This window comes from Vidua chalybeata, chromosome 4, assembly GCF_026979565.1.
Source record: "Vidua chalybeata isolate OUT-0048 chromosome 4, bVidCha1 merged haplotype, whole genome shotgun sequence".
NCBI lineage: Eukaryota > Metazoa > Chordata > Aves > Passeriformes > Viduidae > Vidua > Vidua chalybeata.
The window spans coordinates 45,245,714-45,534,071 of NC_071533.1; the positions used below are offsets into that span (position 1 = coordinate 45,245,714).

Genomic DNA, 288,358 nt, shown 5'->3' on the forward strand with positions numbered 1-288,358 from the left:
TGCCTTCATTTCGGTGAGTAGATTGACACAGAAAGCTACTTAAGATAAAAGGTAAAGAAAACTTTAACAATCACAGTAATGGGCCTGAGTAAACATATTTTTATTCTAAGAAAAAAGAAGTACAAATATTGTAGGAGTTATATTCTGGAACAGCCTTGAAGCAGGAGCAGTGGAGAAGGAAGCCCTCAAAACTAATTGGTCTTCTTGATTAGTTTAAAATGGGATTAATTATGTACATTTTTTTGTCATAGCAGGAGACTGGGCTTGATGGCCCTTGAGGGAGTTTCTAGTTTTTAGCCTTTTAGTTTTTTTCTCATTACAAAATCCATTTTTTTCCTTGCCAGACACCAACTTTTAAATTTTTACTTACCTTTTCCTAGTTTCAGTTTGGAAAGCAACATTCAGTTCTCTTAACACTGACACAGACTTTCTTCTGAGTTAATAAAGGACCAGTTATTTATATTACAGCAAAAACTACTTGATTAAATTGGGGACTATGTGGTATTTGTATGTCAGTCCCAGGGTGACTTAACCCAAGCACTTAGAATGTTATATAGACTTTTTCTGCTCAGAAACTACTGAGTATTTTACCAGGAGTAATTAAACTCACAACAGTTCAGTGACCTATTCACCTCATGCAATGATAGCTATTGAGTCAATGACAGAGCTCCAAAAAGAGTATTTCTCTAATTCTACAAGTTAGTAAATTTGTTTCCACTCACTGGAAGATAACAACATAGGCCTGTGTTGTACTGTACATTATACTATTGTATACAGTAAGGTTCTGTGAAGATAAATACAAATACAGCTTTACTTCATAATATTGGAGAAATGCTATCTCATGACGCAAGAATGAGAGGTTTACACAGGCTTAATTTGTAAAAACGTTCATTCCTGGTATCTTTATCTCAGTTTTAGAGTTATTGATTATCCCAAGAATATACTACTTGGCTTAAAAAATGTTATAAAATAAAAATAGAGACTTTCTAAACACTGGCAGTAATGAGAGAGCAATGTTGCATCATTCTTCTCTGTGCATCATTGGGTGTTGACACAGCCTCGTTTATTTTTCCTAAGCTGACATTTCCAGAACCAAACGCTTAATTATGGTTCATGTGCCAGAACTATTGGTGGTACAAGCATCTCTCATACATCCCAGTATCTAGACAAATAAGTACAAAAAATAGTACAGGTGCAAATGTGGTGGATTGACTAGAGAAGTATGTGGTGTCTTCTTTCTTTGTCAATCCTTCAAACAGTGAAATGTTAAAGAAATTGTATAAGAATTATTTCCACCTGAGTTGTACTGAAACTCTGGAGAGTTGTGAATGATGAAATAATTTATTTTTGTCTGGTAGAGGCTTGTGCCTTTACTGTGTGGTGTCATGCTGAGTTGCTGAAAGTGAGGTAGTGGGGACACGATGTCATAGTAATATACGTTTGGATTGAAAAAACAAAACCAAGCCCAAAGAAAACACAGAAATTTGAGATCAAAACCTGACTTGTGAAAGTAGGTCTTTTTCTAGCGTGCAAATGTTGTGCTAGGCATTTCAAATGAAGCCATAATTAAACAAACCATTGAAAAAGGTACTTTGGAAAACATAAGCAAGGGTGAAGACTTACATTACAGACTTATGCTAAAAATGTGTGAGCCACAGAGGGAATCTGCTACCTGCAATGACCCATCTGGATAGTTGCAAGTAATCAAACTTCCAGTGGGTTAAATAAGAAGTAGACATCATTCTTGATACCATTTGCAAAAGTACAAAGTACAAATGTTTCTTTCAAATGTCAATGCAAACAGAATCTTGCTTTTGATTGTACTTAAAGTTGTGTTATGTACAGCATGAAATAGTGCAAGCCAGGGGAATGTGATAAAAAAATATGTGAAATATGTGTCCTCTTGGGTGATAAAACCATGTCCTCTCTGCCTTGCTCTCTCCCACCATCCAGGAAGGATGTTATAGTAAAATTTCATGCAGATAGTTTTGATATACTCAGATATTATGTCTATCCATTAAGGCAATTGGAAAAAGATGCTTATATCACCAATTTGTTATGTCCCATGTATTTCTTACAGTTCAGTAACTAAAGAGGATAGCCTAGCACTAAGCACAAAAAGATAAAAAAATCTCATCCATTTTATATTTATTACTCATCTAACTCCAAAAGTTGACAGATAGAAGAAAAGAGCTTGATTATTGTCAATCAAACCTCTCAGGTCAGGTATAGGAAGAAATCTAGCCATTAAGTACAGTGCAAGCTGCAAAAGTCATTTAGGAAGCAAGGCAATTTATTTTTTACTGCTGTATTTTTTCTAAGTTTGGGCTTATTTGATGTGAAATCTTTAAATTCTTTTTCACTCAGGATAAAATCATGACTTTTGTGGTGATACAATAATTGTTTAGGAAGCTTGTCACATCATTTTAGACATGATAAGGAATAAGAACAATAATGATAGGTGTTTACATCTATTGAACAAGTATAAATGAAACAGTAAAGAAGACTGTTGCCTCGTTATGGGATGAATATATCCTGATGGCTCTCTTTGAGAAAATTGAAGAATGCAGTTGTAATTTGCCATGAAAGCTGCATCTGTTAGAAAGCAGAAAATTTATTGCTAGAAAGTGATAGTACAATAAAATGCATACAGCAGCCTTTTCCCCCATGAAAATACCTGTTCAAGGCCTGAAGATGTGGATTCTGTCAAGCTCAACCAGTCTGCCCTGTAGCTATCTATAACATTCCCAGGGACGATTGAGTTTCAAGTTGTATTTCAAGTGGCATTCAAATTCTCATGAATCTGTATATTAAACTCTCTTGTCTAATTTTTGTATGTGTGCTGTCATGCAAAGAAAACCATGGCTCCATTTTTAATTGTCTGCCTTCCCAAAATGCTGTCAGGCTTAAGGCATATTATCTTATATATCATCCATGAAGAGTTCAAGATTAATTAGCCTTTCACCCATTTTAAAGGTGTCATCTATATCCTGAAGGCAGAGTATGGTGTTTGGCAGCCTCTTCAATCACTTCAAATTCTTCTCTGTGTACTATATAAGTAATCTGTGGAAAAATTATTCTGTCCTATGAATAGAATAGTTAGAGGAGGCATATTATGTACAATTCCACACTCTGAATCTATACAGATTACCCCTTTTGAATGTTATATGAAGGATTATTAATATTTTTCATGTGTCCTATAATCCTACAGCAAATCTGACATATTAGAATTCATTCTGTGATTTTAGGGCTTCATGAATTTTTTATTTGCCTAGTAAATGTTATTAAGTGCACACAGAAAAAATGGGAGAGCAAATAATAATTGGTTACAGTGACGATATTTGTATGCCTTACCTCTATGAGGATTATTAGTTACTGTCGTAAGCAGATTTAATAACCTACTTGTTTACTTCCTGAAATTCCTGCTTATTAGTCCTATTTCTTGTGAATTTAAATATCTGCCCAATATCCACGAGTATGAAAATACACTGTCTGCCATACTGGTTGTGTCTGCAGTCTGAAAGTACACAGAGCACTTTATCTAATGACTGCAGTTTCATCTATCGCTTGTTTGTGATGTTGGGATTTTACCTCCCTTAACAGCCAACAGTGAACAGGGAGCAAAATGGAGACATGCTCTTTTCCTGTGTAATGCACTGTGAACTGGCACCTTACTATCTCACTGTACACTAAGATAAATGCTATTATTGGCTTGGCTGTTTGCGTTAAACATTGGTGACCATTGCCTGAGGGTAAAATCCCCAGTAAAAACCTCAGAGATTAGAAAAATGGAGCAAAATGCTGAAAGAAAGAAAACTGTGACTGTCTACAGAAGTGTTTTAAGTCCAATGATTCTGGGAGAAGTCTTTTCCAAAAGGTGCATTTTACAGCCCCATCTGACACCATAAGGGTTGGATTTAACCTCATTTCTGTCTTGGCCATTGTGTGGGCAGGATTTTCTGCCAGGACATGCTCTGGCCCCAGCATCTGTGAGTCAGCGGGTTGCTGCTGCCTGACAATACTGCAGCTGATAGAATCTAAGCTGTCACTTATAAATAAATAAGCAGGCTTCCTTTGTTACAAAACCAGCATTCATAATGTGAGCTGATGTACCACTTTCTCGATAAACTGTGTCTGTGCAAAATCTTTGTGAGCCAAACAGTAGAATAATCTAAGTATGAACTTAATTACCATAGGTTCCAATATTGCTCTTAGTTCAAAGTTATTTAAACAAGCTATACTCTTATGCACAAAAAATGTGATTTTTTCCAAATAACTTGTACATTAGCCAAAATGTCTTGGCCCGATAAGGAAATGGAATACATGACCTAGTGCATATTCTCTATTCTTAATGACTAAGAACTACTTTTGTTGGAATCACTAGGAAGAACAGAACTTTCTTCTTTGTTACCTTGCTTTTATATTTGGTTAAAGCATATGTAGGTTCTTCTCTGAGGTCAACATAAAACCAGCCAAAATCCAATATTTTTCTGTCATTCTCTTATATAAATTGTTTTACTTCATTTCCATTATATTTGGACTTTTTTTCTGTTCTGCTGTGATTCAATCAATACCATTTTTGCTGAAGTGAGATCAGAAGGCAGTGTCTGAATATTTCTTTACATGTAAATGAGTTTTGAGCCCCCCTGCCTTTTTTAATATCAATTTTAAAGATGAGATTCTGAAATATCTTGGAGCTTTATATAAAAACATTGATATATTCAAGACAGTACTTTTCTTTGCATTGATGCAAATATTATAAAGTTGTCTTAAAGTTATGGGTGAGAGAAATGCTTGAAACCTTTTGAGAATATACCAAGAAATAAAGGAGACATTTATATTAATAAGTCCCAGGTATACAAGCATACATACCTTTCATCCTGGATTCGTTTATCTTTAGAACTCCCAGTGAAAACTCACTGAGTGAAAAACATGAAATTTACCTACATCCACTGTGGAGATTGCAGCCTTTGACTTAGTGGGTCCATGCATTTCAACTATGTCTCTTATGCTCCCAGCAAGCTGAGATAACAGGTACCTCTGGTAGGATTGCTCAACCTAAAGTTTGTAGCTCTCAGTTTTCCTGAATATTTCTGCTGTAAGCGTGAGAATGTCCACGTGTGAGTGTACTGGGGCGAGAGCAACAGAAGGTCATCTCATTGCACAGTGCACACCTCTCATTTCAGGGGAATATAAAATTCAGTCACTGTGTGGATTTTGGACGTTTTCCACAAAACTGCCAGAAGAAGGCCATGGCCTTTAATGATCACCAGCATCTATGCTCAATTGAGTGTGACTGGATGAAACAAGAATTCAAACCAAGTCTATTCAGTAAATTGTCTGCTGATTAAGATGTAGCTCAGTGAGAGTAAAATGGTCCCATGAGAACAAACTTCTCTTGAAAAAGTGGAAAAACTGATTTGAGGCTAGGAAGTGTTTTCTGGACAGGCTGGGATGCAGAATTCTCATAAAGATGGAAGGGAGAGTGATAACAAAATGCCTGCTTGCAGCTATTATTTTTTAGAAACAAAAATGCCCGTCACTTGTTAATACAAAAAAAAAAAAAAAAAAACAACCCAACTCTTAGTTTCTTGCTCTTTCTGTGCAAATATATTCTGTATAATCTGCACATAGAACTCATGAAAATTCCATGACTCATGTTGCTCAGACTTTCAATATTCCTTTTGTAAGATATTTCAGATTAGCAACTGGCACCTTATGTTGAATTAAAGAGCAGCTTTCAAGTCACACACTCAGCATTGCTAATTTTGCTAGGCATTTTATTGGGTGAGAATTGGCAGAATTTCCCTTAATTTCTAACTTTCTGTTGTTCTTATTCTATATTGGAGAGTAAAATATTAGACAGCATAGCAGGAAATTAAAGAAAAAGGAGGAGGAGAGTTTATTATACAGCACAGGAAAATTCTCCTAAGATACAATCTCTTTTTGCACAGAGAGAGAAATACTGTCTGCCTAAAACAGCATAGTACATTCAAGTCTTTGCAAACCACTCTGCTTCCCCACAGACTGGGAAAGGGCCTCAGAAAAGGGTGAGCTTTTGGGGTGATGATGATCTACTCTGAAGCTCCTTCCGCACAGGGAAAATTCTTAGATCAGTCATTTCCCTCATCTTCACCCCAAATCAGAGGTGTTTAGGACAGAGCCTGTTTGATATGATGTCTGCAATGGTATTTTTACTTTTCTAGCCAAAATATTGCCAGCAGTTTTGTAGATTAACTTCAGAATATTTTTTTAAGAAATCTGACCATTCCAATTCTTATTTGAGTATGGTTGATTCTGTGTAAAAATCTATTCAAATTCTATCTGCCTGTCTTTTTTTGTAATGAGCATATTGTAAATGTGTAACTGCCTACCCTGAAGTATGCAATAGATAAATGCAGACAGAGCATAGGTAATGAGAATGGTTTGTCATAGCCTTATAGTCTTCAGGGGCCTAGTATAAATCAAGGGCTAACTCATCCCAGGGGGCTCGTAATTTTAGAGTATAGTTTTATTTTCCATTTGTATTCTGATAACAAGTCATATTTATTATGATCTTACTAATAGCATGTCTTCACTCAAGTATTAAAGAATATATAATTCACAGGTGACTAGAATTGAAGATAAATAGGCCCTGAAGAATATCATCCCTATATCATTACTCAAAACATTTTAATGAAAAAATGTGCATTTTGATGAGACAAATAAAAAGGATGCAAATTAAGACAGGGAAATTGAAAATTTACAGAACACAAACAATATTTGCATACAGGCTACCAATTTATGGGTGATTTACATTTCTTTCAGAAATTAAACTACAGCAGAAAAATTGCTCAGTTTTTTCATACAGTTAATTACCTAACTATACAGCAAGTGTTTTTATTATTATAGTAAGTCATACAAAGGTTGTCTGCTACACAAGTGACATATCATATATTTGGATTCAACACGGTTTTAAATCATGGTTAAACTGCACGGTGGATGCCAGTTGAAACTGTAACAAGAGCTTTAATTTGGAAAATGTACTTTTGGAAAAGTAAATACTTGAACTGGAAAGAGATGACCAACCAGTTGCCCAGCCAGCACTAGGGCTTCAGAGGAAAGGAATAGGATTTTGTACATAAAGCCAATTATCCTTCCATATTTGGTTTATAATAGCATAAGTCCCAAAGCAGCAGATTCTGTACTGCTCTGCAAACTTCAGCAATAATCTTGGCAATGCTGTAATGTCCTGTAAAAATTACTGTGAAGCCATTAAGTTACAATACTCAGATGGTGCAAAGCCAGTTTTTCTTTCAGTTGCACACTGCTTCAATTGCTTATGTACACTCCACAGTTGGATCAAGTTCAAACCTGCAAACTTTAAAAATTTGGTTATAAAAACTGTATTATTCCCATGCTTCACTCAAATTTCTGAAAATGGCAGTCCCATTTTTTCGGAGTCCCAGGGCTGAGATTCTGAGATGTTTATCCCTAAACTAGTGTTAGTAGGAGAAAGAAAGTTGTGATACTACTACTGTTACTACTACTACTACTACTACTGCTTTTACTATTACTTACATTTGTTTACATTATATAACTCAAAGCTTTTCTAGGAATGTTTATCTATCTGTAACCAGGTCATACTGCCATTTTTTTTTTCCTAGTGGAAGAGATTATTGCTATGGTATGAAACTTTTTAATACAGATTCCTTCTAAAATAAAACATGCAATGCTGGATGAGAGCATTTCTAATAACTCAGCAACTCCTATCAACTTTCTATAAGGAGTGCTGAATATGTTACTCTTTCTTCATGCCAGTAGACTGAAGGGTCTTTCTAAGCAAAAACAATGATTTTCAGTTTAAAAAAAATAAATGTTTTTCTGAGACTCATGCATATTTATATCCATAACATAATTAGTCTAATGGGCTGCCATTATTTATGTTGCTAACATTCTTAATATATGTTTGAAAGATCTGGAATTTCTTCAGCAGTGCAAATATTTATTTTAATCATGGTGAGAGTTTACATGAAAAGAAAATAATGTGTAGTCAGTAAATTTGTTCCATTCTAAAAATTCAGAGAAGACTTTCTAATTCACAATTAATTTGTACTTATATATGGTGAAATAAATGCATAAGATTAAACATGTAGATATATTTTTAAAAATACACTTTTTGTAGTTTTTCACAGTTTTTCTTGTTGTTACAGGCAAAGTGAAATTGCCTTTCTTGTAGGTAGCAGACACAGAGTATATTTTAAATCTCATCATATATAATCCTCAGAAGCATAAAAAGCATTCAGTTGTAATACAATATCCCAGTTAACATCTGCTTTAGAGGTTTATCAAAACCTGATATAACTGCATCTTGGAAATATTTGTTCACATTTTTCTATATATTCTTACCTACCATGCTCACAAACATTTCTTGCTCACTTTGACCAAATATTTGTTCAACTGGATCTCTTAAATTTACATGACAACATTCATTGAATCGAAGTGGACCTGGTGCTTCTCTCTGCAAACATGAGGCCCTACCATGAGCATTGTGTTAGACTAAAACTGGCCAGGAGTTGAGAGAATAGCCATGAGATACATGTAGAACTGTCAGGTTACAGGAATTTACATTCATCTGTCCTCACTCATAAAATTTTGATATTTATTCCTCTAGGGATTTTTTCTTCTTTTTTTTTTTTCCTTTTTTCTCATTCTCCTCATTTTTCTTGAATTTTCTATGGTGAAATTTTCTTTTCCACTGTAATGGTTTTTTTTAAGTTTTTATTTTTTACTATTACAGTGACGTTTCTGAGTTTATACTAAATAGAATGTTATACAAATGCAAAAGTAAATACCCAAAGTAATTTTTAGATATGTTAAACCAAGAAAAACTCACCTGTGCCAAAAAAATAAGGGAAGGGTCCTTTGCCATTAATGACTCATTGAAGTTATTTATGATAATTAAGCAGAATCCAAGTATTGATTTTTATGCTAATTAGTTCTGCGGGAGAAGAGCCTTTCTATCAGGTGATTGTCATGCTCTTAATGGAGGCCCTGTATCTATTGGAAGCACTTCAGAGGAAGGTCACAGCAGAAGAAATTACAGCTGAATTACCAGGGTTAGAGATAAGCTTCTGCTTTTCAGTTTTAGTCTTTTTGCATATCTAAATCATAGACTCCTCTAATTGAATGTCGTACCCTTGCTAGCCAAGGTTTACTGTTACTGAGGATGGGCTCCTCATGCTTTAAATCTGTGAATCACTTGCAGTGACGGAACACCACGCCACCCTCTAGGAGTATTTCAAGTGGAAGACACCAAAATGTCTGGAGTTCTGGAGCTGAACTCCAGAGGACTGAGACATGACTTCAGTGTCTCTTCAGCTCCTCTTTATCATGTTGGCTACGTGTGTTAGGTGACAAGGGTGGCCAGGGGGGAAGTAGGACAGCATGGGCTGCACCTTGGTGGGTGACCTGCCTTTCCTCCAAAGTGAGAGGCCTTTGCCTGTTCTGCCAGGAGGCAGCCCCTGTTACCTTGCCTGACCATTGCTCCAGTGAGCCTTACACTGAAGAAGCTGAACTGTCTGGTTGGAGCACATCAACAGCTGAATGGCATGGAGTGTGTTTTGGTTGCCTTTCTCCCCTGGCTCTTACCCCCTGAAAAGTAGCATCTCCATATGTACACTTCATGGATCTCAATAACTGAACAAAACTCGAGACAGCTTAAACAGAGGGTGAAAATGAATCATGTCTTTAATGGCATATGGTGTTGGAAAAAGTCTGACTGTGGAAATTCTTGTATGTAACACAGTGAGTAGGGATCAGAAAAGAACTTCTGGGCTGGGAAGTCTGTTCTTCTAGTGCAGGATTGTTTTTCATAAAGCATTTCTTAAAAACATGTTCTCGCTTTGTTTGGTCAGGAATCTCAAGCAGTAGGAATCAAAGAGAAAAAGTATTTGAAAGGCAATTTGGCAACTTGATTTTTATGAGTCAGAAAAGCTTGCTTTAGTATTGTTTTTAACTTTCTCCTCTCTTAATAGTACTTGGTGCATCATATGAAATTTTTTTCATACTGTGTTATACATGCCCTTGATGCACATCCTCCTGTAGATACTCACAGGGTCTTTCCTACTAATCATTTGCTATTGCCAGAGATTCACAGCCAAGGTTCCTATTTGCCGTAGTAGGGACTCAATACTCTGTCTTAACCTCATTTGGAAAAGATAATTTTAAAAGGTGAGTGAGCAGGTCAAGTTCCTTTATTCTTCCATCTTTGCTTTAATATCTGATGGTGAAATTTGGTTTCCCATACGCATTGGCATCTAGTGACAGTTTAGACATATTGAAGCATCCTGCCTGCCCTCCAGTCACCACTGCAAAGTAGTGTGGGTCTCCCCTACCCTATTTACTTACTCTGTATAGGTCATTGCCCCCCAAAGATGTATCAGAGAAGAATAGGTAGCTAAATAATAACCAAACTGTCTGCACTAGACATGGACAAGTGAATGTAGACCATGAAGCAACACATTTAAAATTTACTCCTGGAAAAAAACCCATTAAAACCTAAATTTAAAAAAAATGTGAAATTAACCTGTATCTTGTAGGAAATCTTGTAAGACAACTGGAATGAAGAAAATAGTATTCTTTAGCTCAATATTCAATTAAAAGCATGAGTCCCAGTAAAAGTGTTCATGCTAAGTTACATTAATGTATCAATTTTACCCCTGTGGTAATTCTTTTGTTGTTCTGAAAATACCAAATCATTAATTTGATATAAAATACTGCTGACGGAAAAATAAGAAAGGATGTCCCTGCACTACTGAATAGTAGGATCAACACTTTTTCCATTTTTGCTGTAAATTTGACAGCTATGTCATTGCAAAAGCCAAACTAATAAGGTCAAAGTAAAACATCTGTAAAAAGAAAACTGCTGGTGCAGCAATATTTCACAGTGCTGACACAAACTATGAGGTACCTCTTCAGCTTTCTTAGTACACATATAATTTTCTATTGATACTGACATTTTTTGTTACCTTTTTTTTTAGTTATACTGCACTTCTCACATTTTAGCTGCATTTAATTTTGATGGTAACCAACAATATGCTTTATATATGTAGGATTTTATAAGGATCTATTATTTTTCTGTTCAAAACCATTGTTTATTGTTAAATTTCCACTGAAGCAACTAATTCCTACTAGTACTTTTTTTTTCTAAAATACTTGGCATAGTAAGACCTGTCTATCCACTGAGAAATGCCAGCAATAATCTACAATAATACAAATATTTGTTATTATTTGCTTCAGAAGCTATTAGTGTCTCCCTTGAAACATAAAAGGCTACAAATTCCCTGTACTGAACAAGTTGATTAAATTGATTTCTGGCAATAACAACTTTGTAATAAAAAGGAATTATAACTCCGGAACATGGGAAGTAAAGTAACCATTGAAAGACTCTTGTACAATATATTTATTGTATTAAAGTATCATTGAATTAAAACATCCCCTGCTTTCTTCAAGACTTGAACTTTAGTCTCTTGGTTTTTGTTTGATTTTTTTTTTCTCAAAGATATACAATAGTCTTTTTAATTTCCTTGATGGTATCTTGAGAAGGTTATTGAAGGCCTATTAAAAATGTTGTTCATAATGCTGTTGAACAGCTAAAATAGCCCTGATCTTGTGATAGGCACACTCAGTACAAAACACAAAGAAAATACTGCTTCCAGTGTTTGAGGAAATGGGAACTATATCAGCCAAACATATATAAAACACTGACAAAGATTATGCAGTAATTCTATATTGTTCCTTGAAAGACAAATTCAATGACAGTTGAAAAATCTTTGTGATTCACCTGTTTCCACTGCAGCTGTAGTCTCAGGGACACCACTTTTCAGACACTTGTGGGCAACTTCATTAGAAAAGAAACAAGCAGCTGATTAGAGTGTCTGGTGTCCAGAGTGGTGCCTGTTAACAAGGAGAGCCTAAATGGGTACAGGAGCAGTTGCAGGCTGCATTTCTGTTTCCATCATGGTGTATTAACTGGTAACACTGGCAGAGCAAAGAACGGAGCTGTGGTTAAAGCACAGCTTCCTAATGTCCAGGTTTTACTTACTGTGCACTTATCTCACTGCAGTGTGTGGGTGACTTTGGGAATGGGTCATGGACTTCTTCTCTTGGAGATGTGTCGAACCACAGGGCTTTGTGCAGCTATTCAATACTTTTCCTCTTTCAAGATCATACAGAAAGTTTAAAGGGTGTACTGAAACCATGGTGAAAGTTAGTTAGTAAAAAAAAAAAAATGCGCATTTTTTGTAATTTCTCAAACATATCCTTTTGCCTGAAAGACAAAGCAATCCATTGCAATAGAATCACTGGGGAATGGTAATAATACAGTTATTTTAAAGGGAAAAGGATTGTGAAAATTGGCTCAGATGGATAAAAAAGTATGTCAAGACATGAATTTATCTAATTAGTCATATGTTCTCTTTTTTATAATTATTTGAATAGCCTTCTTTTGTGGATCTGTTGAAGCTTAAACTCTGTTGGAAAAAGTTACATCCTGAAAAATTTTGGATGACTAGTGCACACAATAAATGCCTGGACAATCTGAAAGAGAAATGTGTTCCTCTACAGCACTCCACAGAAACCTGCTTTTGAGCTATTAAAATGTAAATTGCCCACCGGATTTCTAGCTTAATATGTGACATCTTTATTGAGCACACAAAAACATAAGAATTAGACTCCAAGAAATGAGTACTCTTTTTTTTAATTGATATCCTCCAAATAATTACAGTATAACTTCCACTCCAATTAATATTTTTCTCTTATATTTTAATTAAGTAAAATCAAACTCAGATTTTTTCACTTTGCAGTCTGTGCACTTCCCCAGGGAAGCATCATCTTTACAGCAACTGAAAACAAGTTATGCTTAAATGTGTTTGTCATTCTACCTTTCAAGGATAAAGCCTTATCTCCAAGCTCATAGTCACCTCAAATTTTCTGATTAACGTCATGTCTGGGTCCAGTACTAAAGCAAGTACCAGAGTACTAGATTGTGCAAGTGAAAAATTCTACTCATCATCAAAATGGGCTAAGAATATGCTCAGTGCTTTTCCAAACACCAGCACAATTGCTTTCTGGAAAAAAAAAAAATAAAATTATCAATCTGATGATGTTTGGACTGAGAAAGGGCAAAAAATGAGAAGAGTTGACTTCAAGGGCCTCATGGTCCTAACATTCTCCATAAAATGCACATGTGGAACTCTGGATATATTTTGCAACCAACTCTTGTTCTGTATGTCTGAATGCCTGAAGTTTGTCAGCTGGAGATAGAAGATCTGTGGATCAGGAGCTGAAAAATGTAGTCTGGTCTTCTTTTCTGTCAAGCACCTACTTCTGTAAGTCTTTGTTACTTTATATTTATGAAACTCAAATAATCAGAAATACTTCGTTTTAGACTTGTACATCAACCATGATGTAAAATGATCCTAGCAGAATAAGATAAGCTTGTCTTTAAAACACTTCATGTCACTGATTGTTGCAACCTTCAAACTCTGTGTTTTGGAAGGCTTGTTGATCATGCCTTAAGACTCTCAGCTTGCATTCCTGATTTGCCACACAGGCCAAGAAGGCAAGGATGTGGTGGCTGCTCTGAACACGTACTCATTGGTGGGAAGAAAGAGCGTTTACTGACATAGGGGTTCAATGACAGGCAGAGACCCTATTGACCTGATTTTAGTAAGTGTGCACCCTTCATCATGTTTGTATTTTGAAAATGATCATTATATAAAAAATTATTATACATTTAAAGTAAATTTTTAGACTATTTACAAAAAAGTCTGTTAGATGTAACTTCTTTTTCCACGATATTATTTCCCCATGCAATTTTCTGATCCATCTCTGATTATTATTTTCTGTTCAGCTGATAGAAAATTCCCCATGATCCAGAAACATAGCAAATACTTCATATTGATAGTCACACTTTTATTGCTTGTACATGAGGTTTTATAGCTTTTTGGCCAAATTATCCCCTTGCTTACACTGGAGACAAACTTTGGTCTTTAAATTTGTATGAACTAGATATGAAAACCCATAAATGTTTCTTAGTGATTTTTTTTCCTAATAGCAGAGTAACAGTTGTTTTTTTTTTCTGTCATGTTTGTGGGAGATATCATAGCCCTTAGCATGGATTGGAAGAGCATACAGTGATATTCAATAAAGCAATACAGGAGGTGTATCTCCAAATTTGACTTCCAGAGTTCTGAAATGGCTGTGCCTCAGCCACTCCCCTTGCATAATTTAGTGAAACAATATGGCACTGGTATTTTTGACTTTTGAAAAAGCAGTATTTATGGTGACTTATATTTATCACTAAGTCAATGTATTTTTCAATACATTTTCAGCTTTTCAATATCTTTTCCAGTTCTGAGATCATTCTCTTTACTCTTGAATGTATGTAATTCATATTGGTACTAAGTTCTTTGCTGTGGGCAACATGCTTAGCTGAAAGATGATATTCTTAAAATAGACAGAGATGTAAAATCCACATCAACTCTGTAATAATTTCTTTAAGATTAGTGATCATGCAAGGAGAGAAATGCTGAAAATTAAGGCATGTAAATAGTAAATGTTTGTATTTTTATTGTAACTGGAAAAACTTACATCAGGAGTGAAAATGTGGCCTGCCTGTGATGCCTGGAGTTTCAACCACTAGCTTCAAGCAGTCAGGAATTCACATCAGAAGTCAGGAGCTAATGGATTAAAAGCATCATGTGTTCTTAACAGAGTCACTTCCAAAGATGCTTTTGAAAGTGCTCCTCTACTTCATGATGTCAGTTGTATAAAAGCAATGCACGCAAGCATATTTTTCATTAAAAAATAACTATACTTATTTCCTTAATTTGCCATGTGTTCATTAAAAAAGAATAAACTACTTTCATATTGTACAAGACATTCTTGAATGAAAAAATTAAGGGTTTTAAAGTGAGCCGCAACTGTCTGTGACCGCAGCCCAAGGACAAAATTGTCACCTGCTAATTCACACTTGCCACAGGTGAAGTTTAGGGACCCTGACTGTAGGTGACAGGACACGTGAGCTAAAAGCATACCGTGCATGATGCAGGGCTCAAACCCATTGTAGATCTTGGCCGTGTTACTGCTGCCTGACAAGATCTTGCTTGTCTCATTTAAGCTATAGGAACAGGCAGCATGAATCTTCTTCAACTGTTTCAGCTCCAGAGTGAAGCAAGCTGTCTAAATTCAGGTTAAGGAAGTCTCAGCTTTGGAGCTTGACAACTAGGAGAGAAGCTCAGGGGACACACTCAGCTGGAGAGACACTGTTGCTCATGATAGCGGACCTTTCTGGCAGTCTACTGGGAACATTAGAGAACACTGTTTTTTTGTTCCAACTCTGCTTCCTCAGATTCTTCCATAAGAGAAGCCCAGTCTTCCTAGTCAAATAACTAAAGCAGTAGATCAAAGAAATTTGCCTGTTACACTTTAAAAAACACTTTAAAAAACATAGAGAAATTAATTTGTTTCTTCCTAACCTGTTATAGGTGTTATGTAGAATCCTGGTTGTATTTTCATGCAATTATCTCATGCAGGCCTGCCTGGGAACAAAAAGGGAATTCAGAAAAGATGTTTGCTTTTCATTTCCTGATTTTTCACATACTGGAGACTCAGTTTTAAAATTTTGAGACTATAACTTTGTTCAAAATATATTATCATTTCATTATGACAGCTGATGGACTTAGTGCCCTTTGATGACAGTTATTACAAATTGTTTTATACAACACCTGCAAAAAATACCACTGTGTTTCTGAACATTTACTCAGTGGCTTATTTACAGTCCTTTCCCTTGAGTACCACAAACCATAATGACAGATTTTCTCTCAGAAATCATTCATCATTGCCTTGAGCTTGTCAAGATGAGTAAGGCTGTGCCCTGATCTTCTGTAATGGCATTTATATTTTTAAAGCCAAAGATTTCAAAAAGATAAGTCTCTTGCAGGTAGACAAATTTGATCAGGTTCTTTGAAATATTTAAAATCAATCCTTAATTACCTATGTAAACTCTAGAAACACAAATATTATAATATCTAAGAGCTCCTAAAGAAAACAGTTTAATGTTGCTTGTTAATTTCTTTTAGAATGGCATAGTAAATAAATCTCAATTATCCATACTGTGAAATGACAATAGATAAATTATGCCCCTTTATCTGCTTTTTAGTCTTTGAATTTTATACCAAATGCATTTTCATATTTATGTTGAATCTAGAGATTTAACATGACAAATAAAAATTCTGAGGAAGAGACAATCATAGATGATAAAGTACACTAAAAATAATGAAATTGTTCATTGAGGATGTTTGGGCATGGAGCCAGTGCATAGGCAGCCCCTATAACAGTGATGGCCATGCAGGACCCCAACTTATTGCTAAGTGTTCAGCTGGGGGGAGACCAGAATCCACTTCACCCTACGCCTCTCTCATGACAAATGTGTCCATATGCTGAATGTGAATGGAGTGGGCAGCTTTGCCCTGTTCATGTGAGGTCTCAGACCCATAGACTGAAGTTTTGGTTTTCTGAGTCAAACAAAACAGGCAGGGTGTACACGGCTGGCTCAGATTTCCAGTGGGTATCAGCATTGATAAACAGCATGCATCTTGCTTCTTATATAACCTGTATTAAGAGGCAATTTAGGCTGGAAATCAGGAAATCAGGTAACCTTATTTGGTAAAGATATATAGCTAAGAACCTGAAACAGTTACTCTTGGGCTTCAAAAACATAAATAGCTTTATGGGAGCAACAGCAGCTGGCTGTGCCTGGGGTTATTCCAAGCAAGAGGAGCCATTCCTGGGGAAGAGACAACATGTCAGCAGCCACTAGATCACTCTCAGTTCTAGACTAGGCCTTACTTTCTGTCTCTACCAGAAAATAAAATAATCCCAGATTACTGTGAGCACACTAGATAAGGCTCTCTAATTATAATTTTAATTGCATCTGGGTGCCATGTTGCATTCTACTGCGTAAAAGTCTGCCTGTTTCTCTGACAGATGTGAATTCATTCAGCTTGAAAACCCTTCAGAGTCTGAGGTATGTAAGTTCATGGCAGGCATTGCTCTGGCTCCAGATGGCTGCAGCTTTAGGTTTGTAGCATTTTTTAGGAGTTCTTTTTTGAGTTCTTCGGATATGTCTCCACATTTTTGAGAACATATGGTAATACAGAGCAATGACGTCAGTCAGAAGGCAGAACCCCTCAGTCTCCCTGACCCCAAAACTCTTCATTTTCCATTATTTATTTAAACATAAAAGAATGGAACTGAAGAACCTGACAGAATGATTTTGAAAGAGTGCAAATGGAATAAATGGAATTTGAAAATACAGCATATGAAACAGGCAGAAGAGAATTGAGAGTGTTACAGAAAAAGTAGTATTTTAGTCTATTTTCTAGTAGTTTGTTCTACAGATGCCATTTTTTCTATGGGAATAAAGTAAACCCCAATGATCAACATCACCATGGTTTTTTATAAGTGGAATTCAAAAATAATTTTATGATTATCTCCATTAATGTGTTTATAAATACAGATGATAGAACTACTTATCATCTGTAGAGTCTGTATCGTAATATCTAAACCCTTTAGCCTTTAACATACTGTAGTACTAACATTCCTGTCAAGTTTGAAAATGTGATTTTGCCATGTAACATGTGAGAAACTGAGGCAGAGAAAGGGGGAGCCCTACAGAAGGACAAAAATGTTGTCAGTTCCAGGTTCAATACTGAAGCTGGTAGAGAATGGATTAAATATATTCTTACAAGGAGGAGATTAAAAAGTAAAGGAATATTTCAAAGAAATTACTAGGTGTCTTAAAAATGCATTCTGACTAGTGGGAATGTGTCCCATTTATCCAACGTAAATTCTTCCTATTTTCATCTTTCCCCTTTTAAGCTACAATAGGATAAGCCCCACTAGTGACCCTGCATTTACTGGCTCCAGGGAGTTTTGGTGCTCCACATAAAATTTTCACGATTTAATGATATAATTTGGCTTACATTTTTACCTTACCCTTTTCCTCTTTACCTACAAGAATTGTATTAGCTCTTTTGTACATATCCACAAAAGCAGACTTTAGGTGGTTTCAGGTGAGGCAGGAGACCCTTAGCTAATCTGAATTATTTTCGCCCTGCTGATTCCTTCTTCCTGCTCAGCCTCATCTATCTGACTGGGGAGTTCTTAAGGTTTTTACTCTTGACTTTTGTCTGGAGATATATGCTTTACTTGAGATCTTCAGGTAAAAAAAAAATACATACAATATTAATACTTAATTCATAGAATCACAGGATCACAAAATGGTAAGTTTGGAAGGGACCACTGGATGTTATCTAGTTCAATCTCTTCCCTGCACAGGGAGTCTGGCTCCTCTTCATATTTTTTCCTCATCAGGTGCTTGTGCACGCTGAGATCCCCCATCTCAGATCTCAGATCTCTTTTCCAGGCTGAATGGTCCCAGCTCTCTCAGCCAGTATGAGAGATGCTCCAGTCTCTTAATCATCTTTGCAGTCCTGTGTTGGACTTACACAAACAAGTCCATGTCAGAAGCCCAGAACTGGGCTCAGCACTTGAGATGTGGACTCATATTTACCAAGAAGAGAGGAAGAATCATCTGACAGGAAGGATCCTTATGCAGCTGGGGACATTTTTTGCTTCAAGGGTGTACTGCTGGCTTCTATTGCTGTCCCCCAGGATACTGAGGCCTTTCTTAGGAAATCTGCTTTCCAGCTGGTGAGTCCCCAGGATTTATAGGTGCTTGAGGATATTTCTCCCTGTGTGCAGAGCCATGCCTTTCTTTCTGTACTGCATAGTGTTCCCCTCAGCCACCCTCTGGCTTGTCCAGGCCCCTCTGAAAGATGGCACAGCTATCTGGTGTACTAGCTACTCCTTCCTGTTTTGTATCCTCTGTGATCTTGCTGAGGCTGCTCTCTGTCTGTCCAGGTCATCAGTGGGGATATTGAACAGCTTTGGGCCCCTTAGTGAGCCCTGAGATGCAGCACTCAGGACTTGCCTTCAGCTGGACCAAGGCCCCAGTAAAACTGTGGTAAGCAGCACTCACAGCTCTGCTCTCATCCACCAGTGTAGCCTCCCCATTTGTAGAAGGCTATCAGGTTGGTCAAGTGGGTTTCGCCTTCCTGAATCCAAGCTGACTATTCTCCATTCAATTTTCTTGAGCTTCATGTGAAAAATGAAGTTCAAGAAACATTTCTCAGGAGTATTTTTTTGCTATAAAAGTGGAGTTAAAAAGGCAGATTTTATCTGTGTTATTCTCTTCTGTATATTTCACATATGAATTTGCAAGGTCAGAAACTAGGTTTCTATTAAAGGGTGACTTTCCTTGTGTCAAAACTTGACAGACAATAATAGTTAATTTTTCCACTGTTCTGTAGTTTGTTGAAGATATTATCAGACAGTAGCTACAACAATATGGGCAAGAAGAAGGAACAGAAAAATACAGATACTTTTCAATCAGGACCTCAGTATTTGTTTTAAAATGTCATTATCAAAATTAAACAACACAATTATCTCAAATAGCTGTGCTCTGTAGAGCCATTGCTTCAGACATATTTTAGTTTGGGGGCAATCTGTCAGGCATGACCACTGTTCTCTCAGCAAGTATGTATGGTTATAGTTTGTAACAACTTGAAAAGCCAAGAGGAAAATTGATGTGGCTGATTGTTGCAGAGATAATGTTAAGCACTTGGCTGGGCTGCCTAAATTAGGAGTTGCTTTAGCCTTTGTGTCTAGAGAGAAAAGAGAAAAATAAGCATCTTCAGAGGGCATTTTTGATCCTAGGCAAACTGTGTTGCTTCCTTTGAAGCCTTTCTCTCAGCAGATGATAAGAGCCATGCACGGTCTCCACATCGAGGTGAAGTCCCCAAAAGCTTAGAAGGAGGAAGGAGAAAATAAAGCCTCTGTTCAAATGAGAGACATGAATATTAAAAGTGTTTAACATGTGGCTTCAGCCACATCATTGCCACACACCGCTGCCTCCTGGGCCCACAGACAGCCTCATGTGTTCAGTAAGGCTTTGCTGCTGTGTGTCGGGACGCCTGTGTGAAACCTGAGTGACCTTGGAGCATCTCTGTAACAGAAGACTAACTTTCTACCTATTGAGCTGACCATTGGATATCCATTTGCATCCAAAAAATAATTTGCATTCAGTGTCTTCTACTTTGCCACGCTTCTACTGTCCCTGCATTAGAATTGCCTAATTAGCAGCTCCAAGATTTTAACAGTATATACCAGGTGGAACCAATACAACCTCAAGACTCCAAACATCACACTTCTCCTTGGAATATATAGAATACTTTAATTTCTTTATCAATAACTGGGGAATTTATTTTAACCTCAAATTTGGGCAACAAATTTTTAAAGGTTTAATGTTTTTTCTGAAACAGATATAGATTGTGATGGTGTCCTTTCCTGTTAACATGGAGAACAGATATTTGTTTTTAGGATGTCTGGGTTTTATAATATACACTACCCAACTGGCAAGTGCTCTACAAAAGTAAGTCAATGAAAGATCTATGTCATAGACCTAGATATTAGGTCATTCACTAGTTTTCATGAGATGGCTGAATAAATTAATTTTCTGTCATGGAAATCCACTTAGACCACATTCCTCAGAGAGGGATCTATCTCAGACTCCTATACAGGCACATTTCTCTATAATATGAGACAAATTGTGGCTTAGCCAACAGAGTAAAACCTTTATCTTTGTCTATGCCTACTGATTCTATAGCTCAGTTTCATCCCTATGAACTCTAAGATTCTAACCAAGTTGAGAAAGAAAATGTTCTCTGCTCCTTCTGTACACTTTGGTGATGTAGCAAGAGGCCCTCAGAGAGTGACTGCCATAGAGGCAGGTGATAGAGGCCTTTGATGACCTAGTCTGGATAGCTACACTCAGCTAGAGGCACTTAATTAGATGTGGGTTGGAAATTATTAGCTAAGTGCTAATTGATTGATAGGGATGACTAATTTAAATTTACAGGCCTTAAACTCCTTCCTGTGTCATATCATGGTTTCAGTAGGAAGAGTGTCCTTGGGCTAGGACAACTGGTGGTTTGGGCTGAGGACCCTGGCAGTGACTTTCAGCCCTTCTGGGTTAATTCACATTTCTTGCCTTTGTTGGGTTGTTTGTTTGTTTGCTTATGTGGTTTTGTTTGGGTTTTTTTTTTTATTTCTCTGTGAATTCTTTAACTACTGAAGACAGAATGGTGAGGTAGGTGAATCGAACTACTTGTGACTAGAACTACTATTTTTCCTTGTTTTATTGAATTGTTTCTCTAATTCAAAAGATGTGTGCTGACAAGCCTGTTCACACACAGGGACTCTCTCTACATCCTATAAATCAATGTCTAAATTTGGGAAAGGGTAACATTTCAGGTGCATTCTTCTTTCTAGCTTCCTTTACTGGCCCCTTCAGGCAGCTTCCTAATAAAATTTTGAAGGATGTAAGAAATCAACCATAAATTTAATTTTGAGTAAAAGAGAAGGGGAAAAAAAATTAAAATTACACAGAGCTCTTGCCCAGGGCTGTAGTGTCCCTTTTGGCAATGTAGCAATGATGAAAGAGCAGTTCTGAGCTGCCTTACTCTCCCACCTCTCAGTTTCTTTGAGCAGCTGTGGATATTGGCAAAAGGACAGATGTGGCAGGTCATACGTATCCTGTGTATTTCCAGGACACGGTCTCAGTTTTAAATCAATGAAGTAATATGAGGTCCTTATTCCCTTCCTACAGGACTTAGAGAGCCAAATGTATTACTTGATACCACACCAAAGAGAAACACTAGTGCAAAGGATTTGTTGCTGGTTTAATGGTACACAATACTGAGTTCTTGTTTCTAAGGTAAAAAAAAAAAACCCAAAAGGGCTTGGTCGTGTCCAAATCTTGAGTGCTGCTCTTCAAATCAATAAGCTGTTCAAATCACTGCTGCTTTGCTATTTCTTTTAATTACCTAGGTTTATGTTGGGTATGTTTCTGGAAACAAAATTATGTTAAATCTGTGGATTTTTAAGTCAAATTTTGCAGCTTTTACAGTGCCTAAAGTTACTGTTTCTAAGAGAAACCTATTCTCTCCTCACCTTTTTTTTTTTTTTTTTAATCCATCTTTTCCCAGTTGTTTAGCCATAAATGTGGGTGGTGAGAGAATCTCATTTCAGCTCGCTTTGCCAATGCACTGCTTTGAATTTTTAATGATGACAGCTAAATAATAAACACTCCCCAAAGGTAACAAAATCACAATAACATTCTGGTGACTTCTCTGCAGTCTGCTTTGGAAACAAACATCTGTGGAAGATGATTTCCTTTAATGCTGCCTGCTGGAGATGACCTTTCGAGTTATCACAAAAACAATGCTTTAGCCACCAGCAGAGGAAGAAAAGGCAGATATTTGCATGGTAAATATTTTAACTACTGCAGGGAAAAATATCCAGAAAATTATTTAGGTAAGTCATCAAATTATATAATAGTTGGAAATTGGGCACTAGGAATTTCTCCAAAGTTTTGCTGTTACTGTTTCTGTTCATGTTTAGTAGGTTATAACAACATAAAGGAATAACTCAAAAAGTACCAAATACATAAGTTTTTCAATAGGCACACACAGTATTTCATCTGCAAATTGGGAGAGAACAACATTACAAAAACTATTAAATATTAAATTTAAAGTTACCAAGACTTTGTGCAAAGTAATGGCTGCAGTACAGACTAAAGGAACCTATGCCAGAGTAGCTCCAGGGTAACAGCTGGAAGTACACTAAGTGATGGTGATATTGGCTGATGCAAACCAGCAAATGCCTTCTGAAAAGTTTCCTAAGTTAAGTTAAAATGGAAAGCAGAGTTTACAGAAGACTTCTGTAAAACAGAATAGAGTTTGACATTTCCAATATTCAGAACATTGGATCGATACACTTTGAGTATATGAGAGTATCATTTTTTTCAAGGGGAAAAGAGTTTAAAAGATTTAATTTTATGTCTGTATATATTTTTACTGAAATCCAGTAATATTTGCATGTAGGCACCATTATGCTGACATATCAACAGAAGTCCACATAATATTCATAGAACTCTACAGGGTTGGAAGGGACCTTTAAGACCACCCAGTCCCAACTCCCTCTCCAGTGGGCAGAGACACCTCCCACCATACAAGGTTGCTCAAGGCCTTATCCAATCTGGCCTTGAAAAATATATTTACACAAAATACAGGGGCAAAACCCACTAACTTTTCACTTTATTGTGAAATTTAACTCTAATTTTCCACTAAATTATAATTGTTTATTTTTGACTCCACACAGCAGTCAATAAGGGGTTTTTTTGGGGTTTTTTTGTGGGATTTTTTTTCTTTTTTTGGTTTGGTTTGGTTTTTTTTTTTTTCAGTGAAAACGTTTGTACTCCCAGAAATACATTTATTCCAACATTAATTGGCAAAATTGATTAATTTGGCCTTGAAAACAAGATGAGCCATAAGTAAAGCCTCAGAACTTACTACATGTTGAGCTACTAGCATTTTTGGGAAATCTCTCCATTCATGTCCTTGCTTATGTTGTCAGAAGGGATTAAGTCACAGAACATGGCTCAGTGGATATCCTTGCCTCTTGATTTTTTTCTTTGTTTTGGGTTGTAGGATTTTTTGAGTTGTGTGTTTGGGTTTTTCCTCCTCTTTATTTCCCATTCAGATGGGACTGATTCCTAGTGAAGAGATGTAACAATCTCTAAAGTATCTGTGATGTTTTATTGTTTGGTTAGGTTTTTCCCTATTAGTATCAAGATTTGACTTTCACAAAGTAATCTTTAATACTTAAGGGGCTATATTCTCAACACAACAATATGTGGGGAGAATACCTGTGATTATGAAGAATAAAAATAAATAATAAATCTAAAGGGATTAAAATATATCTTTATTTTTCCCAGACATTGGTTTAGTGACCTGAAAAGAGGTAAATTGATTTTTTTTTTCAGAGAAAAGCAATTATCAAAATTGGTTAACTGTTAACTGTGGGATTTAATAAACCTTAAATGATGTAGACAGAAGATAAATCATTAAAATCAGCCTTTAATTATAGAGGCTGGCCATTTCTGGTAGGAGTTCATGCAAAATATCCTCTCTGTACAAATAGTGTAAATCCATTTCTTTAATATATCAGATATGCTGTAAGATTTTGACAATGGTGTGCTTAGATTCACTGTAGGTAGATTAATGTTAGTGGAGTTTTGTAAGTATTTTCTTGAGATTTTTTTTGTATCTCATCATTCAAGATGAGATTAAATTATCTTGTCTACAGTTTTCCTGGCATATGTTTTTACCAGTTTACAGTTCCTTGAGAACTGTTCTTTCAGCTCAGTTCATGGATACATCTTTTCTGATATGCATGTGGCCCATTTAGATCTTGGTTCTACAGGGAATACATGCTACAGGATCAGCATCTTCTCACATAAACTGTTCTGAGAGATTATTTCTGGATTTTCATGGACCTGTTCTCAGAAAAGAAATAACTTCTTTTTCCAAAACTTTGAGAAATGACTACTTGAATGATGTTTGAATTTCAGCTTGAGTTCCCTTGGGAGTGGTCTGGGTAGGTAAATAAGAGAAAAGTTTCCTTTCAAGAGCCTAAAGTGAAATAATTTAAGATCACTGGTATCTGTAGGTACTTGTTAATCCTGGACTAGACACATTCTTTGCTTAGGGGTAGCTTATGCTTGTGAGAAGACTTTGAGGTTAAGATGAAATGTGTTACTTTGAGTTGCCAGAAATGAAGAGTTGCAGCTAATGTCAGAGGAATTTTAGAAAGTAAAAATTTCAAGTGCATCACATTATGTGGCAAATAAGTGAAGCATGCTCTCGGCTTCTACCTTAATCATGAAACTAATAAAATTCAATTATCAGTTATCAGAAGCAAGAATGTGTGAAGTATCTTCTTTAGGGATCAATCTAAATTTTAATGAAGGATTACATTTGGGACTTTGAAAACAATATAAAGCTCTGTCTGTTGGCCTACGGTGAGAAAATCATGAGGGCTAAAATATTGATGATTCAAGGATTTGGGTGTTTAAGCAGTTTGCCTATGCTGAGATTGTTTTATAAGACCTTCATTAAAGTTCTGTTTGAGCAGCTAAAGGAGAGAAATAGCATTGCTAAACCCATTTTCTTGTCGTAGGACTATTATATTATGATCCACTTAAATTCTAATTAAAACATTTAACCAGTTTAGGTCTGGGACATAGGCCCATATCCAGAAAGCTATTTGAAAACCCAATTCTTATTTGACCACCTAATTGTTACTGATTTTGAGAGACTGGACTTGCCAGAAGAGGAGTTAAATGCCTAAATACCTTGGAATAACTGATCAGTAATGCTTTTCTTCAAAGCTCTAGCTTATGCAGGTACCAATATTCTAATTTTCTGTCAAACTGGGCAATAGCTTTCTAACCTTTTATGTTCAAACAACACGTACTCACAAATTACGGTCCAACACGGGGAAACAGGAAGGCTTTTATCTCTTATTTTTGTCTAGATTGCTGCAGAAATATAAAAGCTAGACATTTTATGTAAGCAAAGAATGCCTTGCCAGTCCATTTCTTCAATATGCTTTGACTTTGTAGTTGTTAATGCGCTCTCTCTCTGAAATGTTGATGCCAACAGCTAAATGAAGCTCTTGTGAATAAGCAGGGAATTTTTCTTAACTGGAAGTGCAATATTCAGCCAGCAGAGCCACCTGATTACTTCATATCTTTATGTAGCTGTACTTACTTCCGTGTAATTGGGCTTCTACTATTAGCAGAAACCATTCAGACTTTATTAAACATATTTGTAAACCTAATTTTCATTAAATATGTGACATCTGCATTTTTGTCTGCTGGGATCTGCCTTCCTACCTGAAACAATCAAAACAAGACACATTATCCATCTGTCATTTTTCATAATCTAGACTGCCTCAAAAAGGAACAATGCATTTATATATTCTAATGAAAAGAAAGCCTCTGAATGCCAACTAGTAGACACAAATGATTATCTTTCTATTTGCCAGGCTTGGATTGTCAGACATTAAAATTTTTAACAGCCACTTCCACTGAATTATTGATGTTCTCACTATTTAGAAAATGGATCACATCACTAGAGTAATTAGCACCCTGCCACTTCTGGCTATCATGTTTAATGTGTCACAAGAGAAGGCTGTGTTGAACTATTTCTTTTTAAGTGCATGACTAGCATTGTTTCTCATCCATTGCCCTGTTGCATATCATCCAACTGGCATAGACAGATGGTCTTCCATAGGGTTAGGATCCAACATGCATATGTGGCTTCCATTTAGTATAAGTATACATGCTTCTTGATGGGATTTAATGACATAGATTTTTCCTCAGGAATAATTTTTACATGCAAAACAGAATGTATGCCTTCTGAAAGTGTTGAAGTTACAATAAAGGCAGTAATTGAGGTGTGCGCAAATTCATGCAACAGAGTGTTATCCCTTATATGTAAGATAACACTTCAGGATATCTAAATATTTAGAAATAATGATTAACAGATTTTGATTTTTCAAATGAATAAAACAGAATGCTGCTTTGAGCTTTATATTCAACAAATAACACTTTGTGAAGAAGTATCTACATATACAGAAGAAAAAAAATCCCAAAGCCTTCAACAACATAAAGACAGGCTATTGAAATCTCATCAGAGTAAAAGTTCCTTGCCATAATTTTCTATCCTTTTGCAAAATTAAGATGCAACACTTGTGGTTTTGCTTTCTTCTTGATTTATATACATCTATGCACTTTGGAATTTGTTATGTGTTAGTCATCTGTTTCTTCCCAAGAGCCTGCTAGAAATGACTGAAAACAGAACTAAATGTGTATCAGCAAAGTAATTTTTATCAGGCCAGTAATTTATAAACATACTGCCTGTTACTTAGAAATACAAATTTTAGAACATATATGGAACTGCATATTTGCCTGGGTTATTGTGCACTTAACTGAGCACTCAATTATTCTCTGAATCTAATATATATCAATACCTGATCCTTGGGAAAGCAGTAATAATAATGGAGGTTCTCAAGAAAATAAGAAACTGGAAAAAAAAAGTCTCATAGAGCTCATGCTTATCAAAGTTTTCTTAAAAATCAGTGTGTACCTAAACAAGAGACTGCAGAAAGAGAAACTGGCCTCATTCAGGTATTTAAATGGACAAGGGCATTGATCAGCATAATTAGATGCTTAACTGGACATGCTAGTCTATGGACTTGAATGTGTAACTATGATACACAGTATTGAAAGGTGAGTTCTGAAGGTGTTCTTTTTCAAAGGGCTTTGTTTTCTGGTTTCAGGCAATTTATATTAGTGAAGAATGTAGATTATGTAACAAGGACAATAGAGGCAAAAACACCCAAACACAAACAAGAATCTTCTGCTGAATAAATAAAACAAAAGCTGAAAAATTAAAATGAAAAGTAAGCAATTATAAACAGAATAAACATAATGACCTCCTAGCACTTAAGATAATTTATTCTCGGTGATAGACATGCATTTAATTTGTGTCCTGCAATTGGAAAGTGAAATTGTGTCCTTATTTAAAAATTTAAGTGGACTTTTCTTGAAGAAATGATAGAAGCTGAAGAAATGGAAGCTTTCCCTCCTGATGTCTAGCATATTTGGGGTGGAAGAACTGCCAGGCAATTTCTCTGATCACCTGGCAAGAGTCTCTAATTTGAGTGCATTAATGGAGGATAGAATCATAGAATCACTTAGCTTGAAAAGACCTCTAAGAATATCATGTCCAACCATTAAGCCAGCCCTGCATGCCCACCCAAACCATGGCTCTAAGTACCTTGTCTACATGTCTTTTAAACACAGACAAGGATGGTGACTCTACCACATGACCTGTTCCAATACTTGATTTCAGTGAAAAAAATCTTTCCTAATATCTGTTCTAAACCTCCTCTGGAACAGCTTGAGGCCCTTTCCTCTTCTGTCACTTCTTATCTGGGAGAAGAAACCAAGCCCCACCTGGCCACACCTTTCTTTCAGGCAGTTATAGAGAGCAATGAGGTCTCCCCAGAGCCTCCTTTTTTTCCAGGCTAAACATCCCCAGCTCCCTCAGCTACTCCTCATGGGACTTGTGCTCCAGACTCTTCACCAGCTCCTTTATCACTCCAGCAGCTCAATGTGTTTCCTGTAGTGAGGGGTCCAGAACTGGCCACAGTACTCAAGGTGCAGCGTGAAAAAAGTGGGGGGGAAACTCTGCCCTGGTCCTGCTGGCCACACTACTGCTGATACAGCCAGGATGTCATTGGCTTTCTTTGCCACCTGGGCACAGCTGACTCACGTTCAGCCACTGCCAACCAGCACCCCGAGGCCCTTTTCCACTGGGCAGCTGCCCAGTCACTGTCCCAACCTGTAGTGCTGCATAGGGTTGTTGGGACCCAAGGGCATGACCCAGCCTTTTCTTCAGCCATCAAATGGATCACTTTGTCATAAAGGAGATGAGGTTAGTCAAGGATTTACTGCTCTTCATCTCTCAGCTTGGTGTGTGTATTTTGTTGTTGAGCTGCCTCTGTGCTGAAAGGGAAGCTAATGCTATGCCACAAGCAAAAGCACACAGAAAGGTGCAGAGGTGGTCATCTCTTCACTGCCTGCTGCTGCAGTGGAATAGCAATAGCTTCATTTCTGCAGTGCAGCACTGGGATTCACTTAATGCATGAAGGGTCTGCCAGATTTTTCTGTATGCCCAACCTATCATGATTTCCTGTAGAAATACATTGTATATCATTACCTCTACCTGAAAGTGTAGTAATTTGTGATTTGCTCTTATTTTCATTGGGAATAGGGCAAAGGGAGATACTGCTGCCACTAATACAAGCTACAAATAAGCCAGCAAAGAACATGTGTTAGTGACTAAGGCAGCACTGATCACACTGCAAATGAGAGCACAGCACTATTGGCTTTGCAGTAGTCAAGACTGAGCTGCTTGCTGTACGCTGGAGAGCTGATGCAGTGCTCTAGAAAGGAGATGTGAGTCCTTGCCAGACTGCTCAGCTCACTTTAATGCTGATGTAGGAGGCTTTGATGTGAGGCCAGGTTTCAAGACCTGAGAACAAGATAGCAGATGTGTTGGACTGGTGTGCTTGATGAGCCTATGCAAGCTTGTGTGTTTTCAGTAGAGGGTTGCTCCTAAGGAAAAGCACTTCCAAGTAAGCTGCTTCCATATAGATGTCCTAAATTAGGGGGGTGGCATTGCCCCAGGGGGGGTTTGTATTCTGATGCAACTGAGTTTATGGGTTGTGAAGCACTTGTAGTAGAAAACCAGAATATTTCATTTCTATGCTGAATGGAAAATAGGCAGTAAACTGCACATACATTAGCTGGTATCAGAGAGAGACAGATTGAGATATTTGAATTGGGCAAGTCACTTGGCCTCTTTTTCTTTCTCCCTTTCCTGTTGTCATTGCTCATATACTCTTTCATATTTACTAAGTTTTCCTGAGCAGACCAAATTCTGTTTCTGCAGCATGCTAAAAAACTCACTGTAATGGATCCCTTGTGCTTCCTGATTCTGCAGCTGAACCTCTTGCATGCTGACTCTCAGATTATTGCAGAGAAAAGCTTGCCTTCTGTTGTAGACTCAATTTCTGGATTAGGATTGAAAGTTCTTCTTTTGTTCCAGAAATTGTCATGTTGGCTACAAAACTAAAAAATGTTTGATACTTCCCACAAGGTGTGCTTTACTTTTCCCCTTTGTTTCACAAATTCACAATTCAAAGCTGAAGTTCTTCTCCAGTAGCAAACTTCAGTAAGAAAGAAAAAAAGAATTGAAATGTAATGTCTCTAAACTCAATGGCCTGTGCTTATGCAGTTAGCACTAGCAGGCTTATAGCACTGCAGTGGAATCTCTGATCAGTGGAGATCACAGAACAGAAGTCGCTCTCTGAGCTGTCAGTTGCTACGTGCATATCTTGGTTTGTATTCCAAAGGGTGTACTACCAACACTTGCATACCTTTTAAAATTAAGTCTGTAGGAGAAAAGGACTGCTGTTATGGTCTCAGAATACAAATTGGGAAGTTCTATAAGCAAAAAAAAGGGTATGTGTGTGTGCTAAAAATTGCTTGAATTATGTTTGGTTTATATTGTTTTTTGTGTAATTAGCTTGGATGTACTTCAAAGAACAATTGTGGCTTACAAATCCTTTTTTCCTAAGTACAGCCAAATAATAATGAACAAAAGATGTGTAGGAAAAAATAATTAAAAAATCAATTCTGTTGCTTTCAAAAAGTAATTATGTACACAGAGAAAAAATAAGAGACATTGCAGACTAATAATTGAATTTAATATTTTCTTTTATCTTAGATAGCTGCAATTGTCCAGAAGACTACTTAACTTCTCTTTCTATTAGGATTATAAAACTCATGTAACATTGTGTTTTTACTCACCTAATGTCAATATGAAAGTCTTGTATCTCTCTGCTGTAAAAATCTTGCTTTAGTATTTGACTTAAATAATTACATCACACTGTCTAATGGAAATAACAATAAAGAAAAAAGTACTTTGATGACTCAGGACTTCCTTCTCATTGACTTTTAATAATGTATAGGCATCTACAAGTCTTACTGAGTCATATAGAAAGGCATTGAACATTAAAACAGAATTTACACAGACTTTAAGCCCATGCTTCTGTTCAAAAAGTCCCATTTAGTAGTCATCTTCCTCTAAAACACAGTACCTCCTATTTATCTGATCTGGCACTTGCATAGCCTCTTGCTTGATGTAGCCGTGCAGTTGCCCCAGTCTGACCATCTGACTCTTACCTAAGATTTGCAGAGTTCTAGAAATTAGGGCAAGTGATGCTTTAGTCCTTTGGAGGACTCTTCTGGCACTTCTGCTCTAGGGCTGCCCTATAACCAGGCCTGAAACAGTGTCTAGGTATGGCAGCATTTTTTGGTTTTTTTTTTTTTTTTTTCCTGCTGTCAGCCAGCTTAGCTGCCTTTGGGAGAGCACCTCAGGGTAGAAGCTTCAGATGCCTTCTGTGGTTTCCAATGCTGAAAGAGCAACGGGAGGGTGCTAAAAGAGTGGCTTCCAATCTGCAGTCTATGAGTCCTCCAGGTCTTCCTGAACTCATTTTAAAAAAGAGTCCAAAACCAGGAAATGCAGTAAATTTAGCCTGTTATTTGGTGTCAGTTCACAATATTGAACTATTCCTGCAGAAAAATAAAGAAAATAAAACAAAACAACAACAAAAGAAGCAAAAAGCCACCAAAAACCTGAAAAATCATTTATTTGCACCAATCTCACTGCTCTGTGGACTTGATACTGAACCTAGAGTTTTGGGTAGTCTTAAATGCCTCATCTCTTTAACATTACAGTGAGATTAAATAGAGGCTCTCTAACAGCACATCTAAAATCCTACGCGTAAGGACTCAAACCAATATATTGGGGTTCTGAAAAGCTATTTATTGGCTAAAGCATCATTTTGAACTTTTACATAGAGGACTAGAAAGACTATCAGCATCCTGCAACGTTCAAAGATGGCTTTCATGCGTACCTGCAGTCATGCTTAGGAGCCTAACTTGCAGCTTTGCCTGTGTTCTCTCAGAGTGCATACACAAACCTACAAAGATTTCATACCCTGAAATAATGTTTAGTAGGTAATACAGACACTTTCCCTGCAAAACAAAATGAAAACAATGCTTTTGTTTTTCTCTCTGGTAAACTTCCTGTGAAATAATGAGGATAAAATGTGTGTTTTCTGTGATAGCCTGCCAGGAAGGTAATGAAAAGATCTGAGTATATAAAGCTGCTCAATTATTTCTGGCTTTTGTGCCCTGTACTTCTGCACCCATATGTTTATTGTTTTACATGGCTTATGTTCAAATGAAAACTATGTATGTGTGTGCTAATATACTCTACCTGGGGAATTCCAGTACAGAAACTAATTATTTCTTCAAACTGACACCATGCACAATTGATGCTGATGGGTGATGAGATTATAATTTTCTTGTGGTTAAACTGATTGTAAAAGTAGTGGTGTCTGTTAGTGGGTAAGAGTAGCTTCACTCTGTAATTGAGTGACAGCCATAAACCCATTGTCATGTGTAGTTGTGTTGTTACCTGTTCACAATAAGAACCTATTGGACTTAAAGTTCGATAGAAATTGATTTTTCTTTTTAATGTGCTGCCAAGAAGATACAAATTCTGGTTGTACTAACATGACTACATTTCCAGGCAATTGTGGTACAACTGTCTCAGAGCTTGTCCATGTGGAAGCTAGGTCTGACATAACAGCAGAGGTTTTTTCTTCATGGTTTTGATTACAAGTGGAAGCCCAATAGCAGTGGTGTGAAGGACAGAGTATTTAGGATATGTTATCACCATGAGCAGTCATAGATTTATTTATTTTTGCATTAAGAATGGATGGGGACAAGGGAAAAAAAGACCCTGGAAGAAGATCATCTGGACATTTTTTTTATCCTGATATAAGCTTTATTTTTCTTTCCTGTCAGCCATAGATCACCTACTGTGCTGGCTCTGTGACACATTTTTTTAGGCCTTTGTATGTCTGGAAGGTAACAGTGTTGAATTTTGTTTATTTACATATTTTGGATTCAAGAGGAAATCTCTGCCCCTTGGGAAAATGCAAGGGTAGAGGATGAGGAGAAGAGCATCATAAAAATGTATTAGGAGGCAGACTGGCTTCTCTGCATTAGTTATGGCCTAACTTGGAACCTTTTTAAAGAATTTAACATTATTTCTAGATTTGCAAAGTCGAATACTTCAAAATGGTTACTGCCAGGATCACTTCAACATTGCCATTTTGAGCATATGAGGGGCAACGACCTTAATGTGGTCACATACTGCTGCCTTAACCCCTCTAGGTCTCTAGACTTATGCAATGTGCAGAAGGTGTGATGCTGTTGGGCCAGGGACGGGCGAAATGATGTGTACGATTTCAGAAGGCAAATGAGAGTTTATTCAAAAGCACTTCTCTCTTTTATAGAGAACATCATGAACATTAATTCCATTGATCTTAAAGTAAAAACATTTCACCTGATTGGTACACTGGACTTAGGTCAGTGTGGTAGAACATATCTATAAAAATATGAAGAGAAAGCAAGATAATAGATTGTTTGCATTCCTCTTAGACATTTTCCCAGGCTTAGCCAGGCAGAAATCTTTCTCTTTTTCTCTCTGACTGAACTGAGAATATCCACAAAGGTGCTTTGCAATTAAAAGGTAGGAGCAATTAGTTAACCTTTTTAATCTTATTGCTTGGTATGTGGCATTCAAGTTTATCTAGTTTGTTATTCTAACCTTCCTAGAGATACAAAATTATTTTACCCATATGCTTTTCTGTAAATCTTCATTAACCCCCCCAAACATAGTTCTCATGATTCTTGTTATGATCAAACAATAATTATATCTAATTACTAAGCAAGCATTACATCAAACAATCATATCATTTATCATATAATGATTACACAGGTGCAATGCAGTTTCACATGATCTAGCAAAGTGAAGGCCTAACATTTTCCCAGGGCCTACCCGTAACAATTTCCCAGGTCCTACCAAGCTCAACTCCCCAAATTCCCATGATTTTAGAAACCTTTTATTATCACTATCCAAATGCATAAACTAATTTTCATGATACTGAGAAAACGTATATTATTCCATTAGCTCCACTTCCCAGATAGAAGACCTGGACATCAAGTAGCATCAATATTGGAACAGATTCTGGCTTTCTTCTTTGGAAGAGCTTGCAAACTTCATGCCTTGAAAGCACAGTTCTGATCAGCTTTACACGCAGTTGTGACTATTCAGTGACTCAAACTCCAGAGTCTCAAGATGCACGTATATAAGTAGAAAATATATTGGTATCCAGCTGTGAAGCTTAATATCAATGACTGTGCAAGCATCACATCAGCTTGAATCAGTCATAGTGTGGGCAGCAGGATCAGGGCAGTGACTGTCCTCCTGTGCTCAGCACTGGTTTGAAGCCCCACCTTGAGTACTGTGTCCAGTTCTGGGCCCCTCACTACAGGAAACACACTGAAGTGCTGGAGCGTGTCCAGAGAAGGGCAATGGAGCTGGTGAAGGGTCTGGATCATAGATCTTCCAAGGAGCAGCTGAGGCTGTTTAGCCTGGAAAAAAAGGAGGTTTGGGGGAGATTTTGTCACTCTCTACAGCTGCCTGAAAGGAGGGATATTGTAGAGAGGTTTGTCTCTTCTCACAGCTAGCAAGTGACAAGACAAGAGAAAAAGGCTTCAAAGGAGGTTTAGATTGGATATTAGGAAACATTTCTTCACTGAAAGTATTGGAACAGGTCAAGTGGCAGAGTCATCGACCTGGAGGACTCTAACACTGGAGTAGAGGAGGTATTTAAGAGATACCTAGATATGGCACTTATGGGTGTGGTTTTGTGGTGGCCTTGGGAGTACTGGGTTAATGGTTGGACTTGATGATCTAAGAGGTATTTTTCAACATAAACAATCCTATGATTCTGTGATTCCATCATGGTTCACATTAGTGTGCTGCTGCACACTTATATATCTTTGCTTACATGCAGGTTTCAGCTGATCTGCATTAGCATGGCATTCCCATTTTGTCTGCTTTGTTTAGCCTCAGTGGAGCCTGCACAGCGCTGTGCTGTGGACATAGATCCTGTCAGATGCAGCAGTAGCATCCAGCTTGGCACTGTGCTATTTGTGCCCTTGTTCACAGGAGCAGCTTCTGCCTCTGAGAAAGCCCTTGTCTTTATTCACTATACATGTTCTAAATCCCCAAAACAATGTAATATCTAGTAGAGAACAGGTCCACAACAGTCATGTGGAGAAAACTAGTGCAAAATAAGGTCTTGGAAGATTTTACTTTTATGCATTTGTGCAAGGTTCTTGTTTTGAAAAGCTTGACTTTATTCAGTGGAGTTTTTAGGAAAAAGCACTCCCAGGGAATTCTGATACCACTTGCCTGATTTATTCCATATTCTCATGCTCTTCTTACAAAAATATATTTACTCTGTTGCTTACTGTGGCAATGCCATCTTGCTCATGTTGCTTTCTCTCTGTATGCATCTTATGTGATCTTGTCTCTTGCCAAGCAGTTGCCCCCACTTCCTAACAAGCTACAACAAATCAATTTCTCTAAATGGATGCAAAATGGTAGACATTTCCAACACATTTTAAAATACCAATTTCCCTACTTTGACAATAATTTTAGTTACAGTACTATACTTTTAAAATAGCACAAGCAGAAAGATGTGTTTTGGTTTTGTTGTTGGGTTTATTTGTTGTTCTTTGTTTGGTTTTGTTTTCATTCCAGTACATTTATTTGATCCTATAAACTCACCTTTGGCAATTCTGCTGCAGCTCTGTTCATGACTCTGACAACTCATCAAACACTAGGAGGAGAGTGCACAGTCCTGGCAAACAGCAGGGATCAGATGAGGACTGAATCACAACTCACTCATTGCTTAACATCAGAGGGGAAGTAAATTCTCTCATTCTTACTCGTGGGGTATCTTGCATCTCCCTTCCCCTTAATTTCTGTCAGCTTCACCTCCCTGTCCAGGAGCAAAAAAGATACTCTATTGCAGAAGTCCTTTGCTTCACATACTAAGTGCCTGGCATTCCCACACAGAGTTCAGGAGCTCAGCAGAACACCTCCTTTGCTTCCTCATGAGGACATGTGGCCTGGCCTGCAAACCAGTCACCAGCTTCTGTTTGCTTCAGCTCTGCTCTTACCCAAGGTAGTGCTGGGATCTTTTGTTATGCCTCCTTCTTGCCTTATTTTTTGTTAGGTAATATTCAGAGTATGCTCTTATCAGATGCTTCTGAAAAACTAAAGTATGCAATATTTCCACATGCCTGCTGTAATGGTAGGATCTTAAAAAATTTCCCGCAAGTTACTTATGACATTTGTCTCTAAAATTCACATTTGGTCTCTGTCAGAGCATGTTTTTCAAACACTGTGGAATATATCCTTTATACTAAATCTGACGTTAATATGTCTATAACTCTGTTCATCCTCCTTCAGTAGTGCTCAGCTACTTTATAAATATGCTGAACCTGTTTTTGCACTGCAAGTATGACATTATCCTTCTAAGAACACTTTCTTAAAACTGTATCTTCTGTCATTTATGGCAGGGTGAATTTATGTTTTATGCAAATATAATCTTAACATATGGGATGTGAGTTGTACTGTTAAAATGCCTCAAACCTGCATTTACTTCTCTGTCAAAGTAATAGTATGGAGAAATCAATACTGAAGGTTCAAGGCAAGAAAATCTAGCGACTGAGCTTTCCTCCCTCTGCTTTTTCTTCAAGCCAGACTGTGGTTTGTGTGTATCTGCTCTGCAGTCATGGGACTTCCAGAAGTCAGAAGTTTTGTTGCCATAATCTACAGATCAGTGGATGCACCAAAACCTTCTGGAATATGAGGGAAAGTAAGCTTATGCCATGACAGCACAGGAGACTTCTGGTTTTGCACTCTTCTGTCAAGGAGATTACAAATGCACATCTATTCTGGTATTTCAGGTAGTGCTAGAAGGTTCATTCTCCAGAAAGTTTTTCTTTTTTCTGTCTGTGAATTAAGAGGGTGTCATGATAGTTTTGTTTCAGATCAGGTAAAGCCACCAGAGTCTCTTCTATGGCTATTTTCTGAGTAGCTGTAATGTTCTAATATTTTGCAGGCTTTTGATTAGTGTGACAAAAAAACTTTCTTCATTTCCATCTTCATTTCCTTCCAGTCTCTTAGCAATGTATCGCTAGACAGAGTACTTTGTCTATTTTAATACACGACTAATCTTTTCAGACCCATTTCCATTGCTATCTGTGCACTACAATTGCTAACTGTATTTTGCCATTCAATATGGTGTGCAGCAGTCCATCAATCCTCTTTTTTCATCTAAAGGCAGAAAATATATAGTAATTGCTTAATAAATCTGCCATTCCTTTATCTCGGTCTCCCAATTCCCCATTTGCATTTTTAGTACTTTTATCTTTAGGGCTGGCTGGTCATCTAACCAAGACAGGACGATAGCTAACTTTTATAGTACAGAAAGCAATAGAATTCGATGGTGAATTAATATTTTTTTACATTAATAACAGATACTAAATCTTGATGGAATAGTTAATGTCATGCATAGCTCCAACCCCTGCAGAACTTTTCTTGGGTACCTGGCATAGATAGTATTCTCTTCATTTGCCTCAGGCTTGTAATGCAAAGAAGTTTCCTGCATTGTGGCGCAAATAATTTGACAACAAATTCAGGGCTAAATCTAAAATTTCTAACTAAGAAAAACAAAGGAAAAGCACAAAGGTTTCAGTTAGTATGTTAACTACACTCGTGTTTTACACCTCATTCTGTGCTGCGCTGAAGCTTAACGCTCCATTCCTTAACTGAAGTTTAATTTTCTAATAATTGTTTCCCTTCTGAACTTTGAGCTGTATGATAGGGAGGATGTGCAAGGAAGCATTTATCACTGGTCTTGCTTATATATGTACTTCTTGTCTTTTCTGAATGGGAGCTTTTGTTGCACAAATCTTCTGATTTGATAGTGAAAATTTTCAGCATTTAGGAAGCATGAACCTCTGCACACTCATAAAGCATATCTCATTACCAAAACAGCTTTTTATAAGCATCTTTGACCCATCCCATCCCTCCTATTCTTCAGGCTTAGGTCAGAAAATGAAAGCAAATTCAAGGTCTCTGTCTTCATCCTGAGGGAACTCCAAAAATCTTCAGATAATCTGAAAGAGCTTAAGAAATTACAGCATAAAATCTGTTTTGGAAAACTGGCATGATGCACCATCCTACCTAGGATTAAATCTCATTTCTGATGACAGTGAAATTCTTAAAGGCTCTGCTTGAGACTATGGACTAAACAGGGAATTTTGACAGATGCAAATCTCGTGTCTCCTCTCTTTAAACTATGTCCTTGCTAGAATAAATACATAGCAGTAGACAGAAATGAAGAAAAATCCCAAAACCAAACACTTTTAAAAGCAAATTGGAGAAGTCACTAAGTCAAGACATTGATTGCCTGTGCTCCCGAGGGACTGTTAATAAATGGAAACACATGGCTGATATTTAATTATTTTGCCTAAATAAATACCCAGGAAGTATTAAACACAACCTTTGGAGGATTTCCATAGAACTGCCAAAATGTATTGCTGCTTGCTGCTATTACAACCTACATCAACATTCAGGAGCAATATAAAATCCCTCATTTATTTTGAATTGTGTGCCAAAGCAAGAGGAATAAGCAATTTTGAAATAAGTAAGTACAATAATGTGACACACAGCTCTGGCCTTACGCTTCCAGGAACCAAGGAGATTTTATTTCTGGGGGAGTAGAGGTACATAGGGGAGCATAAAGTGGAAGAATTACTGCTTTAATGTTTACATTTTCAACAAAATGATAAAAATAAATAGAGAAAAACTTTTGTAGTTAAGCTGAACAAATATTTCTTCATGGAATCTTCTACTGCAATTTTTTTTCAGACATAGAACAGACCAAAGAGTGAGTATGTGACATGAATAAGCCTTCATCTGGCATGGGGTCCAACACAAGCTGCACAAGCGGGGAGACTATCTCAGATTTTAAAAGAATATATTTTAATGCTGACAAATGAGCACAGTAGGAGACAGAACTGTGTTTTATATGGAACAAAGACAGATTCTAAGACTGTAGACCTTAAAAAGTAGTTACAAGAACACTAAATCCTGACTCACAATAGAATTCCTGCTTAAAGGTGGGATAGCCACATGCAGTTAATTTTCTGACTTTTAAAGAGCTACATGTGTGTACTATAATCAAAGATCTTCCTGCAGGGAGATTGCTCTGTGTGTGTGAATATCTCTCTTTTCTCCCTCCTATAATGGAGAGACAATCTCTTTCCTATTCTTCAGTCTGCTTCTGATTCACCTAGGAATTTTAAATTCCTCTCAGTTTTTCAGAGTATACCATATTTAAAACTATTCTCATTGCATATATTGTTCTTGATTATTCAATTATACTTGATAAAATTGGTCTTTGTTGCCCTATTTTCTTTTCATTTCACTGTGAGTGAATTTCAGTTATCTTCTCTTCTTGTTCTTGCAAATTTTGATCCTATTTTCTTAAACTATTTTACATTTTTAAAAGGTACATATATTTAAAAAATAGCTTTTTTTTGTAGTGCTTTCATTCTTGGATGTTTATATTAAGTGAAAGTGCTTTATTGAAGTATTCTCTAATATTAAATTCACCTGCTTTACTTTTTCCCATTTGGCATATGAGTTTATGGACAGCCTTTTTCCACATTGCCTTGTCAGGACACCAAAAGCATCAATCTCATTCCCTTTGAAAGCGGCAGAAATCCTTCTGATTTATCTAAGGGTGAGATTGAGGCTTCTTGTAAATATCCCTAGAAATGTCTTCCAAGTTCCAGATATGCAGTTCTTCTCCCAAACAATACCCCTGCATTTTTCACAGGTCTCATGAAAACTTTCTACAGACATTCAGCAGTATGCATCATTCATCTAACAGGCAAAATGAACAGCGTAATTTCCCTGTATTTCTTACCATCTATCATTCTCTAGCTTTACAACTGACCTTCTTCCTGTCCTGTTTTTCTCTATATATTTGATAAAATGTGCATTCTTTTATTTTTTGTTCCATACATTTGTTCTTCAGTCAACCTTTGATATATTAGTGGGTAGGATGTGTGGAAAAAAAGGGCATGTGTGGGTTTTTTGCCTTTTTTTTTAAGTAATCAGTGTTTTATAAATGTCTTCATGGAGGTAAAAAGAAAGCCAGCCCTTGCTATCTGTGTAACACTTGAATATCAAGGCTTATACCTGTAGTTAAAGCCCAGATGAATTCACTAAATAAAATCTCTAAAGTCTGTTTTAAATGGCTATGCTTCTGCAATGATAATGTCAGTAAAAGCCTGGAACTGCTGTAAATAAAACAAATATAAAGTTGAATAATTTCTTTTTCTGTCCTGTAACAACAAGCTATTTCTGGGAAAAGAAACTTAAAATTGTTTTGTGTCAGCAATGTATATGAAGTTGGCTTCTGTGTTCAGGAGAAAAAGAAGACTGGAAGGCAGAAGGCAAAAGAAGAAAGCAGTATTTTGAATTATTTTTCTACATGATATGTCTGTGAGCCATTTAATTCTGTATCTGTGTGGAGTTTAAAAAAAAAGAGACCCTCATAACAGAAGCCAAACAATGAGCCAACTTGAGATTTGAATCATAAATTAATTCAGGGATTTCTACAGAAATTGCCAGTGTATATGCTTGGAGAATCCATTGTGCAGGATGTATCTTCCTCTAGGTTGCTTTGGCTGATCAGCTACGTGAATGCAAAATGTTTCATGTAGAGGCTCAATGGGAACTGAAGAGTTCTAATCCTAGTGAAGTGCTAAACTTCAACAGATCTCAACAGACCTCAGGTTTCACCTGAAGAGTCTGGAGACATTCCTTGTTCTCCTGGTTGCAGACTTAGAGCTGAGAGTGGGGGAAATTGATATGAACTGTACTAAGCCACTGCAGATAACGACACACGGTGATCACAGTAAACTTTCAAGGAATTAATTTACTGTGTGGGAAGTGAATGTAACAGTAAATGCATACTTACTCTCTTTCTACCTTGCACCACACCCCTCTCTCTCTCCCCATACTCTCTTTTGTAGTGACCATAAGGGTCCTATAATTATAAATATACTTAAATTTTGATTGTAGAAAGAACTCTTTCCCAGTGGCCTCGGAAATGTTATTCCATGTTCTCAATCTAATTGCTGGAACAAAAAGTTTATTTCTAAGGTATCAGGAAACATGATATTTGGTATGGAGGTTCTCTGAAGGTCTGGGAACACCATTTCTCCAAGAAGGAAGGATCCACTTGCTAACTAACTGCTCAGTGTCATCCCTATAAAATTTTTGCTTCTTGACAATGAGCAACAGCAGAAGGGATCAGATCAGAAATCAGGCTGGATCCTTAGGTCATGAGTGATTTAAAAGCCTAACATCTATGGTCAAATATACCAGGCAAGGAACAGAATAGGACAACTATGAACCATAAGCTGGTTTTAAACTATCTTATAAAACCAACATCAATAAAATAGTCTACCCTGTAATGATACAGAATATATATATATATATATATATATATATATATATATATATATATATATATGGGAATCTGGAAATCACTTTACTGTTGCTAGTCTCTAATACTATCTGTTTCTGGATTTTATTGTATTTCCTTTACAGCTGTGATTTGTGACCATTTGCATTTTTGCTGACAGGTACTAAGAGTAAGTCAATATTTATAAAGTACTTTTTCCTATGCCTTCCTTTTACTAGAGACTTTCCCAGTTGTAATGAGCTCTTTTTTCAGAAAGTGAAATACAATTTGGGTGTACATGCCAACAATAATTGTACTTGTCAAAAGAAACAGATAACATTATAACTGCCTGAAATTTAATCACAAGAAATGCGATAATTCATATGGGAAATCATGTTTTATAATTTCTTTCTTTCCATGTAGTTTAGAGACATTAAGGGGGAAAAAATTATTCTGTTTAGGCCAAGCATGCAGAATGTCATAGAAAGGCAATTTGATGCAAAGCTTTTCAAATGTGTTGGTGTTTCCTGCCAACAGAAACATACCTGAGACTACAACAATAAAAACACCATATGAGAAGTTGGGAAAAAAGAATTCTATTTAATAGTTGTATAAAATACTTTGTTTGATTTAATTTTGAATTTTAAGATTTCTCTTTTAAATTTTTGGCATTGATGCTGGGAGCAAGTATAATGTAGCATATATAATAATATTTCAGCTGTGAAGTGTGAGATCTAGTTCTGTCATTAGTGTAGCTGAGGTAATTTGTTAACATCAGATTTGTTCCATATTGATAGCCATATAAGTGAAGCTTGAATCTGGGCCAGATATTGTGTACTAAAATCCACTGTAATTTTAAATTCTGATTTCCAGTAATAACAATCTAATTACTTGTTAAGAGCATCAGCCCATTGCTCTAAAAGTGAAGAACAAAAAACCCCAGATCACAAACTCAACAAAACCAATCAAACAGTAAAACTCAGCTAATCAATCAAAAAGTTATTAACAAAAGATTTTCTCATTTTCATGTTTTTAATTATGTTTTCATACCAACCAAGATGTGTTCTTACTATGTTGCTTGGAGAACCCCATAACCAGAATGAAGGTAGATCTTTAGAGACAGACTTTAGACGTGTGAGCCTGGCTGGAGGGAAGAGCAGAGAGCTCATGTGCTTGGTTACCCTACAGAAAGCCTAGGTAGAGTTCCAGCTAGGGTCAGGCACAGTGGCTTAGCTCTGAGCCTTGATTTGCATGCCAGCTCCTCCCAGTGAACGTCTTTGTCATCTGTCATCTTCTGGTGGTATTTGGATAACTTTTGGTATCTCTGTTTACTGGAGGCATCTTGGTTAGCAAGAGGGAGTGGCTGATTCACTTGAGATGTATCTAAAAACTTTGGAAAGAATGGGTAAAAGTACATTCATTATTCAAGTATGTATCCAGCCTTTGCAGGAATGCAGTCAGGATGAGGGTTTGTACTCATTTGGACGTACATTTTGTGTGTGTGTTTGTGTGGTTTTGGTTTGGTTTGTTTTTTGTCAATGTTCTGCAAAGCAATACTCCCGTGGCACAATCCAAATTAAATGTAAAAGAGTCAGTAAGTTCTTTATCATAGTGTTCCTTTCAGAAGGACAAAGAAAATTAATATGTTGTTTTGCTCTGGAATGATTTCCTTGATTTTGGTCAATGAGCAATAGGGGTAGTCCGTGTGGCTTGAAACTGAGACTCTGCCTACTTTGCTTTATGCATATTGATTTGTCCTGCAAATGGGGAAACTTAAGCAATTCGACAGTCCCTTGAAGTTTTTATGATTGTGATGTTCCCTGCCTAGAAATGGATTTCTGGAGTGGAGTGTGGAAATGAACAGCAACAGGAGGTTTTAATGAAACCAGGTCATGGCAAAGAAAAGCAGGAAGTTTAAAATGAAGATGATTATAAATGTGGTTCAGAATAATGATTATATATTTTTTATCAAGGCTGATAGAGATCTTTGTCCAGCTAGGAAAATTATCAACAGTTTAATGGCAGGAGATTCTTTGTACTCAATACTTGCTAATGTCTAAAGAAAATAAAACAGCATGTAGGCTAAATCTTGCCATACTGCGCTATAAATTCTTGGTTTGTTCAATACTAAAAAACCACAGAAGATTCAGAATGAGATTTTTTTAAATACTTCCTTTTTTATTGTTAGATATAAAATATGAACATTTGTACATGAAAACAGTTCTACAAATTGATGAATTTCAGAGTTGGTATGACCATAGTAACCCACCATCATTTATATTTCAAGGGAACTTTTCTAAAGGCAAAGTTTTCTGCTTCAGAAAGAAAGTCACAAGCACTATACAGTGACTTAGAGTTGATATGCTAATATATCCCTAAAGAATCCAGCAAATAATTCTGAAGAAACCAGCTATTTATACTGCAATCTCATGAAGCAAGACCTCTGGAGATGTAATCTATGAGTTTTGAGCTCTGTACAAGTACTACTCATCAGAAGAACTCGACAGCTCTGTAATTTTTCTCTCTATGGGTTCCCACGGTATATTAGTAAGGTGATTCATGAAACAAGTCAGCTACAGATTTAGGATTATAAATATGTGAGCTAAGAGAAAATATTTTAATCATTTTCCTCTGTATTTATATGTAGCTGTATTTACTATTGAATTTGAGGAACATGTACCTAGAGAACAGCATCTCCTGTAAAAGGTAGGCCATCTGATTTATCACCAATAAATTTCACATTGTTGCAGAAGTTATATTACAATGTAGTTTTATGTAAAGCCAAAGTGAAACCTCCTTCACTCATGCAAAAGTGCATAGAAAGTGGGTATAAAGATTGAGCTTTTCCTATTTTATCATGCTTTGGGTTCTTAAGCTTTATTGCAATGACCTCATTTTTCAAAGAGATGTCCACAGTGCTGTGTGATATATTTTTCATCATTATATCCAGCATTTAAGATACCACTAACTTTTACTTTGTCACATGGTTATTACTTTTTCTTTCAACATTTTTGCTTCTGTTGATGACTCCTGAATTAGTTGCAAGTGATGCCTCTGATGTTATCACACTGTTGGCAGTGTTGATCTTCTGTCGTGTTGGGTGTAGACACCAAGGGTGTAATAACACTTCATGAGAGAAAAGAAGTTGAGTAATGTGTGTGTGTGATTTTAAATGCATCATTTGCATCCTGAACTATGCCCTGCACATTTTAAATAATGACACTTATTTCAAGCCAGCTGCTACAGAATATAAAGAAATTCACAAAATAAAGGATTTTTATTAGAAATTTCTCCTTCCATACCGAGATGAGAAAAAGCTTGCTGTTCCACCTGTTTCCCAGCTGGTTTGGGAGAGCAAATAGGAACTGCTAGAGCTTAGGGAGGTATCAAAATTGATTTTTAAGCTATCTTGACAGTTTGAAAATACATTTCACTGGATCACTAGGAAACTAAATTAATTTGGGACATCAGTAAATCCATTAAAATTTCTCTATCTATTACATAAAGCAACAGGGAGCAAGAGCATCTAATTTAGACCCACATATTCCAAATTCAGCAATAAAAAGTGAAAGACCATCTTTTTTTCATTTCTAATACCTGTTGGAAGTAGATAAAGGAGAGCTTCATGTGTTTTCCACCCATTTGTATTCCTTCTTCCTATTACCTCTAAGTTGCTTTAGTACTTCAGGATACTGGATTCCATTAAACAGTAGGTCTTTCCACTGTATAACCTCCACAGGGGTTACACAGTGTTTTTCAACCTTTTTCATAGGTGGACTGGAATAAATGAGAAGGGATCTTTCTCTGGAGAATAACAAACTCCTACATGGCAGTATGAACTTCTCCGCAGGGAACTGAAGTAGGTAAAAAAGTGCAGCACTTGACAGGAACAATTGGCATATGGAACCTGGAGAAGTGAGGAAGGAGACTTGAAGCTGGTTAGTTTTGTGTATGAGGGTCAATTGAGTTTATTTAACTTACATGACAAATAAAAATATACTGTGTTTTTCCCCTCCATGAAATAAAGATCCTTCCAAGAAAGTGGGGAAAAAAGCCAAGTGAGAGAGATATGTATGTGAGGTCAGCCATCAGCTATGTGAGTAAGAGAAGGGAGACAGGGCTCTGATCAGTTTTCCCTTCAGCATTTGGGAGATGGTGGATGTTACTTAAGAAACTTTGTAGCCTGCACATCTCATGGATAACCTTTGGTGTCTTTAAATTACAGATGATTAGAATAAAACTAGAGGTCTAAATATCCTTGTTCAATTTAAAAATTCAGAACTGAATCTAATCCAATTTAGTATTAAGACTTTCACCTGTCCTTGATTGACTGATCAGCTCTGATAAAAGAGAAGAATCTCTTAATTTATGTTATTAATTAATGTAGTAAAGATCAAATAAATTTCCAACTATGTAAAAATTAATCAAAGTAAAAATCATTTTGGTAGAATAAACATTAATTGGGTAAATTATTAAATAACTATAAAATTTAAAATAATTGGAGAATTAAATAACAAAACAAAATCCCTGAAGAAATGAGGAAAAAATAATTTTCAGGACTGTGGCTCAGAACATGTCCTTTCAGTGATGGAAAACTCCAAGGAAGGTAAAGCAAATTTTATGGCAACTTCTGGGATAAATTCTTTGCAAATCAGATAAATCCAGATGAAGAGGAGCCATATGCAATTGTAATTAAACAAATGTATCAGTGCCTTCTAAGTGTTTAATGCTGGGATGAGCCACCTACCTCAACAGAGTTACAGAAGTGCACAACATTACAATGCCAACTTGCTATGATGATAAGTGGCCAGTGACATCAGATACTGACTCTGAACAGGATCTTCTGAGTAGAGCCGTGAAAAGTTTTTATATCAGAACTGTGTGGAATGCTGATGATATTTTAAAAGCAAAGCAGAGCTCTTAGGTCTGCACTGACCCAGGACAAGCAAGGCTGATGTCCAGGTGACAAATATGGTGGGTTGTTCCATTCTCATGGACCCTTTGCTAATGGGATATAATCTAATGACATACTCCTCTCTTCATGTTCATGTTGTTTTCTTTTCCTGCTCTAACAACTTGCCTGTTCAGCAGTTGTTTAGTATTTATGGGGAATTAGATGTATCTCTGAAATGGCACCACTGCAGTAGTTAGTGCTTGTAGCACTGAGTACATACAAATACACCACCCCCATCACCACACTCCAGCCTGATAATTTAGATGGGAATAGATAAGCTCTTATATTTTAAAAGCTACCAATTATTACTGGCTGCACACAAACTACTTATGTTTTTTATTTCAGAAAAGGGTTTCATAAGTCAGGAGAATAATTTTGACTTTATTGTGATGGTGATCAGTGCTAAGGACCAGTGCCCCAGGTGACAACACCATTGTAACATCTGTGGGCTAGCAGGTATTTTGTGTAGCTTAATATGCATCCTTCTTGGTTTTTTCCAGTTTATTCTAAATTCATAGAATAAAGGAAAAGGCTTCCTTTCATATTATCAGTGATGCTATTTAAGTCACAGGCTTCAGGTTTCAAATTAGGTATCTGTCTAAATCATGACATAGTCTAATGGGTAAACCACTTTTTTTCCCCTTTAAGATACCTTTTAATTGAATTTATGGCATTTACTCGGGAATCATTCAGGTATAAATGATAACTTTAAACCTCTTCCTCTTTTCTTGGATTCCCTTGCCACCTCCAGAAGCATCTAACAACAGTAAAACCTTCTGTATCTTGTCTCCATATCATCTAAGAGTCCCTTATCTCCTCCTAACATGCACAATAGCGAGAAATGATTCACTTAGAAAACTAAATAGGATTGTTGGTATCCTAGGCACACTGTCTTCTCTGCAAAGCCTCAGTTAGCACCAGTGAGTCACAGAAACAGCAGAGAAGGAAAGTCAATTTCGCCATGGCAAGAGGAGATAGAAGCCCAGCCACCAACGAATCAGATCAGACACCAGACCAGGGAAATATCACTTCACAGGAACAGCTCCTGGTGTTCAGAACAATTTCATTTGTATACAGTTGTCTGCTAAAGAAAGAGAAGAACTTTAGAGAAAGAATTTAGAGACTTTAGATAAAATCTGTATAAATTTAATTTTAGAAATATCAGTGTCTTAAAAACTTTTAAAAATATAAAATGCATTAAATTTTCAGGTTTATTTAATTGGTTAAGCTAGAATTTATGAATAGTTATTTAGAAGCTTAATTTCACAGTCTTGAATATAGATTTTCTTTTCTTTCTTAAAGTAACCTTCCCCTCCCCTTCTCCCCCACCTCAGTGTAGCCTTCCTTTGAAGATTTTTAAGACAAAGATGGCTTAAAAATGGATATTAACTGTGTATGAGTAAATTATGATTGACCGTCATCGGTGCTATGTGTTAGATGCTGTCAGATCTGGGTTAGAAGAGAGACTTGCTAATTTCAGACACTTAGAGTGGAGAGGTAGGACCAGAATGAGGTGGAATAAGAGATGTCATTTATCTTTCAAATAGATCAGTTTAAAGGGCATGTGGATTCACTGACTCAGTTCCACTTAGGTGTGTATGGAACTAGAATCAAGAGTCAAATGTCTTTTACGCTCTTGGGAGAGTTTCTTTTTTGTTTCAGAAAAGGAAGTAAAAGAAGTCACAAGTAGAGCAAGACAAAGTAAAAAGAGAAGGAATAAATTAAATATAAAATCTTACTAAATAGTAAACACTTATCTTTTTTTATTGTTTCTGTTGTAAGAGAGGAACTAAAGCAAAGAAAAATAAGCTGTTAAAAAGGAGAAACAAAGATAAAGTCAGCATATTGTGGCTTATAAAGAGCTGGTGCAGATAAGTAACTGTCCACATTGGAAAGTGCAACACAGTGTCTGTTTTTAGTTATTGTATTTCCAAACTTTGCGATTAACACCCCTGTACAGAACATCATTCCTCAGCTATTTATTAAACAAAATCTTTAGGATCAAATTGTTAGCTTGAATTATATCATGAATGAAGAAAGATGAGAGTATTTACACTGCAAATCATAGTCATTTCCCTAGCTGCCTCCTAGTTCCTGGAAGAACAGTAAATTGCTTAGGATCTAGGCTGCCTCAGCGTCTTGAGTGGGCCAATTCAGACTGATTTACTGATCTTTCTGCTAGTTCATTCTCTTTGGCTAAACATAAGGTTTGCTTGCCTTGGTGAAAAATTCCAAATGCTTTCTCCTTCAGATTTTCAAGGACTGTAACCTACTCACCAGGTATCCCAAGAGCTATCTCAAAATGAATTTTCCTGTTGTGCATCTGATAACAGTATTTGTTGTTTGTCATGCACAGCCTCTTCTCTGAAAAATCCATTTTGAATTGAGCTAATGGCCATTCAGCTGTGAAAAGAAATACAGCATAGAGCAATGGTAGAATTGATTGGACCATGGGATATCATCACAACCTGCATAACAATAAACCAAAATGTTCAACAAGCAGCTTGACTTAAAATTTGACCTACATTCACCACAACTTGGGAGAAAAAATATGGGACAGTATAATCTCACTATGAGACAATACAATGAAACTTTTTTTAATAACTTTCTCAGGATATTTTAATTCTTTCCTAAGTGATGCTATTTCTCTACTCAGCTGTCCCATTTTTCATTTTAAGAGTTCATATACCCAGGACTATTTTCACTTCTCTCTCTGATTTGTTTTAGCTGCATGGAAGGCTTCTTCCTATGACGTTGTGCTCATTCTGAATGTTTCATTAGGTACTTCAAATACTCAACATGCAATAAACTTTTTCAAGGAGTGTATTGAAGAAAAAAATATTGATTAAACTTTTGTTGATTTCCTTTTGAATTCAGAATAATGCATTTTCTGCTTACTTTGTGATTCTCTTGCAGTGTTGTTTTACAGATTCACTTTTGCAAACAAATCATATTTTAAGACTGACAAAGTACTCATATTCTTTTAGTAAAACTTTTGAATGCTTGGAACCCTTTCAGTGGGTCTTGTGCTGTTAGGTGGGCTTTTGTCATTCTAATTGGGTTTCTTTCATTTTAATAACTGAAATAAGTTTTAATTCTGAATTATGTCCTGCCTTTTTCCTTCATTGTCTCTTCTGAATTGATACAAGTTCCTAGAATAATTTGTATCTTGGATTTTACAGGCTTTCATAAGTCCCTTTTGTAATGTGCACATGTGAAGTATATGAATACATAGAGTATAATAAGACATGTATCTTATGAAAAAAATACAGGTGAAATTAATGCTAAATGTATATTTCATTTTGAAACTGAGTCTAGATGGTATCTTTTGTAAGGATGCAAGGTCATAGCCAGAGACGATTGAAGTCAGTGGAAAACACAGTCATTCAGGGACTAATATTTTTTTCTACAATGTTTTAAAGGAAAAAATATTTTTTAAACATTATACTGCTTTTACCAACTATAGTCTAAAAGACATATTGAAAATTAAATTTTGCTTTTCACAAGTATACTTCTAAATATTGTAGGATTTACAAAGTACATGAAGTGCAGGAGGTTGTTCGCAACTCTAACCTGTTTTATTATTACTGAAAAACTGCAATACTTGAATAGCAGAATACAAATAAAAGTATTGCATGTGATTTAAAGAATCAGCTGAACAAATAATGGACTTTGGAAGATCTTTCTTTAACTGACAGTGAATCAGTCTACAAACAATGTCCACTAAAATCACAATGAAAAATCTTATCTTAAATAGAAGATGTATACGTAGTGGATACAGAAATGGAATTGATGACTTAGTTTCATTTGGTCCTTCTCTCCAGGAAGGGATATTGTATTGGCAAATATCAGCTCCTCCCTGTGTAAAACATAAAATAAAAGGAGAGAGAAGGAAGTGAAAGACTGTGTTTCATTTGAAAATATGGTATTAAAGAAAAAAAAATAGAATGTTCTACAAGAAATAGGACCCTTGTACCAGGGTTAATGCACACTTGGAGATTAATACAGTCTTTAAAGTATTTTATAAGGGATTTTTACTTTTGAAACCTAGATTCTAAAGAAACTAAATAAATGAGCAAATAAAATATACTGTTATGATAGTTTCACCATCAATTTTCCATCAATATGCCCACAAATTGTAGAAATATTTGATCCATTTTTCCAGTACTAAATAGTGTAATGAACTAGTCTTTTTCAAAGAAATAATCACAGACTGTTGCCATGAAAACCTCCTTTAGTAATAATGATCTTATTTACTCAGAAATTAAATAACCTTAGTACTAGGACTTAGACTTAAATTACTTCTACTCTTGCCTACAGTTGTCTTTCAAAATACCATTGTATATTAATTCCACAGCACTTTAATGTATCACCCTTCATTCTAATAAAAGAATACTTTATGCTTTCTCCCTCCATCTTAATTACATTCATGTGGAAAGTCTTCAAAGTAACTGATACTTCCAGTGAAAATGTGGTTGTTACCACGGAGATGAACTCAAGTTTTCCAGCTGCTATGCATCTAAAAGTAACTACTCACATAAACAACCCACTAAACATGGAACAACCAGAAAACCCCAAAGAGTGTAACTGACCTAGTTGTGTATGTGAAGTCTTCTTTAACATACAACAAGCTGGAGAGAGAGCAAAACCATATAATTACATTTTACAGTTTTTACCATGTATTATGTGTACCAAATTGTGAATAAGGAAATGTTTACTTAGTCTCAACTGTTTAATGTTTTTTTTTTGTTCTACCTGATGTGATAAACTTCTCTGTGAAACAGAGATACAAATACTAGATTAAAAAATATTAAGTATTATGGTATTATGAAAAATATGGAAAATAATAATTTTTATATTGTGAAATCCCACTGATTTTATTCTGAAAATTGTTGTATATTTTTAAAGTATATTTTGACAGGGAAAAGCATGGATTTTAGTAATGTGTGGAAAACCCATGTTATCTTTTCAATAACATGCATATTTTGTATGTACATTATTGACTTCAGATTGAGTTACAAATTTGAAACACCTAAATTTGTTTTAGACTCTGACTATGGGATAAGTTTGCATTATTAATATAGATGTCATAATAAGTTTTGAAACATGAAATTGAAGGAAGAAATTTGACTGCATTAGGAAATAGAACTGGTTAACCATGTTTGTGCTAGGTTTAAGCCATTTCCAAATGGTGTAGGGAAAAAATGAACACTGTCATTAAATTTAAATCATAGTCATTGTAGAGGGTAATGCTGTTTAACTCTCTCTTACCAGCTGAGAGTTAATTTCTCCAGTTACAGTCACTAAAAGAATCAAATGTCTTATTTCTGCTGACAGCTGTTAGACTTCCCCCCTTCCATCTCTGTCGCAGTCTCTTAAGAAGACTTGCAGTCCTTGCTGTACAGGTAACTTTGTTGTCTCAAGCAAAGATATGCATGAGACTGTCTGTGAAAGGAGAGACCACTCCTCTTTAATTGGATGGTGGAATCAGAATTCATCTTAAAATAAGAGTTTTTCAGAGGAAAGAAAAAGTAATCAAACCAACGGCAAAGGAGACATAGAGAGAAAAACAAGAGATCAAAATTATGAGTAATCCTTAAAAATGAAGCAGTGTAACTTCCTCTAAGAATGCAGGTTATCTTTTTTCCCTTTTTTATAATCTTGATATGGCATATCATAGTTGACAGGAGCGAGAAACTCCTAGAGGCCAAGCCTTTGGGTGCTTAAAATTACCTTACTGAGGGGCTAATGGAAAGAAAGCTAAAAAAATCCTGTGGTGGATGATCCTTTTGGAGATTTACTGCTTTTCAGTTCTGCTAGGTCAAATTTGGCATCTTCAGTTAAACGATAAGTTTTGATTAATGGAAAGTTTTGATGATCTTTTACTTTAGCACAAACATGGTTTAATAGTTCTTCAAAAGTTCTTAATTCACCTACTTTACTTCAAGAAAACTGTCTGACGGAAGGTCTTATTGCTCACAAACGATAATACCCTTCAGAGTTTTGTTAATGTTCATATGCAAGGAGTGTTTGTAAAGCTCAATCAATGAAGACTGCATTAGGTGAGACACTGAAGGGATTAAGGGAACAGAGAGAAGTATGTATAGCACAGCTTATCTGGAAGGCAAAAAGCAGCTTAGTAGTGCTAATGTACTTTTTCCACTCTCTAGAAGTTGTTTGAGACCAATAGCTGTGGACAGAAGTTCAACAAGAGGCCAACATTTTGCTGTGCCTGAGTGGAAAAACCCAGGTCCACTCAACCTGATTGCATTACATGTGCCTTTCTACAGGCAAAGGTAAGCTGAATCTGCTGTACACTGTTTTCTCTATTGTGTTCTGGGAGGATGGGGCTTGCTATTTAAGTGCTTAATACTGCATCCAGAATATGAAGAAGCTAAATTTAGCAAAGCCAGTTTGAACTCTTGGGTTTGGCTTGTTTGGTGTTTTTTACTGGCAAGAAAGAAAAACATACACAGTAAAAATGTGTATCTTAAAAATAGTATTGCATTTTTAGAATCATAGTCTATTTTATAAACAATTTAATGTAATTTCTGAAAATGTTATACTCATCTCCAAAGGCAAAATTTAGAAAATTTTATGCAGCAAAAATAAACTTCACACTTGTAGTATGTTTTGCATTTTGTGACTGCTTTGAAGGAACATCTGTTCTGTGAGGACTATTCAAACTTTTTAGATCTATTAAAATCTTAGAGACTCTGAAGCATGCTCCTCTTGAGCCAAAGAATGGGGTGAGGGAGAAGGGACATGTTGCCTCTTTTAGCATCATGTTAGTGTCCAGTGGCACTTGGGAAAAGCATGTCCTGATAATAAAGTCACTGAATAGTTGGAAGAGGTATTACTTTAATGTAAGGAAACGGATGGACAAGTAGATGCTTTCTGCCATTAAGATACACTTTTAAAAGTTGCATACTCTTCTGGCAGCCTGGAGGACAAAGTAAAGTGCTAATACAAGAAGAAAGGAAAGAATGAGCTTTAGACTGCCATTTTACATTTAAACAAAATTTGTTATACTAACTGCTTTTGTGATAAAAGTTTTTGCTTAAAACCACCAAAAAACCAACTACATGCACAGTACAACACAACATAGTATCTATAAACTTGCAATTACCTCAGTCAAAACCTGTGCTCTTCAGCCAGGGAAAGACAAGCAGGGATCTGGAAAGATCCCCAAGGTTCTAAAAAGTCTCCTGCAGTTACAGTCACATCTATACTGGGAAATTCTGCCAGTAAACAGGTAACAATAGCAGGTGCTGATCCAGATGTTATATTTGATTTATTGCCTTGTTAAAAATGTCCTCCTCAAGAGAAATTCTGTCAGATTTCTGTGCCTCCCATCTCATCACCTAGTTTACTGTTGGGTAGAAACGGTTCACCTGAAGAATTCAGGGTGTTCTAATCCAAGGAGTCATAGTTCCTTTTCCTGTTAAAATCTTATCCCATGTCTAGGCCTTTCCTCCCATGGTCCTATGGGAGGAACCTATGACTTCCCTTTGCCCTCACTGTTCTCTCAAAAGTAGATCCTGTAGCTCAAAGTGTCCCCATCTCCATTTTAGAAACAAGATGTGTGGTTTCTACAGCATTTCAGTTACTTAACCACTATGTATTAGCTTGGGAATGAGAAACTTTAAGGTGATGAAAACTGTTGCATCCCAGGCGGCGTTTAGTTAGGGATTTTAATAATGTTAGTTAGCCAGTTCTGTGTACCCCCATGTTCCCCCTGCGATGTTCGCTATGGGTCACTTACCATTGGAGCATTCCCATGCCAGTCTTGTGGCCACCCCCCTGTCCATTTCTGAGAGTTCTGTGTCTGTTACCCCATCCCTGTATCCCATTCGTCCCGGAGCCCTGTACACACCCCTGTCGTGTTCCCATTGGTTGCCGTGGTCCACGTCACGCCCCCATTGCCTGTCCCCATTGGGCGAGGGGGCTTCCGCCCTTATCTGCCCACCCCCTATAAAACCCCATGCACCCTTTGTTTTGTTGCCATCTTGCCCACGCGGGCGCTCGGAGCGGTCGCTGCTGTCCACCGCGGCGACCATGAAGCAATAAACCTTCTCCAGCCAACCGCAAGGCCGGGTGTGTCATTCCTTCACCCCTACATCTCCTCCCAGTGCCGGTTACACAACGCAGCAGCCCACGCGAAGGCTCAGCGCTAGAGCCTCCAAACCAGCAGCAGCCCCAGACTCCTGGACAATACGCAGAGCCTAGCCGGGCTCCCCGAGCCTCCCGGGACTGGGGAGAAGAACGCAATGCCGCAGAAAACCTGCAACTGTTTCAGGTTCTGTCAGACATTTGGCAACTCATTCTGCACCCTGTGAACTGGTGCTTCTAAATTTTTGAAAAACAGCTTGGCAGTATTACAAAGTATTAACAATATAATTAACTGTATATGTGCAAATCATTCAAGTATGGAGCTTGCCTCATGAGACTCTTAAGGATGGAAGCACTAAAAGATATAATGGAAACAGGTAACTCTGTACTGATACATGCCAGTGCCCGAGTGGTTTCAACCAGGGTGATAGTTGTGCAGATGGAGATTCTGAGTCCTACAGAAAGGTGTTCCTAAACAATGCAGGAAACAAGAACTAACACATCCCAAGACATCAGAACTGTGTTTATGGGTACATTCCACATGTCAATCCCTAATGCTGTTTGTGTGTACAAAGTATTTTTGTGAGTACAATTTTAGTACTGGGAGATCTGGCTGATTGTAATACTGTCTTTATGGACCTTGTCTGCTGTTCCACAAATGGGGAATATGACACTGTTATAAAGAAAAAAGATTAAAATGTTAAGTGGAAAGAATAAATATAAAGCTGACATCAAGCTGCTCCTTCAACAGCTAGACAGAAGTTACAGAAGCCTTTCATTAGTGTGCTTGACTGAGGGTGACTTAAAAGAATGCCTTAGAGTGCCAGGCATCCCTCATATATTGTGATGCAGTTCTAGCAGAGTCAAAAATGGCTAATCATTGTAATTGTTTGCTGTACTTGCTCAAGCACACATAGTAAATGATTTGCAAAAGCCCATTTTAAATTAAAGTTCTGATGCAGTATATCATTAGACACAAGCAATAACATTGCCCAGACACATTAACAATAGCAGTCAAAGCTAGTCTTACAAAAGTAGTCTTACATAAATTTCATATTTTAAAAAATTTGACTGTGAGCTTTTTGCTTAACCTTATACTATATTTGAACTCAGCCCTGTTTTCTAAGTGACAGAGCTAATGATCTGACTGTTGTCTAGGTTTGGGTGGATGGCTTTGCTGCTTTGAAATATATTTCCTAGGCAGCTCAAGTGTAAACATTTCCACAGATGTGGAGGTTTTGTGGGTGTCTTTGCAGAATTTGTCTTTGCTGCCTGAAAATGACAAACTAGCCTGTTGCACTTCTCATTACATCTCCAGACTGGGCTACCTTCTCCAGGAAGCATTTCTTTTGATCTTGCCTCCTTTGCTATGTCAAAATTATGACCTGTACATAAATTTTCCTTTTGTATTCCTGAAGGTGGATTTATTATTAACAGTGAATTTTCTTTCCTTAAATCTTTCCCACAAAATATTATCTGTAGGAAATAGTGTTAAAAAATGTTCAGTCATTTTCCATGAAATTGCCAACAACATTAATATAACATCTGATTATATGTCCTGTATATTTTCTTCATTAACAAGAGGCAGCCTTCCTCTTGCCATATCATCTGGTTTACTACACACACCTACATAGATCTATTAATTTGTGACAGGCTTACACATTGAAAAATTGTTACATTTCCTTGTGTCCATGGAGCAATTGCAGAAGCTTTTCAGGAACCTTAAGAAGATAAGCTGCTGTCACAGAGCTTTAATTCCAGCTTCTATTCTCTTCTAAAGAAGCAGAGATTTGCAGGGAAGACTATGGGACTTGGGTCTGTCATCATTTTACTGCAGGGTGATAGCCCTGCTTGCCTGCTTGCTGCACTTCTGCAGCAGGAAAATGTCATGCTGAGAGGAAACACAGCTGATTCGAGAGACAGATCTACACAGTGGACTTCTGGACATTAAAATGCTGGTCACCACAAGAATCTGCTGCATGGCTCTTACTGATGCTCTTGCATTAGCTTTTCAAAGAACAGCAGTCCTGAAACGTGTCTGCAGTCACACCGGGGTGCCAAAAAAACATAGATTAATTGTAAAGGCACGGGTTCTGGTATCTGCAAGCAAGGCTTCCAGGATCAAGAATTTTTGTAGGTATAACTAGTTACGGCGTAAGGGAGAAACAGAAACACACCCAGAAATGCAAATAATATGCAGTTTCTCTAAAGAAATAATTATGAAGGAAATTAAATATTGTATTTTTTAAACGAGGAATGGAAAGAATTATTGCTAGGATGGCGAGCAAGTAGCAGAGTTGTAATTGCTCCGCTTTCATCCCCATCTGGACTGAGGTTCACTGGAATTAATGCGGTTCCCCGGCGCCACCGGGGGGCGATGCTCTCCCAAGTACTTCGGGAAAGAGGCACAAATTTCACATTCCGGGCTATCCCGCTGAGATGTTAGCATGACCATGGGTCTGTTTAAAGAGGTTTCTAGAAGTAAATTTTGAAAGGTAAGAATATTTTGGCAGCTACCTTTTAGTCACGTTCCTAGATTTCTTGAATCTTTGACTAATTTCAATTTAAAAGTTAATTTAGAAATTATTGTGTCTTATGGAACTGGAATGTTTAATGTATTCTCCCTGACTTCAGTTAATGAAGATTATTACTAAATATCTTATTCCTGCTTAAAACTCACAGATACTCTCACAAGACTGTCATGTTCTTAGTCTTCATTGTTAGTTTGTAACCATTAACCTAACATTAGTTAATACTTCCCTATTTATTATTCATATACTTTTGAAGAAATTTATAATTTAGTACTCTTTGACTTAAAGGAACAAAAGCTAAAAGCTTTCCAAATGTTCAGAGTATATATTGTTTACCACTACTATTCTTCAGACCTTTAACCCAAACGTGTATTTCATTCCCTGCAAGTGCATTGGCATTGTATACAGGACAAAACAACTTCATTTCAGCTGAATAAAGCAGTTGGCTATAGTGAGTATATCTGAATAGGATCAGAGAAATGTTGAACTGAAAAGGGAAATACCTGGCATGCAAAAAGTAAAAAAAAAAAAGAAAGGGAGTAGTGACACTATAAAGCACAAATTTGTTATAAATCAAAACCCCAAAAATGTCACCATTTACCTTTCAGTTTCATTTACTGTAACCTCTTAAAAACCTCCCTCCAAAAATCTAATAAGGGATTAGAACAACAGGCATTTTCATCAATATGTACACACACTTTTTCAGATTGGTAAAACACTTTGAACAAGTTATGGAATGGACTATTCTATTTTAAATACCCAGTTTATTATTAAAAGAAAAGCATCCATTGCATGCTTTATAACTCTCTGTCTTTTTATATTATCTATGTACATGGCCTAAGATCAGGAATAATCAGGTTCAAAACAAAATTTCAAGCCTTTAGTGATTAGTACAGGCTTCTGGCATTTGTAATGCCACTTGGTGTATATTGATCAATGCAGCCTATTCATTTAATGTGGAAGATGTAATTTACTTCTGTTGTTCTAATTCTGTGCAGCATTATCAGAACAATCTCTGAGAGGAGGTATCAAGATGATTTCCTAGGCACAAGTTTTAGAACACTGTAGAAAAACGTCTGTTCCATGTCTCAAAATATTACCTATCCCCATAGCTTCTGTTTTGGTTTCTGAGAACTATGGTCTGTCTTGGAGCTAATTTTCATACTACTGAGATAGTTACAGGTTGATGTCAAAAATCATAAAGCTCTATATCATTCACTCATTGCTGGTTTCTAATATTCTCTTGGTACTGGATTCTCTCCATCTTCCAGGGGTACTTTAGGTGAAAATGTAATTGTTTATTGTGAGCCTCTCTCAAAAAGAAAAGATTGAGTAACCCCAGCATTATGACTCTGATATGTGGTCACCAATATAAAAAGTTGCAGAGTGATGAAGAATGGTGATTCTTCACCATTCTTCTCCACCTTGATTTAAAGAAAGTCTTCTATCATGTGGCTAAAATTGTTCCTGCTCTGTAACTCTGAATCTGAGGGAGACCCTGTTACTAGAATTAGGTGATTATTTGATATTGTTTTGATAAACATGAGGCTGGATGCTGTGCAGGATTTTGGAAAAACTAAGACATTGAATTCCTACAATTAGTCTGGATTTGCATCCTTTAATGAATGCAATGCAACCCCTCCTTCAAACGTGTTAACAATTTGGGGTTTGGATTCTCAAAGATGCTGGTATATTTCAGTTCCTATGTTCTTGACTCTCTCTTTTGCTATTGAGTGTATCATTCAGAGTGATACATGAAAATTAAATTTCTATATAGAATCCAGAACTGCACTTGTACGAAAGAGTGAAAGAATCTTGAAAGGTCCAATCTTCTTTCTCTTACAATTTGAATGATGACTTCTAGTTGGTGTTTGGACAGACTATGCTGGGTATTAGGGGTTTCTCTGAAACACAAGCAGCCTCCTTGAAATGAACTCTGGAGCAAGGAAGGAGTACTCTATGTTATTATCTGTAATATAGGGAAATTATATCTCTTGTACAATGTAAAAGGAAATTTGGGATCCTTTGTGTTTACCTTGATGATATGAAGGTGAGGAGAACTATAAAAAATAAAAAAGCAAAGCAAACAAAAGAAACCCCAAAACAAATAGCAGTGAGAGATCAGCATTATTTGCTGTTGTACTTTCCTGGGTTGGTATAGTTAAGATGGGTGTGATATATGTTAATATAATAAATGCATAAATCATAATAATTTATTATGGTGACATAGATATAAAAAAACAAAATCTTTTTTAAAGATGCAAAGTTGTACTACTTTGTTGTGAATTAACATACCATTATTTTACTCTAATACATTGGGAAACTATTGGACACATAATGTTTTAAGCTAACAAAATATCGCAACAATTATTCTTTGAAAAGCTATTAATTGAAGGTCACGTTATGGTCTAGTACGCAGCCTAGACACATGAAAATGAGAGGAAGGGAAGAAGGAAGTTTCATCAGCTGTGTCAATACACTTCTGCATTTCTGTTGAGCTCTATAGGAGTCTCTGGAGGAAGGAACTGAGGTCTATTGGTGGTGTACTGCTGAATCTAGGGGGTAGCTCAGTGGGTTACCATCAGACTGACAGTAGCATCTTCACTACTGTCCAGAAAGGCTCCATGGGATAACAAAATACACTGTAGAAAAGCATGTGATCCCTATTCAAGACCAGAAGATTTCAGTAGAAATGTTAAACCTGTGACTTAACAAATCTATTTAAACCTAGCTGGATTAAATTCTGTGTAAATTACGGATGTTTAAAGCCCCATACTTGTCAAGGTAAGTGGAGCAGGTTGAGCAATGTCTTCTCCCCACTTTCCTCTGTATGCACAGCCATTTGCCGTACTATGTGTCTATGCTAGGGAGAAAATGTTTGCTGTGGATGCAGAAAAACTGCCATCTCAGAGGGATTTAGGTTTGAGACTGGAATTATGGTAATTCTCCCCATGGTATCTTGTGCCCTTTTGTCATGGTTTGACACTGGCGCAATGCCAGCGCCCCCATGAAAATGCATCTTCCCCAAATAAATGCTGTGAGATGTTATCAGGAACAGAGCAGAGCAGGCCCAAGCTTAATAACAAAGGGGAAAAAAAAACTTTATTAAACTACTACTAATACAGAAAACACATAAACTAAATCCAGGATGAAGACCTTTTAAAACACCCCTCCTCCTCCCAATTTCCAAAAACACCCACCATGAAACATCACCTGGGATTCCTGATCAAATTACCACCCTTCAGATAATCAATACTCAAGCTATCAAGGGAGAGAGAAGTCTCTCTTGCACCACAGACCCCCCCAGGAAACACAGTTGCCACCTCCTGTGTTTCCCTGTCACACACATGGCAACCGCCCGGAAAAAATCTGCCAGTGTGACACTCTCCTTTCCATGTCACAGTGCTCTCACCACCATGCATGGACAGACTGCTCATAGGGCTCCTTTAAGGATGCTTTGCCACGGACCCAAAGATACAACAGTTCAGCTTCTCATCTTGGGACTACAGTCCCCCCCGCATTTTCCCCTGGGGCCAAGGGTCCAAGAACAGAAATCATCTTCTTTCCCGAAGACAGAGGGCATCACCATTCCCTCCTCAGCTTTCTTCGGTTCTTGCCATTCCTGTGCTGTTAGTTGCTGAAGCAGGTCTCCTTGGGTCACCACTGCATCCCCCTAAAATGCAGTTTCTATTGCAGGAGAATTTGGTTCAGTCTATGGCTAACAAGAAAGATCCAGCCATAAGCTACTTCATCATCTCCTCCCACCTAAATATTTCTTCTTCTAACATCTCAGGTCCCGGACTGTCTCTCTTCCACTACAAATCAAGGAGGAGTAATATTTTACAAAGCCCTCATTTCCTGGAAAGGGTTAAAAGTTCAGACTCCCTGGATGGCTGATATCTTGGTCCAGCATCCCGTCTCCCACGCTGGGCATCATCCCCCCCCCCCCCCCTGCTTCTCCTCTGCCGGCAGATTTCCAGGTGCCGCCAGGCTCTCTGTCACTTTCCCTCTGTGGGGAGGGGGAACAAAGGCATCTCCACTTCTCTCCACCCTTCCGTCCACAGGAGCTGGCTCGGTTCCAGACCTTCCGGCCCTCGGCCTACCTGGACAAGGCCGCGTGGCTTCCCCTCCCTCACCAGCCTGTGGCTGGGCAGGGGAGAGTCTGCACTTTCTGACGACTGGAACCAAAGAGACAGTTCTCCTGGGAGTTCTTGCTTTTAACCCCCTGTGTTCTCAGAGGCGTGTCCATGCCTTCAGTGGTCACTCCAGGCGCCAATATCCAAACCTGACCACTGATTGGTTTGACCCAACTTCTTGGAAAAAAATTCACTTCCATGTCAAACCACGACACCTTTGAAACACATTATCCTAATGGAAAATCATCTTTAAGTAAGTTTCAAATAGATTTATAAATTGCTTTCCAGACTTCTCACAGTGTGTGCAATATTTCATTCCTTTCACATTTTCTTCTATGTCAAATTGAGATGAAACATCAATGTCCTATAACTATTTGTAGAATCCAAACTTTAAAAAGGATTTTTTTCTTTAATTTCAGTGTTTTAATTGCCTAGAATTGAAAAATTAATTTTAATTGAATGTCAAATTGCATCTACTGGTATCTCTATATTACTTCTTTATTGTCTAAACACTATGTTCCTATTCTCTCCCATGGCCTATCTAAAAAGCCAGATGGTTAGAAATTTCCAGATCTTTGACCAGGCTCTGTGACAAATCTACATTGTCTGCAACTCACTGCAGTTTCCTTTGACATATCTGGCCCACAGAGTCGAGGACTCAGAAACTTAGTCTTTGAAATACAGAAACTACAAATTGCAGCCAATTAATTATGACAGAAGCTACTTTTTAGTAGGTCACCCTAAATTTTGAAAAACTGAAATTGTTCAATTTGGTTGGATAAAGTGTTAAATTTTGCTGTGTGAAAATGCCCACAGAATAAGCAGAATTAGCTTCTTAGAAGAAAAAATTATTTTGCACTAACACATTTTAACTGTTTACCTGGATTATTTGTTAATTGGAGTGCCATGGAACCAGAGTTCCTTTTCGGTGTTCCTTGGCTTATTTTCTGGTGGTTATTTTGTGGTTTATTTTGTTTCTTTATTTTTATTTACTTTATATGTTTATTTTGTTTGATGGTGGGGATTTTGTTTATTTGTTTTAGAACTTTTCCCACTGATTTTTAATGTATTAAAGGTGATAAAAAATCAAAATAGTTACAAGAATGATCATATGGAAAAATATAGTTCCTAGATATCCTGATTAAGACAAGCTGCCAAGTGTGAAACACTGCTGCCAATTCAAAATGTCCAGTTCAATACAGAGAGATTAGGCTGGAAACTGAAATAATCTATAAATTAGTGCCAATCTACTCCCAATAGCTTCATCAGTCCTGGTAATCTGAAGGCCAACTCTACTCTAGAGCAGTGGTGTTTGTTGTGGTCTTGTTCCACATCAATTCTCCACTTCTGAAATAAACCATTATATGATTATTAAGATAAAATACAGACAAAGCAGTTAACTGAAGAAAGTTATGGGAACAAGGGAGAGATGACAAAAGATGAAAAGGAATAGGCAAAAGAGAAACCACACATCTGTATTCTGAAAACCACAGAAAAGGAAATGAATTGATAATAAGTGATTTTGAAAGACAGGAACTCACAGAAAGATGAAAAATATGTTGGTGGTTTTAATAAATGAAATTTCCCTGAAGAATTGTGCCATTGTGAGGTGTATTCCCTGCAGTAAATTTGATATTTTCATATTTTAAAATTGGGTAGAAATGTGCAGAGGCTCTTCTGGGTTATATCCTAAAAATTCTTTTTTTTTTTTTTTTTTTTTTTTTTTGCAAGATTTATGATCAATTTAACTTAGTTTTAAATTATACAGAAGGTTTAATGATAACAGCACATTCATAATAAGAAAAGAAATGTCATTTCAGAGACCTAGACTTTATATGGAGGTTATTTGTAAAGAAATTGTAGTTAATTGCATGGCCTCCTCTCACTTCTGACTGAATTGGTAACAAGGTAAGACATACAGCATGTGTGATAGTGCCTACAGGCCCAAAACAAATTAACTTAATGGGCACAAATGTGTACTCCTGTCAAATTATGTATTTGATTAGGAATGGACTTGGCTTCAACTGTACATGTGGTTTTGCAGAAGAAAAATAAGCCAGTTAAACCCATGTAATTCTGAAATGTCTTACACAGGTCTAGAAACAGAGCCAAAGAATAGATATGGTTTGTGATTGAACTGTAAACCTGAGATTCCTCTTCTGTTGTAATTCAGATTCCTTTAATGCTTACACTGCTCCAAAACCTATCAAGTTAACTCACCAAAGCTTGACTTTCATAGCAAAATTGTTTTGAATATGTGCAGTCCTCCAGATTAACATCAGGTTGGGTGGGAGTGTTAATCTGCTGGAGGGTTGCAAGCTCTAGAGAGTGATCTGGACTGGCTAGATCAGTGAGCTGAGGCCAATTGTCTGAAGCTGAACAAGGCTAAGTACTGAATTCTGCACTTCAGCCACAACCCCATGCAGCATTGCAGGCTTGGGGAAGAGCAGCTGGAAAGCTGCCAGTTGGAAAAGGACCTGGGGTGCTGGTCTACCAGCAGTGTGCCCAGGTGGCCAAGAAGGCCAGTGACATCCTGGCTTGTATCAAAAATAGTGGCATCAGACTGTATCAGCAAGACCACGATAGCAATTGTCCCCTGTACATGGCACTGGTGATGCCACACCTGGAGTCCTGTGTTCAGTTCTGGGCCATTCATACAGAAAGGACATTGGGATGCTGGAGCAGGTCCAGAGAAGGTCAACAGAGATGATGAAGGGTCTTGAGCACAAATCTTACAAGGAGCAGCTGGGTTTATTGAACCTGGAGAAGAGGCGGCTTAGGGTAGGCTTTATTGCTCTCTAAGGCTGCCTGAAAGGAGGGTGTAGCTGGGTGTGGGTTGCTCGCTTCTCCAAGGTGACAAGAAGAAACAGCTTCAAGCTGCACCAGAGGAGGTTTAGACTGGATATTAGAGAAAATTTCTTCATGGAAATGGTTGTCAAGCACTGGAACAGGCTGCCCAAGGAAGTGGTTGAGTCACCATCCCTGGAGGTATTTAAGACATGTAGATGTGGCACTTATAGCCATGGTTTGGGATGGGCTTGTCAGTGCTGGTTAATGGCTGGACTTGATAATCTTAAATGTTTTTTCCATCCTAAATGATTCTATGATTCTATAGTAAAGAGATGCTTATGTGGAGATGGCATGGTGAGTTCAAGCAAACTCTAAGTAATGTGTCTAGCTAGTTCTATATGTAAATTAATCAGCCTACAGTTAGTCAATAAAGTATTACATGCAAACCTGTCATCACTATAAAATACAGGATACTTGTGGGGAAAGGCCTTTGCTCAGTTACTGACAGAAGAAAGGGGCAAGATGGTTCTATTTTGATCAGCTCAGCTTTTGCTTTTGTGAAGACTTTTGGGATGGCTTTGGTTCCCTTTTAAGTTGTAGAGACTTACATCTTTCAGAGACATGACATTAGGCCAAATTTGTAGCTACCCATTTTTGATGTCTAAAAACATGAGCCTTGTTTCTTTTATTTCTCATGTAAAACATTTTAATAAATGGATAGCTTTCTTCATAAATAACGCCTTATTTAGACACATTTTTAGACATTATTAGAATTAGTTAGATTTTATTAAATCCTCTGTAACTGTCTCAATGGCAATTAATACATTAGAAGTGTCTCTATTAAGAAGATAAAGCTTGATAGGATATTTGATGTGCAAAAACCAGCATATATCCAATATATATCCAATATATGTTCAGTATATAACAGCAAGATAGGTTGTATTTTATCCAATTGCTTTGGACATCATGCATAAAACATTTTACAGGTAAACATTAGTTTCTTAATAAATAAGTTTCAAAAGAGTCTGAAATAGGAACTAATATAAAGCAGAATGTTTCTGTATTGGATTAAATTGGTTTAATTATTTGAGTAAACTTTCCACTTTGATTAGTGTTCTGGCAAAACAGAAAAAAAAATAAATCCAGTTTTGCACAAAAAAACCCAAAAAAACCCGAACTCCTAAAAAGCCAAAAAAAAAAAAAAAAAACCCAAAAAAAAAAAAAAAAACAAAAAAAAACAAAGAAAAGCAAAGTCTTGTGTTTAAAAAAACCCATGAAAACAGTCTTAAGGTTAGAAATTTATCATTAAATAATTTCTTGCTTGCTACATTATATATAGGCTAGAGCTATTTTAAGAGAAACATTCAAGAATTTCAAGAACCCTGTCTCTTCAAAATAAGATGTAAGAGCAGACAATGGATTGTGGTCAGGGAGAGTAAATATTGGGAAGGAGATTAATTAGCATGCCAAAAGAACTTTACTAAGATCAGGAGGCTACAATGGGGCTGAAAATCTCCAGCTGTGCAGAACCCTCAGGAAGGAGGAAAAAGTGGTAAATGAAGAATCTAAAAGGGTCCCCTACCTGTTTAATCAACCACAATGATTAGAACAATTAATGTTTTTTCAAACTGTGTTGCAGACACATTTCTTAAAAGATGGCAGTGATCTGCATAGTAAAGAGAAACAGGAGAGTGTGTTTCAGAGAGAAAATTTAAAAGAACCCTAAATTCTTCTGCTATGTAATATGCTTTTTTTCATGTTATTTTCATTCTTATTCAAAAGAATGAAGAGCTAAAATTTTCATTATATACTTCATCTCCTGGTTTTGTCTGCACTAGAATTACTTGCCCAGCTAAGTTATACAAGTGAATTCTCAATATTATTCTTAAAACTTACTTCAGGCTTGAAAATGCATAGTGAAATAAGTGAAATAGTCTGCTGACACAGATCAGTTTGGAGTTTCTACCACTTACAGACTCCACCATGGTGATTCTCGAAGTAGATTTGGATTGACATCTGCCAGCAATGACAAGGAATATCTGGCTTTGCCTGTGGGCAGTGAGCTACCTAGGTGTTCCCTTGGGATTCCCTTCAACATAAGTTTATTCAAATATAATAACACAGCCTTTGCAGTTAAAATAGTTTTAAAAAAATGAACCCCATACTTAATTGCCTTAAGTGAACATATTCTTCATTTGCAGGAGAAAATAGTAAAGCACTTTTGTGACACAGTGTTCAGGGCATAAATTTCCTTCCATTTCCTAATAATTTCTTAGCATGTCCATTATCTTCCGTCAGTAACCTATGCATACAAACTTTTTTCCCAATATATATCTTCATGCATACATTACATAATTCCAACACTCTTTCATATAACACACAGATGTGTACACAAAATACATATTTAAATGTATACACCCTCTTTTTTTGTCTTTCCAGCCTTTTCCTTGTACAACAACCATATTACTCACACCAGTATTATAACTTGCCAGTATATTATCAGCTACACTATCTTCATTGCTACCTCCTTGTAGGATGCATCAGCTTCTCAGAGGGGAAGACACCTGAAAAGTTATTATTCTAAGTTAGTAAGTCTTAATATTAAAATATTTGTTACGGAAAATTTGCAAAATAGATAATATTTTGGAATTGAGAAGAAAGAAATTTTTTGTTAATAACAACAATGCTTCTTGGCTGGACAATGATGAAGAGCTATGAGGCAGAGTTTCTAAACTCTCATTTCAAAATTATGTTCCTATTACCATTAGTATTATTCTCTTACCACTGCTGCAGTAACAGATTCCCTGTCACATCTTAAAGATGCTATTGTTCAACATGTCAGTATGTAACAATGCAGTTACATTTTCTGTAAGAAATGTATGTTCATTTAAAATAAAGAATATTTCTCAAGGTGCGTAGATTTAATCTTTGAAGTGAAGTGAAATTATTGAGAAAAAAAACTTGTTAGTTTTGTATCTTCAAAATGCCATTTCAATCAAGTATCATTGTGTGCTTGAATAAATGGAATTACCAACTTGTGTAAAGTCCTTGATCAGAATGAGGCTCTTAAACCAATTATGTGGAGATCAGAGTGGTTAAAATTATAAGGAATACATTTAGAATTATTAAAGATTTCAAATAGCTTGGTTCAGGCAAAATTACATATAATTGATCATTAGTATGTGTTGTCAGTAGAAACTGCAGTGATAGGTGTTGAAGATCGCTTTTTAGACAAATTGCAGTGAAACTTTTGTAAAACTCAAACTATAAGAGATTTCCCCTTTCTAAGGATTTTTACTGAATGCAAATCTTAGCCACTTTTATTCCTCTTCTCTAAGTATAGAAAGGTGAACAATAACTTAAAAGTACTAACTAATATTATCTGGATGAAATTGTCAAACATAGGTGAAGCAAACCAGAACAAAAATAGATCACCTTCATTGCTGGGTAAGTGAAAACACAAAATCAGGAATTGGGATGCTTTAAAAAAGTTAAAAAAGTTTAAAGAAGTCATTCTTAAAAAAAAAAAAAAAAAAAAAACCAAAAAAAACCCACCCTACACATTATCTTTATAGAGAAATTTCTTCTTTGCCAAAGGGCAAAGCAATTTGTAGGAAATTAACATTAAGACTGACAAATACAAGCTGGATTGTCAGAGAATGATTTTGTCAAGCACTGACTCTATAACCCACCCTGAGAATAACATGACTGTTTTATTGATTCTTATTTAGCCTCTGTGCAGTCCCTCCATCCCTTTGCTTTGAATTTTATGATTCATTTATTACAGAATATAATATCATTTTGGATAGGTAGCATTTTTAGAGTCAGGCACATAAATCCTAATCTGGCAATCGTCCTCTCTGTCATACTAGTGACAGGATTTTCATTGATTTTTGTGATACAAGTTCAGGAACAAAGTGGCATGTATTATGTACTGTATGATGTAGGTTATTTGATTTAATTGATACTCTACTATCTGTCTGTAGTTACAGTTTATGACCAAAATCAAAACTTGCTAAAATCAGTGGCAATCTCATAATCACTTCTCTTTTTGCATTTTCTGCCATCAGAGAATCTCTTGATGGACTTGACCCTCGTACCAAGTATGAAAGTAACTCATATTTTCAGCAACTACACTGAGAGTGTTGTGTACTTGACATACTTGGCTACCTCGCGGTGGGTTAGTCTTGGCTAAGAGCCAAATGTTCACCCAGCTGGTCACAGCCCCCCTCGCCAGCAGGACAAGTATAGGAAGAACTGGAGTGAGAGGGCTCATGGCTTAATATAAAATCAGGAATACTGTTTAACGATTACTGTTGCAGACAAAACAAACTTGATTGGAAGAAGATTTATTGCAAATTAAAATAAAAATGTAATCACTAGTTTGAGTAGTGCTAAAGGCGAACTTTAAAACAACGTTTCTCCCTTCTTTTCCCAGACTCCTCTTCATTCCAGATTCCTCTCTCCCTGACCGGCACAGGAAGAATTGAGGGCACGTACAGTCAGCATGTAACAATTTCTGTTCACTGTTCGTTCCTTCTCACACTTTTCCTCTGCTCTGGCATGGCTTTCCGTCGGCTGCAGTCCTTCAGGAAAATGAGCTCTGGTCTGGGCTTGCCACAGTTTCTCTGGGTATATCCCTTTGCTCTGGCATGAATCTTCCAGGATGGGCAGTGCTCTGCCATGGAGAGCACCTTCTCATCCTTCTCTGGCCCCGGCGTTCCCTGCTGTTTCTCACCGTTTCCGTCCCCACTTTCTCTCTCCGCACAGGGTTTTCTGCCCTTTCTCAGCGATGCGTTCACGGAGGCACCGCCAGCTTTGCCGAACGGCTTAGCTGTGGCCGCAATGCCTCCCCTGTGGAGCTGGTAGGAGCCAGCTGATCCCAAAACGGGAGAGTCCCACACCCACAGAGGCCACCCCGCAGTCTCTGCCCCACTCCCTCTGTCGAAACCTTGCAACGCGCAGCTAATACAAACCTAAATGCAGGGTGTTACTCAAGTCTAGGGAATAAAGCTAACATTGAAAATTAGATTAAAGAGGTCAACAGGATGGCAAATAGAACTTAAATATGGAAGCAGGAATGCTGGATAGATAATTGAACTATTCCTGCACCTTGCTCAAACCTAAATTAAATTTAACTAATTCGGGAAGGCAACCGAATGCCATTAAAGACTTGGGGTTAACCCACTGTTGCTGTTTAAAAGACAAAAGCCAGAAAGAGAGGGAAGTGTGCACGATCCTTACAAAAGGGATAACACGGGCAGGCGGCATCACAGCGTGCCTCCATCAGCGCTCAGAGGCGACCCGCGAGCTCGTGTCTCTCCTCGTCCCGAAGGCGCGGGAAGTTCTATCTTGACATGGCTGAGTTTTGACGGATCGTGTCCGCCTAGGGGTTTTCGCCGATCTAACTCGGGGTGCGAGGTGCCAACGAAGCTGTAGCGAAGTTCCAGCGGCATCCACCCCCACCTGGAGGAGGCGGCGGCACCGCGCGGCTGCCGCGGGGCCGGGCGGGGCCGTGCCGGTGCCCGGGGCCGTGCCGGTGCCCGGGTCTGTGCCGGTGCCCGGGGCCGTGCCGGTGCCCGGGGCTGTGCCGGCGCTCCCGGCCCCGCGCGGGTCCCGTGGGGAGCCCGGCTCCGGGCGGGCGCGGCGGGCGCGCGCCTCTCCCGGTGCGGCGCGCGGCGCGGCGCGGGGCGGGGGCGGGGCGGGGCGAGGGGCGGGCGGCGCGCGCGGCGCGGGAGCGGGGCGGACGGACGGGCGGCCGCAGACGGCGGCGCGTGCGGGGAGGGAGCGGGCGCGGGGCCGCCTTTCCGGCCGCGGCGAGGAGCGCGGGTGCGGGGCTCGCAGCAAGGTGACGGGCTGGGCAGCCTTCCCTTCCCCTTCCCCCCGCCGCTTTCAGGTGGGCGAGGGGGCCCGCCGCGGGCGGCTGTCCCGTCCCCCGCCGGCAGCCCCCGGCCGGGGTTCGGCTCCGCCGTGGGTAACCCCCCTGCCCGTGTTTCCTCTCGCCCAGATGCTCACGGCAGCGGCAGCCTTGGTGTGCGTGTGTGCAGCAGCAGCCTGGTGCAGCCCGGCGGCGGCGGCGGCGGCCGGGGGCAGACCGGACAGCGGCAATTTTCTGGACGATAAACAATGGCTCACGACCATCTCCCAGTACGACAAGGAGGTCGGGCAGTGGAACAAATTCCGAGACGTAAGTTCAGCCTTTCCAGCCTGCCGGCCGGCAGCCGCGCCCAGCCCGCTCCCGCTGGTTCCGTTCCTGCAGGCTGTAGGGCATCCCTTGGGGAGCGGGGACTGGGGTACAGCCTCAACTTTCCCCCTTCTTCTCTAATTTTAATTCTTAATTAATTGCCTGTGGCGCCTCGGCGAGGAGGATGGTGGTCCCGCCGGGCAGTTCCCGGTGCGTTCCGCCGCGGAGCGGCCAGGACCGCCCGGCGTGCCCCGGCCGTGCGGAGCGCCCAGCCCGCACCTTGGGGGCCCAGCGGGCCGGGCCGCGGGAGCCGCTTCCCGCCCCGCGGGGCGCCAGGCGGTGGAGGGGGAGAGCCGCGTTCGTCCTCCCTCCTCCCGTTTCCCGCCCCGCTGCGGGAAGGGGTGCGGTGGGGGCGCGGGGCCGGGACAGGGGCTCGCCCCGCCGCCGCTCCGCCAGTGCCGCCCGGGACAGAGCCCCCTGCCTCCCCGGGCACCTGGCAGCGGCGCCGGCCGGCACCGCCGCGTCTCGCCGTGCCCTGTCATTAGTGCCGGCAGGCAGGGCGGGGGAGAAGGGGCAGCGCTCACGGCCGGGGGTTGCGGTGTCGGCGGTGCTGCGCTTCGGCGCAGCGGTGCGCGGTGTCCGGGGCGCCGTGCCTGGAGCCCGGGAGCAGCAGCCCCAGCCTGACCCGAATCTCATCAGTTACGAAACCTGCCGCTGTAAGGTGGCTCTGTCCTCAGCGTGCTTCGCCTGTGCGCCTAGTTCGGGCTGTGTTCCCTGCAAGTTGAGTGAAACGCAACCTATTTTCGAAAGTCGTTCACATTTCTTTCAGTGGAAAAGATTTTATTTGATCATCCAGTATCCTGCGTCCCTTGGTGTCACTTTTAAAAATCCGAATTCCAACTATGCAAAATAATTTTCTGTTTTCTTTACTGTTTAACCTACTGGATTTCTTTGATTTGATGTAAAGCTTTGATTTGGATTTCAACTTCAGAGGCAACAGGTTTCTTCTTGTTCTACAGCCTGCTGGTGACTGCGGTTTGCTGTAGCAAACCGAAGTAAATGTCTCCAAGAAGTCTCTTATTTTTCTGAGACCTGGCGTGTCTTGTGATGCCTGTATTTTCTAGCTTTATATCTGTGGGATGCAAACTTGGTTATTTTTCTTGAGCAACTGGGAAAGAGCTAGAGTTTAGTTAGAGTTGTGGGAGAACTTGTTTTCACAATAGTTTTTATTAAACAGCATAATTCTGGTGTTTGAGAGCACTTCCAATCAGTAGTTCCAATCAGTAGGTTTTTTTTGCCTTGAATATCTCAAAAAAAAGAGCTTAGGTTCATGTGAAAAATACCAGTTCAGCATGCTGTGCATTGGGACCTGTGATTTTGGGGAAAAAAAAAAAAAAACCAAAAACAAGTGAAAATCTGGTGCTATACAAATGTTTGAGGATTAAAGGCTGCTGCTAGAAAACTCCAAAATACAGGCATCAGTTATGTTTTGTAATTGGGCAAAGTCATTTATGTAAGGACTAACCTGCAAGGCTGAGGAAGCTAAGTGCTCTCTAATGCCCGTCTCCTGGGTGCCCACTGACGTGTACTGTAATATTGGATATTAGCCAGATAATTTATTCTGTGACAAGTAGGTGTCCCCAAGGGTTTTAAGAGTGACTGCTTTGAGGAATACTGCATACTGATTCTTCTGAAGCAATTTGCAAATATGCTGGCTTATTTCTACACTGTGTAAGTTTTATGAGGCTGATGCTTCAGTGAAGAGTATGCTTTATTTCTTGTGCAGCATGCTTATGTCCTATTGATTGGTACCCAGTCTGGAATATTTATTTAATATTACAAGGCTCTCCCTATAAAGCATGGGCAGTTTTCAGTCATTCATAACATACAACTGTAAACCCACCACCCCCCACTGCTGAATTGTGTTAATCTACCTGTACAAGAATGCATTAGAAAAATACCTTGTAAGAACATTTATCAATTGTCATACTTAAATATAACATGGTGAAGAAGTTTTACCATCCTGCATTTATATAATTAGTAAATTTACCTGTGTGACTGTAATTTGTTGGTTTTGAAATTGTGATTAGCAATGTGATTAGTGATTCAGAAGTGGCCTCCTGTTAAGGAACAGGACAGCAGCATTTGAAACATATGTAGGGGTAGCTGTCTTGCAGAGTTAAAAACAAGGTATGCAAGGCCTGTGTTTGTAATTTAATTCTCTGGTCAGAGTAGGTTATTTTTTGCAGGCTTTCAGTACCCTACAGATGTAAGGGTGAGATGGAATTCTGGTGTGAAAAGAAGTATTTAAAGGCTTAACTTAAGACTTAACTGACAGGACTGATTAATGTGAAAGATAATGACCCTGACTTCTGGCTCATTGGCTCAGTTTCTTAAGAGTTTTAGATCACAGTGAGAAAGAACGCAGTCATTCAGCAAGGGAACCCTTACAGAACCTGATAAACCAGGATATGATATTTTATTTATAAAAAGCCAAGCCAACCCTCAAACCTAGCTCTCTTAACATACTCTAAAATGTCAGTTTTGTCACTAAGTGTTATTAATATGAGATTACTTTGTACAGGCAGAACTGTAACTGACTCTTCATTTCTTTTGAAAGGTCTTGATCATTCTGACAAATCTATTGAAAATAATGCAGTAGGTCTAGGCAAGAACTGTGCCTTAACATGCAACAGTGGGAAACTAGATGTGTGTTAGAGGCTGCCTACCTTCCCACTTTTTCTTGTGCAAAAATTGAGAATGGTCTTGTTTCTAAATAGGAGACTTTCCCTCTTAAAGCTAGGGGAGATGGGATGTGTCAAATATCAACTCCCTTAAGTTATATGTGCAAGTCAAACCATTTTGGGTTCTATACAAGGATAAGTTTATTTTTTGCCTGGAGTGTGGGGGAGGAAGAGTTTTCAACCTTGTCTTAGTGCTGCTGCAGTCCAGTTGCTGAGTAGCTGCAACTATTCATGTCTGTCATTAAAATAAGTCTCAGGGTTGATGTGTTTATTAAGGTTTTCCAAGCTGCCTTGTTAGGCTGCTTCAGCAGCCAGGGGTGTCAGGATGCTGGGAGGTTCTAGCCCATGGAAATGTATCCTCTGTTTATTTCAGGCTTGTAGATGCTGTTAGGGGTATCTTCTTCATTCATATTTTGTTATATTGATAATGCCTTGTGGTAATGGTTTTACCTATGATGATAGCACTAGACATTTGATAAATATATATACACAAATACTGTAGTTTGTCTGAAATAAAGGTTATTCCTTTTGAAAAATGTGATCAAGAAATGGCATTACATTTATACTCTCCTACTTTGACATCCTAAATCTTACCTAGCAAACCTTCATTACTCATAATGCTGTAAATATCTGCAGAAAAACAGAGTATCGGAAAATAGCAATTTTTCTCTTTCTGATTACTTTCCAAATAGTGGTGGTGTTTTTAATTCTAGAGCAAAACACAGTGGTTTGTAATTTAAAATAATTTTGTCTTTTTATATCTTTATGGTCAGTTAGACAAAATTGCATGCAACTGTAGTTGTCTGTTGTATCACTGTCTGAAAATTTTTCAGGCTTTCTTTTCAGAAATTTTAATTTCTTTAAAATACAATGAAGCAAGATTCTATAGAATAACTCATTTTAGTAATTGATATTTGCAAAGTGTCTTGTGCATTTGTGTTCATTAAAACCACTGTATTTTATATGGTAAATTTTTACTTGTTGCTGGAAGAGAGATGTTGGGCTCTAACTTGTTAGTGATATATACTTTAATTTAAGTGATTGATGTATTTTCAAATTTAAGTTGATAAACTCCACAACTCAACTGTGTCATAGTATTGCTATGAAATAATAGGGTTGGTTGATCATTATAACCAGCTGCGTCATACTACAGTGTTAACTGTCATCCCACCGTGTTAATGACAGTTATCAAGGGTGAAGAAGGTAGAAGAAAATTAAACAGACCTTGAAACCAATCAGCTATGAAGAGGAAGTTTGCACTGGTAGTACTCCTTTTTACTCTCCTTTGTTGTGAGGTGTTCTCACACTGACCATCAAATGTATTGCCTTCTTCATTTGGCAACTTTAGGCAGCTTGTGTTGGCTTCCCAGAGGAGTCTTCTGGAAGTATTTAAAGAGTATGTTTTTTCAACATGAGTGGAAACAAAACCTCTATGTTTGTAAAGGAGATAAATTGAATATTAGGTCTCCATAGCAATTCAGTAATAGCCAGCATTAATTATTCCCTTGTCTGTTTTGGAGGTTTAAGGTTTCTCAAAAACAAACACTGCCACTCAGTTTAGCTCCATGCCAACTGTGCATTACTGTTGTGAGCAGAACATCTCTGTGTGGATCACAACTACATCTTTGTACAATTGAGTAAACCAAAGGCCCTTTTAAAAGGGATTCATCGTAACTTCTTTGTACTTCATTGTGGCATTACCATGTAAATATTTGGAAGGTTTTCATGCTTCCAGAGTGGAGTACCAGTAACTTTACTGGAGGAGGAGGAGGAAGACTTCTGTTCAACAAGGTTTTTGCAATGGACAAGAAGCCCTCATAATTTATGGAGGATCCTAAATGTACTTTCGGGGAAGTCAGTATTTAGGATTGGATAGTGCAGCACTCATGGTCTTTTCTATAACTCATGTTAACTCATTAGTTGTGAAAAAAGGTTTGGTGGTCTTATTTCTTGAGTACTTTTTATGGTTCAGGTTAAAAAACCTTATTATTGGGTACAGCAGCTCTTTTACAACATACATATGTCATGATCATGATGTCAGGAGAAAATGGAATTGAAAACATGAAAGATGAGCTGCTTCTTCTTTAGGTTGCTTTAAACATAAGTTAAACCAAGGTCTTGTAATAATGTAAAGCTACTTTTGCAAACAGGGCTTTGACTCTTTTCCACGTGCCTGAAACTGGCACTTCTAAAGTAGTGTCAGTCACTTTTTTCCATGACTTACTTGGTATGATTTGAGTTTTATTAATATGGTGAAGGAAGAAAAGTTTTGAAGCCTAGGAGGTCTGACAGAAGAAGTATTTTGTACCTTCACCTGTAATTACTGCCTTTGAAATGAAGCTAATAAGGACTTGAATGCTCTTTTTTAAACTGTAAAATATGGGAAAGTGTTAGGAATTTGTATTAATTTTAATTAATTAAGGAAATTTAAGAAGCTATTAAATTGTTCATAACTTCTAGATTGAATGTAACAAATTATAATGGGAAAGAGTAATGGAAATCTTAATTTTTCCTTTCTTCTGTGTTATAGACAAAGGCATCTAATTTTTACGTGCTTTTAATTCATTTTTGAGTATGGATTCCTGTTTTCTTTCACAGGATTACTTTTCCTATGGTCTGCTTTTGCTGCCTGTTTCTAGTTCCAAATACTTTTTTTGTCTGAAAGGCAGTCTGCTAATCTCAAACTATTGTTAACATTGAACTCTTAAATGTGTCTTGGAAGGCATTAACTTGGAAGCTCTTTATATAGCTGACGTTTAGAAGTTAAGTAAATGGTAATGTGCTTTTCCTTAGATTGCCCTCATAATCTAAAGTAAAGCTGATAACATTGTTTCATCTTATCTTTATCTCCTTTCTCTGAAGAATAATCTTTATTTTATATGCTGTAGGTTATTTGGTGGCTATGGATACCCAGTCTTCTCTTGTCTTTCCATTAAATCTTATTGGGATTGACTCTAGCCATCTGTGCTTATTATAGTGTAGTACATATAGCTTTGTAATACACAAATAGATGGTAACAGTAACAGAAACTGCATAGGCTATCTTGGCTTTACAGTCAGAAGAGAAAGGTGCCTGAGAGGTTTTGTAAGGGGTGGCAAAATGTTCAAAACAGTGGATTGAGCAGAATTGGAATATTTTTAGATTGATGCTATTAATGCTTTCTTCCTATCTCCTCTGTTTCTATTAATTTGTGGTAATTTAAGCATTTGATGTAACTCTCTGCAGAAAAGAGAAATAATAGCTTGGACTGGTACGTTCACAAGTGTTGGCCAGTTTCTGAGGTGACTCCTTTGAGTTGAAGCAGTTGTGTGTTGTTTCTGTGTCATGTCCGTGTTGTTGTGACTCCTGCTGTGTCCACCTTGTCCCTGCACGCCCCTCCCTTCCCTGCAAGATATGCTGAAAGAAAAAAGAAAATCTTTCAGCAGCTGGTACATTTTTTTGGAACCTAGCTTTAGAGCAACTCCCATGTTTTAAAGCATAAAGAAGCTTTTATTCTAACCACAGTATTTCTCACTTTTTTATCAGTATTGAAAAAGTACTTTAATAAAATAGTTCTAGTTTTGTTTTGTGTTAATGTTTCCAATGTAGACCTTCTAAAATTTTTTTATACTGATTTTGGAATGGTGTTTCTCCTATTGCTTGTTGTTTTTCTATTATCCTATTTGTCTTGACATATTTTAATGTCTCAGTAACTACTGAGTGTTTCTTTTTCTGCATCTCAAAGTCCTGCTATGCCTAATGCTAAAAATCTTGCCTATCTGCTTTAGAAACAAATACTATGGAGGCAATGCTAGTAAATGCTAGCATAGGGGATTGTATTAAAAGTTTTTGTAATTTTCTTATTTCTTGAAATTTTATTTCTGAAAGAGAAAAGTTAGTGGCTTGTTATATCAGTGATCAGAGCTTCACTGGGCATTACCTAATTTGAACAATCTTTAGTTATTTGTTAGATTTTTTTTTGATGGTTTTTCACTTCTACTTTCCCATTTGACACTGATAGATGACAGTAGGAAAAATTATGTAGGAATTAATGATGTACCTAAAAAAAGTGGTGCAGTTTAAGGTAATAACCTTGGACAGGACACAAGGAGAGATAGAATGAAATTATAACCCATGACAAAGCTTTTCACATTACGATGAAGATGTGATATCACTTCTCTGTTACTATCTTTGCAAGTGGCTGCTTTAACAGAACACAATAAGAGAATGGGTTTAAAAGATTGAAATAATTCAAACTTTTTGGTATTTTATCACTTCCAGAAAGTATTATCTTAATATATTTTTATTGTATATTAAAGACTATCCAGTGCTTGATCTTTTGCTGCAGAAAATTCTTAAGAACTAATTTTTTATTTTCTCATGTGATACATAATCATTGACTCAGAAGAGACTGTCACTTTGCAGCTTGTTCAGTATCTCTCTAAAAATGTCTGCAAGTCATCAAACAATTTCATGTAGTACACTTACGCTGGGGCCTATGTGCAACTGAAAACAAACTCCTTTAACATTTTTGAGCTTGCACCTGACGGTGAAATTCATTCCAGTTGTTAAATCTTTGTAGCATAGCAGTGAGAAATACAGAACTTACTTCTTGTTATATGCTACTGCATGTGAAAAATGATCTGTCTTCTACCAGCTATTCATTAAAGCAGCAGGAAGTTATTAATATGAAGAGTGTGGGGATCTATATTTAATGATGCATATATGTTTTGAGGATTTGGCAGGGCTTGTGTTGGTGACTGGAACATCACTTTAGGAAAAAACCCAAGCAGTAATTCTTAGAAGTGAAAACAATAGTTTGGTAGGTAAAGGAGGAATGACAAGAATCCATTGTAGAAAGTGGCCTTCCAGCCTTTTGCAACAGAGAAAGTTAACCACTTTAGTCAGATTTAGAAAGTCAGTGTCAAGCTCTGAGAACTTTTTGTATTCAAGTTTAGGGCCAGAGTAGACCATTGGATTTGGCAACATGCTTGCCTGTGTATAGTGGCTTATTTACTTACATCTTCACAGATTATATTACACCCAAAAATTCTACTTTGGCAAAAGCATTTCAGGTTTCAGCAATGTTTGTGTGCTACTGGCACAGATTAAGGTTTGCTCTCTAAGGCCTGCACTATGAGGGAATTAATTAGCTGCAATATTCCCAGATGATCTAGGCAACAGATTTATGCTGTTTTGCAGAAGAATAAGGAAGAATACCATTGAAATTCATATTGGTCTGATCTGGAAGTGTTTCCTTTTTGGCCCAAATATGAAATGACTGGAATAAGTGCTTGATTTTTCTTATGCTAATTTGCTGTTTAAAAAGATTACTGTTCTACCATCTTCATAGAATTTTCTCATGTGCGTTGTCAATAAAAGCCATTTGCTTTTATGTGAAAAATCACAGTTGATGTTGGAATGCAAGCCAGTTCAAATCTTAAGGAAGATAGAGAAATGGCTTCAGAATTTTCATTAAGATAGTCACCAGGATACATCTGGTGTTCAAGTCTTTAAGCATATTAAGACATAGGTAGGCAACCTTGTTCCCAACATCCAGGAACAAAAAACATGAATGTGAAGAGCTCCTACTTTACAAAGCCAGCAAAGGGCTGTCAGATTGCTCACTGTATTGCAAATAGTGCACAATATTTCTTATGTGAACTGGATTAAAGCACACTAAGTGCATAACTATTTTTCTAAATCTTACTCAATCTAGCATTTCTTGCCTAAACTGTTGAACTGTTAACTTTTTCCTAAGTGTGCTTATTTTTACAAGTGTATATATTTATACACCTTGGTAGGCAGTTACAAGGTCCTGTTTTGCTGAACTCTGGTACTTGGGGTATGAGTGGACAGAATTTCTTTATACTATTAAGACTAAATTACATTAGAAAAAGAGGCAATTGGTTCCACCTGTGATATCCACTGATATTCATGGGCTCCTCAAAAGAAAATAATCCTCTCAAAGCATGCGGGAGTATATGCCCAAAACTGCCTTGTAGTTACTGCAAGTAATGTCTTAGCCAATTTAAGTGTAACATGATTATGAATCATGAGATTTCTCTCTGAGATCTGTGGATGTAGTCTCATAAAGATGGAGAGGAAGGATTTGTACTGAGGGAATAAGATAGATGAATAGAACCTCAAAACATATAAATGTTCTTTACTAGTACTGAATGTGGATTTATAAACTGGGTTCTACACAGTGGTAGAACTGTGGTTTGGACAAAAGCTACCATACCCTTCTGTCTTGCATGCTTTTTACCTATGGTGAATGTTTACAAAAGTACTAATATTACAGAGTTAATATTATAGAATATTTGATGTCCAGCAGATGGAAAAGTTGAGCTGCTATGTGGGGTGTTTTTTTTTTTTTAATAAGTGAATGAGGCCATGTGTGTGGGAGGGCACACACGTGCTTATGCTGACTGGTACCTCAGATCAATAAAGATGTAAAGTGATTTTATGCTGTCTATCCCTCATTCTGAGGAGCAAAATATCTCAAAGAATATTTTAAGTATTTTATAGGTCCAATCTCACCATGTCTGCAGTTTTATTTTACCATTTGATATCCCATCTATTGCAGATCATTTTTGGATATATACTGAAGGTGACATGGGTTTAACAATGTTTGTGGTGTGCAGAATGAAATAATTCTGAAATCATATCTCAGATTTGTGAGGCAGTTATATGCAATAGTTTCAGCTCACTGACTGGAAGAACTACATCTTTTTTTTTTTTACATTCCTATAAATATCACATAAGAACAAGGGAAGTATTGCTACAAACATGTAGAGATTATCAAGAAAATGTTTGTTTGAACTCCAGCTTCTCCAAGAAAGGTGGGAGAAGTTATACAAATAATACTTAAAGAAAATGTGAGGAAATATTCTGTGAAGCAAAGCTGATGTTGATTCTAACAGTGCTTATCTGATTGTAAAATGTGATAGCATCTTACATAGTCAAGGTTTTAAAAAGATCCTTCTTGTCAAACAGGTACTCTTTTAGCTGGAAAGTAAGGCCATCTCGGATTTTTTTTGCTATTGGACTGTAGATTTCCAGCCCAGTTTAAGTGTAGCTGGGCTGTTCAACAGCATGAATGTTAGGAGATACTTTTCCCTAAAATATTGTAAATTGCTGTCAGACATTATTAATAATAAAAAGTTCATCTGGTTAGTAATATCTGTTTACTGCTGCTGCTTCTACAGATATCTATGCTTTTTATTCTAATGCAGATAAAGGTTAGTAATTTGTACATGCTTAATTACCACATACACAGATTCTACTCTTGTTTATTTGTATCAGAAAGATGTTTTTTTTAATTACTGAAAAATTACTAGTTGAAGCTAAAACTTCTATTGCTGTAACATTTTTCACAGTATTTATACAACTGAGTTAATTTATGTCAATGTGCATCATTCATTTATACTACAATAAAACAAATTTAAGCTTGAAAATGAAGTAGATGTATTTTCAGATTTGACAAATTAATTTTTCAATTATCTTAACTTAGGTAGCTGTAGCCAAACAGCTTGCTCATTAGACCAAAAAAACCTGCCAAGAGTAATCAAGCATAGGGATGAAACAAAAGACATCGTGATGTTTTATTTTATGTCTCGTGTTGATCAAGAGAAGTGTTTGATTGAAGGAAAAGAAAGAAAATAATCTTCATAATGCTGAATTAATTATAATTTCAAAGGGATGTTTAGTCAGCCAACCTTATAATGTCTGAATTGTTAAAGGAAGTTGTTCAAATAGTGTATTTTTAAAGGTGTTTCACAGGAAGTGAAACATTTCTCCTTGAAGATTTTCTCTTCTCTTTTCTTCATTTTATCAAATCTTCTCTGGGTTTCTCTGGGATGATGTTGTATTAGACTGGATCTGAACCTGGTTTGCAGGGAGTCTTGTCTCATCGAGGTCACTGAGGATATGTTCACTGATGTTTGCGAGAGGTGGAACTTTGCCAGTCTGCTTATTTGAAATCATTATTTGACCGTTAAGTCTACAAGACAGAATTCTGGATATATTTTGCATCGTTGAAAAATTGAAAGAAAGCAAACTTGAACTGGAGAGCAAATTAAGTCATCCATCCAATAAGTCCTTTTCATTAGAAAGACCCCTCTCGTGGTATAAAGTAGGGTAAATATCAAGATTATTGTGTTTGTTTTTTTTTCTTTTATTTTTCTTTTTGCTTTAATAGGTATAAGAGAATTACAAGTTCATTGCAACTTACGGTGTACAATGTAAAACATTGTTTCTTTATTAAGTTACTATATTTGACTGGGGATTTTATTTTCCTTTTCAATAAATTATTTTCCTGAATAAATTGTTATTTTGCAGCTCCTCCCCCTGCTTCCCTTCTTCAGCCATTTGCAAGGTGTGGGTACAAAAAATCTTTCAGTTTTACTGACCTGTATCAAAGTATTTCATTTTGGCTAATTCATCTTCAAGGATTTATGTTTGTGTATTTAAAATCTGCATCTGATTCATTTGCTGCATTGCTTCATGTAAGTGTAGGTCCCTCTGTGCTGCCTTTACATGCCCAGCTCCTACAGTGAATTGCAGATTGTGTGATCACTCTGCTTTCCCCTTCTGCTGAATCACATGTTGCACTGTGCAAAACAGTACAGAAAGTCAAGTAAATTGGAGGGTGACAGTTGTGAAGTAGAAATAAAGTCAGACAAGCATTAAAAAAGCTGCACAGTGCATAGCAGGACAATATTTCTGAAGCAAGATTTTCATCCTGTGTCAGAAAGGCCATTTATATAGATAATATTGTTAAAAACGAAAGCTGAGTAACCTACTTTGTCAGAGGTATTAAAGCATCTGTTGCATGGCTTAATTCTGTGGGAAATCACAGGATTGCTGGCAAAACAAAGTACTGAGATGGATTTACACAGTAGCTGTTTCTTTCATCTGGTACTACAGTAGATTGATCATCTGGCATCGTTAATTCTTAGATGTCCCAAGTAAGGTATGAATCTGTAGGCAGAACAAGTCAAAACCAGGTTCAGGTAAGATATACAATTGTGTAATTGTAACTAAATTTTTTGAAGTCGTATTTAACCTCTGTTCATATTATGGTATATCCTGTTTATTTTGTTCATCTTAAGTGAAGTTCTGTTATACCTGTCTCACATTTATTTTCTTAAGAAGTTACTCAGTCACTTGATGTTTCTAACATTTGTATTTTTCCTCATCTTTATTCAGAAATCTACTAAACTATTTGTTATTTCCTTCCTTGACTAGGCAACACAATGGGTTGTTGATGTGTAAAATTTTTCACTAAAATCAAAATATATTGTCACTTTCCTTTTATGACATTGACCAGAAAATCAAGGATAAAATGAAAGTCAAAACTGTATTGCTCTTATATCAGCTGTAGGGATTTGCAGCAATTATTTTATCCACGTGGAGATTTCTTTGACACTGGTCACAGTGATAAATGTCCCTTTCTATTGAACCTTTACACCAGGTTCAAGTCCCTGGTCAATCCCATAAACATCTCAAGTGTTAGTATTGCTTGGAGTCTCCAGGCAAGAACAATTGATTTTATGCCTTTTCTACACCAGTTCATTTTTATGTATTTGGCATGACAGAACTGGAAAAATAGGTGAAGGAAGAATTTCTTCCTTTTTCAACCTGAATCTAAATGATCAAGATCATTCCTGTTTTAAACAGTTAAATGCATGAGACTATAAACTCTGAAACTGAAGGACAGCACCAGCCATCCTTGGGGATGGAGTTAGTGAAACTGTAGACTCCCCACCTTCCCTGAACCTAGATTAGTGGAAAGCTGGGCAGTACAGCTGCACTGTATCAGAAATAGAACATCTTATCTAAAAAACTTGAGTATCAATTCAGAATTCCAGATCTTATCACTTAGGTCATGAATTTGGAAGAATTTTTCACTCATTCTATTTTTGTCCTTTCTGACAAGTAGCCTGTATAAGTCAGGAAGTCTTCCTGCTTTCCTCCTGCAACTTCAAGTTTCTTAAAAGAAGGATTTGAGTGAATGATGTGCTCGCTGAAGTTAAATATCTATAACAAGAATCTGTTTTATTTGTGATTGTATTCTATGAAATTTGACTATGACTCTTAGATAATGCCTTCTTGCTTTTCAAAACACAGGTGCTTTCATATTTTTGTCATTTGGTGGGTTTTTTTTTGGTTTTATTATTCATTTAGAAGAAATTATGTACCTAATTTTTATTATAAACTAGGGCAGTTTGGCACAGAAAATGTTATGTAAAAGGTGTAGATCGTTCACTAGGACAAAGGTTTAAGAATTAATCAAGTTAGAGGGGATTAAAAAGAAGTTAAGAGCTTTACTCCAATAGTGTAAAATTAGTTAAGGACTTGATACTGTTTTTTAGCTGTATATTGCTGTTCTGAGTGATTTTTGGCTTGAGTTGTTAGGAACAGGTATTTGTAATGACTGGCTGCCAAGTAGATTTGTAGGAAAGGGAAGAATCCTGAAATCTTCAAACACTATGTATTAGCTTTCTGAGAAAAGTTTGTGTTAAAAAATAACACAAATATTAAATAATTATTCCATATTGTCCTTTGATTTACTGTTTCTCACCTAGTTCTTTGCCATTGCTCAATTTATGTTTTCTCTCTACTTTCTTGCACACAGCAATTAACTCAGCATTCTTGGGAGAAAGCTTAAGAGCAATTTAGAGGGCTTCTAAAGAAAAATTGCTGGTTTATGATCACATGAGTATTGTTTCGTGATTTCTTCTGAGAATGGAACTGCACAATTTGTGAGCAAATATTCAGCCAAAGGCAGTTAAGTACCCAGAGTTCTTACCCTATGGATGTCTAGTTACCCTCTATAGGCAGCCTAATATGTGTGTTTGTTTGGAGAAGTGGACTTTATGTGATTCTTTCACTAGATCAGATTCCAAGTTAATTTCTAGGAGTCTGTATTTTACTACACTAAAAATAGCTTGCTTATTTCCTTAAATCACTTAGTAACCTGATGAAAATAAGACTGAGTGCCAAGTCTTAATTTTCACGACAACCATTAATGTTCAAACAGGTTAAGTGCATCCTGAAATATCAGTGATGAAATGGTCAGGTATAATGATTTGTTAAAATAGCATTGTAAAGGTTATATTGTAAAGATTCAATGTTCAAGTCCAGTCCCATTGACCAATGCTGGGATAGGTTGGTATCAGTCTTTGAAGGGATCTGACACTGGATTTCTCAGTTGAACCAAACTGACACTGCAGTCATCATGGTTAATCACCACTGGGACTGATTTCTGCAGACTGAATCTGAATGTCTCACATCTTGAGTGCTCTCTGTTCTGTCCAGCGAAGAGTTTAGGTCTGTGGCTAATGTAAGCCTGTGAACGAGCTTCCTGTGAAATCACTTGTTGTGATGCCATTAAGTAAGATTATTAATTTGTTTTAAGATTGTTATTATCTGGCCAGTTTCTATTTTTGCTGTTCATCCCAAAAGTATGGAGTTGGTTTTTAATAGATGAAATGGTTGAATTGTTTGCTTTTGGTAATGTCTTACTGGTGGGTTTGATACGACAGTATTACTTGGACGTTTCAGAAAGTTAAGCTCTGCTACTTTGGAAAGATTAATTGTAGCACCAGTTACTTTGACAGTCTAATTCCCAATTCATACACACAAAAAAAGGAAATACGATAAACTGTCAAACTACTGTAGTGTCTGAAATGATTTGGTTCTTTTTTAAGAAAATGTTAAAACCACTGGTTTTTTTTGACCACTGAAACTTGCAACCTTCTTTTAAATTAAGTTCCTCATTACTAAGGTAGTATAAGTATCCAAAGCATAGAATTTGTGGAGGGATCTGCTGTGCAGGAACAAATAATGTTAGTGCCAGTAAATATCAGATCAGGTGTGTAAAAACATGTAGATTAATTTCTTTTGATTGTTATTTGCAGGTATAACTACCCTGAGAAAACACTATCCTTTTCAATATTTTAACATTTATTCAAGAGGAATATACATCAAGAAACCCAAAATCTTTTAAGTAGTTAATGTAGTTTATCTTATTTGGAAATGTTTCAAAATTTTGTATTAAACAGTAAAGCTAAAATTAAGATTGTGTTCGAATTTAAAATGGTACTCAGCTTCTGCAACTGGAGCCATGTATCCCATCTTTTTAGTGTACTCTTCTGTGCCTAAAAATTCTGTATTTCCTTTATATCTAGACACAAGCAACTCACCCCTTCCTGTGACGTAGCTCTTTTAAAATTAAATATTTCTGTAACACACAAATCAACAGTTTATTTTGAACACTGGCTTACAGTACATGAATTGTAGAACTTGCCTTGTTTATGAACTTACTTCTGCAGATACATTTTTGTTGTAGGTCTTCCACAATAACTTGCTGAACAGTAAACAATAACTAATCAAGGACAGCAGAAATCAAGAGCATGACCTCAATTTTTTTATATCTGAGGGGAGCACTTATGATATGGAATGTAGCTTGAATATCATGAACTATGGGCCAGGTGTCTTTTAGCAGCCAGCTCCTGTAGTTTATGTGCTTGCATTCAGCTAGAGCTGCTGCTCTGAAAACACTGTTCTGAAATAGATTTGTATGTTTTTTGAGTATCTTGGGAAAGTTTTGTGTTGATAAGAAATTGTTTCAGGTTCTGTAGGGCTATTGATGAATTCAGCAGAAGATGAAAGTAGCTTTAAAATTGAACAAGTGTAGAAAGCACACAGTTTCTAGATAGAAAATAGGCTTATCCAGTGGGATTTTGGTATCATTTTCCTATAAAATGTCGACTTTTTGATGTAAAATTAATTATTTACAGCAAATATGATGGTTTTTTGCTGAAATGCTTGAAACTGTAAACAGTCAATTTGCCTTCATTAAGATTTTTTTTTGTAGAAAGTGAAGTTAGAGAAATGTGCTATGGAAAGTTAGTTGCATGCTCATGGACTTATATTAATTGTTACACAGCACTATCTGTGAGGAAAAAAAAAATCACCACAAATACTGTTAAATGTGAAAGGTTCTCATGGGTTATAGTGAATTCAAGGTAAAACTCTGACCTAAGAACAAAAATGGTGTACTCAATCAGACTATTGAAAAAAAAACCCTCTAAAATACCTGCTGAAAACTAAATGTGCAGTGTATTGCTATGTGTGGGTGCTGTTAGGCACTTGCAGTTCTTAGCTGTTTCACAATACTACAGTTTATTTGTGGGCAGTGTGTATCTTGGTGGTTTCTGTCAGTATCTTGCTGCCCCATATCACTGATTTGGACTAGAAGTGTGATACTGCAGTGTGGTTTGACAGTAGGCATCGTATTTCTTCATGGATTTTGGTGATATGTAGAACTGTATGTGATTCTTAGCTTGTATTTTAAAAATGCCCAAATGAACACAAATGACCAAGCAACCAAAGAAGCAGCAACTTGCTGCATGTAATTAAGTTTTCTTGTTATTAAGTTAGCATTTGGATTTGGTTGCTTGGTGAATGATTCTTTAGCATACCTAGTCTATTTTAAGGGACAAAATAAATATGCTCAGTATTTTTGTTCTGGTTTTAAGGAGCAATTTCATATACTTTACATCTTCATATATTTTACTGTTTGTTTTTATTGGTCTACTACAATTTTTTCCATATCTTTGTGTCTTGTGTTTACTTTTGTGTTGCTTTATTAGATAACTAATGGAACAAAAGAAGCTGAGTGCTTCTCAAGGGGAAACAGGAAAATAAAATGATATATATACAACAAGCACTAGAAGGATATTCTCACTGATGTAAAATATAGCAACAGTGTGGTAATTTCTTCATAGGTGGATTTTTAAAGCCAATGTTAGGTGCTTTAGATTTATTTAGGTGCAAAACATCAAGGCAAATATGTGGCTGTTTGCAGGAGGAGCAGGGTTTTTTTTTGAGTGTGTGAGTATATATGCACTTGGTGGAGTTTTTGGTATAAAATTCCTTTAACTGTTAACTGTAAGCCTGAGGCATAGATATTCTTCTCTTTTTTGGACTGCAAGGAAAAAAAAAAGATGGGGCTGGATGCTCATTTTCACATCTTCTGTAGTTCTAATTACAGAGCTAAACTTGAGGAAAGGATGGTGTAAGTTCTTTCTATTGTATATATTGCCACATGTGATGTAGCATAAATTCAGTTTGTAGGAAAATTAAAAGCTTTTTTGCTTGTTTGGTTTTGTTGGTTTTTTTCTTTCTCTTGCAGTCAAAAATTATAAGTTTGCATTGTTTTGCTTTAAAAGGACTCTTGCAAAAATATGGACTTGTTAAGTTTGTCATGTGTATAATTAAAACTCTTGTCTCATATAGAAATATTTCATTTAAGTTGTGAATACCAAGAAGAGCTAAATCAGTTTGTGATAAATCAACAGCATATTATCCTTGCTGTATCAATTACAGCAAGTAGAGAGAACCTCTCTCTAACTTCTCTCCAAATGAAAATGGAAGATCTTACTAAAATTCCGTTATTTGCTTAAAAAAAGTATTTGTCATCAGGGCATCTATCACTCCTATGGGTATTAATTTCTACTAAGCACTTTTTCTATCAGTGATGGAAATACATCTTTGAATTTCATGTTGAAAAGTTACAGAAACAGTTTAATATTTTTCTGAAGTAAGAGTAATCTTTTAAATTGAGTCCTGATTATGAAATGGCTAGCAACAACTGATACATGTATATGATGATTAATGTAAAATAAGTAGGTATAGAGAGCAAATGCTTTAGCTGCTCCTTCTGGTATCTCCCTGTGGAGAGACTAAAGGTGCATCTAGGTGGCAAAATGCTTTCAAGAGATGCCTGTAATGAGTGAGGCTATGGAGGTAATAATAACAATAACATAGAAATAGCATAGCTCTAGCAATGCAGGGCATTAAGCAAGCAAGTTTATCCTATTTCTGAGCAATGCCTAAAAAAGCAATATATGCTCACACTTTCAGTGATTTTGGTATTTGAATTTGGTTTGCAGATGGATCTGTGTGGTACTTTGAACAAAATATGTAGTTTTACACATTTTGTGTAAAAGTGCTTGAGTGCCTTTGTATAAAGTAGCTTAATATAAGCCTTATTTTTACCACCTCCAAGTGAAAACTTAATGCAGAACAGTTATCCAGCTTGCTTGTAGGCAGGATTTAGTCCACTGAGCTTAGTTTTGAACAACAACCACTAAACAATTGTATGTATATTGGCTAGCAGGATATGTATTACTGCTCTTTTCCAAAACCAAAGAAGGTTCAGTGGCAATGTTGTAAAAGTAGGTTGTTGGTGTGCAATTATTTGGAGGCAACTGAAAATCACTACTATTATTAAAAACATTCCAAAAATATTTAGCATATTCATTGTTAAACCTGAAATTTCAAAAAATATTTCAGTTGTTGGTGTCCTATTTTTTTTTAACTTGGTAACTAAATTTTAATTCAAATGAAAAATAAAGTTTTTTAAAGAACGCATTTGACATATTTCAGATTTTTTTTTCTTTCAGTAATGCTTCAGAGCTCTCCAAAGACTTGTAAGTATCAGAGAAAGAGCCCATGCAGATCAGGGACTCCTTTTACTAATGCTATTCATAAATCAGCTCTACTGCTACAGGAATTTTGATACTTCAGCTGGGACTTAATTCAGGACCCCTCAAAGGTTAGAAGTGTTTTTTGATTATCAGAGTACATGTTTTCTTTGACTCTTTTTATTCTAGCAACTGAAGTAGGTATGAGGGGAGGAAAGAGTCCTTAATATTTGAGGGAAGTTAAGTTAGACTTTTTCTGGCCATGGTTAACCTCACTTCTAAGGTAAAGAATGAAGAGCAAAGAGAAGGATTAAATTGAGAGAGGAAAATAAGTGCACACACACTGAAAACTTTAAAATAGAAGGGAGAGATGTTTTTTTTTCTTGTCTGTTTCTGACAGTGATTGGAGAGAGGATAAAACTTCAAACTGAAAGCATTGTTTGAGATGTTCATATCCTCTGCTGTGTATGCATGTAGTATATAAGTAATTTGCCTGTTGAGCATCAAAATGGGAGCAGCCTCTTCCTATTGATGTGTTTCTTCAAGGTTCTCAAAGATAAAGCAGCGTAAGGGAAATTGACATGTGTTCAAATACTATTAGAGGTATAATTTAATTTGCTTAAGGCTATTGCATCTCCCCTTTTCCTGTAAGGAGAGATGAGGAGCTTGACCCCAAAGTACCAAAATGAAAGATCACAGGGAAAAGCACATGACTGAGATTGGATATTGTTATCACTGTCCATGACACTTTATTATTATAAGAGTGTTTAAGACAAGCTTAAGACTCCTCAAGTATCTACATAATAGTCTTGATGTAATTTCTGTTAAAATAGGAGGTATTGGTTAATATTACAGTAGCCTTTCTATTTTGTTAACTGTGTTTCTGTACATTACACTCTTTTCTGTTTTTCATTGTGAACTATCTGGAAATAGAAGAATTAGTAAGACATTTTTAAGGCTTTTAAGCCTTTCAGCATTGATTAATGTGACAGTTGGAGAGAGAGAAATTTTGCTAAAGTTTTTCTCCTGAAAGGTCATCCCTTTTCCACGTAATTTGAGCTGCAATTAATAGGAAGAGTTGTTTAAAATGGATACTATACTTGTTTGAAAGGGCAAACCTGCTGTGAGTAAAAATTCTGCTTCCCAAGCGCCTGAGTTTTTTTCTCAGGAGGTACTTCTTCACTTTTTCTCCTTGTATGAGCCTTTTAAAACTATACCTAAATTTCTTTCTCCCTCCATCTGAATCACTAAGAATACAGTCCAGGCAGGAGTAAATTGCTAGCATTATCATCAGAGGAATGAAAAGACTTCAAGCTCTAGATGACCATGTTATTTTTTCTGACTGGCTTTTACCATCCCTGCCTCAAATCAGATCGTGTGGTGTGTTCAAGGTCTGTGCTCTGTTCCTGTACATCTCTAACCCTGGTATCTTGGTCTGAAAGTGTGCACATAAGTACAGCTGCAAATAGTAAATACTTGACTTACTTTTGCTATGCCAAGATGTGAAGATTTGACCAACGTTTCTGTCTCTCCTGCTCTTGTATTTCTTTCCTGTTTCCCTCCTCATCTCTTGCATGCTGATATTTTTTTGTTTACATGATCACATGTGACAATGGTCAGTTGGCAGAAATATGTCGTGTCAAGTTTTCCAGTGCTGAATAATTCTTGGTAGAATTGCTCTAGATGATTTCCACTGTAGATAACTGTACATTCATTATCTACCTTTCTAATGTAGATAATTATTACCCTACAATAATTTGTTGTCTTTCTTCATAGTTATGAATGTAGTCTTCATGGAGGTGTTTTGCTTTAATCTGAAGTCAATTACCTGAAAGCTTCATGCATTTCTTTGTGCTAGGCTGGAAGAAAGAGTCCTGTGATAAGGCAAGAGAAGATTTTAATTTTTATTTCAGAAAAGTTTTGGTAGAAGAAATAGAAGTGAAGAAAAAAAAGGTATCCTTTTCTATAGCCCATCATGACTTCTATCATTATTTGTATCTTTGCCATTGGGATACAAATCCTGAAAAGCTGAGAAAAAGGAAAGAACCAGTTCAAGAAAAGTTTTGATAACAAGAATGCTGCTTTTCAGGGATGTCAGGATATCGTGCAGTTCCACATGGATAGATACATATATCACCCTAATAGTGGAAAAATTTTGAGAAATCGTATTTGTATAATTTATGCATATTTATGTGTTAATTTTTCTGTTAAAATTATTACTAGGCAGGAAATAAAATTAGGAAAAAATTAGAAATAAAATTATGTCTTTTGTTTGAACTAAGAAGACTATTCAGTGCCAGGACACTTAATTTGATTTCTTAAACAACCAGGGATTTCTTTCCCCTTATTTTTCTTACCTAATTTCTGTCCTTACATTACACCTATTTCTCTTTATCAAGTCTTGTAAATTATGAATATTATTTTCACCAGCACCTGGGGCTAGACATCAATTTGTCTTTCCTTAGGAATAGAATGTAAATTAGATATTACTATGTTACAAATGGAGATAATGAATTGTTTTGCCTAGAAAAAATATCAACATTAAAGATTTTTCAACGTTTTTTTCAGAGAAAAAAACCCCAGATGTAAATGAATTGTTTTTGCTAGCTTGCAGAAAGCCAATTCTAATGGAGGTTGAATCAACTGTGATAGTAATGTATTGTTTCTTTTTGTATGGAGTTGCTTAATATTCCAGCCTAAAACTGCTACCTTGATTTAAAATGCCTCGATTTCAAAAGGCACCAAGAAAAAACGTTTACCCTCTCCCATTCCTTCTGAAATAGCCACATTTGGAAAAGTAGTGTTGTATTTTTGGATAAATTTTGCAAAACAAAGAACACTTTGTCCAGGTACATTGTCCAGGTAAAGCACTGCTGGGTTTGTATGCTGGCTGATAAGCAGGGTTTCCCTGCTTGGCCAAATAACTGCTGAGTAGTGACATGGTTATTCAGGAGGTGAAGCTGACACTTGTCTTGCCTAACTGCAGTAGTGTAGAAGCTTAGCATAAGCATGTTCTCTGCAGACTTACTTTATATGGTAAATGGGGACAGCTATCTGCTTTAAACAGTTTTTTTTTTGTTGTGATTTTGTGTGTGACATATCATCCTTTCAAAGTGGTCACCTTTTTCTGTAAGGAAGGCTAGTTCCTAGATGCTTTGTACAGATGGAACAGCTGATTTTGAAATGCTAAAATTAGGTACAAATAGTCTCCAGATTTAGGTGTTTTATACAAGTTGATGGAAAGGCAATTCTTTGTTACTCTGTAAACTAATCATGTGAAGAATAAAGTATTGAACCCACATATATGTACATTATTTTATTTTTACAGTGCAGCATTATATTGCTAAAAGAAGTTGGAAACCTTTAACCATGACATGTATAGCTATTATGTAGTTACTAAAAAATTAATTATTTTGTTTCAATATTCTTCTACTTCCAGTCATGTTTGAGGTTTTTCCTAAAGAATAAAATAGAGTTATCACCTACAGGAACTTTCCTGGATTTTTATTTTTCTGTCCTTTGGTGCTCAATAAAATTGTTGGTGACTCAATATGCTTTATAAGCAGTTAATACCTTTTAATGACTGCAGCTATGTTAGAGAAGATACATTATATCCTTTTAATCAATTTTTTCTCATTTTTTTTCACAGAAGTGTCCTATCTCCAGATTAGCTTGTTTAAACGTGAAATATTGCAGTGTGTTTTATATATGGTGGAGCACTGATAAAAAGGGCATGACCTGAAATTCTTGGCAATATTTGGAGTACTTAAGTGTGCTGTGGGTCGGTCCTTGAAGACAGTGCTGGTTAATGCACTCTGGATATGAATGGCTCAGAACACTCTTTCCTTGCCCCACGTGCACTGTGTTACAGTACTTTCTCTGAAGGGGGCATAGGTGCATATATTGTCAAAAAATCTGTTTTTGCAGTAGTGCTGTAGTCTGCAGAGTGGATGTTGGTTTCTCCAGGGAACTACAGCAAGAACATTCTTATGTGTGCTGTAGTTTGTAAAGGAAGTGTAACTTTGTAGCTGTGAATTGCTCTTCTGTCACTCAGTTAACCACATCCATTTATATTCTGTACTTTCAGGGAGAACCTTCAAAAGCTGTTGATCAGAGTAATGAATTGAAGGATAGGTAGTAAATTCTGAAGAGGAAATGAAAACAGATAAGGCCAGAGTTTAAAAAAACACTTTACTTCATGAGTTATGTGAAAAGAACACAAATACAAGGTAAAAATATACAGATATATCCATGCATAGGAAAGCTCGAAGGGAGAAAAATATGAGAACAAGAAAGAAAAGGAGAAAAAAACCTGAGAACAATAAATGAAGTAAACAAAACACTTTGTGTATTAGCTGCCATATCCAGTAATCTAGGGATGCATTATATAGTATTTATGAAGTTCCTACTGTACATACAAAAAATACTGTAAACCTGTAGGCTTTGCACTACTACAACTGTTTGTTTTTGAGTAAAAAAAAAAAAAAAAGGGAATTCCACAGTGTATTAAACTACCTATGCAGAGATAAAAGCTTGAGATTTTAGCCCAAAATACCCCAAAAACTGGAAAAAGTAGATGTCGTGACTATTTCACTGCGTTTTCTGATGTGAAGCAGCTTTCACTGCAGATATTTTTTTCTTGTCCTACATAGCCTTAGCTTGAGAGGCAATGAGAGTTCAAAGTATGAGTCTTCTGTATGTAAAGTGTTAAGTAACGGACTTTGTTTTAGGAGGGGGATGGGAGTGAAGACAGAGGCATCAGGCTAAAGATGGGTTTTGGTGGCTTATTAACACCTGAAACATCCTGACTAAAAAACATTCGTTCTCTTTCAGGCAGAATAGAAGAGAGGTGTGTGAGCAGTTCTTTTAGCAAACATTCAGTGATTTGAATTTATTTTTCTAGCTAGTCAAAAAGTCTTTTATTGTGGATTATAAGAGTGCTTGTCTTTAGCTTGTGAAATCAAATTATGATTTTGGGCAACAGGGTATACTCAGGAAGATATTCTAGAAAGAAGAATCCAAAGTAGACTGCATTATGTATAAAATGTAGAATAATTTTAAAAAGTAATTTGAGTGCATTAAATGGAAGGTTTGCTTAATGGAGTAAAGTGAGCAAAGAAATTTTGAACAGCTGGGAGTACGTGCTGTTTTAAAATACACAGCTTTTATACATGCATGTGAATTAAAATTGGTGCTCTGTATTGTTCAGAGAAATTAAGATATCAGTATGATCATCAGTGATTTTATGTTTAAAAGCAAAGGATAATTGGTACTGTACACTGCAGGAAAATCTAAGAGTTTACTTTTTATTCCTTCAGTGTTTCTTTCAGTTGAACTTAGATATGGAAGGGTACCTTTGGTCACAGGCTTGCTAAGCTGGTGAAGAGAGCTTTTGAGCTCAAGTTGCTGGGAAAGAGGAGCTGCAATCCATCCCTCTCTTAACACTTTGCTACCACGGTTAGAGGAGAAGCCAGAGGCTGGAGAGGGTGTGCAGAGCAACAGGAGAGGGCCTCAAGGGCGGCACAAAAGAATTCCAGTTAGTAAGTCAACTTCATAGGGGACCAGCTTAAATGCCTCTATTCTAGTGCACGTAGCATAGAATTAAACAAAGAGTTAAATGTGTGCACACCTGCAGGGGTGTGATCTTACTGACATGAGAGAGATGGTTTTTGTTAGCTTCTGTGACTTGGAGTGTTGGAATGGAAAGATACAGGCTTTAGGAAGACAGGCAGGGAAACTGGGGAAGGGGTGTCACTTTCTGTGTCCATGACCATTTGGAGTGCATGGAGCTCCACTTGGGGGCAGATGAGGAGTTGACTGAGAGTTATGGGTCAGGATTAAAGGGAGGGCAGGGACAGGAACATTGTAGTGGGGGCTGCTACAGGACTCCTGACCAGGAAGACCAAGGGGACGAGGCCCTCTATGGACAGATAGGAGTGGCTTTGTTTCAACAAACCCTGGTTCCTGTGCAGGACTTCAACAAACCCAATACCTGTTAGAAGGACAACACAGCAGGGCATAAGCATTCCAGGAGGTTCCTGGAATGTGTTGATGAAAACTTCCTTCTCCAAGTGATAGAGAAGCCAGAGAGGAGAGGTGCTCTGCAGAACCTTGTTTTCAACTACAAGGAGGATCTGATGGGGAATGTGAATCTGAAGGGAAGTGTGGTTGCAGTGACCCTAAAGTGGTGGAGTTCAAAATCCTTAGGGCAACGAGGAAGATGCACAGCAAGCTCACTACCTTAATCTTCAGGAGAGCAGAGCTGGCCCTCTTCAGGGATGTGATTGGCAGAGTACCTTGGGATAAAGCTCTGGAGGAAAGAGGAGCCCAAGACAACTGGTTGATATTCAAGGATCACATCCTCCAAGCTCAGGAGTGATGCATCCCAACAAAGAAAAATTTGGGCAAAATCACCGAGAAGTCTGCGTGGATGAACAGGTTGTTGCTTGGTAAACTCAAACACAAAAAGGAAGCCTGCAGAGGGTGGATGCAGGGATAAGTAGCCTGGGAGGAAAAGAGAAATTGTCTGAAGAGTCAGAGATCAGGTGAGGAAAGCTGAAGTTCTGGTAAATATAAATCTGGCTAGGGATATCAAGGGCGACAGGAAAATCTATCACTGGCAAAAGAAAGGTTAGGGAAAGTGTGGGTTCTCTCAGGAAGGAAGCAGGGAACCAGGTCACACAGGATATAAAGAAGGCTGACATACTCCACAACTTTCTTGCCTCAGTCTTCACTGGCAAGTGTGGCAGTCACACTGGCCTGAGTTGCAGGATGCAAAGGCAGAGACTGGAAGAATTAAGAGCCACCCACTGTAGAAGATCAGATATAAGACCATCTAAGGAAACTGAGGGTCCATGGGACTTAATGAGATACAACTGTGGGTCTTGTGGGAAGCATCCAAGGAAGTGGCAAAGCGGCTACCCATCATACTTGGAGAAGCTGTGGTAGTCTGGTGAAGTTCCTTCTGGAAAAGGGGAAACATAACCCTCATTTTTAAAAAGGAAGATAAGGAAGACCTTGGAAACCACAGGTCAGTCAGTCTTACCTAAGTGTCCAGGAGAAATTCCTCCTGGAAACTCTTAAGTGATTGGTGACAGGCCTTCTATGATGGGATTACAATGTTGGTGGATACAGTAAGAGCAGCTGATACCATCTTCTGAGAACTGTGAAATGCATATGACACTGTCCAACATCGTAATCTCTAAACTGGAGAGATGTGTGTGGTGGGTGGATCACTCAGGGGACCAAGAATTAGCTGGATAGCTGCTCTGAAAGGGTTGTGGTCAACATCTTGATGTCCAAATGGAGAAGATTGGCATTCCTTGGGGGGTGGTGTTGGCACTGGTGCTGTTCAACATCGTTGTTGTTGACATGGACAGTGGGATTGAGGGCACCCTCAGTAAGTTTGCCAGCACCACCGAGCTGTATGGTGTGATCATAATGCTCTAGGGAGAGGATGGCATCCAGAGGGACCTGGACAGGCTTGAGAGATAGGCTTGTGTGAATCTCATGAATGAAGTTCAGCAAGGCTGAGTGCAAGATCCTGCGCCTGTGTTGGGGCAGCCCCAAGCACAAACACAGGCTGGGTGGAGAATGCACTGGGAGCACCCTGGGGAGGACTTGGTGTGTTGGTGGATGCGAAGCTCAACATGACACATCAATGTGTACTTCTTGCCTGGAAAGCCAACCACATCCTGGGCTACATCACAAGAAGCATGGCCAGCAGGTTGAGGAAGGTGATTCTCTTTCTCTATTCTACTCTCTTGATACTCTGCCCAGAATGCTGCATCCAGGTCTGGGGCCCCCTGCATAAGAAGGACATAGATGAGAGAGAACAAGTCTGGAGAAGGGTTGTGAAAACAGTTGGGGTCTGAAGTGCCTCTCCTGTGAAGACAGGCTGAGGGATTTGGGGTTGTTTAGTTTGGAAAACAGAAGGCTCTGGAGAGACCTTAAAGAAACCTCCCAGTACCTAAAGGGGGCTGCAAAAGAGCTGGAGAGGGACTTATTACAAGGGCCGTGTAGTGATAGGGAGAATGTCTTCAAAGTGAAATGGAGGAGGTTTAGATGAGATGTTAAGAATAAATCCTAATAAACCCTTTACTGTGAGGGTGGTGAGCCACAGGAAAACACTGCCCAGAGCAGCTGTGGATGCCTCATCCCTGGAAGTGTTCAATGCTATGCTGGACGGGGCTTTGAGTAACCTGGTCTACATAAAGGTTCCGCATCCATGGCAAGAGAGTTAGACCCAGATGATCTTTAAGATTTCTTGCATCCCAAAACATTCTGTGATTCTATGATATCTTCTACTTTTTGAGTGTTTCAGCAACCTTTTCAAAAATCTGACTGGGATGGGAAGTGTTAACTTTAGATCCTGATACCTCTGTCTCTATGAGGTTCATTTAAATTTGATACTCTTGCCATTTTGCTTTTTGACACTCTTGAAACTTCACTTGTTTTGAGTAAGTGTGAAGGAAGTTACAAGTAGGTTTATTCCCATCTTCCTATTTTCTCCAGTGAAACTAGAAAAAAATGTGGTATTTGTATGGAGTCAGAAACTGTATTTTGTTTTAAACCTCCAATGCCATCTCATTTCAGTGATTTAAAATTAATGGATTACAATTTTCCTTACAGAGAACAGTTTATCCACTAATGCCACACTCCGAAGTAGTTTTACAGCACAGTAGCTTTTATTCTGAAGTCTGACTCCTTTTTTATTCAAATTGAATGTACCCTCAGGGTTTAGATTTGTGACTTCTCCGATATTTGGGTAGCCTGAAGATGAGCTCTATAGTTCTTGGCAAGTCCTAAGCACTTTTTTCAGTTTTTGTCATACAGAGCTCTGACCATCTGGTGGTAGAGGTCTTATTTTTTCCTTCTGCAAGTATACTTAGTGAACCTAAATATTCTCTAATCCCATTGAGAGTAAATAACTCTTTTCTGGAGAGCCCTGGCAATACTTTCTATTTGGGTAGAATATTCCTATTTTCTAACAGTGTCCTGGAAAGAAAGCTTACTTAATCAGTATTGTTAAGATGAACTCCAGTTCTTCAATTTTACTTTTGTATATTCTGTCAGTGGCCAGTTTCTTATTCTAGGTTATTATACATCTAGATTAATCTGACATCTAAACAAAAGGTTGCTTTTGACTGTGTGTGTGGATATGTTTTTCTTGTAAAGTGTGTATATGTTTAAAAAGAAAATGGTATTTTTTTCTACTTTATATTTTGAAAAACATCACAAAGTCCTACAGAATGGATGGGAAACAATGCCACATTTCCCCTGAAAGGAAAGAATTAGACTGTTTCAAAAGGTTACTTATTTAAAAAAGATATTTTAAGCTACAATTAATGTGACTGGTGAAGAAATCTTGGATCAGGACTACTATCCCTTGGATACTGGTTAGATCGTGATATTACAGAATTGTGTGAAGAAAAGCCAGGCAGATATTCTGGGGCATTTCCCACTTTTCCGTTCCCATACATTTTTTACAGTAGCTTGTATTGCTGGCAAGTGTCTAGCTTGTAATCCTTTTTGCATGTATGAAAGATACACCTGGAAAGGGAATGCTTTGTGTAACTTGTGTGTGTTCCCAAATCTGTCCTTTTATAACAAAAAGACTGTCCATTTACTCCACCATGTACTTAAGTATCAAAACTACTTAAGATAAAAAAGCAAAAGCCACAAAGGCATAATGCAGCATTTCAAAATGATACAAAGGCACTTCAGAGCAGCCAGTAATATTAGAGGCTTTATCAGCATTGCATCAGTTCTTTCCTTCATAAATCTTTCACTACCCAAATCAAATAGATATTTAACAAAAGTGATGTAAGGGAAAAGACATTACAAATCTCCAGTACAGTTAAAATGACTGCAACTAAGGAAGGTAATTATTTCATCATTCCATCCACAGTTCCCCCATTCATCTAGAAAACCAATTATTGAGAAAGACTTTGTAATTTTGAGGCCATGCTCATTGAAGGCTGTTTCAGACTAAGTAGTTGGCTCAGGTGCAAGAATATGTCTTACTACCCAAGTCACTGGAATTTTTTTTGGGGTCGATTATTTTTTTTTTTCCGCTAGTTAATTGCACATAGAAGTTTTCCCTTTACTTGGCTGTATTACACAGAATACACAAGCAGATATATACAAATTTTGCTTTAGTTGGGAGGCAGTCACTAGAGAGTAATATATTCTCATCTTACTTTTGGTCTTTCCAAATCCTCAGGCAGCTGCCTCTGTGCATTTATTTAGCATGTGAGGCAGAATTGGCAGCTTTTTGAATGTTTGCGATCAGAATACTTTTGTTGGATGTTACAATAATGGGGCTGCAGCATTCCCTGAAATCTTCATTGGAATAAATTGTTAATGTCAATGCTGTTGGCAAATAAAGCCTGTATTTTCAGCAAACTTTTGAATTCTTGAGTTCTTTTAAATTTTCATATACTTGAAACTCTTTGTGCAAAACAAAGCCCCTTTGAGAATCTACCAGGCTGATTGCTTGCAAAGAAGGATGACATTAATCTTGGATTTGATGAGAAGTGTGTGGTTGAGGCATGTGGTTGTTTCAGACCATTGCAATTTGGGGAGAAGAAAATGGAAAGGAATTTTTTTTTTAAGTAGCTTGGTCTCCTGTTGCATACTGGTGAACTTGATGTGTTGCTGCTCAGAATCACAGAGAATTACATAGTCTCAAGTAATGCTTATCTGAATAAGTGTCTGTCTAGAACCAAAAACTGTGAAATTTTTAATGCGGTATTTCTATTCAGCGGTCAGACCTGATCTTCTAGAGAATCTGAAATAGCTTCTTATCTTATTTGACAACATAGTAGCTACAGATTATTTCAGATTTGTTCTGTTCTGCTGTGAGGTTTTTCATCACTCTCTTGTGAGAAATATTCTCAAAGATTCTACTGAATCAAATTCTCTACACTTAGAAGTGCATGGTGGTAACAATTTGCTTTTGAGTGGTAGTTGTCACTTACCTATACAGACAAATTCACAAGTGCTTTTGAGAAACTCCAGTAATTTTTTTCTGGAGTTCTTTTTTCATCCTCTGATTTATGAATTCTAGTGGCATTCTGGTTTGTTATTCTGTTATAACAAATTCTGGTTTGTTATTCTGTCCTTCAAAACTCTCTGCCCTCCATTTGCACCTTTTTATCTTCCCAGGAGATTTAAGAAGTTACATTCTGTTAGTTTTTAAAATATCTTAAACCTGGCCAATGAGTGGATCTTACAAGTGGTTTGGTGGGCACTCACAGGTATGTAGCTGGAAACTGTAGAAGGAATATCAAGTTAACTGCTGCACTTGCGTGCTGAAAATATATGAGGGCTTAGATGAAGAACTGTAAAAGTAATTGTAACATACCTTCTGCCTTCCAATGACACTGACTGATCCCAAAGTGCATCCTTGTCTAAACATAGCCAGCCTTGGAATTGGCCACCAGAGGGCAAACTAAATGTGCATGTTCCCCACTTCTATATATTCTTGAAAATGACCTGCAATTCTTCATGTCAATGTTATTAGATATTTTTCCCTCTACATTAATGGTAAATATTTTTTAAAGAAAACAATAATTTTCACTGAAGATGTCGTCTTTCTTGTCTTGGCTCATTGTGTAGCAACAATAACCTGAACAACCAACTTTGAAACAGTGTGTTTCATAGAATGGTGTAAAACATTATCAGGCTAGTTTTACATCTTACTGCTGGATGAGTTTTGATGTCATGTGCAAGTAGAAGATCATCTGTGAGTCTTTTGCTTCTTTTCATGATCTGAAACAGCATTAATCAGTATTAGGCTATTAAAGAGGCTCTTGTTTACAGTAGGAAGTCTTTAGTCATGTAAGCTTGGGAATAACTATTCTAAAGTCCATTTCCATGATGCTGCAGCCACTGACATTCTTCCTCTATGTTTGAAACAAGATAAAATTTTGTTCTGTAACTCAAAGTAGTTCCAGGAGTTTCCTTTTACACTTGCATAGAACTTTGTTACTTACATTCCCTTTAAAGCAAACCACTTTACTGGACAAAATTGCACAAAAGTTTTGCTCAGGCAGGTACTGAATTGTAGTGTAGGTATGAAAGTGTAGGTATGAAAGATGACACATCTCAATGTTCATACATTTTTAGGTCAGTAGAAATAGAGACAGGGTGGATTTCTTTGGAGAATTGTGTACAAAATTAAAATATAGGAAGAATCAATAAAACCATCTACTCTAAACCTTTCAACTGCTTAATAAGCAGGGAATTGATTATAGTCAGGAAATTTAGTAGCTTAAATGGATATTATGTTCTGTCATTGTGTATTGGTGGATACATCTTAATTTTAATTTGTCTTTCTGTGAAAGAATATCTTTCCTATTTGACATAAAATTACTGCTGTCAGATGAAATAGTATATGTAATGAAATGCATATCTCGTTGAAAGGGAGTGGTACATTGATTTAATTTGGTGGTTGTTTTCATGCTGATTTTAGAATGTGGGTGAGTGCATTTTCTTCCTGGTATTTGTCAATACCAAGCTATGATGTGGTGTGTTCCTGTTTAAATTTGGGCTTCTTGGCCATGGTGAGTTTTATTTTGTAAAAGTTCCAATATGGCCTGGATCAAACCACTGTGAAGCTAGATGAGATATTACAGGATAGAAAGAAATGCTTTGACATTATAGCTTCTATATTGAGTAACCTTGATTTATGGAAATAGTGGGTTTATTAGCCCTCATGTGCAAGGCAGTAATTAACATGGACTGTATCTTTATCATAACATTTTTCTGTTATTCTTTGTAAACATTTATAAATATATTTGTTGAGCTTTTTCTTTGGGATTCATGTGACTTTGTAGGAATTTTGGATTTGATTCATATAGAATTGGTCATTTTATAAGTAGAGAACTTAATAGGTGGGAAATGGTCCTGACAGAGTAAGCTAAGTATTGACAGGTTTTCAGTGGGTTTGCTTTGTAGATGATATGTTGTAATATAATTTAAAGTATATTATATTTACAATAGAATATTTCTGTAATGTCTGTCAGAGGAAGATTTTGAACCTCTACATCTGTATACAGCTACCTACTAACATGAGATGAGGTAAAGGACCATTTTCATTAGTGGCAGTTTGATCTATTTTCCACAGCATCTTGGCCATATCCATTGTATTTCACAAAGGTTTGCTCTTGAAGGATTGAGTGGGTAAGATGAACGTGTCATTGTGTGGGGGTATGTCTCTGAGTCATTAAAAAATCCAAGAAAACACAAAAAATACTAGAAACTCTCTTAAAGCAGGAAAGTGGCAAACTTCAAATACTTGCTTGTGCTTCATCTCTTTGGTGGATGAAACAGCTTTAAGACTGATTTGATACATTTAATGCTTATGCTTGTCTTTTCAATTAAAACACAGCATGTAAAGAGTCAAAATCCTCTCTGTTATTTTGGTAAATCTGTATGTATAATAAAGTATATTTTGTTCCTTCCCAAAACACTCCATATTCAAGATATACTTTTTATTCAAATAAGATGTTTGAAGTTTAAAAAAATAATTTTTGGGAGTGTTCTTTCAGAATATCTAAGAAAGGGCTTTGAAGTTCCCATGTAGCAGGCAGCCTTTCATTATAGAAAAGAATTTATGACATTCCAATTGGAACAATAGTTTGCACTGATTTTCATAACATCATAATAATAACGTGGGGGATAATTTTATAATACCTTAATACAAATTTGGTTATTTGAAGAAAAAAAAAATCAAGTCCTATTGTAGTACAAGTTCATATTTAAAACTCAAATGGTGTTTCTGGCATGTGCAACTGAAGGAGGCATACCTGTGATATTACATGAGACTCTTTCCTGACTGAATATTAAAACGTTTTCAAATTAATTTCGAGATTGTTTTTATGACACTTCTACCAACTCCTGTCCAGTTTGATTTCTTATCTGTACTATTAATGAACATTGCTTTTCCCTCTCTTCTCCCTCAGACTTGACCTACCTGCCCATGCTCTTGAATAAATGCAGGGATATCTACTCCAAATGACTCCTGGAGAGGAAAAGTTTTTTACAAGTGGCTGTAAAAATAGAAACTTGATGTATTTATTAGTGTATTACTTATATTTCTCGACCAGGGTGTAGTGAACAACTCCAAAGGAGGTGATTCATGACTCATCAAATGAATTATTGAAACAAATGAATTTCCCAGAAATGTGTTTACACAGTAACAGAGGGTTTTGCAGATACATCAGAAAAACTGACATAGATGGCTTTCCTTTCTCTGCCTTTTCTGTTCCAAATAAAAATTCTTGCTGCCTCTGCATGAGATGGGTGACAATTCAAGGATGCAACATAGGAAAGAAAAAAATGTCTTTTCAATAATTGTGTTCCTTATGAACTTCAAAACTGGCTCAGATAAATTGTTGACAGCTTGAACCTTAATGACATAGAATGCATGGTTGCTTTGTTTTCTTTTACAACTAATCTTGTTCTTCTATCATTATGAACATGTGTTGTATATTTAATTATGTGATCCTGAATTTTTGAAGGCAGTTTTGCTTGTTTATTTAACAAACTGTCTTACTTTCAAGGTTCTTTTTATTATTATTGTTTTAGTAATGTGCACTTAGTGAATTATAGACTGCACCTTAATGAAGTAATTATTGAGGGAAGAACAGTCTGCATCCACTGTATAATTGTCTTTTGCTGGGTAATGCAATCAAATTTGTAGTTACACTCATTCAGATTTTTGTGTCTCTTCTCTAGGGTCTTTTAAGTGGATTGTTCTAAAAAGAAACCAGTTGGTCTATTTGATAGTGTAAATTTTTGATAGTGGGGATTTAAATCTTAAGATCTTTAGAAGAAAAACCCTAATGCCTTCATTGATAGACAGATCTACTGATGCCTGTTGCTTTTTTGTGGTGCTGGCTATTAGCAGTCAGCTTTGTAGTTCTTCCACATTTGAATTAAATCTCGAGTTTTTCAGGAGTCAGTTATGATCTTGGCTTCTAATAAAACTTATTTGGACTTTATCTTCCTGGAAAATAGTGTCTGAAGTAACTGTATCAATGTCTCTGGAATGTTTTCTACAGATGTACCAGAGTTGCCAGAAGAAATAAGATCAAATTTTCTTTAAATTATAGAAGAATAGGGCTGTTTGGAACCAATATGTTCAGTGCATATATCAAACATTAGATATATCTATAAAATTTAGATTGTAATAAGATTGCAGGCAAATTTCTATATTTTAGTTCCCTGCTTTAGTATTTCTCTCATAATCAAATAAGCTTTAAGGAATAGGTAAAGTGTATGGCGTATATATGACACTGATTTGAACATAGCTATCCTGATGGACTTGAACTGCATGTCTTGCTCATATATTTATAGCTTTGTGTGAAATGTGTCTGAAACATGCACTGCTTAGTTGCATTTTATATTTTTTTTTTTCTTTCTTAATCAGTTATTTTGGATTCCCTAGCACTGGATTTGTACCTCTGTCTGTCAGTGATCCCTTTTCCTACTTCTGAAAACTTAAGAAAATATTAGTCTTCTTTTCCTCTAACAAACTAGTGGCTGTGGGATTGCTGCTATTTGGAAAACAGTGATAGTCTTAAGAAATCTCAGTTGTCACTTACATTACTTGTTTGGGTTTTGTTGTGCCAGTATAATAATTCTACCATTTCTTATCAAGCTACAATAAATTCTGCAGTTCTTTTTTTTCTTTCCCTCTGGTTAACTGCTGCTTTAGTTTGTTAGATGCAGTGCTTACAAATTAGGAGGTACTGCAGTACTTAAAAACTGTGAAGGTGTTTTAGTTTTATCAGCGCTGTTTCCTCATCAGATTATCTGATAAGAAGGATAAAACAGCAATTTACCAGAGAATTCAACTGAATACTTAGCTCTTCATATCGTACCTTCATATAATTCTTGTGTAGTCTGTCCTCTATCTTTGGCCTTCCCTAAAGTATGTTATGGTACGTATTTCAGAGTGAACTTGATAGTCACATTGAACTTAGCTGTCATTAGTCACTACCATGGTACTTTACTTGCAACCTTATTTTATTTGGAAATTTATCTTAAGCAAAAAACTTAATTGTGGTAGTCATGACTGAATTTCGAGCTTGTGGGCTATATTTAGGTATTTTTTTATAAAGTAGGCTCTTCTGTACATTATCTTGGCATCAGATTTAACTAGAATGAACTGTTTTATTGCTGCTACAAAAAACAGGAGAGACATAGAGCAATTCAGGTTATAAAGACAAATGCGTATCTCCAGAAACATGTTCTGACATGGGTTGGTCCATTTTATTCAAAGGCAAATTGCACACTTTCATTGCGAGTGTTTGAGACAGAATTGTTGTATACATGATCTACATTTCTGAGTAGCTAAGTATTACTTGTTTTATTCTCAAATCACTGATCTTCAAAAAATTAATGAAGATGCAATTTTTGTAAATTTAGGCAACAGTCAATACAGAGGGGAAGGAGAAAAAATAAGCTACAGAAGTGATTGTTAAAGGACTTATTGAATTCATTTTAGAGGAATCTACTATACTGAGGCCACTGAAAAAACCTTAGTAGATATTATGGGCCCCCAGTGATCATATAGTACAATTGTGAGTTGGTGAAATGTGGAAAAATTGTGGATAGAAATCTTAATGGTGACTTGTGTTTCAGAATACACAGGCTTCAAATAGGAGACAAGAAAAATTTTAAGATTGTGCAGATCACCTGCAGTTGCAAAATTAATATTCTACACTTTTATTCTTTAGTTTTTATATCTCTTTAAAGAGGATTTACATAAATGAAACAAAACTATGACACACAGTTTTCAGTAACTTCCATGTAATTTACAGGATGAGCATGTGAAGTATATTTGTGGAATGTGATCAATAATTCTGGATTTATATCGTGTTTAGGTTTAATGTGGACATAACTGAAGCTGATGTTATGGAACTGTCTTCTAGATAATGATCTAAAATATAGATATAATTTGGCAGATGGTGATGGCAAAATGGAATGTGTAGGCACGTGCCAGAGCTTTGCCACTCTTCAGTGAGCATATGGATTTTTCACGTTAATCATTCTGATACATTTTTATCATCTAGTGAAAAATGGTTGCATTGTGGGTATATATTTCAATCCAGAGTGCTGCATTTATAGACAAGAGTGAGGTAATCTCAAAATTTAGTAATTGAAGTAAACTGCTACTTGTTTACTTTGATAGCAGATAGGGGCAATTGTGTCACCTTTAACATTATGAAGTTTCTTTGAGGTCCTCAGAGTTTCTGTGGGTCTCTTGCCAGTGTGTAATCTTTAAAGGAAGCATCAAGTATTCTGTACTTGAACTTTACACTGCTAAAAGTTCAGGAAGAGCCAATTTCTCTCTGACTGTTTGAATGCTGCAAATAGCTACTTTCAATTTCAACTTTATCATGTGCTTGTAGACTGGAGATCATTGGGTTTTCTCTCCATTCTAAGTGTTATTATTCTTTACCTTCAAAAAACCTGTTTGATTGTGGTGTCTTTTCAAATAATTTTTCCCCTCCCTACTTTTATCTATCTTTATACAGGAGACAAATGATTGTAGGAAAAAGGCTTTTTCATACATAAATCACCTTTTTCTTCATCCCAGCTAACTGAACTTGTGTACCATACAGACTATGCAGGTAGTAGCCTATGTGTGATATCACTGTAACATCAAAAGACTTAAAACAGGAAGAATTCAATTTCTGATCTGATCCATTTTTAAGATGTTTGCTAGATTTGGGATTATTAAATTAGATGCAGTCTATAATTTATTGTTTAGGTTTGAACTAAATAAATGATCTTCATAGGTATTGTTTGGAAGAAAATGCATGTTGTGCTTACCCATGCAATAATTACCTGTAATTGAAATGGACAGGCTGATGACATGCACTGATAGCAGTACATGGATACTTTGGACTTGCAGCTTCCAAACGTGGACTTGGAGAATGGAGCAGTACATGCTGCTGTATGAGACTGAGCTCCATCCTAGCCAGACTCAAGCCTCCTGCCAGTTCCTATTTGCATGGCTTCCATCTTTGAGTACATCCATTCTATCTTGCTGGAGTTCTGCCTCCTCCTTGCTTCTCCCGTGTTTGCTTTCACTGCTATCCTGCTATAAAGCCTGTCTCTTGTGAGAGACAAGACATTGACAAAATTTGTCTTTGTTCTATCTATAAGAGCACTTTTCAAACTTTGATTTGCTACTGTAATCATACATTGTTCATAAATTCTGGAAGTCGGAGGTAGCTGCTTCTCTCAGACTCCCATTTTGCTTCTAATTTAGAAGCATTCCATGATGAATTAGTGCTGAAGTACTCCCCCACATATATGCCTCTCTTCAGGACAATTATGCACTTCAACAGTGTAGACTGAGTTGAGTACTTAGTCTTCTGTCCCACTCAGTTTCCATTACTTTTTTTTTTTCCCCTTTTTTTTCTTTTATCTGGTTTCTGTCTTTTTAACCACAACAGCTGCAGTCAAGGCAGATAACCTATTAATTCTATATGTATTTAAACAAATGTGTAAAACTTGTTTTTTTGATGAACTTAATTATAGTTTAATCTTTAAAAATTATTATTGTCATTGGCCTGATTCAAAATCAGTACTTGATTTGGCAAACAGACAAAACAAAGGATGACTCAGACATTTTAGAATCCTAATGAGACCAACTATCAAAGATATGCTGTGAGATATGGTATTTTTTAATGGAAACGTGCTGAATACTTGGAATTGTCGACTTGAGAATGGTTGGGCTTAACTCTTTATGGGGTTTTAAAATTATGGTGTTGGGTAAGGTATGCATGAAAACTTCAAGTTGTAATGAGTTTGTTGTTTTTAAAGATATATATCAATGTGCAGCATGGGTACTATCAGATGTTCACACTCATTATTGCACATCAGGAGTTTTGGAGGGGACTTTTGTTTTTTGGTGCACTTGGCAGATTCTTGCTTTACATAAACTTTGATGTTACAGGAATTGTAGTGTAAAACTTTTGCTGTAATTAATAACATGTTGCAGAGTTGTGTGCCTGAACAGCTTCGAGAATTTATATTTCCCAATTATTTATGTATTAAGGGTGCTATGTACCCTGGTTCTTTGCCAGGGATCCTGTTAAAATTGCAATATTGAAGGCTTTATCCATTTTCATTGTTAGCTGTGTTTTTTGTGTCACTATTGATTTGGTTTTTAGTTGCTGATTGTCAGTGAACTGAAAACACTGGAGACCTAAGACTTTTGTTTGTAACATTTGTTACAATACAACACTGTTTAAATTATGTTTAAGCATTCTTTTGCATTTTCTCTCTCTTTTCACTTGGTTGTAACCTTGTGGGATAATTCCATGGAATAAAGGAGAGAACACAAAACAGTGGAAACTTCTAATTAATTTTGAGCAGTGTTTCTTCTGTAAGAAGTCCAGTAGTACACATTCAGAATTCAGGTAATGAGTTACAGGACATTACCACTACTAATAGGAGCCAGCTGACCAAAAGGAAAGTAACATCATATGTTAGCAACTATTAGAAAATAACAGAAAACAAATTAGAAGATGTGGTTAAATTCCTGTATAATTCTGTGGGGCACATTGTCATTCCCCCTCTTCTTACTCCTCAAGATATAGTCTAGAATTAGAGTAAATATTAAAAAGAGGAAAATAAGTGATAAAGGATATCAAGAAGTAGATTTTCATTAAAAAACTCTCAATATTAGAGGACTCTGATAGGGAGAAGGAATGGTAATGAGAGGATGTTGCTTTGATTTCTTTCTCTGAAGACCTCTGTCTTTGTTTATTGATCAGTCTGTATCTCTTCAATAACAGACTGCAGCTGTCTGTTCCTGGCCCCAGCTGGAGATAGAAATTGAGGTAGATGGTTCCATGTGGCAGGGTTAGTTTTCTGCATACAGTGGCATACATTCTAAAACCAGAAACATTTTTATTAATGGAAGTATTTAAATGCGCAGGAACTCTAGTGGAATAAATACAAGATGGATTCACTTCAAATCTGAAGCCAAAGACGGTAGAATACTTTTAACAAAGGAAGTGGAAAAGTCTGTGTACCAGAAGTAATGGGAACACTGTTGGGTTCTCAGTCTTGTGGGTGACCATGAATTTTGAGAGCAGAAAAGAGGTACTTCTCTTGAAGCTGAATTTGGTTCAGTGTCATTGAATTTCACTTTCACAGGAAGAACAGTTAGGGTCACAAGGAAATTGAAAAATTTATTTTCCACAGCTTATACCAGTCCTAGCAAACATACAAGCTGGGTGAATCTTTTATTTAGTCTACTTCCAAAATCTATACTAGTGACCCAAAAGAACTCTGAAAAACGGGGTGATTTCACGTGTTTGAAATGTATTGCTAAAACTGTTATTTTATAATAACAGTCATGGTCTGTGGACACATAATTTGCTTCCAGTGCATTAAAGACAAAAATAATGTATAGTTCATTATGTAATTGTCCTTAGTACTAGATGAAAAGATGGCAATTAAAAAACAAAATTTGCCTCAGCAAAAAAATAGAAACAAAACTAAGGAAAAAAACCGAAACTTGTAATGATTTTTTCTTTACCTTTTGTTGTCTTCACTTCCACTCATTCTGGTTTTCCTACTTTTGTCTGAGTTTAAAAAAAAAATCTGCAGATCAGTATTGTACAACCAGCACTTCTGTTAATGAGCTGGGATTTATCAGCCCTATTCTGAGTAGTTCCAGTCTCCTATATCTATCACTATTCTATAAATAGTACTATTGTGGTAGGTTTTATTAATTGAGATAGGCTGGAGCCATAAGTATGGAATATCACTACTGGAGCACTTTTCTTTGAGGAACTGCTGACAAAACCACCAGCTGGTGACTGGTATAGATAAGGAGGACTTGTTCTGTGATTGTAGATTGCTTTGTCCTTATCATTGAGATCTTAGTATCTTTGAGGAATTTCATAATATGGCACAAGTAGGGCTTGAGATGGGATTTTTTTTTCTTTTTTTTATTTCACTCAGTGAGGTTTTAAACTTTGTTTTTGCAGTACTTAGTTTTTCTAGTTTCTGATAATGATTATATTTTTATTTTCTGGTAAGGTATGGCAAGGCAGTGGATATTGCATTTTAGAAAGTCAACCAGCACTGCTTTTAAAATTCTCTTACTCTTACTTACTTTACAAGACATTAAAGAAGGACCAAAACAGAAATAACCCGGAGGAACAGTCTTCTAGGATACACTGTGCACCACAAAAACAGACTGAGCAATGAGCATTGAAGCTCACTGCAGAGGGATGGAAGGACTGGTACTTGGCATAAATTATATGTTGCCTAAAGAATTAATTTCTTCCTGGTATACTTGTTGGAAATAGATGCAGTAAAGAATGAGCAATTGGCTTTGTCAGTCAAAGCATCCACATTTTGTACAAAATATTCAAAGGAAATTTCACCCAAGCCCTAAAATGCTTGAAACTTTCAGATTTACAGTATGCTTTTAGATTTACAGTAAGTTGAACTGACAGAAGAGAAACTGGCTGGCAGAAAGGAGCTGAGCACATGGAGTGTAAAATTGCTTTGTTTTGGAGTAATTTCAGTGATACAATTTTTTAAAGTAATATTTTTCCCCCTTTTGATTTGCCTTCTTCCTTTTGGTTTGAATGAGCTTGGGCCATGTGTGGACATAATTTCTCCTTTATTTCTCAAATGCATTTGGAGGATTTTGTGGAAATAATAGGCTGCGAATCTTGTGTTATTTTGTCATGCTGATTCATATTTGCATGGTGGTGCAGAGCTAATGCTTGAAGTTGTCTCCTTATAATGGAGGTGGTGTGGGTGTGGAGTATTTAAGACTGGTCAATGACTTATTTAGAATCAGGTATAGGAAAAGATCCTTAAGATCATCAAGTCTAACAGTAAAAGTATTGCTATTGAATTATTCTGATACTTCTCTGGTAAAGCAGGAATAAAGCAGGTCTGAGTCAGATCACTGGTGTTTTCAGTATGCATTTTTTTGGCATGAGCAAAGATAATGCCCCTACAGCACTTTGTAAATAAGCAGCATCATGTTTATAAAGTCTTATTTTCTTCTAAAATTGCATTTTGCCATCCATGTTGTTTATAGAGTGCCCTAAGGGGCACTCTATATTAGGAAAAAAAAAAACCAAACACAAAAATGAGTACTGAAAATTATGAAGACATAAGTAGCAATAATGTGTTGAAGATAATACCATTGAAGTGCCTAGGGTTAGGAAAAAGCTGATGAATAAAAAAAAAAAAACAAATCACCAAAAGTAAGGAGATTTTAGGTAGTAAAACAGGATATCTTTTTCCATATAGTGAATGATATATTGACATAAAAGAAATATGGCAAATAAGCCTTTCCTGTTGAAACTAAAAAAAAAACCAGCATTTATTTAGCAAGGATATGACTGGCTTGTATGGCAGGAACTTGGTATGATATATAAAGGGATTTTACAGTGAGCTCTGTATTAGTAGCACCCTTAGCAATATTACTTTGACTACTTGGAGTACAAGGATTGATACTGCTGTTTTTTTAAAATCTTGTTTAATGTAACTGAGTGTTTTCATTCAGAGATTTGCCTAACTCTGCTAGTACTTTTGGCCTTACAACTGCGAAGTTGTTCTTTGCAGTGAATATAGGCAACTGATGACTTTGGAACATCTGTCCAAATTTTGTCTTGTCACGTATTTCTAATAATGTCAACTTCTTTTTTAAATTGATGGTCTCCAGTTTTCCACATACTGTTCCTATAATATGGTAAGTAGACCTGCAGAAGCAAAGATTCTTGAATATAAATTTAAGGGCACAAAAAAGCAGTATTTACTTACTCTAATGTCCTGTGTTACATAGGCCAAGTAATTTCAGTACCATGCTCTGGAAAAACCCCAGATTCCTTAATACTTTCAATCTGATGTACAGATATTGGGCTGATCCTTAGAATATGAAGGTTAAGAAATCGAACATTCAGAAATTATACTTAAAATCTCAGCCTGATGTATTTACTGATCCTGTTGTTGCTACACAGTATGATACAGTCTTGTACCTACATGCTCATGTTTTGCACCTCTTAAGTGGAAGGGATTTTCTATGAGCCATGCTTGACTTCAAGGGCAAAGGACTTACAAGTCATTATACTTGTGTTTCAGTCATGTTTCGAAGTGCAGAAGAGGTAATAAGGGCACAGAACTACAGGAAGAAGAAGGAAGGTAAAGTTAGTTTATACTTCAGGTTATGTGTACCAAAACATAATCTTTTGTTTCTATGTTTTTTTTTTAAATATTCAGGCTTTCTAACTTGAAGAAAGTAATAGTATTGAGTGTAACATAAAAAAAAAAAGTTACTAAAAGTAAATTTTTTGCACAAAACCAGCTATTAAATATTTAATGAAATAGAAGTGATGGATCAATACTGTAGTATTGTCATGTCTAATGTAACATACACTGAAGAAAATACCTGAAGAGAATGTTACACTTAGAAGCCTGACGACTCTTATTCAAAGACTTCTTCAAGGGAGGTCCCACATAGGTTTTTTATCTGTGAAACTCAGAGAAAGGTTGTGTATCTCCCAGAGAGAGCACACCATAAATCAGTTTAAGTCCTTAAACTTGATTCTACTTTAAAATACAAGTCAACTACTTAATCTGTAATGTTTTGCTGCAGAATAAATTGCAGAGATTACATGTAAAGTTTCAATGAACTTTCTTCCATGCAAGCTGTCATAGTAAATTAAAGAATTAAAATGCCAAGTGAATGTGTTGAATCCCAACCTGAGCAACCTGCTCTGGTTGACCCTGCTTTGAAGCATGGGTGAAATTAAAAATATTCAGTTGTTCATGCCAACTTGAACTTCTTTTTCTCTCATCCTGTAAAATGCAGATGCTGATACTTCCCTGAATTAACAGATGAAGTTGGTAATCATTGCTTTCAAGTTTGCGTCTTCAAGTAGGCTGTTGATAAATTCTAGAATGCCTTGTGTGTTTAAGGGTTTGGTAGTTTTTGAGTGTGTCTTTCTTTGGGTGTTTTTGTTGTTTTGTGTGGTTTCTTGTTTTGTTTTGTATTGCTTTTTAAGGCATTTTGATTTGTCCCAGTTATGAGCCTAGCACACAGCTGTTTAGTAGAATTCTATTGCAACTCCATTGTCACTAGTGCAAGTATGTGCTACATACACACACACATATATTAAAAAATAAATAAGCCGACTCTTAAAGTTGTTTTTTATTGTCCTAATAATTTTTGGTTGTAAAGAGTAAGAAAATAGGCTTTTGGATTCTGTCCAGTATTTCTTGTAGACCTGAATATTGAGTTTCTTGTTTGTCTGTGCATTTCTTGTGACAATTCTGTTTCTGTGTTTAGTAGTTCAATGTGGACAGTTGCTTAAGTGGGCCCCTTAACTTATTTATTCTGCTTCATTTTCATATTCCTGAATTTTTCAGGAAAAATATTTTCTATTTAAATATAATGTTCACAAGCTAAAATGCAGATTATTAAAAAAAAATAACGTGATCTACATGGGGGCACATATTTCTGTTAGTAATCTTGCTTATAGGTGTATGTGTGTACCTGTGTACCTCATAACAAAACTGTCTAATTTGTAATATTTTACTGTGGTGTTAAGTAAACAACTTGAAAGAAAAGCTTGTTTGTTTAAGTGTAATGAACATATGTATGGACTTTGGTATTTAGTACTTAAACAGGATTAATGTGATTTTAGTAGACTTCTGGAAAATAACTGGCTTGATATGCTATAAGCAGGTAGATAACAACAATTTCTTGGATTTGTGTGCATGTACATAGTAAGCCATCAAACTGTTCAGTAAATCAGTAGTTTTCTCTGGCCACTTTAGACACAGTCTCTACTTTATAGTAAAAACCAAGACAAAGTGTACTATTATAAAATTGCTATTTTATTCCAAAAATGTGTTACTTATTTATAATGTAAGTACTTCAGTGCTGTAGTGAAGGTTTGATGACTGCAATATTATACAGTGGAATTCTTTGTATTTGCCTTTTGTGTGAGAACTCCATGAAGAGTGCTTGTCCACATTCAGATGTCTGTAAATATTCCAGGACTAGTCGTAATATTTTTGTACAAGTAGGAAAGCTGCAGTGAGGCTAATGATACATGAAGTAGGGGGACAGGTATTGAAAAGCACTTTGCCCCAGTATCTGCTTTAAAATCTAGAACTGAACTCCAGCTCTGAGATAAATTCCTTAATATCAGCCAAAGCTATTCAAGCAGTAAATCTGCATGCAGTTATGCATCCAGATTGAAAGGTAAGTATTGTTTCTTCCTCCTCCTTCACTGTAAAGCAAAACAAGTCCAGTCTCTCATTCTCTGTGTTGAAAGCTTAAAGCTGACTTAGTATAAAGGGACCTGGGGTAAAAAGCCCAAAGAGTTTTGACAATATGGGAGTCACTTCAAGAGGATATTATGATTAAGTTGAAACATATTGTTTGTTACTTTTAGAGGAGGTATGGAATTGGGATCTGGAAGGTGACAAGAGAGCTCAAGTTTGCAAATGGTGCTGCATTTGATCCTGATGTAGCTGCAAGCAGTACTTTCAAGCCAGAAAGAATATAGAAATAGATGCTTTTCCTTACTGAATAGATTTCATCATAAAAGGCAATCAAAACCCTGCCATGTATCGAGTAGAGATTTGAAATAATGACATGGTTGGCATCGTAGAACAGTTCTCCTTGTGGTTTTGGTCTTTGGATTAAGGATCATCCTACTTAAGTATAGTATATTATATAGTAGTATATAGTTCTTAAAATAAAAAAAAAAGGTTTCTATGTATTTCATAATCTCATGGAATAGTTAAGGTTTAAAGAGATCTTTTAAAGGTCTACAGGCCAAACCTCCTGCCATAAGCAGGGATGTCCATAACTAGACAGGTTGCTCAGAGTCCCATCCAACCTGGCTTTGCATGGTTTGAGACAGGGCATCTGCCACCTCTCTGGACCACCTGTTCCAGTGTCTCACTACGCTCACCAAAAACCATTTCTTCCTTATATCTAGTCTGTATTTGTGCTTTTAACAGTTTAAAAACCATTAACCTTTGTCTTATCACTCCAGACATATTTATTGTGCTTCTGTTCTTTTATAGGTCATTTTATTATTATCTAAGCATGTCAGCTATCATACAAAACATCACACGTGAAATACTTTATTAGAAAAAATTGTTGGGCTGTAATCTTCCTGAAAATGTTGTGTGTGGCTGAAAATAAGGCTTGTCAATGCAATACACTCTGTCAACTCGGAAATTGGCAGGATATTCATAGACTCAGCTCCAGTATTCAATTTATGCTGTAGAACAAGACCTGACTTGGCTATATTCTAGGGCGTGATAGTCAAAAAATAGATCTGTGGGGGTTGGTGTGGTTGTTTTTGGTTTTTTTTTTTGGTTTGTTGTTTTGGTTTGGGTTTGGGTTTTTTTTTTTAGCTATATGTAGAGAGTAAAAATTTGATTTTTTAGGTTGTGATGCTCATTTATGTGCTACAGATATTATTTTCATCCCAGACTTGGAAATCTGTTGTAATACTGAATATCTAGCGCATTAGAATAAGAAAGCATGGACTTACTTGATTTTGCCTATTGTCTCTCAAGAAATGTTTAGAATGTCCTTAAAAAGTGTTTGCATGAGAGGAGGATGAAAAAATGATCTTAAACAGTGAAGACTAAGACAAGTTTTGTTGCTGTTTTCAACTGCCCTTTGTGGTAGTTCAGAGAAGGTAGAGCCAGGCTGTTCTCCTTACTGATAGGCAGGGATGGGATTTAGAGGTAAAGGACATGTTACAGCATGAAGTGAAATAAATTAAATGAAATAAAAACAATAAAAACAATAAAAACTCTTGTGAGAGTAGACAGTGGAATGGGTTGCCCAGACCAGGAGTTGGAATCTCTGTTCCTAGAGATACTTGAAGTTTGACTGGGCATGACTACGCAACCTTTTGTAACTGGACATGCTTGAAGCAGTGGTTAAGACCAGAGGGCTTCCATAGTTTGTTTACAACCTAGATTTATTTTATGATTATATGGAAAGTTAAGATTAAATAAGAGACTTTACTATACTTAAGAAATACCAGGGAGTTATTTAAAACCTTGTTCACTAAACAGTTTGTGATAGTATTTTGTGTAATTTTTGAATGTAAATTGCAAGCTTTAAAGTATTAGATCTGCTACTGTTCTGTTGAGGAAGTTTACAAGACGTTCACTTCTTTCCTAAGTCAGAATGCAACTATCCATTATTTTCTAGCTTATTTAATCAGCAGGGTACAGTAAATACTTGAGGGAGAATGATACAAAAAATAAGTAATTTTCTTTTTAGATGTAACATAAATGATACATAATTACAGAAGTTAAATTGCAGAATATGTTTGAGAAAAATTGTGTGTATTTATGTGTACCTTACCACAAAACACATAGATCTGTGCACTGGTTTACAAATCTAGAAATTGTTGCTAAGTGCCACTACCAGAATAGGAAAATTGCTTTCTAGTCTAGTTAAAAAGAATATAGAATGCAGGATAGACAAATTTTTTATATCTTACAAAGGTAGTCTCCTTTTCTGTTGTGGTTGTCTTACTGTCTCCCTTTATCTGTGTGCACAGTGGTTTTGGTGTAGTAATTTCCCTATCTAATAGGAGTAAATAAATCTGTTCCTGTGTTGATCATTATAGCAAAGAGTAGACTAATTCTACCTCCTTTCTTTTATCAGTAGGATTTTGTTAGAATTACTCAGCAGGGCAGCTTAGAGACAAATTTCTCTTCTGAGCCTTTTAAATGTTTTAGCACCGATGCTGCTGAGGCAACTCTTTATTTTTTTAAAACATTTTAAATTTCACTTCATAGTTGCAAGATGGGGTGCTGGAGGAAAACACAGTCTCAGGCCAGTGAGGCTGGTGCAGTGCTATCCACTTCTGGATCTAACAACAGTTGGAGCATCTGTCCTAAAATCTGTGAGAGATGCTCTAATAGAGGATTTAGGACAAAAGGTAATTTGCTCAAAGGCACCATGATTTTCCTACAGTATTTCAAGGTCCAAAGAGAAAACTGGACTCTGAATGCAGAGGCTTGGCATAAAGATTCAGATCCGACCTCACAATCCAAAGCAGACAGGTTCTCTCAAATACTTAAGGGGTAAGATTGTTGTTTCAATGCAGGTGGTCATATCTGTTGACCTGGAAAACATTTTGCTTTTTTTTTTGCTTCTATCATCAAAGCGAACTACACCTGATCCTGGCAAAATATGACTAGTTGAGGATGGGAACTCAATCTGTCTTCAAAGTAGCACTGAGAAGAAATGAACTGAAATGTTAATGTACTCAAGTGCCCTTTCAGGCCATTGTTTTTCTTTTCAGCAGAAGGAAGGTGGTACATCTAGGCCATTAGAAATAATGAAAAATAGTCTTCAGCCATGATTTCAGTTCATATATAAAGTCTGTTATTAGTGAACATTTCCATAGACTGAAAAAGGGAGTTGGCATCTAGTCTTAAATGTTAGCTGCACTTCTTGTTATTGTTGAATTCACTGCAAAGATTTGGTATGTTGCTTTATTTTTTGTAACTAGCACATAGACAGCCACGACATTCTGCTGCTGCTTGTTTGTCACCGTAACTAAGACAACTCGGCATGCAGAGTTTGTTGGGTAAACACACAGTAAGGGCACTAAGGATTTGATCCCTGGTCTTGGTATGTAACTTTCTTATTGCAGAACTTACATGGTAGGGAAAGGCAATGATACGTGCAGTATTTTAGAGATTAGTTTTATAATAGATCAGGATTTTCTAAATTGTCATTAGCACGGTGTCTGCTGCACTGAGTTGTCACTCTCTATAGCTGTTTTTACTACCAAAGTGCTTCTAGTTTTAGTTGCTGTACTCTTTCAGTCTGCTTGATAGCTGCAAAACCTGTGCTCTTTACACAAGTTGGAATCAAATATTAACATCAACATTTCAAGGAAATGTCAGCCCAAGAGGACATACAGACAAAAAGTCTGATTCTCCTTCCACTTATATAGTGTGCTTCTTCCAAAGTCAACCTGGAATTAAATTAACAGAATAGTTATCCATGATGTTTTCTTTGTAATCTCATTTCCCTATTTGGAATGGGAGGTCTCAGCTATTTTTTACCAGATCAGTCTCCTCTGTGCCAAGCTTTCTTTGGGCAGGGAATCTACTGGCAGACACATATTATGCCTTGCTGAATTTGATATGCCATATTTATTAAACTGTGTTTAGAAAATAATTTCTTTAGTGACATCTCTGTAATATGGAAAGAAGAGAAGGTGTATAATTAGTGATAGAAGTATTGCTTAATGTTGGTCTTTGAATAAGGCAGGTTATGCTACTTGGTATTTCCTCATGAAGTAAACTCTGAATACAGATCCTCTAGGTTATACAAAAAGAAGTGGCAAGTCATTCTACCATCTTCAAGCTACTAAAAGATCAGTAATTATTTTTTGTGTTTGAGTTTAGGACAGTATGAAAGATTCAACAACAGGCAGGCTGGATATGCTCAGCAAATAGTTGTAATTACTTGTATGTCAAAGTCTCTTTTTCTGCATACTTCAAGTGTGAGACTTTTTTTTTTTTTTTTTCTTCTCTTTTTTTTATTCTTATAATGATTAAAATAATGGTGAAGCCTGGTCCCAAGATGAGAAAAATATTTAGAAACGCCTTAATGGGTTTATATGGATTTTGGGTCAAGTCTGTGGGGAAATGTTCCTGAAATCTAGGTTTAGAAACTTGATATAGTAAAATGGAAAATGAGGTGAGATGATTTTCACTGGATTTTTTTTTTTTTTTTTTGACAGCATAAGGCTATGGAGGTTCTTACAGGAATGTAGACTGGGATTTAGAGGTACTATAAAAAGAACATTTAATTTTATGTTCTATCATTTTAGCTCAGTTTAGGCTTTTAACAAAGATAAGTCTCATTAAAGAACTACAGAAAATTTCTGAACAAAAAAGACGATAGCTTTTTGTGAGAAGGAATAGAGAGTTCTGTGTTTTGTCATCCTTAGTATAGAGCAAGAGCATCAGTGCTTAACTCAGAAACTAAGAGTAAAAGAAAGATTAGTAAGAGGCTGAAGTTCACAAATTGCCTTCTATTTGGAAAGATCCCAAAATAAATTGCACAGTACGTTGTACAAATGATGAACATTTGGCAACATTGAAAGTAATCTCATTCTGGGGCAGGATTCAGCAGATTTTTAGTGCTCAGCAATAAAATTCTATTTTAAAGCAAATTGAAGATTCTCACTGTTTTTGAAGCACAGGGAAAACTCAATAATGCAGAAAGCAATTTCCTAATTGGATACCAAAAAGGCTCATCTTCCTTTTCAGGGGGTGTGTGTGCATGTGCATGTGTGCAGAGTTGTGTCAGTTGCAATTGCAGCTGCTAAAAATTTAGCCCAAGTAAAATAGTCAAGTCTTTAGTGTTAAGTCCCTCAGAGGTAAAAATGCTTCTGACAACATAGTCCTTTCTAATACACAGCTCCTTTGTGAGTCCAGCATGGACTCAGTGTGTCATGTACTGAAGCATCAGCAGGGTTTCTTGCAGCCAGTGGAATTATCCTTTGTCACTCATCCTGGTAAGGTCTGCATCTGCTAGGTTTGAGATTAAAGTCCATAATAACCTGTCATAAGACTTGAGGGACTGAGATAACAGAATGTTCTTGTAGGTGGGAAAGGAGGATGATGTTAGGGGTGCAGTAAGGTTGTGGAAGTAGCATGATATAATTTCTTTGACTGTTAAATAATAATTTGTCTTGGTCATGGTATTTTATTGTAATAGTGCACAGTTATTTAGAATTGGCAGTTTGCAGTTAAGATCCAAACTTTGTGATAAACACAGCTTTTTAATTTTGATGTGTGTAAACTAGTCCTTTAGTCAAATCAGTGAAAGGGAGTTAGCATTCAAACATTTACCTTGTCTGAAAATATTTCTGCTGATGTTCTTGAGATCTGGAGAAGCCCTATGGACTGTAAGCAAATTGTAACTTGTAAATAAAAGTTTAAAAAAAAAAAACAGTGAAAAATTTTAAGAAAAAACTCAAAAGATAGAGACTAAGAGTAAAGAGTATGTGATTAGTTAATGAAATTTGGAGACTATGATAGCGTCCATTAGGGCACATTGTAAGATGCTGCTGCAGCAGGGATACCAGCCAATAGACTTCTTTCTTTCAAAGGTTTCTAGTCTTAAATTTAGGGTAGCTCTTCCTTCATCACTTCCCAACACAGGTAATGAGACTTTCTTTACTTGTGCTTGGTCTTTGCTGACATCTCTTACCGTAGAGCTTTGTTCTGTCCTATTTCATGTTGTGGATGTCTGCTATCAGAGGATCTTACACCAGTGCACTGGAAACCATTTCAGAATGGGCTGCTTCTTGATCCTTGCTTTGCTCTTCAATAAGGGATGCATCGCAGGCCATCTTACAGCACCACATGCTGAAGTTGACTGGAGGTTTTCATGTAAAGTAGGAACTTCATAATGTAGTGCATATGAAAACATATTTCAGAGTAATGCATCACTAAGATCTACAAGAAATGGGTCACTTATTTTGAGATAAATTTAGATTGCATGTGAGAATAATTCCTTCAAGAAATTCAGCACTTGATGATATACTCGTTTATTATTCTGTGTCAATTAATTAAAAGAGTAGTGCCAGTATTGCTAAACTTCCATTTGTGCTTAAAATCCTGTAGATACTTTTACTGATCTTTTGAATGCTTTTATTTATTCTTCAGGCTTCATCAGTAAAAGTTAGTGCTTTAGGGTCTGAGAAATAATATTGTCTTATGGAGCCCTGCCTATTGAATTGTTCTTTTTTGGAACAGTTGCTGTTGTTCATGATGAGAATGAAGCAAATCTTTGCTCTTAACAAAAATGAATAATGATTTTATTTTCTTTAAAACCAATGGAAGACGACCGTTTTGGAGGAAAATGGTTGTGATTTCCCTGAGGAAGACTATTCTGATGCAGCAGATTTGACAGCATTTAGTGATTAAAAAGTCATAGAAAACACATGGTACCATGGTGTGGTTTTGTACATATTGCCACCTCTGCTCAATAAAGATGTTAAGGATGACGTTAAGGGTAGTATCTCTATATATATTTAGGAGAAAGGGAAACACTTTTTCTTTTCCTCGCTTGCTGAGCTGTGTGTAAATAAGGAGATGATACCTGGTACATTTACATGCCTAAGAGAAGAGCACTGTAGGAGCTGAATTAGAGAAACTTCTTTAGAACTATTCCCAAAACTAGGGTAGATCAGCTTCTCTGAAAAACGAAGTATCAGGAGGGCAAAGCAAATGTCACATACGCAGGTTTCTTGCTGTATCCGGGAGTATTAGCAGGGGAAGCTGAACCACCAGCTGAACCCATTCTGCTGCTGCTGCCCTGCAGTTAGTAAGCCTACAGCTGCAGTTTGAAGGACAGAGGAAGGCCACTGTTTCTCAGCTATTTTATGGTTTTTGTAGATCAAAGTAAGTAGGGTGCTTTGACTCATGTTTCTCTGTAACATATCCTGATTTTCTTGATATTTTTAATACATTCTAATGAATTAAGATACAGAACATCCTAGGTAGTTTTTACTTCATGGGGGAGTTTCTTACATGTTTTTCACCACACATGGTTAAGATATAGAAAGAACTTTAATTCACATAACATAGGCTGCATAACAGTGGCTGGAATTAGGAAACAAAATATATGTGATTTCTTTAAAATTAATTTACTTTTATTTGACATTCCTAAACTTCGCTGTCAGTAGGATTCAGCCTTAACTTCTTGTCTTGTTTATCCACCTGGTATCACCATCATGCATTTTACTTGAAACTATTGCAACTCTCTTGCTTTAACTTAGCAAAGCTTTTGTCAAGGGCGGAAATAATTGGAATGTGCAGTGTTGTCAACATTTTTGCTATTTAGTATTTGCAGATACAATAATAAAAATGTCACAAGACAGGTGTTTCATAAGGGATGAGGGAAAAACACTTAATCATGGACGTGCTAGAACTAGTGTTTGAGAAATTGGAACATTAGAAAGCTTCTTGAGACAGCAGCCTCTCTTGATTTATCTGAGAAATATTGTAGTATTGTATTAATCTCCACTAATATAAACAGAGCTTTTTTTGGAAGGAAGTATCTGATTAGAGGAAGTTCAGAATAGGTAAGTAATATAGCAATACTGTAATTTTAGACTTTAATTTGACTTTTAATATAGGCAGAAGGAACACAAATCTTGTAATTTCTTCCTACAAAGACTGGCATGTTTTTGAAAAGAAGTTGTAGTTGTGAAGTACATTCTTAAGGAGATACGTACTTCCCAACTACAGGAATTTAGGCTAGTAAAGCCTAAATTTCTTTGTAAGCACATAGGACATTTGGCTTGCAAATATTTTTCTAAGAAAAGAACCCTGACTTGGTTTTGTTTAAGCAGACAGACTAAGATATGCCAGTGAAATCCCTTTAATCTTCAGGGTAACTATTTTTTTTCGGTGAGACATCTGATCTTTTCCAAATGTATCTCATTATTAACCCAAATTCAAAAGTATGTTGCATGCTGAAATATGTATTTTCCCAAATCACTGTAAAATACCATTACTGTACTAAACCACCTATCACCCTGAAATCTGTATGTGCTTCTTCTGTCTTGTTCTTCAATTTGCTAAGTTTGTAATTTTCTAATGTTGGCAAGAAGTGTGGGAATTTCTTTGTATCCTACCAATCAAAAGGGATAACTGAGTTACTTAGAATATAGTTCTCTTTTTCTCACCATCCTTATTTTCCTTCTGTGTATACTTGTTCTCTTATTGACGTTAAACTGCATGACATCTTATTTAAATTCCTTAATTGTAGATACCAGTTATTTCCTTTATATCTGTGTAGCACTCTTGAACTGAGACCAGTATTTTTAACTTCTTCCCTCTATTAAGTTGCAAACATGTTGTATACATGTGCTTTTCCCTCCATCCCATTTTCTGTTGACACATCTGTTCTTACTTGCTTTGTAATGACAATAACACTATAATTCCTCTCTCATAATATTTTGAATTCCTTAATTTCTTCAAGTTTGGACTATTTTCACACTAGGGTGTTCTTTGTCTCCATGGCAATGAGGGGTAGACTAGAACATTGTCCTGAGCCTTAGCGTGAGAGACATTGTTTTCTCCTCTGCTGGGAAAAATACACCAAAATTCTGTCCATGCAATTGGCATGATATGGTAGATCTCATGACTGTCTTTGTAATTAATTTTCTCTAGGCTGAAAAACAAACAAGCAAACAAAAGCAATGTCATCAAAAGTTTAGTATCTGTTTTGTAACTGATTCCATGTTTTTATCCCTGACATGCTAAAAAGACATAGATTCTCACCTTCCTGAATGAAAATTGATGAGTAGCACTTTTTTCCCCCTCTTGCTGTGGTCAGATATGGTTGAAAAAATGTTTTCCAAAAACTGTGTAAGAGTCAAGGCTTTTTCAAATCCTTTCTTAAGACATTTAGCAGACCTTTAAAACCTAGGCTGTTACTGTTCTTATGCCCTCCGTGTGTCCTTCACATCTTACAAGACTTCTGTCCTGAATATAAGTTTTTATTGCTGCATTATATAAAAAAAAAAAAAAAACCAGCCTGGTGGAGGGAGAGAGAAGAGTTTGAAAAGACAAATTACATTTGAGCTCCTGTCATTTGTGGAATAGTGCAGCATTTGATACAGAAGGTGCTCACACCCCCCATTGTCTCCTTGTGCACAAAACTGTTACGTCATTGTACAAGGCTCTCTGGCTGGTCATTGGTGGGTCTCTGCACTGAGTATTTCTTTCTTAGCTTTTATCTTTTAAGATGTTAGCTGATTCTTCCAGTTTCAAGAGATCTCCTTTATACAGTTCACCATTTTTTATAGACAGAAACCATAGCCTCACAATCATATTGCCATTCTCTTTCAACATACCAAGGTATTTTTTTTTGAACGTACCTCCAGCCCCACATATGTGATCTGAGCTCCCTGTATAGTCTGTTGCTGTTTTCTGTCTTGCTTTTGGCTGTCTATGGAACTGTATGCAGAGGATTGGGAGTAATTTTTGCCCTTGTTGCCTTGGGCTGGTACATTAGTGAAGTGGCATCTGAGGAAATGGAACAGTAACAGGTGTATGAAATGCCTGAGCGGGCATATGAAGGTCCTTCTTCACAAGTTGAATCTTGAAAGCATAATAGGAGGAGCATGAACAGAAATTTTTGTATTTGTAGTGAAAAGATGGTTCATTATTTCTTTTATTCATGATGAGAAATATGAGACACACTTTAAAAGAAATTATGTTTTAAATTTTAAAACATAGTTTAAAATTTAGAAGCTGGGATTTAGAAGCTTATAGTGTTTGTGCTTTGATATCAATTCCTTCCTTTTCAAAATGTTTTTTAGTATTTTCTCCATATTTCTGAATACATGCTTTAGTGAGCATTTGGTATTTCTTGACAAGTGATTTCAAATACTGCGCTATTCAAACTTGCTGTTAGTAATGCTGCTAGTACCAAAAAGACAGCATCCACAGAAATCTTACTGAATGGGACCTATGCAATGGAGAGGGCTGAAAAGTGGTGGCTCCCAGCCCAGCTTCATCAATGGTACTAGAAACAGAAGGCAAAGGAAGGGAGCGGGATAAACATTAGATGTGGGGAGCTGAGTGCCAGAGTCACTGGAAGCAGCTATTGATTCTAATTGTGCTTTGCCAGCCCTGTGAATACTGGCCTCAGGGGTGGCACAGCCCAGGAGCTGGAGCTGGGCAGGAAGCTGACATCAGGCTCCCTGCAGGCTGGCACTGAACAGCAAAGCAGTGTCCTTCCACCTGCCAGTGCTGCACCCTGCTTGTGCCTGCCAGACAAGCAGGAAAGGGGTTTTGCAGCAAGGCTCTGTCTCGCCTGCAGGTGATTATGTCTTTGTCTGCCAGAGGAACAATGCTTACATTACCTCTGGGGTGGTTCATTTTTTTGGAGTTTTTCTCTTGTTGGTTCTTTGAGTTACTAAACTGATAGTTATCTTGACTCCTTGATTCTCAGAAGTACTGATGCGAAGGGCCACTGCCTTTGTCTGTATCTGAGTACTTTGAGCACTGAACTCCTGGTGGTTTTGGCTAAACTAATTATGTTTCTAATGTGAGACTTAATTTGCAGTCAAAGCTGGCAGAAGTCTCTACTTTGCTAGCCTGTAAATATCTTCTGGAGTTGATATCTTTAATTTCCTAAGTGTAATAAATGGGATTTTTTTTTTTTTCTGGAAACTGATTCACACAAGAATGCTTCCTGCTCTGTGCAGTTCTTAAATTTGGCTTTATGGGAAGCAAAACAGGTATTTCAGCTGGTGAGAAAAGGGAGATCCTGTTGAGAAGAAAGTACTGAGCCAAAAAATGTGCTAGATACACCAGTCCCTGCCCTACTGGAACTAGTTTTGTTCCCTGCAGACCTGTAGCTATATGACATCACATAAGGTCTGACAGATCAAGCAACCTATTGCATGCATCTGGGACAATTAGTAAAAAAATGTGCTAAGGAGCACAAGGTCCATTCTGGCTTCTTGCCTTCACAGATGTTCTGAGATACTTGAGATGCTGTGATAGTAAATAGAGTTCTGGGGAGTGTAGTATCTGCCTTATTCTCATGTGTGCACTATCCTGCATTTAATGGGCTAAACTGACACTCCACATTTGTACAACAGAGTGCTCACATGGCTTATGATAGATCAGATGTCTGTGCACTTCAGCAGAGATGAAAACCAGCATCTGATAGGCAAGTGAGTATCCACATACTGCTGAACAGCATGTCTGCATCCTGGATGAGAATTCCAGACTGCCTCAGGTTTCAGGTTGAGGAATTTTCCCATACAAAAGCATAATGTATTTTCCTGGTGCAGCTTATGGTTCCTCAGTTATGGTTTATGTTTTGGGGTAGTACTCTCATTAGATGTGTGTATCTTAGTTACTCTATGTATGCTGTCTGTGACCCTCATTTATTTAAGGAAACTACAGTATTTAGGACTGGTGGATTTCCCATATGATGGCAGCTTTGTTGTTGTCTCATCCTTTTATTCCTGTAATAGTTCTCTATGTGAACAGCAATTTAAAGCTTTGTAGAATAATGACAATCTCACTGACATTAGACTGAAGGCTCTGAAGCAAAATACAAGCAGAAAAAAATTGCCACACATGTTTTGTGCTTTTTTTTCTGGCTCTGGAAAGAGGTTGGTGCAGAGGTATCAGATGGCAACCCTACGCCAGCTCTTTCAGTGAGACTTAGGATACAAATATCTGTTACAGTCACTGGGGAGGTTTGGGGCAGATGAGTCAATTCCTCTGCTATTGGAGTGGTAGAGAGATGTGAGGGGGAGATTCTTGGGGAGCTCAAGTTTGCTGCAGAAGTGAGCTTGAGGCAAGGGGAGAGCTGTGATGTGGGACAGTTGGCTGAACTGAGTTGGCTTGAAGTGGAGTCTGAAAATAGCACAGCTACCAAATAGCAAAGACCTAGCCTAAAAAAGAGGTAAAGAGCTTTCGTGTCAGATGAGAAGCAGATGTGTGTACTTGAGATGCAGATAGAAGAATTGGAATGGAAAGCCCATTAAGAACTCCTTGAAATTAAAAAGAGTGAAATACTCAAAAAGAAAACAGCTAATGGCAGTGAGGAAAAAAAAATCTGAATCTAATACTGTAGATTTTAAGTTTTTAGGGAGCATGTGCAGCCAGAAAAACTTTTGCATCTAAAATTGTCAAATGCAATTCCACGTCCCTCTACATATTGAAGTATGTAACTCTTCTTGTTAAAAACAAACCAACCCCTCTGTAGGAATAAGGAGGCCAGTGGTAAAATGTATTTTTTGCATTATGGTAAGTCATATAAAATCTGAGTGGAATTTTGTATGGGTAGAATTAAGTTTCCTGTTGAATAGTGTTCAGGAAATCTCATCTTTCCTGCTTTGGTAACTGTTAGAAGTATTGTTTCTTGAAAAGTTATTATAAATGAAGCCTGACATTGCACAGACTTCTTCTAGAATTGGTAGATTGTAAGTAACATAAATAACAATATCCCTGTGCTGCACCAGTAAAATTGTATTTTAATAAAATATAAAGATAAGTTCAGAAAAATGCTTCAATTTTAGTGGATTCTCTGTTACAAATCAGCTTTTATTTTAATATATTAGCTTTTATTGTGTAGGCCATACTAGAGCTAAAATGTTGAGTACAAAACAAGGGCTGAGTTTTCTTTATTAAATTTTTTAGGTCAGCCTTGGTCTGAAAATATTTGTGAAGAAACTTTCTTCCTTGCCCACCTGCTGTTCTCTGAGTCACTCATCAACCGTGTATCACTGTGTTCTTTAGAATATAGATTTCTGTTCAAGTGATGGCAGCATCTACAGGAAATGTTGCAGAGGAGAGATTTGTTAAATAATGTAATAAATGTGCTACAGAGGAAAGAAAAGTTATAGGATCATAGGTTCTATGTCTATTGAAAGATGAAAACTGCTGCATAACATTGCCATGTATGGGTTAGGTTTTTTGTTTGTTTTTTCCATTGAGCTTTTTTCTCTTTTACCATGCTTAAATGTGTATTTTTAAAAAACTTAAGTAATAACTCATTTTTAACAATAAGAGAATACATGTAGAAGAATATTGAAGTCCAAAAAGAAGCAATAAAAATGTTCAAGGCAGAATATTTTTTTTTCCTATTTTTAAATATCTTTTCTCATTAAGCTGCTGTTTTGGTTCTTTTTGTAAGGTTGTCAGATTTTATAGGTTTTTTAAATAGTAAGACCTTTTCAGGAAAAAAAAAATAAAATTATTAGTCTCAAGTTGCATATATAACTGTAGCATGAGCTTAAATTCTTAGAAGCACTTCATCACTATGACCCTGAATGAGCATAATGCTTAAACATGCATAATTTTAAGGCGTGGATATTAAACTCATTGAAATCCATCATCCATGGCTATTAGAAGTGCTTTGTGTCTTTCAAAGAGACACTTGAAAGCAATCCTGACATTTCACATAGTTTCAAGTAGAGCAGTAAGGATGAATTTTCTGTTTAAAATATATAAATATCATTAGCTGGAAAATGTTGAAAAAGTGGTATGGTTACTGTTACAAATCTGTGACTTTATTCTGCCTACTTTTACAACTTGCCCTTTAACATGCTCAGGACAAAGGCCAGGAAACTCCTGAAGAAATTCAGAAGACTTAGGCTCTGTCCTGAGATCCTGAGACACTGGCTTTTGCATTTCTAGATTGCTATAGGATACTTCACCTAGAGATTCTGTGATGCTACCCAGCCTTCACTGTAAACTGTGAATTCCTTCATTCTGTTCTCACATTAAAATTATGAAAATGAGGCTTTGTACTTTATATAATGATCTTGATTATTCTGCAGAGGATATTGAACATTATTATAATCAAACTTACTGACTGAAGATCAGGAAAGGTCTGAATGTAAGAGGAAGCCAGGCTCTGATGCAGAAGGTTAAACAGCTTCAGGAATATTTGTAAAATTGTGAAGCTATAATTTATTGAAGCATTTTCTTTACTTAATCTGACAATTTGACAAATCTGACAAATCAAAACAATTCTAATTGGTTTTTTAGAGACACATAGGGGTTTTGTTTAACATAACCGATTGTGGATTTTATTTAAGTACCAGCTGACTGGAAAAATTAATTCCTTAGGAAAATCAGTATAGATACATATGGTCTATGGATATTTATATTTTGGATTTATAAAAGAAAATTCCATGCAAACCATTCAAATCATACTAAAACCATAGACACAAGCTAGGAAGACAACAGTGGGATAGGCATATTGGGGAGAAGAACACAGAACAAAATAGTGTTGTGTTGTGTATAGATCCATAATGCTGCTTCGTCTTGAATGCTGTGCACAGTTCTAGTTGCCAAGAAAGCAGACTTGGAAAAGATTCACAGAAGGGTAACAAGAAAGGTAGGCATTTGCTTTGTAGACAGAAGTCAGTCAGCAAGGCTTCTAGCAATGCCTGAGGGATATTATTATATTTGGGATCTGTGAAGTTGTCTGCAGTATAGAGATGAACAAGAATTGATTTATCTTCTGGATGGTTTCAGGCCAACTTAAGAACATGTAATATATACAAGCCCCACTTGTACATTCTTACTTAAACAAAATGCTTTGCCTTAGAGGGGATATTTGTTACACTCAGGATGACTTCTCTTTTGTTCTAATAGCTGAATGTTCTAGATAATCAAATTTTTCACCATTTTAATAATAACAACCCAATTTTTTGCATGGGCTCATTGTGAATGAACACTGTTGATTTAGTAGACACAGAATCTACCACTTTGATGCTTTTTCAATAATTTTAAGTTTTGCCACTGTGGTGTGACTCCTGGAACAGCATTGCCTTACAGCTGGTACAGACCTGTTCAGAACACTACTGTTAGGAATAGCATCACAGTGACTATTAGGAGGAATATTTGAAAAATACCATCATAATTGTAATTCTGCTTACTTCTTATGTGTTTAAAAAATTATATGCCTGTTTGTATTTTATTACTTTAAAAATATAGTAATTAAAAAGGCAAATCACATATACTGATTTGTAGATTGTTAATCTGTGCAGCGCCAGAGTAAAGGAATGGTTAAGTATTGGTACAGAAATACAGTACTATTTTGTTCTTCCAGATTCTGCTCATTTCTGTCTTTCTCTTTCAAAGCACAAATTTTCATAACAACATTTTTACTAATAAATACGGTTTAGGCTGCAGCCACTTTTTTTTTTTTTTCTTTTGGGGTCAAAACTCAATGAGTGTTCTGTACTTGCAAAGACTTATTTGGTGCTTGATCATTTTAAACTTCTGACTATGTGGCTTTGACAACTGTATGAGATTTACATTTTCTCAGTAGTTAAAATTTGTATAAATTGTTTTTTTTTTTTACAGTGATCTTTTTAGCAAGTGGGATGGAACTGCTGGGTTTGACAGTACACCCACTGCGTTTTGTTAAGTTTAATATATGCAGATTTTAATGTGTTTGGTACAGTCCTTTAAATATTTTGTTCTAGAGAATAGTTAGTTGGATTAAGACATAATAATAAACAATTCCAGCCATTTTTCTGTGACACCTGTTATCTGAGATGTGCAGATAAATCTATTGTCTTGGCTATGAATTTGTAATTTGTTATTAAATTTCTCATAATCTTGAAAGCGATTCATTTAATTAAGTTTTTCCTTCTTCAGATTAAAGCCTAATACAGCTGATGACTTAATAAGGAAGATATTTTATGTTTATAAAGATGATTTGTAGAAAAAAGAGCTAATTAGACTGACTAAATGAAAGATCTTACTGATGCAGTTAAAACTACATAGAAAATGATTTTCTAAAATTCACATTTTGTTTAAAATAGCTGTATTTTATTGATGATGACTTTGAAGCTTTACTTTTGAAAAATGATGCATTGAAAATGTAGTTAAGTTTTTCAATACCTTTGAAGTTAAAGTGCAGGAAAACTACTGTAACATTTTAAAAACAATGCTAGAAACATTAGCTGTGTGAGTACTGTAAGACATTTTCTATTTAAAATGCTATTAAGTAATATTTTTGAATAGTATTTTTACTATGAGTGATGCAAATGGCCTCTGAATTACACTGTTTTATTCTGTAAAGTAATTTGTCCCATTATGATAACTGAAATCTTCTTCTCTCCTTTTTTTATTTTATTTTGCTGCTTGCCTTTTCTAGGAAGTAGAGGTTGGTATGCTTCTTCTGTCTTTTATGATACTGTGAGCTTTTTATGGATTCCTTATATTTTACTAAATTTAGGTTGTTTCTTCCCCTCCAGGATGATTATTTTCGTACATGGAGTCCGGGTAAACCATTTGATCAAGGTAAGATTCCACTCCTAGGTACTTGTATGGGATAAAATTTAAGTAATTTTATTTGTGCTCCTGTTCTAGAATACTAACAGAATTCTGTTAATTTGTGTCATTTTCTGTCTTCAAGTAATCAATGTAAAGAGGACCAGAAATTCAGCTTAATCATCATTTTATGTCTGTGATTTTTTCAAACATTTATTGATTAGAGAAAGAGATGGGAGCTTTAGAAACCTTCAAAGTAGCTTCAAGTTTCCCTTGGAAAAGATTTTGTTTTATTTGTATATTTGAATTAAGAACTCAGGTCTTTTCAGTAGGACATCTGACAAAAAACAGGCATGCAGTCTAATACTTGTCTTTTGCAGTCAAGGAAAAAACTATTAATATTTTGAATGTCTCTTTATATCCATCGGATAAAAGATGATCTAGAAAAACAATTTTGGGAGTCTGTCATGTTCAAATGATCTATCTTGAGGCAAAATGCAGCTGGAGCATTGGGAATGCTGCAGTACAGCTGTTTTAGGCTGAGAATAATATGAGCAAATGCAGCAAATATTCCCATTACATATTCCTCCCCAGGCACTAGAACTTAATATTTACTGTCAATATAATCCCCCTCATGTATGTTGTTTCAAAGTGTATTGCTGCCATTTAAAAACTGCTGAGGATATTGATACTTTTTTAAATTGCTCTGAGAAATGTTTCAGGAACTTTGTCTTGTCTGGTAGTACCAGTGGCATAAATGCAATCAAGAAATGGTGCAGGGCTTTATAGACAAGAGACCAAGATAAAAATATGTTGTGAAGATAGTGTTTATTCAGTTTCAAGAACTTCCTCCACAATGGATACTGACTTGTGAGGGATATTACTTTGTTGTAATGTTAGAAAAATTTGTGGTTCAAGGAACTGGTAGTTGTACGCATTATAAAAACAATGAATCTCTTACATAAAAGCCTTCCAGTCCCTAAAGGGGTCTGCGTGAATGCTGGTGAGAAGGGACTTTTTATAAGGACATATGAGAGGAAAAGAGGTAATAGCCTTAAGCAGGAGAAAACTAGGTATAGATATTAGGAAGAAATTCCGTACTATAAGATGGGGTGAGGCACAGGAACAAGTTGCCCAGAGACTGTGAACTTCCCATCCCTGGAGGTGTTCAAGACTAGGCTGGATGGGGCTCTGTAACGTGGTCTAGTGGAAGGTTCACTGCCAGCAGTGAACAGGGGCATTGGAACTAGATGATGTTTAAGATCCCTGCCAACCGTAACTCTTTCATGATTCTATGAATAGTGTTTCAGTTCATTCTTCTTTATTTCAGCACACTTTGAAAGGCCTTCTTATGTTAATGTGTTAAAGTATGTCAAAATTGCTCATGTAGACAGATCTGTGTAATTCTGTTTCTATTAATAAGAGCTTCTATATGGAAATATATGTCCAAGCATACTAGGAGGGTAGCCCTTACTATGAAAACATATAATGGTATTTATTCCTGGGCCACAAAATCTATTTTTAAAGATAGAAAAATACTGTGATTTGTATTACAATCAAACAAGACAATTTCTTAAAGCAACATCTGGCTTTTTTTTTTTTAAGAGGACTTGTTCCCATTGAACTGTTGTTTGCTTCTATCTTTTTAAGACAGAAAAAACATATTTGAATGTTTTGACTGTATATTTTATATGTGTGCATATGTGTATACACCCCTGGATGTTTTTGTATTTCTACAAATACCACAATGTAATTTGTTCATAAACAATTATGTGGGGCATGTATTACTGTTGGAATAAATCTGAATGTTCTTACAGCATATTTAGTTACTGCTAAAAGGCAGGTTTTGCTCTTTCAGTGGTTTTAGAAAGCAAGTAGAATGTTTTGTGTTTAGGACTGAAGTTGACTACTTTTAGTAGTTTAACAATGTTTTATCAATGCTTACTCAAATTAACATCCCCATACACACAATATTTTGACACATTTTCTTCGTGCACCACTTTTACACCAGATGAAAACATACAGAATACTTCTGGTACATTTTATTTTTAGACCAGAGATGGTAGTAGAGCTTGGAGGGTGTAACTATTGAATGAAATTGTGTACACAGAGACACTGGTGTAATTTGGTGAAGTGGAAAGGATGTTCTCCTTTGCTCAATACAAATACCTTGGAGGAAAAGTGGAGTATATTCATGTAACTGAAAAAATGCAGCATGACATTTTCTGTGGAGGTTGAACACCCTGAAGGTATGGTTGGTTCATAGATGTATTTATGAAATTTCTTGTAGACCATTCCATTGAATTATTTTTGGCTTTTGTAGTATCAGGTTATATGAAATGTCTGTTTACAGCAGGAATTTTGTAGATATTATTGTACTACAAAACCAGATTTTGAAACTATTTTACTTATATTAGTTTAATGTTTGCCTTTTAGTTCTGTGTATTTCATCTATCTAGTTCTGTAATAATTTGGGTAACTAAGGATATCCAAATATATGCAAACACATCTCTATAATTTGCAAATACATTTCTGTACTGTGAGCTGAAATAATTTAGTCATATTCAATAAAATAATTTGATTCACTCATCTGCAAGCCCTGGGAAGTCATAAGGGAGTGTAATGAAGATCCATTAGTTGAAGACTGAAAACAGTCATGTAGAATTAACTTTGCTGCATTTGATATGTGCTCTCATGATCTAGTTGTTGTAGTAGAACTATTGATGTTTTTAAACTAGAAATATATATCCATTACTTTCAAGATAAGTTGCAGTGATTTGCAATTAAAATGTACTGCATAGTACTCTAAAATGTTGTCTCATATAAAGAAATAATGGTGTCTTTGTAGGAGGACACTATGAATTTCAAAAAGAGCAGAACTGAAAAGCTTTTTAAAATATTTCATGCTTATTTACTAGTAAGGCTAAGCTATATTTAATCTGGTGAACAGTTATCAGTTTCAGGTATTTAGGTATGTTTAGGAATTCTGCTCACTAATGAAGTACACTAAATCCTACGTTAAACAGATTCCCACTGCTTGATGATACTATCAGCTAGCCCTTGCCTGGAAAGATCTCTTGTAGATGTCTGAGGAACACTTTCATGGTGCTTTTTCTTAATTATCTGACACTGTGTTTAGATGATTCTTTTATTATTTCTTTTTTTATCAATTTAGCTATTGTGGTAATATCACAAAAGTGCCTTGTCCTGTACAATTCACAGACTTGGCTCCTAGCTCAGGTTCACTGGGTAATACACATCTGCTTCTCTGGTTATGGCTTGCAAATGGTTTCAGTATTTATTTCTGTGGGATCATCAAATGGATTCTAAATTTTTAGATGAGTCTGTAGAAAGGATTTTTATTGAGGCTACATTGAGCACATAATAAGAGATTTTGCTAGCCTTCAGTAGCAGTCTAAGCCCTTATTTCCCGCTGTCCTGACATCTTTGCTTTATGCCCTGATGTTAGAACTCTATATCACCATATCGAGGATTATTATAAGATAAAGTAAGAAGTGGTTTTTTTGTTTGTTTGTTTTTAACATGGCCAAATCCTGGATTCAGGTGTCTCTTCAGACCCACAGATAGTTGTGTCAGAAAAGTGGAACTGTGTTGCAGGTGATGGTGACTGTCCAGAGGTACAGCACCAGAGCTTCTCGAGCTGGCAGCATGTTGAGAAAAGGGTGTGAGGAACTGTTTCTTTGCAGTTACAGACCTGCTAAAATTTAGTCTTGCAAATCTCTCACTTCAGAAGTCCAGCTTCTCTCTACTGTGCTGGAATGTCCCAGATAATGGTCAAGTCCATGAGCACTGTGTACCTGAAAATATGTTGGTGTGTACTAGGACTGCTTCTTCGTTACAGGCTCACTTAAAGTCCTAATTTGCTTATATATGCCACAGAAATTCAATACGAAAGTGTATAAAGCAGGTACCAGAGGTAGGTATTAAGAACATGAAACTGGACATAACATTACAATTTAATGGTGAGAGAAAAAAGAAAGTTTAATAAATCCCTGTAAAAGAACCAAACAGTAAGCAAAGCCTGTAAAGAAGAAAAAAGAGCTGTACATAGTTTTACGAGAATAGAAGAATGAAAGCTGAAGTATTACAAGTTGACTTTTTGACCTATTTAACTTCTTGAATTTAAAACCCTGTTAATCTGTAAAATTGCAAATATAAAGAATATATAAGATGTGCTCTTTACAGCATGTGTTTTATGTGGAGGTTATCATTCAGTTTGACACGTACATTTCCTGGTCATTTTTGTTATTCCAGGCTTCTTCAAAATGCAGATATATGTATATCTGATGTATTAGATACTTCCTGCAAATAGTCTACTGGATTCTGGATTAGTTGTTTTAAAAAGTTTAAAAGCTGGAGTTGGCTACAGTAAAATTAAATTGATTAAAATTCCATATGTAATTTAAGGATGCATAATGAAATACAAGAAATCAGAGTTCTCTAAGAGACAAAAATAGAATCATTAAGGTTGGAAAAGACCTCTAAGATAATAGAGTCCAACCTTTTACCCAGGACTTCCAAGCCCGTCACTAAGCCATGTTACTGAGTGTCACATCTACACGTCTTTTAACTACCTCCAGGGACAGTGGCTCAACTGCTTCCCTGGGCAGCCTCTTCCAATGCTTGGCAGCCCTTTCAGGGAAAAAAACTTTTTCCTACTACCCAATCTAAAACTTCCCTGGTGCAACTTGAGGCTATTTCCTTTTTGTCCTGTCACTCCTTAGCTGGGAGAAAAGACCAACTCCCACCTCAATACAGTCTCCTTTCAGGGAGTTGTAAAGGGGATAAGGTCTCCCCTGAGCTTCCTTTTCTCCAGGCTAAACAACGCAGCTCCTTCAGATGTTCCTCATCAGATCTGTGATCCAGACCCTTCTGCAGCTCTGTTGCCCTTCTCTGGACACAGTCCAGCACCATAATATAGAGAGGACCCCAAAACTAAACCCAGGATTTGAGGCGTGGCTTTGCCAGTGCTGTATCTTATAGCATGTTGTTTTGCAAGAATAATAATCTTGGCAAGTGAGACAGTAGGTGGGAGAATTTTCAGGAAGATGCATTTCTGCTCTTACAAGTGTGCAAATGTTTCTTTGCCCTTGTTGCCCTATTTGAAGAACTCAGAAGTCAGTTCTAACACAGCCAGCATGTCTCTAAATTATGATTTAGTGTGTTTAGGAGAGGATAATATAATGCTTAACTGTTTGCTGGTGATAGATCCCTATTGTGAATGGTCAAGTAGTCTTAAGGTGTTATTTCTTTTCTGTCAAAACAAGAAAATGAACATTTTGATATAAAAAACAAAAGTGCTTTACTAAAGCTGTTGAAAACATAAAAATTATGCCAGGGAAGTCTGCACTTGTATTTCTCCTTGTCTTAGTGGGTTTGGATATCTTTGCAGAATATTTGAGAGTTCCTTATTATATATAGAAGAAACTCAATATAATTGTCCTAATTTTGTTGTCACTTACCCCAGTCTGAGCCTAAAATAGCTGTTTTTCAGCAATTTAAACAAACAGGATCATTTCTGAATTGTCACAGATAATGGAATTTCTCATTTACATCTCTTTTTGAGCTATGTGTAACCTATTCTCTTGTAAACTTTCAAGTAATACACAAAAGACAAAACACAAAAAAAGGGGAATGTTTTTGAAACAGAGATCATAGATATCTGTGAGGGGGAGAATTTCTTATAATTTAGTCACTGCACAAGTGGCTTAAAAAAGTGTGACTCAGTGAAGATGATTGTTTTAAAGCGAGTGGAGAAAGAATGAGTGAAGTATTTGAAATTTTGAAAAAGAGATCAAGCTTTAGTGGGTCTGTTCCAGATGAAAAACAGAGACTGGCAGATGCAATTTTGCTTTTTTAGCACTTATTTTAACTTATATTATCAGTACCTAGAATACCATGTTACGAATCAGTGTAATGACATTTTCATGTCCATTTTAGAAAAACTTTTTTTGCAGCAGTAAGCAAAATAGAAATACGCAGTGCTTTGTGTCAGTTGGTTATAACCAGTGTCAGATGATTATAAATTGCTATTAGATGTTTCTTTGCTTATCAGAACTTTCGTGTAGCATAACTACAACCATTGCAGGGCAGCTAGAAACCCGGTGCTGCTGTCCCAGAGCATAATAATGCAGAACATTAGGAACAGTTTACAGAAGCCTGATAGAGACTTTACACAATTGTCCTTGAGTCATCAGTCTGGAGAGTTCTGAGCACTCCTGAGAGGAGAATTTCTTGCGTAGAAGCTACTTCCATACACACAGCCACCTTAATTACTGAAGCACTTGCTCACAAGTTAGAAACCAGAGTGCACAACCAATGATGCTCAGAGATTTGAATCTAAACTTTGGCCACCTACAGAAAAACCTCCACTCTAGCCTTCTTACTGAAGTTGTAGATTCATGTGTCCAGATGGAGCTAGTGTTCAGGAAGATTGCTCTTGTGAACATCCAGCTATAGTTACCCATTCTGCTTGTTATGCTATGTAGTGGATCTTATATGGCAAATACAGTCCCTGGGAAAAAAAACCAAAAATTTGAGGTTCTTCTTTTTCAGAACATTCTCATCAAGTTACTGAGGTAGGGTACTTCTTGTTTATTCTCTCTTTTTTTTTAATAAATTTCAGATTTCTAGGTGCACAGTGATTAATTTTTATGTTGAAGTTAAAAGGTGTTGATTCTCAATAGATATCTTGCATAGTAAGATAGGCTTTTCTTGTTATGAATCCACAGCAGTGTGGATTCAAACCACCTGTGACTGAGGAGGTCCGTATGTGCACATGCAAATTTTGAATGCTGATCACTGTAAAATTTAGGCAAAAGTTAACCACTACCACTATTAATTTTAATTAAATACTTATCTGGGCTCCATGTTAGCTGACAATATCAACTGAGTGTTTATGTGCTCTGCCTTGCTCTCCTCCCTACTATTACTGGAAACTGTGGTCCTTGGATTCTGCAAATATCTAGACCCACAACCCTTGTCAGTGAGAAATCCTGCTATAGCAGGTGAGAAATTATGATCTTTCAAAATGGAGAAGTAAAGATACTCATGGTCTTTAGGTACCTACAGGAATTGTGTGATTTATCAAAGGAGGCAATATGAGTAATTCCCTTCTACGGCTCTGTCTGCCTTGTGTTATAACCTAGGCATTTGACCTGATTATTAGTATTTTAGTTAAAACTTTTAGATAATTTAGATTTTTTTTCTCCCTGCATTGTCAAATATGAAAACTTTGCAAAGAAGTCAAGACTTTCCTTTTAAAGTAGTGGAATTAAATGACTCATGGGATGCATAAAACATAGTTGAAGTTTTGTAAAGGGAAACAAAATATGTAGTCGATTCTTATTTTGCCCATCAGAAATGAATTGGAACACTGGAGGAAAAAAATAGACTTTAAGTCTGAAAACTTTGTCCTTAGTTTTTTTTCACCTTTCATTTTACTTGGGAGTAGAAAGGAAGGAACATGTTAGAATGCACTCAAAAGATTGTGGAATAATGATAATTTACTCTGCTGAAGTGCTACCATTAAGAATATTCTTATGTTGTGGCTTGCTAGTCTTTATTTCCTATTATATTCCCTATAAAACTGATGTTCTGACTAATGTCAGTTTTCAGGAGTGCTAGCTGTAAATTAGCTTACAGAAGGGATGATGGGAAGCTTTTCTTAATTGCTTTCCGAAATTTCAATTACAAATAAATAGATCTATTATTGAGTAATAATTGAGTCAAGTTTTCAAATATTAATTGCTTCCTTACCATGTGAGAAGAACAAATCCATACTAATCTATAAAAGTCAGCAGAAGTTCCTAACAGCAGAGTGACTTACTTGTCATTTAGAATGTAAGTTCTTAGAGAAATAGTAGATGTTAAAAAACATTTTATACTTTTGATATGCTTTTTGTGACAGTGATATTCTTCTGCTTGTTGAAGTTTAGGTAACATGACATTTCATGGTACTGTAGCCAGATACATGGACAAATGTAAAGTAGGCATACAGACAAATAACCGATAGCAAGTACGCTTTTCTGAATGTTAAAAGCTGTGTAAAGCTGAACATTATCGAGTTGTTAAAGCTCATATCAGACCTGCATCCTTAGAAGCTGGTTGTATGTGACACTGTAGGAAGTCAGCTGATAGAGTATTAAAGAGATGATTTCTGACAAGACTTGCATAAATATATTTCTCATGTCTAGAGTCTCCTCTCCATAGTGCAACCCTTTACCTCTTTTGAGTAGCAGTGTAATTGTGCTGTACAATTGACGTTTTCAATTATGGGGGGGAGGAGTCTCTAATTTTCATAAATATTATGATATTTTAGTAAATGTTGATTGGATAAAAACTTGGATTGATACCTGATCATGTTGAAGACAATAGCTGCAAGGAATACATCAGTCCCACTGGGGGATTTTGACACTTAGGATGATTTTGGTGTGAATATTGTACTTTTTCAAAGCTGCTTATTTTGGCAGCAATGCAAAGAAACAGACAGTGTGGTCTGTGCAAGTTTGCTCTGAATGAGGTGGGGGTATGCCACGAATGTTTTGTTGGGGACAGCTAGAAGATGGACTGAAGAAGTGAAGACTTAGTGCCATATATTTCTTGATATAAATAAGTTACATGCTTAGCAGAAATCTATGATACTTTTCCTGAAATAAATGTATGCATTTCATAGTAGTTTAAGATATATAGAATGATTCCTTGTAGAGACCAGACAGACAGATAGTCAGACATGTCCCTGCATAGGAAGGGGAGTACAGTTCTTCCCCAGCATGAAGAACTTCAGGCCCTGGTTTTGAAAACTATTTTTCTTGTGGTTTAGCCTTTATTTCTCATGAAAACTATTCATTTGTCAGTTCCAAGTTTCAAATGAAACAGGCACAAGAGAAAGGCAAGCCATTTCCATGCTTTTGTAAATAACTAATTTTTTTTTAGTCCTTTCAAAGCTGGCAAAATCAGTAACGCAATCTAATGTGGATGCTATATACTTTATAGTGTAGGATTAACTACAGCATCTGTTGTTCAAAGAGAAAAAATAGGAAGACTTATAGTGGTTTTCATGATTTCTAGCAAAATCTCTTTCTGTGTTCTTTCTTGTTTTATCTTCTGGCATGTTGTTAGTCCAGGCAGACATTTACCCTTCAGTTAGTTCAATTTTTCATGTTCCAAAAATATGTGGTTTTTTATCAGTTATTTATCTGATCTCTCCCTTGCTGTTTAAAAAAAGTGTTTCCAAGGATATACATTCTTCTCTGACTTTTGCATCAGTAAAACTTAGTTCAGTAACTAGGAAAGTTTCATGAAAAAGTACTGGGAAAAGGGAGGCCGTGTGTCACACATAAGGCGAGGTAAAAACACTTCCACAGGGAACTCATAGCTGACAGAGAACAAGTTCAGCAGGTCATGGAGTGATAATGTGAGTTTGTGTCGGTGGCAAGACCATCAGTGCTGAACATGCTTTTGAATATAGAAATAGTCTTGTGATTTTGGCACCTGTGGCTCTGCTGGCTTACTCACCTTTCTTAGTGAGTCTATACCTCACCTGAGGTGATCAAGGGTTACATACAGGACATGATAACCACAGAGTCAGCAAATAGCAAAAGATTATATTACTTATATCAGTAAATACTGAAAGTCCTGGTTTCCATGTGATACACATCTTCACATTGTCATAAAGGCAAAGTGGGAAATTACCATCTGTTGCTTGTAAAGTTGGATTCTGCCTGTAATGTTTTGCCAAAATGGAACATACTGCCAAAACCATATTTTATGGCTAGCTAAATGTGATGGAATTGTCCAAACATACCTTCAGAGTCCTAAGAACTGTAGAAATGAAGTAACCATTTCAGTGGGAATGGTTACATGATCTCCCCTGTTCATCCTTTCTCTTGGTACCTGTTTTCCTACTTAGTATTAAATTCAGCATCCTTATATGGTTCCAGGTTTCTGTTACACATGGATTTTTTTATTTCATTAACCTATTCTATTTTACAGAAGAGTTATCTGAAGATAGGCCATATTCCAGTATTGCTACCTTAGTGTCTCCATCAGGGAACATTCTGGAAAGAGGTACTTGGACCAGTACCTTAGATGATTACTAGTGGCTGGCATTACATGCTGCCTGACTTGAAGCAGAAAAAATATTTTAAATGGAATCTAAAATCTAAAGTAAATTGGAGAAGGATATGCTCTCCTTAATTTTGACTCCAACTCTCTAATTCAGTCTTTTTTTTTTTTTTTTTTTTTTTTTTTTTTTTTTGTTGTTTTTTTTTTTTTTTTGTTGCAGTTGCTTCCCATTTGTATAGAATTGTTGTAGTCAGATTTATTCTGGATTACTTGTGGTGGTTTCATGACTAGCTTGCCATAGAAATAAAAATGTGTGGAAGAAGGAAGAATACTTCTTTTCATATGTCTTTTGCTGCAGTTAACAAAATACTTCTTTTCTGTCTGCATTGAATTATTATTATACCAATGATTCCATCACTTTACTGCTTTGATGACAGTATGATGTATTTGTTTTGTACAGCTGAATGTATTATTAAAAAAAAACCCTGAAAAAGTCAGTGCTCAGATTAGATTTAATCACACTTAGCCCTACAACATCATGTGTCAAAACTGCAACTAATGATCAGCTCAGTTCTTGTTTTCTGGGTACATGCATGGTTAGGAGACTCAGGTTAATATCCTCTGTCAGGTCACATAGAGATGTGGTTAAAATATTACTTTTGATTGTGAAGAACAGAAGAAACATAAATTTTCTTTCAGAAAATATATCTGCAAATGTATGCTCTCAGGCACATGGTGTGATTGTTGGGAATGTCCTGTGCAGGGGCGAGAGTTGGACTTGATGGTTCTCATGGGTCTCCTCCAACTCAGAATATTCTGTGATGCTGTGCTATTTTATAAGCATATGCAAGAAATGGGGAAAGAGCATTTCTGAAGTACAACTAAATACTGGACAGTAATATGCTAATGTGAAGAAGAACACAGGAAAACTGAATTCCAGTTGTTTATGGCTTTCTTGATTCAAAAAAGGATACCAATAGTGGTAAAAAATCCAGTTTTGGAATAGTTAGATTACTTGAAAGGACACCATGGAGATCAGAGAATGGAGAAGTTGATTTTCTCTTCTGAGAGCTTAAATTGGCAGATGCTTTTCTATATTATAGCCATGTAGGCATGGCTACTCCAGAAAAATGCAAATTTAGTAGTAAGCAAAAAACAGCATTATTTGGCTCTTCCAGTATTTTAGCCAGAAATCATTGTTCGTAGTTGGAATTGGACTTCAAAAGTGAGTATGGATAATGACTAAAGGATCAGCTAAAAAAAAAAAAAAGCAAAAAACCACAAAGCAGAAATAGAAACCTAGAAGGAGGTAGAATTTATGTTTAAAGATGCAGTCACCTGCATATTTTAGTTTACTTTTTTTTTTACTGAAATCTCATCTGAGTAATAATTTCTAAGTAAATTCAGTGTCATTGTTCACCACTTAATGTTGAGTAGAAAGAACCCAGTTGTGTCTTAGTAAGCACTTACGGGAAACTGCTTTCAAGGTGGCAATACCATTATTTGAGGTTACAGTCAGAGAGTGGCAGTTGTTAAAAGAGCATAGCAGGGAATACTTACCTACACAACAGCTGTATTTTTTCCTGCTTCCTTTCAGTCCAGCCCTGTACAAGCAGCAGGCCAACCCCCTCCACATACTGGGTGGGTTTTATGTGTGGTGTTTCTTGCCTTAATTTCATATTCTAGATAACTGTTAATAACTTTCTGAAACTATTTTCAGCTTTAGATCCGGCTAAAGATCCATGTTTGAAGATGAAATGTAGTCGCCATAAAGTCTGTGTTGCACAGGATCCACAAACTGCAGTTTGCATTAGCCATCGAAGGCTTACACACAGGTAAATACTTTCCTATAGACATTTTTGTAGTGTTCATTACTGACTTGTAAACCATAAATCCATTATAATTAATTTAATTACTTAACAACATGTGAGCAGAGTAGAAGTGGATTTTAGAAGTCAGTATGTATATGTAATTTGATGATAATGTTTACTACTTAATTTTTTTAACTAGAATATTAGAAAAATAATACATATTGAAATATTGCAAGCTGCTGGTACAAATGCGTTTAGGGAAATACCCACTGTACCAGTACCAAATGAATAAAATTACTGTAATAGTATCCTACTGCTGTACATTATTTGACATCATCACTTCATATAAGAAGCTAGAGAACTCATAACTGCCTGCTGAAGTGTAGGTAACAGCCTGATATAGTGTAAGTTGTTTGAGATTAGTGGAAGTTTTTTCCTCTCTTCTTTTTCTCTTTTTCTGTGCATTTTGATTTTCTTTGCATGCTGGACTGGTTAAATGTAAGGAGAAAATATATAACAAACTCATGTGTTTTTGTGGCTTTATCTGAAGCAGAAATATGAATATGTAGGGCCTGAACCATGCACTTAATTGATTCATGACTGTTGGGTGCTAAGGAGATGGAGTCAAATTGCATTTTTGACTTGACATTGTTCTTTTTTTCCACACTTCATTAGGGGAAACAGGACACAGTAGAATGGCTAAATTTCAATAAATTGATTTAAATAAGTGTCTGTTAAAGTGCTTTGCTCAGTAGGGACTGTAAAGAGCTGAGGAAAATAAGACTTCCTTGTGTGTTGGAAGAGGATCATTTCAAGTACAGTTTTATGAATGATACAAGGAATGTTCTTGTGAGTGTCTAATTATATTAAATACATCCATCTGGAGGTTTTCAAACAAGAAAGATAGTACATAGTGAAGGGAAAAGTTTAAACTGTTCTCAATCTGCAGCTGTACTTAACAAAAAACCAGTATTTGTGGAGTTAAACTGTTTATATTAAACAATCTCAGTGTAGAGCTAGACATTTTAGTTTGATAAGATGATATATATGGTGTAAGAATTATTAACAGACAAAGGTAGGTAGCCTGCTTTCAACTTCCTGTGAAATGTTGGGAATATATGATGTTAACTGTGAAGAGACAACATAATAATTCAAAATTTCTAAGAGGTATTACATGTCATGGAAAATAATGAAAATAATGACATTTTCTACTTAAGTATACATGCAGTAGGTGACGACTGAAAACTCTTAGATTAAATAAAGATGCATACTCTTGAATCAAGAAACTTTTTGACATCAACCTTCATCCCTGTATTATTCCTTCCACAGTTCTTAGTACTCTTTTAGAAAGGTGATATTTTAAAAGACAAAACTTGACTGACTATAATACAGTCAATAATGGGAAACTTTGGAATGGTAGAAACTTGATGTTTGTAAAAACCACTGTAAATCTAGTCCTGTAAGGTAGATGAAGCAATTTTTTACGTACCTGTGCTAAGCCAGGGCAGGGTTTTCCCAAGTTTAGATCTCCCTATTCCCCCAGATTACCACATACAAGGAGAAATAATTTGCTTTGTGCTTTCTTTCTAAAAAGGTTTTTCTTCATGCAGTTTCTGACCTTTTTGTAACATGGTGGGATTAAAGTAGGAGTATCATAAACACAAGCAGACGTGTCTGCTGGGTCTCTTTACCATGACTGATTTTCTTTGCCCAAGATGTTATTCCTTCACTTGTATCTACAGTTTGCATACAGATTATCAGTAGGGCCATCTGTTTCTCAGAGTTCCCAAAGGACTAGTACACTCTGTGTGAGTCTGTCGCGGTGCGCTCGGTGTTATGCGCTTGACAGGGGCGCGACACCTCCCCCAAGTGAACCTCCTATGCAGTTGCCGATGGATCAGCGTAGAAACGCGAGATGGGCCTTGCTTGTAAATCTGAGGATCGTTCATTAAACCATAAGGGTGAAAACAAAAGCATCCATAACTCAAATATGGAACAGAGGCAAGGACCACGAACAAAGGCAGGGCAGTGAGTTTTAAGGGACAGGAGCAAGGTGGGGTTTAGGGTAGGGAAACAATAACAAAGGGACTGGGGAGGAACACAAGGTAGGGATTACAATGTTTAAACCAATAGGGAGTTGTAGGGGAGGGGAACAGTTTAACTAAACCAATGAAGCATCAAAGGATACAAAAATGACAGGGAAATCTCTGGAAAAAGGGGAGGACTGACAGCTGGGATTAGACCAATGCTTGGGAGTGGCAGGGTACAAAACCAACTGTTGAAAATAATAATGTAACAAGAACACACCACAACATGAGTCTTGGTAAAAATTAGATGAGAAAGCATAACTTGACAGTTGATAAAATAACCTATCTACCAGTATCCATTTGTGATATATCATTTATGTGTAATCTGTTGTGAATAAACATTTACAAAATTTCACTCCAGTAATTCTTCCTTTTTTGCTTAATTTGTGTGTGTGCACATGTGGTGTTCGTCTAGGATCGGATAATATGAATAATTAAGAAAAGGCAGTTGGAGATGTTTTCTGAAAAAAACAGTTGAGACCTTTTTCATTAATTACTGGGAACTCTTCATAAAGAACCTGCCCATGGATTTTAATTTGGACATATTTGCTGTATAGATCCATAGAAGTTCCAGAGATTTTTCCCAAGACTGTTGCACAGGAAAAGTAGTTTAGAGTATATGAATTGATACAGTGGCAAAGATAATCCCCAAGAGACTGTCAGGGAAGAGGTGACTTAGCACACTTCCAAGATAAATAAAAAGTTTATGGGCACCTTTGGGCTACCTGCAGGGAAAGAGGCATGAAATACAGTTACAGCTGAATAGATTTTTCTGTAGTGTCATCAAGTTGGAATGCTCTGATTTATACTCAAATTCTCTATTACTAGAAGCAGCATTCCCAAGAAGCCCTATTACCTAGTTCATAAATTTGTTTATAAATTCTCTTACTCTCTTTAGATAATAGCATAGAGAAGTTGCTAATCAGTGAAGACTGATAATTGTATCAAATAGAGAACTCAATTTAGTAATTTCTTTTGTTGTTTGTAAGAAATTAGCTTTCAGAAAAAACACATAGGCATAGACATTGTTATTCAGTCTGTGCTGTCCTAGGTGTTGTTCTCTGTACAGTGCAATCTCCAAACTATTGTAGCCCAGTTTGGATTACTGAGGGCCCTTCAGCACCACACAGTGAAGCATGGCTGGATATCCCAGCCACCTGCAAGGCTGGTAGTGACATGATATGACAAAGTCCCGACAGGATTAATTAATACGACATCACATTTCAGTGATGATTCTATCTGTGCTTCCAGAAGTATTAAAATTTCTATTAGCTTGGAGATCTCAGCACTGTGATCTTGCTGCAGTGTGCTTGCATTTGTATGGTTTCAAAACCAGCTCCTGTGTCTTGCTGTCCTTTTCATGGAGTTGTGGGTCAGGCAAGCCTATGGTTTTGCTCTTTCCTCAGTTTCCATGGCAGCTGAGAGCACGGTCTCCTCTCAAAGCTCATTTCCTTTTCTGGTAGACTGCCAAGATGGCAAGTCCTCTTCTAACACACTCCTGCAGGGCCACAGCACAAGAGCTTCCTTTATGTGCTGTCTTGGAAAGACTGAATAGCATTTGACAAAAAGATGAAATAGGTGTTGTAGATCATTGGTCATGAGAATAATTGTAAGTACCAGGATTTTGAAGACACAGGGTCATGCTTAAAGGAGCAAGGTTTTTGTTGGTTGCAGGTAACAGCATTTGCATCTCTGCTGGCTTTAACTGTGTTGGAAGCTGTGTTCTGTGTTCTACACACTTAACTCTCTGCTATGAAAGAGAGATCATGTACTTGAGGAGAAAATATGCAGGATATGTATATAAAGGTTGTTCACATTATTCCTATGTAGATTACTGTGGAAAGGGAGTATCTGCCAAGACTACAATGCATCATAAACAGGTAATTCAAACTATGGTGTAAAATAGAATTTTCATTGATTCTTTGAAATTTGGAAATTTGTCGTTAACTTTTCCTTTCGGCTGAATGATGTTTTGCCATCCCATTGGGCTTTCCAGTTTATCTTTGTTGGTTAAGTAAAAGGGCTTTATGGGGAAAAAAAAAAACCTGTAAAGGGTCTTTATATGACATAATGAAATGCTTTGGCGTATACCTTATTCAGTTACAAATACAACTTTCAGAATATTAAATACAGTATTGGTTGTATTGGGATGTGTTGATGTGAGTGTTACAGTGACAGGCAGGATATTCATCACACTAGGAATAATCATCTACTCATTTTACTTTCCAATCTCTTCACTCTCAGGAGATTTAGTTATTTGCATCTGCAGTGCTAAGGATCTCTGGCAACTGTGCGTTCACCCCTATGAGCTTGGGGAAGAGGAAGGAAGTTATGTGAGTGTTCTGCCAGAAGACATTTGGACAGGAATAAAAAGGATGAGTCAGAGGAGAGGGCTGTAGGTGATTATGGACATTTCATAATGCCTGCAGTGGTATATGTGCTTTTTGTGTATTTAGCGCAGCAGGTGGTAGACATAAATCCTCAAATCTCCATGTATTTCTTGTTGCTACTTTGAGTGAGCAAAGAAAGGATGTGCAGACACCATGATATACAGGAGCTCATTAAGGCCCTGCAAGCTGGTAACTAACCAGGCTCAGAAAACTGGAAAAGTTAGTCCAGCGGTGACCTATCCCAGATTTACAGGTCCTGATGAATAGTGTGTTCACTTTCTTTTAGATTTGAAAGGGATAATTATGCTATTGACACATACTGTAATTTTCACTAAGACTGACATTCTGTGAATAATAGGCTGCAGTACTAAACTAAGCAGTGTATAGGTGAAGTTCTAAGTCAGTAGGTTATCTGCAGATGAGGAGCAGGAAAACTTGAAAAAATGGGGAAGGATTGCTGCCCAGCAGAGAATTTTAATGTAATCATAACAGTAAACATGGGGCAGTGCCTGTGATTTCAGGAGAATTACTTTTATTGGAGTCCTTTTTGTACTCCATATTTGTCAAAAATATTTAAACCCAACACTTAAAGGTGAAAGAAATAAGAGGAGGTGCGGGCTCTTCTTCTTTAAATTTTCTCTTTGCTTTTATCTCAAATCAGCTGCAGGAGACAATTTATAAAGGAGATTAATTCAGTTGAGACCTAGTTATTGTACAGCCCGTTCCAAGATTTGACTGCTTACAGCTGGAAACCAGTGAAGAATCTCTCAACATGATTGGAGTTCTGAAAATTAGGAAATTGCAAAACAGTTTTGGGCCAAAAATCTTGTTTCAAGTACATCCCAGTGTCTTTGATATATTAGAACCTAGTGACTAATATTGTACCTACTCATTGATACTAGTGGACTCTGATTAAAAACCAGTCTCTTTTTCTTCTTCCATAAGTAGAAGAAAAGTACTGTGTAAAATTGATTTGATACATGTAATCAATCAGTGCTTGGAGGCATTAAATTATTTAGTGCATTGAAGGTGTGTGCAGTTTTTCTAGGCAGATGTAGATCTGTCTCTTTCATGAATTCTCCACAAGAGATGATGCCCCCTGCCCCCACTGTGAAGGTCCTGCTATGCTCTTATGAGTTTGTTTATGTGAATTGTGCAGATCGACACAAAGGCTCCCTGCTATGGCAGAAATAGATTGCATTTGTCTCTGCCGTAGCATGTTAAGATGGAATAACAATGTTTAAAGACCTGACAGCACTTATTGTGTAAGTGATATTGAACTCCCTATTTCTTTGGGTTTTTCACCTTCTCCAATCATTTATTCTTAGGTTTCAGAGTAGGAAGCAGTAGTAACTGGTTTCCAGTAAATATTAACTAAGCCACAGATTCTGGTGATACTTGCAATTCTAAAAAAACCTCACCCTGTCGCCGTTGAGGTAGGACGGGAATGAAAGACACTCCAAGTCAGAAGGTAAGAAGAGAACTGAACTGATTTACTTCAAATACATTGTTCTTTTTATAGAGAACATTGTGCAGACCAATTTCATTGGTCTTAAAGTAAAAACGTCTCACACCATTGCTGCGCTGTGAATGACACACGGTGGTAGAACATATCTATAAACAATGTGAACAATAAGAGAGATAAAGAATGATTTACATTCCTTTCGAACACTTTCCCAGACTTAGCCTGGTAGAATCTCTCTCCTTTTCTCTCTGAACTGAGAATATCTTCACCCCATTTTATTAAAGTAAAGGTTAAGGTAGGACTTGCAACTTTTTAATGGTGAAAACATTTCAGTTACAGATGTTGATCACCTGAAAAATAATGAGAGTTCACCAGTCATGAATAGAGACTCACAATAAGAAAGCATTTCTCTAAGTTAAAAGTAAGAAATAAAAAAATTATAGCGGCTCTTTTTCTAGTAGAGCTTCACAAGGCAGATTCCAGAGAAGTGTACAGACTGGACATCTGTAAGGTGCAGAGCTGGGTAGAGGTAAGCAGTATAGAAGGCCTAATGATAGAGAATTTACTCTCTAAGAATTAGTGACTCTTCAGAGTTCTGTGAAATGAACATAGATTTAGTGACAATGGTTCCTTGCCCCAAGCCTATGTGGAGTAGGACCGAATTTAGAGATTAATAAAAATTCTGTAATATTTCTGCCTATGGGTGCAGTCTTCAAGTTATGACAGTTTCACTATTAAGGAGTGTTAAAGAGTGTCACTTTATTACAGACTCTCAGAAGCTGGTAGTGGTAAAGATGTTGCATCACCTAATCCAGTTTATTAAGGTAGAGAAGTAGGATAGCTTCATAGATTTTGTGGTGGCATTTTATCTAGTTACAACTTCCTTCAGGGTTTTGGTTTAAATGACATTTTGAGGTGCTCCTTTGGTTCAAGTCATTGGTCATCTAGACCACTTTCTTGCCTTGGACTCTTCCAGTTTTCTGAAGAATGTGGAAAATCAGTTTGAATTCATTTTATATGAGAAAGGTTATTAGAAGATCTTCCCTGTATTTGGTCACCTTAGTATTTTTACTTGAGGAAAATGTTCTATCTCAGCTTGGAAGTGATGAGTGTTGGGCCTTGGAGCATGATGTGGCTGGATGATGTGACAGAAGCTCAGAATAACACTGTGAAAGAAAGCCAAAACCTCTTCTGTTTCTATTCATGTGGGTATTGGATGGCTGAGATTATGCTCCAAAGCAGAAAAAGTGAAGTCAAATTTGTGAGGGGCCTATTTGTGCCTATATGTGAGAAAAATTCACACACACATATAGTGCATACATGTACATACATATGTGCACATACATATATATGAATAAGTACACATGCATATGTATTCTTATTGTTCATATTGTATGGATGCATACAACATAATGTATGCAGATTTCCAAAACATCATGCTTCTGAACCTGAGGTATTTTGCTATCTCCCCTCTTTTGCAACAAAGGAAAGAAGGGATTCAATTTAGACTTGTTACCACTAAATTTCTGATTAAAAAAAAGAAAAAGGATGCAATTTTAAATCTGTAGTTGTATTTGCTTTCAAAACTGTAGTCTGAGCAATTTTGAAAGCAAATCTATTAGGGCTGATATGGAAGATTTTCTAATTTGGTTAGACAAAGAGGAAAAGAAGCAGAGAAGAAAGAACAGTATAACTTTGTAGCTTTCCTGTAATTTTAGGTGCTGCAATGTTTTATTATTAAAAAAAAATCTACAAAGCAAACAAGCTTTCGCAAAACTGAAGGAAAACAAAGGACTTGCTTTGGGCCCATTTTGTGAAAGTTGCAAACACCACTATTGAGGATGTCATCATTTCACATTATAATGCTGCTGAAGAAGGCCAGCTGGTGCAGTTAAGTCCCTTATTGGAAATTTTAGTCTGATTCATTACTGTGATTTGTAGTTGTACACAGAAACACTTAATCATTCTTATCCTCCAAGCTCTATTGAATCTACTGAAGGCTTTCTGCTTCTTTGCATAATTTGTGCTGCCAGTCTGCCAGCTTGGCAGTGTTTCAAGCTTGTTGCATTATCTGTGTTTGTTTGCACAGGAAGTGATGCTGCACATAGGCTGAATTTACAGTAATTCTTTTGTAATAGGCTAATGAGCAACACTACTTCATTCACAATACTAACATTATATAGCTTTGATTAGACCAATTATTGTGTAACTATGCCATTGTGATCATACTTGCACTCTACAAAGTATTGAAAAGGAAATTTGCTTAGCTGTAGCTTCATTGAATTTGCTAAGAAAATAATTTGGACTTTTATGTGCTTAAGAGAGGTGAAAATTTGAATACGTTGGAGATTTTTATATGCTATGCAATTTAATTTATTAAAGTGAGAGAATGAAGCTTCTTTTTTTGCTCTCCATTTCATTGCTTTGGGGAGGAAAGAAGGTGACTGACACTGTGTGTCATACATTCTGCATGTGCTGTGAAGGCCTGTTAATTCCTTGGTGAGCTCGTGTTCCCTCCATTCATGTTTGTAGGAGTCATGGGTACACAGCTAGAGGAAAACAGGATCCTCTCATGGAATTCCTTCTCTCTATTTATGGAGCCTTTGCTAACACTAGTGGAAGACTTCTGTGTTGATGCATTGTGTATTGCACTATCAGTGTTGACAATATCAGCCTTACTATTTATTAAGGTTGTTATAATCCCATACAGTATTTATAATTCCTGCTGTCCAGCTTCAAAACTCAAAAATTGCTGTCCTTATAGAAAAAAAAAAACAACTTATCCAACCCCTGGCCTTCTCAAACTGTGTCTGTAAAAATCAAAAATATTAAATGTTTAATGCTTGGGGGTTTTTTTTGTTGGCTTCTTTTTTTGTTTGTTATTTTTTGTTTGTTTTTGGTATGTAAAACTGATTTTAAATAAGAGACCTAAACAGAGCCCTTGTATTCTATTTGTTAGCAGAACAGGAGTTGTCCAATATACTTTCCCCATTCAAAAATCCGTGATAGGCTTTTTTTTAAGGAAAATCTGGAGCTCTGTGCAAGACTAAATCATATGGACTTCAGTTAATTTAGTAAGTCCTGAGCCTACTCATTTTCTACCTGCTCCATAAGAAGCTTGTTCAGATTCTCAGTTGCCTGTAGGAGTGAGGGGGTGTACTGGGTTATCAGTGCACATGATGATTTTTTTGTTTGATTTTTTTCTTTATCAAGAGTGTTCTACTTAGAAATGAGATTATAAATTAGGATTGGGTTTTTTATTCAGGAAAACAGATTTCAGCTTGCTGTATTTCTTTCTGTCTTGCTGTTGGTGGCTGAAGACACACTCATTTGTACTATCTCCTAAGAATCAGTGAGTTACAAATCTTCTATTCACAAAGTAGACAACAGGAAAGAATATGACTAGAAAATGGGACTATCTAGGAAAGCTTTGCTGGTAGAGTGCACAATTTTGACTAATCCTAGGGGATGTTAATGTACTGTCATGTTTGTAAAAAATGGTGTGTCAGCTTTTGTTGTGTTATTTTAAAATGGTCTTTTTCCTTACCATATTCCTGAGAATCTACTTTAAAAGATGGCATTTAAAAAAAAAAGATTAGAAAGAATGATGAAGACTGTGCTTTTAAATTACTTCTCTACCCTTATTAGGAAGTTGTGATTGCAGTCTGCAGCAATAACTCACTGTGTATAACTGTAAATGTTGAAATAATACAAAATTATAAGATTTTTTATCCTTTATTAGAAAAGGTAGGCAAAGTGAATTCAGGAGCCGTTCAATGCCCCTTCCTAAAAATATGTGTTAAGCTTGTGATATATTTTTATGGTGCTTTAAAAATTAGCTGTCAGAATCAGTTTTCAGTGTACTTTATTAGAAAATATTATCAATTATAAAATAGCTGATGCAAACATTTGTAATCAGTTAATGTTTAATTTGGAGTTTCTTCATGTCTTAGGGGTTTGGTTTTGGGTTTTTATTTTTTTTCAGAATTACTGAAATAGTCTAATGGGTAGGTAATGGAACACGGTAGAATTTCAGGATGCTTGTGTATGAAGGGTTCTTCCACAGGTTTTAAAATTTGATTTTGGTTATAATGAAGTGATTTTATTACTACCTAGCATCAGTTCTTATGCATTTCATTTTATGTGAAAGTTGTGGTTCATAAGTTGTGTTTATAGGCTCTGAATACATCTGCTGTTTTGCTTAGGCACCAGTGGTGGGGAAAGGATAGTGTGTGAAACCAAGTAGGAGTAGTGTTCAGGGAACAGAAATCACTGTACTAATTTCCATTTATGTAAAACAATACATTTAAGGTTTCCAATGTTGAGAAATCCATTAAGTGTAGTAGCTGGAGGTGTTTGTCATCATCGAGTGAAGTATATTATGTATATTGCTACTTTACAGTAAAATGTATTACTGCTTTTGGAAAACAAATAGTGTACTCAGCATGCTAAAGGCGTGTCAGGAGTCTCTTAAATGTTCGTGTTTGTTACATGGTCAATTATATAAAGGGGTTTTGTGTCTGGCAGTATTTTTATCTTCTGTTTAACATCAAATGCGAAAACCATTTTCACATGTCCAAATTGTCTGAAATAGGTTTGCTTTACTGAATGCTTTAGTCTGTTACTAGAGAACAGAACTATTTTACTTAGGTGTGTGGCTTTTGCCACAGACTACTGTATCTTTTATATTAGATCCTTATTACCTAAAAAAAAGTATATATATATTTTTAATGTCAAAATCTACATACTGGGACACTTATACCACACAAATACTTTTTCTAAAACACCTATGCATCTTCTGTATTAATAGTAATAATAATAATGAAAAATCATTACAGTGACAGTACAGTTGAGGCTGGATTTAAAGCTTCCTAAATCTGTGGGATCCATTGCCTTTATTCAGGCACTATCTATCCAGTGGTTTCAAGAGCTGTTTTGGGTTTATTGTACATGCACAGACTATCCACATGATGTGTGGCATTGTAGATTCTGTGTCCAGAAATCTCAAAGAAATACTCAAATTCTGTCTAAACAGAACTCCCGAGGGAGGCAAAGAAGAGATTACACCTGAGGAAACCTGAACTCAGAGCAGCTGTGACTCTAGCGTGTTCTGGTTCAATTCCTTTCAGGGATACTTCTTTCAAATACAGAACTTCAGTGAACATTCAAGCACAGGTACACTTTGGGGGTAAAATTTATATAAGCATTTTATAACAATAGAGTGTGTTTTTTTATAAAATTGCAAAAGTGCAAAACATTCAGGATGTATCCTTATTTTATAGACTCAGTGTTGCCTGAAGTTGCAGATGCAATAGCAACAATGCTTACAGTATATGACTTTCCTAATAGACACAGACTTGCAATTCCTAGACTGTTCCATAAAGCAATAAAAAGCAAACAAACAAAATCACCCCAAACCAAATGAACAAAATTACACAGAAAAAGAAGCATCAATTCCCTCCTGTGTTCAGGACAACTTTTCTCCACTAACTAATGGGGTAGAACTGGTTCGTAGCATCTACAGATCAAGCCATCCAAAATTATCGTCTTGGAGGATATGTATTCATCAATGCTTAAATTTTTCACTCTGATTTAAAATTATTTAATTCTTTGTGGTTTTGAGCGTGACTGCATATGGGACATAATTTGTCTGTTCTGCTCTCCAGTTAGTATTCTTTCTTCCTTAACTGTAGATTATTTTAGTTCAGAGTCTAAAATAACAACTGTTGTAAAATACAACCTTTTGAATCTTAGAAATAATGCCTCTGGGAAAGATGTTTCATAGAGAAATATACCTACGTGGGCTTTTTCTTGTCAGAGAGTTTCATATGTGTCAACGTTTAAGATAATTATTGTAATTTAGGGATTACTTCATTTCTTGATCAGCTGAAGATCTGGGCACTTAAATGTTCCTGAAAGCATTTGCACATCTTGAGTAATGCACTCCCCTTGCCTTTGCCTTCACTATTTGCACATTAACGGGCAATGAATGTTTGTAGTACAAAGATTTGCATACTTACGAAAGCTGATTTGAAGTTTTGATCCTTAAATTCAACAAAAATTATGTTCCAGGCTTTTTCTGTTGGGTCTTCTTTCTAAGGATAACCCCAGACATCATCTCCTCTTCAACCTCAAACTCAAGGGGAAGTGCAAGGTAGAAGCAAGTAAGAGAAAAGATTGATAGGAGATTTAAGCTGGGGGGTAGGATGATAAACATAAGACTATAGGAGAGTGATATCCTGAGGTTATCAGTGATTGATTTTGCATATTTGGAGTATGCTACTACAGTAAAAAGTATGAAGATCTTCTGTATGCTCTTAGAGATCATAAAACAAACATAACATGTTGGGTAGTAGGAGGGGAGGACTTGTTATTCCCTTACTCATTATTACAGTGAACACTGGAGACCTTTATACTATTGAGCTTTCTACCCATACAGTTCTTTCACAGATAACTCACAATAGTAACATTTCTAGGGTAACTGCAGCTTTTTTTGGTACACATTTGAAATTACTAGAAAACTGAATTTCTTTCATATTCTAGATGTATACTCATATCTAGAAGTTACATGACATCATATAACTGTTTACTTCAAAGTACAAATGCTGAAGGTTTTTTACCTACACTGCAATATTTTTGTCACACTCTAATTCACCTCTCCTATCTTCAAATTGGAAAACAAGGTAATTTCTAATAGGATCAGTAATTGTTTATTCTCTTCTCTCAACTGAGAAGCAGACACAAAGGGTCATTATGAAGAACTTGGCAAACTTGTGCAGATGCAGTAGTTATAAAAGCAAACAAAACAACAGAAATTTGTAAAGAATGGAGGATGGTCTGTAAATATTAAGAAATCATTTTGGGTGAGGTCTCACAATTTATTTAATAGTCTTGTTATCTATGTCCACCTTGATAAATGACACATTCCAGAAACAGAAACACTTCTGAGCTGTTGAGAATAGGATCAAAGACCTAAAGAGATGTCTGGATGAAGACACTGGAAAAAGGGTGCTTAACTTAGTGCTAACTTCGTAAGAATGACTATGACAGGATTTTATTTCTGCTATCATTGCTCAGTTACTTTAATTTACTCTCATAATGAAGGAAAGGGGAGAATACATGAGGCAGCAGATTCCAAACAAATTTTAAGAACCTGTTTAATTTTGAAAGACATTGCTGCCACAGAGCTCTTGGTCCATGTAGTGATTAAAAGGAAGATTGAGAAAAGTGTGTGAAGAGCTAAAGCAATCCTCTAAGCTAGCATGCAGGTAAGACAGCTGATTTTTCTGGCATGTAACAAATCTGTTCTTCACAAGACAGTTGTAAGTTTTGCCTCAGGTCACTTTACTCCTAATTTCCTTTTATCTTTACCTTTTAGCTGTTCCTTTCCAACTCTCCAGCTGCTTTCTACAAGAAGATTCTGTATTTGATCAGCAGACTGGATACTAGTCCAGTTAGTCTTACCAAAGTAATTTAGTCATCAAAAGACACAGTTTTTCATATATGCCTGAACCTATAAAGACTGCAATAAAAATAAAAGTGGAGCTAGATTACGAAGCAGAGAAGGGAAAATGCTACTAGAAAAAGTACACTGTCTGCTTCTTTTAAAATAATAATTAAAAAATCCTTATTTTCTGCAAACAGATGCTTTCCCAGGAAAATGATGAAATGCTTTTTTTTGCCTGACAGTGGGAGCAGAAAATACCTATTTCCATTTGTCATCTCTCAGTAGACTATTTTTTTCTTTTTCCATGTCACCACAGCATTTTAATCAATCCTACTGCATTGCAATTTTGGGATTTCAAAGCTGAATTTGTGTTGGTCTTCTAAAGCAAAGTATTTGGAAGCATGTTCAGCCGTGAGGCTGAGTGGTGAATTGTTTGTTTTGCAGAGTCATGACTTTGAAGATGAAATTAGGCAGCTAAATCAGGATCAATATTGTGTTATGGTACGCACAGCATTAGGGGTGTCCAGCTGAGGCACCATCAAGGGCCCCAGTTGTATGAAAATGTAGACCCTCTAGGAGTAATTAAGCAGAGGAAAAGGTGAAGTCTTAGGTATCTTGATTTTTCAGTTATTCTGAACATTTGGAAATAGTTTTTGAAGTACTCCAAGAATTTTCCAAATTTTAACATCTTCATTTTGCAGAATGAATATGTTAAAGTACAGAGCCCTAAAAGCTGAACCGCAATTCCCTTTGTGTTACCATCCCAGAAATATTGATTATTGCTGTTTTACCTTTTGTCATGTGCTTTTGTTTATTTAATAATTTCTCTTTTAGCATTTTTGTTGTAGTTCTGTTTCCTGTTTTTCTCTCTCTTAAATAACGCTACTCCATTTTTCTAGATTACTTTTCTTCATCACAGTACTTTGTTTTTTCACTCAGCATGGCTTATTATTTATGTAGTCATATCCAGTAAGAGATGCTTTATGGTGGCTTGAAAGAAATATATTATGTATTATCCTGTAGGTACCATTTTATGGGACTCACATTAGAGCAATTGAGGAAGGAAGAAAGAAAAAGTAAGGAAGACTCTATACTGCTGAAGTTTATGAACATCAATAGAAAAGGAAAAGATATTAAGATTGGAAAATTACTGACTTCCTAATAGCACAAAAAGAAGTTATATCCAGTTGTTTGCCTATCAGATTATTTTATGGAATCAAGTTTGTTTTTTCTTACAGACATAAGGGGAAATATAATGCCAACATAAATAATGAAAGAGAACTTTTGTCATGCTAGGCTAAATAATGTGAAATAACATTACAGTAGTTAGTAAAACTACTTTTGGCAGTATTATTGACAAATTTTTTTTCATTGATATTCTGGCACACATATTTCATCCTGGATATGTCTGTTTTGTATTAAATTTCCATCTGTAAAATGATTTATTTGTATGTGTGCATTATCAGACTAGAAAACCTCACACTTTAAATCTCTTTGATTTTCTTGCCTTGAGCAATAGCGTAAATAACGTATGTTTTAAAAATAACTTCATTTATAGATGGCAATGAAAGTATCAAAGTTTTGTTTTAAACTGTTCGGTTTATTTTCAATACAGCAATAACTGTACCTGTCTCTGTGGGTTTAATATGTCTATGACAAAAGCAGATTAATAAGCAAAACTATACATTATTTAAAACTAGAATATTTTCAAGCTATAAAAATCATCACTTGCAATATATAAAAAAAGCTAAGTTGCTTCCTAATTGAGAAGGGAACTTTTTCCCCCAGTGAAAGTCACTGTTGATGATCCTTGGATTTGATCAGAGGTAAAAGGATATTACAAATTAAAACCAGCATTTAGGGAACATCAGTGTTGTTGCAAAATATGGTCAAGTTTTGAAGAACCAAGGGCAAACATAAGCAATATGTAGCCAAAATAGAAACTGTGCAGGTGTTGCTCTTTCTTTTATTATATTTAGCTGGTGCAATGCTTTGTTGAACTGGGTTTTATATTTTATCAGTTTTGCCCTCTTCTCCCATGAAGTTTATCTAAGTAGATTTTGATACTCATTCAGTGAATTCTTGCATATTTGCCAGTATGGGTGACCACTCACTGTTGCACAGTGAGTGTGTAAGAGAAATAGTACTTGCTGATGGTTTGGACTTCCTGTGTCATGCATAGATGTCATTGTCTAGGCAGGCTCTGCCCTGAGCTAGCTGTGTGAGATTTGATGAGAAGCACTCTCAACATGACCTTAACCTTCAGTAGTAAGCAAGGAGAAAAAGAAAAAGGAAAAGTTTTATGTTGTTTCAATATAAAAGAATATCAATATAGTAAGTTAGTATACTGCAGCAGATGATCCTCCATGGCTGATTGCTTGACAACTCATTTTTGCTCTTTTATCATCTTGCTATGCACTTGTTGCTATATGTTTTATCTGAGGAGACCTCTACATGATAAAAGCTTGTCAACTTTATCTTCCCATTTTCTGATGTTATCAGACATAATTCATAAAGTCAGAAGACATCATGCTGGCAGAAAAGATAATATCAAGCTGAAAAGTCTTTCTGTCTCTTTTTTGTTTGTTTTTTCTCCTTTCCTCTCCCTCTGCAGGAGTGAGAAAATCAGTGCTGATAGGTGCTCTTCCATCTATCTAAGGAGCACTTGGAAGATTACAGTACAGTAAGCTGACAGTTGTCTACATGATCTAAAGGAATTCTCTCTTTCAGAGACATGCCATAGCTATTAACCAGTGCCAGAGTACAGAACTTTTATGAGGTACTGATTCACAGACATAGATATTTTTCTTAAAAACTCATGAACTGTAAAACAGCGCTCTTTTAGCACCTGGTTAATAACAGCATCTAAAAACATCACAGCCTTTGTCACAAGTGACCTAGACTAACCACAACAGCAAAACTAGTTTGAGATAATATTTCTTTTGTTTTAATTTAAATACCATATCGATGGTACTTGTAATCCTGAGCACCATTGCATAACACAATTTTCTGTCTGTGTGTGCTGTCTCACAATCTGTAAACACAAACATGTTATTATCTTTATGCTTTTGAAATTATTTTGGCTGTAGAATTAAGGGCAAAAAATCCTTGCACACTAGAATTATCAAGAGAGCTGGCCTATTTCAAGCCATGTTCATAGAATGGTTTGGGTTGGAAGGGACCTTAAAATCATGTAGTAAACCCCCCCTGCAATGGACACCTTCCACTAGACCAGGTTTCTTAATGCCCCATCCAGCCTGGCCTTGAACACTTCCAGGGAAAGGCCATCCACAACTTCTCTGGGCAGCCTGTTCCAGTGCCTCACCACCCTCATACTGAGGAATTGCTTTCTGTATCTTATCTAAACCTAACTTCTTTCAGTGTAAAGACATTTCCACTTGTCCTACTCCTATGTACCCCTGTATTGCTCCTCAGCACCAGGCAGTAGATAATACATAGAGAGGTCTGTTATGTCTGTTGCGTGTTTTTCTTGCTTAGCAGAATTATTCTTGATTTAGATAGAGTATGAGTCCAGTTCAAAGTTGTTTAATGTAAATGGGTGTCCAGGGTAGGTAAAATTATATTACACAATGCCTGTAACATAGCAGTTAAAAAATCCAACTTCTACTGTTTTTGCAAAGGAATTGTGGTACTTCTGGAGGAGAGGAGAACAATAAATTAAACCTGGCAGGTTTAAGAAGCTGAGCTGTAGGTGGTGGGTGCAGCATCAACCGCACAGATGGACACACTGATGAATGGAGTTAGATACTGTACAATAAGAGCTGAAGCAGGGGTGGGGGAGCAGGGAAGTATCACTCACTCCAAAGCTGTGCGAAAGAGCAAAGAACATTTGTTAAAATGGATGGCTGCAAGGTTTTGTGCCATACTGTGAAGCCACCCTGAGTAACTTATGCAATTAAGGGATATTCAGATCCCTGAACATGAATACTTTTAATGTAATCTTTGTAGAAGTAGCTTATTATTTCTCACAAGTCTATTGAGGAGCTCAGAATTGTTAAATACAACCTGGAGAGACATATAGCTACTTATGTCTCTCCTTAAATTTTTCAGTTTTGATTCAATGTTTCTTTAGTTACCTTCTATACTTACTCTTCAGAAAGAAAAGAAACCCAAACATGTTCTTTTGAAATTGATCAATAACTGATATTTTCTACCTGTAATCCTACATAAACAGTTTAGTATAGAGAAGATAAATTTAAGTCATTGACAGAGCAGATATATGCTGATAATATTAAGGGAAGAAAATGGAAATCCTTCTTTCAGATATTGATTGCTGTGATGCTTGTAAATGGGTTTTTCTTCCTTTTCTGTCTTTATTTTTAAGCAGACACTGACTAATCCTGCATGAGGGAAGAAAGAGCCATGAGCATGGGCAGCAGGGTGCAACTTGCACATGCCAGGCAATGAGAAAGATAGATTGCATGAGAGTCACTCTGCAGGGTTCTTAATCTGATGAGTGGAATATCAGTTTATTCTTATAGTGGTGAAAGAACATTTTTGTGGCAGCCAATAGGAAAAGCAGCTATTTTCTAGTGAAAATTATTCTGTAATTATGTTCAACATAGAGTAGTCAGTGCTGTAGGAGTAGACATCCTCATAGTAATATTAATCAAAATATTGTTACTATTTGTCTACTTTGGGTTGTAGAAGTGATTATTAGTTATTTGACTGTTTAATTTATTTTAATTTGGTTTTTATGTTTAAATTATTTTTATTCACTCATTTTTTATAAATCAGAAGCATTAGATGCTCTCTAATGAAAACTGTGCCTTTAATTGGACTATTAAGTGCAGGTAACAGCATCATATTATGCAAAACAGATTCTGAATTAATAACTTTGAATTCTCTCTCAATAATTAAAAAAAAAAAAATTAAACATTACCCTACCTTGCAGTTTTGCAATTGCTAAACTTGCTGGTACATAGGAACCCTATTTAAGTGCTGATAATCAAATGAAATTATTACACTTTTCTTACTACTAGGGAATTTTGGATTCCTGTTCAGCAAACTATTAAGAATTTTAGATGTGACACCATACTCTGGTTATTAGACATAGTTCTTAAATTTACATCTATTGACTAAAGAGAACTCTTTGCTGTCTTAAAAAAAAAAGGTTTCTGCTTTATAAAATAATGTGTAAAAGAAAAAAGAGATTACTTTTGCTTCTGTGTTATCTGTTTTAGAAAACATTGAAAAATGTCTGCTTTCCTTTGGAACACAAATTGATGTCTTTTTCCAGTAGAACTAATACATAGTGAATATATTTATATTCAGAGAGGTAAACTCTGCATGGCCAAGTGCACACACAAAATCTATATAACATTCTGTCTTTGCAAAGTAGAAAATGATAGGTTTGAAATGTATTTAGTAATTCTCTTAGCTTTATAAAATGAAAGCAGTTCTGGGAAAAGGTAATAAATATCTCTAAGAAATTATTAAAACACTGCATTATTACAAGGTTAAGCACTTAGATTAGCATAAAAAGCACTTATGAAAGACATTTCCATATCTTGGTGATCAAAAGGTGAAGTCTAAGTTCATAAATTAATAGACACTATTAAAAAATCTTTCTAAAATAATAGAGAATTGCAAAGTGGGGGGGGGTGTGTGTCTGAATTTCAGTTTCTTTTGTAATATTGCTTATATGTTATATCAACTAAAATGTGTATTAAATTTTTTGAGACTTCAATTCTGGAACGACTTAAAATTGTGAGCATCTCATGTAGTCACTGAAGCTATTGAAGTCTTTGTAACTTTATTTCTATCAGTTTGATTTGTGAAAAATTTAACTATTGATTATTAGTGAGATATGTCATGGAATGCATCAGATTTTATAGATTAAAATAAAACCTTTTAAAAAAAAATAGTAGCACTTAAGTAACTTAGTAAGTTAGGAGATCCTTAGTTTCTTACTATCCGTTGAATGAGTAAAAATGCATATATCCACTGAAAGGGAAGAAGTCATACTTAGATGAATTCTTATATGAAGTACAGGAAGTCCTCTAAAAACTGGAATTAGGAAAAACAGTAGGTGAGTTGATAAGCTTTAAAATTATGAAGTCAATGGTAATTTAGTTTGATCTCTGTGAAAATAATATCTAGTAAAGGAAGCATCTTTATCATTTACATGATGATACATTTTCATACAGTAGGAAAATAACTGAAAGACCTTTCTCTGTAACTTTACTGTTCTCCAGCTTCTGTGTTGGAGGCCAAAATAACTATGCTGAAGAGCCAAATTAGACATCCTGTGATAGGTGGATCATTCTGCCATGTGCAAACACCTGCTTCATCCAAGGTTTTCTTCCAGCTTATGCCTAACTTGTGAAGCTATTGTTGTAATCTTTGCTTTCTGAACCACTTTATTCAAGTAGTTTTTGCAGGGCACAAAGGCTCTGTAGGCAGGATACATGCTACCTAAAAGTATAAAATCGTTTATTGCCCACTGGGCACAATATTTAGCTGGCACTAATTTGCTGTTCGACTGTACTGACAATGCTCTCCACTTCTTTCCAGATACTCAGTGGGTCTTTGCTGGCCACACAGTTCAAGTATAACATGTTGTCTCCCATGGCTCATTGAAATGGATTGATGCTCAGTGTTGTTTAGACTTCTGTCTCTGTTTTTGCTTTTATGATTTTATAATTTTTTCATATTTGTGGCTTGTTTTCCCTCCACTCCTGACTGACCTTGTTCAACAATCTTAGCTCTGTCTGCAGTTATACATCTCTTACATTGCATGGTTCCACACTACTTAATTTCTGATACTTCTTCCTCACAATTTAGTAGTTTCCTCAGTAGTGTGTGCCAAGGTTATTCATCCATGCCATATTAAAACCTCAGTCCTTAGGAGGAAGGAAGGCTAACTCACTCAGCTGTGAGTTAACTGGGAAATACATGCCATTCTTCCCTATTCTCATGGTCTGAACTGCAGATACTTGTGGGCTGATGGAGTATGCTTTGCTGCTTCATTGACCAGCATGCCTAGGTTTTAGAGACAGTGAGAATATGGTTTATGTTCAACTCTTATCTTTAGTGGGTGAGTCTAAAATTTTGACAGCGTCTGTAGCTCAAGACTTCCAAGTGGGATTTGTAAAGTAGGTAGAAATAAAAGGCAAAACATTCACAGAAGTCATACTGCAGATGAAAGTGTGTGGTAAAAATGGTAAATACTAATTTGTTTAATAGTCTTATTATCTAGGTATGGTTTATGCAAATGTGCTTCACTTGTTTCTCTTGAAGTAATTTTATCAATCTGCTAACTTAAACAGATATTGTGATAGAGTTATTACAGATGTTAAGTTGACACTAAACTTGCACCTCTGTCTTTAGAAAAATCTGAGTGCATGGTTTCTGTGACAGAAAACAAGGTCTGTTTATATACAAGATTGCTTTCCACATCTCTGGCATTTGCTAAGCAAAATCTGCTTCAGCTATATTTATGTGATCATTTCTAAATATATAGGACATGCATGGAACTATGTGAGATCTGTAGTAAGCATATCCCTAAATAATGCTGGACAGGAAATTCCACCTGAATGGATCTCAGTAAACTTGCAGATGACACCAAGCTTTGTGGTGCTATTGACAACCCTCAAGGACAGGCTGGGGTGCCATCCAGAGGGTTCTGGACAAAATCCAGAAGTGGGCCCATGGGAATCTCATGAGATTTAACAAGGCCAGGTGCAAGGTGCTGCACCTGGGTTGGGGGACCCCTGATATCCAGGCAGGGGGATGGACAGAGGAGAGCAGTCCTGCCCAGAAGGATTTGGGGATGCTGGACATGAGCTGGCAATGTGCACTCACAGAAATCCAGCTGTATCCTGGGCTGCATCCAGAGCAGCATGGCCAGTGGCTGAGGGAGGTGATTCTCTTCCTCCACTCCATTCTTGTTAGACCCCACATGGAGTGCTGCATCCAGCTGCGGGGCCTCCAACATAAGAAGGATGTGGATGGGATGGAGCAGATTCAGGGGATGGCTGCAAAGATACTCAGGGGGCTGGAACACCTCTCCAGTAGAGGCAGGCTGAGAGAGATGGGGATTGTTCAGCCCAGAGAAGAGAAAGCTGTGGGGAGCCCCTGTAGAGGGGGCCTGCAAGGGATCTGGAGAGGGGCTTTCTACAAGGGCATTTAGTGATGGGACTGAAAAATAGGTTTAGATGATATACTTGCAAAGAATTCTTCTCTGTGAGGGTAATGAGGCACTGGAAAAGGTTTCCCAGAGCAGTTGTGGATATCCCATCCCTGGCAGTGTTCAAGGCCAGGCTGGATGGGGCTCTGAGCAACCTGGTGTAGGGTAAGGTGTCCCTAGCCATGACAGGGAAATTGGAATCAAATTATCTTTAAGGTTCCTTCAAACCTAAAATGTTCTATGATCCTATGATTTCTGTGTTGAGGTGCAGTCTTTGTTTTTTTGTCTTATGAAAATAGTACACTTGCTAACTCATCCAGTCTACACTAAGATTGGTTATCAATAAATACAAATGTCTTACTAACAGTGTTAATATGTAAATTGCTAAAATTGCTAAAATAGACTTTATTTTGATTTCCACATTAATCTTACTAATTTTTGTTCTATTTATCTCGTTTAATTCAGCTATTGTTGGTTTATTCAGATGGATTTTTCTTCCATTTGTTAGAAGTAGTGCAAAGTAAAGAAACAAGTGAAAATAATATACTCAAAAAGACTGGCAGTAATGAATTGAGAGGTTTTTGACATTTGAAAGAAACATCTTAGTAGTATATTGACAGCTATGGTTTTCTTCCAAGAGGCTTCTACATGAAAAGGCAGCTTTGAAGGAAATTCAGGCAACTCTAAAGAAAGCAATTTAGATTTTATGATACAAGTGGTTTTTCTGATTATGTTAATCTTACACAGCCTGATTGTGTCCCCCAAAGGCCATGGCAAAACATAATCAGGCAGACTCTCTAAACTGGAATAACTCTAAAATCTCCTAAAGATGCAAATGTAGTTATCAGAGAAGAATTACTAGAGTTCTTTCAAAGATTAGTTTTTAGTAACTCAGACTTTTTTCAAACAGTTTTTTAAAAATGTGTTTGAAGATCATCAAATCTAGCTATAAAATACCATTTTTCAATTGAATTGGGCACTCATGCATTATATAGATATTAAATAAGTCATGTTGCCAAAGACTTGCTCGAAGCTAAATTTTAAGTGGGTTGCATTAAGTATTCTCAAAGTATGTGCAGGCACAATTTGTGTATACAGGAAGGTAAGTTTATGTATGCAAACAGGTACATAGGCTAGACTAATTGGGCAGATTGGCTAATTATGTTTCTAGGCAGGCATGCACAGTTTGGTGTATGCAAATTAATGCAATCAGAAGCATTGCTGGTAAATTAGGCCCATATATTTGATTTTACCCTTTAGGTGTCAACAATATCAGATAAGGTGGAGCTTGCATTCAGTGATAGTTGTTTTATTATGAGACAGGTACCAAAGCCTTTTCAGGAAATTTTTGGTGGAAGAGGTTGACTTTCGCATGATATCATATAGTTAATGTGACAACATACGAACAAGTGCAAGAACATTTATAGTGATTGCAGTAGAATCACAAAATTCAATGACAGAATTTTATTAGCTGCAAGTTGCAGTCATCTGGGTCTTCTTCTTGCATATTGAATTATAATAAATACAAGGAAGAAACAAGGGATTTATTAAAATGAAATAACTGCCTTGTTTGCTATTTTTTCCCATGTCTTAACATTTTAAAATGTAAACATATATTGCTTTATCCACATAGCTCACATAAGTAATAACCAATTATGTGTGTTATAGTTTTGTGCCTATTTCAGGATATTGTTGACATACATCAATGATCATATCTCAAGATAATTTTTATCATCACAGTAGTTTCTCAGTTATTTCCATGTCACTAGTTTGTATGTGTGATCATTGCCTAGCTGTAAAAAACATAACACCAACACTTGGTTGCAAAGAAACAGTCAACAGAAACAAATCTGATGTAGTTAAATAATGGTGAAAGGAAAAGTTTGAGTACATAAGTGCATTGTTCAGGTATTTTATGAAATGCATGTTATCTACCATAACTAGCATTAAAAATATTTTTAATTGACTTTTCATATTTGCCTGTCAGTGACTGACAGTCAAAAATAGCTGTTCAGTAGCTTTGGTAATACAGTCTGCTTTCAGCATCATTGTACTAAAGCTTTAAATAGATATCCATACAAACCATTTCCATGACCAGATATCTGGATTAATACTTTCAAAGTATCATTTTTTATAATTTCTTTATCATTGTGCCTTTCATTACAGTTTTGGAAAAATACAGATCTATCTCTTTTTTACAAAAATATTATTAGTTATATAGAAGCCAGTTTTGATAACAGTGATCTGCTGAAGGTCTCGAAGGAGTTCTGTGTAAAAGAGGAAATTTGACACTTCAGCTTAAATGAGTGCCCTAGGACAGTTTGCATTTAAAAGCCTAACAAAGCAGAGGATGGTTGAGGAAGGTAATTTCTCTGACCATATCAAATATTTTCTAATTTCTTCACGCCTCTCTGCTCATCACAGAACTGCAGTTTGTGTTCTGAGCTTGTTCTAGGCTCATCATCCTTGCAATTCTGTCTGAGACGCCTCTTTTTTTTTCCTTCAGGTGATTTTACTTCTCTTCATCTAAAAGGAGGTTTTTTTTTTCCTTTCTCTGTCTTTTCTTGTCTTCATCAAGAGCATGCACAAGCGTGTATATATACTAAAATACTAAGCACCGTTAGTCCTTTCTTTGATTTATTTTAGACATCTACACCAAGTCCCCTTGTGTGTCACACAAATTCTGCTTCCAGTCTGTTTTTTGCTGATGTCAAGGAGCTTCTCTCTGTTGATGTATGGAACTTGTGCAATTTATTTGTACAGCATTTTGAAGTTACTGTATCTCTGATAAACAGGAATTGCATCAGGTTGATAGTTGGGATGCTGGTCCCATCAGTAGCCTCAGGCTACTGGGGCACTTCTGGATAATTGTGAGCTATAAAAGTAACGAGAAGTTAGAGAAAGATGCAGCCATCTGTATAATCTAATGATGCTGGAACTCATGTGAATGATTGGAGAGCTCTCAGTCAAGTGAAAGGAGCAGCAATAGTCTAATTATTACTATATATTGTACATAATCAAAGACATGGTTTATCTCTTTTTTTGCTATAATAGAAACAAGATGATTTTTACTTTGTCTTCAAATTGTGCAACTCACCAGAAAGGATTGTTACTTGTTAATTAAGGTGGTATGTTCAAATTGTTTCCATTTTAGTGCTTCCTGGTGGACATAAAAACTTCCTGTATTGATATTTTATTATCCATTATGCTACATAGAACTGAAGCTATTTCTGGCTTTTTCGGTAGTAACTGACACCTTCTGTATGCAGCATCTCAGCTTCCTGTTTACACTGTAAAAAATCTGTACAGTTCAAAATTTCATTACACAGCATAACTTGAATGCAAACTTCTGTAATTCTATGATTCCTGTGATTTTTTTTTTCTTTTTTCTAAAAGACCACATTTACAGCTAAAATTATTCACATAAACATTAGCATGGCTTGGAAATGGGCTTTTGTGTTTTGTCATCACCAGTTTACTGTTAAATGTGTGCTTTTAGCCTTTTACTCTGCTCATTAAAAAACCAGAGGATGAGGAATTTATTTTCTCATGTTTCTTTTTATTACTCAAGACAAGTTCTTCTCAAACAATGATTCATTACTAGCAAAATAGTTCTTGACTATCTGTAGTTGAAAGAGTTCTCTGAGAGTTCTGCTCCATGAAAGAATGTTTGATTTGAGATTTTATAAGTTTGAACATTTGTGTGTGTCCTGATAAGTCATTGCTGCATTCTAAGTGGTATTAAGATTCCCTCCCCCCCCAAAAAACAGTATAAAAATCATACACTATTGTTTATTTTTTTATTTATACGCAAGAAGTAACTTCTTCATATATTTTTAGGTCATAAAGGAGCTGATACAGCTCCTAAATTTAGTGATACAGCTACTAAATTTAGTGGCTACTAAATGCTTTCATAGTTGAAAAAATATTGGAAAAATTAATGAATAAGAATTAATTGAAAGCTACAGAGAAAAAGCATGTCAGTCTGAAGATGGCTGTATATAACAAACTGAAAGCTATAAAATGTTGTGAAGAAGCATCAGTAACTTATTTTGGAGTTTTATTCTGACCCAGCATAGCCTTTTCCTAAGTTGAAATAATCCATCTAGCTCTGTATATGTTTATATGAAGATACACATATATGACTGTGTAGATTGATTCTGTGCTCCAGTGGGTTAATTTGTTTTTTTTCCCTTTGGACTATATATTGAGTTTTAACTGAATTTTGCAAATTGTAGACAGTGAAAGACAGTGTTCAAAGTGGGGCAAACAGTAGGACCACCTCCCTGTTTCTATACCAGTATTTATCATACAGTTCTCTAAAACCTAAATGTTTGCCTCATAAAATATCAGTATTTAGTTCTGAATATAGTTCTATTTATGCTGTTCAATAACAAAAAGAGTAAATGCCATGTAATTCCAACATCTTTCACTGATCAATAAGTGTAACAGTCCCCAAAGCATCATCTTAATTATCTTTTTCTACTCATATGTCTTAGAAAGTGAAATAATATGCAGGCATCAAGTATCACTACAGTGAGTAAAGTACAAAGGTGAAGAAGTTTATGCCAAAGATATTGGCAGCCCTTTACGTAAAAGAAAACTTCATGGTTCAAATTATGTATGGCTTACTGTTTGTAAAGGCTCATTAAAATACCCTGAATATGTTCTATTTTTACTACTGCTTATCAGAATTACATACTTTTTGTTTACTTACAGTATGAAAGAGGCTGGTTTAGGCCATAAACAGTGGAGGGGTGGTCCCATTTCATCAAACTGCAAGCAGTGTCCAGTAGTTTATACCAATCCTGTTTGTGGATCAGATGGTCACACATATTCTTCTCAGGTAAGAATTGAATAAAGAACTAAATTAATCTTTCATTGTTCCAATCAATTCCAGCTCTTGGAAAATAAAATAATGTATTGTAACACAAACCAGTATTTACTTGTTTTGGCTAAAAAATGTATTACAGAATGCAACTTACAAGAATTCTAGTATTTTGTATGATGTAAAAGCAAAATGGTAGCAATCCCTAAGCAGCATAAACCAGTAATACCTGGAGCAGCAGAGTGTAGGAGTGCTCCACAATGTAACGGAGCACACTGAGTGCTCCACTGTGTGATGAGACACCATGGCGGGGTTTTGAGTAAGCCAAAAAGTGTTGGGTGTCCCCAGCTGGGGGTAGAATAGGCATGTTAAGTCAGATTTTCCAGTTGAGCATTGAAGGTGTGCTTCAAATTCTAGGCTCTTAGACATAGATGTAACCTACCCAGAAAAAAAATGTAATAATGTATGCAGTTGTGGGATAGCTTTCCTTGCAACAGCATATTATGAGTTTTAAGATCATAATCAAATCTTTCTTTTCTAGTCGTTACCCTCCTGTCTTTTCTCTCATATCTATTTTCAAATGTTACTGTCAGTTTACCCAGTCTTGTTTGGATGAAATACTTTGTGCTAGTCCTGCTGAAGTCCAGAAATCCTGGGACTGCACTAGTACAGTGCAGAGGTGAAATTGTGAAATGGAGGGACTTCATAATGCTGAAAACAGATTAATTTGTTTAGCATCCTTCATTAAAACTTTGAGCATAAGAATACTCAGCCAATATTGAGTCTTGTTTAATAGAAAAGTGTGTGCTCTTGATAAACCCATTTTTCTCAGAAACAGAATGTAGTTCAGTAGTGTGAAAGGAGGTACTGCATTCTGTCTTACTGACACTGTGTCCTTACACTAACAAATTGTTTCATTAGTAGATAGTATCCAGTGCTTCAAGAGAGTATAATAATAGATTAAATTGATGGAGATGTAAAAGCTCTGTGTTTGTTACTTAGGAAGAAAAAATTCCATATCACATTTTAAACAAAATAGTTTAAGGATATTTCCTAGTATCTAAAGATTTCTAGAGTTTCCATAATTTTTTGTTTTGTTTTGCACATAATCGTAGATTAATCACATCTGAAGTTTACACGTCGGTAGTCTCATGTGAAGTTTAGAAAAAAGAATTAGTTTCCAGGAGGGTCTGGGTGTTGGATTGAACACCAAATATCTTCTCCAAGGATATTTTATTCTTGATAAACTAAAAACATCAGATTTAACTAGTGCTTCCTAAACCCTGACAATACTTAGGCATTTATTCTAAATCTTACATTAGAAAATGTTTTTCCTACTAACTTGAATATTTAATTATAAGGATTCGGTCTAGAATCTAGTTTTCCTTTATGGAAAGCAATTTAAAAATTTCTAATACTTACACCAGCTTATCTGAGGCCCTACAAATGTATTCTGGACTCTTTGGCACAGCTAAAATATACTTCCTTTCATTGACAATATGATTTCAATTTAGGAATTTGAAAAGTATTCTGATTTTCATTAACTGTAATCTCTTGCCTATGTTTTTTTATGAGCTAAAAGTGTGCTGGCATCTTACTAGACATTAGGTGATGCTGTCATTTAGTGTTTAATTTGCCTTGCTGTTCAAAGGTTCAGGCAGTCTTTAAGTCTCAAGTCCAGCCTTCACACAGTTATAATGCAGATGGTAGCCTCTACAATTTTGCAATTTAAATAGATGGGGTAGATAAGTTAATATAGTTAATACTGGATGAGCAACTTTTTTACTTTTTGAATACTGTGTACTTCATTTATTGCAATCTCTTCCTATGTTCTTCCTAATGTAATACAAAGATCACCTCACTTTAACCTCATTGCTTATTTTCTATTTTACCATATAGGAATGCTGTGTTCTAAATACCTCTGTAGGTAGAAATGACCTTTCTGGCCTCTCCTGGTCTGGTCTGGAGTAGATGTACAAAAGTCTATAAATATTGATGAGATGCAGATATTTTTAAATCAGTTTGTGTGTTAAAGGTGCAGCTGTTCAAAGGGAATGATGAGGAATGAGTGGATTAAATAGGCACACTGTGCTCCCATTCCAGTGCATTCAGTGCAACAGTACATGTTATCCAACCTCAATATCCCTTGCATGCAAACAATGCAGAAATAACATACCATCAGAGATATTTTGGGTTGTACTTCTGTCTTCCACTGCCTTGTAATGGTAGGTTTCAAATCTCAGCTTACAGAAGAAAAATGCTAAAAACTTTCATTGCCACAGAATATCTATATTAGTCTATAAATATTTTTTTAAAATTTATTTTCAGTGATATGAGGATTTCATATTCTGTGCTACCAGTTGCATCAAAACAGAAGTCCTTGCCAGGTTATTTCAAGAGCAGTGTTTTTAAAAATTGACTAAAGACAAATATTTGTGTTCCTGTACCCCAGGCAAAGTTTATTTCATTATGTCATCAAGCTCCAGTAGGAGTTTACACAGCACTTTTCTTGTATTTAGAAAGCATTCATCAATGACTCTGGAAAATTGTATAATACATTTTCAGAAAATAAGTCATTAAATAGTAATAGTATTGTACAACACAGCCAGACAGTTGACATTTGTCAGATGGATGCTCTTTTGGGAGTATATCCTTGCTTTTCAGGACAAGTCCATGAAATGCTTGAATTAAGTTATGTAACTACAGCTATTTCATACATGTGTTTTGCTTTGGAAAGCAGACAAACAAAAAAAGATTATATAATAGCTGGACTATCTAGAAAGGAAAGTTATCTCCTAAATTGAGCTTTTTCAGAGTCAGGTGAGGATATTTTGTTTCCATCTCATTTTTGCAGTCCAGGTTAGGTTTACTGTTTTCTCAGCTCACAATTAGTCACATGAAGTCAGTGTAAAAGAAAAGTGGCAGGTGTAAGATATTTGTTACTAGCATTACAAGAATGTCAAAACAAAAATATTACATGCTGAAATGTTGAGTAATCAAAGTGAATATGAATCATTGTGCTGGAAGAAATTCAATATAAAGAGATCCTGCCATTTCCTTGGCACAGTGGTGGTACAATTTTTACTTAATGGCCTTTAAATTAATACTGCATATGTTCTACAGTTGGTCTGTTTTTACCTTCTGCATTTCTCTAAACTTTGGCACTTGAAAGCGCAGTACGCATTTTTACACTAGGAATTCTCAAGCAGTGCTGTCTCATAAGGCTTTTGTATCCCTATGTACTTGACATTCTTCATGAAAAACACAGCCTCTTTGTAGCTTCATCTTCCCTGGGATTAATAGGGAAATAAAAGGACATGAAGTGCAGCTCAGATGGGGTGTTTTGAGGCAGCAACCCAGCTGCTGCCATTCTTCCACCCAGGGAGGCAGCTCAGTGATGTGCAGCACGTGCTGTAAAGCTGGTGTACCTGGGATGAGATGTGATGCTCAGGCTTGGATGCTTCCATTGGAACAATTCTCCCATATTGCACAATATTGTGGCTGGACTTTCAGAAAAATGGCGAAGAGGGGAAAAAAAAATATGGTCCTGCAGATGAATCTTCTTTTGAGTGGATTTTGCATATTTTGATTTCAGCTCTGGTGTTTGGTATAATTGGCTGAAGTTTTCTCTCTTAAGTTGAATGCAGTTGACAATTAGTCCCACTTCAGCAAAATCTAGCCTTAAATAAGATCAATGAACAGTGCTTGCAATATTTTGAAAACACAGCAGAAATAACTTAATCTTTAAATTATACCCATTGCCCCATGGTTTTATGCCAGAATCGCTTTGGTAGTTCTGTTGTTAGCAACAATTTGCTCAAGATGGCTTCATATTCATATTGAATTTTTAATGAAATATATTTTCTCCTACTTATGAAAGCATCATGTTACTGATGACAATCCTGTATGTATAAATAGAAATAATAACTATGTTTTTCAAAAGTAATGGGTCTAAACTAGCTTCTCAGACGAAGATGAAAACTGTATAGAAAAGTAGTCAGAAAAGAGGATAAAAATCTTGAAAGACTCCACAGATAGAGAGGTATGTGGATTTAGATATTTTTTAATATTCAAATACTTTCTTCAGTCTCCCAAATTACAATTCCTTACTATAAGGAGGTTTGAAAGAGTTGGGAATAAAATTGCACTGTGTGAAGGAGTGAGTTAAATATTCCATTCAATTTTTGTTTATCATTTTGCATGAATCTGAAATAGATTTTTATTCTCAGGGCATCCCATATTTAACATTTTTCTTTTTAAAATCATTGCTATCTTTATTAATTTCAGGTATTTTTAAAATTTTAACTTAATAATCTGTATCTCTTAGCAGTGTGCTTGGTATAAGACAGCTTGTTGGGAAGAAACATAAAAAATAGGTGTTGGCACTTTTAATCTTTGTTGTTACTTTAAGGACTGTTGATTTCATATAACTTAAATTGATTTAAATGTATTAATTAGTGTATTGTGAGCTTTCAGGTCACGTGCCTGAGCTGTTCAAAGTTTTTTTCTGCTTCAGGAGAGATTGCTAGAAACAGAATCGCTATTACAAAACAGAAGTTTTGTATAAGTAAAAAAAAGTATTTTTCACAAGTCTGATTCAATGTATGTCAGTCTTACTTCTTAAATTGGGCTAATCCACTATGCCTTTCCATTTTTATCTGCCTTGTTACTAAGCAATCTGCTGTAGACTTAACTGTCAGTTAAAATGTAGCCAAAAATATTAAGGTTAAATCATTGCCTGCCACCTTTAGTAATAAAATAATGTAATCTCTCTGAAATAAATTGTTTGACAGTGTACAGGTTATTTTACTTTTGCAGCTGCAAGAAGGAGCTTCTTCCAGGTGCTCTACCAGGACTGATTTGTTTTTCCAATAAAAATAGATTTTGTCAAAAGGGGCATCTCAAAATCAAGATTTGTGTCTCTAGCCCAAGCAAAGCCAAAATCACTCCATTGTAAGTGGAAAAATTTTAAAACTTCTACAGACCAAATCTGGGTTGTACTGTTACAATGAACTTGTGGCTGAGGTACACTGGCAAATAAAAAATGATGTTGGCAAATGGCTGGGGGGGAGGAAAAACAAACCCCAAAAAAATGCCAACAAACCATGCCCAGCTCTTCTTCTGCCCCATTCTCTACCCTTACGGAACCCCACAAACAATGAAAACCCTGTAACCAACTTTTCTTGAATGAGACTCATGAATAGACAGTGGTAAAAATAAAATGTATAATGCTTAGTTGATCCTGGAATATATTTTGGGTCTTTACAGAAATAGTAGAAACTGGTTGTTTATTGTTTAAATGCTTAAAAAAGGCAAACGATAAATAAAGGAAGGAAATGAGATTGGCCGAAGTGGGAAAATTAGACGTCGATGGGTTTTGCCATTAAGACCTGAAGTTTTATCTGGAACCTTTATATTGATAGGATGTGGTATTAAAAAAAAAAAGGCAGAGAAATATCATAACTTTATATAATCCAGATTTTCAAATAGGCTGATGTACTAAAAATTCCAAACTGTATCAAATTATACATAACTGATCTTCTCTTTATCCACTGCATTGAAAATAAATAGCTGCTAAAGCTGTAGAGAAAGAAGACTTAGATAACAAAATGCTTTACAGAAACTTTAATATTTTGAAATTCTGAGCAATTCAGTATTTCTCAGACTAGGATGATGTATTTATATGAGCAGGAATTGAATTTGATTCCCTTTTTCATTTCTGGAATATCATGTTTGTTTAATATATTGAATTTGCATTAAGAGATACCTAAACTTCACTACTTCAGTAAAAATAAAAAAAATTGCAACCTTATGGACTGGAAAATATTTTCCACAGACTTCATCTATATTCCTTTAAATGGAGGTCCACCTTGGAATGGATGAGATGCTGACCAAGAGCTTAAGGGTCAGGATTAAAGGGAGACAGGGAGAGATGACATTAAAGTGGGGAACTGCTGCAGGCCCCCCCACCAGGAAAAACAAGTGAATGAGGGCTTCTGCAGACAGATAGGAGCAGCCTCACTTTCACAAGCCCTGGTCCCTGGTCCTCATGGGGGACTTCAGCTGCCCTGTTGGATGGTACATGTAGTGATAGGATAAGGGAGAATGGTTTTAAACAGACCATGAGTAGATTTAGGTTAGATATTAGGAAGACATTCTTTACTTGCTAGCACAGCTTTCCCAGAGACGTTATGGATGCCCCATCCCTGGAAGTGTTCAAGGCCAGCTTGGAAGGGGCTTTGGGAAAAGTAGATTCATTTGCCCATGGCAGGAGTGTCTGAACTAGATGATCTCTAAGGTTCCTTCCAACCCTCAAACATGGAGTCATACTGTGACTCTGTGTGTGGTTTTTTAAAATGGTTTTATGTTTTTTTTTCTAGAATAGAAAGCATCTAGGCTGTAAGGAAAGATCAGTGAAAGAATAGGACAAACAGGTAAGTGAAAGAAGTATCAGTGTTTGTTAAAGAACCCTCATGTCACAGCAGTAGGCTACGGATACAAAATTCTGAATGTAAATTTCTGTGTTAACTGTCAAATGGGACAGCCAGTAAAAAGAGAAAATTAAAGACATACATAGTTATGTGGAGAACAGTCTTTTCTCTGGGAGGTTTAACCATCAGGATTTAATACTTTGAAAATAGTATTAAAAATGTAACTAGAATTACAATTAAAGTAGTTGGAATCATTTTGGCACAGCAATTCTTTTCCAGAAAAATGTGTCCACATCATATGCAGGCAGACATGCATAGGAGCTGAACACAGGAACTTGCATAGTTAGCCTTGTGGAGCAGAAACCAGTTCTGTAAAGAAACCAGCAGAGAGAAGGGTCTGAGGTGTTGAGACAATTAATAATGTTCTTATGTTTTGTATTTGCTTCAAACATTAAGGCACTGAGAAAATAATGTAGAAGTTTGAGATGATCTGTGCAAGAAGGAGTTGCAAGAAGGAGATCAAGAGACACAATTGCCTCAGATTTACCAAGTGGAAGCTCATTAGAGCATATGGTCTTAGTGGAGTAGAAGATAAGGATGGTAATAATTCAAGATATAGTTAGGTGGATTTAGAGGATTTTTATGATCTTGGGAGGCTACTGTTTAGGCATTTATTTATAAAAAATGGAAAAGGAGCTTTCAATAGGGAGAGAGAATGGTTAAAGATGACATGAAGCGAAATGATGTCAACCTAGGGAGCAGATTTTGAGAGTTTATAGTAACAATCTATGATAAAAATGGGGTTAAAGAAGTTGAGATGAAAGCAAGCAAATGGCACGTGAGAACTGGCTCAGATCTTGGCCCAGCGAAAGCTACAAATAAAGTGAAAATTACTAGGAAAATGTAATTATTCAAATTAAAAAATTTAAAACATGTAATTAAATTTAGTAATCAAATGGAAAAATGTGTTTAGCTTCTAAAATATATTCTTACACAGTGTTCATGCAGGTCACTTGCACTTAGAAAGAAGCTGAAATACTGTGAAACTTAGGTTTCAGGCACCACAACAGAGATTTAGATCACCAATGCTATAGTGCTATAAACTAGTCATGTTGGCCTGGAGAAAAAGAGAAACTTCACTCTTTTTTTTTGTCATATTCCAATGAGGAAAAATGTCTGTAACATTAAAGAATCTTCTTTCAAATCCCATGGTTTGGGTTTGTTTTTTTAAAATTTGAAATTCCTGCAAGCTCACAATGAAATATTATAAATGTGAGCCAATTGCTGCTATGTGGATATTTCATTGAAAACAAATCCAGACATATGACTGAGTATCAGAGGTAGGTCCTCTGCCTCATAGCAGTGTGTCAACAACAGCAAAAGAAACATAATATCTTAGGCCACCATGGATTTACTGGAAAAGAAAAATAAGCACTGATATAGCAAAATTTGTTATTCAAAACATAACATATGAAAACTTGGCTTTGTGTTTTCCTGGTTTTAATCCATATGTGTTTGTCACAGAACAAGGAAAATTTTTGCATGTTTTAGAAATCAAGTACTAACAGCACAAAGGGGAAAGACTTAGGCACAGTTCTGTGTGTCTCTACACAAGGTATATCTCTTTAAACTCAAGAACAGAGGTGTGATCTAGTGAAAAACAGTTCTGCTTTGGAATATTAATTCCCTCTTGCACAATACAGTGTTTCTTTCCTGACAGAGTGAGAACTAGTAGGAATGTGAAATTTCATAAATATTTTTGTCACTGATAGCACATGGAACCATTTATTTTGGACTGTTTAATAAATTAATTCTAGCTCTTGGCATTCAAATGAATATTAGCATACATTTTTAGGTGAGCAAAAAAGCAGAAAGCTGTACAGGCAATACGCTGATCAGAAAACGGAGAGTGCTTAGGTGTTTTACCTACTTGTAACTAACTATATAGAATTTATTTTTCCTTTTTATTTGCCTTCTCTTTTTTTTTTCTCTTTTTTTTTTTCCTTTTTCATCACAGTTGACAAAGAATAGTTTAAATGTTTTTGAAACTTTGATGGGACAACCCAGTATGGACTCTCTAGGTCTGTGCATGTCGTTTTTAGTACTTTTATTATTTTTCCTGTAATTGAAACTAATGAACATGCACTTTAGATGCTATTTTAGCTCAGATACAACTTTATAAATATTTCAACTTAGATATAATTGGATAAATTGAACTTGTTTAATTAGCAATGCAATCAGCCAACATGGCTTAGGAAGTCGTATTACATTAAAAATACAGTGATATTGCATACTAATAAGGAATAAGCAAATTATTTTAACAAAAAATTTCACACTTCTAGAAGCCATTTGTGTCTTGTTATACAGTTTTGCAGCTTTGCCATTACTTCTATTTTGCTATTGCCGTTATTCAGAAATTTGTATGCCAGATGAAAATCAGTGAAGAGCTTTACTAGCTGATTTTTGAATGGATGTAGTCAGCCATTTTTAAGATGGTTGTGTAGGAGAATGAAATGTTTTTGTTCACCTTTAAACATTTTCTTTGAATGTTAATTTTCAAATTTGTAGTGGGAACTTGAAAATGTAAAGTTAGTTGTATCTGAGCAATATTTATTTTTCTCTCTCTCAAGAAAGTTTCTCCAAATTGCAAAATACTGAATGCCAGCAATGGGGTGCACCAAGGATTTTGCATACACACAGTGTTGGGTCACATTCTTGTGCCTCTCTAGCTCAGGTGGGATAAATACGATGGAGAAGTTTGAAACAAGGAGCCTGATGAAGTGCTGAAGCTTGGACTACACAGGCAAGAGCTCTGAATAAGAGCCAGAATTTACAGATTTGAGTATATGCTTGAATATATCAGAAAGAGATTTATTTTTTATGTGTTAAACATGCTTAAAAGAAGCTTTTAGTAAATTTTCAGACTGCATCAATGTTTATATTTTTGGAATAAGTCAAGGCATGATATCATATATAACATAGTTATATATTTTTACCCCTTCTGTGAATACATTTAAAAAAAACATTTTTTGAAATATCTTTTTACACAATTTATTGTATTCAAGGAATATTGAAATAATAATTTGCATGTGAGGAAATATATTACATTTTTTACACAACTACTAAAAGCATTATTATTAATTACTCTTAATTTACTAGAAATAGTGTATTTCAAGTAGAGATTTACCATTAATTAAGCTTTGTGTTCTTACTTGATGGTATAAAATACTAGTTAGCCTGTTTGCAATATGTATAGAATAAGATAGTGAAGTATATATTTTCCAAACTGAGTGTCTAAAAATTCAGACAGCTGATTTTAAAAGTAGATAAGTTCTTCGAAGGATTTGCAGAAGTTCCTAAGCATCATGTATCTCTAATAGCCTCTAAGTAGGAAAGCAAAGATAAGTAGGTGCCTAATTTAAATAATCCCAGTAGGCATCTGTTGGCATGTTTCTGTGATTTAATATGTGTTCTAGGGTGCCTGAAAAAGATAGAATATCTAGTTGACCTGATTTCAGTGATTTTAAGCTTTAAATTTTATATTATTGCACTGCAGAGCATTGAAGGAAACATGAGTAAGGTGGATAGGAAGAAAACTGCATACAGGTTTTCATTTTGTCATGAAAATAGCATTCTCTAATTCATAGTTTCATAAACAATGTATCAGCAGTTCTCTTTCAACCACAAAAGGTTTTCTTTGCTCAGGGTCTTGGTTCAATAGACACATTTCCTGTTTTTTCTGATCAAAATGCTAGTTGCATGTCTTTATGGTTAATATATTCAACAGTTGTTTTCATTTTCAATAGCAGTACTTATTTGCTGGAAAGCTTTTTATCCAAACTCCTATTTTTTATGTGAGAAATACACATGCTTAGCAGGTTACTGATGGGGCAAAAAGGCATTTGTAGATCTTGATGATGTTTCATGGATAGATTTGCACATTAATTTTTCCTTTCTTAAGCTTGAATTTGTTGAAAATGTGGTCTCTTGGCATTATGCCTAGCTGTATTTGGCTTGAAATTCTATACCTTCTTGGCTGTTTTTTGTAAAGAAAATCCAAATTACATAAAATTTTCCAAATTAGGTTTACCACATCACTAACTTTGGCCATATTTTCACCTTAATTTAAAGCCAGCCTAAAGTGATTGCATGAAGCCATCCTTTACTTCTCTTCCATGTTCTGTATCATCTAATGGTCTGTGTTGAACTGGACCTGGAACATACCTGATCAGCACTCACCCTACCCACCCTGCCCCTATGTTTGATGACAGGAACCACCAACTGAGTTTAAAAAGATACTTTCTTTACATATTTGACTTAGATTCAAATCTGAGGGCATAATTTCACATAACATTTTGCACCAAATACAGTAGAGGCAAAGTTTTTGCTGGGGAATATATGTAAGCTTTGTGAAATAGGAATAAAGTCTGAAAATAGGGAAGGTGGTTAAGAAAACAGCATGAAGGCAAGTTGAAAGCACATAGTACTGAGTAAACACAGATTATCTGTTCAGCTGTCAGAGATACCAGCTTCTAACAAGAGAGAGAAAACATCTGTATTGATGCATGAATGTGGAGCTCTGTGGGGAAGATTTCTGCCTGTCAAACATACAATGATACTGGGAAAAATATATCTGTGTGGTACTCTAGCAAAGAACTCTTTTCTCAGAGATCCTCTTGATTGCATCATACAGAAATCTTCTGACCATGAATTGTTGATCATCTAGAAAATATACATATATGTATAAAATATATGTGTATTGTGGTGGGAACATACAGACTTGAAAGGATATTCCAAATAAACCCGGCAATTCTATTTGTAGCATATGAACTGATAATTATTAGGGGGAATCTGAATTTAATTATTTATGTGTGTGTTTTTTGTTAGAATTTGATAGCATGCCCTGTCTGATTTTTAAATGTTCAAAAACATCAGGGACTTCTAGAGAGCTGTCGTTGAGATAAGGTACACTTAAAGGTGATGGTTAACTTTTGAAGATGAGACACTCTGCAGTTACATAAATACTAATTATTGGTTGTCTAAAAAGTAATTTACTAAATGCTCAGTATTAAAAATGATGGTGTTCTAGAAAGCATTTCTGTATCAGCACCTCAGCAGATGAATATATCTGAAATATTCTTAATACTGAATTCATACTTTGCGCTATATTTCAGATACGCTCCAGTTTAGAAAAGGGTATGTTGAAGTATCTGGCCAAATTTCAGTCTTTCAGTGTGAAGGGCATGAAGCACATAATGGACACAGTATTCACTGGACATCTAGATGAATATCTTGGCAGCTAACTTCTGCTGACCTGTGTGCTGTAGGGGTGTACCAGATCTGCTTCCAGCTGCCCAGGATGTATACAGATGGAAAAGAGGGATTGGAGGGGAGTGTCTGCAGATTGTACCTCAAGGCTTCTGTTCATGAGCTTCTGTTCTTTACTTGCCAGAGAAGTCACACGTGTCCTCATTACTTAGTTTGAGTTAGTTTTGTTTAAAAGCCACTAGATATTCCTGGCAAGACAGTACTGTTGTGAAAATGTTATCTTGCACTGAGGTTGAAGCCTTCTCTAAAAGGAACAGAATTAAGTCTGTGAGAAAAAGCAGACTGATAAAATTATTGGAAATACCAGAGTCAACGCTGTCCAAGGACTTTATCTTCCTTTTTGGGTAGACTTATAATGCAATTCTAATTCTGTTGCTTTTTTCCAGAGGGCTCTTCACTCACATAACACACAGAATGGACATACCTCCCTTTTATCTAATCAGGAATTTGTTGTCAGTACACACGTCTTTTATTATATGGTAGCCAGACAGTTAAACTAAACTTCTCATCTACTTTAATATGTCTTTATTCCCTGTACATTTTGAGAAGTCTGCAAATAGCAACTAATTTACAGCTGTCTCACACACTGTCCCTCTGTGTGATATGTCTTTATACAGATAGATGATGGTTCTGCAGATGAAAGCAAATAAATTATATGTGAGATGTGGATATACAATTTAAGGATTTTTTGTTCATATTTCACATTGCAAAGCATTTATATATTCAATTAATTTTTGTTTTAGTTTATCTAAAAATATTTACCATGTTCCCAAATCATATACAGGTTTTCAAGAGCTCAGGAGAGCACAAATGTACTCAGTACCAAACAGAATATTGCTGAAATTATCTAGGATCAATAGACCAGTATAAACATTACTTTTCTTCCCTTTTGTGCCATCTCCCTAGTTCATTCATTACACATCTTTCAAACTCTTCAGTAAATGAACAAGATTTATGCAAGCAATAATCTTTTGACACTGGTTCATTCCTGGAGTGGGTCTGTACTGTGCTTCCCAACTGAATAAGCTTGATGCCATCTGATTCCCCCATGTTCTCAAAGCAAGATAAGCTACACAAGTGGAATTCCTGATGGATTTATCTAAGCCTGGTTGTTAAGACAATTATTAAGATTCAAACAGCTTCTCCAATGATTTAAGACCTCACTACCCTTCTTAAAAGGTCTGCCTAGTATCTAATTTATTACTTCTCTGCAGCAATTTAAGACAATTATTTCTCGTAACATTCATCGTGGTATTCTTTTCAGGTACCTTTCAGATGTCTTTTGCCTGTTTGACAGCTGTTTTGTGAATAGTCTTTTCTTAATACCCAGTCCTTCAGTCTCTTTTTGGTGACTATTTTCTAGGTTTCTCATAATTTCTGTTACTCCTATTTCATTTAATTCCTGTCATGTTTGAAACCTTGTCACAAGCTGTACAGTGCTGCTAGAGCTATGTGAAATTATCTTACAAGTTTTATAGGTTGCACTAGCATTTATATATCCTGATATAATGTTTTTAAACACCATTCAATTGTTCTTAATGATCACTAGACTCCTATTTTTCCTTTAAAATTAATGTCTAGCCAGTTGCTCCAGCTTGTTGTTAATATCTTGATTATCTTGTCTATGTAACAGTAGAACATAGGAGTTTTCTGTATTGAATTTCATTATATTGTAGCCTATTTTAATATTATGACTATTTTTTTTTGTATATCTCTATCTTCTAAAACTCTTCCATGTTTAATAGGATATCCTTATCTCATGTTCCAACCCTCTAGAATCATAGAATAGCCTGAGTTGGAAGGGACCCACAGGAATCCTTGTGTCCAACTCCTGGCCTGCACAACATAGCCCCAGGAGTCACACAATGTCCCTGAGAGCCTTGAACTCTGTCAAGCTTGTTTCTGTGACCACTGTCTGGGGAGCCTGTTCCAGTGCCCAGCCACCCTCTGGGTGAAGAACCATGTCCTAATATCCAACCTAAACCTGCCCTAACACAGCATCAAACCATTCCCTTGAGTCCTGTCACTGGTCACAGAGGAGGAGAGGAGAGATCAGTGGAGAGATCAGTGCCTACTCATTCTTTTTCCCTAATGCTGCAGGCTGCAGTGATATCTCCCTTCAGTCTTCTCCAGGCTGAATGGACCAAGAGATCTCAGCCACTCCTCATATGGCTTCCCCTCAAGGCCCTTCACCATCCTCGTGGCTCTCCTTTGGAGGCTTTCTAATAGCTTAATAGCTTTTTTATGTTGTGGCACCCAAAACTGCACACAGAACTCGAGGCGAGGCTGCCCCAGTGCAGAGCAGAGCAGATCAACCCCCTTCCTTGCCTGGCTGGCGATGCTGTGCCTGATGTACCCCAGGGCACGGTTGGCCCTCCTGGCTGCCAGGGCACAATGACTCAAATTCAACTTGCCATCAATCAGGACCCCCAATTTCCTTTCCATGGCACTGCTTTCCAGCATCTCATTCCCCAGTTCAGCTGTATTCATCCAGGTTGCCCCATTCTCAGTGCAGAATCTGGTATTTTTCTTTGTTGATCTTCATACAGTTGGTGATTGCCCATCCCTCTTATTTGTCCAGGTCTCTCTGCAGGACCTCTCTGCCTTGGAGAGTGAGTCAACACCTCCTCCCAACTGATTATCATTGGCAAACTTACTTCATATACTTTTGAGTCCTGCATCCAAGTTGTTTATGAGGACTTTGAAGAGCACTGGCCCTGCAGTGGAGCTGTGTAGAACCCCAGTAGTAACTGGTCACCAGCCTGATGTAACCCTAATGTTATCCCCTTTACCCCACAGTGCTTTGTGTCCAACCCATGAGTCAGGTGCTCACGCATCACATGATGGGTTTATCCTGCTGTCTGTTGAACATTTTGTCCACAAGGGCAATGTGAGAGGCAGTATTGAAAGCATTACTGAAATCCAGAAGGATTATATCAACTGGCTTCCCTTGGTCAGCCAGGTGGGTAACTTTGTCATCAAAGGAAATTGTCAAGTTGGACTTCATCCTCATTAAGCTGTCCTGGCTGTGACCAATGTTTGCATTGTCCTTCTTATGTCTTCCTGTAACTCCCAGAATAATCTTCTCCATAATTTTATCAGGCATGGAAGTGGGACTGGGTCAGTATTTGCCAGCTTCCTGTTAATTCTCCAGATTCCCAAGACTATTGAAAAGTCATTGAGAGATATATGGTTAGGAAATCAGGCAGCTCTTTGAGTACTGCCCTGGCATGAATCCCCTCACACCACCTCTCCTTTTTGACCACTATTTCTCGTTGTGTCCTCATAGCCTGCATGTCAGTGATTTCTTTTTCTGTGGAGTTTTTCAGGTATGTTGCTTGCTGTTCTACCAGTTTAAGAGTAACACTGAAGGAAGGAAGGAAGTTTGACGCACTTTTATTTAACTGAGCTATCTTTACAGTATCCTTGTGCACTGTTAATTTGGGGAATGATGTCAAGAGGTTTGAACCAGAGTTCTGTTCCTGGTGTCGTTAGCTGCTAATAAGATATTATCAGAACTGCCTTGATTCATTTTCAGCTTATGCAAGCACCATGATGTTGCTTTGTTTCTGAAAAAAATGAATATATCTCTGCTGCCTGCCTGTCCTTAAAAGGAGTTCAGTGAGGGTAAAATTTTATCATACCTGTGAATGGGAATACTGATTTGGAAGTGTGGTGTGCTGACCTTGCACTCAGTATCTCATGTATCTGTGCCTGTGCCAGGTGCTGAGCATTAAGTTTTTTAGCATTTAAAATGATAGTGTTATTTACAAATAGGACTGAGTAGACAACTTAAAAGAAAAATAAATAAATTTTTAAAAAATACATAAATAAATAAAAAAGACTAAACTTGCAATTCATGATGCTAGCTGAAGCACCTATGAAGTATTTACTAGTCTCTTCCGCAACATTCAAGTGAATCAAAGTTAGGAGCACTGGAATCTGTAAAAAATAATCTCTCAAAGAAAGGATTAAAGAAATCCTCATAAATTAAATAAAAGTATTATTTTTTTTCCTTCACTCTTCATACTCTGTTTCTTAGTAAATGAGACCTGGAATGTGTTTATATGTCAAATATTAAGTGGCAGTCTCGCCAAAGGGAGTAATCAAAGCATAAAGCACAACTATCTGTAGGTTTGAATCCTTAAACTACCAAGTTTGAATAATAAAACTCTCAGATCTTAAAAAAGGAAAGACATCTCTTTTTAACAGAGATGAGTATTAAATTTGAGCGATAACCCATTCCACAAACTCCAAATACTGGATGGAACATTAAAATCTGAATTAGGTGTTATGGTTTGACTTTGGTATAATGTTAGTGTTCTTTATGAAAATATACTTTTTTTAAATGAGTGTTGTGAGATGTGATTAGGAACAGAGTAGGTTTAAGTTTAAAAATAAAGGAAAAGACCATATTACTTTACAATTATAAAAAAAGACTTTCACAGAATTTAGGATGAAAACCCTTTAAAACATTCTTCTTTCCTCTACTTAATTTCTAACAAAACACAGTGAGACAAAACTTGGATTTTTAATTTAGTTACCACTTTTTAGATAATCAACACTTAGTCTATTAAAGGAGAAAGGAGTCTTTTTTGTATTATAGACTCCCCCAGGAAACACAATTGTAATTTTTTGTGTTTTTATGTTACACATGGCACCACCTGGAAAAAATCTGCTATTGTGACACTTCCTTTTTTATGTTACAGTGCTCTTACTACTGTGTATGGACTGAAACTGTTCATAGGGTTCTTTTAAGGATGCTTTGTTAAGGACTAAAAGAACAACCATTAAGTTTCTCATTTTTGGGACAACAGTCCCCCCCATTTTCTCCTCCCCTGGGGCTGAGGGTCTCGAGAGCAGAGATTGTTTTTTTCTTGGAGACAGAGGATACTTTTACACTTTCTTTAACTTTTCTTTGTTTACTCTATTCCTGCACTTGCAGTCCTTGAAGTAGGTCACTCCCACTCTTGTCTTTCTTGGTTTAAGTTATTGTATCTTCTTAAATGTAGTGTCTGTGTTGCAGGATTGGTTTAGTTTATGGTTTTACAAGAAAAGTCTAGTTAAGTCTACTTTTTTTTTTTTTTTTTACTTAGGATTTTTTTTAACATTTTAGGTCTTAGACTGTTTCTTTTTTCTTTTAAATTGAGGAGGAGTAGTGTCTTGTAAAGTTTTTTTTTTTTTTTAAGGAAAGGGTTAAAAGTCTTAGGCTTTTAGGATGGCTGGACTCTTTGCTCAGAACTCCAACTCCCATGCCTGGGCACCTTCCCCACCCTCCCCTTTCTTTCTCCTCTGCCAGCGTACTGCCGCACAGTCTCTGCCTCTTTCACTCTCTCTCTCTCTGAGGGAGGAACAAAGACATCTCCGATTTTCTCCACCCTTCCATCCGCAGGGGCTGGCCCCGTTCCAGTCCCTTTCACACCCTGGGCCTACCTCTCCCAGGCCGCATGGCTTCCCCTACCCCACCCAGCCTGTGGCCGGGCAGGGGAGAGTCTGCACTGCACTCTGACGGGAACTAAAGAGAGCGTTCCCCTGGGCGTTCTCTGCTTTTAACCCCCTGTGTTCTCAGAGGCGTGTCCATGCCTTCAGTGGTCACTCCAAGTGCCAATATCCAAACCTGACCAGTGATTGGTTTGACCCCAACTTCCTGAGAAAACTCACTTCTGTGTCAAACCACATTAGGTCATGTACTTTCTGGAGAGAGGGCTGGTAGGCATCATAGTAATGCAAGCCCTCTCCTGTACAGCCAGGATAATTGAGATAGAAAAAGTATTCAGTTGTTTCAAAATCAGCATGGGAAGTTGTTTGCTTTGCTTCCATTGTCTAGTCCTTTGTGAGATATTAGTGCTATATAGCTTTCAATTGGAACAGTTGTGTTGGGGTTTTTTGGGAGATTTAAAAGGTCCTGTTAGTGTCATTTTCCTTTAACCATGCATTTTTGGTAAAGGTGACACATTCAGAACTGAATTACAATAATGGCTTTATTGAAGTACACAAAATTTGAGGTAATTATTTCTGTCTTTTTAGTGCTGGCAATGGTGCCAAAATGTACTGTTTTGATACAGTGGTACACTTCAGATTATGCAAGATACAGAACTGAATGAGAGTGTGACAAGACCAAAGGTCTGATTGCTTAAAAAGTTGATAAAGTTCTGTAAATTCACAGTGCTTACATCTACATAGAAGTGGAAACTAGCAGTCTTTCAGGAGGCTCCTTGATTCTTTCATAACTACAGTGCTCCCACCCCTTACATATTTTGAAGAGAGAGAGTGAAACTTTGACTTTCGCATTCTCTGGAAATCCTAAGAATGAAATAATGGAACTGCATTACAGTAAAGTTATGTACCCCAACAAAATATGAGTCAGGGAATAAAAGAGGCAAATTCTGATGAGATTGTTCTGAAGTGTTGTGATGCACAGAAAACACTTTGTATTTTTATTTGTTACTTGAATTGCTTTTCTGACTCATATGCTTCTGTGTCCTTTACCTATTTAATGAGACATCTGGCATCTTTTGTTCAAGGATGAACATAACAATCTTTCTTCTTTTGCTTTGGGAAAAAGCTCTTTGTAGATGCTTCCCCCCTCTTTGTTTCTTGTTTATGTTTTTCCTGGTAATACATTGACAAAACATCCCAGAAAAAGATCTCTATGCAAAGAACTGTTTTATTGCAAGAAAAAGCAAGTGTGATAATGTTTACAATGATACTATTTTCTCTGTATGTGTTTTTTAACTACATTATTTTTACATGCTTGAGACAACAATTTTGTTTCTCAGATGTAGTTAGCTTTTATGTGGTTTCTGGATTGGAGCTGTAAGTACACAGATCAGAACCTCACAAATGAATCTGTTTCTGTATCAGAAAAGATAGTCACTGTGCAGAATAACATTAGGCAGCTTTTCATTTTATTCATTAATGCTTTTTTCCACGATACTGTCATCTTAAGGATAGAAATTCAGTGATAAATTCTATAAGAATTGACTGTTTGTTGCTTCCTCTCAATAATGAATGGTGTTGCTGTGTTTATTTGCTCATTGAATACAGATAAAACCAATGCAGCCTGCTTCCATTTAGCATGGATATTCAAATCTGTCTCATGCCACAAGTGCCTTCATGCTTGACTTGAGTCTGAAACTGTAGCCAGCCTAGGAACCAAAAGCTTTGTACCTTTCTTGAATCTAATTTTTGTTACAAAAGTAGCATATACTGCAGAAGACTTTTCTTTGCACGTAAACACAAAGATTTAAGCATTTCATGAGAGATTGCTTCAAATTTCTTAGAAGTATAATTTTTTTAATAAGATATGTTTATGTTAATGATAGTCATTCTGTCTCCTTACAGTGCAAATTAGACTATCAAGCCTGTGTCTCAGGAAAACAAATTTCAGTGAAATGTGAAGGACGTTGCCCTTGCCCTTCTGACAAATCCACAAATGCAGGCAGAAATGACAGGAGAGGTGAGTGATGGTAATTTGTGTAATATTTTAATACTCATTTCCAGAAGGAGGGAGGATTTTGCACACGGAATATTACAGTTATCAGAAACGCTCATTATTCTTGAATAAAACCAGCTTTTGTTCAAGGTTGTTTTTTGCCAAGGGTTTTGAAATTGTACCTATAGTAAAATACCATGGTATTTTTCAAATGAGCTATTGTAGTATGAGTTACTGCTGTACTTTTTTTTCTTTTTTCATTTACTATTTAATACTCCTTGAGATGCTTCTAAGACAAGAAATTAATTCCTTGCTCCTCAGTATTTTCATCTGAATATTCAAGAAAACAAAATGTGGTAGAAAGGAAGGAAACTTAGAAGTACTTGTTGCTGGTCATAGGAGCGAGCAGTTGAGCTGTAGAATGGCTGTTAGTAATGGCTGTATTATGCAAGTGAGTTCATTTGAAGAGTGCTTGATAGGAATAAATCCAGCTTCCTTTTGGACCGCAAATGAGATTATGTTACTTTGCAGTGCTTCTTAGGCCTTTTAGGTGCAGCTGGAAAAAAATGGAGAGGAAAAATGGTGGCTAAGCATATTTGTATTTCAGTGGCTCCCAGGTGATTATGGAAGGTGTTTGTTAAAGAAAACATGACACCATCTTTGGTGCTTCTGAATAGTGAGTGGTCATGAGGTTTTAGGCTACCATGGACCTGAATCTGTCAAGAAAAGCACGATTGGAGGTCTGCATTTTTAAAATTTCTTTAGACTGATCTCTGTTAGATGCGTCTTTTTGTTCTGTCTATATAGTAATGCTTTTGATGAGTAAAATACGCTGAAAATACAGAAAAATTAAAATTTAAGGATGATTTTTTTTCCCTGTAATAACCTTATAACAATAAAAGAAACAAATATTGCATTCCTGCATTAACGCTGATATTTCATTATAGTTTGAAGGACTGTTCCAAATTTATTATGGAGGATAATCTTACTTTCCATTATAAGCTGTAGCTACTGCCAAAACTATATTTTTTTTTCTAGTTTAAAAAACAAATTAATGTTCTTTTAACAATGAATGAAGATGACCACTCTAATGATTAAACTGTGTGCAGCCTACAAGTAAATTAAAAAACTGCTCTGAAACACTTCTTTAGGTCCCTTTTTTCATCTTTGGCAATATATTGTGTAATTAAATATTAATTGAATATATGTAATTAAATACTCCTTGTACTGGAACCCCTCTGCAAAATGATAGTCTTGATGGTTTTTAAAGCATTAATTTACAATTTCATGTAGTATCTTGAAAATGAATATGTCATCTTCTTCATTGTTAAACAAAATGAAATGTACTGGAAGACCCGGCATCGTGTGGCTGATGTGGCCCCTTTGATAAGATATACAGGGAGTGTAACCTTAATGTGGTTGCAGTATCCTCTAGCAATAATTTCTGTATCTGCAGGATGGATATGGGAATATTTGCTTAACAGTGGGCATGAAGTGAAATTAAGATAATGAGGTGAAAAGCATCTCTGAATAGCAGGCTTACCATTCTCCAGTGTTAGTCTTTTAATATGCTATCATTGCCCTTAGTTTTTACCAAAACAAGATCAGCATTCTCTCTGCTGGAAGCTGTTTCACCTAATGAAGTTACCTTTTGTGTGTATTCTTTCAAGCATACTTAAATTTTCATACTCTTGTGCTAAAACACTGAAAAAATCTAGAGACAAATTTTTTTTTGCTTCAAAAATTGGAATTTTTCAAAAATTAAGAATGAACTCTTCTTGATGATTTAAGTTGCCAGGGAGTCAAGATTACTGGTGCCTAGTTATATAAAAGAAAAGGAAAAAAGGTCTCATGGGTATAGGAATTAGCACTAATCCTGTCCTGACAGATTGTCAGAGCAAGCAAAACACAGGGCTTTTCCAAGTGCTATATTTTGTTGCAACGCTGAAATTTGTTAATATATTTTCTTTACAAGGCCAAAAGCCAGGAAACTTGAGAAACACAAAAGTGAGCTAAGCATCATTAGTGAAATTTCAGCTTTTATTGTGACAGAATACAAAATTTCTTACAGCAGAAGTTCTTCTAACAAAAGTTATAAGAATACAATCTTTGTCTTTAAATGGAGCTCTGTAAAGTGTTGTTGCGGTTGGACTTGATGATCTTGGAGATACTTTCCAAACTAAATGTTGCCGTGGTTCCATGGTTCTAAGCTGCTTACAAATTTGATGAAGCCAAACTGGCAAAGTAAGGTTGCTGTTCCTTTTTCAGGGGTAACTTAAGTAAGGGTTTCCTAAAATACATCCCCAACCTAGGCTGTTTGGGACAGCTGTTCTTCTTTTCAGATCTAAATTTCTGATTTTTTGGGTGTATCTGGAGAGCATACTATGTCTATGAACATTCCCAAAATAGTCTTGGTGTGGATCCCTGTACTCCTTTGGGAAGTAAACCACTATTGAGAAAAACAGATTTTCTTTTAAAAATATATATGGACTTAATAAAGAAATCCTAGGGTCCTTTTAGTTGGAATTGAGCTATGAAGTTTATCTAATCCTTATCTCTGAAGAATGCATGAGGCAGGTGAGGAGTCCAGGTTTTGTGAAGGCTGTCTCATTTTAATGATACATTTAGAAACATTGAACACAGTTGATGTTCAGGGTCTCTTAGGTTAAATCCATAAATGAAAGGGCTAAGAACTTGATTTGGATCTAGATGTGTAAGTTGTTAAGAAAAACAAAAGTTACAAGCAAAAAAAAAAAGCCCCAAACCCCACAACAAAAAAACCCACAATAAAATAAAAATCTTTACCATCTTTGTTTTGATTGTAATTTAGATAAAGCAATGGATATCATATAAGCTATAAACTATAATAGGTACTCCAGTAATTTTTAAAAAGAGACAGAAAAGACAAACTTAGGGTTACAAATGAGAGAGGGACATCTGCAGAGCATTAGAGGCAGTATTAGGGGAACACAAAGTTAGAAGTAAATGAATATGGGTAGTATAGAACAGAGGGAGGGCTTTGGAAGTTGTGTGGAGGCACAATGAGAAAAAAAGGTAAAGCAGAATGGATGGGAAGCACTACCACTTGTGACAGAGGTGTTAAAGAGACACGTGAGGAAGCATCTTGTTTTCCAAGCATAGCCGTTGCCTCATGTCCTGCTTTTGCCCCAATCTCCTTTTCAAGTATGTGCCAGGATTTGGGGTACCCAGGTCATACTGAGTTGCACAGCTTTGAGTGAAAGGATTTCATTGAGTCAGAACCTGCAGATGTTTAGTTTCCTAAGCACTTCTGAGGCTTTTTTTCAGTGGTTATGTGGAACCAGAAGCTTAGAAGGATTCTGTGCACAGCACATTTTTACAAAACCGAGGAGTCTTTTGTCCCCTTGGCAATGTCTAGGCACAATTTTTTTCTTTCAAATAGTAGTCATGGTCATTTTGCCCTGAGATGTAGCAAGCCCTGTCCGTTGCTTTTCCTGCTGTTCAGTCTGATGGGTAAGAAAAAATACACATGATTCAAAGTGTGGTCAATGAAGACCACAGGCATTTCTGCAGAAATTTTGTCAGCAGTTGAGTGTATGGCTGACAGCTGTTAGCTATGATTAAAGAACTTCAAAGGTATTTAAGAAAAGCATCCATTGTTAGTTATCTCAAATTTGCTCTTCTCCAGACTACATACATTGGGAAAGTTTAATTATTCTTAAAATTAAAAATCTTGACAGAGTGCTTTGTTTTATTTCCCTGTCAAGCTGCACTAATATTCTGACAAATGTGTGCTGTGACATGCCCAGGATCCTGGTCTCCCAAAAAGTCTATTTCAAAGATTTGGAAGATGTGTTGTACACCATTCTTCTCAATTATGTCTTTGGATATCTTCATCATAGAAAGAAGTCTGTGTTTCTGCCCTGACATGGGGTCAAGATTTAGCTGGGACATAACAGTCACACTGGAAAGCTCAGGGCCAATGGAAGGCCCTGCAGTTTAAATGGCACAAGCTGTATCATTGTTGGTAAAATACTGAATATGCATTTTTATTAGCTATTGAAATAGAAGAATTCAGTCTCAATAATTTTTGAGTTAATCTCTAATAAATCCTATGCTAAGAGCTCACATGATATTTTCACTAAAATAAGAGATTTAGGCTTATATTCATGGAAGGAAAAAAAAGGGCTTCTCTTTCTTTCAGCATCTGAGGAGGACTATGTAGGTAACAAAGAAGCTCTTACAAATGTCATACTCTTTGACTCTAAGCTTTTGCCAGAAGGAGCTGAAAAGGCAACATTACATGCTCAAAGTATTTTCAGACAGCATATCTGAAAGACTTTAATCACAGAATATGACGGCTCTCTCAGCTGCATCCTGTTTTATACTGAATACCGCCAAATTGTTAATTGCTTTGTAGAGATGGGAATAAAGAACAGTAGGATTAAAGACACTGTGGATACTGGTTTGTTCTGTGTGCATCAGTGCTTGAAAAACAAATAGAGGGACAAACAACCAAGCAACACTCTACCAAATCCTCTGATTTAATTTGCATAGCATCATCTTTTCAATATGTGACCTCTACTGCTCTTCATATAGTACAGGTATAGATGCCAAAAAAGAGCTTTTGTTTTGTTTACATTCAGAGAGAGCACTGACTGATTTCCAGACTTCACAAATAGAGATTGAGGGCCAAAATTACCACTTGTGTTAACTCCTTAATCTCTGCTTTGTATTTCTGCCTTTCAATGACAGATACTGCTGTTTTGTAATCCCCTATTTCTCTTTTGAAAAGGTAACTACAGGGCATCAATAGAGTAAAAATCCATGTTGAAACCAACATGTACTAGGCCAATTAGGTTAGATATTGTCAGTGACCTGTTATGTTATATTGCTGTTTGACCTTAATTTACAAACATGGTAGTATGTTTTAAAATTTTTTTAAATATCTGATTGTTACGTTTAATTTCACACTGTCATGCTTGTTACAGAAAATAAGGTGACCAGCCTATAAAAAGAAGCACAAAGGGAAAAGTGCTGGTTCTCATTACAGGCAAGCTGCTCTCAGTTAACATTCTCTCTCAGAGGAATATGCACAATAAATGGAAGGAGGTGGTCTTGGTAGTCTGGGAGTATAGGTGGTAGCAACATTTATTATATGTGAGTTAAATTTGCACTTGGGTAATTGTCAGCTTTCTAGTTTACTGTTCTTCTTGGCCATATATTTATATTCAGTAAGTTTTTTTTAATATAATTCCTACTACAGTTCTATAAAATGCAACAATGTAATAACTTCTCTATGCTTTTTCATTGCTTAATTTTCATTAATTACATTAATTTTCATAAATTTTGCTAATCTTTCTCAACATAGTCTTTAGATGAAGCCTGAAATGCCAGAGCATAATGATGAGTGGTATCAGTGGAAGCACTCAAATCCAGGAGTTTGTCTTATCTGTACTGATATACACTGCTTGAGGTTGGTGTCATTGTGGGCTCACAACAAAAATTGAATCTGGGCTAATATTTCTGCTCTTCCTTTTACTGCTGGCATCAGCATGAATCATGCTATTGATTTAAAAGTAAGTCAGCTATAACATTGTGACTCAGTTTCCTTGTTAGAGGAAAATACATTATCCAGAGGTAAGCCTTCTTACTCTACTGATGTTTCTGAACACTGTTTTATTGCCATTTCTGAAACCTTTTGGTTTTAAAGGTGCTATGAAACTAAAATGTATTATTGTATATACATTGTAGTCCTTCAGAGGGTATTGACTTACAAGTAAATGTTCATTTTTCTTTTATTGCTTTTTTTACTAGAATACATAGTTTTTACTTTTCAATCTTAAAGCTATTCATCTTAAATCTGTATTTATCCAAGCTACTGTTTTTCACCTTTTTTACTTTGTTACACACATTTACAGTAATGGTGAGCTGTAAGTATACCTTATGTATAATTTGAAGCTATTTGAAGATAAAGTGAAAATTGATGCATTGTGGATTTTTATGCTTTGATATTTGGTCAGCCTAATTCATTTAGAATATCCTTTTTTTCTCTGTTGTATATAAGCTGAGTGATAGACCATTTTTAACTTGATTTTTAATAAGAAGTACTATTGTTTTATCAGATTTTAGAGCTTTACTTGATATTTTATAATTAGTAGGTTATTTCTGAGCTCTCAGACTAATAATCTTTGCAACAGATCATTTGTATTTGTAAATTATTTCCATATGTATGATAGAAAGGGAATTTGCTAGCACAAAAATACTGTGTTACTGTATTTGTAAAAGGCATTTTTTTAGGATTCATTTACTGTGTTTGTGTAATAACAGAAACTCAGTGGAGCTAATTTTATTGGTTATTTCTTTGATGCCAAGATACATTTTTTACATAATTTTTTAAAATTTTTAAACTATCTTCTTTTTCTCAAGTGACAATGAGCCAAGTAAAATTGTCAGCAGTATCTTCTTTTCATTAATCAAACTCCATGCTAAGACTTTCTAAAAGGAGACTTCTCCATCATAATTGGTAGTAATGTAATTTAGTGTGATTAGTAGCAATCTAATGTGTAGAATGACAGAGAATGTGTTTGGGATGAGAGTGCTCTGACCTGTGTGCCCACCATCCCTGGTTCCCTTGTCAACTAGCCTGGGCTTAGCCAGAGCACACCCACATACCTGGGCTTCCTTCCTCTGGAAGCTGGGAAAGGCTGGAAAGGAGTCTTAGAGGCTGCTTGCCAGGTATTGTCCATTTGTGATGTGGAAATGATGAGGGGCTTGTGGCTGTGTTTGAAGGACTGGAGAAATGGAGATGCAGCTGTGTAAGCTGTTAGGCTCTACAAGTGAGTCAGTTTTGCTCCAGATGCCTGTTTCTCCTATAATTTCAAACTTCTACATGGAATAGTGTGTGTTCACTTTGTTTAAAACAGCTTTATAGTTTGAAAAGGATAACTAGAATTCGTTACTGTACTGGTAGATGACTTTTTGGCTAAAAAATTTTTGCTTTTTCTTTCTGTTCTTACAGGGATTAGAATATTTGAGAACAAGCAGTAGAAGTATGTGTTGTGCAGAAATAAGTGATATCACAAATGCAGATAGAGCAATGAGGCAGAGGCATTCTAGTAAAATACTATTAATTCAGATCAGAGTGGAGCTGATAGTGTAAAAAAAGTGAAAAGGCAGAATGTGCTTGAGCCGTCATCTATATTTTTGATATTCTCTGCAATTAAATCATAACTGCAGAACGAATTAAAATTCGTTTGAGCCTGACTGTTACAAGGAAGAAGTGAAGGATTAAGGGAAGGTTGCCCATTCCATAATAATACTGTAAAAAAGGCTAGAGTGTATACACTGTGTTTATGAAAAATAATCCCCATAACACTGCAGAACATACTTGAGAATGCTTTGAAGAAGAACATTTTATTGTTTCCAGGATGAAGTGTAATACTGAGAAAGGATTGTTAGCCAAGTGCTTGTTGTCAATATTGCAAAGAGCTATGACACTAAAGGGAAGATGGGAATATTACATACCCATCACTGGAAACAGCTCCTTGTTCACAGTTCCAAGCACCTTTGCAACATCAGTCTCCTGACTGACATCAGTCTCTTGTCTTTGATCTTCATTTGGCCTGTTTATTTCCAAGTCATTCCACTTTTTATGGCTGCTTTTGGAAGCTTTTGGGTGCTCAAATCTATACAGTTTTGTCAAATACCTAATATGTATGTCATATCCACAAATTTACTTTTAAATGGAAAATTCCTAAGGTCTCAATGCTGAGGAAAGCAGTTCTATCCTACTGTGGTGGACTGCACTTGGAGAATTTTCTCCTCATGTTTCTTGTTACCAGCAAGTGAGTGTTGAACTGGCAGATCTGGCCTTGTGTTAAAAAAAAAGTTGTGTAATACAGTTTTTGATTTCTAAAATAATCTCAGTGTTGCATCTCTGCTCACTGTGTGAGTACTTTTTATCACAGGACACCATGGGCATGCATGTCCTGTGCAAGCTGTGGCTTAGAAAACAGGTGTGCATGTTTGAGGAGCTGGGCACAGCATGGGACTCCTTGTCCATCCTGTGTGTAGGGAGCAATTCAGAGTGAACTTCCCAAACTCCATCTCAAAGCTAGCTCGTTCACTGTATGTGGGAGTGAGCTTATACACATGGGGTGAATGCTTAGAATGCATTGCTTTTTTTGTAATCCTTGATTTCTGTGGGGTTGTTCCAACACTCAGAGCCATTTATACACTGGTTCTTTTTAGGTAAAGACTCGTTATATACAAGATGAGTAATCAGTCATTCAGAGTTGTATTCTTAAAAAGTATTCATATATTTTTCACAGGGGAAAAGTTTTTGCTAGAGGAGGTTGCTTTAAAATGATTTATTATGAAAATTTTGATTAGCTTGATTGATTTTTTTAATTCCTTTCTCCTTGTGTTTTAGTAGGAGGGGAAGCTCCAAGGAACCCAATGGTGAATATGCCTTTAGAGGCGAAAAAGTTATCTACAGTGTATCAGTCTGTGGTTTTGTATGTGTTCCTGCAATTTTAAGACAATTAGGCAAGCTGTTATGATGAAAGAAGATAATTAATGCTGTTTTTATTTTAAGTTTTATAATCATTAATTTTAACTTAGATATTGAAACAATTAGTGAACAAATTCAGTTCTAGAGTCCCCAAAACATGCAAATTATTTGGAAAGTTTAGTCTGTGTAGCACAACAAACTCTATTAAACTATTTTAGGTAGTCATGAGAGCGTGCTTTTTTAGGATACATTCATTAGTTTCTTTTGCACTTTGCTAACCAGCTTCCATGGATTATAAAGTGGAAGCTTAAATATAGTCCAGACCATTAAAATGGTGTTGCATTCAATTATAATGGTTATAATTGCCTTAATTATGTAAATGAAAGGGCCTTGCCAATCTTATGGTACATTAAAGGCTTTACAAGTGTGTCACAGCAGTTGTATTGAGAATAAATAACCAAAGAGATGCAGATCATATGCTAAGTATCTGGAGCAGCATTATCTTTCTGTTCATGCAATGTACAAATAAGCTAAGGATGCCTTTATGCTTGTGTCGCATTTACTGATGTGATGGTAATATTTTTTAATGATACTTTTTTTATACCATCAATATGCAGTAATATTTAAAAGTCTTTCATTACTCAACAGTGGAAGATAACTGCTAGAAAAATCAGGTATTTTTGTAAATCATGTAATTACTTTAAATTGCTTAATTTGCTCCTCCTTCATATTTTTTGAAGATAAAACATGTGCTAATTGCATAACTTAATTCTGAATTATTTTTTCTGTAAGTATATCAGTTTATTGACAGTGAATCTGCTCGAGATCCTTAGAAGCTCAGGAATGGACTAATGATGGTTCAGTAGTGTTCTGAAGGTGGATCAATAAGATTCATGAAGTCCTCTTCATGTAGGATGTAAGCTGAGTGGTATTAAAAGAACATGTGATAACCTTTTGGCAATCACTTCTCAATAATATTAATTGAGTCTTTAGTACTTCAATATCCTATTTACTTTAGTACTTCAACTGTGCTGTGTTCCCTGTTAAATAGTTGCAGTATCATTTTTCTGAAGTGACTGTTCTAATAGCTGCCAGAATTTTAGTGTTTTCCTTAAAATATCAAAGGCCTTTAGAAACATGGATTGAAATGTCTAACTTTGGCAGCTATTGCTGGTGTTTCTACAGCTGCTATGCTGAAATTGACAGAAATTTGTTAATATCCTGGTGATGTGGTAGCCCTTTCAATTTTTATTTTAACATAAATGTTGTATCTCATTTATTCTTTGAAGCTGACCTCTGTCGTGGTAACTAGTTTCTACTTGAGCTAATTTTAAGCAAACATTCCAGTAATCTACTATGCAAGGAAAAAAAGTTTACTTGGAATCAGCATAACCTTACTTGGTTACACAATATCCTCTTTCTTTCAATAGTATATATAGTGTAATCGTATATATATACAATCAGTTCTTACACATAAAAGTAGTTTTCTCTAAAGAAATCATCTTTCTCACCCCTCCTGAGCATACAGACAGAAGTACAGAATTGGTTTACTGTTTCAATTTTGCTTTTCTTAAAAATGAACTGAACATTCTTTCATTTTTTAAAAATGAACTGAACATTCAAAAATGCCTGAACATTCTTTCACAGTTGAGAACCATTGTTCTCTTGGTTGGTGTAAACTTTTGAGACACTACTGAACATTTTAATGTGGTTGTGTGTATTCACTGATACTCTGAAAATGTCTATCTGTGCATTGAAGGTATGATGACACCTAGGCCATGTTCGCATCACTCATTTCTGGCTGTGATAATTTCTAAAAGTTTGAAATGATGATGCAATGTTAGAAAAAATTTAACAGTATAAGAAAACTATTTAACAATTTAACTATTAAACTATTAAACTATTAAACTATAAAATTATTTAACTATTTAACTATTTAACAATAATTCTGCAGGAAAATTTTTACATGCTTCTGAGTGTCTTTAAGTAAGGGAAAGATGTATTTTGAAAAACCCCCATCCTTATTTTGCATGCAAAATAGTCCCGCTAGCTTTGAGTCTTTATGTAGGTTACTGCAGCTTTACTTAGTGACTTGGTAAGAATATGTACTAGTGTCAGTATGATCTAAATCTATTTCAAGTGATACATGATCACATTCAAGTGATACATGATCACATCTTGAATGTTTTCACTGCCAAGAAGGCAGGTTTTGTATTTGTAAATACAGATTTATTTTGTGTTCTCAATGAATCAGCATTATGAAAACATGTATTAATAAAATTATTAGATCAATCCTTTGGGCCTCGAAGTATAGTGATTATCCAACTGTGTTGCTTTTTATCTGCATCACAAGATACAATACTAATTTTATTTTTTCTTGATACCTTTATTTTATATCACAGATGCATACCACTTTACATGTCAGAAATTCTCTAAATAAAACATTAAAGTCTTCATGGAAAATGAAAAACCAACTTCTTTCCTGAACACACCATGATCCATGAAATTAGCTGTGGCATCTGTTCTGCTGATACTGCAACATCAAGTGCTACAGTCACCTCACATGCAGGCATCAGCACTTGTTCAGTTTTATCAAATTGTTAAGATTTGGCTCATTAGCATGGTGGCACCTTTAAAACATAACTACCCCCTAAAATTAAATGGCTTTATATTGTGATTTACTAGTACAGAGGTATGTCTTTACTAGTACAGGGGTATGAAAAAAAAACAGCAAACAAATCTCTTTACCATTTCTAAGAGTACAAGTCATAGGAAATCCTGGATTGATTAATCCTCAGTAATAATTCCTGTCGATATTTTTGCATTATTTTTTGTCTTTTTAGTAGGGGTTTGTTAGAATACTCAGAACAGTAGTAGAGCACAGAACATTTAAAAAGAGAGTAGTAAAGTCTGTTTAAGTGGAAAGTAAGTAATTAAGACAATTTATTTGTTCTATTTGGTCTCTTTAGCAGGATTGTCTCAAATTCAAATGTGGCTGAATGTTTTAAGAAAGTTTACTATGTCTCTGGAATAGGAATCCTGTATAGGAATCTGATTTTTTTTTTTCTAGTTTTCTTTTAAGGTCAGTAGTTGAAGCTGATCAACCTCTGTAGTATTTCTGTATATACAGTTTAAGAGGATTAAAAGATATGTCAAAGATAGAGGCCACTAAATCGCTGGTATTATATAGTTACCTTCTTTCTAAAGATTTAGCTTCAGAAAAGGAATGCAAAAAGAGTCTGTAGTTTTAGCAAAGTGAACAAAATACTGCTTCAGCTCAGAAAAACAAAGAAAATAGTAATACTTTCTGGTTATGTGTTTAACCCTGTTTAAATCTATTAAAGAGAAAAAAAGAGTTCGTACAAACATATCCAAATCAGTTGGGATGTTTCTGACCATTTAATTGAGCATTGGATCATAACTAGATTTCATAGAAAATAGGATACATAACATGTATTAGGAAAACAAGTTTAAAAGAAAATTACTACAGATAGGAATAATTTAGAAGAGTTGTCCACCAGTTTTAAAGATTACTGGTTGATAGCTTAAAAGTGTTTTTTTCTGTGTGAAAAGCTGACAATAGCCAACAGTATATAGTGTGTCAAGGCTAAAGGATGCAGACAGGTGTCAGAGAGGAGCATCTGTGACAATTTGCTGCTTAGGAAAAGAAAGCTAGAGGTCAATGCAGTTATTCACAAGGTTATTGTGTACCTGTGTTTATTTCTTCATGTCTCTAGAATTTCATTCACCAGGGTTAAAGGTAGATTTTGTAATGCAAGCACTGATTTCCCATGTCCACAGTTCATCCAGATGGTCTTTTAATTATTAGTGAGAGCTCTCACTGACTGTAAGGATTAGCAGCCTGCACCTCTGTAGTGTTCATTTGTGGGAACATGAATCTCGTTGTGTAAGATGCCAGTCTGTCAGGATGTTTTTCCTGCATTGCATGGGGAGCTGTTAGAAGTTCATTGATGTTGTCAGTAAGTGATGCCAGGGAGCTGATTTCTTTAGCTTCTTGAAAGAGGTTCTCAACAGTGGCAGGAATGTAGGACTCAGTACAGAGTAAATACAGTAATTTAGCTTTCTAGCTGAAGTATATTCCCTTTCCGGAGAACATCCTAATTTTCTTACATTGAGGAACTATATATTACTTTTTTCTTTGTCTTTTCCCCCTCTCTCTAGGCCACTTGATACATAGTGTTACATACCATGTAACACTTCACTCTGCAAGTGATAAGTCTAAGGTATTGGTCCTTATAAGTTAGGGTAGGAGAGTTAGAGTGAATGATAAGCAGTTACTCATTTATCTTAAATTGGTTCATTTGCTATTTTAGATTATTTGAAATTAATTCAGTTTTTTGCATGTGATATGCAGTGTCATAAAGATTTTTCCTTTTTTCTTATAAATTTTATTTCTAAATTCCTTCAATGTATTGGGAGAGATTTAAAATCAGTTGTTTTGTAAGATCAGACTTTGATATGACAAAGGGGTCAGACTTTTGATTTGCTCTATTTCTCTTCTCAAGATCCAAAACAAATATAGAAATAAGCTTGGAGGTGGGGGCTAGGGTGTGGAGGTGGAAAACTTTGCTTAGTGTAAAAGGAGCAAGAAAGGAATATCATTTTTTCCCCAAATAATCTGTGCAACTAGCACAGAGAATCTGAATAAAGATCCAGTATATGAAGAATTAAATTTTACCATCACTTGAATTGATTTTTGTTGGGATGTTTGAAATTATCAGTAAAATACTTCTGCTACCAAACTTTTACTAGGCTACACATCAGTATTACAGAGTCATAGACTAGCAGAATGGTTCAATTTGAAAGTGACTTCTGGAGGTGCTGTTGCTCCAACCCCCTGCTCAAGCAGAGCCACCTAGAAGAGGTTGCTCAAGACCATGTTCAGAAAACTTTAAAACATCTCTGAGGATGGAGCCTCTACAACCTCTCTGGAAAACTCAGTCACTCCCACAGCAAGCAACTCTTTCCCCATGTTCAGCAGAAACCACCTGCTTTGCTTTGTGCCCATTGCTTCTTGCCTCATCACTGAGAACACTGAAAAGAGCCTGGTTCTGTGTTTATGTCCACCTTCCAGGTATTTATTCACATTTATAAGATCCCATTGTTTTCTTCTCCAGCAAAAATGGTCCCAGTGCTTTCAACATTTCATTGTATGAAATTCTTTTGATGCACAAAATGTAAAGGTCCACATTATAATTGGCTAACCAAAGTTGTCTATCGTAATGGAACATCATGAGTGATTTTGTCACATTCAGTGGCAGTTAGTGAGACAATTTCTATTAGCTGTGAAGACCTATGAAAAAGTTTGTAGAATGGTCTGAGAACTATAGCACATGTATGTATATTCAGGGATACTACGCTTGCTTCTGTGTGCAAATGCATGTTTTTCTTTTTTAGCCAAAATACAGAGAAAGAAATGCAGTCTGATCTCATGCATTTGAGGAGCAAGTTGAGAAATGTGTAGCTTAACATATAGTATGAAATATAGTCAAGAAAATGTGATTTATAGCTCAAAATATACTCATCACAAAAACTTCTTTGTCATTTTAAAGTGATGTTGTAAATCCATAAATTTCTTAACTAACCTTGTGCAGTTTACAGTGATTCTAGATTTATATGCTAACTTTCTAAGAGAAATCTCTTAGAAATATTGTTTGCCTACATGCACGCACAATGCAGATATTGTAATACTTCATATCTATATCTATCTATATATATAAAGCATATTTTATATATATACATGAAGAATCTAGACCATTGAAACTATCCTGTGGAACCAAGTGGGTTTTTTTGTAGGGTAACGTAAGCATGTACAAAATACACTGAAAACTATGACTAAAAGTAGTAGTAGTCTAGAAACCTAACATATTTTACCGAACATGAAATCATAAAAAGTGTTTGCAAATCATAAAGCCTGCAAAACAGCCTTTGCTTTGCATCTTCTTCAGGCACAGTGATGTAACATTCAATTCAATCTGAAATAAGCATTCTAATGGGTAATGATTTATTCTTGACATTTGGACAAAGGACACAAGGAGCCTTGGAAGTAATTTTTAAATTCCTAGCTATATATATTTATATGTAGAAGCAAGCTAACTATACACAGCATAAACATAAAATTGTACTGAATTTCATTACCACAGACGTCATGGAATAATTGCACAATCTACCATTCCTTTTTTGTTTTCTATTGCTCTACCTCGAAGCAAGATCTCTTCAGACTGGAAAAATGGCTCTTTTGCGGTTTAAGGACTTCCATAATGGAAATAGAAATGCATATATCCATTAAGAAGGCATTTGCAGAGAGATTGATGGTGTTGGCATGCATTTGTTAAGCACCAGGCAAACAACCAGTCCATATGTGCAGATTGCCCACAGTGCACATGCTGTGAATCTGGTGTCTCCTGGAGGCTTGCAGCTTAATGACTTGAAACTTGTATGGTACACTCTTCTGGGAGAGCTGCACATGAAATGGTCTGGTCAGAGCTTCTGCTCTTGTTTTATTATAATCTGAGTTTCCTTTTGATTTCCAGAGTTGTGGGGTAGATAAAGAACAGCATTCTAAAAAGTTGAAATGCGGGAACTCCTTTCCTGTGTAATTGAGCAAGTTGTTCCAGTGTATCATGTGGACATTGGGTCATTCTGTTGCATAAATCAAAATGGAATTTACAATTCTTATCAAGCATTATGAATGCTTATTAGTGTTATTTTGGGTGACGAGAAATTTCTTTTGGAATGGAAGCCAAACAGTAACTGTGAAAACAAAGTACATCTGCCTATTCCAGTCTTTACAGAGGTCTTATTTTTTGTTATCAGTGTCTCATTGTTAGCCTGTGTTATTTTATTTTTTCAAATTGAATTTACTTTATCTGTGCAATATCAGGCCATATAAAAAATGAACATTTTCCTGAAGACAATTTCCTTGCTTTTTTCAATGCTATAAGAGAAAAGGGTTGTATGTAGACTCAAAAATTACACATATTTGCATTTCTTTGTAGCCATTAGATAAATATCAATCAATTAATTTAGATTAAAATGTTCAGCATCTTACCTTTCAGAAAAAAAGGTTTTCATTGTTGTATTTTCTAAAAAAATTAATATCTACTATTTTCTCCCCCCACCCCCCCCCCAAAAAAAAATCAGTAACAGTATGATAATGATAAAAGGTATTTTGTTTCAGAAATATGTGCTGAGTAACAAATAGTTCATTTCACAGGAAACTTTTCAACACCAAAGTGATTAAATGGGACACCTTGATTATGTGGTGTGCAATGTAATACAAATAATGTGTGGTTCATTAGCTCTTGACACTTCAAAATGTGAGGAACTAAAGAAAGAAACAGCCTAGAAAGGGGGAAAAGGTGAAAAAAAAATGTGAATAGCAAGGATATGATGATTTTTTAATTACATCTGTGGCTCAGGAGCACAGTCTTGTGCCCACCAGGCAGATGCTTGGCTGCCTTGTCTAGATAGAAGAAAGGAGAAAAACTCACTATTATTTTATATTTATATTCAGCCATATATTTATGTATTTATGCATGTTCCTATCTTCTGCTGAAGAGCTGACCTATTTTGTATGTGTCTGTGTAGTAAATGAGAAACAAATAAAATCTAGATACCTAATATACCTAGCTGACTACCTTTCAGGGAGATTTTGGAGAGTTTGTGTGAATTGCTCCCCTGTGGGCCATTACTACTGCCTGTATCCTCAGGAATTTTTTTCTAATTGTCATCACTGTTGAGTGACTGAATAGTCAGAGGAGCTGTTGCCTGCATCTTTTTCACAGGTGATAGATATCAGTGTGTTGAAAATGTCATGCTTTCTGTTTTCTTGTTTATTAATTGCTTCTAAGAGACTTACCTAACACTCATGCATTTTTGGACTTTAGGCAGTCACTAGACATTCAGTATTCATTTAATTTATTTTGGTCAACTATTTGTTTACATTAGTAATTTTACACAGCAGTGTCATGGTGGTAGCAGCAGTGGTTTTGAGTTCAGTGCACCAGGTGTTGTACATTGATACTGTTTGGTCACAGCTCCCTCATGCTGACTCCTATTGAAATAAAGAGTATTACTGAGTAATGCTGGGTACAAGTCTAAATAGGGAGGGAACTGGCAGGAGAGCAGCCCTTCCAAGAGGGATCTGGGGGTGCTGGTCAGCAGCAGCTCAGTGTGGGTCAGCAGGGTGTGCCCTGGAACACAGAGGGCAAAGCCCTATCCTGGGGTGCATCAAGCACAGCACAAGCAGCCAACCAGCAGAGGTGACCGACCCACGGCATTCAGCCTTGGGGGGCCTCACCCTGAGTGGTGTCTGCAGTTCTGGGCCCCACACGTCAAGAAGGATGTGATGGTCCTTGGATGCCTCCAGAGGAGGGAAACAAAGCTGGTGACAGGGATAGAAACAATGTACTGTAAGGAGAGGATGAGAATTTTGGGCTTGTCAAATTTGGAGAGAAGGAGGCTGAAGAATGACTTCAGTGGTCTCTACAGCTCCCTGAGGAAGTGGAAAGGGAGGTGCTGAGCTCTTCTCCCTGGTATCGGGTGAAAGGACACATGGGAATGCTTCAGAACTGTGCCACAGGAGGATTAGCATTTTGAAAGCATTTGAAAGCATTTTGTTACTGGGAAGGTGGTCAAACACTGGGACAACCTTCCTAGAGAGGTGGTCGATGATCCTGTCGGTGTTTAAGAGGCATTTTGGACAATGCCTTTAATAACATGTGTTAGGTTATGGTCAGCCCTGAACTGGTCAGGCAGCTGGACTACTGTAGGTCCCTTCCAAGTGAAATGCTATTCTAAGTGAGTAGGAATTGTTTTAATTTGATTGCTAAGTTATGATTCTATTTAGGAGTCTGCCCAATTGCTTGTTTAATAGATTTATTCCAAATGCATTGTAACTTACCTTGAGGCACAAACAGCAAAATTAACAAATCTAATTTCTAGTATCTGGAAGATAATAAAAGAAAATTATTTTCTATGATTTTATATGTTTTGTTCTTCTCAGCCTGTATAAGAAAGTCAGTTTTTTGCAGTTTGAAGCTTTAATGAGTTTTTGGTTTATTTCTGTGTTCTAAGGCTTAAACAACAGTTTTGATACCATTTTAAATTGCAAATTCAATGCCTTTAGGTTTGGTGGGAGGTCTTTTCTTATTGTAACTTCCCTTACCAACTTGGAAACATTAGGGTTCAATGTAATTTTTTGTTTTTCAGAAATTTTTCCACAGCTCAAGTTACTGGCTGATTCAAAATACTAGTTGAAGTTGTACTGAAGTGTTTTTATATGGAACATTAAAGTACATTACCATAGTGGCAACTGCTGACCATACTGCATCATGTACTGCAAAAATGTATTTAGTCATGCCATCAGCTCTGGGACCCCCCAGCATTAAAAGGACATGGACCTGCTGGAGTGAGTCCAGAGGAGGGCCACAAAAATGTTCAGAAGGGCTGAGACCTGCAGTTGTTCAGCCTGGAGAAGTGAAGGCTCTGGGGAGAGCTTATAGAAGCCTTCCAGTATCTGAAGGAGGCTACAAGAAAGCAGGATGCTCAAGGCCTTATCCAACTTGACCTTGAACCCTTCAGGGTTGGAGCAGCCACAACCTCCCAGGGCAACCAGTTCCAGTATCTCATCACCCTCACAGAAAATAATTTTTTCCTAATGTCTAACCTAAATTTCCCCTCTTTTAGTTTGTGCTCATTACTTGTTCTCCCATTACTACAGGTCCTGATGAAAAGCTTCCCTGTAAGCTCTCTTGAGATACTGGAAGGTTCCTATGAGGTCTCCATAAAATCATCTCTTCTCCAGGGGCTGAACAGCCCCATCTCTCTCAGCCATTGTCATAGGAGAGCTGCTCCTATGAAACAAGTCCTTGTTTCGACCTTGTGGCCCTTGTCTAGACTTGCTCCAATAGCTCCATGTCCTTCTTAGGTTGGGGCACTGGAGCTGGATGTGATAGGTGGGATCTCACAAGATCAGAGTAGAGAGGGAGAATAATCTTCAAGTTGCTGGCCATGCTCCTTTCAGTGCAGCCCAGGATTCCTTTGGCTTTCTGGGCTGAGACTGCATGCTGATGGCTCATGCCAAGTTTTCCATCAACCACCTCTGAATTCCTTCTCTGCAGCCCTCCTCTAAGTCCCTTCTCCACTCAGCTTGTAGGTGTGCCTGGGACTGCCGTGACACAAGACCTTGCACTTGGCCTTGTGCAACTTCATGAGGTTTGTGTGGGCCCACCTGTCAGGTGTGTCAAGGTCCCTGTGGCTGCCATCCCTTACCTCCAGTGTCTTGACTGCAGCTCACTGCTTGGTGTTGTCAGCAAACTTGCTGAAGGTGCACTTGATTCCGCTGTTTATGTCACTGACAAAGATGTTTAACAGTATCAGCCCTACAATATAATTATTCTATACATTTAATTACCTTTATTTTAAATTATGCAGTACATGCAGTCCTATTAGACTTCCAGGTGTGGCTATAAATTATAAAAAATACCCTTTCTGCCATGTACAGTATGTTATAGGATTATGTTATTTTGTATGTTATAAGATAATGTTTATTTTTCATCATATTTGCCAACTCCGACTAATCTGTGAGCAGCCCTAGAAACTTTAGAAACTGGTTTTTTTTCTAAAACAGGAATTTAGTATAAAATGAAAACAAACTCGTGATTTTTCTCTGTAAGTTGATTGCATATTCAGAAATAATAGCAGTGTTGGTTCTTAAAGTAGAAATGTGTTGACTATGTCCTTTCAATTAATCAATTAACATATGCAGACAGCAGCAAGTAAATAAGATCCCAAGTCTGTTCAGGTATCCAAGCAATAGTCTTCAAATTACAACTGTGAAACTAGGAGGAAATTTTGAGGTTTTATGCAGTAGCAATAAGGGTTTTTCATCTTCGTTGAATGCAAAACTGGTACTGAAATCAGTGACAAAACTCCCACTAAATGGAAACAGGGTTTCTGTTTGTTTAATTAAATAAGAGCTGTGGAGAAACTCTTAAACTTGGACCTGTTACACTGCAAGGTAATATTTTCGATGGTTGTGCTTGCTGTTGAGTCCAGTAATCTCTGCACACATTTGCTGTGCCTCAGCTTCACCTTGCTAAATGTGAATGTGCTGTTGTCTGAAAGTCATTGAGGAGCAATATCAACATCTTGAAAGTGAGGCAATGAACCATGCAGACAGGAAATCAACAACTTTCTGAGCTCAGTGCAGTAAACAAAACATGGAGTTTGACCACAGTGAATTCACAGGTGGCTGTCAGGGCCTGTATCTTTTAAAACTGCCTAAATAGCCTAGTGATGCAACTGGCCCTATAGAATAGAATAGAATAGAATAGAATAGAATAGAATAGAATAGAATAGAATAGAATAGAATAGAATAGAATAGAATAGAATAGAATAGAATAGTCTGGCAGGACTCTGTAGTGCCGTGTTGATTTAATGGTGATCATTGTTGAAGAAATTAGGAACTTTTGTGTGACCATTGAAATTCAGGTATCACTGTGATATGTTTCTCTGTAGTTATTGATGTGTTTAAAGAAATACAAAATACTTCTAAGAGCACGGCCCAAAAAAGGCAGAAGAGAAACATATATGAAATTGAATTTCAGTAGCAAAAGGAATAACAGCTAGAAAATTATGTTAAAAGTCTTTTGACAGAGAACAGAAGAATCTATGTGAGAAATAGACATAATTTTGCACTATAAATGTTTCTTACTGTTTTTACTAGGATATCTTCAAAACCATTATCAGTAGGTATTTCATTATGTCTTAAAATAATTGTAGTACTGATTTTTTTTTTTTCACTTTTAAGTCTCAGGTACTGATGCATTATTTCCAGACTCTTGCTGATGTCAATGATAGTTTAAGGACTTCTACAGATTTTGTAAACCGTGCAAAACAGTGATGCCGTTATTAGGACAGTAGTTTGGAAGTCTCAGATGCAGTGGTGAAGAGGCTCACAGTTCATGATACTTGGCAGTTCTTTTCAGCTGTAGGCAACAGTGCTGATAATCAGCACAAGCAGTTAGTATAAATGCCTTTCATGGCTTATGATTAACAAGTGAAATTATAACTGAATAGATTACTACCTGGCATCTCTAATTGCCCATACTCTTTTTGCCTTGAAAGGTTCTTAATCACCATGTGGGAGAACAATGTACATTCTAATTATATAGATTTTGTCTAAAATGCAACACATTTTCTTGTGTAGATTTGTTTCAAAATATGATGTCATATTTCTTTAAACAAAAAGGTTGTATTTTTCTTTTCTTTTAAGAGACTGCAAAATTTATTAAATGTAATTTTGCATTGTGAAAAATGTCAACAGAATTGTTCAAACAATCATAACTGATCAGTGTTAGCATCCCTTTCCTCTTCAAAGAAGCAAGTACTTGGTCTGGACAGCAGCAAATTGAGGGTGAAATTCTGGTTGTACTGAAGTCAGCAATAATTTTACTACGGATTTCAATAGGGTAAGGATTTTAAGAGGGCTTTGTTCTGTTTTGCATGCACATGGTGCTGATTTGTGCTTTCTGTAAGCAGTTCCTTTTGAAAACTTCCGGCATGGGCAGCGCTGCATGCAGGTAGCCAGCACAAAGACTGTGGCTGGAAAAGAATTTTCTGAAACCTATCATGATACCAAGACTGACCCCTCATGGTGTCTGCTTTGGATCTGATGTTGGTTTGTCACACTGTGTGTGTTAAAGGTTCTCTGTAACACATCTGAAGATCATTGTTGATAATGCAAGATTTTTGGATTTAAAATACATACAGGAATAACCACATTAGAAATTACCAAGGCTAAATAAATTCCTATCTGTATGAATATTCATATACAGCTTGTAAAAATTCCCTGATCTACATCAGACATTCATGAACAATCCATTTACTGCTGAATGCATAGACTAGCAAAGCATAATTGCACTTTGCTAACATATTTCATATATGCATTTGTAAACATTTTGGGTATTTGTGCCCTAACCATGTTTTTTTAGAACTCATTAGTTTCTGCATTTCTCCTTACACTCTTGATTATAGAATTTGTGTGGAGACACAGCTGCAGATGACATTTACTTAACCAGCATTCTGATTTCACTGAGGTGGTGGTAGTATAGTAGAGTTTGCATCTCGCTGCCTGTCAATTCTGGGCCAAGGGACTTGAGTCCTGCTGTTACATTACTGTATAATGGATAAACTGTCATAGTTTTCCTCAGTAGTAGAGAAAGAGTTTGTCTACCTCTGTTGGCCTTACTTTAGGGAAGATGCAAATAATTAATTAAATTGGAGTAATTCTTCCCTCTCGGTCCTCTCTAAAAGGTCTACAGGCAGCTGTGCTCTTTAATGAACAATTTTATGTGATTGACAGCAATGTTAGTGATTAAACATTCAAGAAAAACACACAAGCAAATGGTTAGAGTAAATACAAAGCGGTTTAAAGCGTCAGATCACAATCAAAATATGAAAAAAATAACTATCTGCAATGCAGCCTCGGATCTGTTAGACTTTAGTGGGATCCAATATGATGTAAGATTCCTTTATGTCAGACACTTGCAGAGCAGATTGTAGTTAATTTCTGTTAAAGGGTGATTCTTCAGCCCACTGTTCAATTCTCCTGCCCTTCCAAGAAAAGGTGCAAACCAGTAGATAGTCATAATGAGGAGCAATAATCTTCTCTCACAACAGAAAGGTCTATCAGTCCCTTCTAGGTTCTGTGCATGGTTACCTGATGTAATACACTTTTAAAGTCTTTTATCAGGACACAACATTTCTGAGTCCAGAAAATAACTAATTTGAAATGGTAAACTAATATATACGTATTTTTAAATTTTCTTTATAAAGAGCATGATTCAGTGATCTTTTTACCTTTGTCTACTCTGTTTCAAGGGATTGTGTGTCAAATGCAGGAAGTCTTTGCAGGTCTCTGTCAGTCATGATCTTGAAGGGAAGAAAATGTCCATACTATGTCCCAGAGCTGTGTAGTGCTTTCAGGAATCCTTAAAACTGAATTTTGAAAACTACCATACCTATGGGTTATGGTTTCCTTAAAAGCTTTCACCACTAACACAATTTTTGGTCTGTCCCTATTTGATACTTCCCATATCTTTAATTACATGAAATACCAGTTTCAATTGAATATACAGAGATATTTGAAAATTATCTTGGCATATAGCATATTACAGTGGAACATCTCTTTGCTATCTTTTGCTGTCTGTGTTCATAACTCTGCAATTTACAGATTAATAACATCGTTTTCATCCTCAGAAGTTAATAGTTTGGAATAACAGACCACGATGAGAAATGATAGCCAACACTAAAGGTTAGCAGCAGTTGGCAAAGGAAGCCATATACATTGACTGTCCTTCAGAAGATAAATTTGCAAATTCCACAATAGGTCTGTGAGAGACTTCTGAAAGAATCAGTATTGTCTTACTTAATTGCAATGTCTTTGTAGGTCCACATATTTTAAGATAAAGACAGTAACTTGGCACATAAATTGTGTATGTTGTGGTTACTACTATTTTTCCTGCACTCAGAAATTATTATTATATTTAAATGTGAAGTCTTTAAAAACTGTGAGGACACAAAAAGATCAGATTTATTTTATGAAAATGTAATTTATTGAAATCATTTTGCATTTTATGAAGCATTAATCATGTGCAGAATGTCTGTATGGAACATTAATTTGAGGCAGTAAGAATAAGCAGCTGCAGTTCCCTGATATGGTATCTGCAGCATTTGTATTAATTATCTCATAACATAGACTAACCAAAGTAGCAAATTCATTATGTTTAGTTAAACAGTAAGGAAATCAGAATGCTTTTATTTGTTAATTTCAAGGTATTATCTTCTTAAAATCACAGGCCCTAGAGGTAACAGATGGCTGATAAATATCAGCTTATAGAAATATAAATATATGCATGAATTCTTTTCAGTTTAGAGCCTTTTTTAAAAAAAAACAAACCAGTTCTAATGGTACATCCAGGATGGTAAAAAGATGACTGAAATGTCTGTCCCATCCTTTAGTTACAGGTTTGGAGGGATTTTTGTCCTTCTGCCAAATTTATTGGGTTTTTCTAGCACATTTCTTTTTGCCGTATGTTACTCTTCCCATTTGTGACAGATGATGCGGAGCTAGAAGTGCTGCTCTATATTTCAGGAATTGTAAGTCACTTGCATACAATTCTTAGGCATTCAGAGTTAGCCACATGGGTACTAGCCCATATTCTGGAGCCAGGAATTTTCAGTCGGAGTAATCAGTTCCTCAGGGCTAAATTCACAAGCCTCTGCAGAATGGCAGCCTTGCAGAGTACTGTCACTGAGTAGTTACGTGTGCTATAATGTTCCAGCTTACTGTAGTAGATAATGTCTTCAAAGGCAGCACTGAGATCTGATGGCAGTTTCAGGGGTACTGTATTTTCAGAAGAACATTTAAATGCCTGTGCTGGAACAGATGCTCAACATTTTCTGTGCAGCCATGTGATGATAAATGACTGGTAGGTAATGCTGTCAAAGGGCATTGGGCTACATGAGCATCAGCTGTGGACAGCTCCTAATAATCCTGCTCACAGCTGATTCAGAATTGCTGCTCTAACCAGCTTTCTGGGTGTCTAGCAATCCTGGACAGATGGGTGCAATCCTCAAGTTACAGCATGAGGAAATACTCTTGTACTTTTCAGGGAGAACAGTAGAGCTACAAAACAGTTGATAGTAATTCCTTTCAAAGAGGGGTTGTCTCTCAAGCACCGAGGAGCCCTCACATGAATTGTCTGATGGTCACAGGACATGAATGACTTGACACTGCCCTGAGCAGCCTGATGTAATTAGACCTACTTTTAGCAGAGAGTAAGACTGAACTACTTCTGGAGGTCCCTTTTAACAAATATTATTGACCAATATATTGTTCTTTGATTGCAATGCTTTTGTAAGTCATATGCAGTGATTCTAATATGTTGAAAAAGTTTGAATAGCAAGAAGTCTTGCTTCAGCACACACTGACTGATCAGTTGCCCATTTCACATGGGGTAATTACTAGTTGACTCTAAAACATGGTTGATGTGTACCCTGTTCTTCAAGTTTTCTATATACTTTCTTTATATTTACTTCCTGGTTATTTTATTGTATACATGAATTTATGAGTATAGTTCTGCCCAATTGAATGAGATTGTGTGTGCTGAGGAAGATCATCTGCATCGTTTGCGGTGTGTTTCTCATTTCTTTTTTTTTTCCTAAATCATTCTTTTGATCCTTCACTTAGCAAAAGCTACTCTTTGATATAACAGTATTGCAGTGTGCTTATTATGTCCATTCAATACTTACTAAGCTAGAGATAATTTTTTTCTGTGTCTGTGTTTACATAAAAAAGAAGCACTGTTAAAATAACTTACTTTCTCTTATGTCAGGAAGCTAAGACTGGTTTAAATTTGTTAGGGATTTCAGTACATTGTGCTAGTGCTAAAACACGTTCTTCATGTCTTTACAGCTTTCAGTAACGCTATTTTTACTTCATTAATTAGCTTGAGTGTAAAGGCACTTAAAGAACTCAGGCTGATACAGCATTTTCAAATATTTTACTTCCAATCTGTAAAGTATATTCAAATGCCAACAAAAATCATAACATTTACTGTATGTGAAAACAGATTGAATAGTTGGTTCCACCTAACATTTAAATAATATTTATCATATAGTTATATCTGGATTAAGTACCTATAAATTCTCTGATGCCTTCATTTTTTTGCATAGCCATAGCTGTTAATTTTAGAAGACAGTCTTATTGCTTGAAATGACAGTAGACTCCAGTAACCGTTGAGCTAGTGACTTTGCATTACCTTGTTCTAATTCTCTTAATGGCTACTAAAATTGATTGTAATAGCAGGATTGCTTTGCATTGGCATTATACAAAAACAGAAGTACTTCTTGGCAGGTTCCTCAGTGGATTCATGTGATTTAATATGCATTTTTTGATTACTGTCTAACCTTCTACAACCTTTACTGTCTGTCTTTCAGCATTAAAGATTCATCTCCCAGTCTATCAGGTTAAATAATAGTCTGAATAGATCTGAATTACCTCATCTTGACCTATTTTAAATCAGTACAGACAAATTTGTACAATAATTTCACTACTCTGTATCTTTACAAGCTCATCACCAGGATGAAAAGTTTCTAAACAGTTTTCAGTATGTATCAACTAATTAATATAATTTTTCATCATGTTTCAATGGCAAGCAGCATTCTGGTGAATGGATTTTCAGGTCGACCATCTCTGTTACAGAACAGGAAGTTGAACATAAATATGTTCTCTCATTCCTGAGAGGCTCGACCTTGGCCAGCAGTGGGTCTGTCCTGGAGTGGCTCTGCTGGACATGGAGGAAGCTTCTGGCAGCTTCTCACAGAAGCCACCCCTGTAGCCTCCTGCTACCAAAACCTGCCCATACAAACCCAATATACAGCTGTAATGGAAGGAGAAATTAGAGGAGCAGAGTGTCCCAAGTTAACAGCTGATTCTTTGTGCTGACCTGTCAGCTGATTGCAGGAGTTGGTACAGGAAGTATCATTATAGCAAACATAGAAATTCCACATATTTGAATTAAGATACGTAGTCTTGGATCAGGGGACCATTTTCTTCTGGTTGTTGTATACATTTTTTAGTACACATGCCTATTTATCATTATTTTTTCCCCGGTTCCCTGTAAATTATCAGAAAGGAAATAGTTCTGTTACACAACAGAAAAGCACAAATACTACACTTATAAAAATGTCAGTCCATAACATATGCAAATGTATGTATGGATGAATTCTACTTTAGTCTTTCATGGATAGAATCAAAGTATCAAGAGGGACTTCAGTAAAGAATAAATAATCCCTTGCTTAGATGCATGCAGTTGTACAGGCATTGATAGTTGTTGACATAATGACATGTTTCTATCTTATTCCAAAAGTCATATGGGTGTTTCACAGTGTTGTTTAATTTAATGAACTGCTAAAAAAGCTATATCACTAAATGTGTTGGATTGCTACAAAATAAAGGAGAAGTAAGCAAACTGGAGATTTATTTTCAAGGGTGTCACTGTGAAGCTCTGCCAACTTAGGTACAAGCTTTCAGGTTGTAGCTTATTCAGTTACTGGTAGACCTGGAAAAAGGTCCTGATTTGGAAATTATAGCTATTGAGGATGGCAGTGGAAGATATTTTGTTACCTGAGCAGGGATACATTTGGTGTCTTTTCTGCGCTTGTCATCTTCCAGATACTGCTATTTCTTTTGTCTTCTCTTAGCTTTTCCCAAACAAATGGGAAGATGGAGTTCTGGGAGGGATATCTACTTGCTTCAAGCATCCTCTTTCTTTGTCTTCTCAGTGAATAAGCCTCTTGAATGCACATCTCTCTCTGATACCTACTTCTGTTGGCTTCTGTACAAACTGCCAGTACTTTACAGCACTTCAGCCAGTCTTCTGTTATCTGCTGCTCTTGGCACTACAGATGCTCTCTTTGGTCTGGTGTGCTTTTTCTGCCTTTGCTATTTCTGGTCAAAGAACACATCCATTCCATCACCAAGTGGCTGTACAGTTGCCTGTTTGCCATTATGTGTTCACAGGTTTGGCTTGTGAAACTCCATTCCAAGTATTCCAAACTTCCAGCACATTATTGAAACACTTTTGCTGCCAATGCTATTCCCCCTTTTCATGCCTCAGCATAGGAAGGCAGGTTGGGTGTTCATGATTATCTGCCTAAATTTCACCTCTGACCTCTTCTGGTAGAGCTTGGATTAGTATTGCCTTAATGAACATGGAAATGAAAAGACAAAAGACTGTCATGGGTGTCTCAGCCTCATCTGCAGTAAGGTGTGAAAATACCTGTGCTACAACTGTGTATAGTAGTTTGCAAAGGAAGTTTTCTATTCCTTGGCATCTGTAATTTTATAATTCCTTTATACTGCAGGTATTTATTTCTCACAACCTCCATTGGGTTCTGAAGGCATACCTAAGCAATGCAGCTGAATTAAATAAGTTTAAAAAGCTGTGGAACATATCTGTTCGTATTATCATATGGGGTTTGGGTTTTGTGGGGGTTGGGGGATTTTTTTTAGCATAATTTGAAAAGTTCTATTTAGCACCCTGGAGAAAAACATTAAACAACTCTGCATTTTGCTTTTCAGTGTGCAGTGACCTGGAATTCAGGGAAGTTGCAAACAGATTGAGAGACTGGTTTAAGGCACTTCATGAAAGTGGAATTCAGAATAAGAAGACTAGGATGGTTCAAAGGCCTGAAAGAAGTAGTAAGTGATTTCTGCTTGTCTTATTTGATGTTTTCTTTGATCCTTTTCTGTTCTTTTGTTTTTCCATTGCTAAGACCTGCCTTATTCTTGTGTGCTTTAAATAGGCATGTGTACAAAACTATAACTTTGGGCTTTTCTGGAGTTGGTTTTCTATTTATGGCTTAGTACTAATACAAAACGTTCACTTCAGACTTTCAATATCATTTGGGACAACAGCTATCACTCACAATGCTTTAATTTGTGAATGCCATCAAATTCAAAGAAATTAAATAAAGGAGCTTAAATTATGTGTGACGCATCTTTGCTAGTTGATGTCAGTGTATGTACTGGTACCGAAAAACAGATGGAAAAGAAGCTTGTAAGTAAAAAGGAATTTTTAAGGTTTTACTTGAAACTGGAAAAGACTCAGGAGTACTGATGAAGTGGAAACAGTAGGGGCATAATTTGTCTTTAACCCCCTCAAATATTTAAATAGATTTTATTTTTGTTGTGGAAAGTAGTTACATTTTAAAATAAAATAATCAAATGGTTTCTTGAGAAGGGCAGTTGAAGTGTGCATTAATAGTTCCAAAAGTAAAGCCCTGCTGAGAGGGGAGTCAAATTGGATTTTGTAAGCCATAAAACTCCAGCTTTCGTTAATAAGAAGGGCAAACTATGAATTCTTCCAGAGTATGTTTCACAGAACTTGGCCACCACTGGCTTCTTACCTTACTTATTTTATTTTTAGCTTTTTAAATATTTGAGATTTTTTTAGCTTTTGTTTGTTTCAGTTTGTCGCATTACTTTTTCTTTCTTTTTTTTTTTCAAGAAATCCATTAATTTCACTTAATTGGAAATGCCATTTCATTGTATGATTTTTTTTTCATGCTAAGAAAATGTGAATAATTCTGTGAAACAGAATGAATTAAAGATAGCTCTGTCTTATCTGGGAATACTTTTCTTAACATTGAGAAAAATTGTTTCTGAGGTATGGTGGTAATAGAGTAGTGCCACTTTTTATTGATAATGAAAAAAAAGACATTTATACCTGTATATTTCCAATTTACATTCTGGTTGGTGCCCATAACTGTCATGTGATCTGCTTCTCATGCAGTAGTGAAAACAATAGAAATACAAATTTTGCAGCCCTTAAGTAAGAATTTACTATATAGTTGAAAAAAAAAATGTATCTAATTATGTAGGTTATTGCATTGCTCTGCTGAAGGTAAACTGCTGAAATATCATGTAGGGTCCCGTTTCTTGCTGAATGCTTACTTTGAAATTTGGGCAAGGAAAAAGGACGCAACTGTAGAGCTGTGAAGTATTATGTCCTGCATAAATAACAAGTCAGTGTTTCAAGAAATTTGATTCCATGTAATGCAAAAAAGTCAAGTTCATAATTAATACTTTGAATACAGTGAGATGTAGTGCAAACACAAAGTCCTCAAAGAGTGAGATTTTTCTCTTAGCTTTTTCCCAGGTGGTTTAGATAAGACCTACAATCTCTACTTGAAACAGGCATTTGTACCATGATGTGTATGTGGATATAATACAGTCATATTTATTATGTCGATAGTTTGTTTGCAAATTTTTACTTTATAGTAGCAATCAAAGACTATATTCAGATTTAAGATCCAAGATTTTAATACGTGAGGCTAAAAATCAAGAATCTTATGGCTCTTTTGACACTCAGTTTTGGAAGCCTTCAAAGTCATAAAGTTCTCTCCTTTGGCATTGTACAGAATCTGCACATATTTTAGGAGGTACATGAAATTTAAGGCACAATTTAGATTGCATGCTATTCTACTATTTTTTTAATACATAGAACCAAGAGTTGATTTTTTAAGACATAGAACCAAGAGTTGATTTGGATGGCTAAGAATAATTTTTGCAAGGTTCTTTTTCATCAACAGGTAGAAGATTACAATATCTGTGGAAAATTGTGTTTTCTGTATATTACTGTCTTTAAGTTACATGTCGACATCATGCTGTCATAAATGTTTGACTTAGGTTTTTATCATGGTACCATTATTTGGAATGTTGTACTAAGTATTAGCTTATTACTGCTTCTAAATTTGATCAAAGTTCGGTGATAGGTTTTGGGATGGTTATTTTCTTTTTGCTAAAATAAAAAAAAAATCATGTTTTACAAAATGGTTACATGAGAGACATTCAGTTTGTCCTATGTTTTCATCTTTTTCTTTTCAAAAAAGAGGTATTCAGCAAATATCTACATTGTTTCCCATTTGAACAATAACTGTTCAGTGGATCATGTTTCAGTACTGTGGTCAGTTACTTGAATTGGATATAGCTAATTGTGAAAAAATACTGGGTTTAGCTATTAAACATGCTATTTGTACAGTATTTACTCAATTTTATAAATAGCCAATATTTATATGTAATAATTTATAATAATTTGACAGGCTACTGCAGGAAGGCAGTCCATCTATAGACAGGAAGCAATTGAATGAGTATTTGTTCAGTAGTAGGTTTTTTTTGTTTGTTTGTTTCTAGATTTGGGGATGTACAATTTTTTTTAAAACTGGTTTCATTGGTGCTGTATGTTTTTCCTGTAATGTAAATTTCTGTACTTCAAAATTTCTCATTTAAGACAGCAAAATACATACAGCGTTTCATGAAAATGAACATGTCTGTTGTTTAGAAGAAAATATTGTGTCATTATGTCCCTGTAAACACATAAAGAAACATGAAATATGATAACCATTTAACATGGTAATGTCCTTTCTAATACCATTTAAAAATTCCTAAAACTTCTTGAAGAGCAAAATTCTCAAGTAATATCCCTCCATGCCTGTTTCCAAAGTCATAGGAGGTCCAAGACATCAGGTCTGTTGATATCTAAGTATATCAGGACATCCAGCCATATTGATACCTTAGTATACCAGGGCTGTCCAGTCCCTATTTTGGAGATGCCTGAAAGCTACAGCTACAAATCAAACTTGCAAAGAAATTCTTATCATGTATAATAACTTTACACTTAGCACATGAGACTTGGTCATCTGTGCAGAATAACAGCTGCAAGAGAAAGCCACCTGAATGCAACTTCCCATTTCAGAGTCCAATCTAACAGATCCCTGGAGCTGTTCATTATCCTTGGGGAGTTAAAAATTTGTTTTGTCACCCTTCTCCCCTAGGCTTTACTGTATTCTTATCATAAAGTTCCTTCCTCACTGAAAAACCATGCTGCATTCAAAGAAGCAATTTGTGGCATCCTCTCTGGTTGTCTCTTTCTATTTAGGTTTTTTTCATATTTCAGTCACTGGTGGCACTTAGGATATATTAAAAGACTTGAGCACAGTCCTTCTGACCAAAGGAAGGACTTCTGACCAGCTGTAGTGGAAGTTTATAATGCCTTGATGGTGCTTTTTGGAGTTTCTCCAGCTATTAAATAATCCACTTTGTTCCCTACAATCATTAAGATACCTAACCAAACCAAACCATAGTGTTCTGCCACGACTGTCAGTATGCTGTTAACAAGTTAAAAGTGTCAGGTGCCTACATGGCTGTGCTTTTACAAGAGTAAGGTAATTTTGTCTTACTGACACTTTTTTTCCAAAGCAGAATGTAATCGAGAGTAGGCTATTTCAAAAAATAATAGGGTATTATTTCCAAAATCTCTTTTGGGTCCAGATGTGGTCAAATATAATATATCTAAAAGTATCAATAATATAGATGCTATAGATGCTACATGCACACTTCAGTCTTTTCCTCAGGCCATTTAGGGTCTAAACAGATGACACAAAGGGGTAAAGCATGTTTGACCCCCATACTACAATAACACCACCATTATTTTTCACATGTGGATCAGAATATGCAGAGTTAAAAAATCAAGTGACATTTAATATACCTGTTTAAAGTCTATTTATTCTATTTCTATAGTAATTTTGTGTGATAGAACACAAAATTAATACATCATATGCAGAGCACAAACAATACCATAGTCCCACAGGTATTTTTTCTAACAGGCAGTCTGTTTCTGAAGAATACTTGTGCACCTTGTCCTGTTAGAAGATGAAAAGCCAGAGGCCAAAGGTAATAAATAGAGAATCTTCTTATGACTTGGAAATAATATCATGATTTGAAGTCTAATACACTAATAATTTTGAAAATAACCTAAAAAAATCAAGAAGTCTGAAAGAAAATTACTTATAAGTGGCTTTTCTGTAACTAGCATAGGAAGATATTATTACACTAAAATTAACAAATCCCTGTACAAAATTTTGGGAGGGAAAGACTAATTTTGTAAAGAAAAGTAAATAAAATAAGCAACTTCACATTTTAGCTTGAAGATTTTCATTTCATTCTGACTATCCTAAATTCCTTACTGATGAAGAGACAAGCTGATATTATCCAGTGATAAATTATATTTCCCTGATCTTCACTGCTGAAGCATATTTGAAAACCCTGAGGTGCAGACAGAACTCATGAGAACAATATGGTTTTCCTTGCTCCTAGGGTAAGGAAAGAACACCCAGAGCTGGAAAGACTTGTGGTTTTAAACAGTATTTTTGATAACTTCAAAGCACTGATGGCTTGAGAATTTGTCTAATTCCTGAGATTATTTCAGAAAATGTTCCATAAAGCTGAATTGCAAAGTTGAACAGGCTGACAACCTGAACCATAGTTCTAGCTTGCTAGAAAGGAAAAGTTCTTCCAATGAATTTCTGCATGTGTCAGGTTAGCTCATGCGAAGGCATCTTCAGTGCAAGAGTCTGGAAGAAATCCAGCATAGAATTAATTCTGAACAGGAATTTTAATGAATCCATCTCTACTTAAAATTAAGTCTCTAAATGAACCACATCAGTGTTGCTGACTGAAAATTGGTTTTGACTCAATCTTTTGTACAGAATTATCCTTATAGACAATAAAATATGTGGGTCTTTATTATTTTGTTTTATTTTCAGTTATCTGCTTTACTCCAATAGTTACTCCTGTTAATAAAATGGCAAATAACAAATTTCATCTGATCCATCAATCTATTAGGAAACTGATAGTTTCTAGGAATAGGATTCATGTTGCTTCCCCCTCCCCACATTTCTATATAAAATTCTTTAGAACACTTTCTGGAAGAGACTTCATAATGCAAACTTTCACAGGAACATTGCAGTTGTACTTTATTTCTTTCTTTTATACCTTTTGTTGTGACATGAGAGTCAGTGTTCCTAGGTTTATCAAAATACCTTTAGTACCTTCCCCGTGTTCCCCAGGGCCAGGAGTTGGCCTTCGGTGATTCTTATGGGTCCCTTCCAACTCAGGATATTCTGGGATTCTGTATCCTGCCCTAACCTGGGCTCTGCTCGTGTCTGTGTAACCACAGTGAGCAGGAATGTATTACAACTTGAAACGGGACAGAGAGTGTTAAGCCTTGAATCTGTCTCCTGGCTTTTGTGGAGCCAGATGAGGCTCACCAAGATCACCACTTTTGTAATCAAGTACAAAAGCATTCACCTCTGCTTAGTCCCCTTTATTTTGGTCTTTCCTGCTCTGCTCTGTCCTGATTGCATTAGGAAGGGAAACCTTTTCCCAGCTTGTGCACGGTAGGTCTCAGCTGTTCACTGAAGGTTTTCTACTAACCACAATATTACAGAAATCCATTACAAAAGAAAACCTTCTTGCGATGCAGCTTGCACACTGAACAGGTAAAATGCATGGTCTAGATGTCAGCCAGGAGTCATACAAGCACGGACTCGTACAAGTTACCTGGAATTTATTCTCTTCTTAGTTCTGTAAACTTTGCAAACCACTTAAGCTTCATTCTCCTGGTTTGTAATACCACTTAAATTCCTCATCAGTATTTTTTTCCAGGAAATCATAATCTATCATTTATTACTGTACATAATGTGTGTGCTATATATATAACATCTGACGTAAAAACTCATATTTATAAATGTTCTGAGGCTGAATGTTGGATTGATTTTTTTAGCAGATTAATTTAGTCACTTTAAAAGTAAATCTGACATATAATTTTTATGTACATTTCAATAGCATATACTGTTTATTTATGTTATCTGTGTACCACCAGAGCTATTTCCATGATGCAGCATTCTTTTGTGGTGGCTGGGATCAGCAGCTGCTCCAGCTTTCCTCCTAGATAATTTTTATTATTTTTGTTTTGTCTCTTAGGATTTGATACCAGCATTTTGCCAATTTGCAAAGACTCCCTCGGCTGGATGTTTAATAGGCTTGATACAAACTATGACCTGTTGTTGGACCAGTCAGAACTTGGAAGCATTTACCTTGACAAGAACGAGCCATGCACCAGGGCATTCTTCAATTCTTGTGACACATACAAAGACAGTTTGATATCTAACAATGAGTGGTGCTACTGCTTCCAAAGACAGCAAGGTAAAAGATGAGATCAACCTGCATATGTATATGACTGACCTTTTTGTTGGGCTTTATCTTTTTTTTTAACATATTAAGAAGATTACAGTGAACTACAAGCTCTTAAATGCTGTGCAGTGAATTTGTGTTAAGGTTTGTGACATATGGTGCATACCTAAAATGAAGTAAAAAAAAAAAACCCAAACAAACAAAAAAGCCAAACGACTCAAGCTGAATGGAAAGGCTTGCTAGAAATTCAAGGACTAAATAAAGTGTAACACTGCCACTAATGCTTTTACTGCTATATTGTTCCTCATGCCAAAATTTAGTATGTATGTAGAGGGAAAGAGATGAAAATAAAGAACAAAATTACTTAAATTATTTCTTTCCCAGTCTACTTTGCCTACATTATAAAGTAAATTTTTTATTGCTAATGTAGGGTATCTTAATGTTTAGTGAGCCTAATAAAATAGCTGAATGAACATTATGGATAAAGCTATTTCCAGTCATTTAGACCTAAAGCCAGTTGGTTTTTATTGCCTAGTTGAATCTCTTGTTAATGTTCTGATATGATTTTGGTTAGACAAATAAACACAATCTATAGGCATTATTTTCCTGAGCAATATATAACAGTTTTGGACATAGGTGAGACATCACATAAATTATATAATCAAGCTAGTCGTAAAATATTGAGGATTCACTGACTGAATATCGTCTACAGTTGGTCAGAATAACCCCTGCATTTTCCTTACTAACATGAGGGAGTTTTTCTAAAGGATAAACAGCAACTAGGGTTCAAATTTCTACTTCCAATAGAAGAGATAAAACTGATTTGGTGGAAAGTTTGCTAAGCTAATTCAGCCTTTTTGAAAGTTTTAGTATCAGTTTTTAATTCTCACTTGTACCCTTTATCTCATGATAAATTCACATTAGCATTCAACATTTATGGTTTCATTCTGATTTCTGTGGAAATAGAGGTTTTTATCATGCTACATCTGCCAGTTGTAAATCTAAGTAAAAATAAAGCTGTACTTCTGTAGATAAATACTAAATAGCAGATATCTTGTCTTTGGTAACTTTCTTGTTAAAAAGTTAACATTTAACTTTCAAAACACCTTGTTTGTTTTATAGTAGAACAATAACTTTTGAGATTTTTTTTATAAGCATGTATGTACTGTACCAACACTAGCAAATTAAAAATAACCCATCCCAGAAGTAATGTAGCTCTTAAAGAACATAACATTTTGGTCATTTGTCTATAAAATAAAAATTAGAAAAAAACCTCAGCACAATAATTTCAGCTTAATATAAAAGTACCCTTAGTCTTTGGAGGGCAGTATAATTCTTTCCTGTTGCCAGAGGAAGTATAGAAAATTACATGTGGCCTACTAAGGTCCAAGTTTTTTCTACCAATTTCATATAATGGTATAACCAGGGCGCATTAAGAAAATCATTCTACAGATCAGTTTCAAGTAGTTTTGCATTTTCTTATCTAATAAACACATTTTGTGCATAATATTTGCTCAGTGTATTGTTAGAAACTGAGGATGGTATTGTAAAAACTGATCTAAATATGGAATTTTATTAATGGTACTCCAACAGATCCATCTTTCAGTGACACTGATTCTTCACATTGTAGAACCCAATATTATCAAGCTTTTCTTCCCCTTTTTTCCAATTTCCTCACTGTCTTGATAATGGTGTTGAGATAAGGTGCTGATTTCAAACAGATTAGATAGTCTTTGTTACCACAGTGTGTTAAAGATGTCTCCTAAACATTGTATATGAAGTGAAATCTGAGTTTCAGCAACCCTTCCACTTTAAACATGCCTGTCATCCTTTGAAATTAACGCTGTCATCAAAGTCTGTATTCTCCATTTTGTGTTGTAAGGAGAAAAAAATCTTGTAGTCTTCTTTTGTCATGTCTTATTATTAGCTGTTGCACAACTGTCTGAGCCCTACTTGCCTAGTGTACTAGTGACCCGTTGAATTCTCTGTAATTGGCATCATTATGCTGAACCATGGAATATGTTCATGTCTGGTTATGTTTTACTTGATGGAATGATCTAAATAAGGCTTTTAACTAAGCCTTTGCTATTAATATCAAGGAGATGGAAAAGCTGAGAAATTCAGCAGCTTCTTTCTGATGTTTATTAAAATAAGTTGATATTAACAGAATGCTTCAAGCCATGTAGCAGTTCTCTGTATTCACTGAGCTTAGTGCTTTCTGGGCAGATCAGTGGTTTTACAGTACTGTTCATGATTAATGTTGTTCTAACGGGAATACAAAATTTAGTCAACCATATGTATCATACTGGGATAGCAATTTCATTGTATGTTTTAAAAGTACATAGTGTTAGCTTGAATCATTACCCAAGAAGCCCTCATGGTCTTTGATCTTAGTTTTACCATGCAAGACTGTCAGTGTTAGACAAGTACTTGAAACTTTTCCTCATTCTTTCTTTCTGCTAGATTGCACTACACTAGACCTATTACTGAACATTGAACTTCTAGTCAATATAGGCAACTTTTTCATGAATCCTGAAGTCAGGTCTTTCTTGTGGAGAAGATGATCTTCCTGTAGTTGTCTTGCCTTGACTAATGGTTAAATGCTTAGGTACAGTCCAGTGATGCTTATTGCATTTTTTCTTGCCCTTACTCTGCCTTAAATGTAGTTTAGTATTTCTGAGGTATATCTAAGGCATTAAAATGCATTTCTAAAATGCATCAAAATCTGCACTGTGCCAGTGCTCTTTGCAAGTCTTTCTGTACACTTTGGTCACTACAGCTCTCTAGTTTCAACAATCCATGCAAGTGTTTCAGCACCCATTTTCAAAACTTACTTCCTTAGTTGTTCAATGCTAACATGACACTTCAGTGCTTACTGAAATGCTGAAATGCTGAGGCCTTTGCAATGTTGGCCTTTTTATAGGCTGAATTTTTTTCTTCCAATAGTTGATTACTGCAGCCTTGTTTTGTTGCATCACTGACTCAGAGTAGGAGAGTAGCCAATTTTGCTGAGAGTATTAATGCTTAGCAGCAAAGTATTTCTTTACTACAGGCCTCTATATGGATCTATTAGTCCAGCACTTCTCTAGATGTGTTTTCATAGAGGCTCTTCTGTCTGTCATACCTGGAAGACATCTTCATCACTTTTAAAACAGTCTCTCTTTTAGAAGAATGATAATTATAATGATTTGTATTTGCCAGTCTTAAGATTGCAACGACTTCAAATATATTTATAGAGAGTTACAAATGAAGATGTAACATGCTTTTATCAAGATAAATGATGATCATAAATGAGATCCCTGGCAGACTTCTTGAACTGTAGTATTGATGTTTCAGATCCCTGAAGTACAAACCTTGGATGTCCAGCAATTAGAATTCTTGATGCCAAGTACAGGCAAGATGTCACTGCAGCCTTATCTGCAGTGGACCATATTCCAGAACTTAGGGGCTCTGCCAAATATTATCTACTTGATTGGTGAAAAATCACTGTTTTGTTCTTGAGTAAGAAGGAGAATCTCTGAAAGTTGGAGGCTCACTGTGTGAGTAATAGCTCCTTGAGACCTATCTGTTAAAAATAATTGTCAAACCCTACCAGTTTGACTCCAGCTGAACTGTTAATGGGCTATTTTGGTAAATCAAAGCTTAATTGTGCTAGTCTTGAAACACTTCTTGACATGACTGGATATTGGTGTCCCAAGGGCCAGTGTTAATAGCGTTGGATACTCTGTTGTTCACCAGTACTTTGAGCACTGACAAACTGTGAATGGCTGGTGTTGTGTGGTTCATGATTCACTCCTAGCCATGCACTGATTGTCCAGAAGGACAATTCCCACCACATCTGTGAAAGTAGATTAAGGATGAAGATGATTAGATACCTTATTTGTATTCAGATTTTCAGACAGACAGTCAGATTCATTGCTGTTTCAAGAGAAACTACAACCATGATTTTTGTGAAGGATGTTTTTTTTCTCCTTGGCTCAAGACTGCCGTAAGTTGTCCAGTGACTGCTTTTCTAATAAAAATAATTCCAGAAATCTAAAAAAAAAGCTTTACAAACTTAGGAACTAACCTACAAATAAAGAGGGAGGCATTATGATTTGGGAAGAGAGGAAAAAGAATGTGCTGTGAGCCAAAAGGAGTTGGTTGAACTTCTAGCCTGCCATTCTTTTTGACAGTTTTAAGCACCAGAGTGATTTAGTATTGTTAAAAGTGTTTGCTGCTTTTGCCTTGAGAAGCAAAGCTTAAGTGTGAGTCTTGAAGACCTAACTTCTGAAAAAAAGAGTGTTTTGGGTAAGTAACTACCTCCTGTTGCCTTGTTACCTCTTGGTTAGTGGTGCTCCTTTTTGTAATTATGCCACCAAAAATTTATAGCTATAAAAGAAGATTTTTTTTTTCCTTTAGGTGTCATCTGTAATTTTTGCATTTTCACACGTTAGTGCCCTTGTGTGCATATCTATGTTTCTAACTTAGGATTATTTTTCATGGGAAAAAAATGCATGTATTCTTCCTATTTGACTAGTTCTTATTTGTTGGCATATTTCCCATCTCTTTTGTAGGAGAGGAGAAAATAGAATAGAATAGAAACGTTCTGTGACATTACCCAACCATTAACCTAACCCTGCCAAATCCACCCCATTCCTAGATCCTTATAACCTGTGATATTTTTGTGATAAATTACTGTCATTTATGAAATTAATGGTAGTAGAAAATACCTTTAATTTAAGAAATAATCGATCCTCAGAATGTTGTAGCATTAAGAGCTTAAATCATCAAATTTTGGGAAAGACAGAATCCTTAGTTTTGAAAGGTAATGAAACTGTGAGCATGATCATCCTCAAAGTATTTCTTACAACAAAAAATTAAAACTTTGTGTAGCCTCAAAAATACTCAAAGACTGAATTATTGAAATCCAGTTCTCACCCAGTGATATCAAATCTCAATGATTTTTGAAGAGCACACAGAGAAATTGGTTCATCATCTGGAAAGACAACTCCTGAAAATTTCTTCTGGCATTAAGACTTCTGTTGACAGTATTTTGAAAGTGGAGCCTAGCCTTAAGGGCTTCACTCTAAAAAAAAATCATTATAGATTTAGTGTGAAAAGCCAGGCCCACCAGAGCTGAGGCCACTGGAAACATTTATAAGCTTCTTTAAATGTATATGCATATGTACATATGTAAATGTTATCTAAAATGTAAAACCAAGAGAAATTAACAGCCTGCTGCCAGTAAGGGATTATTATTGTATACTACTTTTTATTTACTCTCTTAGATAATACCAAAGGCCTGTTGGAATAACTAGGCTGTGCCAGCCAAGAGGCTCGGTGTTCACCAGAACTATACTTTTGATCCCCACTTCATCTAGGCCTTTGTCACCAGGGTGCCCTGTGTAGTGACTGAGTTCTGGTCTTAACATGTGTTCTGCATCAATGGGCTGGGCCAGTCTTACTCATCCTTAAACCAGCTCAGAACACATTTTTCTATTTGCATGGAGAAAAAGGGATCCTTGAGTTAAGTATGTGGCAAAGATGTATTATAAATGATCAGAGTCTGCTAAAATGGAAAATTCATTTAATATTCATGGAATGTAAGATTTTGTCTGGGAACGGTGCAAGCTAAAGATACCTGTGAGCAAACTGAGTAATTCTGTTGCTGGTTCAGAATGAGAAGTGCCCTAGTGCTAATAATGGTCTAATGTGGTATGCAGTGCCAGTGTTCAGAGATTAATTAATGCTTTGTTGTCTTTGATTCTTTCACTTACTGAACAGTGATGTAAACACATTCACATCTTATTTTCTTCCCATTCATGGCACATACTGCTACCTTCTTTTATGGACAGTAAAAAATTAAATTATTCAGAAGTATTCAGAAGCTGTAGCTGAGTAATGGAAAACTGAATTTTAATACATATTCTGTTTCTTAGAACCATTTAAAGTTTGGTCTCCATTTTTAAGTTAGTTTGCTGCACATGGGCCTTCATACCTATGGGATCCAATCTTAAATTGTTGCCAGAGAATCACTGAATCTTGCAGACTTCAGTGAAGAAAAAGGTCTTATTTTCTTAATGTGGTATGTGAAATACAAAGCTGGAACATGAATTCTAAAAAGGACAGAAGGGAGGAAATTAAAAGATCTGTCCTGTTTTTAGCTAATACATGAGGCAAGCTTCACAGTTGCACAGATTTTTATAGACCACTAAAGTAGGGTGTGATAGAGTTGCTATTTTGGTCTGGCATTCCTCGGTCCTCCAGACTAGTGACTAGATGCTCACTTGGAGATGAGTTAACTATGCGTGGTTCTGCACAAATCCATGGTGGTGTGCAGATGCATAATTCTTAAGCTGTAGCAAGGTAATTCTTTTATTTCAGATGTGTGTGTTTCATAAGATCAGTAGTTAGAGTGACCTTACAACATAGCAAACTGTGAAAATGTAGTCATGTGCTTTCTGTCCTAGATACTGTATAACCTGTTTCACATTTTTTATGTTGTTTTAGACCCACCTTGCCAGACAGAACTCAGTAACATTCAGAAGCAGCAAGGAGGAAAGAAGCTCCTAGGTGAGCCATAGATCATTCTTTTGAAGGTTTTATTACTTACATAAATAACCCTAGTTAAACAGCAACACAAAATCAATATTAATCCAATGAAGATAGACCACAGTAAATCTCAGCAGCAAAATTTATGAAATTTTTGAAAGCTATTAAACTTGGTTTTATTACATTACCTACCAAAAGCTCTTAGATCTGTTTTATTACCCTGATAAAAGGTACATTTTTACAGTACAGAGGGGACAGCATAAGGAACTCCTATAGTATTTCTGCTGATCCTTTAACTGTAATATTCTGTAAGTAATTGAAATCTTTGTTGTGAATCAGTTTATACTGGATGAATATTTCTGAAGTGTAAAGTCTTCATTTACCAGTAGCCACTGTGTGAAAGCTGTGCAAAATAAAAGGCTTGGCCTGAAGCAGTCAAAACTGTATTTCTCATAAGGATGGTTTCTAACAAGAACAATCTCTTCAAATGCTTTCATATGAATATTGTGTTCATTGTGATCTCCACTTGGTCCAAGTGATAAACAGTGGATTATTCAGCTGTAGGCAAGTCACTGCCTCACAAAATAAGCCCCTCTTGTACATATAAATGTATATTTTTTACAGTTTTTTGTGGTGTGTTCTGCTGCATTTGTCTTCTGTGGTGGAATAATTAAATATTACTATGTGTTGGTTTGTAAAATACATACTAAACACAAATAACTCATTGTAGTAGATAGTTTGTTAGTCAGGAAGCCCTTACTATTCAGACTTGTTTGTATTCCATAGATGATAGAACTTCCCATTCAGGAGCAGGTCCTACATTTGGGCCTTTTCACCAGAATACAGTGAAAATCTGGACTGAGATATTCAGAGAGTAAGGAATATGTAGCACAGGATCAACAAAAAATTTAAAGGAAGATCACTCACTTTATGTCTTGAAATCAGTCGAAGACTGATATGTGATATTTTCCCTCCTACATTTGATCCATTCAGTCACTTTGAGTCAACTGAATTTAGTACTGCTAAAGCAGTCAGTGTAAAGTCTGAAATGATGAAACAGGAAAAGGCAGATGCTTTCTGCTATAATTGTGACATTGGCCATGACATGGACTTTAATATACTTATTCAACATATATATCTATATGTATCTATATCAATCTATCTTGCAGGGCAGTACATCCCCTTCTGTGATGAGGATGGGTATTACAAACCAAGTCAGTGCCATGGAAGCCTAGGGCAGTGCTGGTGCGTGGACAGATATGGCAATGAGGTGTCAGGATCCAGAACAAATGGCGCAGCGGAATGTGGTAAGTTAAGAACCTTCTGTGGTGCTTGGTCTAGGCGTGTTATTCCCTTTGATTGCCAGCCAGGTTAAATTTCTTGAGTAAGAAGTGTGGGACCCAACTACATGGATTTTGATACAAAACCCAAAAAATTATAATTTGTTATTGTTATTGCATTGTTTTTTGGAACTCCTGTTACTGTGTCAACTATTAATAGACCCCTTACACGTGCTTGGCATAGTGTATATAAACCCAGGAAAAATTAATTTTCTAGAGCAGCATTAGATAAGTCCCAGAATGTTTCATGAAATTCCTTTGGGTAATCAGCATGCAAGTGAATTCGATTTGACATTTTTTTTAGTTTATATTTGAGGGAATTGCCAGAAGTTTTTAGCACACTAAATCTTCCCTTATTTTTCCCTTCCCTACAGCATTGTGCAGCTTCTTCCAAGAATTCCCATGTCACCTTTATTTGATGTCCCAGATATAAAAGATGAAAAAAAAAAGTATTTTTCCTCCTTCTTTTAAAAAAAAGTCATTTGTGACTCCTTTTCACTTCTCCAACAAAAGAACATAGCCTGAAGCAGAGAGTAAATTGTACACAGTATTTGAGGTACAAGCTCAGGCCTATTGTCCATCTGATTCAGGATCATTTCTAGATAAATGGACAGTTTGGTATAGTCCAAAATGATATGTAAGAAGTGAACAATAGTCAGGGTGAATTATCAGTAGTCTTTATGAACATCCAGAAGTTGGACTTAAATTTTTTTAATTGTTCCTAGCACTCACTATAGTTCTGCAAATTCATAAAATCTGTCTCCTTTTGTTAACATTGAGAAATTAATTCAATATTGAGGTGGATTTTTTATGACAAAAGAATCTGCATATTATTTCAATTTTGTTTTTATGTAACACTCTGTAGTTGTCCTGAAAGTAAATATTCTGGTGTGCCTTTTGTATGATTATGTAAAATATACTATAAATGTATAGTGTATCTTGTGAGTCTTTTCTATAACTATCATACCTTTTTAGCTATCGATTTAGAGACTTCAGGTGATTTTGCCTCTGGTGATTTCCATGAATGGACAGACGATGAAGAAGATGAAGATGAAATAATGAACGATGAAGATGAAATTGAAGATGATGATGAAGATGAAGGGGATGATGATGATGATGATGACGATGATCATGATGGATATATTTGATAATATTAAGAGGTCCCTATGTTGTACCTTTCTAAATTTCACATGATGATATTTCATAAAATCCCTTTGCTCTCCAAGATCAAAAGGGTTCTAACAAATATGTATATTTTGTATGATTATTTCAAACATTGCAGCTGGAGTCATAGACTTTTTTGTTTAAATAAGAATAATTATATCATGTGCTTTTGAGTTTTTAAATTCTGTTGCGCTGAAGAAAACACATTGGAATTCTAGCCTGAAGGAAAAAATGTTATGTGCTACTAAAAATATATATATGTGCAAAACACACTAGAAAGCCAACCAGTCTCTTCAAAATTCTGCTGAAAAAACATTTGCCCTTACTTGGGACCATGCATGTCCTCTTCAGAATACATACTGTGACTTAACTTTGGTTCCGTCCGTGTTTTAGGCCCTGCAACTGTCCATTTAATGAATCAGAAATGTATTGCAGTAGAAAAACATTGATGCACAAGTAGCATCTCAACCAGCTTTTAATTAACCAGAGGTATTGAGAAAAATCATGAGGGAAAACTGTAGCAAAGTCCTCCTTTGCATTTGTAGTTATGTTTGTTATTAGGAAATGGCTAGATTATTGAAAGGATTTTTCAAAAGCAGGAGCATGGACAAGCACCAGTTCTGTAATTCTAAAATTTTCTTGTCCTTCCTTTTTTTTGTTTTCATGTCAAGGTCATAAAAGCTTTATCATTATTTACTTAATCATTGCTTCACCCTTTGTGGTTTCTCTGTATTTCTCTCTAATCAGACTAGCGTAAAATATTTACATTGGGAAAAAGATTTGCTTAAAGTTTATTACCTTTATACATTACTGTATTTCAGAGTATTGTCACTTGCCCCAAGGTAGTTTTTAATAAATGTATAATGATGCTTTTTATTTTCTTATTTTGGGAAATAGTTTTGCTCTTTATCTTAATTCATGTTGTTTTCTGTTACTAGTGCAGAAACTTATAGAACGTATTGTAAAGGTGCCTTGCAAAATAGAACTAGAGAGGTTTTAGCATGCATACCAGTATAGGATGTTAGGCAATAGCTAAGCACACCCAATTACCAAATTAATACCAGTATAGGTACTGCTGCTGGAATGAAGAAAATGGATTATTTTAATTTTTTTTCCTATTATTATGTAATTACCATGTGGTCTAGATTATACTTATTGTGTAGAGTAGCACTTAAGATTTGACTGTAGAGAAAATTACTTTAATCGCTGTATTTATGTTAGCATGTTAATTAATTGTGTAGATATTTTGGGACTCCGCCATCTTCATTCATATCCTGTTTCTTTCTGCCCACAATAAAATTGACATGACCTGTATAATGTATTACTGCAGGTTGTATAATTTAAAAATGAGTCACTGATTTCCCATCATTAATAAAAGGAAAATCAGATTCTTATTTGAATTAATTTCTACATGGTAAATACTAAATCTAATGTTTATCTTATGTAATATTGAAAAGTATAATGCATTTTCTTTTTTACTGTTTCTGTATAGTTTGCAAAATAAAAACTCTTGTAACCAACCCTTGGCCAGTATAGCCCATCATTTTGACTTTTTATGTAGTCTGAAATTTAGAATCAGGAAGCATTCATGTTTCAGATGCATTTTACTTATTAAAATATGTATTTATTTGAATAAAGACATGAATGTTTTATTTCCATTTAAAATATTTGAATAAGGCTTAGGGAGCTTCTGATTTTCTGTAATTTCCCTGATTTTTCTATAGCTTTGTTTTTACTTTTATGACATTGTCTTCATTACATAGTAAAGAAAGAGAGCCTTCTTTTAAGCTTGGTCATAATTTGTGAGGCATAGTTGTGTTATTTTCTTAAAAAAAGATAGTTAAGAGTGTACCATTCTGATAGTGGGATTTTGTCAGAAAACAGTTTCTTATGACTGAAATTCACTGATATATAAACTGATTTTAAATAAAGAAGCTAACGAAAACGTCTTGTCATTATTGGCTTATACAGGAAGTACTGTTGCGGGAAATTTTTTGCATGTGACAAGTGGTTATTACATGACAAACTTAAAATGCATTTCATTAAAACTTGTAATATTTGAAGAATTAAAGAAAATTCATTATGTGTTTTGCCTAAGAGATTACAATATGAAGACCTTTCTGAAAACAACTGTCATGCAGAAAACAACTGTCATGCAGAAGAGCCTGAAAGAAGTTTTTATTCTTTCTTCCCTGAAAATTCCCCACTGAACTGAAAGAGGAGGAGTAGTTCCTGAGTATTTTAGTCCCTGAGTATTAAAGCTACTTAGCATAAATTCAGAAGTCAAGATAGTTAAATTCAATAAAGAACAGTAACAGTGGGGAATATGGATAATTTTGCGTTATTTTTGTGGTCCAAAACCAAAACAGCAAGAACCAAAACTTCAATTGTTACATATTCCTGAGGAAAAGCCAGAGAAGAGGCTGATACAGTGTAAATCTTCCCTTGCAAACATCCTTTCGTTTTGTAAAAGATAGGTAACTGTCTGTGGATTAATACAGTGGTGTTGCTTACCTTTCATGATACCAGAGGAACTGGAAATTACTTCACTGTGTGCTTCTTTCCTGCAGTAAAGAAATGCAGGAAATCATAAGCAGCTAGAATAAATAAAGGCAAAGGCTGATAATGTAAATGTACTAAATATCTAAACCATTCTGAAGCTTTTTCCTGGGTTCCATAAAATGCAAGAATTTGCACAGATGTCTGTCCTCATGACTACAGTCATGCAGAAAGCAGTCGGGAGCCCCTGACTGTTTTTACAGTGTTGCTGTCATTTGTTGTTTTTTCTTGTTCTTACAGTTCTACACATGTATTTATAGATAGGCAAAGATTGTGATGCACATTTGGAGATTTTCAGGCAGAGTGATTAATCCTTATGCTCTTCTGAGAATGTGTGAAGTTATAAATCTCAGTTTCATTGAAAAGTAAGGAATATGATGCTCAATGCAATAAAATATTATATAGTCTTTGAAAGAAGTGTTTTGGGTCAAGGCACAGATGTGCTTAGTTTAGAAGGAAATTAATTAGTGTCATTAGTTTGCTTATATGAAAATTGGATTATTGTACAAGACTGAGGAAGATGGATAATAATGATAGTAGGAACATTTTTGCCTGTTTTGTGCACATGGACAAGAACTGAATTTCCTTTATTCTTACTTAAAAATTTCACTGCCCAGGTAGAATAATAAAAGTTTATCAGGATGTGGATTAGCTTTATGCTTCATAGGAAATTTAAAAGTATTTTTATTTACAGATTGTTTGTGAAAGTAGTGAACATATTTTTGATTACTAAAAGCTTTTGAAAATTGGATTTAAATAAAGCTGTAGCCGCACAAAGTTATTTGAAATACTGTAATTCTTTTTACTGTTTTTTAAGCTAATTTAAGTATATTGGTCGCAAATCATTCACAATTTCATTTCAGTGAGTGCAGTGGACAATAAAATAGTTTGTCAGCAAGTTCCTGTGTGAGGAGAGATTGGTATTAACATGGAGAAGAATGCAATGGATTGGAAGAATCTCTAACTTAAACAGGTACCACTGGGTGAGTAATTAAAACACCAAGTTTTGAAAAACTCAGCCACCTCCTGAAGGCAAATACAATGCTGGACATGCTGAATTAAACCTCTTGTCACAATTGGATTTCTGATAACTCACTCTCTCTGTACTTGCTATGCAGAAGGGGTGCAGTGTGCTAATTTGTTAATTCATCCAGTCAAAAGGCAATGGAAATCACTCTGAATTTAAGGAACCAGAGCAAGAATGGGAAATAGAGTTGCCTAGCCTAAAAGATGACACTTCCACTTGAATTTTTTGTTCTGTTTCAGATGCTAATTGAACCAAATTCTGAAAAAGAGATTTCTGCACACTATCTGTCTCCTTGAAGGTGAGTTTTACAAGTGAAATATGTGTGCCTATTTAAAAAAAAAAATCCATTCCATAGTGTTAGTAATAGTGCAAGACATTTTACATTTTTTCACTGGCTTTCCACACAATTCCTTGGAAAAATTTGATTAGAACTTCAGGCAGAGATGCACAAAAGGTGCTCATACCTGTAGCCATTTTTACCAAGGTGGTTGAAATTTATCAGTTAAAATCAAGATGAACAGAGAGGTCACCTGTTCACCCTCTCTGCCCACAACATTTGCAGCTGTTTCGTAAACTCGTAGAGCATCCAGCAGTCTACTGAATCTAAAAAAGTAAAAAAAATCCCCAAAAATTAATACACATCCTTCCAACTCAGATCATTATTCTGCTCATCAGAGAAGTATAGTTTAGAAAGAGCTGGCTGTACCCAGCACAAGGCACTGAGAGGTCTGCTCTAGAGGGCTTGTCATTGATGTCAAATACACATTTTTGGGAAGACTCTCTAATTCCTTTCCTTTTTCATTTACTTCACAGACTTAACATACTGACTTGTTTCTGTGAGATTATCTTCTGATCTTTGGTCTCTGTGAAGAAGAGATGGGATCTCTTCTGCTGGAAATGTAATGCTTCTGATTGATTCTGTATGCCTGAGGGGGCTGGAGGGCCACAAGAAGATTTCTCAAGTCTGGGGTTTAAGAAGAGAGTATTGGCTATTAAAATATGTTGATTTTGTCTGAAAGCTAGCAAAGATTACTGAGCTTTTCCCCTGTTTTAAAAACCACCTCTCAGTAGCAATGTATAGGAAGAATCCAGTTTTGCAATCACAATGGCATGATTCTTTTTCCTTATTTCTTAAGAATAATGCAGTTCTTTGAAAATACACTGTAAGTCACATTTGATTGGTTGTGTGCATTATGTAAAACATCTTCAGAACTTGCTCAGTTTTGTTATACTTATGTAGTAAATTTTATTGATGTGCATTAATTCCATTGTGCTGCATTAGCGTTAAGGAACCAAAACATGCTTTAATCCAAAATCTGTTGGGTGAAGTTTTTGTTTTTTAGTATAAGCATTCATTATTGAAGTAAACAAAACTTGAGAGATGGTTTTACAGATGGCACCAGTAAAATCCAAGACAATCCACCCAAAGTAAAAAATTACTGTAAAAACCATGCTTAGTTCGTGGGAGGCATACATTTTAGTGTTGAGAATGAAAAAGTGGCTTAAGAATCCTTTCTGCTGTAACACCCGAGGCAGCAACCTGAACACAACAAATGTATCTATAGGAAGTTTATGTATTTATTTTGTGTTGGGAAGTTTTCATGTTTGCTTAGCACGATGAAGATTTGTGCAAAGCAAAGATTTGTGTCTCTGTGCTGTGTCATCATTGTGATTATTTGTGACCTGATGGATGTCACCAGTTTGTAGGTTAGTGTAATTCAGAATATGCACAATGTGAAATGATGCTGCAACAGCACAAGATGATGGTACCAGTCTGTATTTCTTCATGTTCAAGTGAACTTGTTTCCCTCAATTTCCCCATGTGTTTGGAAACACAGACTAGTTTCCAGTGAAAGACAGAAATCACATGTTGGGCAGGACTACTACCTTCAGCAGTAAGAACTCTAGGATCTGTCCCTAGAAATCCTGCCAGAATATAGGAAGGAGGGTCTTTTGAAAGCACAGCAGCTTCAAATGCATGATTTAGATAAGGCTGATTACTCTTAATAATTTTGTGAAGAAAACCTACCCATAGTTTTAATTTATGCCTTGAAAATGTACCTGAATATAATCTCTGCTCATGGGAAGACAATTACTAGTAAAAAAAAAAAACAAAACAACAACAACAAAAAAACAACCCAAGATAGTAATACTGAAAGTAAGGCACATTCAAAGAAAAGGGAGGCAGGAGAGACATTAGAATGTGACAGCATTGGGATGGCATCTATATATCTGAGTAGCTGACTGTTCCTGTCATTGAATTAAAAAGTGTGAGGACTCTGAGTTCATTGCTCAGGTTGCTCTTTCCCCTCATAATTTCACCACGTAGGTTTTTATTAGGCTATGTAGCCTTCTAGCATATCTTCACATCAGAAATTACACATAAATGCTGAGATGAGTTCATTTCCCACAGTGGCATCTGTAGGAATTGCACCATTAAGCAGCCCAGAAGCCGAGGACATTACTGACACTGTCATTCCTCAGGAGTTTTACAGCAGGTGTTTGTCCAGATGTACTTTAGTATATCTATTACAAATGCTTGTTTGACTCAGTACAAGGAAGTGCCCAGAGTTTTTGCTTATATAAATGGTAATTTGCTCAGATTCTGACATAAAAGTGGAATACCATTGACAGTTGTATCTCTTGTCCATTAAGATAGCTTGATTTTCATGTAGTGGAAATGGGGTTACTGTTTTATCTCTCTGCCTAGTTACTTTAATTTGAATCAGCAATAATAGCAGAAAAGGTATTGCCTTCTAAGTAAATTTCCTGTATCAGTTTTGTAAAGATAAAAAAAATCAGTGTTGACATAAGGGATGTTTTAAGACCAAAGAGGTAATGAGTAGATCCCCTAATACAATCGACTCCTATGATTCATAGATCTGAGTTTCACCATAAGCACTAGCTGCCTGGTTAGCTGTTGTCTGGCCATACTTAGATTTCAATTATAATAAGAAAGTGAGTGAAAGAAGCTCTCTTTTCCCCCCCTTTCAAATCTGTAACACGTCTGTTACTGTTAATTAGAGGTCAGGTTGTACTAAATTGTCTCCCACTACTCTGCTTCTTGAATTCCATTACATAACAATGGGGAAAAAAAGTCCTAATAATCTTCAACAGCAGGGATGAAATTGCACAAAATTTCTAATATTTGCTGCTGTACAGAAATAGGTCTTTTTCTTCCTACGTGCAGACAAGAATCTTGCTGTGCAGCCCCCGTGTCCTTTGAGTGAATGGAGCTGTCATGAGCAGGGCAGGGTTTTGGAAACCTCTGCTGCCTGGCACAGCTCATCTCTGTGCTGCCCTCCCTGATGGCTGAGCTGTGCTGCGACCTGGCCGCAGAGGATTCGGCTGTACACAGACTGTGTTTGCTGAAGGGGAGCTGCGTGTGCCTGCTGAAGGGCTTTGTGGTAGTGCTGCTGCTCGTGCTTGCCCAAGTGTGGTGGAAGAACGGGGAAAGGTTTTTCTCCTTTGGCATAGTGAGGTTATACAGACTGGATAGTCCCACAACAGTGGCCCCTCTGGTGCTTGTATTTCATCTTCACAAAAGATACTTGCTCTGTTAGGTGTGTCAACTTTCCATTTCTCCTGGTTGTACTGGCCCTAAATAGCCAGCTGTTTTCCCTGCCATTTTATCTGTCTCAAAAAGAAATAAATATTGTGCTTGTGAGGTTTGTTTCTCATTTTTCTGAAGCATTCTTGGTCCAGCTCTTGTTAAAAAAAAAAATTATTCTAAACAGGAGAAGAAAACAAGGCAGAAGTGTAAAAAAATAGTAAACTGCTAACACAGAATTATGGAAAAGAGTAACATATTGAGGGTGAGAAAGCCTCACACTGCACTTACTCCTCCTAACTTTAGCTAACTTACTTTACCTTTGTGACCTTGGTCTGCATTGATCTGTAGCCAACATTTAATTTAGACACTTCTGGGATTTCACGAGTTCATGGAGCAAAGATCTGTAAATTGCCAAAGCTACATTTAACTCATGGGAAGAATTCCAGTCACTCTCCCTTAAGACAGTGATTGCAATGGATAACTCTCAACATGTGAGGGGTTTTTTTGAGTGTTTAATTCATGCGTTAATATGCTGCAGTATAATTTCTTCCATTCCCTTGAGTTCTGTAGGACCAATTTCACATGCCACAAAATATAATCATCAACTCAGTATAAGAATACCAGAGCATCTAAGATGTGATGCATTGAACCAAAGGAGCTGATGTCTGCTGAAATTTGCGTTTACCCCATGGAAGACCATCACACAGCTGTGGCTTAGTAAAGGTGCGTTGCAGTGCTGTCTAGCAGGCACTACGTGGCAAAAAATAAAGAGGGGAACAAATGTAAATTATTAGTGGTTATGATAATAGTTACTATTTCTCTTTGTCCCCTATGGCATGGTCTCCAGGGTATGGTCTATTTGTAGTGCTAATCTGGCCCTTCCTTTCAATCTTACTGGTTTTAGACAAAGTTTTAGACAAAGTACTGTCATTTCTTCCCTAAAATAGATTCAGAAAGTCAACCCATGGACTACAGAAACATGTAAACAAAATTATTAACAGCCATTAGTGACACCTATAAGACTGCCCTTTTTTCTTAAAATTAATTTCTATAAATATGCCCCTAGGCATCACTTAGGTTTATTGGTTCATTGTTCCAGGAAGTGACTTCTAATTCTTTTTCAAAACATGAAAATATATGGTAGATCCTGACTTTCCTTTTTGAAGCTGTTGAAAAGAACCAAACCAGAACTTTTTTAGCACATTCCTCCTGATCTACAAGTTGGCCTTCAAGTGGCATCTTCTTAGCAGTATCACAAAGCATTCAACACATGCTCTGAAGAATTGGCCTTGTCTACAAAAAAAAACAGGTATGACTTTCAATTGTATATCTTCTTACTTAGCTAAACTAATATCTTTTTTCCCATTTTTAAATGTGAAACTTTAAATTAAATGCAAAGTGGTGTGAGATTTTTTTTCTTTGTGAAGAGCCTGATCATTGTTCTTCTACTCTCTTAAGCTACTATCTACTAAAAATTATCACGTCTAGTAGCTGTCTGTTGCACAAATTAATTCTCCATGCATCTACACCTGTTCTGCACCCTCATTTTATCCTTTTTGTCACTAAATTCCACTCTTCCAGCAATTACAGCAGCAGTTAGGAGGCTCCAAGGTTCCTCTTGGTCTTAATGTTTCATATGGTCAATCGATCTCGTTAAGCAGAAGACTCTTCACAGAGTGATTTGTGTAGCAGCAGATGGCCTACTTCATATTCCTTGAGAATTAACAATTGACTCAGAAAAGTTTACACTATTTTTTTCCCCTCTTATACTACCTCTTGGCTGTCCCACTTGTTTCTTTGGAATGTTCCTTGAAAGGAGGCTTATACAGTGGAAATTTGTCAAATTCATTATTAAAGTCTAAATAATCAAGTTGTATGTCTTGCCGTTGTTGACTTTCATTGTAAGTTCTTCAAAGGGAAACTTGGTTGTAGGCAAGAGCTCCTGAGGGGCTTATTACCTTTTACTTTTCAAATAGGACTGGAAAACCCACGTCTGGATCCTCAGGGAAAAATAGTATTATGTGACCTGTTGGCTGGAATTGGTGTTCTGTGTAATAGAATTACATAAAATCCCAGAATGGGCCAGGTTGGGAGGGACTACAGTGGGTTATCTGGCCTAGCCTCCCTGCTCAAACAAGGTCATTCCAGAGCACATGGCACAGGTTGTGTCCAGATGGTTCTCCAGTGAGGGAAACTCCACACCCTCTCTGGACAATCTGCTCACTCACCTGCACAGTAAAAAAATTCTTGCTCATATTCAGATGGAACTTCCTGTGCATCAGTTTCTGCCCATTGCCTCTTGTCCCATTGCTTGGTTTATCCTACTTAAGGATCACATCCAACAGTATTTTAAAAAAATGGATGAAAAAATAGTGAGCTTTCTTTCACCAAGGTTTTTGACATTAATAGCATTTGACTGACATAAAGGAACCACTGATAATTTACTCTAACATGGTTGTGAAGAAAAAGACCTTTATAGCAATTCAAATGTAATTTTATTTTTTCATGAGAAATTATTTAATACTGCACTTCTGTTAGAAGCTAGAATTTTATGTCAATCCTGGTTAAATGCTAATTTGAAATTATTTTAAGTTCATTTTTATTTAATTATTTTTTATTACTAAGTAAGAAGTAAGTAATGCCTTTTTAACTAAGAGAGTTTTAAGAGATTTTTTTATCTTTTCTTTCTCCCGCATTTTTTTTCCTTTTTTTTTTTCTAGAGGGTGAAATGTATACATTCAAAACCTGTATCTTATAGTTACTTTAATTTAATTTAAAACTGCACTTGCCACCACCTACCAAATCCCATAATGGAAGTAGTATAATGCCATAGTGACTATGCTAGCAATGTTGTAACTAACATGAATTTATTGTTAATGTTGCTAATACTAGGAAACAATGCAAATCTCACCTGGAAACCTTCTCATACGTTTTCCAGACCTAAAATTTTTAAGAGCTGCCAAAATTCTTTCATCTCAGAGTCAATCCTCAGAATTTTCTCATTTGGCACTTGCCTGTTTCAGATCAAGTATGTTTCCTCATTGTGCACAGTGTGTATTTAGGGACAAGGCTAAGTTCAGCTAGGGTCAAATCCCATTTATGTCCCCAGAGGGACATTTCAGGGAAAGGAGACAGATCTTTCCCCAAAGTTTCTGAGTTAATTGTTTTTATTTAGCCCTTTCATTCTCCTTATTTTCTATGGGGGATTATTTATAGGACCAAATGTGTCAATTTGTGAAAGAGAAGGATTCATGGAAAAGAAGGATTAGTACTGCCTTCAGATAGGTTCTTTTATATGCATTTTTCAGAAGCTGTTTCCTTTGATACAGGACTCTACCCATGAAATAATTTTTAAATTTCCTTTAGACATGTTTAGGCTTTTTTTCTTATTTGTGTCTTTTCTTTCTGTGTTTACTTGTTGGCTTGAAGAGTAGTGGCCAAAGGTGTTTTACATGGTAGCAGTGATGTTTTACATTAGTTTGCTCTTGGGATTTGTTCTTTTTTAGTAGTTCACCAGAAATTAGTGATTTGGCATATAGATATTTAGAAAGATAGAGTCATTCCACAAAGTGTCACTAAGTGTCTTCCTGCAATTTATAGATTTAGGTATTTTTAATGTGCAACCTCTGGGACACCAAAATTTATCATCTTCATTTTTGAGGGTAACATCTGAAACTTTTCAATGTAATTAAAATATTTTAATTTTATTTGATGTTGCAAGGTTAGGAGCTCTGTGTGAAAACAGTGTTTAATTAAAATTTTCTGTGGACAAAGTGTATTGTTATGGTTATTTCTTCAGAATGGAATTCATTCTATGAAGAGTGGATTCCAGAAAAGCTGTGACTACTCTTGGATGAACACTGGATGACAGAACTAATGGAATATTACATGCATGTGTTTCCCACACAGAAGATAAGTTTAAACTTCCACTTACAAAAGGGTGTTCATAAATCCTCCATTGCAATACACAAACAGGAAGGCCTTGTTTCTAAACAGAAAATTAAATAAAAATAAATAATTACAATAAGTAAAGTATTTATTATATAGCATATGTTCCAGATTTTGGTAAAATGTAGTTACATAATTTCCTATTTTGCTTTTAAAATGTGCAAAGTACTGCACAAGTGTACATATATCATATATTATATATCTGCTATGCAATAACTTGGAAAAACCTCTAAATGTTCTATTTGTATTTAAGTTCTTCTCTGATCATATAGACCACTAATCTTGTTAAAATCTTGACCATCAGCAATCCTGACCCTAAAAACAATTTAAAAACACAACAAAACTTTTTGGCAAAAGTTGTAGATTTCTTCTTCATTAGAAATTAAAAAAAAACAAAACACAATTTGTTTTCCTTTTTGCATAGTTTTAAAGACAGCTTCATAATTTTTCTGGTGAACATAATTTTTCTGAAATGAACATAGAGGAGCGTTAGAATCTCCATCCTTGGAAGCATTCAAAAGCCGCCTGGACATGGTCCTGGGCAACCTGTTCAAGGTGATCCTGCTTGAACAGGAGGTTGCACAAGGTGATGTCCAGAGATCCCTTCCAATCTCAGCCATTCTGTAATTCTATGAAACTGAAGTAAGAGAACAATCATTTTTCATTGATCTTTTTCATTTATCTAGATGGGATTTACAGAATCACAGAATCACTGGGTTGGAAGAGACCTTCAAGGTCATGGAATCCAACGCAGCCCTAACACCTCAACGAAACCATGGCACCGAGTGCCACATCCAATCCTTTTTTAAATACATCCAGGGATGGTGACTCCACCACCTCTCCGGGTAAACCATTCCAGTACTTGATCACTCTTTCCGTAAAAAACCTTTTCCTTATATCCAGCCTGTATTTCCCTTGGCACAGCTTAAGGCTGTGTCCTCTGGTTCTGTCAGTTGATGCCTGGAGAAAGAGACCAACCCCCACCTCACTGCAACTCCATTCAGGGAGTTGTAGAGAGGGATAGTACATCAACCCTTCTTCCTCACCTGTTTCCTGTTAAAGTGTTGGTAAACAGTGTGCATTATTTAGGGCCCTCATTATTTAAAGTAGCACTTACTGAAATGGAGCCAAGATCTTTCTGAGCCATCTATGTGTTGATGTGATGCAGATCAGAGTGACCAACTGTTTCATATGTAAAGCAGACACATGTTCTTATTTAATGAGAGTTTCCGCTGGCCCTTGGTGAATTCCAGAGAATAATTTTTTATTACTTTTCTGGAGAGAAGGGAGTTTTGTTGGGGACAGGATACAGAGAGAAGATAAGATTTATAGAAAGAAGTTTGAATTGATAGGCTAGAAGCTGATATAAATATACTCACAAGACTTCCCTCTCCCAAAAATGGGCTGTTCTGTATAACACATACCTTTTATTATTTTTAACTCAAGAATACAAGCAAACTTTTGTCATTGGCAAGGATTAGTACAGGCCATGGATCACTGCTGTTCAACAAAACTTTATTCTAATCCATGATTTTTACTCGATACTTTTTGTTGATCTAGCTTTTTTTTCTTTTAGTAAAAAAAAGTTTTACCATTTCTGTACTCGTGAAAGTTACTGCAAAGGTTTCCATGTCATTGTTTTGTGTCTATGCATTCTGCCTGCTAATGATTTTAGTAATCAGTTTCTTTCTCCTGCTGCTTGATTTATTTCACTACCAATCTGACCTTAAAATAAATCTTGGATTAAAAGCTTCATTTAGTTTCACCATTCAGGAACAGATTGCCATAGTTTCATAGGACTACTTGCAAAAGTAGTTTAGATTTTGCCCAGAAATATTGAAGCAAATGTCACCAGGAAGCCCAGTCACAGAGGAAAGGAATCCTCTGTGATGAAAAAAATGGGGTTTTCTTGCACACAAGGACTCTCAATAACAGTTTTTTAGCAAGTACAAATGAAACCACTAGAGAAATCTTTGTATGATTTTTTTCTGTTGTCTGTCTTTATTAGGTTGCTTAAATATTTATTGTGTGTTAGCTGTCTGGAAAGAAAGGTTATTGTGACTAAGCAGTAAAGAGAATCAAGATTTGAGTAACTCAACGCTTGTGACAGAAAAGGACGTATTTTCTAGTGACAGCAGGGATTGGGGCTGGCAGCATGCTGTGAGATCTCTGATTAAGTGAGTAGTTACAATGTGATGTGGCAGCTTAAGGATCAGAGAAACTCTTTTTGTATTATTTCCATGGAAAGGGATGGTTAATGGGATACCAGATTTTTTGGCCTATTCTCTGCAAGTTTTTGTGATTCAGAAGCAAAACAGAAGTCTATACAATTTGAAAATAATTTCTCATTGTCTGGTAAATAGTATTTTTGTCTGAGAAAGAACAGAAAAATGTCCTGAGTAAAAGTGAGTCTTGCATTATTGTCTAAATATTGTAGGACACATTCAATAAATTCCTTGTAATCTAAGTGATGCAGGTCATATTTCCTCTAAGGTCATATTCCTTCACCTTAGATATTTGTTAGTGCTAATCTTGAACCTCAGTCTCCCCTATAGTATCTTGATGAGTTAACATTGGACAAGCAAGAAAGCAAATTTCTAAATAATTTTACCATCCTGAATTAAAAAAAAAAGTCCTTAATGGGTCTAGGAAACTTTCACTTGCTTTGCAGTCAAAAAAACAAAAAATTAATGACAGCATGCAGAAGAACATTTTATCACTGAAGACTTCACAGCCTTGCAAAGCTGAATTGCCTGTCAAATGTAAGAAAAAGAAGTCTAGCTAATCCCCTAAATACATAATAATTAGCAAGTTCTCACATTTTTAGACCTGAATAGCTGTAAAAAGAAAAATTAAATGACCTAAAAAGAGCTTAAAATAAAATCACTCTTTCTCTGTTGATTTGGAAATGCCCTGTAATGAAGTTACTGGCAAATGACTCTATGTGGTGTCTAGAATATATTTACAGAGAAACAATGAATATCTATTATAGGCAGATTTATATTCATTCTTACTGTGACAAGGTGGCTGTGCTGTAAAATCAAATTTAAAAGGGACTTTAACATGTTGGATGCACATTTGTTACCACATGCCACTTCTGGAGTCCATGGTCACTGTGTGTCCCTTCAGCTGTAGATCAGCACTGCATTCCTGCTCAGCTGTCAACACCTAACAGAATTCAGTGGGTTTCTCATCTTCCAGGCTGGTCTGCTGCAGGGAGTTAAAGTTGCATTGAATGGGAAGTTTCATCCTACTCCTCTTTGGAGCCAATAGCAATTTTAGAAAATGTTTTTTGTTCCAGATATCCAACTTCTGCTCGTGAAAATATTCTATACAAGGGAATAAAAGCTCTGTACTTTAAGGACTGCATCATGATGTGCAAGGACAGAAATGCGGGACAAGGGTGTAATGGCATTTTTGTTTGTCTAGTGAAAAGTTTCAGATAGATTGGTCTAATTATAGTTAAATAGCAAATGTGAGTGGGAAGTCATTTGAATTCCCTAAGCCAGATGGTATAATTCATCTCTCATTTAAAGCACTTTGATATGAAAATTTTGAAAGGGTCTAATGCTCAATTTTACCACATTTAATTCTATAGAAAGGTGGGAGAGCAATGTATTGGCAGGTAGGATTTTATGGTCTGGGTGTGTGATATGAGAACTTGATCACAAAGAAGTGCCAGCATCTTGCTGTTATGTAATAAGCCAAAGCCAGACATACTTTCCTGCTCGTGCTCTTCTAGCTCTAGATGAAAACCATTAGGGGATCAAAATCTTCTTAGCCACTCTCTTTCCCAGATGTGCACATTTCTTTCTCATCTACCAGTCCTTCAGTGGCTGGGGAGCTGGACGTTTCCCCTTAGCAGGTTGACTGGCCTTTCTTCCAATTGTTTTGTGGTGAATGAAGTTTGAACCCCAGAGATACTAAGGGATTGAATCTATTATCTGAGGCTTGTTTCCCCCATGTGCAAATGTGTTTATCTGGAAAAAACACCATCAGGGAAAAGATTTTTTATTCTCTACAGTTGTGAGGATTTTGAAAGATTTACTGAGGCCATCAGCAAAGAGATTGAGAGTTGAAATGAGATTTCTGTGATCATCTATTTAAACTGGTTTAATATTTGTTAACATTAAACATATAACAGTGTTGTGGTTGAGGAATGGGATTTCAAATTTAGTACTACCACAGAAAAAAATACATGCCTCACTCACCTTTGCCCCTCCAACTGGAGGAACAAAAGGCAAAGAGCATGGATTGAGATAAGTACAATTTACTGGAAATAGCAGTGAGATAAGAAAACAAACAGTAACAGCAAAAATCTTAATGACAAAAGTGTATAAAAGAGATAAGTGATTCATATGCAAGAACATTCACTGCAGAGCCCGTGACAATAAACAGTACCAGACATCTTCCCGTGCTACATTTTCGTGACCAGAAGGAACCTGTTTTCCTTGGAAGAGAGTCGATTTCCCTGACCCTGGCACTGACATGAGGTGGTATCCCTGTCCTAGCTGTGTTCCCTCCTAGCTACTGCCAAAGATTAACCCTGTCCTGGCTGGGAGCAGGGCAAGCAGGTACTAAACCTACAATAAAAAAAAATGATCATTTATTACCCTGACCTACTCTGTTTCCAGTCAGACAAAATGTATTATCTGAAAGAGATTGTTTATTCAGATAAACATGCACTGAAGCAAAAAATCCTGGATGTTTTATGCATTCTTACTCAGTTGTTCAGACTCGAACTTTGATACTGAACATTTACATGAATGTCAATCCTTGGCTTCTTACGTAGTTTTCAAAGTGGAGTCACTCTTCAGTCTTAAATTTTGTGCTATTTTGGCACCTTTATAAACATGGAGGGACAATTTTACTGGAAATTTTTTTCAAAATCATTACCTGACCTTGACATTTTTGGGCTTACCATGTAATAATTTCTGAGTTGGTCTCAATAAAAAGCTTTTTAAACTTTTTTCTAGTGGAAATACTCCACACTCAGATTTACTGTGGAATTCAAGAAGATTGCTGCTTTTTGCTTAACTTTCTCCTATGACAGATTTGCTAGGTAACTGCATTCATAACATTCTGCTGTCTCAGCCTGACAGGCTTAGCACCTTTTTCTCTTCCTCTGAACTTCCTTTACTGCCAGTCTGGCGTATTTCAGGCTTAAATACTTATTTTAAAGGCAAACTTATGATGATGTACTGGGAGAAATAGTTCTCAGAAGAACTGTCAGAACTAGTGGTCATAAGAATGTATAGATCCCTTTAGTAGCAGGAAAGATGGCATCTATCTGAATGGATCTGATGGGAATAAAAATTAATTTTGTGATGTGAGTTCTGTCCTAGTATTCAAAAGCTGTTTCCCTTGAATCCATATTTTAAATCATTGATTTGTTACTTACAAGTATCACTTACTATTGATGGTCCTGATCCTCAAGGGCTCCGCCTTGCCTCTGACTATACCTTTTCCTAGTGCATATGTGAGTAGTACCTGGGAGGAAAGGCCTAAAGGAAAACATGGAGGAATACACAGGTATGTCAAACTAAACCCTAGTGTTTTGTGGTCTCTACCATTAAAAGTTACTGTATTGATCATGAAAATTCTGTAAAACTGTATTGTAGAGAAATGAAACATCAAAGTTACTGCCAGTCTGGCATTAACACTGCGACCTATCATTGATGCCAGCTGAGGGGTGAATAATGAAAACAGAACCTTTAGAAACATTTTTTCACCAGCTTATTCACTTAATTACAGAAAAACATTGCCTGTTTTGTCACTGTCATATTACCTTTCTATTTATTTTCTCATCTAGACATATTAAAGGGAAAGAGAATAAACATAGACGTTATTAAAATCTATCCATAACATAAAAGATGTATGAACCCTTCAAGCCCAGTCTGTATCTTCACCCATGGCTGGTAATTATGTAACAAGGTGCTCTTCTCAACCAGAGACCCTCAACAAGGCTGCTCTTGCTAAGCAGCCTTGATGAGCCTCCTTGTAACCATGCCATACCATCAAGGATGGGGACAAACATGCTCCTTCTCCCACACTAATGGCACAATCAGATAATAGTGACACTTGGCACTCTTGTGCCAAGTCAGAACAATCCTACCTATGCTGAGCCTGTACCACAGCAGAGTTTCATCTGCTGTTTCTAGCTTGGTAGTGTTTTAATATGGTAAAGGCTTCTGGTTTTATATGGGAATTCAAAAAACAGGTTCATATGGAAGCCCAGGTGCCTCTTTTCAATTTTTTGTTTGTTTGTTTTTGAAACAAGTATAGAACAACAGTGATTTTTCACATGTAGTTTTGAGTGTAGCCAAGAAATAATGGGCTGAATGACTGTTTCTCTGAATTTGGTAACTGTGGCAGCTGGGCATTTCCAAACGTTAAAATACATATTTTTATGTGCATTCACATAAAAGAAGTTCTGCTTGTGTGCCTCCGGACAGTTGTTGCCTTGTTGGGCACAGGTCAGGATGTCCTCGTGCAGTACTTCAGGTCTGAACATAGATCTACTTCATCTATTGTTTACATTCTTCTATTGTCTGACAGAGTGCCTTCAAGAAGCTTCTCAAGTGTCTGTGTGCACAGGAAGTTTTTATTTTTTTCTGTAAACATAGGTGAAATATTTATAATAGTTGCTGGACTGTGGTATTCATTCCCCATCTATCTTCCTGAAATGAGATCTCAGCTGAAGGAAAAATACAAAAGAAGGGCTTATATGTGAGAGTGTCTGAACAAGGAACATGTTTTTCCTTTGGTTACTTTTTTTTTTAATATTTGGTAGCACAAACACATAAGCTGTAAAGAACTGACAGCTGTGACAGCAGAATAGGGTGTTTGTTGAAGTTATTGAAGCTGAAGATACATTCTTCTTCTTCTGAAGTTCAATAATGCTTCTTAAATAGGATCAGTTTAAAAATCTTTCACTGCAGAAAATGATTTATCTGTGTGAAGGCTGAATTGAAACAGGTTAGAGTTTACATTTAGCCCACAATGGAAAAAACTTATTATATATTTGGGCTCATGCAAGTAGATATGTGCTCAATAGTGAGAGGTAACGGGAATTTCTGGAAAGCGCTCCCTTTTTTTTGGCATATCAAAGGTTTGATTTGTGGTCAGCAGCTGACATCTGTATCTTTTTCCTGGTATATCATAAGTAGCTTTTCCTGCTTTCATATAAAGATTAGAAGATAATGCTGTAGGGTCAAAGCTTATTCTAACTTAAACCACTGAAGTTAATGAGCAAAACTCTCCTCTGTCACATTAGCACACCTGCTGCCCTGAGGTGTGTTTCAGTGATGGAACTTACAAAACCACAGAATGTATTACTGTTTTGTTGGGATTTTTTTCCTCTCAGTAGCATGGATACATCTTTAGAAAAATCACTGAAAGTGACCCCATGAGGTTATTCAGGGTGTAAATTCAGCAGATAGCTTTTTTTCACTGAAGTTGCCATAACACTTTTGAACTAACTCTCAGACAACTCAGCTTCTCATCATTCCCTTTTTAAAATAATGTAGCAAAATAAATTAATTAATTAAAAGAGTAATAATAAATGAAATAAAGAGTCCAAAGCAGTAACATATTGACATGGAAACAGACAGAGACACAGAGAAAGAAATTGGTATAAATATACTAAATATTTTGTTTTCCTTGAACCCTGAGAGAATAAGTATACATTTTAAAAAGATTCACTGCTTGAAAAGAATTGCAGTAATATCTACATTAATTAATATTAAATTGTTCACAGAACTTTAAGAAAAGGGACCTCTTAACTTATACACCTAATAACATCTTATTAAAAGAAAAAAGCTTTGAACCAACATTTTCTGAAATGGATTTTGCGTGGATTAGTCAAATATTCATTTCTGTTGAGGGAAATCGCAGGAATCATGTTGATTGATAATGGTGTGAATCTTTTAATAAAGCATTCATAAATTCTGATGAAATTAGAAATTACTTGGTAGGGACAACTGAAGTATATTTGGTAGACACTCAAACAGCTGAGCATCTCTTATTTTACCTTTCATTAATTCTTTGCTACTGGGGACCCATATAAACTATTTAGGAGTTGAGGTTTTTTTCCTCATACTTGTTGAGCTTTTTTTTCCAAGAGAACTGAAATTCTGCAAATGACAAAAAGACTGGCATAGTCATAAACAGTGAAGACGACAGGCCACAGTTCCCTTGTTATTTAGACCCAAATTCCCTGAAATAATTTTTATATAGGCATAGATTCAGCCATGTATCTGGGGAGTAAATAAGGCTGTCATGTAGAGTGTCAGCTCTTCTGTGCTAGGCAGAAGTTTTTCTGAAGAGGACTTGTGAAGACACTAATTAGTGTATCACAGTTGCAGAATAATATTTTGGCCAACCATACATATGTTATAATATTTAATGTTTTTCCTATAAAATATAAGCCACAAATCCCAGAATTGCTGCTGCTCTTGAAGTTATAGGTTGACAAGTGGCTCTTGGGTTGGCTTTCTTGGAGATGTTGTTGTTGTTTCTGGTTGAAAATGAAGAGAAGTAGAAGAAAAAGGAAGAAGGGGCCTCCAAGCAACATCCTGTATGGGAATCCCCATAAGCAGAGTTCTATGACAGTGCTCATCAGAGCATCACATACAGGGAACACCAGGTACCACAGAAACTGTCGGATATGTTTCTCTGTACCTCAGAGATGTTCAGGTGCTCTGTCCTGACAGCTCTGAGGGACTATGATGGGACTGTGCCTTTTCTGGGTAGAAGTCATTCCTGTGCTTTCTTGGAGATTGTATTGTCATTTCTGCTTAAACCAATTCAATAGGGAACATTTTAACTCTTGCTATTTGATTTACTAAAGAAAAGTGTGTGAAGCAGAGCGATGCAGAGTCCCCAGGCAGGTGCAAAGGAGAGCTGCTTTTTTGCAAAGCCAGGTCTTTTAAAGCAGTTAGGCCTCTATCGGTTACACGGTTTTAAATCATCACAGACATAATTCAACCACCACACACCACGATGTGAACATGTGATGGTGACATGACTTGTTTTTCTACCTCTAATTCAGCTGAGTCACTTTCTCATAGTCCTTTTCTACTTAGCCGAAGCAACAGGCCTGAGCCATGATTTTACAAGGCCTTCCTTTTGTTTTACCTAAATGCAACAGAAAGGTAACCTTAAATGAATTCTGGATGCATAAATTAATCTAGTTTATGCTCTGTTGATATGGATTATTGTTTCATATCAGTAGGCATTTTTTACTGCATCTGAATAATAGAAGGCGGGGTTGCGACAGAAAAATGAGCTTAGCTGCTTCGCTTAGCTGCTCTTAGGTAGAAAAGCATTCATATAAAAGAGAAGACAAGAAAGGAGGGAGGAAAATAAAATTTGTGTGCTTAGAATTCTGCTTTATTACTCTTTTTAAAAGGTCTGTCCAATATGTGGCTTCTCTCATATATTCTTATTCATCTTATGGCTTTTCAAATAATATACCCAATACATTGGTTCCAGAAAGGGCTGATTACTAACAATGTTACCTTCGTCTGTGCTAGTATAAGTGAAGAAACTAAGTCAACACAACCTAAGTCCAGAGAAATGAAGCAAACTAAAACCTGCAGAGCACAGAATAATGAACGTGTGGGAAAGGCAGTTAGCTCTGGAAGGCTGAAATGGATTCAGAAGACAACCAGACTATTTTCCTTAGAAGCAGAGCATTGAAACAGTCTGATAACGCACAAATGAGTGAATGTCAACATAAATAGAAAAAGGGCAATCATTTTACCCAGATGTTCTCACTCCTCACCTCTAAAATTATTTGCAATCTGCAATGTAGTACATGCTTTGAGTAAGAAGTGATGGGGAGAGAAGGAAAAGAATAATTTGTTAACATCTTAAATTTGCACTGCAGTTTATTATATGCCTGCTGTCATATTTTACATGCAGAATCAATGGTCCCTGCAGGCTCAAGTTGCTGCACTTCCCTAGCAAAGTCAGCCTACCTTTCTTCAACTAGATGAGGCATGTAATTGGTAATGGGTTATATCGCCAATCATGGAACTTCTTGTTTGCAAATAGGCCCTGAATTTTTATTTGTATTGCTGGATTAATACAGGATGGTGTCTGAATGTCAGATCAAGGAGTTTCCTATGTTAGTTTCATATTTTTAACCTTTTGTATATAGGTATAAAAATAAAGGGGACTTGGGAATGTTCACATCTCTTGGAATATTCTGTGCTGAAAAGGAGTCAAGAAAAAGCTGTGCTTTCGGTGCCTGAAATCTGAACAATCTAGTTAGGGATTTCCTCACTCAAAGTAAATCCAGCTGCATGATAAATTCAACTCCTTTTACAAGGGTTTGTTCATATGACTATGCAACCCCTTGGGATTTATATCTTTCAGGTATTTACAATATGTACCCTTGGGAGCATTGCCAAGTGCAAACCTGCTAACCTGGGTGCCAGTTTCTTTCCAGTTTTGTCCTTCTCACCCTGATCATGTTTACAATTCTCTTCCACTTATTCAGTATTTGTCTTGTATCTACAGACCTGAAATGCAGCACAATGCTCCTGCTACTCTTAGACCTGACACAACTTTGTTTATTTTGACTAATCTGAGTGAGTCTTCGCATCTTCAGACTAAAATGAAAACAACTATCAGTTAGTTTTCAGAATCTGCATTTAGTTTCTATGTCTCTGCAATGGAATAGGTTTTCCTGTGAATGAATCTATCAGGTTTTCTTTATGTGAAACCCTTTAATTACCGAGTTGTCTCGGTAATGTCAGTGTATTTATGATGGAAAGAGAATACTTCAAGATGTTGAAAGAGAAAAGGAAGAAGAAAGCATACTCAGTAGCTACTTTCTATAAGGTAGCTTGGATGACTTTTCTTTTATGATTAATTTTCTTTATATTTTGTTTTAATAATTCTAATAAGATGGCAAAGATAGTGGTGTGCCCATAATTGGCATTCAGGAAAATAAATTGTTTTCTGATTAGTAGCTAATGTATTGGTGACTCAAGCATGATGAAAAACAGCCTAGAGGGCTATAGAATTTCCCTAACCTTAGATTACTTTGTTTCCTTGAGGGTGCTTAAAGTTTTTTGGGGTAACCTTTGAAGTTTGCCTTTCTATTGGATTTCCACCGACCTTCAATGCTACACTGTCCAACCATTTTATAAATTATTGGAAAGTAGCCTGGATGCTGAAGGAGGCAGAGAAAATAGGATATATAAGGTCATAACAAGTTCATAATAAAATGAAAGCAAGCCATGTCTATTCATCCTCAGCTTAAGGTTATCCTACTTTCCCTGGGAAAAATATATCATGTCCAAATTTCTGTGAAACTTGGGAAAGGTTCCCTGTGGTGTTTCTGACACCACATTTCTGGCAAAGCAATATAAGCTGCAGCAAATACTTTGTCACACGATATCTGTTTTCTGGTATCTCACTATCCATGTGTATTTCCTCCAACTTTCCTCCAGGCTATTAAAAATAGAGTTTTCTTTCCTTCCCAAAATGGTGGAAGTGACAGTGATGCCCATTTGTCACTATAGTTTCCATCTGAATGTTTCTTTCCTGCAAACAATGTGTCTTTTCTTTTAAACAAGGAAGCCCAGTTTATTTGTTAAACACTCTTCTTCCGTGGTTAAGCAATACAGTTTTAGTAAAACAAATACTGTTCTAAGAAATATTTACTAAAATATCCTGAAGAATGCACTATATTTATTTTTGAAATATTCCAGTGTTAAAGAGAGACTGGCCTAATCTCTAGAAGATTCTTTCTATTTTCTTGGCACCGTAGTAATTTTTCCTAAAAGAATTTTAGTAAAAAAAAAAAAATCCAAAAACACCAAAACCGAAACAAACTCCAACAACAAAAAACCAAAACAAACCAAACCCACAACTCAAATGTATTTTTGTGTGCATTTGTAAGATGAGATTCTTGTCTTATTGAAGACAAAAGGTATTTTGTCTTGTTACATAGAGAAAAGACTCAGGATCTTGAAAACCTAGTATGTCCTTAGGGGTCTCATAATGTATCCCAGCAATTTATCGTGACTGAATCCATGCTAGGAGGATGGTCTGTGTAAGCACAGTAACATATTTTGAAGATACATTTTTGACTTGATCAGGTTGTGAACTCTGTAGTGCCTGAGGAGTTAGAAATAATCTTTGTCGCTGTTATCTGTTTTACCAGTGTGTGATCTATATCTCTGTGTGCTTTATCTTTTCAGATAGTTGTAGAAATCTCCCTTCTTGCTGTGTATGACAATTTTTTTTCTCTATTCTAGTCTTGCTGCTTTTGAGTGTTTAAACCTGGTAAGCAAGAGAGCTGACTTTTACCTTCTTGGGTGGTTGACCTTTCTGACAAAGAAATGGAGGGCTAATAACAGATTTTATGTGTATACTTTTGAATTGTGTAAGATAGCTCAAAATAATGTGTGATAGATACAGTATAGTGTAAAGGGTAAGGTTGTGTTTCAGTGTATACCAGCAACATTGATAATCGCATTATCCTCTGTAAATTTGTATTTCTGCTGACATTTTGCCATTTGAAACTTTATTCATTTCCCTATGGTGTTTTGCATTTGTTTTATAAATGGCATGTGCACAAAGCTATGCCATGGTCTAGAAGAAAGGGAAAAAAATATCTAATATTAAGCCCTAAAGGTATCTGTTCAGTAACCTGTATCTGAGAGTAAAGCAACCATGCTGCCATCTGTTATATTTTCTGTTTGATGGCTATTGCCCTCATTGTAGGTTATTACAGGCCTCAAAGGGCTATGCTCGCTTTGCCTTTGAGCCATTTTCTAGAGAATAAAAAATATTTTGCATTTTCTCCTGTCGCTGCACAAGCTGTATTGAAAAGATTGCTTCAATTACTAGATCACTTATGTTAATTTTAAGGAGAATTGATTTTGTTTTCACGTAGTACAAATGAAAGTGAACTCTGTAAGAGGCTTTTAAAATGTGATGTTGTTGCCTTGCATGACTTTGCATAATGGTATGACATTATTTACTATTTATTTCAGAAATTTAGTCAAAAAAACCTCTCTGAGCAACTCTTTGTCACCTGTACACAGCAAAAGGAAGGCATTATTTAGAACTGAATGTTAAAAACCAAAAAAACAACATGTATAGCAGTTGTTTGGTTTTTTCAGTCTAATTCCAGCCACTAATCTGTGATGATCTTTGTCAGAGTAAGTCAGATGTCTTATGAAGAAGAAAGCAGCTCTCTTCTCTCACTATTTTCATGGCTCTGCTGAGTGTGAAAGGTGCAATACACTGCTGTGATCCTTTTCAGATAGTAATTTCATTTCTTTGCCAACACTAACAAACAGGTAAGTAGAAGCCCACAAGCTTCACCTGCCACTGCTTGCATTTAAACTGTAGCTTTTCTCTGAAGCAGAATTTTCCTCATTTTCTGAGTGAAAAAAAAAAAAAAAATTAACCATGAGACTGTAAGGATGAAACTTATTTTTGAGGTAAGAAATAATCCAGAATTTCAGGGGTCCCTTGTGACCCTTAGTTCATGAAATGACAAATTAATGATAAAAATCTGATCCTTATTTATTTTTTTTAAGATAACAAAATGACAACCTTTCCAGCATGAATGGTTTGTTAAAACTAGCCAATCTTAAAGGGGGCAAAATATTCCTAGTTTAAATAATAACAGAGAACTTGGGGTAGGGGTATTTATAGTCTTTTTTTTTAAGAATTCTCTCTAAGAATTATAATTTGAATGCTTTGGAAGGTGCCATTGTAAATTCAGGTTTTACAACTCCGTACTTCAATTTGGTACCACAACTCAGTGCTGTGGGGAGCAGGAGGGGAGAGGAACAGCAGACATTTTCATCCAGACAGATGAATCCAGACCTTTCATCCAGACACAAAGGCAATGTCCTGGGCCACCTCTAGGTTGTTCACCACTAAGTGAATTCCTACAGCAGTGGCCATAATTGGAAGCAAAATATTATGACAGCCTTCAAAGCATCTTTTAGCATATTTTTATATACTAGAGCATGTAGTGACAGAACAAGGGGGAATGGCTTAAAACTGAAAGACAGTAGGTTTAGACTGGATGATAAGAATAAATGCTTTACTGTGAGGGTGGTGAGGCACTGACACAGGTTACCAGTCCCTGGAATTTGTCAAGGCTGTGTTGGGACTGCAGCCTGGTCTGGTGGAAGGTGTCCCTGCCCACAGTGTGGGGGTTGGAACCAGATAGTCTTTAAGGTCCCTTCCAATCCAGGCCATTCTATGATGTCATTTAACAATTGTAAACAAAGATGACAATCGGCATCCTGTAATGCATTTAATGTTTGCCCAGCTAGATATAGCAATTAAACTAGCAAGTACATTTTGAGTTGCAGTTTACCAACAAGTAATATAGGCCATCTCCCTGCATATTTTATCTTGTGATTTTCTACCTGAAGAAATGAATTGTAAATATGATAAAATAGTTCCTGTTTTTTCTGTATGTTTGTGTGAAAGCAATTGCAGCATTACTGGCATTTCTTTAACCAAGATGTGCAGTGTCTGTGAGGTGAGCAATAGATGAGGTTAACCAATATCCTTCCAGATTGAACTCTTATCTCTCTCTGTTTCATCTGTTGTAAATGCTTTCCTGTAATTTAAAATGGTATTTCAGGATTCAGCTCAGAGGTTTTTGTATCCCGAAGAGCAAAGGAGAAGACAAGCTTGTTTGCAGGGGGGAAAGAAAGCAGATGACCTTACAGCAGGTCTTGGAAAAGGAAAATAGAGGTGAAAGCACCTGTTTGAGTTGGACCAGGCACCTATGTGTTACGTGTTTGGTCCCTGTGAATTTGCTAGAGGAGAAATATGAAGTGTTGGGCATTTAATTAGATGTAGCATTGAGTTAGAGTGAATTTAGAGGCTGATCTCTTCTTGGCCAAAATGTGACAAACCTGGGCTAATCTTGAGAAAAAAAAGGTAAGAAATGGTAAATCACTTGAACATCTGAAGTATGGACTCAGTTTCTGAGATATTTCCCTGTGTTTTCCCACAAACAATGGTACATTTCAATTCCAAATACACCTTAGCAAATGGTTTAAGTGAATCTTAGTGTATCAAGCTTTTCTTCATACTATTTGTAAATTTTTACATTTTATTGTGAAGTTGCAGAAAGTTGTCATTAGAAGTGGAGGCAGAAGACACCTGGAGAAACACATTGTGTTGCTCAGAGTAGTTTATTCATATTCCGTAAGCAAAGGTAAGAGAATAAAAAATCCCTTGCCTCAATCACTTTATCAATGCATAGGATTACAAAATGGAATAGAAAGTTGAAGGTTGTAGTGTGTAGAAGAGAAACAGCTGCTTTTAGACAGTGTTACTTATTTGATTTGGGGTTTTTTTGCATTATCCAAGTGTCTTCTTATTTTGTTCCATCTTGTTATCAAGTGAGGGACCCAGACTGATGGCGCAGTCTTTGGAAAGATGAACAGAAATACAGTGGTGACTAAATTTCTATTCTTAAAAGGGCTTTTGCAGTCTTTTTGCCTATTGGTCACTGAGGTTATTGCTTAAAAAGAAAAATTAAAAATGTATTAAAAAAAAAAAGGGAAAGAGGAAGGGAAGAGGAGAATGTAACCGTTCAATTTTAAAACTGGTCTGTTGGTTTAGATAGATTAGTATTTAAATATTTAAAGCCTGCTAGTCTCTGGTACTGTACTGCTACACAGCTGAGCTCCTATTCTGTAAAGTATCTTTTTTGCTTACTTCTCTTCTTTCAATGTGGCAGGAACAGAGTCCATGTCCCTAGAATATGTGGAAAAGCATTTATAAGGCTCCCTTTAGAATTTCTGCCTACATTTTTTCATGGATGTGGTCTCCTGGAAACTGGTTCATGCTATGTAACTGTGTGCACAGTATGTCTTATTTTTATATGTAAAAAATACCAAGGTTATAAACACATGAGTCTTAAAAGGTGAAATTTCTGCTAAATACTGCACTCAAGATACAGAGCCCTTTATTACTACTTTAAAAAGACAGAAAATAAACAAAGCTTTTCTAAAAAAAAATTGGATTTTGACTTTCAAGAAACTAAACTGGAGGGCCTGTTTTTCTCCACTGCAGATATGTTTTCCTGTCTATTAAGAAAAGTCTATTTGAAAGGAGTCTTTTGAAAATTATTAAGGATATCTCTAATCTGTTATATGGTATCTTTCAACTCCATATTTGGTAATTAATTAATTGTAATTACCCATCTATTTATACCTAAACTCATTTTTTGATACATTCAGTCTTCTTTAGCCTTTTACTGTAACATTTTCTGCTAAACCTGCTTGGGAATAACTTCATGCCATTTTCATCTCTTTATCTTCTTCCTGTGCTTTCTGAATTGTGTGGACATGTCCAAGAAGGAAGCAGTATGTCTGAAGAAATGACAAATGTGTTTGCAAGGAGAGGGAAGAGAGACCCTGAAGAGTCTTTATAATTGTACTAGGGTAGAGAGGGAAAGAACCAGGTGCTTGTGCCTTCTGCTCCTCCAGGAAGTTTTTAAAAGAAGCCTTTTCAGTAAGTCTCTGCTCCTTCTGTGTTACTGAAGAGGAGGAAACTTTCCTCTGACATAGGAGTCCTTATGAACATTTGAAATGGTCTGTGGCAAGTTGTTCTCTCAACAGCTCAGAAAGAATGAGGGTGAGGTGATTACAGATACATGGATGTATGGCAGTGCATGGACTCAGTCAACACTGCTGCATAGTGTGCCCTGGAGTACCAGCTGCCAGGACTGTGGCACCATCGGAGTTATTGCCACACCATCTGTCACTGTAAGATAAACCTGTGGATTTTTTTCCTGAGACAACAAACAGCTTCCAAAAATCAACAAGACTTGATTACTCAGTGTGACAATATAAATACTCTCAGGGACACCATCTTATTTGTTACGTTTAGGTATCACATACAGGGTTCAGAACACAGGAAAAAAAATCATTGGTCCTGCCCCCAGAAATGTTTGCTAAGTTAAAAGCTTTTCAAGCTGCTGCAGGTAGCAAAATAAAATCTTTCTAAAAGGAAGCTATTTTCTGCCCCAACATTGCCAAAAATTTCAGATCAAGTAAGTTCAAATCTCAGTGAAAATCTCAGATACTGAATGACAGTATCTGATATACCTGTTGATGTGGCTAATGCTGGATAACATATGTGTTTACTGAAGAAAGATTACTTTTCTGTAAAATTGTTCTAGAGTTCTTAGCAGGCTAATTCCCATTTTGGGTACTTTAGAAGGAAATCAAAGATATCCATTAACAGTAGGTAGAGCATTCGGTGATCTGGCCAAATAGTGACAAGTCAGTGACAGTAAAGAATAATGTCATGGTCCTTCAAAAATGTTACATAATTCCTTATGAATTTCCTAAAAGAAGAGTTTTCTTATGTAAGAAAAGTAGTTACTAGCTCAGACAACCAGCAAAATTCGGCCTTGAACATAACCTTTTCTTTGTACAAGACATTGCCAGAATTATCTCTTCTCTGTTCATATTCTGAACATTTTTTTTTCTGCGCAGTAACTGTTTTCCAGACAACTGGATTAGATAATTTTTAAATCTGTATGTCTACAGTCAGGTGCTGATATACACTTCTGTACAGCTATTCATTTATGTACATCTTTCTTGCTCCTAGCTCTGTCAATACTTGTTTACTCTGCTTTCCATCTCTAGCCTTTCCAACTTGATGAAGGAGGCAGCCTCTCTGCATTTGCTCCCCTCGCCTGTTGGGGTGCTACATTCCCATCTTAGAGTAGAAGGCTTGTCTTAGACATAAACAGGCACTCTCTCTCTATATATATACAATTCCTGGCATTCAGTTCATCCCATAAAACTCTCTAGCTATCCAACTGTTGAGTAAGATAATGTTCTCAGCTTAGAAAACACAGCATCACACTCAGCCTGTCTCCCACCCTTGGAGCATGGCACAGCAATTGATGGTGCCCATGGTGTTATTAATCCTTACCCATTAGAGGACAGAGAATAGAGAGAGAAAGAACAAGCTTATAAAATTAAATCTTTAATTAATATAGTGTGAGACAGTGAGATATTGCCAAAACTGGAGGCATAACCAAGGGATAATGCAAAAATTATGATCATATACAAATGTAAAAATGAAGAAAAAATGAAGATTCCACATCAGTGAGTGTCTTCTTTTCAAATTTAGGGAAAAGATTTTTGCCATTCTGATTTAAGAGCTGGGAAATACCAGAGGTATTCTTTGAAAGCAGTCTATAAAATGTCATGTTGTTTGGACCATCCTTTTTCTTGCTTCCCTTGAGCTAAATAGGGGCTCCATTCAGAACTTCCTTTCAGGCTTTCCTTTGAGTGTCTTAACAGACATAAGAAAAGTTGAATCTATATTAAAAAAGTGACCTTTAGTTAGATTTTATGCAAGACATGTCATCATGTGTATCTGTATACATTATTTTTCTCTGCTTTATGTCCAAAGCACTTCTATGCCTTTAAATATTTATACTTCTATCATAAGGCAGTCCAGGCCAAGGACATTATATTTTATAATATAAATATTTTAATTATTTATTATGTTTCAGGTGCAGACGTCATTCATTTTTGTGTGTGAAAAATTTTCAATTTTAAATTATTCTCTCCAGCGCGGCTTTGTCACCATGTGAGTGCTCCAGAGCTATGAAATAACAGATTCATCTGCTAAAATTACATTGGCTTCTACTCAGTTTCTGTGCTTTCTCCTGCATGATAAGGAACTTTACAAATAAATGTCAGGAAAACCTTGTTGTTCAGAGGAGAGATTTAAAAGAAGTTTGTAGCTAATGAAGAGCAAAAGATTCCTTTTGTTCTAATACGAGGACAAAAATCAGCAAGTAATAGCAAGAAGACCTTGAATTTGGGATATTCCTTTGAGATGCTGAAAGAAATAATTTGTTTATTATTGAGGGTTCACCTTCCTCAGGTGAATAACATCCTCAGGTGGTATTTTGAAATAGATACTGGTGTGTGTTTTTTTTCCCCACAGAAGCAGATTTACATGCAACTGTTTTTTCAAGAACTGAGCATGATTTTACATGTCCAAAATGACAGTTGGCAGACACACTGTGATATAATATATGCATGTATGTGTTTGAACAAATACCTAATGGAAACAAGAACAGTGCTACTGCTAAGACTGTGCTATTATTTCCTCTACTTTTCTACTGAGGCTTTCCTAAGTACTTCCTCATCTTGCTTCTCCATATGTTTCCCTTTTGCAACATTTAAGTAACACATGCCTTCAGAACAGTGATGGAGAAAATCTTTCTCAAAGGAGAACTGATGCTCAGTTACAAATAGTTTGAAATGTGGAGATAGTTTGGAGGCTAGAAAAGTGCTTGCTACGTCTCTTTACAGCTTCTCTGTGCAATACCTACACAAAGTGTATAGTAAAAAGGCCTTTTGTTTCATGAGCAAGGATTTAATACTAATAAAAAAAATGTGGTTATCTCTATTGATATTCTTGTGTAGAATGTATTTTAAAATAATGTATCCCCGCACACATTTTATAAATAAAATGCTTTCTAAATATTGGGATGACAATTCTTGCAGTAATTAGAACAGAACAGGTGTCCATGATGCTTTCTTGGTTATTTTTTACAAATCCTTCTGTTCTTGTTATTTGTTCAGTGACCATATTCTGAGGAAGTATATTCAGAAAATATTTGTTTCCTCAGTAATAACTCTTAAACTTAAGGAGCACTAACTGCCACTAAAAGTTATTCAGAAAATTCTTACTAGGAGGAATGAAGAAATAATTGTTTTGGCAACTACATATTTGTTGTACAGTCCTGAAAACTACTCCAAATCCCACTGAAATAGCTGGAAAGATTTTCATTGACTTCAGTGAATTTAGGGTTGAGCCAATTAAAAGCTGATAGCCTCAAACTCTCTCCCCACTAGTAATAATACTTAATACCTATTACATTGGTAATTACCTCTGTTTCTCTGTTCTTGCATTTCTCTAGATGTTGTGACAAGCCCATACTGTGTTTCTTTCCTCTGGCCCTGAGCTAGATTTCTACATGATACGTGCTTTGACTGTGAGATACTACAGGTGATACAAGAAAGCAATCAGTCTCTTATTTTTCTGAATGCCTTGAGGTTAATTCTCATTAATTAATTTACTGATCTTTTTCTCAGTCCCATTATTGTAGCTATGAAATCCACTAACAATTTTATGTATAAAAGTATTAATATAAGCTGTTTTTTTCCTGTTTTATTACTGGATTTTTTTAATTTTTATTTTCTCTGCTCCATGAGGAGGAGATTACCTTATAACAGGACTTCATTGTTAGAATGCAGAGATAAATTTTCAGCAATCATAATATAAGCAGGAAAACATCAAGAATTCATTTTCATGATAATATTATATTCTACTGTGTATGTTTACAGCCACTTTGTTTATCATATGCTTAGTCACAAATAAGTTGGCTGAGCCAGTTTTTTAAATAATTAATACATTTAAAGAATTTTGATTGTCCACTTTTCTTCAGAGACGCACTATCCTTCCTTAGTGGTAGCATTAGAGCTGACTGACAGATACAAAATTCTGGTCTGATTTTTAGTTTGCATTTAGTCCTGCCTCAAAAAATAATTAAATGCTTAGTATGTAAAAAAAGAAAGATAAAGAAATATTTTTATTCAAGCTATTTGAAAGCACAATAAATGGCAAATCCAAGCACGGCTTGAAATGGGAAGAAAAAGTTCTAATTTATTTTTCCTCAAAGGATTTTTTTACTAAGTCAAGTAGGTAATCCAAAAAAAAATTGGATTCAGACAACTTCTCACTGTTTCCTAAATCACATTTTAAAGATAAAGGGGAAGTTTTCATAGTGTTTTCCCCTTTGCTGTACTGAAGCAAGGCATGCTCCGCTTTAAGGGGCTCCACCAGGCTTTTGATGGACCACAATATGTGTACAAGCCATGTGTCTGAAGATTTTTCATTATGTCAAAGTACAAAATTATTGGTATTATTGGTACCAACACTACTGGCATTACTGGTGTGAGTGCTACAGGTACTGATCAGTGGATAGAAAATTCCTTCAGTCTGAGGTATCCCATACATATAGAGCTTTCTCTTTGCTTGGAGGATAGGGTGGAAAATCAAATTTAATCCAACTATTATCCTATGCTTGGTTCCTTAACAAAATCTCCACTCATTTTCTGTAGTTCCCCACATGTTTCCATCACTTTTTCTCTCTTTCTTTCACTCTCAGTGGTCAGTAGGAAGCAGTGGGGCTTCCTCCCTTCCTTTTTTCAGGTTACATTGTGGTAGCTGACTGGTGAGTAGCTCAATACAGAAATTTTTCATTTCCAAAATTTAAAATTTCTGAATGTGGGTACATTTCCTGCTCAAGGAAATGCCACTGGATCAGCAATGATCATGCACTATCTGATGTTATCGTCCAGCCTGCCTGTTCTAAGGAGGGGAGCAGGAAGAGAGGAAGATGTAAACATTTTGAACATTAATTCAGAAAATAAATTAATTTGAGACTTTGCGTAGTTCTAGTAAACCCTCAGTTTAACTAGAAACAAAGGAAAATGCTAACATTTGCACTTATTGTTTCAACTCTATACAGATTTATTAATCTTCCTTCAAATATTTACTTAATGATTCAAACTGTTAAACGTGCACTCTTCTTGCCAGCCAATTAAGTAAAGATTTTGTTTGAACTTTTGAAGTGCTGGCATAGGTGACATTTTCTTCACTATTGGCATGTATACCCAATCCAGAAAAGGCTTGGAGCTATAGAGCTCCTGAAACACACACTGCAGTAAGCAGGACACTTCAAAGGGAGGGCATGTGAAAGGTTTTTGAAGAATAATTTTCAGAATGGTTTAAACGAAAAGGTAACTTTGAAAAACCAGGAAAAAAGAAAAAGTCATCTTGTCTTAAATAATCTTTCAATAGAATGGGTTTTTTTCTTTCTTCTTAGAAAATCACTAGCTTGGCAAATTCAAAGTGTAACAAAAAACTTGGGTGTTTGCACGGCATTGTAAGAGAGGGGGTTGCCCAGTAAAACTGCCTGAAATGTACTTCAGACACAGGGAAACCAGCGGTTTCCATAACTTGATTTTCTGGAGTGTAAGAGGGAAGAAAGTCACTGCAGTAAATGAAGAGAAAGATGAAAGGCTTGTTATTTTCAGATTTTCTATTCTTTTGATGTTCGGGCAGTAACCTGACAAGTTGAGGCCCTGAATATTGCGAAAATGACCAACTTCCAGGTTCTTGTTCTTATCATAGATAGGACACAGACTTTAGCAATAATTTTAAGTCCTCATGGCATCAAAATGTTTCAAGATGATTTTTTCTCTGACCCATTTAATTTTGCCTTTAGGAAATGTCAGGTGTGCCTTCTAAAATGAGGCCACATTACTAGCAAGCTTTCTATACTACAAATTGAAGAAAAAATACTCCTACAGTCTGTATTATTTCCCCCCTTTTTGCAGGTTTGACAAAGAGCCAAAATACGAATAACCTCATTGTTGATTAAACTGCTATGATTACCATTGTTATCAATCAGTTCTTAGCTTTCTAACTGATACTGAGCATTTCTTAATGCTAACACTGAGAATACTTTTTAAGGTTACTTTGAAGGAGTATCATGTGTCTTCAGCGTAGTGACAAAAAACCCTTCCTGAAAACCAGAACTGGCATGTGCACTTGTAAGTGCATTGCCACAATACTTTCTTTGCTTTTCCTTTCACAAATCCATTTCAAAATCCTACTAAAATTTTAAACACAGAATTCTTCATAACCATAAGCAAAAGAAATGAAAGCAGCTGCATCTGAGTGGGAAGCATCAGGCTGTGAGTACATAAAGTCTGCTGGCTGAAGAAAAGGTATCTTGATAATTAGAGAATTGCTTCTGATGGTGGCCCCTTTCAGCACCCATAGACTCAGTGGAATTCCAAACAATGCAGACGTATCTCTATGGTTGTGACAGTAAGGAGTCAAGTTTGCAATGGCAGTTACAAATGATGCAGAATTTTCTAAAGGGCAAAGTGTCAATCCTGCTCCTACTAGAGCCAGTGAGACTTCACCAGAGAAGTATTTTTGGAAACCCCATCCGTACCTTGCTGTCAATGTAAAATGAACATTTTGGAGTCTGTTTTCCTGCCACAACAGACCTCTTGAGAGTGCAAAAGAAAACAGTAACCACAAGAAAAGAAAGTCTACAAAAGTCAGTCTTGAAATAATGGCATAAAAATCAACGTAGAAGACCCACTGCATAATGAGAAAAGAAGCAATTCAGAGGTGCTTTAAAATAAAAGTAGAGTATTAAAAGAGAATCTATGTTACTATGACCTTGTGTGTAAAGCTCTTTGAGATACATCACCATGGCCATTGCCTAGGTTTTGACAGCAGCAGCAATGTCACTTTAATCTCAGTTAAGGCAAAGAAATAGTTTCTTCCCCCTAACTGAACAGTTCCCTCCCACAGGCACCACAGAAGTCAGTAGATTTGCAGTCCTATTGGTAGAATAACTTTGCTTAGTAATAATTAAATGTTTTCAACAAAGTGCCAGGCAGTTCAGTACCCAGTTCTCCCAGCTGCAGAGGTTAAAAGTTACTGGAGCCAGGTAAAGGTATCCTGATTCTTAAGGAAAAGATCCCTGAAAGATACCAAAAAAGCAAGTGCCAGCAATGGACTAATACTTAACACAAATTTCTGCATGAGTCCATTAATCACATCAAGAGACACTTCCATCCTTAATGGCATTATAATGAGGAAAAGCTTAGTATTTAACTAACTTCAGAATTGATTGTGCTTGTGGAGAATTTTAATGTATTACTAATGCAATACTAATTGCTGGAAATAGACATGTACAGGAACCAAGTGAGATTTGATTATTTGGTTTCTATTTTTGGTGGTGAAAAAGTTTTTAAGTGCAATAGTAACAAAGCCAAAACTTTGTTATTCCAAATCTCCAAGACTCATTAAAACAAATATTTATCTAACAGCCCTTAATTTGCTGCTGTAAGATTTACTGGTTGATGAGAAGATACTGGGTTTTGCTGCTTCAGTAACTTGAATGAAATCTTGTGCTTTAAACGATGATCTTCAGTTTTTTCCACTCTAATAGGATGCTGCAAGCAACATCATGGGCTGCTTTTCCAGCCAGACTAGGAGAAGACATAATTGTGGCAAGTGGGAGAAATGAGCAACCTGAGAGGATCTTGTAGGCAACGTAATGCCTGTGAGTCATAATTTGGCAATCACAGACCTACACCCTGGCTATTGTATTGATGTGATTTTGAACTGCTGCTCTGAATTAATTTGTCTTTGATATCAGTTTAAATAGTCTCTCATTACCAAAGGTGTGAAAAACGAGGAAAAGAGGAAGCTGGAAAAAGTTTTTACACTTCCTTTTCGTTTATAAATCTGGTTAAAATGCCTGCAGGTTTTCAATTAAAATTAATTTTGGCTGAAAATTCTGTAAAATAAATCAGGTAATCTAAAAAATAGTTTGTTTTGGTTTTTACTATTTGAATTTTTCTGACAAGAATTAGTCATTGGCAAAGACCTAATGCTGAATAAATTATGGACAATACAATGGGAAGTCCATGTACAAGGGAAGTCATGTACCTTTCTCTGTCAGAGAAAGTCATTGCAGTTTAGTAAAAACATCTGTAACTGTATCAAAGGAAGCTTCTTAGTCACCACATTTCAGGTGATGGGGTTTTAATTTTTGCTTTGTTTTGGTAAGGCACAATAATGTGACAGAGATCAAGGAACTGAAGGTTTCTTCTTAAATACTCACAACCTTCTTGATATGGAAAAACAAGTTAGCCAACACATGTAAAAGGTGACATCTTGTGAATAAAGCTGGTTAAACCTCCTTTTTAAACCTCTTTTTGACTCAAAGGATCTAATTAATGAATGCTTCCCAATATATTATGTTTTTTGCCCCTAATTAAATATATTACATATACTTGCAGTACTTCTATGATCATCGTTATCTTATAAGTATTTTACAAAATTGCTCAGTGTGATAAACCATTAAAATAGTAATTCTCAAATAATTTCAAAACATTCTAATGAAGCTTAAAGTATTTCTAGTCCAAGAAATAAGTATGTTATACCTCATTAAAAACCAAAATGTCTTCCTGTGTTTGTTTTGTTGTTGGGGGTTGTTTTTTTTTTTAATTTGACGGCCCACAGTTTCCCAACAGCAAGGTGTTTATGGGCATGTGTTTAGATACTGTATTATTTTGTAGCATTTAGAATTAAGAGGAAACTGTTAGGGCAAGACTAGATAATGCAGTTGCCTATGACAAGAGATGACTGAATTAGGAAGTTCCCTCAGTTAGCTTGTGTGTTGATGTTCTGTTTCAATGGAATCCTGCATATGAAGACTGCATATGAAACACTGTGTTGAACACATCATACCTTTTTTTCAGGGATACATGACTGGACTTGTTCATCATGGGAAGAAATATGTAGGGAAGGAGGTTGTATGGCTAATTCTCACTCCAACATTCAGCATGGAAAGAGCTGGGACATGCACAGTGGAGATGGAAATGAGATTGGATATAGGATTGTTTGATATCTCCTCTTTTAATTTGGCATAAAATTATTATACATGGAATAAAGAACTCTCTGGAATATTTTGAGAGTATTCAAACAGGGAAACTTAATTCATTAAATTTAAAGGAACATTTATGTAGGCTGTTCAGAAAGTGTGATAGGTGAGATTCTTAAGAAAATGGTGCTGTCCTAGATCCCAACAAACTCATGGAGAAAGTGTCAGATGTAAACCTTCATTAAAGGTAAAATAGATGCAAGTTTAAAGTGTTAGTTTCTTAAATGAAAAAAAAACCACAAACATTTATTTATATTGAATTTGCTAAAAAAATATATTTTTCTTTAAAGATTTTTATATTTTTTAAATTTTCTTTTGCTGGAAGTAATTCTCAAACCATTTTTTCTGAAGTGAGTGGAGGTTATAAAACATACTGAAACCTTAGAAATAGCAAGTATTTCAAAATTTCTGAAAATCTGAATGCTTAAATCCTTCAAGCTGAGTACTATTGCTCATGTAATAAACTTGCTTTCACCTGAATTCTGACAATATCTCCTCCAGCAAAATGGTCCTTTGCTATGAGTGGAAAGATTTCCTTCAACCCACACATCTTTGTGAATGGTTGCTTTCAACATAAAAATATCTTTTGCCTACCTTTCCTATCTTTTCTGCTGTTTTTAACATGAGATCCTGGAGATGAGGTCATATTCTGCTGCATCACAGAGAGTTGTTCTCCTACAGCTGAGACTCATTTCACTGAAGGTGGATGAAGCACACATGAAGCAGAGCAGAATAGAAAGGTTTTGTGCTTTGCCTCCCCCATGATGTAGATAAATGTAGGGTTTTGTGTCTTTAGTGTTGTTGAGCCAGAACATTTCTCAACTGCCAAAATCACACAAAAAAAGTCAAAATTCACAACTGGCATAGCGCTATGTATGATATACAAACTAACATTTTCACAGCATGCCATCAATTTTAAAGTCTATCTTTCTCAGTAAATCTCACATGGGGCAGGCTTTCTTGGATGAGAAATCACCAGCAGTGTGGCTTTATTTATGGGATTGGTCACACACTATGTGTGCTATGGAAAGAAAAATATTAGTCATATTAGTGCATGCAGCACCATTTTTGATAATGTACATAATTTTAAATTCCCAGAGTAAGGTCCAGAAACATATATCTTACATTACTTTTTCAAATCTGAAACTTTATAAACTTCATATTTACTTGTTAAATGTAAGGTTCCCCTCAGCTTTAAAAAGAAGGAAATGTGTGTACAGTTCAACTTGTTTCTAAAAGAAATACACAATGTTTTATTCTGACAGTTTGCATACCTAGCTTGTCTGAATAATTCTTCACAAAAAAGATTGTATGACAAGTTTGTTAGTAGAATAAGTATATTTTTCAGTCCCTTAAGCAACTTTTAAATGGAAATGTGGAACTAAATCTTGCTTTTAAAAGCTTGGGTTGTAGAAAATCCAGGGAATGTTACAATGGAAATGTCAAAATATTTTTTATGTGCTAACATTCTACTTGAAGGGGAGACAAACTCTATCTACATTTATAGAGGCTGTCCAAAGAAATGGGAAATCTTACTATGTACAGTTTATCACAGGACCTACTTTTCCAGAAGGAAATTCCATTCAGAAGATGGAATATCTACAAGGTATGTGTACGCCAAATCCAAAGCTTGAAATTTCCCTGTGTTGCACAACTTGGAAAGGATGAATTTTATGGTGAGATAACAAGCATAGAAGCATGTGCCTATTTTATCTATGCACTGTGTAAACCATGAATTTTCATAAGTTAACATCAATATTCATCAGCTGGTTTAAGTCTACTGTATTTACCTGCAATAAAATATATTCTTGTCTATGTAGGGCTAAAATTAGCACTGCCTGTTTTCCCAGAAGATAGTCTGCAATATGTAATATTTTTTTTAATTGATACTTTAATATACATGAGAATTGTTTATTTTGAAATGAATGCAAAATGGCTTCTCTGGGTGCACTGTTCTGTGTCTGTGTGTCAGGGTAGGATTTTCAGTAGTGTAGTGCAGCTGTTGGTTACCAAGCAGTGCTGTGCTGAGTTGCAGATGATTCCTGTCTCTGTCTCTGCTTCTCCCATATGTTTGCTTTTCTCTCCAAGGGTATAGCCATCAAAGGTGCTGACAAACAATTCTAACAATGTATATCAGAAAGGCCTTGGTTATGGTTTTGGTATGAAGCTTGGAGTAGCTGTGTCATGCATGGGTGGTGTGTGAGATGCTGAGGTTGCCTTTAGAGCTGAATGGATACATCCAGGCATAAAGAATTTGAGATCTGCACTAACTGTCTTTCAGAGCATTGAAATTTTCTTTCCTTTTTTTTTTTTTTTTTTTTTTTTTTTTGAGATGTCTGTGCTGGTGAATGGGAGTCAATTCCAGAGTGGTGTGTGGGTTTTTTTTGGTGTGTTTTGTTTTTTGTTTGTTTTGTTTTGTTTTGTTTTTGTTTTTGTTTTTGTTTTTGTTTTTTTCATTACTGCATTACTGCAATTTCTAGGTTGCACAAAAAACATATCCAGGTATTTGAATAGCAAAGGATGTAGTGATAAGGAAACACCATGCCATTATTCCTCAGCACAACACGAAGGTAGCAAGGGGACATTCAGATTAATGACTTGTGCAGACTCTAGCATTGTGAAGTGCTTATAACTTCAAGTTGCATTTTTCTGGTTAGAAACTGTAAAAACCAAACTTAAATATAAATGCTTCTTGAAATAATTTGTTTACATCTTTTTCTTTAAAAGTACAATATTTTTTAAAGACAATAATTATAAAAACTCATGTTTCTGTTGACTTTCATCCTTACAATTGAGAGCCCCAAGGTGATCTAAAAGCAGGCTAGGAATTTATCACAGACCTGCCTGTTCAGCCATTAAGAAAAAAAAAAGTCTGAACTTTGAACATACTGCTACATTTATTTTATTTGATTTTGGGTTTATGTGGGTTTATTTGTTTTTCAATAGATAATGGGGGCTGTGGCTGTTTATTAATGTTATCAATGTTGTATATTTTAAGTTTTTGATTTTAAAACTATAATTTTAATTGAAATTATTTTCTTCATAGGCACTTCATTTGCATGATTGTTGTGGTAAGAAACATATAATTACATTTGGCTCGTCATATTTGGAACCGGTATCTCTTGATGACCTCTTCAAGAGAAAGGAACTGTTTAGGGCATGAATAATAAAATAGGTGCATTTTCTTGCATCACTTATACCTGCTTTAGTATAATGTATATTTACTTCTTTTCCCATTTTCCATTAATTTTGGTTTTGAAATCTCATGCTTGTATCTCAAGCCTGTACATACAAAAACTCCATATAACTGGATGATCTGAGATTATTCTCTATGAAGGTTTTTACCATGGTTTAGACAAAAGGGGCAATTCCTCTCTCAGACTTGTACAAGCTCCCTGGCAGAGACTTGTGGCTTTGGCTCTACTCTGGCAGACACTCTCTTCTACACAGGTGGTGTTTTTGCAAAAATTGTGGTAATTTCTGACAGGCCAACAGGCAAACAGAAAGTGACTTATCCACTCTGGTATCATCCATTCTGATTGCATAAATCTATCTAACTAAAGAAATGGGAATAAGAGGCAGATTTGGATCCTGAAGCTGCTGGCTGTAGTGTTTTGTTATGTGGTTGGCAGTATGCTGCTTCAATCTACCATCTATCTCAAATTCAGAGGATGAGTTACATTGCATCTGACAGAGAAATACATGGCAATTATTGTAGAAGAAGTTAAAAATTATGCTTTAATGTGATGAATATTATCAGATAATGATTTTTTTCAACTCTGACATATATGGTGAGAAAAGTACAATTTTCCTCTTACTGAATTTCATGACTACTTCTAACATAAGTGATAAACCTTTAAAGTGATGCAAACAGATTTAGTAATACAGCTTCCACTTAACACTAATAGGACTTTTAAGGCTAATTTCCTGTGCATCAACTGGAAAATATGCCACTTAATATAATTTAAACATGTATTTATAGCTTAATTATTCTCTACCATTAGACAAAAAGCACCATTACATAATTCCATAACTTATTTTAATTCTATCTCATACTATGCCCCGATAGGAGAAAACACTTTCAAAATGTTTTGAATCTCTGCAGCTATGATAAATCTGACCACCATGTGTGTACATAGTTTGGAAAGAAACCCCAAAACCTCAAAGTGCAATGAAAACTTATCTGTCAAGCTGGAGAATTCTATTTTGAAAATTGTAATAGCAAACAAAATGAGAAAAGCTTCTGAAGAATATAGTGAATTTGAGCCTTCTGTAATCATATAGGAGTAAACACCTGTAATTTTACTGGTATGAGTAGCAGAAGAGAACACACTTTTTATCTGAAACAATAGAACATGCCTGCTGCTTAGAAAAATTTACCCAGCAGAAGAAAATACACTGTCCCTACTTTTAACAATGTTCAGAGTGTCTATCATGAGTGATCATTTCACAGTGTTTGAAATCTCAAAAGTATAAACTTTGACAGTTGCAGTAAAAAAAAAAGACAGTTAAAAATAATATTTTTTTATTCTATCTTTCTCAGGGTATATTTGACCAACCAAAGTGAATTTGAAAGGAAATGGCAAACTTCCTTGAAGTGGCCTTCAAAATAAAAAAAGGTAAAATGTTAACCTGCTGGGAGTATGTAAGACTGGAAAGTCCTGTAAATGACTAAGTGAAAAAGCAGCATGCAAGAATTCCCAGTTATTGCACAGTGATTATACTTGCTATAATACTGACTTCCAGATTTTGGTCACATTTCTGCAAAACTTGGAGAAAAAATGACCTTCCCGGTGGTACATGGCATGACTATTGGTGTTAAGAGTACCAGGTAAACTTGGTATCTCTCTAGTACACAGACTAGAAGAGCCTGTACATTAAAATAAACAGGGAAGGGACAATTAAAAACCCATATGATAAGACTGGCAGATCCACTACCATTCAGTGAATAAAATTCACAGAGTTGATTAATTTACTTTTTTCTGTGCTTAAACATACTGAACTAGAGCTACTTATTATGTTAGCAAGAAAGGAGATTAACAAGATGAGTGATTGTTCTTGGTATTTTTAATAAGTATAATACTACAGCAACAACTTCAATGATAAGTTGACCCTGTTTAAAATAATTGCAGTGTGGTAAAGGCGAAAAAAGTGTCAAGCATTTTTAGTGTCAGGTGCCTCTGCTTAAGTGCTCATCTTGTATAAGTTTTCATGTCTTCATTTATGCTTGCTGAGAATCTGGACTTTAAATGTAATGCTTTGATTTCAAACTTGATCAAATACCTTTTAAATTTGGGATTAGTTACTTTTACAAAGCAATTCAGATTTATCTGAAACTGGATTATTAATTGTAGACACTTCAATGGTCTGATAGGAGAGTGTGACATCATGTAAATGGTGTAAAAATTTTAAAAATAGTATAAAAATTTTAAATGCAGAAGCATACCTTTTTTTTTCCTAAAAAAATTAGATCTGTGCTTCAAGGCTACAAGGAAGTTAATTAGCCCATTTTCTAGTGAATAAGTCTGAATTAGAGCTTTCCATGTCATAAATCAGAAAGGGTTATGGAACTTCTTTGTGGTTTAGCACAGAAGTGGCAGAAGTTAACAAGGGGAAGATCAATGTGCCATACACATCCTTCCTCTTTGTTATTAGAGGATGTGAATTAATGGCATTTACTATGATCAGTAGCTGTGGGTTAACACTAAGCTTTACATAATCAGCTTCATGGATTTTTTTTACCAAGACTTGCAAACTGAGAAGATTGTTTGTATTGGCAGAGCTTTGCTCTGTGAACAGGTTATCACAGCAGTTTAGACCAATTCAAAGACTTCCTTTCCTCTGTAGGCTGTCTCTGTGGTGAATTGCATAAGCTGATGCTTTAGGTGGAATAATTTTCTTCTCAATCACAGACATTTTCAAATGCATTTTTTAAGCTTTCCTTCTTAATGCATTTGTTTAAAAATTGCAAAAGAACACTTTTTATAATTTTCCCTGTCCTTAAGGAATCGCCTTAACAAAAAAACAAAATCTCCTACCCCTTATAAATCAGCTCCACCTAGAAAAAGGAGATTCTTCATGAACCTGTATCTAAATGTTGTTCTAGTATGGCTCAGACTGCTCAGTCACTTATAGCAACCTTCATCAGTGAAAACTGTATTGTTTTAATATTTCTTTATTCATCATCACTTCTAAGCTCTAACAGAAAATGTCACTGGAACCAGATCCTATTTATTTTGGTTCAGTTGACCTGTTTCAACCCCAGTCCTGCATTTCAGTTTTCTGCCTTATTACTTTAGTAGTGAGAGACTTACACATATCATCACATCTCAGAAACTAATTTTGCAATGCAAAAATATAACCATGAGAATTCTCAAAACCTGTTTCTTGGTGTCCATAAGAAACCAATACACAGAGTATTAACAGGATGTACTAAACATTGCCATTAGAAGTGAATATCACCTCCCTACAATGTAAATATATTTACATATCCCTAGATCTGCAGATGTAAATTCAGATTTTAATTCGGTGGCTCAAAAATATTTCCTACTACTGTTTCTTAAGACCTGTGAGCATTTAGGATGCTAAAGAAAAAAGTTTAAAACAGCTTTCAAGTCTGATGACTGGATATATTCTAAGACATATATTCTAAGACATATATCCTAGTTAAGAAAGACATTTTGAGTTACAATATCTTCCTTCTTTTTTTATTCTAAACCTAATTGTATCTGAGGGACACTGTGATTTATGCAGCTTGATATATCTGCCTCAAGCTTAATGAAAACACATCTGATGATATAATGAGGAAACAATATGCCATAAAAAGAGACCTAAAGGATCTCCACAAGAGTACAGGATTAAGAAGTCCCCCACAGTTAGCTCACCAACTGAAGGCAATTTAAAAATTTTGCTTAGTTGCTTAAAATTTAGCTCACATTAGTTTTCTCTGAAGCAGGGAAAAAGCCTATTACAACTATGAGTAATTGGAGTGCCATCTGCTTGAGGGACATGAACTTACAATATAGCACAGACAGTTAATATGGATTGAAACACTGTCAAAGTTTTATGCCAAAAAAAATGGTTGAGACTTTTTTTTTTTTTTTCTGGCAGAACACTGGCTCTTGATAATTTATCCTAATTTTCTAGTTATACAAGAGCTGTAAGCATAAGCATACAAGATTAATGAAGGTTGATTTGACTGCCCTCTTTGCTTCCTGTGCCTTTTACAGTATTATGAAGGTGGTAGATTGCTAATCAAGAGTCCTTGACACTTTGTCCAAACTCAGTGGTGAATTTCTCAGAAATGATAATTACCTGCAATTCCACTCATGATCTCTTTGACTATGAGTCACAGCTAAACTATTTGTCTTTTCCACACATCTTCCTTACAAAATGAGACCATGCTTATAAATAGCACTTCATTATTAAGGGCACTCTTTCCTTCTTTCATAGTTTAATCTCTGACACTTCATCAGTAGATGTCATGAAACTATAGATGGCAATATTTCACAGTTGCACTTGTCTTAGGTAACAAATAGGACACTAGCCTGTTTTCTTCATCTTTTAAGGATATTTTCATGTGTTACACCAAAGGATTATATTACAGTACACTGTGTACTATATACAGTGCACTGTGTATTGCACTTGCAGCTCAAGCTTATAGATCTAGATCATAGCCATTGAACATTTGTTCACCTGAGCTTTACAAGAGTCTTATAGTACTAGAAGATCATGTCTCTTAAATGCCAACTATTCTAAACCAGCATAATGCTGCTGTTTTATGAATTCCAGTATTTAAGTAACCCACTAACTGGATAAGCAATTACAATCTCTGTCATTATCTATGACATCCTAGACACCTGCCAAAAGTTCAATAAAAGATCAGGACTGAAAGAAGACATTCAGAATATAAGGACAAATAGGAAGAGGTTATGGGATACAGATAGTGGTAAAAGGAGATTAATATACAGTGAGAAGATTTGTCTCCATAAATATAGACATTCAAATTACCATAGATGGGGTGGGATACAAAAAGAAGATTACCTTGCAGTTTCTTTATTTCAAAGGTCAACATGCATATAGTGGCTGTAATGGTATTTCAGGTTTTTGTTCACAAAATATATTTGCTATTACCTTTATTTCTCCTTGCTTTCCTGTTACTTCCTTCCTAGCTTGCCAACTGCCCTGGTGCCTAAAACACTGATTACATAGGTGCTAAGAAAAGAGCTACTATTTCTATTTAGACTTTAGAAACCATTTTAACAGAAGGAATTAAAAATATAATGGGTGAGTCAATAATAATTACATGTTTATTGCATTAAAACTCTTAAAGCCAGGATGAAATAATTTGACTAATAATTCCTACCTGATCTCCTTTGCTAATCTGTAATGACTTCAGGTTGGTTACTTTAAGGCCATGCATTTGCTTCTCCCTGGTGATTTCTGTTTGCACAGATTATTTTACAACAGAAGAAACTTTCTTCTCTTCATTTATGCAGCATATCCTACTAAATACACTTGATTCATGTTTGCTGCTATTACAAAACATATAATAATGATAATAAATGGGGCCAGGCAACTGCTCCAAAGAATTTTTTAAGATGCAATGATCATAAAGGTCAGAGAGGGATGATTGTAAGGACACTGAATCAGCCAGTTCATTGAGTTCCCTTTCCTCTCCAGGTTTCTTTGTCCCTGACAGCTTTTCACCTATTTCCTAGACATTTCCATTTCACTGCAGCAGTCTTAGTTCTTCTGCCCTTTAGTCTGTGCTCTGGGTTAGAAGGCATACAGCAGCAGCCTGACTTCCTTCCTTTGCACAACACAAGCAGCAGTAGTTTATTTTTTTGTCTAACAACTGAGAGCAATGGGTAACGTAAAAGTTAAACCTCAGGATTAGAATACATATAGCTGAATTAATTAATATAAGTTGATTTTTAAAAGCCAAATAAATATATGCCCATGCATATATTCCTTTATGTGAGCTCACAAAAAAAAATTGTTGTAGACACCTGTACACACACAGACACGCTGTGTATTTAACTAAAATGATGAACAGAAAATTAAATAAAAAAAACCTGTTCAGCCTATATAATCAACATTCTGTACTAGTATAAGAATGAAGAAGAAATAGCCAAATTTTGTTGATTGATTTAATATTACATTTTTTTAGCAAATACATTGTTTCCTAGATGTCTTTCATACCTGGTCTCTTCTCAACTTGAATTCATCCCTTCCAGCTATAGATCCCGCATCATTTCCCTGGATAACCCATGGGTACCAACATGTTTCAAAGGTACAAAAACTATAATATCTTTTTGTTAATCTCAAATTAATAATGTAGAAATTAACTTCATTTTCTGAATCAATGCTCTTGGCATTGATCATCTCACTTTTACATCTCACTTTTAGTTTCTTCTGCATTGCAAAACATACGTAAGTCTGTATATTAGGCTTGGTGAAAAAGTTAAGAACAGCCTCAATATATTTTGTTTCCTTCCCTTATCTACTGGTTAATGTTCCTGTTGAATTTGATAAGCCTCATCATTTAAAAACCTCAGTGCTGAAGTAGCACAAGAGCACAAGTACCATTTTTGGACCACCTCAGAGCACCATCTTCTGTCTTGATTTGTTGGGGGGCAGTCTTTATTTTTTTTTAAAATTTTTTTTTTTTTTTTTTAGTTTACAGAGTTTTTTATGTGAAAAATGAAGACTCTAGCATTATGTTTTAACAGAAGATATAGTCAAATCTTCTCTTAATATGAGGCATAAATTACCATTTTCCTTGTAAGCAAGTAATATTTACAAGGTTAAACACTTGATCTCTTTCCAAATGATATCCTCCTTTTGCTTTTCTTTATTACTCTATACAACAGATTCCATTACACATCTCATCCTATTACTGCTTCATAGTCTTCATGCTGTTTAATCTTTATCTTTTTACTCTACTTTTCATATTTCCTGCTCTTATAATTTGAGTCACTGTTCCATTCTTCATTTGCTTTCATGTATTTCAATTTTGTTTTCTATTTTTTAAGTTATTCAACACCTCTTCTGTTGTCTTTGTCTCATTTTCTATCTTGCCATTGTCAGTCAAATTAAACACATTTTAATTTTCTATCAGTCATGCATTATGTACCAGGAATGCACTTTTGATTTCTTGAGCTATTTTGTGAAATTCTATGACTTTTTTTTTTAGGAGGGGGAGCAGTTCTTCAACAAGAATTCATATTTCAGCAACAAATGCTGAAGATGTTAGTTTAATATATGAGAATCAGTGGATTGATTTTATCCAATCCTTCCTATGTGTGGATCCAAGTTAATGTTACTGCCACCAAGTTATTTTCAAGATTCAGGAACATAGTGAAAATGGTCAGGAAAAGACATTCTTCTACAATCACAAACAGGAGATGCTTGTTAAAGAATATTGATGTCATCACTATGTATTCTCATACAACAATCTACAGAAAAGACTGAAGGCTACAAGGAAAGGGCAGGGAAAGTGGGGGTTCTTTCTTTTCCAAAAGCCCTTCAAAAGTAGGCATTATTACATGAACATCACAGGGCTTTTGGGGCGCCGGTCCATACCTTAACTGCAAAAAGAAAACAAAATACCAGACATGCTTCCCCCAGAAACCTCCAAAACTGCTGTTCAGTTTCTGCCTGAGTTTAGAAAGTTATTTCCTATCTACAGATTTGCTGATCATTTTATCACTGAATGTAAGTGACTGCAGAACTCCTGTGACAATTTGCCTTTCAAAATTCATGTAGATAGAACCAAGGGTAAATAGGGGTATATGCCAATTTCTCATTTATTCAGTTAAGTAAAAATATGCTTTGAAATACTGTATAATGTCCCCCTGCTGTTTATCCTATTCAATTACTTTTCAGTCACCACTGAAAAACACCACCATCATTTGAATTTTCTTTATCAGAATCTGGTCTCAGAATTTTTCAAGGAGGCAAAGGCAATTTTTTAACTTATTCTTGAATTTTGAATTTGAATTGCAATGAGATAACTTGATTTTCTCCTTGCACTGTAAAATAACTTTTTTTAATTAAGAAAATAATATATTGTTTATAACTTTTTAGTGTAGGACACTTCTAAACATGTGGCAAATGACACCAAAAGTCCTTGAGGAATATATATTAAATTGAACTTAGTGTACTAGAATGGCTTTGTTCTTGTTTAGCTTTGTACAACCTGCAGCTACTGTTTTCCTTTACACTGAGCTTTGGGTTTCTCCAAAGGTCAAGAATAATCTTGCTTTTAAATGGAAGAAAAGAGAATGACATCTCATTGTCCGTAACTTAAAAATTCACTTCTTTTCACTTCAATTTTACTTTTTATAAAAAGTGTTGGCATACTATTCATATGAGCACTTAGAATCTGTAATCACAAGTAAGGTTTATTGGCCTTGACTTTATTTCAGCAAAGATGTAAGGTATTCTTTTTATTTTCTTTTTTCCATATACAATGACAGTTATGCTGTATTGGGAGGAAGGTACAGCAGGAAAACTCTCATTTTTTAGGCATGTTTTTCATTCAGTAGCAAGCACGATTTCTGATGAATAGGGGAATGATCTGACACTGAGCTGGTGTCTAAATCTTCCAGTCATACAAAATTAAAAGCAATGTATTACAAAACTATGAAATTAAAAAAAAAAATAGTCAGAGAGGAATAAATATTTTGAGATTGGCTTCAGTTTAATTGTTAGGCTGATCACAAATGTGAGGAGCCCAGATTCATGGTTACCTGAACAGAAAGCATGGGGTTTGTAACCTATCTTGAAGGTGAACACTGAAAGAATAAAAATGCAATAGTTTCAATTTTTGTGTTTTTTTACAAAGAAAATTGTAATTAGACATAAGAAAAAATACTTCACAACGAGAGTGCTTAAACACTGGGATAACTTGCTCAAAGAGGCTGTGGATTCTGCACACTACAGCTTTTTCACTGTTCCCCACCAGCCTAAACTATTATATGAATCTTGCACTAACATTCAGAGCCCATAAACAGACTATGGGAAATCCAAATTCAAATTAATGTTCTTTCCAAGTTAAAGGAGAGATCCCATATCTGATTGAATGCCAAGTCCACAATGAACTTAGTCAATTTCTTCATTTCTTGACCCTACATTACCCAAGTTACTAGTAGTTGAATAACTGGAGCAGAAATTTTGTTGGGAACATCTGCTAATTGGATCCCTTCTGCACCTAATTCTTTTTCAGTCAGTTGTTTTCTGCAGATTCCTCCTTGAGATACTTCATTTTCTTGCATTATCTATCAAGTCAGAGCACCTAAGCTGATACAAGAAACATCTCCGGGAGTCCAGCCCCTCTTATCAACTGGTAGCCCCCACGAAATTCTTTGGGAGCATCTAGTGGTCCTTGTTTGGTACACCAGGTTCTCATTTCTCAGAAATTCTCTCATTTTATCTGTTTATTTTCACTTGAAGCTCTGTGTCAGGGGATATATAAAAAAAAAAAAAAACCTGAAACACACATCTGTGGTCCTGGTGAGTTTGTTGCACCATTACTTGGAAAAAATGACAACCAGTGTGCATTTGTACCATTAGAAACAATTATTTAATTCTGTGTGACGTACCTGGCTGTGATTTTTAGGGCAGCATCATGCTTTTCATTTTCTGGCATTGAGGTTGCTTGAAGAATCAGATGTGGAATTCCAGGTTGCTTTTTGTTAATATGCAGGACTACTCCATTTACTTTCACTCTGAAGTAGTTGAGTGCAAAGTAGGTAGAGGTGAATGCATCTTTCCAGATGGTGTAAAGAGGCAGAATAACTGCCTGGACTCCTGGATATCTGGAGCCAGCCTTGCTCTACTCGGCAAGTGCCCCACCTCATACACCCCATGTTTTGTCAGGTCTCATTAACACAAGCACAGGCCACCCAAATTATCTCTCAGTTTCAGGGCCACAGCTGACTTGCAACTACCCAGTTCCACTGGTGTGCACAGCGCAGGACAGCTGTCTGTCTGTCTGTCTGTCTGTCTGTCTGTCTGTGAGCAGCCATAGTACCTCGGCCGCCCCCACAGGTCAGGTGCGTGGAATGCCAAAGTACAGGCAGGAGACTTTCCTGCCTAGGCTTTCCCTAGGCAGGGTCTCTCTTCCCAGAGCTGAGAGAGATGAAGATCTCAGTAACCAAGAGTTGATCTTTCCTGTAGAAGTAAACCATTCATTACCAACAGAGTCTGCTGGGCATGGTCCAAGGGGCCACAGTGATGAACACACCTATCCATGCATTGCATCAGTGCCACCCTTATTCATACAGGTACTGCAATTATTTGGAGAACTGCAAGGATGTGTGAGAAAAGCCAGTCTAGTCCAAAGGTGCAGAAATAGAAATTCAGGTAATTTATCATTCTTCTGTCTTGTGGAACTGCCCTCTCCTCAAGCTGTTGGTGGTAGAGTCAGCAGGTGGGGAGAGGAAATAGACTGCCTGCTTTTCTCTAGGTTGATTTATGTCTGTTCACTGTAAACAAGACAGTATATATAATAGATGTGGGCTTTAATTAGGCTGTTGTAAAATATGCAATTACAGCTACTAAGATCCCTTTCATGTATGAACATATAAATGATTTCCGGACTGTTGATGAAACTGTGTAAGAGAGTTAGCTGATTTCCAAAATCTGCATTTATGTGTTTGTTTTTTTCATAATCAAGAATGTCTTCAAGTACATTCTATAAAAGTTTGCTTATTACAAAGATCTGGACAATACAGGTGATGATTTTGTTTCTGTTTTAGGCTTTTAAAAATTAGTAATTTCTTAGAAGCAATAAACAAGCAAAATTTTCTCTGTCGTATGATGTAGGCTTTTTTTTTTTTTCAGTGTGTAGGCCCAGTGAATTACATTATATGCTAGAGCTACCATTGAAATTATAAGAACAATTTACTCATACTCCATGCAACCATGTAGTTGACTTGCTTTTGATAAGCAAAACAAAAATACTTCCTGTTTCTGTAATCTGTTAGCAAACTGCATGTCTTTCTTGTGCGGAATTCAAATGGCTTTATATTCCTATTAGTCTTTGAACTCATGCTTCACCTTCAGCTGTTACTTAGATTTTGTAGCCAAAAGAGATGTTTTGCACATAAGGAAGATGATGAAAAAAATATTTGCTGTAAGCCACGAAGAAAATTGACTTGTTCTACATGAAACAACTAAGTAAATGAGCTTTTCCTCCTAACTTATTTCTTACCTGTTTTTTTTCACTTTTTTTCTTCCCTTCCAAAACACCATACAAAAGCCAATGCAGAAAATGAGAGCAGAGTTAAAGATTGTGACTGATTTTGTAGATAGACCTTGTACAGCTGTGAGGAAAGGAATACAGCTCAGGAAGACATCTGTCTTTCTCTCCAGCACGGAGCTCAGGCTTGCTCTGTTTACAGCCATAACACAGTGCTGGCTCAGAGGCACCCAGCCTGTAAAGCCCCCAGTGCTCTGCTCCTGTAGCATCGAGGTTAAACCTCAGTGTAGAACTTCATTAATCTGACTATGTCACTTTATTAGAGAGGGCAGTACCAAAACAAACACTGAGTTGTGTAATCCATGACAAATGTAGCTAGTGTTTCATTTATCAGCAACCAGGGTTTGTTTCTGTCCTTGATGTGCAGCTGCTCTGAGCTGCAGAAGCATCTGAAGGGGGACTGGTAAATCCTACAGCACTCAAGTTGACCTCGTGACCACTCATGTGTCTGCATCGTATTTTTCAATATTTTCATGGGCTCAAGATAACTAATTTGCAGTGAATAGGAGTAGCTTGGGCCTTTGAGGGTGGCTCGATAAATTCTGCACAATGCAGCAGTGATGAACCTTTTTCTGTGTGTGATGTGGCCTGGGAGCAGAGTGGTACCTTTGTTACTCCACACCTGCCCTAAGAAGCCCAGATGACCTAGACTGGCTCTGCACAGAGCCAGCTCTGAGTCTTCCTATCCAGGGCATGATTAATCCACCTGGATTTGATTATAAATGGCTAATCCCCTTGGATAAACCACAGATGATGTGGACTGACTAAGCCCCTGCTGCATAAGAAATATTATTCATTGACTCTAATAGCAGCTCATGTGATCTAAAATAGAATAGTCTGTTTTGCCAGGAAAATAAACAACTAAAAAAATAAAATGGAATTGGGTTTTTATCTCAACCAGAGATTACATCTAGAAGGATTTTTAAAAGTGGATTTAAAAAGATTAATTTTAAATAATCCCTACAGTTTGATGGGATTTAAAATTGTATTAATTTATTTCAAAAATGTATTTGAAGTTCTTTTAAAAAGTAATTTTCTTTATTTTTCTGTTGCATAAAAAATTACCTTCCAATTTGTATCATACCATTGGGCAAATGTTAGTGGATAGTTGTTTAATTTTCACTATAATTAATATTGATTCATAATGCTGTGCCATTAATTTCAATCCTATATCTAAACATACATAAATTATGAGAAAACCTGAAAATATCAGATTTTGATCTGAGCCTTTAGTGTTTTGTCTGATGGAATTAGAAGCCCATCCTCCAAATACTGCTGTTATATCACTTTTTACAGAGACTGAAGAGAGACTTACAGAGACTTACAGAGACAGAACTTAAGAAGAAATATTTTTAAATAAGTAAAACACTGGGGAAAAACAAGTTTCTATTGTTTTAGTATTTCTTTTGTTACTCAAGGAAAGGTAGTGAAAATGATTTTATGGTGTTATTTGATGATTACCCTCCATGTGAGGTTAGAAATGTTTCATAAAACACATTTAAAAGTTGCTGGAAGTTGGAATAAAGTGTAGGAAAGAATGTGCTGTGGGTCCTCTAAAGCCAGATTTCTTGAAGAATTTCTTCCAAATGTGTTAAATGAGCCTCCCTTGCACTCATGAATGTGTCCTTTCTGATTCCTACTAGGACTATAAATTTCATTTTTTCCCTCTGATTTCATAATGAAGTGAGAGCTATGGATCATTGAATAGACATAAAGCTTGTAAGTAGGTGGAATTTAGGTCTGGGATAGTTAACAGTGTGGGGAGAGGTGACTCATGTGGATGGCACAAAGGTATTTACATTACAGTAGTAATTCTGTGTTCCCTGTATGATAAAGAGGTCACCTCAGTTCCAAGATATTTTCCTTCCTTCCGTCCTTCCTTCTGTCCTTCCTTCCATCTTTTTCTTTCTGGAAAAATTAAAATACTTTTCTGTGAAGGGTCAGAAATATAATTGGGAAGCAAGCTATTAGACAGGAAATTACATCTAATTTTTTTCTGGATGATCTCATCCATGGTGAGAAGAATAAGAAAACAACCCTTTGTACTGATTTTTATTCAGAAAATAAAGAACATGTGGATAATTCTTCATGAAAACACGCTTGGGTGATCCAGGGTACCAAACTTGGCAGTATAATGAGATATCATGTTTTAGACCCTTTGCATTTTTTCCAGCTGAGAAGAGTAAAAATACCATACAGAGGTAATTTCATAATCAGCCCAGGAAAGGTGATAGAGTCCTAGCCTGCCAGGCTATTATTTTTTACTGAAGAGCAAGAGAACTGCTCTGTCTTGATGTTTACAATAACTTAAAGGCCAACTAGACTGTTCAGTAATTTAGATTCCACTCACATAGGCAGAAAACAGTCTATCTAATTTGAAGTTATTTCAAATATGCTCTCAATATGTAATATGTATTGTTATAGGAATATATAATTTTCTAATGACACCTCTATAAGCAGATGCCTCCATGCCATCAATACAGTTTTCTGTTCACAGCAGTTATACTCCTATAAGACCCATTGTTTTAAGTGAGATTATTTCAATTTTTATGTAAACATCCTAATAAAATGGGAATAGTTCATAGTTCCTACGGGTCTTTCCCTGTTCTAAAATTACACCAGAAATACAACAAAACCCCCAAATTTACTTACCACAGGGCAACCCCTCCTTCCCTATCCATCACACAACCACTTCCTGAGTTTCCAGTCATGGAAAGAGGGTCATGGAGGGAGAAAACTACACCTAGCTATGATCACAGCCCATCCATGCCCTGTTGATTTTGTATGATGAAAGGAGCCCTCTGTCTGGGCACCAGATTACACTTCCTTTGCTGCAGGGAAGAGTGAGAAGGTGCAGCACTCCTGGCTCTGGGCAATGGGTGAGTATTTTGCAGTACAAGACTTGTATGGTTGGCAAATTTAATATGGTTTTCAGCTATCATATTTGAACTTTAAACACTTGGTACTATTTATTATTAACTCTGTAATTATTAGCATCTTGCTGCCACTTGCTAAAGATCCTAAGTCACTGCTGATGTTTCTTTGGTTCTCTGTGCTTTCATAAGGCTTCCTTTCATTTTTTTTCCACTTTTCTCAATTTCCTTTAGAATATTTAATTGCTCTTAATTTTAATATTTTTCTTCTTCTCAATTCATGATGAATGCTTATTGTATTTCTAACAGCTGTTCATTACTTTGTCCTGAATGAGAAGAGCTTGGGCTACACTTATCCCATCATGGTGGGGGAGCTATGATTGATTAGATCATGCCTCCAGATAACCCAAAGTAAGTAGCTTGTATTGAGATTCACATACATTTTCCTATTTACATTTTCCCATTGATGTTGCTCCCAACCTTTCCTAGTCTTCAGGAAGCAAATGTTTTTACATAACTATATGAAAGTGCTGTCTGCTTCTCTGGACTATAATCAACTCCAGATTGCTGGTATCCTGGCAAACATCTACCCTTGGATTAGAAGGGGACTGGTATAGAAATATCCCATGCAGTTGGACATTATCTATATCTCATAGGAGCTCTAACAATGTTTTACTTTGGCTTCTGTGAGATGCCTACTAATGTCTCATGTCTCCCCACATTTGAAACTTTCCACAGGTTTTGTGTGCCTTTTTTTGTGTGCCTTTGAGGTGAGCATTTAACTAAAACAGGTGAAGCTGTTAACTCAAACAGACCTGGCCATGCCAGTTTTCCTCCTGCTGGTTATTGGTTAGCACTCTGTTCATGTCTGTTAGAGATTGCCATTAAGCAGTTTAGATTTCTTAGAACCTGCAGGTAACTGATGTCCTTCTCTCTCCTCCCTTTCCTCTGAACCACGTAGGTGTCCCCCGCTTTTGCCCACTCTCCATCCAGTGATTTTAGCCATCACACCACTAGGCCTGTGGACTTTATGGGGCATCGTTGTACCAAGGGGAACTTTTATCGCTGCTCAGGGTACTGGCTCATCACAAAGTCATATAACCAGCTTGCTTTCTTAAATTAATTCATTCTTTGAAGGGATTTAAGTTAATGCTTCTCTGTTGTTCTAGGGCCCCCTTCTATGCTCTATGTACAACAAATGTCTACTCGAGGCATTATGATTTTAATCAGTTAACTTAATTGTGTTTATGGACTAAATCTTCTGTTTGTCACTTCCATTTATTCAGAGGAGGGCTCATCAGAGGGGGAAGGAGTGTTTAGTAGGTAAGTACATTTTGGCCTTACACTCGCCCTTCAGAAATAACATTTAATTCAGGCACTTGCATCACAGAATGTAATGTAGTCTTTGTGTACCCGCTCTGCGTCAGACCTTGTGGCCTCTGGTGCACCATATTAAGAGATTTTCAGAACAAGTGCCCATATTTGAACTTCAGAAGTCCTCTGGGAACACAGGTAATCTGAAGCCCAGAGCTAGTAGTTTATTAGCAATGTTATTTCCATTTCAATTAAAACAATTAGAGCAAAATAAAATTGAACTAAATAAAGAAATAGCTACCCAAAGGACACGTGTGCATTAAAAATTGATTGCTTATGAGAGACTGAATATTTTCCATTTAGGTGATTCGGCACAGTTTTTCTGAAAGATTAGTATTTTTTATGCGTGCTCCTGAAGCCTACATTACTGCAAGTTGCATTGTGGGTCAGCAGAAGTTACAGGGATACCCATAGTATAAAATGTTAATATTAGTATAATATATTCCAAACCAACATATAAGAATGCATTTTCCAATTGTTTTGTGGTTTTAGGAGATTTTTTACAACCTCTTCTCAACTTTCTCTCAATTTCTGTATTATAAGCAATTTAAACACCAACTGAATTTTCAAACATTTTTATTTGAATTTAAATATTAGTATGAGCTGCTTAATGGCAGCGGAGTTTCATTAATCAGTGTTAATAATTTATGATGCTGGACATTTAATTTCTTGTGTCTTTAGTTTCAGATTAAATAAAATCTTTACACAAGAAAGCTTTTTCAAGAGAAAACTAAATGTCCTTACAGCAATGTTTAATTGCTTTCTGACATATGAAATGAGAAATGATTATGATAGATATATCATGATGAGGGTAGTTTCTTGAGAAATTTTGCAAAAGCAGTTAATTTTAGGTTTACTTATGGATGTATATACAAATCATATTGCAATATAAATAAGAGTTAATGTCAAAACAATTTACCTTGAAACTGCTTTTCACTTAGAGATTGCAATTCTGAGTGCATGGAAACTATGAGAAATAATACAAAAAAGGATCTGTTCATCTGTTCATGCAGGGGTAAGTGTTTAGATGCACATCATTCAATGAGGAGCCATTCATTATCATCAGTAATTAAAGAATTTCATTCGTGGGAGTAAATATATATATATATATATATATATATATATATAAGGACAGGTGTTATATGAATCACATCAAAGAGCAATTCTTCCCTAATACTAAAAATCAAAGGTCTAGAGGCCTCTTTACAGTTAGTTTTAATATTACCCTGATTGTAAAACAGACAATGAAGTCAGTAACTTTCTTATTAAGCTTACTTTGAGAGTTTCAAACCACAGTAAATCATAAACCAATCTTCATTTGGTTTGAATTATTCAAAAGGAAATGAGACCTAGTAAAGTGCTCCTGTCTTCTCAATCTGGTACAGAGGCAATGAAAAAGCACTGTTTAGTTCAAACTGGTATTGAAATTGATTTACACTATCAAATAAAGTGTGCTTCATATTTCTTGTTGCATAGATTATTAATGTATATCATGAACTCAGCTCAGTTTATATCTGCATGGATTAAGTCCAACAAAAGAGGCATTTCGGTAAAGCTGTCAGGAAAACAAACCTGTTACCACATAAAAAAACATGCAGCACTCTGAACACTTTAGTTTAATGAATTTATTTTGCTGTGCTTATCCCAGGCTGTGAGGCAGAGGACAGTGATTTATAACTTGCAGAGCCATAGGCCTGATAGGATGATGAAGGACCATTTCTTCTCATTATGCCAGCAGAGCTTCTTTTCATCTCTTCTCTTATCCTCTGTTCATTGTTTGCCTTTGGCATCATCAGTCACCAGGCAGTGCAGTTTACAAACATTGTTTTGTCTGGCAGAAAATAAATTGGTCAGCCAATGATGTGAAATCTATCAAATTCCTACAAAGCTGCAGCTTGAAACTCCTATTCGAGCTGATCCATAGTTTAGGTAACATTTTACCTTTAAGAAATAGATTCTTCCCTCCTCACTCATTACTCAGAGGAAGATGCATTTCCTTTAATCTTCCAGCAGTCAAAGGCTTACCAACTTCCAAGAGCCGTAGAGACTAAATCATTTATCTCTGAACCTTTTTTCGCTTTTGTTACAAAACCCACATGGACAACTTTATGGAGGCATAGTTGAGCAGTGTTTGTCATTGTGGGTAACCAAATGTGAATAACAGCCAACATGGTGAAAGTAGCTGAACTTCATTTTTGAAAGGAAAACATATAAACCAGAAAGGTGACAGGAACAGGTCTAAAACCAGAAACAAACAATGTGTTGTGTTTATCCACTTGAAGTCATTTAAACTATAAAGTCCTGTTTGTTTGAGTGGTTTGGTATAACCCACAAGTAAATCAGTTTTCTGGAAAGGACTGAAACTACTGAATGGGAAATTAGATGCTTGTATATTTTATCTAAAAAATAAATAAATCTGGATTACAAATCTGAACAAAAGTAGACACACTGGTATGGCTTTCCTTAAATAATTGAACTATCTGGCAGAGCTGCTGTGACCATAATGTGACTAGATACATTCTAGAATGGAGACGTGAAGATTCACAGAATATGAAGGCTGGAAGGCATAGTGCCATGCATATATGAATTTTAGACTCCTGGGACAAATTCTTGAAAAATATTTCCTAAA

At 36.2% G+C, this 288,358-nt stretch overlaps 1 protein-coding gene and 1 long non-coding RNA gene across 4 annotated transcripts; one reads left to right on the forward strand and one right to left on the reverse strand.

The window, feature by feature from the left end:
- The first annotated feature begins 69,434 nt into the window (after window positions 1-69,434).
- On the forward strand, window positions 69,435-232,058 carry SPOCK3 (SPARC (osteonectin), cwcv and kazal like domains proteoglycan 3). 3 transcript variants are annotated; one of them, XM_053941294.1, is made up of 11 exons: window positions 69,435-69,498; window positions 69,658-69,837; window positions 129,904-129,949; window positions 141,726-141,840; window positions 168,077-168,203; window positions 187,289-187,403; window positions 215,048-215,167; window positions 221,291-221,512; window positions 227,993-228,055; window positions 229,204-229,341; window positions 230,350-232,058. In XM_053941294.1, exons 2-11 carry the CDS (start codon window positions 69,658-69,660, stop codon window positions 230,520-230,522), a joined length of 1,299 nt encoding a protein of 432 aa, XP_053797269.1. In that variant the 5' UTR covers window positions 69,435-69,498; the 3' UTR covers window positions 230,523-232,058. The 3 variants fall into 3 exon arrangements, with proteins under 3 accessions (XP_053797269.1, XP_053797272.1, XP_053797271.1); XM_053941297.1 differs by lacking the exon at window positions 230,350-232,058 and adding an exon at window positions 225,391-225,488 and having other exon boundaries at window positions 229,204-229,291; XM_053941296.1 differs by having other exon boundaries at window positions 69,495-69,546.
- Window positions 213,381-214,418, reverse strand: LOC128787270 (uncharacterized). Its single transcript, XR_008430641.1, has 2 exons — window positions 214,091-214,418; window positions 213,381-213,581 (listed from the first exon to the last, which is right to left on the reverse strand). It is a non-coding gene; the product is annotated as an uncharacterized LOC128787270 (long non-coding RNA).
- Window positions 232,059-288,358: the final 56,300 nt, after the last annotated feature.

What these genes read in the sequence shown, in the direction of transcription:
- SPOCK3 (XM_053941294.1), top strand. Translation starts at nt 69,658, where the DNA reads ATGCTCACGGCAGCGGCAGCCTTGGTGTGCGTGTGTGCAGCAGCAGCC. An exon ending in GGGTAAACCATTTGATCAAG is followed by an intron (nt 129,950 to 141,725) that starts GTAAGATTCCAC and finishes AACTATTTTCAG; the next exon opens with CTTTAGATCCGGCTAAAGAT. An exon ending in CATCGAAGGCTTACACACAG is followed by an intron (nt 141,841 to 168,076) that starts GTAAATACTTTC and finishes GTTTACTTACAG; the next exon opens with TATGAAAGAGGCTGGTTTAG.